The 262,407-nt window shown below is 52.0% G+C and overlaps 3 protein-coding genes across 5 annotated transcripts; all 3 read right to left on the reverse strand.

Annotated features, from left to right (window-relative positions):
• Positions 1-42,868: 42,868 nt before the first annotated feature.
• On the reverse strand, positions 42,869-53,502 carry CRYBB2 (crystallin beta B2). Its single transcript, XM_069497341.1, has 6 exons — positions 53,477-53,502; positions 51,676-51,755; positions 48,654-48,772; positions 46,044-46,176; positions 44,743-44,885; positions 42,869-43,133 (listed from the first exon to the last, which is right to left on the reverse strand). Exons 2-6 carry the CDS (start codon positions 51,727-51,729, stop codon positions 42,965-42,967), a joined length of 618 nt encoding a protein of 205 aa, XP_069353442.1. The 5' UTR covers positions 51,730-51,755; positions 53,477-53,502; the 3' UTR covers positions 42,869-42,964.
• Positions 53,503-62,479: 8,977 nt separating this feature from the next.
• CRYBB3 (crystallin beta B3) lies at positions 62,480-69,355 on the reverse strand. Its single transcript, XM_069497324.1, has 6 exons — positions 69,304-69,355; positions 67,820-67,914; positions 66,209-66,327; positions 65,044-65,176; positions 63,987-64,129; positions 62,480-62,792 (listed from the first exon to the last, which is right to left on the reverse strand). The coding sequence occupies exons 2-6, from the start codon at positions 67,892-67,894 to the stop codon at positions 62,627-62,629; spliced, it is 636 nt and encodes a 211-aa protein (XP_069353425.1). The 5' UTR covers positions 67,895-67,914; positions 69,304-69,355; the 3' UTR covers positions 62,480-62,626.
• Positions 69,356-71,436: 2,081 nt separating this feature from the next.
• Positions 71,437-205,009, reverse strand: KIAA1671 (KIAA1671 ortholog). Of its 3 annotated transcripts, XM_069497604.1 has the most exons (12): positions 203,469-205,009; positions 201,584-201,671; positions 195,571-198,339; positions 187,132-187,266; positions 90,112-90,230; positions 87,368-87,617; positions 84,509-84,680; positions 82,618-82,742; positions 80,310-80,452; positions 78,019-78,177; positions 77,382-77,464; positions 71,437-76,189 (listed from the first exon to the last, which is right to left on the reverse strand). In XM_069497604.1, exons 1-11 carry the CDS (start codon positions 205,007-205,009, stop codon positions 77,386-77,388), a joined length of 5,580 nt encoding a protein of 1,859 aa, XP_069353705.1. In that variant the 3' UTR covers positions 71,437-76,189; positions 77,382-77,385. The 3 variants fall into 3 exon arrangements, with proteins under 3 accessions (XP_069353705.1, XP_069353706.1, XP_069353707.1); XM_069497605.1 differs by lacking the exon at positions 78,019-78,177; XM_069497606.1 differs by lacking the exons at positions 78,019-78,177; positions 187,132-187,266; positions 195,571-198,339; positions 201,584-201,671; positions 203,469-205,009 and adding an exon at positions 133,442-134,692.
• Positions 205,010-262,407: the final 57,398 nt, after the last annotated feature.

Here is a 262,407-nt window from a genome sequence, read left to right on the forward strand (position 1 = left end):
GAGGAAGAGGGTGGAACAGAGGCTGCTAAGGAGAGCAGGGCACACAGGAAAATGAGAAAGGTATAGAGAAGGGAGAAAAGGAAAGGAGAAAGAGAGAGAAAAACACAAGCGGAGGGACAGAAAAACAAGCAGCAGAGCTCCATACACAGAGATATGGAAACAGAGGAGGGAGGAGGGTGAGAGAGGTTAGTAAGGGGGAAGGCTACAAAGATACAACTGAAGTTTCAGCCGCCAGCTTCGGCGTAAGTAATTTCCTTTCCTTGTTGCTCTTCGCAATGTGGGTCAGCCATTGCTCACAGCTCTTAAACCACTCTGAATCGTTAACTTGCAGTCTACTTGGCTCTGAACGGGGGAAATCATCTCTGACTTGCCATTGGGCATCAAGAACACGTTGCCTGACGAGGTGGGTGAAGTTGAACTTGGACGTAGAACCGTGCCATGAGCAGCACACTCTACCGTGAATATTCAAGAAAAGAATAAAAGAGGCCTAATAGTCTGAGGAAATCAGATTTATAGTCAAAAAACAGTGTAAGGCGGTGTGGAATCAGAGACTGTCAGAGCTGGAAGAAACCAAATGAGGATGATGAGGATGATGATGATGATGATGATGATGATATGGGATGAGGCAGCTGCAAACTACCATTTATTGGTTTAATATGTTCCAGGCACTACCTTAGTTGTTTTGCCAGCATCACCTCTGAATCCTCCCCATCCTAAAAAAAGGTATGAGGGTTATCTCCATTTTTCGGAGGAGAAAACTGCTCGGCAAAGTAAAGCCACTTACCAAGGTCAAAGCTTGGTGGGGCTGAGGTTTGAACTCCTCTCTCTGAGCCCGCAGCACCAGCTCAGAACCACTGAGCCAGTGACTCTCTAAGTGTGGACCCTGGGCCGGTAGCAACAGAATCGCCCCAGGGAGTGGCTGTGTAAAACGCAGATGCAGCGCTGGCTCATGCTTGTAATCCCAGCACTTTGGGAGGCCAACCCAGGAGGATAAGCTTGAGCCCAGGAGTTCAAGGCTGCAGCGAGCATAGATCATGCCACTGCACTCCAGCCTGGGCAACAGAGCAAGACCCTGTCTCCAAAAATAATTTTTTTTTTTAATAAAAAAAATGCAGATTCCTGGGCCCCACCCAAATCCACCGAATTAGAATCTCTGCAAAAGAAAAGTCTCAGATCCGCATTTTAAACTAGATTCCCTAGATGATGTCTCTGTTTGCTGAGGTTTGAGAACCACCATATGAGACTCAGCCTCCAATCCAGTTCTTCAACTGTGCTCCACAGGCAGCCTTCGAAGGGTTCATGATCTACTGATAAGTTGGAGTGTCATTCAACACGTTCTCTCTTTTCTTTCCCCTTTGGGGAAGTATAGTCTTTTCTGCCCCAGTGACTTTGAACTAGACCATACTTTGGCCAATGGAATGTGAGCAGATGGCTGTGACAGAACCTTGAGCCACATTGGTGTAGTGTGGCTCGTCTCTCAGACTTCTGTCAACACCACAGAAAGAACACGCCACACATACCAGCTGCCCCTTCAGCCTGGGCTCCGGAATCAGACACACAGAGCAGAGCTGAACTGTCCAAAAGCCTAGACACAAGCACAGAGAACACAAAATCTCAGACAGAAACACACCCAAGCCAACCCATATACGCATGAGCAAGAAAAATAAATGCTTGTTGTCATCGATTGAGTTTAGGGGTGATTTGTTACGTGGCACAATTGCAGCAATAGCTAATACACCTAAAATTTTATACCCCATATTGCGTGTCCATTTTTATGTCGTGGGTCTACTCTTCTGCAAGGAGGGAGCATACACCTTCTAGTAATTTCTCAAGAGACCAGGACCACCCCCGGAAAAAAAAAATTATCAATAGCCCCAGATCTACTTTAAAATTCTCTTTACTCCCAGGGGAACCTCAGGTTCCAGGACTTGAACTGAAGAAGTTTTCACTGTCCTTCCCTTCCTCTTAGAATGCAAGTGTTAATTTAAGCCTGAAACTCTAAGGGGTCCAGACTGGATACGCTACAGGAGTTCTGAAAAGGGGAGCTGAGCAATGGTCGTAGGGCCCATTCTCAAACCCCTGGACTCGAAATTATCACAAGATACAAAACGAAAGGAAATGGAAGGAGAAATTACTAAAGTACAAGGAGCCATCTTTATAAGATTCGCTTCCTCTTGTCCCTTATAACTTACCCATTTCTCTCTCCAGTGGAAAGAAATTTCTACCTCTGCAAAATAAATAAAAGCAACTCAGTCAGTGTTTTGCCAGAGAGATGAAAAATTAAAAATATTATGCCCCAGTCTGGATGGGTTTCTGTATAAACAAATATATGCAGAATCTATATTCAACACCACAATCATAAAAATTATGCTAACATGTCACAGGACATTAATTTTTTTCAAGACCATTGGGGAATATTTGTAGGAATTTGCAAATACACAATTTACTTTTTTTGGCCCGTAGGATGCAAAGTAACAGCTCCAAGGACCCATGGCAGAAGCCCCACAGTCCCCCCAGCAGGACGTGAACCGACCTCTCCAGGGCTCTGTTTGTTTTACGTCACTGCTCATATATTATCCCGAGCGGGAGGCCGAGCAAATCGATCCGTTGGCAATCCATTTTCCTGTGCTGGCCTCATCCCCTTGGCTGTGAAAGGCCCAGTATTTCAACACCAATGGGTTCTGCCCGGGCAGAGAGACGCAACTGAACTTGAACTGTGTCCAGCTGGCAACAGTTTTCATTGCCAAGATGACCTGCTGCTTTCAAGGAGAGCAGAATTCAAATGGTGATTCATGAAGTGAGGGGAGGGGAATGAAAAAGGGTGGAGGAGATTGCATGCCGGTAACCCAGGGCTACGCTGGGATTGGAGCAGGAATTTCTTGGGTAGTCTGGGAGGAATGAGGAGGGCTTGGGACCCCTCTGGCCCCTGACAATGGCTATACTCTTTGTCCTTTTGGGTTTTGGAGTATATCTTTTGTTTGTCAATGCAGTCAGACAGTCTGGGTTTGGATACGAGCTCCATCACTTATTGGCTGTGCAGCATTGAGCAAGTTGCTTAACCTCTCTGTGCTTCTGTAACATCACTGCAAAATGGGGACAATATGCCTCAAAAGCGAAATGAACTGGTAAGATGGGCAGCACAGTGCAGTGGTTAAGCATGTGAGCGCTAGAGCCTTTGGCTGGGTTTGAATCCCAGCTCCACCACTCCCTTGCTGTGTAGCCTAGGGCAAGTTACTTAACCTCTCTGATTCAGTTTCCTCTTACGTAAAATGAACAATGGTTCTTAGCTTGGAGGCTTGTCCTGATGAGCTAATACGGTCAGTACCACTGGGCCTAACCCTAGGACCTTAAAGGTTTAATAAGCTCCCCCAGGGGATTCTGCAGAGGAAAAGGGAGTAGTAGGTCATCCCTTCGAGAAAATGTCCTGTGTATCCTTAGATAAGTGACGACTCTCCTCTGAGCCTTAGTTTCCACATCTGTAAAGTGGAGGGTTGGACTGAATGGTCTCTGGGCTGTCCCTCTAAAGCTCTGATGCTGTGGGCATGCACGCTGACCCAGAAGGCACTGCTGCGTGCCTGTGAGCCTTCGCACATGCTGTTCCTGCTGCCCAGAGTGACTACTGCATCCTGTCCATTTGGGGAGTGCCCTCAGCTCTCCATGCCCAGCCCTCATGTCTTTGCATCTGCAAACCTTTCTCCGACCCATCCGAGGGAAGCTGTAACAGCCTGACCCTGGGCTCTCTGCTCTTCCTTAGACACCTGTCTCTTGCCACACTCACCTAAGCTCATGGGAAGCATATGGACAAGGTCTGTGCCTCCTCCTGCAGGCTCACCTTCAGCGACTCAGCAGACTTGGTTCAGGTGGGTTTGGCTCAACAGACTCACATTGAACCTGTCTAGAGGGAGGGACCAGGAGATAAGCAGAGGGGGTGTGTAGGATGACCCGGGTGCTGGGCGAAGTGAACAGAAGGCTGGAGGTCTGGACAGTGAGGGGACCAGCTGGTCTAGCTTGAAGGAGAGCACCGCAAGACCCTGTTCTTATTCTGGCTCAGGGTTAGTACATTGTAAGTTTGCAATAAATATTTGTAGAAGGAAGGAAAAGATGTATGTATGGATGGAGGGATGGCGGATGGATAGATTGGTGGATGGGAAGATGTATGTATGTGTGTATGTATATTTGTATGGATGGATGGATGGGTGGATGGATATATAGATGAATGGAGGGATGGATGAATAGGTGGGTAGATGGATGGATGGATAGATGAATGGATACATGGATGAGGGAATGGATGGATGAGAGGATGAATGGATGGATGCATGCATGGGTGGATGCGTGAGAAGACGAGTAGATTGGTGGATGACAGAAAGAGAGAGAATGGGTGTGTGTGTGTATACGTGCATACATGTATATATTAATATGTATGGATGGCTGAATGGATAAGATCGGGAAGCCAAAAAGAAGAGCCAGATGTAGGGAGCTACCAGGGCTCAAGGACAACAGTCAGAAATGCAGGAAACCAAGACACAAAAAAAGGATAGTTCACAGCATCCATGGACAGCAACTGGGAGAATCCAACGAGCTGAGCTGATCTCAGCACCCCAGGTGGGGATGTAGGATATGACCTTGATGATGCGTGATGAGTATGTGGTCTAAGGTTCACACACACACACACACACACACACACACACACACGGGCTGTGAGATGGGATCGGGATGTGTCAGGAGGATGGCTCGGTTGCCAGTTTCAAGCAGTGAGATGAAGGGGGAAGGAGAGGGCAGAACAACCTAAAACCTGGCTTCCTCTGCCCAGAATGCCTCACCCCACCCCTTGGCCTCCACCTTCCACCTTCCAGATCCAGGTTAGAGTCTCTGTCTCTGAGAAGCCTTCCCTGATCACAAGCCAGGGAGCCGCCCCTTTACCTTACCCTTCCTTACACCACGCCCCCACTTTTTCACAAGAGTCAATTCACACCAATGGCCGTCCATCTTGCCCCTTGCCACAAGGCCAGATCCACGCGCTCAGGGGCCCTGTCTGCAATCCTCCCTGCTGCGTCCCTGGTGCCTGGCACGGTCCCTGCAGTCCAGCGGACACTCAATATATACTTTGCAAATATTTGAATAAATACCCAGACAAACCAATGCAGTCTAGAGTGGGGAGAAGAGAGTTGAGATTCCAGGTAGGTTGTGATGTTTTTTTCATATGACTTTTCCAAATATACATCCTTCCTGTCCCACAAAGCCAGGAAGATTCTCCACGAGTATCCCAGCCACCTGCTCATTCAAAGGCAATGGTTCTTGACCTTTACTGCCCATTGGAATCTCCCAAAGAGACCGACAACCCTGCTGCCCGGGCCCAACCCAAGCATGCACCCTAGGGAGCCAGGTGCAGCCTTGGCAATGATTGTTCAAAGCTCCCCAGGCGAGCCTGACATGCAGCCGGGCCTGGGACCGGAGACACACGATCCCTGCCTCTCCTCGGATCATCACATCCCTCAGTCCCGCTTTTAGAGAGGCTGAGGGTCTGATGATATTTATTCACTTCTTTGGGTACCCAGTTTATGGAATGAGAGTTGCAAAGTGGGCAGTTGCGTGACCCTTGCGGTCTGGATGCATGACAGGGCTTGGGGATTCTTTCTGGGGGCAAACAATCTCCTTAAATAAGAATCTACCTCTCCAACTCTCTCCATGAAAAGACACTGATAACGCCACTCCATGGACAGCTATAATTATGAGACATCAATTTGCCAGTGAGATTTGTTTTTTTTATTTTTTTGAGATAGGGTCTCACTGTATTGTCCAGGCTGGTCTTGAACTCCTGGGCTCAAGTGATCCTCCCACCTCAGCCTCCTGAGTAGCTGGGAGTACAAGTGCCCACCACCATGCCCAGCTGGTCCACAAAATTGTTGAGATCATTCCAGCATGTTTCACCACAAGCGAGGGGGTGGGGAAGAGGCAACTATAGATGAATAGTGGCCACCATGTCTTTTGATGACCAGAGTCAGGCCAGGACAGAGCCAAGTGGCTGGTGACCAGGGGCCATTTCCTTTCCTTCTCAGGGACCAAGATCTTTTCTCCCCCATGGTCTGTCATGGACTATTTTAGAATTGAACCTTGGAGTCTGATGGCAACAACCTAAAGAACTTTAGAGAAAAATAAAATACACCAGGAAACAACATTCACACAGAGATCAGAATTTAAGCCTCAGCGCTGTACCCAGGAGGGATTTTCGTCACACACGTTGATGGAGAGAGGCGCACAGTTTGAGTGTTCGCTTGTTTTTTTAATATGATTTTGACTTTAGGATGATGCGATACACCTCAGTCTAAACGAGAAGTGACATCTCCAAGGCCATTTGCTGAACCACAGTTGAGTAAAACTTCCCACTGGGAAGGAAAAGGGAAGCAACAAACATTTAATTCTGGCCTGTTAGACACAAGCACTGTGCGAAGGGATTGACAGGCATCCCAGTGAATCCTCCTCGCGGCCACTCCACGGCAAAGCTACCCCATCTGGAGGATGCTGGAGAAACCGAGGCTCAGGGAGGTGGAATGACTTGTCCACCCTCCTGATGAATGTACTCAGCGCTGTTTGCCAAACAGGGAGAGACACCAGCTGCCTACCATGGGCTGTGGGCTTGGACAGACGACCCAGGTTGAACTTGACTTTTCTCTTTGCCTAGAACAAGCTTGGACCAGTGTGTCCTCAGAACTCTCTTCCCACGTCTGCAAGGCCAGGACAGTAATACGTACAGGGCAGGGTTGTTACGAGTATCCAGGGAGATCACATCTGCAAAGCACCTTGGCACCATTCCTGGCTCAGGTGGGTGCACAATAGATGTTATTAAAAATGAATGTGGCCCAGACCTTGAACACGTAAGAGATGATCGATAAACTCAAATCCTTACCACAGCCACTCTCCTGGCTCCACTACGGGAGAGACATGAGCAGGAGGAAATGCAATTTTTGCTTTCAAAGCACTCACAACCTTGACTGTGAAAGAAGAAAGCTCATGGAAGCAGAAAGCAATCGGTAATTGTATAATGGTAATATAATAATCTATAATACAATAATTCATAATTGTATGAGTCAGGATGCACCCAGTTGAGAAAGAAATACCAACTCAAATTAGCTTAAAAATTTTCTTCTTCCAGCCTGGAGCAAGAGTGAGGCCCCACCTCTACAAAAGAATAGAAAAATTAGCCAGGCATGGTGGCACTCACGGTAGTCCCAGCTACTCGGGAGGTTGAGGCAGGGGGATCTTTGGAACCCAGGAGTTTGAAGTTGCAGTGAGCTATGATGACGCCACTGCACCCTAGCCTGGGTGACAGAGAGAGACCCTGTCTCAAAAAAAAATCATTTATTGGTCCATAAAATGGAAGAGTTTATTTAAAATTTTAAACAGTCCAAGAGGCTCAGGTCAGTATCATAGTTAAGAACTAAGGATAGGTACATCAGATCTAGTTTGACCAGGGGGTATCAACACTGTTAGGCCTGACATCTGTCTATAACACATGATTCCTCATGCCTCATTTATAATTCTGAAATGAAGTTCACAGATAATATAATCTACCTATAACATAGTTTAATAGAAAATTAATATAGTGTCCTGTTATAAAAAGGAGAAAAACAGAGTGGATTTATAATAAAAATACATAGTTGAACATATGAATGTTCACATAAAACTCTAGAAGATGTAATGATGTAATCAAAAGCTTGCATCTCTGAGAGATGTGATGCAATATTTAGCTGAATATTGTCAACAGTTGTACTTTATATTTAACAAATTAGAATACTAGCTATGTAGGTATCTTCATACCTACGACCGTATCCCTCAGAAAATCTTCCGAATTAGCATTTCCCAGGAGAATGCCTCTTGGATTTCCATCCCCAAACATGGTGGAATACGGATATCTCTCTATGTATGGTGATGTTTATAGAAGAAAAATTTATATTTGCATCTTCAAAATTCAGTACAACATTGCAAACAAAATGCTGTGCAGAACAACTCTGCAGTCTAAATGCAACTGGTGAAACATCGTGATCACGGTTTGAAAGGTACACCCAATGTCAACAAAAGGTATGTAGATTTCCTGTCACTGCTGCTAAGACAAGCCACGTTGCTATGAACAAAACCACTGTTTATTTTCTTTTCTATCACCTTTATTGACATATAATTTACATGCAAAAACCCACATCTAATTAAAGTATGCAATTCAGTGCGTTCTGACAGATGTATACATCTGGGGAATCACTGGCAAAAGAACACAGCCATCACCCCCACGTGTCTCTGCGCCCCTTTGCAATCCGTCCTTCCTTCCACGCCCAGCCCCAGCCAGGCACCCCACCAAAGCAACTGTTTACTAACGATGTTGAGCCTGTGGTGATGTTTTAGGCATTTTACATCCTACATAAGAGTTTCTCATCTATATATAGCAATATGACTGTGTTTTCGTTACATTTTAGGAAGTTGGTTGGGGGTTTGGAGTTAACAATGTAATGCACTGTCATTTTCCTATTTTAAAATAATGGAAACTAAGACTTCGGCTTTGGGGACGATGAAGCAGATGTACTTCTCCCTATTCCTCCCACCAAATACAACTAAAACCCCTCCCTGGACATTATATGTAAAACAGATATAAGGAGAGGTTGAAAGGTGGAGAGAAGAAGGAAGACCAGCTAGACCCCCCAGGACTTGAAGAACAACACAGTCCTGAGTGAGTTCTCGGAGGTTACTCTTGGCTTCATCTATCCCAGGGTTGAAGCTGAAGTCGCTGGCAGTCCAGAAGCACCAAGGAGTGCTGACCAAAAAAGGCTTCAACGACAGCCTGCTCTTTCTAGGCAAAGGCCCAGGAAAGAGGCTACCTAGCGAGGGAGGAGACCTTTAGACAATAACTGCTCTTTTGCATCCAGACACAGAAATGCCTGCAGGCCCAGTGACACCCACACTAGCAAAGACCACGTGGGGAGCATAGACTTCCACCCTCATAAGGCAGTCATGAGGTACCCCAACACCCCTGCTAGTGGCAGAGGAGGTCTAGCAAAGGGGCAGGACTTTCACCACTGTCCAGGGGTAATGAGGCCACGCCCACCTCAGTGTCGGTGGAGACACAAGGCGAGCTGGGCTCCCAATCCAACCCAGGAATAACAAGAAGCCCACCCTGTCTTGGGCATCAATGATGGGAAATGTGGACTTCTACCTCCTGGCAGTGAGTAGGTGGCAGGCACCCTGTCCACCTGTCCTGCCAGAGCAGTGTCAGAGACAGCCAGCTAAACCAGAGGGTTCAAACAGATCCAGAGTCTCATAACATAATACGAAAACATCCAGGTTTAAATAGATAATCACTGGTCACACCACAAACCAGGACGACGTCAAACTCAATGAAAAAAGACAATTAATAGATGTCAGCACCAAGATGGCAGAAATGTGAGAATTCTCTTGTGATGGTTTTAAAGAAACCATCATAAAAATACTTTAACAAGCAATGACAAACATGCTTGAAACAAATGAGAAAACAGAAATCCTCAGCAAAGAAATAAGACAGCTCAGAAAAGAGATAGAAGTATTCAAGAAGAAAAGGATGGAAATTTTAGAACTGAAAAATACAACTGAAGTACAAAGCTCACTGAATCAGCTCACGGCAGAATGGAGGGGACAGAGGAAAAAAATCAGTGAACTAGAATATAGCACAATAGAAATGACTCAATCAGAACAACAGAGAGAAAATAGAATGAAAAAAATGGAGACTCAGGTACCTATGAGAATACAGAAAAAAAAAAATATCTAACACTTGCATCACCAAGAGTCCTGAGGGAGAGGAGGAAAAAACGAGAGGCTGGAAAAGTACGCAAAGAAATAATGACTAAAAACATCCCAAATTTGTCAAGAGACATAACTATATCAATTCAGGAAGCTGAGCAAACCAGAGACACATGATAATTAAACATCTGAAAGCTAAAGACAAAGAAGAAATCTTGAAAGAAGCCAGAGGAAAAATGGCAACTTAACTACAGGGAAAAAGCAATTCGAATGACAGCCGATTTCTCTTCAGAAACCGTGGAGGCCAGGAGAAAAAGGCACAGCGTTTTTCCAAGTACTGAAAGCGAAGAACTGTCAACCCAGAATCCTATACTCAGCAAAAAGTATCCTTCAGGAATGAGGGGGGAAATCAAGACATTCTTAGGCAAAGGGAAACTAGGAAATTTGTTTCCAGAAGACCCACCCTAAATAATGAGTACAGAAAGTTTTCTAACCAGAAAAAGACAGTAAAAGGAGGAACTCTGGAACTTTGAGAAGGAAGAAAGAACACATGAAGCAAAATAGAAGTCAACAAAAAAGTCTTTCACTTTTTAAGTTTCCCCAAGTTGTTTAGCGATGGAAGCAAAAGTTAAAACACTTCTAAATGGATTACTATGTAGAAGAAATAATCGAGACAATTATAAATGAGAGAAGGCAAGGGAACATAAAGAGAGGTGAAGCTTCTATGCTGCAATCATGGATGGCATTTTAATACAGAACATCTGATTTTTATGAATGATTACTGAGTTGTGACATATTGACACACTAGAGGACCTTGCAAAAGAAAAACTACCACCACACCCCCAAAACATGGAGAAACCTCTTAGATATAATGTTAAGTGAAGGAAACCAGTGACAAACAAGTACATATTGTAGGATTCCACTTATTTGAAATTCCAGAACAAGCAAAGCTAATCTATGGTGATAGAATTGAGACTGGCAGTTGCCTTGGTGAGTCTGTTCACCCCCAAAATGCAGGGGCCTGAAGGAGAAATGCTGGAGAAATGGAAATTTTCTGTATCTTGATCTAGGAAGTGGTTACGCAGGTGCCTATATGTGAGGGTTGGAAAGTATTCAGCCACTGTTAATATGTAATTTTCATATTGCACGGCTGGACACTTTCCAGACAGCCCTTGTATATATAAACTGTCAAGATGTACACTTCAGATTTGGGCACCTTCCTGAATATGAGTTATGCCTTTTTAAAAAGAATGGATGGGGCCGGGCGCAGTGGCTCACGCCTGTAATCCTAGCACTCTGGGAGGCCGAGGTGGGCGGATCGTTTGAGCTCAGGAGTTCAAGACCAGCCTGAGCAAGAGCGAGACCCCATCTCTACAAAAAATGGAAAGAAATTATATGGACAGCTAAAAAAATAGAGAGAGAGAAAAAATTAGCCGGGCATGGTGGCGCATGCCTGTAGTCCCAGCTACTCGGGAGGCTGAGGCAGGAGGATCGCTTGAGCTCAGGAGTTTGAGGTTGCTGTGAGCTAGGCTGACGCCATGGCACTCACTCTAGCCTGGGCAACAGAGTGAGACTCTGTCAAAAAAAAAAAAAAAAAAAACCCACTAAATAAAAAGAACGGATGGATTACTGGCAGTAAAAAGGAGATGCTTCATCCTCCATGAATGTGACAGTCCCACATGCGTGCTAACGCAGGCATGCTGTGTCCACGACCCACCACCCGTGGTGTGGCTGTTGGTGGTGTGGTTTTCCAAACAGTAGACATTCCGGATAAAATAAAATACAATCTTCCTTTGATTTGAACCAGCGTTTCCTTTCCAAAAAAATTCAGTGTAGATTTAGAATAAGGGGGAAAAAATAGAATTCAGTTCCTGGCTCAAATAATTACAAATTGGTGTCTCACCAAACTCAGTGTCCGCTGGGGCGTTTGCAAGTCGCCCGAGCTGTAGGACAATTCATTGTGCAGTGTGCCTGGCATTACTGGCCCCACTCGGAAATGTCCCAATGCGTCCCCGATCACCTTTGTAAGTGAAGGCTTGTTAAAGTCGAACATACATACAGAAACGTACACAAATCATAAGTGGATGCTTCCGTGAATTTTCACATCCCTGTAACCAGAGCCACCAAGAACCAGGGACAGCACATTCTCCCTCCCTACCTCTCAGACGCCTCCCTGTGTCCTCGGTAGTCCCATCCCTCCCCCACTGAAAGTGATCTCTATTGTGACTTCCAACATCACAGGTTACGTTTGCTTGTTATTGACTTTTATATGCTGAGAATGTTTCAGATCTTCTCTTCTGTGGCTGGCTACTTTCACTCAACATTATGTTTGTGAGAGTCACCCATGTTGTAAGTGAAGCAATTGTCCACTCATTTTTATTTTTGTATGGTATTCAATTGTATGAAAACACCACAATTTCATGACCCGTTCTATCACTGAAGGACATATGCTTTGCTTCTCTCCCCTTTTGGGGGCTATTTATATATATATATATGTAGATAGATACACACACGCACACACACACACACACACACACACATACATAAAGCTGCTGCAAACATCCTTGTGCAGATCTTTGGTGAACACACGCATGCATTTCTGTTGGGTATATACCTGGGAGTGGAATTGCTGGATCACATGGTAGGTGTATATGTTCAGCTTTAATAGAAAATGCCAAACTGGTTTGCAAAGAGTTCCAGGCAGACCACATCTCTGAGACAGCCAAAAACACCTGACAGCTTTCCAAGCTCCTCCTAGGTGGTCGCGCTGCCTTCACGGAGCGCTGGGGGTCCAAGGGATGTCATAAAGTCCTGGCTGTCTCCCTGTTTTCCGCCCTCTCCCGAGCCCCGCTCTGTCCTGCCCCTGCCCCCAGACAGGCCACCCCGTGTGTGACAGCCTGACAGCTGTCAGCAGCTCCGGGTTTTCATCCTCACTGCACCAAGCCCGGTGGAAAATGAGGCATTTCTTGCCCTTTTCCCAGTCCCTCCAGGCTGACATGAGGGATTAGCTCGCATGGATGTTTAGCACATGTCCATCCGTAAACCAATCAGAGATGCGGGCGTACCACGCTCTGATTGGCCGGAACGTGGTCACATGCCCATCCTGGAAAGGAGGTGGAGTCAACTCCGCCTGAAAGTCTTCTGAGTCAGGAAGGAAATTTACAAGGGGAAAATCACGGTGCTGTTACTAGAAGGGTTTCTGGGTGGCAAGAATATCACATATCCACTACAAAGGTCATATGCTAAGCTGTGCTGTAGGCAGAGTTCTATAACAGACTGAAAATATGATGGATTTCAGAATCAAGACCCAAATAGAAGTCAGGAGGCAAATCTTAGAAGACATTTACATGGGGTAAAATATAAAGCTTTACACTTAGGTCCTAAAAATGGCACAAGTGCGAGATGGATTTTGCAAATGCTCCCATGAGTAAAATAAATGGGTTTTCATTCAGAGAAAACTCAATGCAAGTCGAGAGTGCATTGACATAAACACAAAAGCAAAAGCCTTTTTAGGCCACATTAACAGAGGTCTAAGGTACACATGAAGGAGGTGATGATGCTATTCTTGTAATACTAAATTTTGTTCTGGTCCTCCTCAATTATAAAGGAGAGCATCTAGGTAGATGAAGAGAGCTCGTGACTAGCCTCGTGAGATGTGGCTGAAGAAAGTTGAAATGCTTTGCTTAAAGAAGAGAAGGTTAAAGCCTGGAGAGCAGGGAGATACAATAATTATCTTTAGGTCCCAGGAAGGCTGATACTTGTAAGAAAAGACTAAATGCTTGCAAGTTCTGATAGGACCAAAGGGCGTGAGCTTGGGGGTCCAGCTATTAATAGTAGTACAAGAATGGAGGTTCTACCAGTTGTCTAAATAGACAGGTCTCAGCTCTAGGTCAAGGCCGGCTGACCACTTTTCAAGAATGTCACAGCACACCAGACAGATGCTTATGCCAATTCAGCTTTCCCCAAAGTGTGTCCCATAGAACTCTGGTTAAAAAGAGGTCGAATATGCTTGGGACACCAAAGTCTTGCTTCTCAGACTTCCAACACACAATGGGTGTATGAAAGTCACAAACAAGTCACTCAGTCAAAGAGTTTGTGTCACTCTCATTAAGCCAGTGTTTTCCAAACTTATTTGACCAAAATATCTTCCTTTTTTCTCCCAGTAACCTCAGCTAATCTCCTTTAGAACTAATGCCCTGTGAAACACAGGTTGAGAAATACCAGACAACATGGTGCTTAGAGTTCCAGCTAAGCCGTAAGATGCATAGCATGGTGGGATGAACAAGACCTTGAACACAGGGGCTCTGTGTTCTCCTGCTCTTCCTCTCTCCTTCCCATTGCACCAGAAAGAAAATTAAAGGCCCCAGGCCTACTGCGCCATTCTGCCCTTCTTTCCAAGCAAGGATCGTGGTTCACTAATAAGTAACAGCATAATGTGTCTCTGCTCATGTTGAATAATATATTAGTTATTGCTGCCTAACAAACCACTCCCCCCAGAAGCAATGACTCAGGACGACAAAGACTTACTCAGCTCACAAGTCTGGGGTCTGCCCGGTGGTTCTGTTTATCTGGGATGTGATTGGCCACACCTGGGCTGCAGATCCGCTAGCTCGGGCTGGTCTAGAACGGTTTCAGCTGAGACAGCGCATCTCGGAGCCACGTGTCTCCCATCCTCCAGCAAACGAGCGTGGGCTCGTTCACATGGCAGCTGGGCAGGGTTCCAAGCGAGGGAGAGAAAGATGGGACGGTTTGGGACTTGTGTGCCATCACGTCCGCCACATCCCATTGTTCAAAGTGAATCACAAGATCAACTCGGAATCACAGTGGGAAAATAAGCTCCACTGCGTAATGGGAGGTGCTTCAAAGTCGCCCTGCAAAGAGTAGGGACGGAGGGAGGCCACCAATTGGGATCAATTCACGGAATCAATCGACAGCAAACATTGATGAAGAAATTCCATCATGTTCATCCTTTGACTCCCACCTCGGGCCTCAGAGATGGAACCCCGTCTACTCTTTTGTCTTTCTCGCACCCGTGCACTCGTTAGGCAAGACCCTCCACCTGGCGGGGGGAAAGCCCCAGGGTCCCTGAGATGCACTGTGCATTGCATTATGCTCAGAGATAAGAAATAATAAGAAGAGCCCCAGCCGGCGAAGCTGGTGGGGATATCAGGTGTGTACAAAGCAAGTGGTAAGCACCGTGAGTGAGCAACGCACAAGTTTTGGCGGCAGCACAAACGATAATAGGATTAACTCTGCTCAGGCATGTAAGAAAAGGGGCCCCAGAAGAAGCTGTCTGGGAGCTGAGAGGATTGAGGATTTTCTGGGCAAGCAAAGCAAGGAAAGGCAGGTCGGGTAGCAGGAACAACATCTGCGAAGGCACAGAGACATGAAATAGGATGTTGAGTTCAGAAAACTGCAGGCATGGCGTAGGTGGAGAGCCAGGGAGAGATGCTGGGAGATGGACCTAGTGGGTGGGTTTGTACAGCACCCTGGGAGAGGGTATTAAGTGAGGGGGCGCAGGGTGACATGGTCAGATTTACGTTCCAGAAGGAGGACTTCGCCCGAGGGGTGGAGAAGAGGCCAGAGTAGGAGCCGCGGGAGGAGCAGAGAGAAGGGACGAAATCTGCTTTGGATGTGCTGAGTCTGCGATGTGGCTGGGCGCAGTGGCGGCGGGGGCGGATCCCTCCCGAGAGCAGAAGGCAGAAGGAGGCTTCAGCGCTCAAGCCGGAAGCTGCTGGGAGCGCAGGGAGCCCGTGGGCTCCTGGAACACGCATTCGGTCCCCTCCGGGATTTTCTCACTCTTCTCCGTATCTCTCGATTGGCATTTCTCTCTGCGCCCACGCGGACGCCCTGCACGCCAGAGCCCAGCCTTCCCTCACACTGGGAGTGGGGAAATTTAAAAAAATTCCATAGGGGGAGGAGAGGACATGCTTGCTTTCTGCCAGTCTCAAGCAAGTGACAAATCGCCGACTCTCGGCCAAGTGTCCTTCCCCTCCGCCCCCTCCCAGCACACGCACACACCATCTCCCGTGGCCTGGGACGCCGACGTCCCCGTGTCTCCGTGCAGATCTGTGTTTTTCTCTCGGGGCCATCTGTCGCTGACTCCGCTATAAATCTTGCTGTGTTTCCTTGCCATATGGCATAATTAATTACCTCAAGGCACAAAGGACCCTCCTGCTCCGCAGGCTGGGAGCCAGCTGGCTCGCTGAGGAGCGATTTGCCAGGATGGGGCACGGCCTGGCTACTGCGCTCCGGCAACCGGCTCCCACGGCAGGGCCCCCAGTTGGCCGAAGACCCCCTTCCCTGCGGTAGCATCTGCCACCAGCTTGGTAGCGGCAGGGTCCTTGTGGATACACGAGTGGCATTTACAGACATTAGGGCCACACACCATCTAGTGTCATAGAACGGAGTGTGCTTCTATTAACTCAGCAGGGACCCCCAGCCTCATTTATCTTTGTCACTTAACCACTAAGTCCAGAACAGTCTGTCTGCTCCACTTGGGCTGTGGTTCCTACATCTTTCCAACACAGCTAAGGGAGAACACAATTAAAGTAGCCAAACAGCCACTGGAAGCTGAGACTTCGAGCAGGTTCCTGCCCTTCTGGGCCTTTAGCCTCAGCATCTGTTACCAGGAAGGATTGGATGAGCACCCCGTTTCCTTCCAGCTTACAGTGTGCCAAGATCGACCAACAAATATTCAATCGACAACCATCCCTAAACCAGGTGCTGCGGATACAGCTCTGACAAGGCAGATGTAGCCCCTGCTCTCGTGGAGGCTTCCCCTAGAATTGAGGAACACACACGTGCATGGGTGCACACACAGTGTACACATCAATGTACAAAATTATCATCAGTGGTGACGAGTGGGACGAGGGACACAATCAATCATGGGCTGAATCGAAGAACATCAAGGAATCACCTTCAGAGACAGGAATCACGGAAGGCCTCTCTGAGGAGGTGATTTTCTGGTAAACAGATTTATTGAGATATAATTCACATACCTTAACATTCACGCTTTTAAACTGTACGACTCAGTGGTTTTTAAGATATTTGCAATATATTTTAATATATCTAGCAAAGTTGTGCAATCATCACCACAATCAAATTTTAGAACATTTGATCACCCTGAAAAGAAACCTTGTACCCATTAGCAGTCTCTCACCATTCTCTCCTTCTGCCCAGCCCCTGGCAACCACTAATTTACTTTCTGTCTCTATGGATTTGCCTATTCTGGACATTTTCTATGAATGGAATCACATGCTATGTGGCCTTTTGTAACTGAATTCTTTCACTTAGCATAATGCCACCATGCCCAGCTAATTTTTCTTCTTCTTCTTTTTTTTTTTTTTTTTTATAGAGACAGGGTCTCACTATGTTGCTCAGGCTGGTCTCCAACTCCTGGCCTCAAGCAATTCTCCTGCTGAGGCCACCCAAAGTGCTGGGATTACTGGCATGAGCCACTGCACCTGGCCCAGGTTCCTCATGTCTTTCTGTTCTATGATTCTTAGCATCTGACCTCATAGTCCTTGATGGCTGCTGCAGCACCAGCCCTCACATCTGCATTATAGACCCGAAAAAGAAAGAGAAGACAAAATTACTCTCCTTGGTTCCTCAGTGACTACAAGGAGAAGCCCCCACCCACACAAGACTGGAATGGGAGTGAGAAATAAACCTTCACTGTTTGAGTCATTGAGTTTGGGGGCTCTTTGTTACAGAAGCAGTTCATTTGCCTTTGCTGGATTGCAAACCACCCCAAAAATGTGCCTTAAGACAACATCATCTTGTGTCTCACGATTGCTTGGGTTGCTTTCGCAGTTCCTCTGCCAGTTTTGTCTGGGCTGGTTCACACGGCCACGGTCAGTCGGAGGGCTGGCTGGGCTAGCGGGTCCGCCTGCCGGTGTCTGGCTTTTGGTGCTGGCTGTCTACGGGGCCATCTCTGATTTCCTCCATGGGGCCTCTCACCCACGTAGGTGAAACTGAGCTTCTACGCAGCCCGGTGGGTTCAAAGTTCCAAAAGAGCAAGAGAAACTGCAACACCCCTAAGACCTAGCCTTGGAAAGCACCCAGCATCACCTGTGGCACATCCTGCCCGTCAAAGCAAGTCACAGATTTGAGAAGGGAAAATCAACAGATGCACTTTGCAAAGAGACAGAGTCTTGGGGGGGGGGGGGGCTATTATCTGGGCCTACCACAAGGAGTTAATGGAGCGGGGTGTGTATGACTGGCATTTTTTTCACCCCCTTCCTGCTCTTGTTCCCCAGCCCCATGTGACTCTTGTTTCTGCGGAGCCCTCGTATGCACACGTCGGGTGGCAATAGGGAAGTCAGTGGGAATCGAATCTCAGCGGGACACGGCCACATTAACCAAGCTCATGAGCAAAGGGAACTGCCCTCCGAGACTTGGCTTGGTGCCCAGAGCTCAGAGGAAAGGTCACCCGCTCCTGCTGGCGGGGGTTCTGAGTCAAATAGCTGTGAAACCAAACAAACTGACACCCACCTCCACTGCTGCCCACGCAGATGTGACCGACTCTTTTCTTGAGAGAGAAAAGAAAAGGTTTTTCTTTGTTGTTTGACACTCTGACCCTGCAGCCTGGAAACTAAAAATAAACCCCATAGGGAGAGTGTTGTATGTTTCTCCCATTGTTCTCTTACACTCACAGACACCTATGCCACACACTGAGACGACACAGGGAAGAGAAACTGAGACGTGCGCATGAGGGCAAGGCTTGAGATCTAGGTCTTCAGAAACCAAAGCTCACATCCCTTCTACAAATCTATCCACTCATCCCATCCCACCCACCTGCTCACCCCTCAACTCATCTACCCACCATCCAACCATCCATCCATCCAACCATCCATCCATTCATCATCCATCCATCCATCTATCCATCCATCCATCCGTCTATCCATCCATCCATCCATCCATCTATCCATCCATCCATCCATCCGTCCGTCTATCCTTCCATCCATCCATCCATCCATCCGTCTCTGCATCCATCCATCTATCCATCCGTCTGTCCGTCCATCCATCCATCCATCCATCCATCTATCCGTCCATCCATCCATCCATCCGTCTATCCATCCATCCATCCATCTATCCGTCCATCCAACCATCCATCCATCCAACCATCCATCCATTCATCATCCATCCATCCATCCATCTATCCATCCATCCAACCATCCATCCATTCATCCATCCATCCGTCTATCCATCCATCCATCCATCCATCCTTTCATCTATCCATCCATCCATCCATCCACCTATCCACCCATCCATCCATCCATCTATCCATTGATCCATCCATCCGTCTATCCATCCATCCATCCATCCATCCTTTCATCTATCCATCCATCCATCCATCCATCTATCCACCCATCCATCCATCCATCTATCCATTGATCCATCCATCCGTCTATCCATCCATCCATCCATCCATCCAACCATCCATCCATCCATTCATCCATCGTCTACCCATCCACCCATCCACCCATTTATCCATTCACACATCCATCCAACCATCCATCCACCCATCCTTCCACTCATTCATCCATGCATCTATGCATCCATTTATCCTTGCGTCCTTCCATGCACCCACTCACCCATCCACTCATTCATCTACCCATCTATCCACCCATCCATCCATCCACCCACCTACCCATCCATCCATCCATCTAGTCAGTGTTTATTGAGTGCCTTCTATGTGCCTGGCACTATGGCAAGAATTCACTGCTGAACAGAACTCACCAGGAAGCTGTCCTCATGAAGTTACAGCCTGGAGGCGGGGTTCAGTCAATAGGAAAGTAAACAAAGCAGTAAATGTAAGACTGGCTTTTTGGGTAGGCTCATTAACGCACTGCCCAGGGGATGCGATTTGAGCACCTTTTCTGGGTCAGGCAATGCTATGAGCACAAGTTATCTTCCAATCATTGCTACCTTATGAGGCTGTTACTATTAATAATCCTGTTTTTCACAGAGGGACAAGCAGAGACTCAGATAAGGGAAACTTGCCTAAGGCCACGGGGCTGGCAAGAGGCAGAGCCCAGGTGTACTTGCCAGTCAAGGTAGACCGTGAAGAGGAGAGATGGCTGCATTTGGGGCCTTCTGCCTCCTTTGTTCTGGGCTTTACAGTAACGTCAGGGACAGTGGCACATGGGATCTCAGCCACACAGTCACTCTCTTTGCACCTGCTCTCAGTCTGATGACTCAAGTATCTGGGAACGGGATAAACATTAACCCAACTCATCTGCGCCCGGCCCCACGGCAGCCACGCCTTCTGCTGGGCACATGTCTCTGCCCCAAGCTCCGGTTCCCCGTGGCCATCAGCAGGGCGCTGCAGAAAAGACCTTTGGGATGTGAGCAGAGACGGCGCCCACAGCAAAGGGAGGGGCAGCCATCAGTGTCCAACGAGAGCCCGGTTTCAGGTGCCCACACTGCCACAGATGCCGTGTGACCCTGGGCAAGTCGTCACCTCTTTCCTGATCTTCGTTTCCATCTGCGCTGCCTGCCAGCGGGGCTTGTGCCTGCTGCGCTCACTCATCCAGATGCTTCTGAGAACCTCCTGTGTGCCAGGTTCTGTGACAGGCCCTGGGGTGGGAGCAAGCCTGGAGCTATGGTTAGAAGAGAAAAGGCACAAGGTGCTCCGCAGATGTAAAACAGGTCGGCTTGACCTAGAGTGAAGGCCGCCAGGACTTCCTGGGGGAGTGACACTTCATCTGAGGCTTGGAGGATGGTAAGAAGATAACCAGGGAAAGATACAGAAAAGGGAATCCCGGGCAGAGGGACCAGCATCTGCAAAGACCCTGATGCGGGAAAAGGCTTGTTGGAATCTAGGATCTAGGAAGCCACCACTGTGGCTGGCACCTGGAATGAGGGGCGTGTGGTTTGGGACAAGTGAAGGCAGGCCAGGGCCTGGATTATGCAGGGCCTTGGAGACAACGGTGGGATTTGAGACCTTGAGCAGAAGCAGATGGGGACGCCTTGCGATCCAGGGGGCCCAGATAGTCATGGAACGGGCTCTGGAGACCCACCTGTTGGGCTGGGGGCTGCACAGAGGGAGGTCAGGTGGGCCACGGCAGCTTCAGAAACAAACTTGAACTACTTCATAATGCTGCCAGGCGTGGGTGCTGTCAGACAGCACGGGTTGGTGGATAGGAGGACACGGGTCAATGGCTTTAACTGGAACCTGGAAATTCACACTGTCAGAGGGCGAAGCCCAGAGGGCTCACCTTGTGCGAGCAACTGTGTAATTTGTTTATCCCTTTGTGGTTGGTTTGAACATCCGCTTGGCCGTGGGCCCTGATATTCAGTTAGAGCACTGTCAATCCCAGGTAGCAGAGAACCTGACCTGAGAAAAAGGAATTTATTGGCTCTCGTGTTTGAACAGCCCAGCGGCAGACCTTCAGGTGTGGCTTGATCCAGAAGCTCAAATGATGTCTCTGGGATCCCGTTTCTCTCTCTCTCTCCACGTCCCAGGTTGACTTCCCTGGAGTTGGTTCCATGTGTCGATCCCGTATCAGAGATGGCATTGGCAGCTCTGTGTTCCATCTTCATCCCTCCAAGAGCCTTCGAAAAGAAGCTTAGGCTCTTCTAGGGACCTCAAGCCATGCACAAACTCTGACTGACCCATACCATACCTAGACCAATCAATGGCGAGGGAGACAGGGTGTGCTGATTGGCTTAGCTTAGGTGATTTGTTCTACTCGCATCCAGGGGGTGGCGTCGGCTTCTTTGAAAGCATGGAGAATGCATGTGAGCGAGGGGGTGATATCGTTGTCAAGGGTCAGGGCGAGGAGTTGGCCAGGAAGACAAAGGGAAGAGTCAGGGAGAGGTACAGGCGCTGAGAGCAGAGAGCTGGAGAAAGTGGGGGAAGTCAGGGAAAGCTCGTAGCATGCACCGAGTTCTAAGGACACAGATATGATGCCAAGAGCTTCACGTGCCCCAGGGAGAGTGCCCACAATGACCCAGGCTGGGGCTGGGATGCTCAGGCTCAAACCACCTTCCCCGCTCGAAGTATCAGAGTTGGGGTTTCTCTCCATTAGCTACTGGTGTCCAGGGGTCTCCTATGGGTTTCAAGCATCCAAAGGTGGGGTTCTTAGATCAGTGGAAGGGCCTGGGTCTCCCTCTGGGTGGCCTGTGGGCTGCCAAGGGCCTTTGTTGCAGATGGAGCAAAGTTCCAAGAGCACACAGAGAAACAGGACCCTGGTGACATCCTTTGAGCCTCTGGATCAAGCCATACCTGAAGGTCTGCCACCTACAGAGTAAACATTGCCCTTGGCTCGTGGCCCTGGCAATTCCTGGGCAGCAGCCATACTCTCAGACCTCTTTCCAGTCTGGGACCCCCACCTCCCCCATCCCTTCCTTCCCAGACCTCCAAACTCTTAGGGTGACCACGTGTTCTGGAGACCGTCTTGGTGTACGTCTATCATCCCTGTGTAATTCTTCACAGTGGCTCTGTCATCCTCAACGTGTCCTGCTTTGGGTGAGAAACTACAGTTCCTCCACACATTCCTACATTCCAACATTCTTTTCTCAGTAGCCCTGGTGGTCCTGAGAGTTGGTAAAACTTGAACCCAAATTATTAGCCACACACACACACACACACACACACACACACAAATCCATTTTCTCCCTACAAATGCAGGCGAGGTTTAGCCTTCCACAACTCTACCCTCCATGCCTCCCTGGGGTTTGTTTATACCCAGGCCTGGGAAGGGGCGCTTTCTGTAAGGACAAGTAGAATGATTTTCTTCTAAAGGAGAGAAGAAAAAACACAAGCTCCAGTCCTGAGGGTTTCCCTGCCTCCACCCCCTCCTGCTCCTGTCCTCATTCATCCCCACAATAAACCCCTTGTTTTAAGGTAACTTGTCTGGGTCTCTTTTTCCTGCAACAAAAAGAGGTGTGCCTAAAATAGGCCAGAGCCTGGGCCTATGGCCAAATTTAGATTTAAAAAAAAAAACTGGGTCAGGCAGGAGAGGGAGCAGCAGGCTGAGATCCTTGGAGATTGAGGCTAGACAGCTCCTGCGTTTGGGGGCCTTCCTCTGTGCCAGGCCCCGAGCTGCACGTTCGACAGCCGCAGTCTTATTTAACTCTCTTACTGTCCTAGGAGGTAGAGACTGTTCCCTACAGCTGACAGAGAAGGAAACTGAGGCTTGGAGAGTCGCGCTCTGGGGTTCACATCCCAATCCTCTCAATCCAAAATCTGTCCCTTGGAGCCCCAGAGCAGACTGCCAGACTATAAAAGCGTAGCTGGAATCTCAGCCATTTGGCAGCTGGAAACTCAGCCTAACCTGGCCCAAGCGGAGACTCCCTGGCACAAACAGGTCTGTAGTTTGCTTAACCGTTTTTCAAGTGAGTTTAAGGAGTGAGAAACAGCCACAGATCATTGTTTCAATACAAAGGAATGGAAGCAAAATAGGGAAATTCTAGCCTCCTTCAGGCATAGCTAGATCCAGGAGCTTATGTGATCCCCCTCCCCCATGTGGCTGGCATTTAATTCTCTCTCCATCTCTCTTCTTCCTTCTGTGTGTTGCTCTCTCTATAGGGCAAGAGGGACGGTTACAGGCAGTCCCAAGCCTCATCCCTATGGTTTGTAATCCAAAAGGGTCTCTTCTCTCTCTTTCTCTTTCTCTTTCTCCCTCATTCTCCCTCTCAGCAGCTGTATGGGAATCCAAAGAAGGATTTTGATTGGCTCTGCTGGGATCACATGTGCACCTTAGGCCCAATCGCTGGGTCTAAGAAGACACAAACACGGGTGTTAGGATTGGCTTAGCCTGGACATGGGCCCTCGGCTGTGGCGAGGAAAGCAGAGGACAGTGATCAACAGCTCTGGGGGGTGGGGGACGCTGGGCGCCCAAATCCGTCCATCCCCCATGCTCAGACAGACATGTTACAGGGATAACTAGTTTAAGACGTTCTAATGTGCTTTTCCCTTTGCTTCGCCGAGGACAGCTTCTGATCTGTAGCGCCCCAGGCATCCATTAGTCTGGGGACGATTAGAATTTATTACGGAAAATGCAAAGAGAAAGGCAGGATGTTCAGCTCTGGACATTCGAAATGAGATTATGTACCAGACCACAGCCTGGAGGAAGAATTCTCCAGCTTCCTCACCGTTTAGCTTAGCAATAACTGTGTCAGCATCATAGAATATAGAGGGTCTGTCTCGCCTGCCTGGAATCATCGCATCCATGCTCTGATGAAGAGAGGAGGTGACATCGTGGAAGAAGGAGAAATGTCGTGCATTTTCTGACTTCAGGATTGCAGGGAGAAGAGGGAACAAAATGAGGAAATCCTGCCCCCGTGATACTTCTCTACAACGCGCCTCAATGATTATTATTTTTGATTTGCTACGTCCCAGGCACCGTGCTATGAAACAGCTCACACACTGTTTCCGTTTCCCTGTGAAATAAGCATTGCTATGAATCGAGACTCTCGAGTGCAAGCAAGTTGCATCAACTCAAATGTGTCTGAAACAAATGTGGGAGGTCATGTAACTCGGACGCCATGATGGTTAATTTTATGCGCCAACTTGACTGAGCCACGGGGCGCCCAGATAGTTGGTCAGATGTTATTCTGGGTGTGTCCGTGAGGGTGATTTGGGATGAGACTAACACTGGAATCGGTAGACTAAGCACAGGTTGCTTTTCCTCATCTGCATGGACCTCATCCAACCAGTCACAGGCCTGAGCACAACAAAAAGGCTGACTCTTTCGCAGTAAGAGGGAACCCTGGCCCGGTGACTCTGAGCTGGGACATCGGTCTTCTGCCTTCCGACCCGAACAGAAACATTAACTTTTTTCGAGGCTGCTGGCTTTTGGATTGCTGCAATCTCATGATAAACTGGAACAGATGAGAAGTGGCTTCTTATGGCCGAGCAGAAAACGTGGAGATGGAATCCACTCCTGATGAAGATGCCACGAACACTGTTGAAACGACAACAAAGGATTTTGAATATTACAGAAACTTCAGTTGACACAGTGGTGGCAGGGTTTGGGAGGACGGATTCTAATTTTGAAAGAAGTTCCACTGTGGGTAAAATGCTATCAAACAGCATCACAGGCGACAGAGAAAACTTTCAGGAAAGGAGGAGTGAAGGGATGTGGCGAACTTTGCTGCTGTCTTAAGAAATGGCCACGGTCACCCCAGCCTTTGTCAACCAGCACCTTGATCCGTCAGCAACATCAGGGCAAGACGCTGCACCAGTGAAAAGATAGGACTCACTGAAGGCTCCAATGATTGTTAGCATTTTGTAGCAATAAAGTATTTTTAATTAACATATGTACATTTTTATACATAATGCTATTGCACACTTAATAGACTACCGTATAGTGTGAACATGACTTTTATATTGGCTGTGAAACCAAAAAATTTGTGTGACTGGCTTTATTGTGGTGGTCGAGAACTGAATCTGCAATATCTCTAAGCTATGCCCAGATATATTCCTGGGAGAACCTGAACTAATACAGACATCCAGGACAAATTATGAGTATGCTTCAGGAATGGCTGGATCCAGGACCTTTAAACTAATGTCCTGGTCATGAGGCTTTGTCATCTCCCGCCAGGTCTTAGACAAGATTTCATCACATGGTCCACATGATGGTTGACACTAGCAAGCCTGGCTCGTGCCCTTCTGAACATAGCACTTTAAGAAGGAAAGAACATCTGATTGGCCTCACCTGGGTCATGTGTCTCTTCCCGAACCAGTCACCGTGGTCTGGATGTGCCAACATGGGGTGGAGCAGGAGTCCTGCAAAGCAAGGCGGAGAGGACAACAGTGACAGGTCAGGTAGGCAATGTTCCTATGCCCATTTTGCAGGTGAGGAAACTGGCCCAACAGGTTTAGGTGACTGGCCACGTACAAGCCTCAGAGAGAGCAAGCGTCGATGCCAGGATTCAAACCCAGGTCTGCTGCATGTCCTTAACCACTTCTCCATACTGCCTCTCACGCCTCAGCCCCTGCCTAGAGCCAAAGCCTTCCAACACCCCAGCCCTTGGACCTCATGTGCAGGGTTCTCAGCGCCCACCCTGCACCCGGCACCCAGCACACGGTAGGGGTGAGGTAAGCGTGAGAGCTGCCCCTGCAGCTGGGCGCAGCCCACAGCGCCTCGCCGTAGGATGCTCTTTCTAATCGACCCCATTACATCTTCGTCTGGATTCTTCTCCCGACCTCAGCTCCGAGGAGGAACCCAAATAACCAGCTGAATCCACCGAGCAGTTGGCATCGGTCCCCGCTCAGCCATCCCTGTCCTCTGATACGTTTTTAATCCCTTTGAGAACTGCCCGATTTGGGCAGCTCAAGAACAGATGTTTCTTAACGACTACAATTTCCCACAAGTATTTTTGGTCCCCTCATCTTGGTAAATTGTCGGGATTGTGCCGGTTCTCTGGGGGAGAAGACAAAGCAGCCTCCATCAAAGCCTCGCTTGTGCTAACGGGCCTTGCAACGTCAGCGGTGGGTTGGCAGAATGTTTCGGCTCTGCCTCAGTTATCTACAGCTGCGTGTCAGATTGCCCCAGAACTTGGCAACTGGGAAAAAACACACATGTATGATCTCACTGTTTCTGTGGGACAGGAATTCAGGAGTGACTTAGATAGGTCTGGGCAGTGCTGAACCTGTGGTCACCGTGGCAGCCAGGCCTGCCGTCTCATCTGAAGGCTTGAGTGGGGCTGGACCATCTGCTCCAAGATGGGCACTCACATGGCTGCTTGCAGGAGGCCTCACTCGGGTCCTCCCCATGGGCACCTCTCCACAGCGCTGCCTGAGCATCCTCACAACATGGCAGCTGGCTTCCCCAGCGTAGGTGATCCCCAAGAGATCAAGAGGGAAGCCATGTGTCTTTTATGACCTAGCCTTGAAATTTATACACCATCCCTTCTATCTTGTCCTAGTCATTAAAAGGGAATCAGTAAGTCTAGCCCACACTCAGGAGATGAAGCATTAGCCTTCATCTTTTGCATGGAGTGCCAACCACACAGGCACTACAGTAGCATGCAACGTGGCTCTAATTCTTTCCCTTTCCCTGTGTGCTCACCCTTTCCAAGGGACTTTGCACTTCCTCCTGTTAAAGGGACAGAGTACAGCTCTTCACCCTTTGACAGGCTTGGTCCTGTGACTTGCTTGGGTCAACAGAGTGAGGCAGGGGTAACTGAGTGTGGTCCTGGCCTTAAGAGACTTTGCATGTTGCCACTCACCTTCTTGCACCCTGGCCATCAGCAGGAGAGGACTGGGCAAGGCTGGACCACAGATCCCAGGACAGGATGAGAGACACACGGATCAGGACAGAACTGCCCAGCTAAGCCAAGCCCAGCTCAGCTAACCCATGTTAGGCCTGTGAACTAAATAAACATTTATCTTTCTATGGCATTGAGATCTTGTGCTTGTTTGTTACGCAGCATTACCTCACCACACTTAACTGACATAGGCATGTTGTCTTGGGAGTCAGCCAGTCCTGGGTTCAAAATGTCAGCTCCCTGCCTTACCAGCTATGTGGCCCTGACAATCACTTCTCTGAGCCTCAGTGACCTCAACTGTAAAATAGGGATAATAATATCATCTCTCTCATGGAGGTTTTTTGATGATTAAGATCATCCCTATAACTGATAACAAGAATCTATTTAGAACTCAGGAAAATCAGCAAGAAAAAATCAAGCAACCCTATCAAAAAGTGGGCAAATGACATGAATAGAAACTTCTCAAAAGAAGATATAAGAATGGCTAACAAACATATGAAAAAATGCTGAACATCCCTAATCATCAGAGAAATGCAAATCAAAACCACAATGAGATATCACTTAACTCCAATGAGAATGGCCTTTATCAAAAAAACCCAAAACAACACATGTTGGCGTGGGTGTGGAGAGACAGGAACACTCATACACTGCTGGTGGGACTGCAAACTAGTGCAACCCCTGTGGAAAGCATTATGGAGGTATCTTAAACAGATTCAAGTAGACCTGCCATTCGATCCAGCAATCCCATTACTGGGCATATACCCAAAGGAAAAAAGGTCATTCTTTAACAAAGACACATGTACCCGAATGTTTATAGCAGCACAATTCACAATAGCAAAGATGTGGAAACAACCCAAATGCCCATCAATACATGATTGGATTAGTAAACTGTGGTATATGTATACCATGGAATATTACTCAGCTATAAGGAATGATGAAGATACGACATCTCTATGGTTCTCCTGGAGAGAGTTGGAACCCATTATATTAAGTGAAGTATCCCAAGAATGGAAAAACAAGCATCACATGTACTCACCAGAAAATTGGTTTCCCTGATCATCACCTAAATACAAATCTGGGAACGACACCAATCGGATATCAGACTGAGGTGGGGGGTGGGGGAGGGGATGGGTGTATGCCTACACAATGAGTGCATTGCGCACCGTTTGGGGAGTGGTAACACTTGAAGGTGCTGACTTGGGAAGGGGGGGTGGGGAAGGGAGGGATATATACCTCATGATGGGTGCAATGTGCACGACCTGGGGAACAGACACGCCTGGAGCTCTGACTTGGGGGGAAAGGCGGTACAGGAGCAACGTATGTAACCTGCAATTCTGTATCCCCCATAACAAGATGAAATAAATAAAAAAAAAAAGATCATCCCTATAAAATGCTTACAGCAGAGTCCAGCACCATTGTGATTATTAGTAACAAAACACTCTGGGCCTATTGTCTCAAGGCTGATGTGCAGCCAAGGGTAGAATTTGATTCTCTAGCTCAAGCGCCTGCTGTAGCTCCCTAGTTCCAATTCCCCAGTATGATCTCAAGGCTTCCTTCCTCCTCCTCTCATGCTTACTGGCCACTCACTCTCCTATCAAACGGCCAGGGCACGTGCCTAATGCACACCTTGATGGACCCAGAGCTCCAGCCCCACGCATCCTGGGAACATCCCTCTATACCAGGCCACCTCTGTGTCCTGGCTCAGCTCCTATGTGACTGTGGGACAGTCTTTAAGCTCCCTGGGCCATAGAGTGGTTGATGACAGGACTCTAGAATCAGCCACATTGGACTCTGAATCCTGGCTTCACCACGTACCAGCTGGGTGGCTTTGGGAAGTGACGGTGCCTCTCTAGACTTGTGTTTCCTCACCTGCAGAATGGGGGTCATTCTGACACTTGCCTTACCAGGTGGGGGGGGGGGGTTTGATCCCGTCAGATGTACAAAGTCATGCCCCTAGGCCTGGCGTGTTGAAAGCGTAGATGACAATAGCCAGCTGCCATTACTACCGCTAACAATAATTTCTCCATCTGTGAATGAAGGCGCTGGATTTGTCGGAAGCTCCTTCAGGCACTGACATTGGAAGTAGACGCTGGAGGGCTTCTGTGGGTGGGGAGGGGAGGCGGAGAGCCCCCCGGGCAGAATTCCAGGTTCCCGGCTTCCCTCCCAACACTCTGTTACCTGCTTTTCATATCGGAATGCTTTATGCAAAGTCATCTAGAAAACAATTTCTTTGCTTTAGAAAAAGTTTGGAAACATTGGATCACAGGGGCTTCAAGGGGCTTCCCAGCTTGGCCTTTCGGGATTTCATGGCAAGGAGCCGACCAAGGGCTGAGCGGTGGGTTCGAGGGGCTGTGATGCTGACGTTCGGCCCCCAGTGACTACAAAAGCCAAGCCCCAAACCACCCCTGGCTCCAGCAGAACACAGTGGCCTTGTGCTCTGCCAGCCCCTGAACACCCCCTCTCTGATGGGCCCCCTCCTCTAGACCTCACCACGCTGTTTCCTTTTGTATATTTGAAAACCCGCTTCTGGGCTCCCAGCCACAGTGGGCTAGAGGAAAACAACTTGGGGAGGGAGGCAACTCCTTTAAGTTTGAAGATACAACGCAAGCCAGATCAACTCCATAAACTGAAATCACAGCAGAAGGAACCATCAGAGCGGCGACTGGTTTAATGGGGAGCGGATGGTTTCTACCTCTCTCTCTTTTTTGATCTTTTATTAAGAGCTTGTTTTGATTCTGTGGTTGCCACGATACGGAAGCGTTTGGTGGCTGTTTCTGAGAGGCCACATGGACGACTGTTTGTGTCAGTTCCATCTCATTGCAAGAACACAGTGGGTGGCCGAGGTTAGCGTCTAGGCCAGGGGGGCAGGACAGGGGTGGGGGGACGGTCATGCAGTGGGGACTGCAGGAAGGAGGAGGGGAGCTGGCCCCGGAGAGCTGCAACAACGGCCACTGAGACCCAACCCAGGGACGTCGCCTGCGGAGAGTCCCTTCACCTCTGACATGCTGTGTGGCCTGCACAACATCTCTCCACCTCTCTGAGCCTCAGTCTCCTTATTTACCTACGAAGGTGGTGACATGCGCCTGAACAGCTTCGCAAGGGTGAGGGAAAGGAACGGGGGTGGAGGGTGGGAAAGAATCTCGGTTGGGTTCTATCATCAGCCACACGTCACCTCATGTAATCCTTACGACAACCCCACCCTACGGATGAGGACGTTGAGAACCAGAGCAGTGCGGTGACCTGTCCAAAGTCACACAGCCTGGGGGCGGACGGAGGCTGCGACCTACTGCATTCACGCTTTCTCTTACACTCAGTTTAGAACAGCATAATAATTACATCGAACACTTCATAGCGCGACACTATTCTAAGTGCTTCATGTACCTTCATAGATTAATCCTCACAACGGCACTGTAGGTACTGCTCTTACCCTAATTTTTCTGGATGAGGAAACTGGAGTTCCTTAAGTAACTTGCTCAGTGACCCAGCCTGTAAACTATAGATTTGGGATTCGAACCCAATCAGCCCAGTTGCAGAGTTCTTGCTCTCAGCACAGTCGCAAGGCGACCCACGGAGATGCTCGGTAAAGTGTGCTTTGGGTGCACGGGGTGTTCGGGGTGTTCGTTGCAGCGCGGTTATAGTGGCATGTAACTGGAGACAATGTGACTCTCCATCAACGCGGGACCGGATTAATAACTTGCATTGTATCTATCGCCTGCCATTGAAGAAGAATGATCTCAATCTACTGCGTGTTACAGTATACAGCTGAGCCTTGGACAGCGTGAGTTTCAGCTGCTCAGGTCCGCTTACACGTGGATTCGCTTCTGCCTCTGCCGCCGCTGAGACAGCAAGACCAACCCCTCCTCTTCCTCCTCCGTCCCAGCCCGCTCAACGTGAAGATGATGAGGGCGAAGATCTTTACGATGATCCACCTCCACTTAATGATTAGTAAATATATTTTCTCTTCCCCCTGATTTTCTGAATAACATTTTCTTTTCTCTAGCTTACTTTACTGTAAGAATACAGTATATAATACATATAACATGCAAAATCTGCGTTAATGGACTGTTTATGTTATTAGTAAGGCTTCCGGTCAACAGTAGGTTAACAGCAGTTAAGTTTTGGGGGAGTCAAAAGTTATATGGGGATTTTCGACTGCATGGGATGGAGCGGGGTGGGGGTGGGGGGCGGTGCCCTTAACCTTCGCATCGTTCGAGGGTCAACTGCAAATAAGTCTTGGGACCGTATATGGGTGTGTTTTTAGGCACCCAAGTCTCACTGCTTGCCCAGGGACGAGGCTCTTCCCCTGGACATCTGTCAGATAAGGGACTTGGCGCCTCCCATGCCTGACAGTTGATCTGAGTCTGTCCCACGTGGGAGGTGGAGGCACACACCCACCTTGTATAACTTGTCCTAAATTTTCACCTCCCTGTCTGCAAACCCTGCCTGAAACCTCACCATCTGTGACCCATCTATATCCTCTTTTAAAATATACTTCTCCCTCGTATAAATATCCCAATTATCTACAATTTTTCCACCTGGGGTGATTTTTGCCCCCAGGAGATATGTGGCAATGTTTGGAGATGTTTCTGCTTGTCACACTTGGGGGTGCCCTGGCCAGCTGGTGGGCGGAGGCCAGAGATGCTGCTCAACACCCTGCCATGCGCAAGGCAGCCCCCACCGCACCCCGCGAGTGGTGAGGTCGGGAAGCCCGCCCAGAATGCCAGCGTTTACTGAAACAAGAGTTTGTTTACACTCTCTAGACTGAGATGGCTGGAGTGTCCTGGTGGCACCCAAGGAAGGCGGTGGCACTGCAAGTTTAAAAAGAGAGAAATGACGTTGTTCTGTCGCAGCTGGGCACCAGTGTGCCGCATGCGCCCTGTTTGCAGATGAGAACCTGGAGTTTCGGTTGGGCAAGGCACACACCCGGGAAGAGTTGCCCTGACAGATTCCGGAGTCTGTGCTCTGGAAGGGACTAAGTGGGTGGTCACCAAGCCAAGGGGAACGATGCTTTTGCACTGGAGCCTGAACAAGGAGTGATTTCAGAAGATGAAGGGATCAGCGTTGGGTGAGAAAACAAGACAAGCTCTTCATCGGGCTGCCTGGTTGTCATCACGCTGACAGTCTGATCTCCCCGTGGCTTCTTGCTTGGGCACAACTAACTCCAAGGAGGCTGTCCTAGTCTCTGGGTTTGACCACTCATTCGCTCATTCATTAAGTATCTGTCAGGCCTCAGCTATGTACCAAGCTCCTGGGATATGTTGAATGTAAAATCAGGCCTGGCCCCTGCCCTCGTAGGGAGAGTCTAGCAAGGAGATAGACGTGGATCCAGGAACCAGACAAATACATATGAAGAACATGTGTGATTAGGGCTTCCCAAGAGAGATGAGCAGAGAAGGCAACTACGTCATTGGAGAATCGGCCTGGCTGGGGAAGGACCCTGGGCGGAGATTTGGAGCCTGCATAAGGGGCTAATTAGGCAAACTGGGGAAGGAAGTCTGTTCCAGACAGAGGAAACAGAATGTGCAAGAGTCCTTTGGCTAGAGGGCTCATGATAGGTACAAAGGACAGGGAAAAAAAATGTTTATTTATGTGGTAGGAGGCTAAAGAGAAGACAAGGATTAGTCCACACAGGTCTTGCAATTTAATGATGAGGGTCTTTATGCAGAGGGCAATGGGGAGCCATGGCGAGTTTAAGCAGGAGAGTCTCATGATCAGATTTGCATTTGAGATCCCTCTGACTTCTGTGTAGGGCTTGTAGGAGGACAGAGAGATGTGTGAGAAGGCTACCGGGATTGTGTGAACAAGAGAAGACGCAGGCCTGGATCGGGGGATTGGTGAGAAGTGGGTGAATTTAACAGAAATTCAGCAGCTGCAAAGAGTGATGGCAATTCAGGAGAGCGACACGAGGAAATCGAGTATCTTTCTCCCGGGCGTCTCCTGCCAAAGCTTCTGATGCCCTGGACCGTCGACAGCCAGCTACCCCGTCGAGACGGGGAGCTAAGGTTTGTTTTAGGAGGCTGCTGTTGTGATGCGCGGTGGCTCTGACCGGACCTGGCTCCACGCCCAGATTCCCCGCAGAGCTTGTCCAGAGCAGCCGCAAGACGCTGGGACGCTGCAGCCCAGGACACCCAGCCAGCATCAAAGGCCACAGCACGGGGGAGGCGCAGAAAGGACTATTTTGGGCTCCCTATTTTTAAAGCCCGGGTCAGGGCACCCCGCCCACCAACAGCTCCAGTACTGGAAGCTTCAGAAGGCCTCCCCTGACCTCCCACCAGCCCAGCACCAGGGACAGGCTCTGTGTACAGGGCTGTGTGGTGACCCCGGGCAGCTGAGAAAGAGGCCTCCAGAGCGGTTGATGGAGGTTTTGGGGTGCAGGGGTGCAAGGGCATGACCATGGATCGGATAGAGCCCTGGGTTCAAACCCCAGCTTTTCCACTTTCTACCAGCCTTGGGCAAGTCATGTCCTCCTTTCTGAGCCTCACCTGCTCATCAGTAAAATGGGAATAATTCACCAATTGTTATAGGTGAGAGAGCGAGTGAATCAGCCAGCCGTCACTTAATAAATGCGTCCTGTGAGCCTGTCGTGGTACAAGGTGGTGACAATATAATGTTTAGCAAGACGCGCTTCACAGAGCTTTCATTCTAATGGGGAAACCAACCTTAAAGAAAAACTCATCCAACGCACCATTGAACTATCATCATGGTAAGAGCTAGGAAAGCATTTGCAGGTGTATTGGGGGGGAGGGGAGGAGCTAAGAAAAAAGAAACACGTGAGCCGAGAGTCCTGCATTGCTGCGTGCCTTCATCCAAGCAATTGTTCACCGGCTATGAGTGCAGCAGCGTCATCACAGCGCACTGCAACCTCAAACTCCTGGGCTCAAGCGATCCTCCTGCCTCAGCCTCCCAAGTAGCTGGGACCACAGGCCCACACCATCACACCCAGCTAATTTTTCTTTTTTCAGTAGAGATGGGGTCTCACTTTTGCTCAGGCTGGTCTTGAACTCCTGAGCTCAAGCAATTCTCTCGCCTCAGCCTCCCAGAGTGTTAGGATTACAGGTGTGAGCCACCGCACCCAGACCAATCTTGCCTTCTTTGATGGAAGAAGAATAATAACTTTATGAAGAAATAGCATTAATCTTATACCATACTTTTTGTCCAAAAAAAAAAAAAAAAAGAAGGAAAGAAATAGCATTAATCATAAACTGGGCCCTGAGAATGAACAGCATTTGCCTATTTTTTTTTTCTTTTTTTTTTTTTTTTTGAGACAGAGTCTCACTCTGTGGCCTGGGCTAGAGTGAGTGCCTTGGCATCAGCCTAGCTCACAGCAACCTCAAACTCCTGGGCTCAAGTGATCCTCCTGCCTCAGCCTCCCGAGTAGCTGGGACTACAGGCAGGAGCCACCACGCCCGGCTAATTTTTTCTATATATTTTTAGTTGCTCAGCTAATTTCTTTCTGTTTTTTTTTTTAGTAGAGCTAGGGTCTCACTCTTGCTCAGGCTGGTCTCGAACTCCTGACCTCAAGCAATCCACCTGCCTTGGCCTCCCAGAGTGGTAGGATTGCAGGCGTGAGCCACCACACTCTGGCCCATCTGCCTATTTTAATGAAAGAAAGATGCAGAAAGAATTTAAACTTGAGTTTCCATCAGACCCCCTGGGGGGCTTATTAAACACAGACCCTGAATGCTCCCTGAACCCCTTTCTGATTCAGTGGGCCTGGGGAAGGGCTGAGAACTTGTCTTTCTAGCAGGATGCCAGGTGACGCTGAGGACGCTGGTTTGGGGACCACACGCTGAGAACCACTGCTCCGGGGCAACCTGGCATATCTTGGGGACTTGCTAATATGGAGGGTTGCTTAACCCAGTCTCCCTTTCTCACAAGACCAGCTGGGAGGAGCTTGGGCAGCCTCTGAGCTCACCCTCCCTGTCCCCCCAGCCAGTGCCCTCCAGTTCCATCTTTGTCACCCGGGAGGTGGTCCTCAACCCGAAGATCACCTAAGTCCCACCTTGATGGAAACCAACTCTGTTTCCTCCCCCAAAGCTCACCTGGATTGTCCCTGCTCTTTGCAGCTTTCTTATTTGTACCAAGGTGGACAAAAAAAGAAAAGCATTTTTTCCAGGTCCTCCATAAAACGGGCCTGTTTGCCTGAAAAACTTGAAACACAGCCCAGAGGCCAGGGATGGCGAGGAAGCAGGGAGCAGCTGCTCCACCGGGGCCGACGGCTGAGGTTTCCGCCTCTCCCCGTGGGCAGCGGCTCCCTGGCCACTTCCACCTTTCAAGGGGCTCCTTGTGGGTGGGGAATTCTTCACAGTCACTGCCCGTCAGGGGCGGGAGGGATGGCATGGAGCGCCCTTCCAGGATTCATGATTATAAAAGAAGAAATTCTGGAAATTTGAAAGATACAGAAAAGCACCAAAAAAACTAACAATTGCCTCATATTGCTCACATCACATAGTAACCATTTTTAATAACTTAGCCTATCTCCAGTCTTTATTTTATGTGCATACTTTAAAAAATTATCTAACTCATATATCAACATAATTAGTGCTTTACTTAAAGAGGAAAATAGGGTAGCAGTCATGTACAATCTTTCTGAAAAAAGAAATAAATTACATTCAGATATGTGTATCTCTGGCCAGGCTTGGTGGCTCACGCCTGCAATCCTAGCACTCTGGGAGGCTGAGGTGGGAGGATCGCTTGAGCTCAGGAGTTCAAGACCAGCCTAAGCAACAGTGAGATCTCATCTCTACCAAAAATGGAAAAAATTAGCTGGGCATGGTGGTGTGTGCCTATAGTCTCAGCTACTTGGGAGCTGAGCCCAGGAATCTGAGGTTGCAGCGAGCCATGATGACACCATTGCACGCTATCCCAGAGTGAGACACTGTCTCCAAAACAAAACAAAACAAAACCAAAAAAATGTCAGATATGTGTATCTCCAGATAATCTACACAAAGAGTCAGCAACCTATGGCTTGCAAGACAAATCCGGACCAATACTTTTCTTCATAGAGCCCACAGGTTAAAAACAGTTTTTAACATTTTTAAATGATTGGGAAAAAAATTAAAGGAAGAATATCACATAGTCTCCCTTATATGTGGGAATCTCACGGAGGTAGAAAGTAGAATGGTGGTCACCACGGGCTGGGAAGGGAACGAGGGGGGAGGGAAGAAGAGAAGTTAGTTAAGGGGTACAAAAATATAGCTAGAGAGAAGGAATACATTCTAGCATTTGATAGTATAGTAGGAAAATTACAGTTAATGGAAATGTATTGTATATTTCAAAATAGCTAGAAGAATTGTAATGTTCCCAACACAAAGAAAAGATAAATGTTTAAGGTGATGGACATCCCAATTACCCTGATGATCATTATGCAATGTATGCATGTATCAAAATAATGCATGTACCTCCAAAATATGTACAACTATGATATAGCAATTAAAAAATACAAGTACATAAATCAATACATTTTTTGAGCAATACATGAAAATGCAATTCAAATTCCGGTGTTCATAAATAAAGTTTTATACACACACAGTCACACTCATTCATTTACATATGGTCTAAGGCTGCTTTCACGCTAAACTGGCAGAGCCGAGCTCTCGCAGAAGTTTGCCAACACCTACTCAGGGGGTGGCCTGTGGTCATTGTTTGTTACCAATCTGCAAGGAGATAAACACAGAAATTGAGAGCAAGACTTCAGAAACTTTTACAATTTAACAATGTCTGTTGAATATAAAAATGGAAAAATTGGGGATGGTCTATTGGTGTATTTTGCATTTTATATTTCTGGTATTTCATTTTTAATTGTGTTCTACTAACTTTTCAGTCCATAAGGGATTAGAAATGTAAAACAAAAAAAAAGATCTTCATGACAAAGAGTGTGTGCTTTTAAAATCTTCTTATAAATATCAAATATTGTTCTGTAACTTGCCTTTTCCCGCCTCCAGAACGGCAGTATTCTGAGACACGTAGCCGTGTTGATACACAAGGCCTAGTGTCTTCCTTTTGGCTGTTGCATGATAATGTCACTGCACGCAGGTTATTTATTCATTCCTCCACTGATGGACATATCGGTTATTTCCAGTTTTTTACTAGTACAAACAATGCTGCCCTGGGCATCCTAGACCTATCTCCTGGTACATACATGAGAGAGTTTTTCCAGGGTAAACACCCGATGAGGAAGTAGCTGGGTCTCCAGATCTTGGCATCTTTGACACTACTAGAGTTGGTCAAATAGTTTTTGCAAAGCGACTGTACCTATTTACACCACTGCAGAAGTGCTTTAGATGTCTGTCCCCCAATCCTTGCAAACATTTCTTAACAGTATTGGCGGATGTCTCAGTTTGGGTTTCAAATCCCAAACTCCAGAGCTCTTACGGTGTAAGTTCATCAGCTTGTTAGAAGTCGGGAAAGAGGCAAAAGGCCCTACCTGTGCCCCCTCCATCCCACTGTATCCCAACCCCCCCCAGTTTCACCAGCCTGCCCCACCCCCCTAAGCCGTCCTGGCCCGGAGCTGCGCTGGGGTCCTGATTTTCATAAAGCCTTCCTCCTGGTTCTCACGCAACCCCGGTGCCTGGTTCTATGGACTCAGCATCTTGGCTTTGCTCAGCTCTGCTACCCAGGGGCTGCCCCGGGAGAGCAGGTGTATCTGGGTGCTTTGAGCAGTTGGTAGCCCATCAGATACTCCCCAATCCCTACTCAATGAATGAATGAAGAGTGAAAAGGCAAACAGACTGACATTTATCTAGCACCTACCTAGTTAATAAAACCTGTGATATTTACTGAGCAACTACCCAGTTAATAAAGCCCTGAAACCCGGGGCTCACCCAGACATTCTGCTGGGCCCTCCTTGGGCCTGCTTGGAAACAGTGGTCTGCCCACCTTCATACGCCCACCTGTTCCTGCTGTGCCTCCCTTCCCCTCCCCCCTCCCCCAAATCAGGCTGCTGGAGTAGGGCTGGGGCCTGGCTGAGTTGCGCCATCTAGGACTGAGCCCACCCTGGGGACGTGGCAGGGAGGAGGGGGAGAAGGAGGAGGAGCCAGGGGAGAAAGTGGAGGATGGAGGGAAGGTGGGCAGAACAGGAGAAGTCAGAGGACTAGGCAGAAAAGGCAGCAGGCAGGAGGAAGATGAAGTGTTCGATGAAGTTTATGGGCGGCCGCTCGTTTGCACTGAGGCCGCACTAGGCGCAACATGGAGTCACTTACGCCGACGTCTCCCACCAGCACGCCAAAGCCAGGTTGTTCCTCTGAGCTTCCAAGAAATCAGGGAAGAGAGAGAGAGAAAAGAGCCAAATCCCCAAACAGGCCAGTTTTAGCCAGCATGAGAAGTAAGTTCCCTCTGCTTTAACCTTTACAAGGAAAATAACTTGGAAACCACCAAGCCACTTTTAGATCTCCGTCAATGCTTTCTTCAGCCCTTTCCAGCCTATAAGCCAACCTCCTTTGCTCAGCTCATGGGAATACCACGAGGCGTTGCCCTATTCTAGAATCACAGATAAAAGTGGGTTCAGATCTTTAAACTAAATTTGTTGTAATTTTGTCTTTTGACAGGAGCAAATGAGTGAATTTGTGAATGCATCTGACCAACTCCTACTCCTCCTACAAAATCCAAGCCGCCTCCTCCCTGGAGCCTTCCCTGACCTGCCCACCTCGCACAGCCTCCCCTTAGCACGCTCACACTGCTCACTCCTGAGCCTGGCTGGGCGCCTGGCTCTGCCCTCAACACTCCGCAGGCCTCATCTCATTCACTCTTCGCTGTGATTCTATTACTGCCACCATATTGGAGGAAACTGAGGCACGGAGTGATTCCGTCGGATGGTTCAGCGGCAGAACCGGGGCGTTGCTGCATCGTTGCCAGTGACATCGTGGGTGGGTGACAGTGTGCTTTGGCAGCCTGCAAGCACTTTCCTAAGGCAAAGTATTGTTGCGGGGTTTGACTTCTTGATTTTTTACTTCCTCTCCCAACAAGCTTTGGAAAGGAAAGCTGCGCAAGAGACCGCACCCTGGAGACCCGTCCCTGCAGGGTCACCGGCCCGAGGGACCCCGGCGTCTGAGCCTCCACTGCCTGCCACGGGAGGAGAGGCGCTGAGGCCCCGCCCAGCCGGGGCCGCTGTGACTGATGGCGCTCGCCTCCAATCAGAACAGCAGCAGCGCAGGGGGCGGTGCCGGGAGCCCTGAGCCTTTGCTGACGCTTTGCTGTCACCTGGTGGTCGGAAGCGGAAGTGGCTGCTTGAGGGCGAGAAGGAGGGGTGGGCTGGGTCTTAGGGAGACCGGAGAGGAGGGAGCTGTCCACGGTGAGGGGTGGGGAGGAAGGAGAGGTGGGCAGAGCACGAGAGGGCGGGGAGCGAAGGGGAGGAGGGAGGGGAGGAGGGAGAAGGAGGGAGGGGAGAGGAGCAGGAAAGGGAGGAGGGAGGGGAGAGGAGCAGGAAGGGGAGAAGGGAGGGGAGGAGGGAGAATTGTGCAGATCAAGAAAGGGGGAGGGAAGAGGGAGGGGGAGGGGAGAGAAGGGGAGGGGAGGGGAGGGGGAGGGGAAGGGGAAGGGAGAGAGAAACAGAGAACAATCCAGCTCTGAGAGAAAGAGAGGGTGTCCTGCCCTGGACTCGTGGACCCACTGCCCCAAGGTCACCTATTCCTGCGGTTTCCCTTCCCGCATGGCATGGGGTATTCTGTGAAAATGGCCATAATAATATATCTCATCCTACATGCTGCCCTTCCCCATGTTGGTGGGGGCCTTTGTCTCCTCCCCTTGAACCTGGGCACACCTCTGTGAGCACTGCCTCTTCCAATAGCGTAAGGAAGCAGTGATACTATGTGATTTGTGAGGCTAGGTCATAAAAATGCCTATAAAAAGCTTCCACCTCTCTCCTGGGACACTCCTAGAATCCTGCCACCAAGCTGCGAGGAACCCACATGCAAGTAACCAATATGACAACCCCAGCCGAGGTCCCAGCCAACCGCCAGCATCAACACCCTGCTGTGTCACTCAGCCCCAGCCTCTGAGCCACCCTCAATGACTGTTTGGAGCAAACATGAGCTGTCTCCACTGAGTCCCGCCCAAATTACAGATTTGTGAGCAAAATAAATGATTGTTGCAGTTTTGCTGCGAAGTTTGGGGTAGGTTGTTATGTAGCAGTACATAACTGGATTCCCTTCTTGGTGCCACCTGTCCACATACACATCATCATCGCCATCTTTTCCAATCTCTCAGGACCTTGCACTCAGCAAACCCTCCAAAGTTCCTATGTCCTAACTTACCCACCGCACCTGGAACACTGGAGATACCATTCTTTCTTGCTTACGTACGTACTCTGTTCCATTTGGCAAGATCGTTGTTTTCCCCAGGATTCACCTGGCAAAACCCCACTTCCTTGGGAAGCCTGCCTTGACTAAGCCCTTCCTTCCCTCGGGGTCCCTGGCACCTTCCTCTCGCCATCACAGTGTTAGTCTGCTGGGGCAGCTAAAATAAAGAACCACAGGCTGGGCGCAGTGGCTCACTCCTGTAATCCCAGCACTCTGGGAGGCCGAGGAGGCCGAGGTGGGCAGATTGTTTGAGCTCAGGTGTTCAGACCAGCCTGAGCAAGAGCGAGACCCCGTCTCTACCGAAAAAAAAAAAAAAAATAGAAAGAAAATATCTGGACAACTAAAAATATATATAGAAAAAAAAATTAGCCGGGCATGGTGGCACATGCCTGTAGTCCCAGCTACTTGGGAGGCTGAGGCAGAAGGATCGCTTGGGCCCAGGAGTTTGAGGTTGCTGTGAGCTAGGCTGACGCCATGGCACTCTAGCCCGGGCAACAGAGTGAGACTCTGTCTCAGAAAATAAATAAATAAATAAATATAAATAAATAAATAGAACCACAAACCAAGCAGCTTACACAAAAGAAATTTATTGTCTCATAGTTCTTGTGGCTAGAAGTTCAAAGTCAAGGTGTGGGTAGTGTTGGTTCCCTCTTAGGCATGGGAGGGAGGGTCTGTTTCATGCCTTCTCCCCTCCCTTCTGGTGGGTGGCTGGCAATCTTTGGCATTCCTTGGCTTGGAGAAGCGTCACCCTGATCTTCATCTTCACATGGCATTCTCCCCGTGTGCATGTGTGTGTCTCCAAATGTCCCTTTTCGTAAGGACACCAGTCATATTGGACGAGGGGCACACTCTGCTCCAGTATGCTCTCATCTTAATTTAACTCCTTACATCTGCAATGACCCAATTTCCAAATCAGGTCACATGCCAAGGTACTGAGGGTTAGGACTTCAACACATAAATTTGAATCCAGCCCATAATAATCATCATGGTTCTACTCTCAAGCAAGTACAATTCCCCAGAGCAGGGGCTCCCTCTTCAGATTCCTGCTCTGCCCGGTTGCAAGAGTAACATAGCAGCTCAATAAGAGCTGCATGAAGAATGGATGAAGAAATGTACAATAATGACATTTATTGAGCACCTATTAGTTCTCACCTTCATGATAATCATTGCAACCACTTTAGCTCATTCAACAAGGTTTTCCGTTTTTCCAAATGTGAGAGGCTGTTTCTAAATGGAGGCATGAAAGGGACCAGAATCTCTAAAACATTCCTGATCAAGAGTATCAACTTAGGAGACCTCAAGACCCATTACCCAGCCATAGACATGGACACAATGAGGCAAGAGTATAGGGATACACAAATGGACTTTAGGAACAGAAAAGACATCCCATAAATCCCCAAAACAGACCCAACCTGTATGTGGAGATGTAATAAATGAAACAGGTGACATTGCACCACAACAGAGGAAATGGACACCTTGATAATGTTTCCTAGAACGACGGTTGTCCAAAGTGAAAAAAGAAATCAAAAAAGAAATTGGATTCCTACACCATACACAAAAATCAGCTCCAAAAAGATTAAGAACTTAAATGTGAAGAGCAAAACTTTAAACCGTTTAGGAAAAAAAAAATATTGGAGCATATATGCGTGACCTGGGGTTAGAAAGAATTTCTTAAGAAAGACACGGAAGGCATAAGCCGTAAAGGAAAGATTGTTGTTTGGCTGCACTAAAATTTAAAACTAATCAAAGAATACCAAAAACAGAGTGGAGAAAAGCTATGCCCTCGGAGCGGATGGTTGCATTACATATAACCAACAGAAGATTCTAGAGAGAGAATGTTTGGATAAGTCCATTTCATTCTCACTGCAACCCTAGTAGGGAGGCAACCATTTCCCTCCCATTTCCCCAGGTAGAAACGTCAAGCCTCTGAGAAGTAAAACGACTTGCCTGGCCGATGCCCCGAAAGAGCCACGTGAACCCAGACCTGTCAGACGTGGGAACCCAACCTTCATCCCCACGTGACTGTGTCCTCGTCCTCTGGAGCCTGGCGTTGCTCAGGATTCTCTCAGCTCAAGATCCTCCTCCCCGAGGACGTGCTGAGACAGATGTGTGTGGATTCTTAAGTCATTAACGGTTGCCCCCAACCAAATGATGAACGAAGGGATCGAGGAACACACAAATACACAAACATGCAATTGTGAACTCTTCCCAGGATCGGGTGGGGGTTTCAGGGTTCTTGGCTCCTCTGATATATTAAAAAACAAAAACAGAATTAAAAAAACCCTCCCAGACTCCAGGTGACAATGCAATATTATGGGAATGGCATGCAAGAGGGAGCCTAGGAGCTCAGTCGAGTCAGCCACTCGGGGTAGGGTGGGACGCAGGATTTATAAGTCAGATGAAGAAATAGAGGCTCAGAGAGGTTGGGCAATGCATCCAAGGTCACACAGCAAGAAGCTGCAGAGTGATCCTGCTGCCCTACCTCTAGCCCAGATACTTGTAGATTCTCTCTGTCTCTGTCTCTGTCTTTGTCTCTGTCTCTCTCACACACACACCCCAGCTCCCACTGGAAATAAAAGACCCACAGCACACAAGTTGCAAGTCACACTTTATTCACTCTCGGGAGGTCTGGAGGGATCCCGGGCAGCAGATCCGGCTCCTGGGAAGGAGGAACTGGGGGAGGGGCACTAGTTGGAGGGGTGGAAGGCGCCTCGCTGGTGCCACTGCATGTCACGGATGCGGCGCACAGACTGCACTTGGGGGTGGGGGGCCCCAAAGTCGCTGCTGTCCTTGTAGTCTCCCTTCTCCAGCAGGTACTGCAGTCCGCGGTAGCCAGGGTACTGGTAGCCAACCCACCTGCGGGGACAGAGGTGGGGGGAGGGGAAATGGGGGGGCAGAGAGGAGGGGGAGGAAGAGAGAAGGAGCACCCATGAGCCACTAGGAAGAAGGTGAAGCCCCCCAACCATTGCACACTTCCTGGGGGCTCAGCTGGGCTCCCCCTTGCACCCCACCCTTCTGACATCGAGCCTCTACTTTCTTCCTTCTCTTGATGGGGAGCTCACTGCCTCCTGGAGCAAATTTTGGCTGAAGTGGCATCGGAGCAAGGAGTGATCTTAAGCCCACTGAGGTTTCGAGTAAGAGAGGCCTCTTTACCACCTCTGTCCACTCCCGCCCCACACCCCCGCCCAGCTGCACGGCCAAAGGAGTGTTGGCAGGTTCCAGAGGCCTTCCAGAGGCCCCTCGCCATTGCTCACTGACTCGTTTCAGCACCTGATGACAGTTGTGATCTTCTCCCCAGAAACTGTCACACAGCCCTGGCCTGCAAGGACTTGCCAGGCCAGCCTCTGGGGACACACCCAGCTCTGGTGCCCTACATCTCTGCACTCCAGACACCGTGGCCCTCGTAGAGTCCCTCAGACTCAATAGGCTGCTCCCACCACAGGGCCTTTGCACATGCTGTTTTCTCTGCCTAGGATGCTCTTCCTTGCCTTCTTTGTTCCTACAATTCCTACTCTTCCTGGAGATTTCAGCTCAAGAGTCAAGAAAGTAGCTCTGTGTGGATTCTTAAATTACTAACAGTTGCCGCCTCTAGACTGTTGGCTACACAAGGCAGGTCTCTTTAATCTTCCTTTATGTACTCAGCATCTAACACAGTGCCTGACTCAACAAATCAAATCAATAAACGGATTAATGAGTGAATGAAGGGGCATCTGGACACAGAGCTTGGCACACTATTTTAGGAGCCTGACAAACCCCGAGAAGCCAGTGTGTGTGGCTCAACTTGCTTTCTTGGAGAGGAGAAGCCCTAGTTCTTAGTGTTTGCCAATTTCTGTGGTGTAAATACTTCCACTGTGGCTGATTGCAAGCTGCCAATGATTAATCAACCAGCTCACAATTCTGAAAATTCAAGAGTCGGCTCTTAGGAGCTGGTACGAGCCGGCTCTAGCACACCGCTGTCCAGAGCTCATCAGCGGACCCCTGTGGCATCCAGAGTTTTCACACTGAGAAATCCCTGAATGCCGATGGCCAAGGTCTATGTGCCTAAGAAGTGTAATTCAGTGAAAAATGACACCCCTTGTTTCCAAACCCAGGAGCTCATGCAGTCAGAGACAGCGCGGGCTGGACTCTTGCCTCTCACGGCTTTGTTAGGACTATTCCACTCATCCCCACCTTTCTGCCGCCACCGAATGTCCCCTCTGCCTCAAACTGCCCCCACTGACATACCCGACAGACACATCCTGCTCACTCACTGGAGTGAGGTTAAGGCCAAGGTTTCCCTACTCCAAAAGCAAGGTGTTGCCCCCAATGCAGCTCTGGATCGACCTTCAGGGGCTGCAAGCCACATACGAGCTGGTAACTTCCACCCACTCTCCGCTGGGAAGACCGAGGTCGGGAGGGCACAGTGACATGTGTGAGATCCCCAGTGAATTCAGGGCAGAGCAGGAGGGCTTGCGCATGCACTTACGTGCCACTCTGCACCCGCACGGATGACACCTTCTCCTGGTAGCCGTGGGCGTGGAAGCTGGGCACGTCATCGTCTATGATTTCCATCTTCTTTCCCGTGAAGTTGGGGTTTTCATAGAGGATGATCTTGTGCTCTTGGCTGTCCTGTTGATGGGGGACGGGGGGTGAGTATGGGTGAGGGGCCCCAGAGTTGGGATCAGCAGGCTCCACCCATGACCCCCTGCCCAGTACACCCACCAAGTGTCTATGATAGCTGTCGTTGGACAGTGGCCATTTGTTGAATTTCTACTGGGCCGTTTTCATGCAACATACACTCTAAGATTCTACACTTTGAGGAGTATTTGATTCTGAAATGTCATTTTCCCTCCCACAGCCCCTACTTCCTCTTTTATAAATGGCAGCCATGATCTACCCACCCACTCACCTCCCCCGCCCCTGCCAAACACACACACACTCTCACTCTTATTGTGCCTCTAGTAGGCACCTGAGATATTTGGGTTTGCCTTTATCTCCACATCTCTTCTCATTCTCCTGTTCCTATGACATTTTTCTTAGGTATCTCATTTCATCCTTTAAACAACTCTTATGCCATTTGGCAGATGAGAAGACTGAGGGTCAGAGAGGTAAAGTGACTTGCCCAGGGTCACACAGCTGGGACTAGCAGAGCCAACATATGAATCCAAATCTGTGGGATGCTATTCCAATGTTCCCCAATCTTCCATCAAGTTCTGGGAGGAACTAGATTAGTCTCGGTAGATTTGGGGGTGTAACCAGGCATTGCTGGTTCTTCCCCCTTCCTGAGAATTTACACACTATTAAGAATCAGGATTCGAGAATGCCAAAAGCTCACACTGGCATGAGTCTTGAGTAAGAGCTAAACCACTGTTTCCTCCACTCCCAAACCCAGAATTTCTTTTAATATTTACAATGGCTACTGTTTCTTGAGCAATTACTTTGTGACAGGAGTTGCACAATCCTAGGAGCACCACTCACATAGGAGAGACTATGAACAGTGTCCCCGGCAGCATTTTGTCATCGTGTGGATGGATCCCCCTGGAGTTGTGCAATGTGACAACCCTCAAGCTGAGCACATTGGAATCTCAGGACAGTAGATACTAATATGCCCATTTTGCAGATGAAGAAACTGAGGCTGAGGGCAGTGAAATGACATTTGCAAGGTCACACAGTGAGGAGATCCTTTGCTAGTCAGAAGGGGCACAATGCCAGAGGTGAAGGTTCCTTCCTGGTCCCTCTGGCTCTGAGGGGGCAAAGAGAGGAAGAAGCTGAAGGGCAGGGGCTCACCACTTTGATGGGCCTCAGGGAGCTCAGGGAGTCCGTCCTCCGGCTGCTGGTCCACGAGTCCCAACGGGGGTACTCACCCTTCTCAAACACAAACTGCTCGCCCTTGCAGTTGGCTTGTTCATAGCCCACCCAGCTGCAAGAGAGACGGGGGGTGAAGGGGGGCAGGTCAGTCTCACTCTGAGTTTCCCCTGGCAGAACTGTGGCTACTCACTGTGGCCCCAGGATTCACTCTTGCCTAGCCCAGCAAGAAGGAGTAGCCCCACCTAAATCCAAACACAGCAAATCCAAGTGCAAGGTCACCTCAGTTATCCAGAACTCAGTGCTTATTCTGCCTTCAACCATCTGGAACCCAATTCAGAAAGAAGAAGGAAGTCCCAAAGACGGCCCAGCAACACATATCAATATATAGACCCCCTGCCTGAATGCTAAAATAGTATGCCGGTAAATTAATAGCCAACTCTCAATAAAACAAACAAGCCTGATTTGTAGCATCTGCCAATTTCCATGGTGTAAATGCTCCCACCGCGGCAGATTTCAAGCTATCGATGCGATACCAGGAGAGTGGGGTTGGGAAGAGATGTGCACAGCCAGCTTTCACCTACGAGAACTGCGTCAAGACCACCACTGTGTCTGAAGCTCATGCACTTTACTCATACCAGCCCCTCTCTTGGGATCTATCTCCTCTCTTGTTCCTGCTGTTAGTCTCCTGAGTCATACTTTAAAAAAAACTTGTACAGTCTTTTAGGTCCCCGATAGAGGAGAAGTAGTACACTAAAGGGGAAGGATCAGCTTTGGTAGGGCATGGCTAATAGAGGAAAACAGAAACTAGGAAAAAGAAGGCACAGACCTCAAAATGCCTAGCATTCTGGGGCCATTCGGTGCAGAGGCAAGCATTTTGGCATGGTGCAAGAGTGGCTGCTCGGAGCAATACGCTAAGCCACTAATGAAAGGGGAGATTGTGTTTATCGTCCTGTCTTAGGAGAGTATTTAGTTTTGACCCAGCGATTCTGCTTTAGGCAACGTGTCCTTAGAAAATAATTGTCGAGAGCTCACAGATACCTCAGTAAGTGTGTTCCTCATGGTATCGCTTACAACATCAAATAGTTGAAGCAACTTAACCAGCCAACCATCAAGGCCAGGTTAAATAAATTGAGGCATATCCAATCATGGAATGTTACAAAGCCATGATAAATAATTATACAGGACACGGGTTCTCAGACTTAACTGGGTGTAACTATCACCAGGTGAGCTTGTTAAATGCAGATTCCTGGGCTCTAGAACCAAGCGTTTAATTTAGTGGGGCTGGGATGAGACCCAAGAACCTGAATTTAAAGCATCTCCCGCCTGTGATTCTGATGCAGAGCGACCTCGAACCACTCTGAAAATCACCAGCATAAAATGCTATGTAATAACATGAAGAGAATTCACGCTATTTGTAAATTTTTGAAATGAGTTATAAAACATTTTGTATAGCAGAATCCACGTTTGAGTGGAAAAAATATGTAAATAATTTATACACAGAGAGAAAAATCCAGATTTATACCAAACTCTTAACAATGGTTACTTCTTAGTAATGAGATTATAATCATATAGGTTTTTTTGCCCTAAATCATATCTTCATACTTTTAAACAATAAACAATAATTAATAAAAATACCAAAAGTTATATATATTTTTAAAAAGCAAAGGAGTGTAAAATCCACTTGGGAGATTCTTACATCAAAATATTTTAAAAGACAACTGAAAAATCAGACATGGTGCTTAAATGATCAGCTCTGCAGTTATCTGGAAAGGCGTGTTCTTAGACGCGATGGAGTCTCTGAGCACGTCAGAGAACTGAGGCCTGGCAAGGCCATTCCTTTAGCTGTGTTCTGCTCACCTGCAGACTCTGACTCGTGTGGGGCCATTGCCCTCTGCAAAATTCCCTGAGAATTTCGCAATGAGGCCACCAGTGGACACCCCTGCTCCCTGAGGCTCTTACGGAGAAGAAGTAGCCAGGGAACCGCAAGTGTCAGAGGCTCCCTGAAATCTCAGCTACATGACATGGGGTGACCCAACCAATCATCTCCCCTTCTCTCTTGGGTAGAGACCTGGCCCCCAAATGTGACAGCAAATCTGTGAAGACCCGGTATCACCAGGATTTTGGGAGGACGGAGTGGCTACAGAGCTGGGACATCCAGGCTTAAAGCTCTTGGGAGAGTGAGGACAACCCTGGAGCCAGAGATTGGCACTTGTAAAAGATCCAGCAGCGTCACCATGTCCGTGTCCCTGCCTGGAGGAACTGGCTGACCTCTGCGTCAGGCTTTTCACCTGAGCTCTCTGCCTTTGTCCTCAGAGACACGGTTCCCTTATGCTATAGAGGAGGAATCTGAGGCTCAGAGAGGGAAGTTCCTGGTCCAATGCCACACAGCCCAGAAGTGGTAGAGCCAGGATGTGAACACAGCTCCATTTAACTCCAATGCACAAATTCTCCCTGTAGGCTGCCAGTCCCCAAATCCTGGTCCCCTGATCGCACGGTCAGGAGCACAGTGACACCAGATTCTCCCAACTCCACAGCCCGATCGCCTCATCCTAGCAGCCCCTGGCCGGGTGAGGCCAAGCAAGTACTCACGGTCCAGACTGCACGAGGACAGAGCCCGCCTTCTCCACGCCAGTCTCTTTCAGGTTGGGGCAGGGCCCATTGAGCTCGTGGGAGTGGCCCTGGAAGTTCTCCTGCTCAAAGATGATGATCTGCAACAGGAACGGAAAATCAAATCCCCGTCGTGACAGGAGAGAGAGCAGGGCATTGGGGCTGGAGAGGGAGCTCAGAGAGCCTCAAGGATGCGCAAGGGCTCCACCCTTCAGAGGCACGAACCAAACATAAACCCAGACAGTCCTCGCTCCGCGGGTTGCCAGCTGTGAGGCCTACAGCTTGCATTTCTCTTCTCTGAGCCTCAATCTCCCCATCTGTTAAACGTGAAATAAAGATAGAACCTACTTCATGGTGTTGTTACAAGGAGTCAGGGGAGCACGACAGTTAGCACATAGTATTTGCTCTGCTTGTGGGAGACATGATTATGTTAACGAAGAGACACGCTGCAGATCCCAACTGAGCAAGTGGCAGGGCTGAAACTGGAGCCCACGCTTGCCTGATGCGGCTGAAACTGAAGCAGCACTTTGCAAACTCGAACACCTGCACGAAGCACCTGGAATCTTGAATAAATGCAGGTTCTGAGGGAGCAGGGTGCAGCCCCACGTTCTGCATTTCCAACCAGCTCCCGGGTGATGCTGGTGCCACTGGTGCATGGACAACATTGGGAGTAGCAGGGTGCTAGCCCACACTACTTGAGCTTCTGCTGCTCACATTAGAGCCAGAGCAATACCTCCCTATACACCCCTCACCTCCATCTCACCCATAAAACTACACATACCTGGGCCCTTTTTTTTTAAGTCCCTGCAGGCTTTTCACAGGTCTCCCTATGACCTCCCCCTTGATATACTTCTTAGGGGGACTTCACTCCTCTTGCCTCACCTGGTCCTCTCACCAGCCCGGGACAGGGGGCTTGTAGGATTCCCATGAGGGAAACCAAAGTCTGCAAGGTGAAGGGATGCACCCAAGTGCTAACTGGGAGACTAGCTGCCCCCTTCATGATTCCAGTGAGAATCTGGGGGCAGGGCTTTTCCAGCCACACTCCCCCAGGGAGCTGCCCCTGGGTGAGAGCTGGGCTGAGGGCAGCAGGCTCCCGGGAGGGGCGGCGGCAGAATCCACACGGTCAGCACTGGCTGGATAAACACGGCCCTCTCTCCCAGGCCGGGGATTAGCCACATAAAGGAAGAGAAAGGGGTGCCCAACAGGGCTCAGAGACAAATTCCATGGGCTCAATTCAGCCTTTCTGGGCACTGACCCGGCCAGAGATGGGGTCAGCAGACAAAGGCTGTGACGTGTCCCCTGCAGCGTCCAGCTGTGCAACCCTGCAAAGCAACTTGGTTACTCGGAGCCTCAGCTCCCTCATCTGAACAATGGGGGATCATGCCTGTTTTTCAGAGTTTCCAAGAAGAATCAAGAATATGGAAGTTAGGGGGCTAGTTTATTATTGCCCTGGCCTGGGACACAATGGCTTGCCGGGTGCGGATGGGGGTCGGGGTGGGGGTGGTGAGGAAGGTCAGCTTCTCCATGCACTTGAAAGGCCTCCAAGAGCTCAGGAGCTCAGTGTTTTTATAATGGAGGCTAAAATCTTACATGCTGTCTGTTCCTTTAAACCTGCACTGCCCAATACAGCAGCCATTAGCTGCAAAGGGCTATTGAGCACGTGTAATTCATCCGAAGTAAGATGTGCTATAGTATAAAGTCCACATCCGATTGTGAAGATTTAGTATGGAAAAAAACAATGTCAACCATGTCCCTGATAATTATTATATTGATTATGCATTAAAATGCTCATTCTTTGCGTGTATTCAGTTTAATAAGATACAATATGAAAATTAACTTCCCCTATTTCTTTTCCCTTTTTTTTTTAAACACAACTATTAAGAAATTTTAAACTGCATGCATGGCTCACATTTTATGTCTATTGGACAGTGCTGCTTGCTGTTTCGCCCAGCTCCTTCCCACCCCAGGGCCTTTGCACTTGCTGCTCCCTCTGCCTGGATCCTCTCACTGTCCCCCATCTCCAGTTTTCACAGGCCTGCTCCTTCACTTGACTCAAGTCTCTGCTCAAATGTCACGTCCTCTGAGAGGCCCTCCCGGACCACCTGAGTTAATGCAACCATTCCTCGCCCCCCTGACTCTCCGGAACCCCTACCCTACTTTATGTTTCTTTGCAGCACTTCTCACTACTTGAAATCATATGTTCATTTGTCTGCTTATTATCTGTGTCTCTTCTAGAAAGTCAGCCCCGCAAGGGACAGATAGGCTGAGCAGGTGAGGGGCTGCATCAGTTCAGGCTTCCCTGGCCAGGGAGGCACCAAGCTGGACAAAAGCGCAGTTGCAGATGGAACCCAAGCCCAGGGCCCCCAAGGCACAGCACACAGTAGGGCAGCCTGGTGGGTGCTTGTCGATAGAGGTTTGGGGGAGACTGGGGTGACAAGCCTCTCACACTGGTTAAGATCCCTCCACCGTTAGAAGGGCAGGAGGATGAGAAGGCAAAGGAGACATGGTCAGCTGGCCTTGGGTGGGCGCAGGTGTGAGGCTGAGCGTGGTTTCTTGGCCTCTTCACAGCCACCCTATGCGGGACATCTGATAGAGGTGGGGACTGAGGCTCAGAGAGACCGAGTGACTGGCCGGGGCCACACAGCAGGCATGGAGCCGGGAATCACACCCACCTCCCCTTCACAAGCCCCATCTCTGACGGCGACTGAGGGTCTGCCCCAGCCTGGGGAAGCCCCACAGGTGTGCAGCAGCAGGCAAGGAAGAGAAACTTCAGTCCCCAAAGCCAGAAGCCAGTGCTGGGAATCCTGGCATGAGAGCCACGGGCTAGGGAGGGACCTTCGGCATCCGTCCCCGTGTGCGGGTTGGGGAGACAAAGTCCCAGAGAGGGGCGGGGGCAGAGAGGAGGAACCCAGGAAGGAAGATGCCAAGCCCACTTTATAGGAGGGAAACCGAGTCTGAGAGAGGAGCATTGCGTGCCCATCCCCTCCCTCCGGGAGGTACCCACCTTGGGGTTGAGGGTCTGAGGCTTGCCCGCCTGGGTCTGGTGGTCTGAGGCCATGGTGGACAGTCCCGTGCAGGAATGACCTGGAAGACACGGGACACATCCTTGAGAACCTTGGGACCGCTCCCCTCCAGCCCCAGACCCCCTCGCCCTCCCCCCGGCCGCAGGTCATCCCAGAGCTGTGGGGGCCGTAAGCAGCTGCCTGGACTTGCACCCTTAGCTTCATCTCTTCGTGTCCGGACCAGCTGCAGCGGGAGGGAAGAACGAGGTCTCCTAAAAGGGGATGGCAAACTAGAGCTTTAAGTGACGTCCTAAGTGGGTCCCCACCGTGTGGTCTCAGACCATTGATGCTACACAGACCTGTCCATCCCAGGACTTCCACCCTTATGCAGAAATTTTTTTAAGATAAAGATAAAGCACGGAACAAACAAAAAAACCTACACACTGGCCACGTTTGGTGGCGTGGTGGCTCCCAGTGTGGGAACTCAAAAAGTTCCCCATAGCCCCGGCCCTTGCCCCCAACCTCCCCACACCCCAGGCGCCTCTCCCCCTCCCAGTACCCAGAATTCCCCTCTCCGCCCCTGGTGGGAGCTCACTCTTGCATCTGCGAGCTCGTCTGTTGCAGAACCCGTGCTACGAGAAGGCAAAGAAATGAGTGCCACGGTGGAAGCCCAGGCACTGTGACAGGCGGCGGGGCAGAGCCGCCTCCGCTGGTGAGAACATTGGAAAAGTCTGAAAAATCATCAGCCTCTTCTCCTTTCCTTCGGGAAGGGCAGTCAACCCAGGCTGTTTCCCCTGGAGGAAGAGAGGAAACCTGGCCTCCTTCTTCAAAGATAACGTCCACCTTCCCGAGGCCCCTTCCACGCAAGACGCTAGGACTGGACGTCCCCCAGAAGGAGGAAATTCATTTAGGCAACTTGGGACCCAAACCTGCTTCCCTCCGCCAAGAAACCCGCCCTCTGGGCCTGCCGCAGCGCCCGAGGTCCTGCCTTGACGTCCCCCGGTCTTCGGTGTTCTCAGACTAAAGAAGAGGAGGCTCAACTAGTCCAGCTCAGGGGCTGGCTCTGCCACCAGCAGAATCGAGGCCCTAGGCGGGTCACACGCTCTCCCTGTGCCTCACCTTCCTGTCCTGTAAAATGAGGGCAGTGATGGTGTCTAATAACATCTGTGAGCAGGTTGTAAGGATTCGATTGTATAAGGCATCAACCTGCAAACGCTTGGCAGCAGTCCCAGAACACACTCAGCACCCAGTAAACGGTGGCATTATAGAGTCATTTCCACCGAGTGTTGGTGGCTTGGATCACCTGTTGCTCGGAGCGCCCAGAGATCTGAGGTTGTGTCTTACCCACGAGAGCTCCCTGAGGCTGGGCACACAGTGGGTGCCCCGTAACTGTGGTTACAGACAGATCCCGACTCACCAACCCAGAAATGATGCTGAACTGTCACTGGTTTGATTCTTGCAAAACCCTCAGCCACATTCTCCTCCCCAGTCCCTGGCAAAACAAGGATGCTAATGGTCTGTTTAATTTAATAAGAGCGTTGCCCACATGCCGGGTGTGTGCCAGGCACGGTGCTAGACGATCCAACCACCTTATCTCTAATCCCCACAACGAAGGAGGTTCTACCATCCCTCTCCCCATTATAGAGAAAAGAAAACTGAGGCTGAGAGCACTGAAGTGTCTGTCAAAGGTCAGCTTGTCAGAAAGCTGCAGGCCCTGGTCTTGAACCCAGGTCTCCCACGTTCCCCAACAGGGCTGAGGATGAGAGGAAAGAAAGGCAAGACAAGCAAGAGAGGCATTCTTACCAGTGACACCAGCCCCCGCGAGTGCCCATGAAGCCCGGTCCGCGGGAGGTGGCATTTATACCTTCCCCAGGAGTGCCGGTGCCAAGATGGGTGACCGCTGCGTCCCTGCGAAAGGCAGGGTGAGAATGCTGGATTCAGCTCGCACCAAAGCCCGGGTCAGCAAATGCCCACAGACATTGTGTCTCTGCACAATAATGTCATTAGCTTTCAGATTCAGCCGCGCCAGGGTGGTCAGGCGGTTGGGCAAGGAGATGCCCGCTTTGCATGCATCAGCCGTCCGGCTGCCAGCTCTAGGGGCACTCTGGGTTCACCGCTGCGGTCAGCCGGGCCCTGGGGCATGGCAGACAGCGGCCGACCTCAGTGGCCGTGGGGAAAAACAAGAAAAGGAGCGTGGTTTGGCAGATCCCGGAATTCATTCCTCTATCCATTTATTTATTCATTCAACAAATATTTGTCAGGCATCCGCTTGGTGCCAAGCTCTGTTCTAGGGGAGGGTGTCAGGGAGGGGACCTTCGCCAGATCAGGCCACCCAGGAAACCCCCTGGAGGGAAGCGGAGCCCTCCGGGATGGGGAGAAGGTAGCCCAGGAAACAAGGCTGGGAAGAGAGCTCCAAGCAGTATGGGCTCAAGTGCAAGGAGCCGGCGTGGTGTATTTAAATAAGACCCGAAGACAGGTTAATATAGCTAAAGTGCAGCGGGTGACAAACAGAGTGTGTGCTGAGTGGTCAAGGTGGGCAGGGACCTGATGTTCTAGGGCTCGGGCGGCCGGCGGAGGAGCGTGAACTTCATCCTCAGGGTCCCCAGCTGTGGCCCACCAGCTGTCCTAAAGTGGGGTGCTCCTGGGATCCCAGGCCCCTGACGCTTGGAGAAACCTCTCAGATCCCTCCTGCCGGCCCCGCCACTGCCCCGTGGGCGGGCACCAGCCGTTACTCACGGTCCTCGAGTGCCACGTCTTTGCAGCCCAGCCTGTGTCTTGACCCAATCTGAGGCTTGGAAACTGGGTTGAGTACACCTGCTTTCCTTCATCTCGCATTTCCCCAAGACACACACACACACACAGGCACACATACACGCACACACACACACAGGCACACACACACACACACACACACACAGGCACACATACACGCATACACATGCTCATGCACACGTGCACACACGCACGCTCCAGCCCCCACCTGAGCTGTTCCTCTCTGTAGCACTCGTCAACACTGACATTCTGTTGCTCACTTGCTTTCTATCTTGCCAATGAGAAAGCGGGCGTCGTGAGTGCAGAGAAGCCGTCGGCCTGGTTTGCCGTGGTATCGCCAGAGCTCGGCGCCTGACACGCAGTAGGTGCTTGTACTGGATTTCTAGGGCTGCTATAACACAGTGCTACAAACGGGGTGGCTTAAAAACGACAGAAATTTGCAATGTAAAAGGGCGTAGCCGCTATGGAAAACAGTATGGCAGTCTCAACACATCAAACTTAGAATTACCATACGGTCCAGCATCCCACTTCCGGGCACATGCTCAAAAGAATCGAGGCAGGGCCTGAAGACACATTCGTGCGCCCGTGTTCACGGCAGGAGCTAAAACGTGGAAACAGCCCAAATTTCCATCAACAGATGAATGAATAAGCAAAATGTGCCCTATCCATGCAATTGATTATGATTCAGCCTTAAAAAGGAAGAAAATTCTGGCACATGCTACAACATGATGAACCTTGAAAATGTTATGCTAAGTGAAACAGGCCCATCACAAAAGGACAAATATCGTGTATGATTCCACTTATAGGAGGTACCTAGAGTTGGCAGATTCATAGAGACCCGAAGTATTAATAGAATAACAGCTACTAGGGGCTGGGGGAAGGGGAGAATGGGGAGTTATTGTTTAAAGGGGACAGAGTTTCTCTTTGGGATGATGGAAATGTCCTGGAGATGGACGATGTTGACGGTTGCACAACAATGACACTGAACTGTTCACTTAAAAATGGTTCAAATGAGCTGGGCGCGGTGACACGCACCTGGAGTCCCAGCTACTTGGGAGGCTGAGGCAAGAGGATCACTTGAGCCCAGGAATGAGTTCAAGGTTGTAGTGAGCTATGATTGTGCCACTGCACTCCAGCCCGGGTGACAGAGTGAGACCCCATCTCTTAAAAAAATATATATATATATTAAAATGGTAAATTCCCAGAAATGTATTGTCTCCCCATTCTAGAGGCTGGAAGTCTGAAATGAAGATGTCACCAGGGTCGTGCTTGGTCTAACGGTTCTAGGGAAGGACCCTTCCTGGCCTCTTCCAGCTTCTGGTGTTTATTGGCATCCTCAGCATGCCCTGGACAGCAGACACCTCACTCCAATCACGGCTGTCCTTTCCATGTGTCCTCACACCATGTACCCACTGTGCTCGACTAGCTCTGTGTCCAGATTGCCCCTTTCTATGAAGACACCGGTCATATCGGACTAGAGCCCACCCCAACGACCTCATTTTAACTCGATTATTTCTCTAAAGACCTTATTTCCACATATGGCCACATTCCGAGGAACTGGGGGTCAGGACTTCAGCATTTCTTTTATGGACACAATTCAACCCATAATAGACCTCAATTAATATTTGTTGAAGAAATGGATGGATTGAAGACCTGGCTGTGTCCTGATAAATAACGATGAATCCCTAACATTTAGATAACGTGAGAGCTTGACCTGAGTCAGGCACTGTCCCATACTCATCTCTTTTAATCTTCCCAACCGTCCCAAGAGGTAAGTGTTGCATTTATTGATCAATCATTTTATGAAACAGAAAGTTGAGGCTCAGAGAGATTAAGCAATTTGCCCAGGGTTGCACAGCCACTGGGCAGTAGGCTGAGTTTTGTGGATTTAGCCCCTTTACTAAGCTCCCTGGCGCAGCGGTCCCCAACCTTTTTGGCACCAGGGACCAGTTTCATGGAGGACAGTTTTTCCATGAAACTTGCCAGTGGCTGAGCTCTGGTCCCTAGCGGGCCACAGACCGGTACCAATCTGCAGCCCAGGGGTTGGGAACCAAAGCCCTGGAGGACGCTTTCTTTATCTGCTGTCCCATTAAGTTCAATCCTCACAACCATGTTTGGGGCAGGCATTATCAGTATCCGCTATTACAGATAAGCCAGTTGAGGATTCTAGAGGGGAAATAACTTGTCCAAGGCCACACAGCCAGGAAGTGGTAGGACCAGAACTTGAACTTAGCTCAGTGTGACTTCGAGGTAAACGCTCTAATCTTTAAACTATAATGGTCCCCACTAAGCTCCGGGGATTACAGTGACGTTTTCTCTCCCAGGCCTCAGTTTCCCCAATGGAGATGAGGTCCTCTGTCTCTGCACCTCGCAATAGTCTCATCTTGGAAGCAGTCAGCGTTCCCATTGGCTGATAGAAATGGCAAAACACTCTGGAGAGAGGTTTGATTAATAGGGATCTATTTGTACAGATAAGTAAACTGAGGCTCAGAGAGGGGGACATTCCTGCTTAAAGTCACACAGCCCGGAAGGATGGAGCTGGGATTTGAACTCAGAGCGCAGGGTTCTCAGACTTCAAAGCCTTAAGCCTGTGCTGCTTTCCTTCCCTTAGCTCTGTTTTCCCACCTGCAAATGGAAGTTTCCTTCTCTTTCATACTTGTGAAGAACGAAATATTTTGGTCCGTGGATATTATCGTATTAGTAATTACCCCTTTCATAAAGTGAGGCAGTTGTGTGATGCACAGCTCTTAATGTTGTTCATTACTATCACATCTGTGTGGATTGCAAAAACTTTAAAGCCATTTATATATATTCCTTTTTAACCCCCTCACTCAAAGCAGGTGATCTCAAAGTGCTTCACTTTTTTTTTTTTTTTTTGAGACAGGGTCTTGCTCTGTCACCCATACTGGAGTGCAGTGACACAATCATAGTCCACTGCGACCTTCCTGGTCTCAAGTGACCCTCCTGCCTCAACCTCCTGAGTAGCTAGGACTACAGGTGTGCACCACCACACCTGGCTAATTTTTTTTCAGTATTTGTAGAGATGGAGTCTTGCTATATTGCCCAGCCTGGTCTTAAACTCCTGGCTTCAAGGAATCCTCCCTCCTCAGCCTACCTAAGTGCTGGGAATACAGGTGTGAGCCACCACACCTGGCTCGTGCTTCACTTTTGCTGTGCCCTGAGCGATTCGCTCATCTACTGGTGAGCTCATCGGAGCTGAACCAGGGCTTGGTCACATGTGTGCCACTAGCACCTGCATAGGGTCTAGTACGTGGGAGGTGCTCAGAAAATATCTGTTGCCTGGCTGAATTAGTTAATGAAAAAGAGATGAGGAGTGAGAGCGTCTTAATTCAGGCTCTTTCGGAAGCAGACTTTAAGACAAGAGTTCAAGTGCAGGTATTTTATTTGGCAGGCGATCCCAGGACGCATCAGGAAGTAGGGAGAGAGGAAGCGAGGTGGGGAAGGCAGCCCACCCGGGGCGTATTAGTGAGCAGGTCACCCCTGGGTCTTCGTGAAATTGGGATTGATCGGGGCACGTGACCCGTTCTGGGCAATGGATGCTGAGAAGATGCGACGGGTGTAATTTCCAGGTGAAATCGTTTTATAGCAGGAGCCAGACTTTCCGGTAATCTCTTCTCTTCCATTGTCCTGAGATGGCAGAGCCTCCATCAGCCTGGATCCCTGAGTGACCACGTGGAGAAGATCCCCTGCCGACCAGCACTGGACAGACGGCCGGAGTGAGAAGCAAACCTTTCTTGTTTTCAACACCTGAGAATTGGGGGCTGTTTGTTACCGCAGCACAGCTTGACTGATACACGGGCAGAAAGAACTCAGGCTTCCTCTTCGCCTCATCCTCCTGCTCCCATGGAGAGAATGGGCCTCCGTGCTCCCCTCGGACAAGCACAGTTTAATGTTCACATACAGAGTCAGTGCCGGGAAGAGCCTGTGAGATCATCAGGTCGGGAGGAGTTCGCGTCTCCATTAGAAGTGGCACTGCCCTCGGCTGACAATTATTTGTGACTGCCTTTTTATTCTCTTGAAATAAAATTGATAATATAACCCACCTACACACACACTTTCAGAATAAATTAATGGTAAAATGTCCTAACTCTAACTAGAGCATCCAAGAAGAATAAGATAAAACGTTTAACGATATGAGTTTCGATCCAGAAAGGCTTCGACACAGCTGTACCCGATGCCACGAGAAAGGAGTGAGGCATTTGTTCGTACTTACAATGGGTGAGTTCGGATAGGAAGTTAATATTAAATAGAATGTGTGCCTGACATTTTCATACGCCACGGGTGACATTAATTTTCAAAATGGCGAGGAATGCTGGATAACGCTCTCGCCCGAAGGGTGGGGAGCTGGGGTATTTACACCCCACCCCTGGGAGAGTCTCTGGGCGTGGCCGCGTGGCCTATTTCCTTGTTTCCTTGTTTCCATGGGTGTCTTTAGGAAACAAAAACAAAAACATGATTAACCGGAAAGTCTTTCTGCTCCATACAACCGTGTCACCTGTCTGTCATCCCCGCTGGCCTCCTCATCAAAAAACAATCGTGAGGAAGAGGATGGTGGACACTTATACAGCAGGGACTTTATCTTACCCATTGTCCTAAGCTCTTTTTGCAAAGTTCAGTCAGGTTAATACTCACAACAACCTTACGAGATAGGTGGTATTATTAGTTGCGTGTTACAGATGAGGAAACCGAGGCACAGAGAGGTTAAGTGATTTGCCCAAAGGCACACAGCAAGTGGGGGAGCCTGGGAAGGAACCCAGGTGGTGCAGACCCAGGGCCCGACTCGGCCACGCCGCCTGCATTCCTTGACTGGACTGTCTCTAGCCGTTTGCCCACGCTGCCTCTCAGTGACACTGGTCATGTGATCTCCTGGCACTCACCGCTTCCTCTTGTAACTGAGGGATACTCGTGCTTCACCGTCACTCTCAGGCTCTGCCCCTGTAGAAGAAATATCTTGAGTCTAGGTTGACGCTAAGAGCAAGCTTTTGGAGTTAGGCAGGCCTGGGGTCAGATCCCAGCTCTGCCCCTCCGTGGCTGTGTGACCTCAGTCATCAGCTTGCCCTCTCTGAGCCTCTCAGAGCTCAGAGGATGGCATAGGAGAAGGCATGGGAATACTTGCAGAGAGCAAGTGCTCCCTGAGACAGATCGTCATTATGAGTCTGAGGCCTTGGACAGAGTCGCTTGCACAGCGGTGACTGCCTGTGGGTCCCACCTCCGGAATCCACCCAGCTCCAGACCCTGGGATTGCACCTGGCCTGGGGGAGGGGCACTCAGCTGGCCCCTGTTAGCCGGAAAGGTGTGGACAGCTCCCGGCCCAGAGCCTAGAACACGGCAGACGCTGGACAAACGTCACCACCGCCCGCACCGGCGGCAGCAACATTAGGTCAACCGACCACAGCACCAACTGCTGACGAGTGCAGAGAAGTGGGCTTTGGGGACAGAGCGAATGTGAGTCCCGGTCCCACTGCTGAAAAGCTGTGGCACTTGGGGCCATGTACTTCAGCTCTCTGGGCCTGAGTTTCTCTCTCTCTGCAAATGAGGGTCCGTGCTGCTTGTCTGTCAATTAGAGATGGAACCATGGCACACCCAGGACCGAGGTCCGGGCTCACAGTGGCTCTCAGTGGTGGCGGTGAGTAGCAGTAGCATTATTATTACTGCAACTGCGGCGGTTGTTGTTATTTCCGTTTCTGCTCTATTTCCCTGGCGACTCCCTGTCCCTGTTGGATGCAGGAGCGTGTGTGGGGCTCAGGGACAGAAGTTCTAGAGTCACACTCAGGGTCCAAGTCTCAGTTCCACCACTTCTGATCCGTGTGGCCCTAGGAGGGCGATGCTGCCTCTCCGAGCCTCAGTTTCCCCATCCGTGAGGTACGATGAATAACCATGCCTGCCTCCCGGTGACAGTCAGAGGGTTCAATGAGACAGTGTATCCGGAAAAGCCCCACGTGGGGGTGTCAACTCCTGCCTTTCGTCTGTCCCGGCGTTGGGCACTCCTGGCCCGTCCGAGCGCGCTGTCACGTACACTCCGAGGTAGAAAGTCAGGGCAATTTCGCAACTGTGCGTACCTTTTAAAAATACGCAGGTTGAAGTAATTGAAAATTGCTGTACCCTTTTCAGCGCCTTCCCGAGCCCCCCGTGGGCCTCCCACGCACCAGCTGCATCAGCCGCTGGGAGCCTGCAGGCGGCTGCGACAGGCTCCGGAGACAACAAAGTCAGGGAAAGGATGCAGGGTTGGCGTGTGGAGGTGGCAGGGGGGAAGGCTGGTCCCCAGCTGTCAGGTGAACGTCAAGAGGGACACCCCTCCTCTTCCCCTTCAGGGGCAGAAGAGACTCATCTGTGCCTGGCACTGCCCTGCTGGCCCCGCTCAGCTCCCCGGCAGCTCCCACTGCCCAGATGAAGCCACAGAGGCTCAGAGCAGGGTCAGTGGTGGGAGGCGGGATGGGGGCTCACTGCCCCAGCCAAGGCTGCAGAAGTCCCCTGGGCGGGGGGACAGAGAGGCCGAGACATGGAAGAGAGAGCTCTGGGGGACCACGGCAGCGCGGCTCACCCGGGTCTCTGCAGCGGCCTCCCGACTGGTCTCCCTGCGTCCCCCTCTTGGCCTCACGGTGTACTCCCTGCGCCCCGGTCAGAGAGGCCCTGTCAGACCCCAAGGCAGACGGTGGCTCGCCTTGCTCAGACACTGCCTGGCTCCACCCCCCTCGGAGAAGATCAGTTTCCATCATGGTCTGCGACGTCCTAAATGAGCTGACCTGCTCCCTCTGACCCAGCATGTCCCTCTCTTACTCCGTTCCACACCTGCCAGCCTCCTGGCTGTCCCCCCATCAGGCAAGCGCACCCCTGCGTAGGGCCCTCCCACCTGTCATTCCTCTGCCAGGAATGTCCTCACGGTTCATTGGGGTCTCAGCTTAAATGGCACCTCCTCAGGGCCGAGTTCCCTGGGCACCACCCCCCTCAACGCTATCTTTTTACCCCACTTTATTTTTCTTCCCAGCACTTGCCACTTCCCAACATTATATGCAAAATCTACTTTGTTTATTTTCTTTTTTTCCCTTAGAAAGTGAGGACTTTGTGCTGTGTCCTCAGGCCTTGAACAAGGCGTATGGCATTTGCTGAATAAATTAATGGCAACAGAGACCGACCCACGGAGAGATGGAGGGAGCAATGATGGAGAGATGGATGGACGAGAGAAAGGACGGATGGATGGAAAGATGGAGGAATGGGAGGGAGATGGGATGGATGGGTTGATGGACAAGTGGATTGAAAGAATTGATGGATGAATGGATGGAAGGGTGGGTAGAAAGAGAGATGAATCAACGGAAACATAGAAAGAAGGAAAGAAAAATGGATGATTGGATGAATGGATGGTTGAGTGGATGCATATATGTATGGATGGGTTGGATGAATAGGTGGATGGATGGGTGGATCGTTGGATGGGAGGGAGAGAGGATGGATGCATCAATGGACAAGTGGATTGAAAGAATTGATGGATGAATGGATGAAAGGATGGGTGGGAGAAAGGAGGATGGGTGAACCCATGGAAAGAAGAAAAGATGGAAGGAAGGAGGAATGGATGGATGGATAAATAGTTGGGTAGATGGATGGATGGGTTGGTGGATGACTGGATGGATGGATGAATGGATGGGCGGATGGATGGATGGATGTGTGGGTGGGTAGGTAGAAGGAAGGATGGATGAAATAGTGGAAAGAAGAAAATATAGAAAGATGGAAGGAAGGAAGAATGGATCCATGGATGTGTGGGTGGGAGGATGGATGTGTCGGTGGGTGGGAGGATGGATGGTTGGATGGAAGGACTGACGGACACTCAGATGGAGACACTCATTGGTAGACAAACACAAGATCAGGGCAGGAGGTGCACGTGGTTCTGCCTGAAAGGATGAGAGCACAGCTCACAGCCCTTTCCTGGGGGTCTCAGAACCCTCCAGCCCAGCCTCCCTCAGCCTGCCCCTCCGACAGGCCCCGCCCTGGCCCGGCCCCCTCAGGAAGTGATGCAGAGGAACGTGGCAGGTGGGGGACCGACCCCCAGCTTTATTGAGCAGATTCCGGGGAAGGGTGGACAGGCAGCCCCTGGCCCCAGCCCTGGAGCCTCCTCTTCTTGCCCTGGCTGCCCCCCAGGGCGGGCCTAGGCCACTGAGGTCGGGGTGCCCTTCAGCTGCTGAGGAAGCAGCCCCGCTTGTGCCACTTCTGGTCGCGGATGCGGCGCACAGACTGCAGCTGCGGCTGGTTGGCGTCCCACTCGTTCCAGTGGCGGTACTCGCCCTGCTCGAACACGTACTGGCGCCCGCGGTAGCCAGGGAACTCATAGCCGACCCACCTGCAGGGGACACAAGGTTGGGTGCACACGGTCCGCTTCCAGCCACCTGCCCCAAGCCAGACCAGGCCTTTCAAAGCCAGCATCCGATCATGCACTTCACCTGCCTAAATCCCACCTTGGCTCCCCAGTGCCCTCAGGATAAATGCAAACTCCTTACCCTGATCACATGACCCTTCGCAAACCATCTCTAGCCTCATGTCTCAACTCTATACGCCAACCTCTCTTAGTCCACCTTCCTCGAACTTGTCATGTCTCGGAGCCCTTGTACATGCTGTGCCTTCTGCCTGGAACATTCTTCCCTACCTCATCCTTATCCCTCCCCCTCCTTCCCCATTTGCAATTTTTACTTCTCATTTTAGAAGTCTCCTCCAAAAAGTCTTCCCAGATTCCCCCAGGCTGAATCAAGTACCTCGTGGGGACTCCCAGGGCCCCCTGTGTGTCCTCGTTACAATCCTGATCACAATAAATTGTGACTACCTGTTTCCGTCTGTCTCCCTATCAGCCTACATAAACCTCGAGGGCAGAGGTATGTAGCTCTTGTCTCCCTTGTATCCCCACACCCAGCATATAGTAGATGCTCAGTAAAAAGTTGTTGAATAAATTATTATCAGGGACAGATGGCATCTCTCAAGGCCTAATCCCAGATCACAAGCACATGTAAGATGTAACCACCGACAAAGGGCAGGTGATCCTAAGGTTGCATTAAAAGTGATATGAAGCCCAGAATGGGGGAGGTGATAAGCCTGTTCTCCTCTGCACTACTCAGCTCACACCTGGACAGCTACATATATCCTTGGTAAGAAGGACAAGGATCATGAGGGGAAAAAGCCGTCTGAGAATCAGCTCAGGGGCTGGAGGATATTCTGAGAAGGAGTAAAAGACTCAGGTGGAGACAGGTGGGGAGAACAGATTTCACTTGATTTTAAAAAAGGATAAAACTCCCTATGAGTCAAGGCTGCCTAGAAGTCTCCATGGTGCAGGTGTGCAGAAAACTGGACCTTCACACCGTGGGGGCTCCAGCGTGGGGCTCCGGGCAAGGGTGGTACAGGAGCAGCCGCCCCAACGGGCCCTCTGAACCCGGAGGAGCAAGAAACATCAACCGTGTAAGAAACGATGAGCAGAGACTCAGTTTGGAGCCCGAGGTGCGGCCCTAGAGAACGGGGCCGGGGCAAGGGTGAGGGTTGGAACCCTTACGTCCCGTTGATGGCGCGGACGCTCGCCACACGGTCCTGGAAGCCGTGAGCCCACAGGCTGGGCACGTCATCGTCCACTATTTCCATCTTGCGGCCGCTGAAAGCCGGGTTCTCAAAGAGATGCAGCTTGTGGTCCGGACCGTCCTGAGGGCGAGATTGTGGGGTGAGACAGCTGCTCCCACACCCAGAGCGGAGGTCAGGGGGGCTCCAGATGCCAGAAAGAATCGATTGGTCACCACAAAATAACAGCTGTCCCCAAACCTGCCGCAGGAGAAAGGGGACTCAGGAGACACTTCCATCTCCAGACCCACTGCCGGAGGGATGGGGTGCTGGGAGCTTCCCCCAGAGCCGGTTCGCTTAGGAATCTCGGAGCCATAGCGTGTGAAACCGCAAGGGGAGTTTTCAGATTCTGTTCGGCCCCATCATTTACCAGACAGGAAGCCGAGGCCCAGAGAGGGTGGAGGGAGGTAGAAGTAGTCACGTGTGAGCATTCTCTTTTTCCTAACCAGACTCCGATTTAATCTTCCCCGTCTTCCCTCCGCCACTGCCCTCTAAGGAGGACTCAGTTATGTGACGAGGAGGAAGGGCTCCAGTGGCCACCGAGTGTGGGTGAAGTAGGTGAGACAGGAGGGCAGCATTTAAAGTGTCACCGTGTCCCTTTCAGGTGTTGGAGAAATGCAAGTGAAGAACCTAAACTATTTGGAAGTTACTTTCCGAGGTTATTCTCTGGACTGCGTTTCTGTGGCCACAATACTGGGCCGAGACTGGACCACGTGGCCCCCAGCTTTAGTAGGGTTGCAAACGGAAGCCCAAGGGCCGTGCTGGCTAACTCAAGATGTGAGCCCTGGGGTCCCGGCCCCCAACCTGACGCCCATTCAATAGCCCACTTCTTCTTGTCCCATGTGATCACTTAGCTCAGAAACATGAGTGCCCACCCCACCCCAAGTCCACACTGGCCAAGCCCTCAGCCCTCAAGCGTGTACAAGGAGCTTGCTTCACTGGCTCTCGGCAGGCCCTGCTTCCAAGAACTCCCGGGAGCGGGCAGGAGCCAGACTCACAATGTTCAGGGGCCGGAGGGACAGGAGGCTGTCACTGTTGTGGCTGTTGGACCAGGCATCCCAGCGAGGGTAGTCCCCCTTCTCCAGGACAAACTGCTCCCCGCGGAAGGCCCTGCGCTCAAATGCCAGCCACCTGTGCGAGGAAGAGGCCGGGGTCACCTCCGCTGCAGCCGAGGGAGGACCCAAGTCTAGTGAGGGAAGCGCCCAAGAGCTGCTGACTTTTGACCTAGCACCTCTCCCTAACCCTACTGCCGACTCCTGGACCTGTTACTGGAGGAGCTACTAGGACATATCGGGAACGGAGACTATGGGCCAGAAAGACACCCTAGGAAACGTTACTGATTGTCTACGTCATGCCCGGCCTCTGTGTATGGTGCTCAGAAAAGTCCTTAGCATAAAGCCTGGCACATCACAATGTGTATTCCATAGTATTCCTCTTCCTCCTCCTCCTCCTCCTCCTCCTCCATCTTTCTCCTGCAACACCCCACCTTCCTGCTCCTTCCTCTTCCTATTATATTCTTTTTATTATTTATTTGTGTCATCCTTCCATTTATTTTCACAAAACTCTTCCTGACGTTTGTATCATTGTTATCCCCATTTGACGGATGAGAAAACAGAGACCCCGAGGGTGAAGATCCTTGCCCGAGACCACCCAGATGACTGAGTTCCAGGGCCTGGACTTTTGGTCCGAAGGCAAAAAGTCAGACTCCGGCTGGGACACGTGTTTGCCCTCCGGACATGCATGGGACGCTTTACCACTTGGGCCTCGGTTTCCTCATCTAGAAAATAGGGATAAGAATGACACCTATTTTACAGGGTGGTTGTGAGGATTCAGTGATATGATGCATGTTAAATTGTAGGTGTTTTAGTTATAATTATTAAAACTATATATATTAAACCCCATTTTCCAGTCCCTGAGCCAGGTGCTGGGCTGCCTTTCTCTGTTCTCTCTCCATGGTACCCTGTTATTTGTCACAAAAATCTAGAGTTAGAAGGACTGTAAGAGAATCACAGTTCAACTCTCATTTTACAGAGGGGGAAACTGAGGCAGGGAGGGGCAGGGAGTTGCCGTAGGCCCCACAACAGATCTCGAGCTCCGACTCGGACCTCCGGACCCCCGGAAGGCACGGGGCTGTGAGAAGGGGCTGGGGGGCTGAGTACTCACGGTCCGGACTCCACCTGGATGGAGCCCACCTTCTCCAGCAGGCTGTCGGTCAGGTTGGGGCACTCGGCCGAGAGCTCGCATCGCTTGCCTTGGAAGTTCTCCAGTTCATACACGATCACCTGGAAGAGCAGCCTCCTAAGCATCCGTCCCCGGCCGGCCGGGGTCCCGGCTCCCGCCGCTGCCTCTCCGAGGGCGTTCGGAGGAGGTGCCACCTGCTCATCCGCGCTGCAGGTACCAGCCCGGCGCCAGCACCCGGCGGCCTGCACTGCCCTCTGGTGGCCATGGTGGGGAACGCCTCCAGGAGCCTCAATTAGACCAATTCAACCAGGCATCGCACCTCAAATAATTGACCAGAACCAGGTGGGGAACCTAAGAGAAAGTGAAATAACCCAAGGGAGGGCTGCAGGGAAATGAAGCCACTTCTGGCCATGCGGAAAGGAGGGCCCAATTCCAAACTTTTCAAGAGAGGCCAGAAATCTCTATTTTCCTCGATGTGAAATTTCTCCATTTAAAAAATCCCTGTGCAGGACAAATGAAACACCTGTTTGCACACTCTGGGTTGACCTTCACCTGCCCCACGCCCGGGAAGGAAGGGGCTGCAAAGACAGACCAAAGTTCTCCTTTTCTCACCCACCTGGAAGCACAAACTTGTTTTTGTAGAAGGTTCCTGGGGAACGTCTGTTCTGGTCATTTTACAAAAGGGATGAAAGAAGCTCAGAAAGGGTAAGATGCTTGCCGAGGGCTGCACAGCGAGTTAAGTGGAGGCACCAGGGTTCAATAAGTCTGCTGGTTCTTTTACTGCCCACACTGGTTTGGACAGGGGGAAAGGCACACAGATGACAAAGGCAGGCAGGAAGAGATGGCAGTGACGTCCACCTTCCTGGGGGCTTCTGCCTCTGGGAAGTTCGTCAAGGCCCTTGGAGGTCACTAGACCAACCCTGAACTATGAGAAAGCTGAGGGTTCAGGGCAAGGCTTGCCCAATGTCACCCGAGAATCAGGCCCTCCCTTCCCGGCCTCCTCCACTCTTGTTAAAGCCACCAGGCCATCCCCAGAAATGTCTCTGCTCCCATTTATTTGCTCAGTCAACCCATGTTCAGCTCTCATCTCAAGTGGTTTCTCGAAAGACCCCCAGGGATGGTTTGCAAAGGGCAGGACCCTCAAGTTCAAAGTCTCCCTCAGATGTCTCCTGTGCCTCCCTCCGTTAGCCGCCCTTGTTAAGGGAACTGTCTCTGAGCCCTCACAGCAACTCTGGGCACTGAGGAGCGTGGGCATCATCCCCATTGTAAAGATGGGGACGTTGAGGCCCAGGGAGGGGAGGAAACAGGGCTGAGGCCAGGCAGGAGAGTCAGAGCTCGAAGCCACGTCCCCTGCGTGTTGCACTGAGACAGGCAGGACCTGGGGGACGGGTTCCATTTTGCAGAGGAGGACACAGAAGAGGGAAGACGCAGTGAGGTCTCGAAGCAAGTTCAGAGCAGAGGGCGGGAGCGAGAGGACACAGCCGGAGCGGCTCTCCTGGCCCGGCTGGCTGGAGGGGCTGCTGCTCCTTTGTGGAGAGAGGCTGCCCAGCCGGGAAGCTGACCCCGAGACCCAGCAGCAGCCCCTCCCAGTACCTTGTAGGTGCCCCCAAGGCCTCCGTGACTCTTGCCAGCCACAGCCTGTTCCGGTGCTCCGTGCTGTTCGGCCATCTCCCCAGGGACGCCTCTGGCTTCAAACCAAAAGAAAACAAGTCACCAGGTCCACTCGGGAGAAACCAGGTGTTGATGCGACTGGAGTTGAGGGTGAGCTGCAGAACCTTGCTGCCCATGGGACGTGGTCGTGATCCCGACACCCACAGTCAACACTCAGTCATTCAGTCATTCAACAAACACCCACCGAGCACCTATCGAGGGCATGCGGACTTGGACAGTCAGGAGGATCGGGGGCCCCATTTTGTAGAGGGGAACTCCAAGACTCAGCCAAGTGAGGCCACTTTCCCGAGGCACGCGGTAAGTGGCCAGGGTGGGGCCTGACTCCAAAGCCCACGCCTTTTTCCCCACACTCTGCCACCATCCCCAAACCAGGGTGCTTGGGGCTCTCTGCAGTTGCAGCACCTCTGGACCCTGGCCAGAGGGTGGGCTTTGGGGGGGGGGGTCTCCTCTGCAGGGCTCTCTCCTGCCCCCATATTCCAGGCAGTATAGTCTCTTGCTCACTGGTTGCTTTGTTCAGCAAAGATTCCGTGAGCACCTACTCTGTGCCAGGCCCCGGGCTGGGTGACCAGGATGGACAGGACTCCACAGGTGGTGGGAGGTGGACAGACAGACGTCTAGAGACCAGGCCCTCAGACACCTGCTCCAGCCCAGTTTCCATGCATTCAGTTGTCATCCCACACATTTATCAAGCATTTGCTGTGTACCAGCCACTTTAAGAGACACAGACACTAGGGAGACAGCAACCCACAGCACAGGCCCCTGCAGTGGTGACGTGGAAGGATTCTTCTGATTCTTGCACACACAGACACACAGAGCACTGTGCTATTTACTGCATTTATTAGCACATACACACGCATGCACACACACGCACACACTCACACAAGCTCCTGTGTGAGTACAGTCGTGTCCCACCCACGGGCACACAGCACAGCTTCTCTCTCTCTCTCTCTCTCTCTCTCTCATGCACACACACGCGCACACACACACACACACACGCCCATTTCAGACATCCGTAGTGGCACATGACGCACCCAGCTGTTCCCCACCCACAGCTCCCGGCACGGCCACCACTGTCTGTGCCCAGCCTCGGCAGGAAACAGGGCTTGGTCCAGCTCACGGGGCACCCTCGGGGGACTTGGCAGGTTCCAAGCTTGCCCAGTTTCCTCCTTCAGAGGTGCCCCATCTTTGCCCCCTGCCCCAAGCACATGCCCGGGGGCTTAGACCCTGGCCACCGCCCTGGGCGCACAGACAGCAGCGTGGCTCCCTCGCTCCCCCCCCAGCTGGGCTTGGTGGCTGCCTATGTCCTCTTGCATGGCCCCTACCCTCAAGTGAGGCCCCATCTCTTTTGGCAGGGCGCCAGCCGTGCAGCTCTCCCCTTCCCCCCGCCCGCCTGTCCCGGGATGAACCTGTTGCTGTAGCCTCAGGAGGAACAGAGGAGCCACGGCCTTCTGCAGACTCGGCCTGCGCTCGCAAGGAGCTCCCTATTTATGGGCGCTTTCTGACAGCCCAGCACATCCCGGTCTGCTGAGGCAGCGCGCTGTCCGCCCGATTCCGTCCAGGCCGTTTCACCCCAATAGCAGGCCCAGGGAGGCCCCAGCGCCTGCTTCCTCGGCCGTGGCTTCTCATGACTTCCTGGGGGCAGATGGACCTCGTTGGCTTTGTGGGACGCCCGACAGCGCCAGACGGGGTCATCAGGGTGTCCCCTCTCTCACCATCTTCCTATGGGGGGACATGACGCCTTGGAGGGACCCCAGAAGCCCTCTATTTTCCTTGTGCCGCGTGGCCTAAATTTCAAGCCAGATCACCCTAAACCTACTTTCCAAGCCAGGTGCGAGTCCATCAGATGCTGTGACAAATCCGAAGGAGACTTACTTCCTGCATGCGGAACGCGTATACCAACACCAGCTCCCGTTTATTGAAGACCTACTACGTGCAGGGCACCGTGCCAGCTTCCTAAGCTTTATGTTCCATCCCCAGCCAGCCACCCTTAGGGGAGGAATTGTCACCTCCATGTCACAGGTGCAGAAACTGAGTTGAGAGAGGTGGACTCACCTAGGGGGGCCTGGCCTGGGCTCTTAGCCTTAATAGAGACGAAGGTGAGCATGATAGTCACCTGTCTGTGGCCAAAAAGGCGGGGGGAATCCGGGCATTCTTAAAGTGCCTAACAAGGTAGAATTTTGCCTGTAGCAAGAATAAATGGCTCTTGAATGGCTACAGTGATGACGGCGCAAAGGGGGGAATGGCTAAGACACAAGGTTTTCTTTCGTTGTTGTTATTTGTTTTGGGCTAAAATTCTCAAATCAGCATCAAACCCAGTTACCCCCCTACAGGGCAATGGCGGTGGGATTCCGGGTGACAGCTGGACTCTGGAGTCAGACCTGGGCGTTACCGAAGGTCAGAGCTACTGAAGGTCAGTCTCTTCACCCCTCAACGGAGAACCTTTATGACTTTCGTTCCAAGGATCCTGCCTGCTGTGGACAGTTCAAACCCAGGGGCTACTTCCTGCTGGCGACCGTGGAAAGCAGAGTTGGTTTGGACCCCTTAACTCGGGGTGCAGTGGCCCCCGGCTGGGGGTACGCGGAGGCAGGCAGAGGTGGGGACGGCGTGGCTCCTCCCATCAGCTCCTGTAGGATCCGAGCAGCTACGACGCGCTCAGCACTTCCACACGCCACGTCTCTGTGATCCAGACTTCCCAACCTCGACACCTCCGCCACTTGGGCTGGGATCGGTCGGGTGAGGGCTGCCCTGGGCATTGTGGGAGGTTGAGCTGCATCTCCGGCCTCTGCTCACTGATGCCCGTAGCATCCTCTCCCCCCCCCGGGTGATAACCAACAATGTCTCCCGCCATTGCCAGATGTCCCCTGAAATGCACAATCCACCCAGTTGAGGAACCACAGCTATAAACTCCTGCCCGCTAATGTCGCTACCACCACCCCCATTGGATAGCTGAGGAAAACCAATGCTTAGAGATAGCCCAGGCTGGCACTGTGGCTCATGCCTGCAATCCCAACACTTTGGGAGGCTGAGGCAGGAGGATGGCTTGAGGCCAGGAATTTGAGACCAGCCTGGGCAACATAGCAAGACCTCGTCTCTACAAAAAATAAAAAATTAGCCAGGTGTGGTGATGTACACCTGTAATGCCCATGACTGGGAGGCTGAGGCAGGAGGACTGCTTGAGCCCAGGAGTTTGAGACTGCAGTGAGCTATGATTGTGCCACTGCACTCCAGCCTGGGTGACAGAGCAAGACCCTGTCTCTTAAAAAGAGAGAGAGAGAGAGAGAGGGAGAGAGAAATCAACCCCATAGACTGGAAGTGGCAGAACAAGGATTTAACCACTCCTCGGTCTGAACGGAAATCTTGTCTGGTGTCCATGGCCTCCCACCCTGGACAGACACCTTGTCCCAGGACCCCAGGCGTGTCCCCCTGCTGCCCCACCACAGCTCAGCACAGAGGAGAGACTGACTCAGCCGGCAACGGGCAGGGCCCGCGTGCATGGGGGACTCCGTTCATTCACACTCGGATGCATCAACTTCTCCAGTGCAACTTGCATCAAAGCTTTATTTGCTATTTTCATAGTCTGAATGCAACATCTTTGTACATGCAAAGGTCATCTTGTTTTACTGCCGCCGACTGGATCGCCGACTGCTCTTCTGTGTATATGAAACCTTTTTACAGTTACAAAATATAAAAGCACTTGTAGACATCCAATACTCTGTGAGGTCCAGGAAGCACCCACCCCCCCCCTTTTTTTTTTACATTAAAAATATACGTTTTTCAAGATGAACACGGTTAGAGATTTTTTTTTTTCTGGGATTGGATAAAGTGCCTCTCGTCTGCCTTCCGTTCAGAACTCCTAGAGCTTGTGAATTCATAAGGCAATTGCAAGAACACTGCAGTCAAGAAGCTTGAACTTTGCTACGCACACAGAACTCGAGTTCTTCCTCTAGCATCTCTATCCGAGGAGGGACCCAGAAGGAAGGTTAGGAAAATATATACCATCTTTCTATATATTTCCATCCCCCCGCCCCATCTTACAAAGCATGTTGAGGATGGCGATTACCCCAGGGAAGTGCATGACTTCTAGGATTTAGGAAACGACACAGTACAAAATATCTTCCATAATACAATATATTACTTTTGTGAGCCCCCTATTTACAAGATCTATAAGGCTATTTGGAATGAGATCATTAAAAAGCTCAAATTCTTCTTTAGACAACAACAGGATCGTATCTAGCCGGCGAGATGCCACCGGAGATTGTCAAGGAGCCACCGTCCAAGGCCTGGAAGAGGATGTTACGGGAGAGGTGTGAGGGCAACTATTTAAGGAAATTCTGGGATGGCGAAGGGGAGAGGCTGAGAAGTGTTGATGTCAAGGGTCAACTGGCCAGAAACCTCAGGCCGACTTTCCGTAGTGGAGAGCCCCGCTTTCTGCTTCCCCCTCTTCCTCCAGGAGCTGATCCAGACAAAAGAAAGAAACTTCTAGAAGGGGGCTGGTGCAAAAGGAGACACGACTGGCACAGACCTGGCAGGCTCATGCCTCCTGGCATTTTATGCGGCTCTAGGCCTCCAGAGCCTTGGCCTGCCTGGAATTCCAACAGGGTGACCGCTAGCAGCTTCTCAGCACAGAGCGAGGTCCCCTTCCAGAGGTGGAGCGCGTCCTGCCTGCTCCCAGTGGCTCCCACCGCAGTCCTGCCCTCCCACCCCGCGGACTCATGATGCCACATGAGTGGCACACGGTGGAGGGGAGGAAGGCACGTTCAGAGCACACAGACTGTCTCCTGGCCACTACGGTGACCTGCCGCAGCTTAAACATCTAAACGGTGGGGAGAGGGGTAGATTGGGGTAGATCACGATGAAAAACTTAAAAGCGTAGCTCGACAAGGCAGCCGTCGACCAGCTGGGAGTGGCTGAGGGCTCCTTTGGGAAAATCACACTGAGGGTTTTCCAAATTCCTCTACGGGTTAAGACCTCAGGCTTGTTACGCCTATGTCTGTTCTCGTTCCTTACGGATACCCTGGAGTTGGCCTCACGTCCGGGGACGCACGAAGGAAAACACGTTTGTCCGAAAGCACGTTTGTCCAAAAGCACGTGACTAGGCTCGTCCCCCTGGAAAACACTGCCGTCTGATTGTCCTTTCCCTGAATCCTGGAAAACCCGGGGCTGCCAGGTCAGCTTCCCTCAAAACCGCTAATGTCCCAAGTGCCGTGAGTTTTCCCTTTCAGCAGAGCTTCTCTGGTGGCACTGAGTGATTCTCCCCAACACTGATTCTTTGAGGACTCGCTGTGGCATTGCAGGGGCAAGAACCTCTGTTTCGATAGGCAAAGGGCCGTGAAGAAGGGGGTGGGGGGAAAGACACAGACGTACTAAAAGCCCAGCTGTCAAAATGCTGATGTGCAGGGGCGGGTGGGGGAGAGAGGGAGAGACAGAGATTGATTGGACATACACAGGGATTTGCATTCTGTGCAAGACTCACTTGTGCACGGCTGGATGGGGGCGGGTGACTTGATTGCGCACAGATGATATTAAGGCATATTAAGTGAGTTTAAAAGAAGACAGATTTCCAAAGGGGGTTCCAGGCAAACTCGAGAAAGTAGCATTCAACCCCTCGCTTGGCCCCGAAGAGCTCACGCAGCTTAGAAAGAGAAGAAATAGATGCCCCGTGGCCCCAGCTCTCTGCAAAGGCTCCAGAACACCAGCCCCTTGTGGTCTCATTGCATTGATCAAGGTCATGGGAAGCCTGCTCAGAGGGTCACTCCTGACCACTGGGGTTGTCTGCTCTGTGGCGCTGGAGGGGACGAGGTTACAAAAAGTGAAAGGAGGTGCGTTAAGACCTTCGGGACGTGCCCTAGTCAGTTTCAAGGGGGTGGACTTTGTATGTCCTGATCAACACGGAATTCAGTGGATTTTTATTTCCCATCAAGGTGTGGGAGGTTAGGCAAGAGATCTCCAGATCAATCTCATTTTCAAGTGTTTTTCTTTCCTGTCGGGTATTCTTGGACTAAACATGACTAGTTAAGGACTGAGAGTTTTGCATGGTGAGTATCACCATACTTAAGAGTCGGTCCTTTCCTACGGCCTGGCGTGGTACCAAAGCGCCCTTCCCCCCCGAAGCAAAGACAGGCTGCAGCCGAGAAAAGAAGTCAGGGTTGAAACACTAGGACTGTGCTGCAAAGGGGGGGTCCCACGGACGTGGAAAGCCACTATATCAAAATTGTTATAAAACAGTAATTGGATCTTTAAACAAAATTAATGGAAGCAGTTCTTGGAAGAATTAAATCCCTAAATGGCCAAAGAGGATCTATCGATCACTAGCTCCATTATCAAGCAGGGCCAAACGCCCAGACCGGGATGCATGCGGCTTCCAGACACTCGAGGCTGGGGGCAGGGCAGGGCCCAGCAACCGCCCATCAGCAGGTGGGGGTGGGGGCAGGGGGGGCAGTTGCTGTCCCTGGTGCTGAACCACAACCCTACACCAGGGCACAGGTGTTTGCCTTAACCTGGAGAAAAACAGACGACTGCTATCCACAGCCACCCACCCTCCAAGAGACGAGAGGAGACATAAAAGGAGATGAAGGAGGAAGATGAGATGCAGAGATGAATGGAGACTCTGGGAGCAGTGGCCAGGGAGCTGAGAAGCATGTTTTGACACCATTTATTTGCATATGATGGATTTATCAAGAAAGACTTTTATCTCTTGGGAAGTTGCGGGTGCTGGTGGGGGAGGACACGCGTGCCTCTCACCTCCGTATGGAGCCAGTGCTGCGCATGGATCCATCCGGAAACTCAGCCCCAGACCCCTCAGCAGGCACAGGCTGCCCTAGGAACTGCCCAGGCATCTCACACGGGGCGTTTCCCAGGCAAGGCTGGCACAAAGATGACGGTGACTCCAGGCACGGCGGGTGGCCCGCCGAGCATATCTGGGTGTTTGCTGCAGCCTGGGGCTTCAGAAATGAGGAGGATGGCGCTAAGGATTTCCAAAAAGAAGGACAGAGAAGAGACTGTCTAGAGCCCCCAGAGGTCTTGGAGAGTCCCAGGAATGAGCTTATAGCTAGCAAGAAAAAAGGAGGCGAGGCAAGCCTTCCAGGTCATCACCTGGCATCCGGCTCTTCCGTCCAGAGTCCCCGGCTTGGGGGGGGTGCTCCAAAGAAGGGCTTTCAGCAAGACTTGCATTTGGACCAAGAAAAGCACCTGAACATGAGCATGGAAAAATGAGGTGAGAAGCAGCGAGAAGGACCCCTCGTTCGTGCATTTGTTCTCAGGCCAGTTTGGAACCGCTCCAGGCTGGGCCAGTTCAGAAAAGACTGGAGAAAAAGATCCCGAGGGCAGGTCTGATGCTAAGTGGCAAAGGCGCCGCCATGTGGGCTGCGGTTTAGGAACCCTTGAGGCCGAGGGACAAAGGTCACCCCACAGAAATCAGAGCTCAAATGAAAAGAAACCAGGAAAATATACACAAGAGTGAGAATTAAAATGTCTAAAAAAGCTTGGAAGGGGATAAGATAACCTGAGGTGACTGGATACTTCAAAACAAACTGTTCACACGTCTTTCCTCCTGTCCTTTAACCGAAAAACATATATACATATCAAGTTTCAAAGAAAATTGGCTGAGTTATTGCTTTATCGCCTTCTAAAGCAGACAAAAGTGATATCAAATGACACAGGTCAACGACGCACGTGGCCCCACTGGAAGGGGAAATACGCTTGAAAGCCTCGGGGAAGGTATGTTTAAAAACCAGAACTGCTGATTCCTCCAGGGGAAGACGGAACTTGCCAGAAAAAGCCATCAAAAACCCCCAACCTGGTGGTAACATCTTGGACCAAGACGACAGTGGGAAATGGGCGATGTGACCTTCCTTGGAAATGTCCTTCCAAAAAAGACCTGTCCTGGGGTGGGGCGAAGAGGTGCTTTCACAATCCAGGTGTTTTTCAGAACCAAGGGAGACAGTCCAGCCTCACACCGACGTTCCTGGGGCTGTGGACGGTGTCTACAGTGGGTAGAAATGCAGATTTTTACATAAAAGGCAGAACCACCCGCGTAGACGTTTCTGGGCAGCCTGGTTTCCTTCTCGGCCGGCAGTGCTGTCCGGGGAGGTGAGCGAGTGCCTGGGGACCGTGGGTCTTCCCGTCGGGGTCCGGGGAGAGCTTGCCAGGGCGGGGGCCACGGGACAGCGTCCTCCCCCCGACGGGAAGGGCCCAGGCGCGTGAGTGCAGGGCGGGAAGGAACGGCAGCTCGGCCTCGTCTGCGGGTCCCGACGGTTAAGGCTTCTGTTAATTGGACGTGGCGGAGTCCCCTGTCTGGAGAGGAAGGGACAGTGTTAGTGTCAGCGGTGGGAACATTAGGCCCCATTTCTCTCCACCCTCAGGCCTTAAAACCCTTTCTGATATGTCCCAAGAAAGCCACCCCGGAAGCTCAAGGCCAGGAAAGAGACTTTTTGGGGTAGGAGGTCGGGGAGGGTAAGGGAGGTGGCAGGCAGGGTGATACGGTGCGACGAATATGAAACTTAGGGTCAGGTCAGGGTTCCAGTCTCAGTTCTGAGCCTCAGTTTCCTCAAATGGCTTGCTGGAGGCTCAAATGAGATACCACATGTACTGCACTAAACACAGAATAAACACAGGCCCTGAGCCTTACCCAAATCTCTTGAGTATAGATGCATTTGGGAATTTACAATTTTTTTTTTAGTTTAGAATACACACGAACACACACACATGCACCCATACATACATAAAAAATCATGTAACATATATTACATATAATCCACACATACTGTGTAACAGCCTCATAATCAAGCATACAATATACCCGCAGTGTACTATGAACATTCACATCAAGTGGGGGAAACAGAGTCTAAATACATTACGTCCATTGAGGCCAGGTTTTGCCAATAGGTGAGTTATTAAAAAACTCTGTTTTCAGAGCTTTCTGGAATTCAGGTTTGTGGATGAGGGACGTTAAGCCTCTTACACCGCGTGCTCTGACACCGGATGTGAACAGGAAGTGTCGAGCACTTCCGGTGCATTCTCAGCCACGTGGGCACTACTGACCCATTTTACAGATGAGGGAGCTGAAGTTCATGATGTTATGTCATTTGGGACGTCTACCAGGGCCTATCTAATCACTTGATTTTTTTTTAATACATATATTTTCAAATTAATTTTTAATTATGCAGGTTGCACAAGAATACACTCCCCAAGTAAAAATTTGAAGGATTTCAGATGAAGCTGTCCTCCGTGGTCCCACCCTTTCACTTTATAGAGGGGACCGAGGTGGAGCAGGAAGGACGCGCCAAGTGCAACCGCGCCCACAGCCTGGGCACCCGACGGTTGGCCCGGTGCCTTCTCACCCACTCCGCACCGCCCGGCTTTGTTTGCCCCCCGAGTGGAAACAGACCGTCACCACCCTCTTTACAGGAATTCAGAATTGTGCCCCCCCTTCTCCCTCTGCCCCCTGCCTAGGTTCCCAGGTCTCCCCGGCAGAGCCCCTGCGTACCCGGTCAAACTTGATTCTCATAAAGGCTTTGCCTCTTCTTGGATTTCAACTCCTTTAGCCACTGTGGAGACGGCTCGTCCGACCTGAAATCACAAAGCCAGTGAGCGGCCAGTGTGAGCCGCACAGGGCGCCCCTGTGGGCAAGGCTGCGTGGTACCCGGCTTTCCATCCTGTGCCAAGGCGCGGGCCGGGGACCAAGCACTCACAGGTGACAGAGAGGCCCATGTGGACATGATGAATAAGGAAGAAGTAGACATTAGCCAAAGTGCCCAACGGTGGGGAATTTTAAATAAATCACAGTATGTCCATTCTAGGAAACCACCTGCAGCTATAAAAATTCATCTTATATAAAATTATTGCCATCAACCATTGGTCACCCACATAGCTGTCCATCTTTCCATCTCTCTACCCAAGCAGGTGCCTGTGATGGTGAGTTTTATGTGGCAACTTGGCTAGGCCACGGTATCCAGATATTTGGTCACACATTATTCTAGGATGTTTCTCTGGACGTATTTTTTTCTTAGATAAGACTAATATTTAAATCAGTAGGTGCTGAGTAAAGCAGGTTATGCCCCATAATACGGGTGGGGCCTCCTCCGATCAGTCGAAGACATTAATATTAATAGAAAAAGACTGACCTCCCAGGAAGAAGAGGGAATTCTCCCAGCAGACAGCCTTTCAGCCTCAACCCGCAACTCCTCCCTGGAGCTCCGGCCTGTGGGCTTGGTCTGCAGCTGTTGGACTTGCCAGCCTCCACGACCATGTAAGCCAGCTCCTTAGCAGCAATCTCTCTCTCTCTGTGTATATGTGTATATATATTAAATATGTATGTGTGCATGTGTACATATGTTCTGTTTCTCTGAAGAACTCTGAATAATACAATGATCATGAGACACAGGAAGATGTCTTTTGGCCCAGCGCGGTGGCTCACACCTGTAATCCTAGCACTCTGGGAGGCCGAGGCAGGAGGATCCCTTGAGGTCAGGAATTCGAGACCAGCCTGAGCAAGAGTGAAACCCCTTCTCTACTAAAAATAGAAAAAAATTAGCTGGGCAGGGTGGCGCGTGCCTGTAATCCCAGCTACTCAGGAGGCTGAGGCAGGAGGATTGCTTCAGCCCAGGAGTTGGAGATTGCTGTGAGTTAGGCTGACACCATCGCACTATAGCCCAGGTGACTGAGCGAGACTCTGCCTCAAAAGAAAAAGAAAAAAAAAAAAAAAAGAAAGAAAGATGTCTTTTGCTTATTGAATGTTAACAATGACTGTTTTGCAGAGGTGAGATTTATTTTAACTTTTGAAAATTAAAGAACACATGAAGTACTCAAATCACATGTGCATAGCTCAGTGAATTTTCGCAGCATGAATACATTTGAGTAACCACCACCTAAATAGTAATATTTTTGAGTTTTATTTTTTACTTTCTACTTGGTAATTTTCTGTGTTCTCAGAATTTCTTGTAAGGAGTACATATCATTTTAACAAAAAAAAACCCCAATAAAGTCATCACTCCTTAAAACTTTATTCAAGAAGAAAACCATGTTTATGAAGATTGTTTAACAGGCACATGTAGCAGGAATAAAAAGCTACACACTCACTGTGATCTCAACTGTGTAAAAAAAAAAAAAAAAGGAAGGAGAGATGCCCAAATATTGACAGTGGTGGTCTAGGCAGGGTAGGATCATGGATGACTTTTTCTGTTTTATATTTTTATATTTTCTAAACTATCCACAGTGAACACGTACTACTTTTATAACCAAACACACGTGCACACAGGACTTGACTTATTTTGATCTCAGAGAAAGCTCCTGACTCTGTGGCCCTGGAGGGCTCAGGGAGGTGGCGGGTGGAGTGGGGTGGAGGTCTGTGGCTCAGGGTAGTAAATATTGTCAGCTTTGTGGGCTGCACGGTATCTGTCACCACTGCAGTTGTAACATGAAAGGAGCCACAGACAATATGTAAATGAATGGGCGTGGCTTTGTTCCAATAAAGCTTTATTTATACAAGCAGACAGTGAGCTGGATTTGGCCTACGGGCTGTAAGTTGGCCACGCTGTCAGCACTTATTATATCATTTCAACCCTAGTTTCATGAATAATCCGCAGCATTTGTGTCCCAACAGTGCTCATGGCAAGAATTCCACTCTCCCTTAGTGAGCACCTCTGCGTGCTGGCGCCCACGCCGAGGGCTTTATACACACTCCTAGTTTCATCCCCACAACCCCCTCGGAAGGTTAGGATGGGCAGTAAACCCATTTTACAGATGAGGAAACTGAGGCTCAGAGAGGTCGAGTGACTTTTCCCAGGTCCTGTGGCTAAGTGGCACAGCTGGAATTAAACCCCAGCCATGTGACCTTAGATCCCGTGCTCTTAACCTCCACCCCCAGCTGCTGAGACGCCCTGGCCTGAGAGCCCCGTGGGGCAGGTGCTGGGCTGCGCCCATCTCTGCCCCGAGCAGGCCCAGCCCAGGAACGGGACGGCTGCTCCACAGACTGCAGCCGAGCTGCGTGACTTCATCTCATGCAGCCTGGCTGTGCCTTTGCTGCCCCTTCTCAGGTCTCCCTGATCTCCCAAGACCAATGTACCTCCCTGAAGGGTAAGAGGAGGGACGATGCCTCAGTTTCCCCATCCGTCTGGAGAGGGCTAAACTAGATGAGGAGTTTTCCAGCGGTGGAGCCCTGGTTTTCTGTGTAGGAGGTGGCAGGGTGGGGGGAAGAGGGGAGGCCGGCTGCCATGACTGCCGGCTCTCTTCCTCCACCTCTGCTGTATTTTTCAGGTATCAGAGAGCCGAGCAATCACGTAAATAAAACTCCCCTGGCTAGAGAAAACGAAAAGTCGAAACTCTCCTCTGTTCAGCCCTAAATGCTGCAAGCACCTCTTGGAAGTCCATCCTGAGTCTGGGACGGGAAGGACTCTCTCTCCCCAAGACCTCTCACCTCTTGTCCTTTTCCACGCTGGAGGGCAGCACTCGACTGCCCAGCACCCCGGGCTGGAAGGGGGACCTGGGGGCCTTGGGCTGGGGGGCCCAGCCGGGGGCCTCGCCAGGACTGTCCACCTCTGGCCTCTTGTGCAGCTGAGCCTGGGGAGAGAAGAGAGCTGAGTCTATAAACCGCCTTTTGTCTGGGGAAGGGCCCCACGCGGGGACATGGTCAGGCCTGCTGAGCCCTCTGCGAGCACTGGGGCCCCCTGAGTCTGAATGGACTCAGGCAGGAAACACAAGGGCTGAGAAAAAGCAGAGGCCAGGCTGGTGTTCCAAGCAGCCACCCTGGACCATCAAGATCAAATAACCACCCCAAATTCACATCTTCGTGCTCTCTTTTATTGAAAAGCTGCTATTCGTAGTGTTCTCAGTACGCGACATGCCACCTCCTTTACCGTCCTGACAACCTACATGCAGACAGTCGAAGGTTCAGTTCCACTAAGTTCCTTACTCCTCTATCCATATAAATAAGACGCAGTTTGGATGGCCCTTTAGGGTCCCAGGAAAATGGCAGCATGGATTTTCAGCCATTTTTGGAGGGTGTGTTGGGAATGGAACGACTTAAGATCCTGTGCAAAAAGATCCCCCTGGGGGACCTGGGGGGTGAGCGTGGCGGGTGGCATCTGTCTCTTGGACAGCACCGGGGCAGCCTCGGCCACAGCGTCACCACCGTCGTCTGCTGACAGCTCCTGCTCATCGAACGCTCATCCTCCGGACTCCAGCGGGCGTGAGCTCTGTGCTATTAGCTCATTTCACACGTCCAAGGGCAGAGCCTGGCTCTCTCCATTTTACAAAGGAAGTCACGCAGCTTTCAAAAACTGGGATTCATACCGTGTCTGCACCATGCCCAACTCCAGGACTCTTTCCAGAACAAGCCCAGTGGCCTCCTTTGGTTGTTAACGACTGCTGAGCGCTGCCCGTGGCAGAGACTGATGGGGCTGATGTGGCGGCCGCCAGGCTCGAGGGGGCTGAGTCAATGCTATGAATGAATGGTGGGAGCCTCATTTCCACGGAGTGCCGTGGATTCGAGCTGTGCTCAGGGGTCCAGGGATCTATCTGCCTTAGGAGTTACTCGAGACGTCCATACTGGAGCCCCAGGGCCCCTGCCCCGCCTAACACTAAGGCCTCTTCTCTGCCTCCTACCTTAGGCTGCCTTGTAAAAATCATTTGTTTTGATGCAAAAAAAAAAAAAAAAGTCAGAAGGACTCCGGCCTGGTATAGTGGCTGAAGGATGTTCACATTTTGAGGGCCTGTAAAATCAATTACAGAGGCAAGCATGCATCCACAATTTGCTGACTTTTTATTCTTGCAAGACATGACATAGGAAAGCCAAACATCCATCTACTAAGGGAGTAACAAATTCATGATCCTCCCATGTGAGGTTTTTGTGGCCTTCATGGAACAACCACAGTTGAGGAATCCTACAAACAAACTAGGGTTTTTTTGGCCTTAATTTCTTCTTCAATAAAATGGGAGACAAAAAGTACTTTTTTGCAGGGTTCCTGGGGTCATAAAGTGAGTTTGCAAGTGCATGGTGCCTGGAACACCATGGGGGAGGGGGCCAAGAGTTCCCCTTCCTTGTCTAAGCTAAGTACCAATCATGCCCGGCTTGCTGGAGCTGCAGGTGGGGAGGAGGAGGCAGCCCAGCCCTCCCCGCAGCATCCCATAATCCAGTGGGCATTCTCGTGTAATTCAAGGGAGTGCAACATGGTCCCAGTGCCGGCTTCTCGAGTCATCTGGTGTTGAAACGATCATTTTCCGTGCCTACCTTCCCTCGCAGGCTGGATTGCTCAAGGGTCTCAGAAGGCTGGGTGTGTTCACCCATTTCCCAGCTCTGGGCCCGGTGCCTACCATGGATCATTAGCCCACTTTACAGATGAGTAAATCGAGGCTTAGCTATGAGACCAAACAGAGCAGCAAGTTTAGGGGTGGAGGAAAGACAGAAAGTAGAGATCGAGCAACACAAGGCAACTGGCAAAACCCAAATAAGCTGACAGTGCTGTTAATAGTACCGTACGAGGCCAATTTCCCAACTCTGACAACAAGCTATGCCCACGTGAGAAACCACCCGAAGCTGGGTGGACGGTTCGTGGAAACTCTCTGTACTGTTCTTGCAACTTCCTTTGAGTTGTAAACTATGTCAGAGACAAGAAAGAAGGAAGGGAGGAAGGGAGGAGGGAAGGAAGGACGGAAAACTCTGTTCCTGTGGCTGCCGTGGTCAAGGATCATGGCCACTAGGTGGCTCTTGGTGAGGGGTTTGGTACCTTTAGCACTGCTGGGTCCACTCCTGGAAACACAGGCGTCCTCTGAGGATGGCCGACAGGTGTCCTCTCAGCCCTAGATGGCTTCTCCTCCTCATCTGACTCTTCCCTCCTGGGTGATTTCTCTTCTGTTGCAAAGAAAATGGCACTGAAGTCATCGGCAGCTGCCATGCACCGAGGGCCTATGGTGACGGATACTTTGCACACAGTATCTCATGCACGACTCTCAAGAGCCCTGCGCTGTTACTGGCCCATGTGACAGATGAAGGCAAACCCTGCTTTCACGCTCTCTCTAGTCACAACTCCGCCTCTTGCTGGAAGATACTGACAACAGGCAGAGCAGGTTTTCTCTCGAGGGACAGACAGAACCCCCTCCTGGACCCCTGGCTCACTGCAAGTCAGAGAAATAGAAGGAAATCTTTGGCAGAGGCAGGAAAGGATACAGCAACGTGTTCGGCCAAGAGTGTGCTGGGATTATGCTCTTAGGGAAGAGTGTGCAGAGCTGTGTGTGTCTGTGGAGGGGAGGCCCACAGGTGGACCCAGAAGTCACTCTCCTTCCCCGCCGAGCTCCCCTTTCCAGGACAACCCCACCCTCACGCCTGAGGCTGAGTGGATCGCCCACGCAAGAGACTTTTGGGTGTGAAGGGTGAGGAGTTTCACCCTCCCCGATGCCTGGACACTGGCGCGGCACAGTGAGGAGCAGAGGAGGGGAGGGAGGATGAACGAGGCAGGGCCTGGTCCTCGGGAGCCCCCGGACTAAGCGGGGAACTGAGGCACACCCAGAAAGTACGGGCCTCAGCCATGCCCAGCCCCTGGCCGGCTCCTCAAGGCTGATGGCGCCATCCCAGCTGAGGGTGTCTGTGTGCTTCTGTCCCTTATATGGTCTTTATTTGCTCCAGGCAGCTTGGCCCAGAAAACCAAGAACGCACGCAGAGAGAAGACTCATTCCAGATACTTAAACATTTCCTTTAATAACAAAAATGGGATGGGAGAGGGAGAGAGAACTCTGCAAACAATTGTTTGCGGTATCTGGTCAGAAGTAGTGCCTCCCCCTCAGCTCAGAGTCTGGTCTGACACCCTACACTTTGCCATGGGCAAATCCCAAATGAACAAAAGCACCTATAACAGTTTTGGGGGACTTAGTGGGGAGGTTAGCTGCTACAGTTTCCACTGCAAAAAGAAATTTTGTTTCTTCTGCAAAATCTTTCCAGGCTCTCCATCTGTAGACAAAAATCTAACTTCTTAGCAAAGCATCAAGGACCTCCATGATCTGGTCCTTGGCTACCTTTTCAGCATGACTCTTGCTATTCCCAGCTTGAGTGACACTAAGCTGCTCAAAGATGCTCCTGCCATATACACACAATGTTCTTCCCATACTTCTTGCCCCTTTGATCCTGTTGATACATCTGCCTGGAATACCTTTCCCTAGCTAATTCTTATGTGTTCTCCAAGATTCACTTAAGTTTTGATATAGAATGCAGCCAAAGCAATCCTTAGAGGAAAATGAATAGCCTCAAATAATTTATTAGAAAACAAAAAGGACTGATAATAAATGAATTGATCTTTCAACTCAAGAATCTACAAAAAAATACCAGCAAGCAAACCTAAAGAAAGTGAAAAGGTGAATTTAATGAGAATAAAAACAGAAATAGTGAAACCCAATTAAGTTGTGTCTCTGTCCCTTGTAACCCAAACATCCTCAATTAATATACCATCCCCCAAAACATTTTACCTAGTTTCTGATAAGCTCTGCAGAACAAGGAATCAGTTTCCCGTGTAACTGTGTTTTTATGCTCTAAAGCCTTCTAAGTTGAGAAGTTCTTCCCAGGGTTTAATCTAAATCCTTCCCGCTGTGCAATGTGGTGTCTGGGGAGGAGAGAAGGTGTGGGCATACCCGTTGAATCTTTGAACATCCATGTGTTGTCAGTCTCTTCCAAAGGAGACCTGCTCTCCGACTCGCTGACTCGGCTGCGCCGCAGGGAGTGGGAGATTGGAGCCCGCCGGCGGCTTCTCTTGCTGAGCTGCACCCGGGTCTTGAGGGCACTTGAGTCGAGGACTGAGGTTTGCTTTACGGGGTGGAAGGGAGGAAGAGGAGAAAAGGAAGGGAACCATCAACTGAGGGCACCATCCGGGGTGTGTGTGCGTAGCTTCGCTGATACATGAGAGGCTATTTAGGTGGTACATGGGCCAGTGTTTCCACATTTCCATGGTAACCTAAACACCCTAAGCCTAGATTTCTCCATGAAACATACCATACAGGCTGATGACAAGAATCAGGTGCAACAGCAAACCTGGAGTGCCGTGGCACACAGCAGGCACACATGGAAATGCCTTCTGCCTCCCAGTGACCACATACTAGCATATACGCTAGAGCAAGACTCAGTGCACAGCAGGAGCTCAATAAATGTCTGTCTGTTGAATGAATAACGGATGGGATTTACCATCTAACTAAATCCTTCTGCAAACTGTATTCACGCAGAGTCCCCGAGCTGAGAGGTTCCCCGTGTGGTCCCTCCTTTACTCACATAATCTGGGGTGCAGGTGGGAGGGGACCGAGCAACCTGCTAGACACCAGGCCTTCACTTACGAGCACCCCTGAAGACTCGGACTTGGAGCAGAGGCAAGTTGACTGTCACTGAGGGTTGCCACGATCACCACCAGCCCAGTGAAAGGGCCCGGGGTGCAGACCATCCAGGTGGGCCTGGCGAGGAGGTGGGCTGCACCTGACTTAGCAGGCTTCTGGGAGATGGTGGCGAAGTGTTCAAAGGTCTGTGCTCAAACCCTGCTCAGTTCCAATCACAGCTGTGTGACTTTAAGCAATGCACTTCACCTCTCTGAGCCTGGGTGTCCGTATTTATAAAAAGGAGATAATCAGAGCATCCCTGTCACAGGGTGGCGAGAGGATTCCCTGAGCTCAGGCATGGGAAGCCCTGTTTGAGACAGTGCCTGACCAAGGCTCACAGCTGACAGCTGTCACCACACGGGGCTTCTTTCTTCCTAGCGACCTCCTGTTCTTGCGTGACATGTTGGTGTCTTCCCCTCAGGTCCTCTTTGGAGAATTTCTGCCACCCGGGACTTTCTAAGCCTGCCATGATGGGCTCATTTGAGCGGGTCACTTCCCAGAGATGGCAAGTGACACATGCCCCACTGGGGGTGGCAGAGGAAGCCGATTCCTGTACAGCTACTTCCCAAACCAGCCCCAAAGGTGTCCTGTGGGGAGATTCGTGTGGGACCAGGGGAAGGGGGGACAGGCGGAAATCACAAAGAGCCTGTCGCAGCTAGAGACGAGCTCGCTTCCCTGGCCACTTAATAGAGCCAGTTTTTCACACTCGGGGAGGGGCAGACGGTGCCGTGTACACAGGGCCACCCTCGCAGCCTCGGCCTGGTACACGGCCTGGATTCCTTAGTGTCTTGCCTCCCCACTCAAGCTCCAAACAGCCCCCAGATCATGGCTGGTAAACCTCAGTATGGTTTCAATAAGCAGCACATCTATGCTTGGGGACACCCGCATTTGCAATCACTCAGTGACCAGGAAGCTTCGCCTCAGGGGTTATTAGCATGTGTGGGGGTGTGTGTGTGTGTGTGTGTGCGCGTGTGTGGGCCCGTGGCCAACACTCAGTGACTGTCGTTAATAACGGACACTCAGAGAGAACTGCTTCGTGTTCTAGGAGGAAAGTCAGGCGAAATATGCCATGGCCCGGTGACATCACGCTAGTATGTAAGCTACAGCAATGCTCGGCATGTGGCGAGATCTCAATAAATGTTTGCTGGACGAATAACTGAATACATCGCCTAACTACATCCTCACGACACCCAGAGAGGTGGGTGCGTCCAGGGCCGTGTTTATGCGGCGGAGTTCCCCAGTGAAGACTGAGCTTGTGTCTTTCTCTGCCTCTGCCTTTATCCAGAGGTGCCAGCAAGAGACCTTGACCAGACTTAGAAAGTGAATCCCCGGCCGGGCGCGGTGGCTCACGCCTGTAATCCTAGCACTCTGGGAGGCCGAGGTGGGCGGATCGTTTGAGCTCAGGAGTTCGAGACCAGCCTGAGCAAGAGCGAGACCCCATCTCTACTAAAAATAGAAAGAAATTATATGGACAGCTAAAAATATATATAGAAAAAATTAGCCAGGCATGGTGGCACATGCCTGTAGTCCCAGCTACTTGAGAGGCTGAGGCAGGAGGATCCCTTGAGCTCAGGAGTGTGAGGTTGCTGTGAGCTAGGCTGACGCCACGGCACTCACTCTAGCCTGGGCAACAGAGTGAGACTCTGTCTCAAAAAAAAAAAAAAAAAAGAAAGTGAATCCCCTTTGAAGCCCTATAGGGGCTCAGAATTATTCTGAGCAAACTCTAGCTTCACGCTTGGAATGACAAACCTCAGGCAGGACGCTCAGGGGTAAGAGGTCAGACTTCCTCCTTACCTGGCAGGTGAGGGCTTAGGTCAGGCTTCATTGGAACACACTTGGTTGCATTTGAGGCAGTGGAGCTGGCTACACTAATTACAAGTGGGTAAGAAAGCTGGGGTTCCGAGAGGGCAAGACATTTGCCCCAAGACACACAGCAGGGATACGGCAGGACCAAGCTACATGCACAAGTGAGTCTCAGCTCAAAGACTGTGCGCTCTGTACCCACTACAGGGGTCCCCAGAATACAGAGCCTACCCCTGAAGGGGGAATTCAATGGGAGATGCTGGAACTTCTTTTAAGAAAAAGGTGACTATTTCCACCCCGGCCACATGCTCCTGGTTATTGGCTTACATCGATGAAGGAAAAGTCATCTACTCCCTTGGCGGGGCAGGCGTCCGGTGGGGGTGGCCCCTCCATCCCGTCGGTGGACTCCAGGTCAGTGCTGGAGCGGTCCACACTGGTGCTCCGCTGGTCCCTGGAGCAGTCGTACTGGTCCCCGGCAGAGGTGGGCTCCGTTTGGGAGGACAGAGAAGACAAGCGGCTACCGGAGGGCTGTTTCTGGGCTGACGTGGCGCTGCTGTCTGGGGACTCGGGGGCCGAGCTGCAAGGAAGGCAAGGAAGGGAGACCCGGTCGTGGAGGCGTTCCCGAGAACAGAATCTCAAGTAAAGAAGGTGGCACAAAGTAGAGCTCGGGATGTCCTTTATATGTCAGGGAACAACAGACCTCACGTCCCAGCAGGACAACCTCTTGGGAAACAGCGTGAGACACGCCAGCCAGGTGCTGTTCGTGGGACCACCTGCAACACCTGGCCAGGTGCAGAATGGGAGGAGTCAGCCCGGTGCCATTCAAGACCCTCTAACCCTGCGCTGTCCCATGGGCGAGCTGCCTGTCACAGGCTGCTGCTGGGCTACTGCGACGTGGCAAGCGAGAGTGGAGATGTGCCCTGAGTAGAAAGTACATGCCGGATTTGCAACACTTTGAATGAAAAAGAGAATGTAAAATATTTCACGAACAACCTTTCATGTTAATTACATGTGGAAACGACAGTATTTTGGATCTGTTGGTTTCGATAAAATATATCATTAAAATTAATTTCACTTGCTTCTTTTTGCTCTTTTGGTGTGGCTCCTAGGACATTTGAAATTACATATATGTCTTGCATTTGCAGCTCACGTTGTATTCCCTTTTTTGTTTATAATTGACACATAATAATTATACTTGTTCATGGGGACAGAGGGCTGTTCCAATACCTGTACACAGTGCATACTGATCGAATCGTCACCCCGTACTTCTAACGATTTACTGAGCATTTACTATGTGCCAGGCACTGTGCTAAAAACTGTGCCACATAATCCCCTTCACAATCCTATGACAATTATTTTGTAATCCTATAACCTCCACAATCCTCTTATAACCTCATGAAATTAAATATGAACCTTGCTCAAGATGAGGAAACTGAGTCATAGAGATGAGTTAGCTCGCATGAAGGGGCAGAACTAGGATTGAGCCCAGGCAGTCTGACTCCAGAAGCCAGGTCCTTAGATCTCGCCTCCTGCTGAAATCGCTTACCATGATAATACATTCAGGGACCACTCTAATAATTGGAACCACATAAGATATAAAATTTATAAATGATTCAAGGCATTTACTCTCTTCCCCCCCCCCTCCTCCACACACATACATAAAAAAGACATGCAAGTTAAGAGCATTAACAAAGCCTCCAGGGCATAGGAGACCCTTACCTTGACAAAGGGCAGGTGGGCACACCTGACAGGTGGGTCTATCCTGAAAGACCCCGCACCCCCACCACCGCCCCCAAACTGCACCCTTGAGCAGAACTTGCAGCCCAGGTACTGGCATTTCCCCACGCTTTTTGTCAGCTTTGGGATGATTCCATCACTTGGAATAAGGAGGACGTTGGAGGTTGGATGGGATTGAGGCAACTCCGCAAGGGACCAGGGAAATGCAGCCGCGGAGGCAGCAGATGGCAGCGCTGCCCAGGGCTGGGAGCAGGACCGCGCCCGGGCGGCCCGGGGGCGGGAGGCTGCAGTGCCGCCGCCGGGCAGCAGGGGGCGCCCGCCCACGGGAGCGCCCAGGTGGGATCCGCCAGGTGGAAGAGCGGGGGGGGGGGGGGGGGGGGGGGGTGGCTCCCGGGTCACACGGCGACACGTGCAAAACCGAGGCCCAGGCTTCCGGCATTCAGCTCATGAACAAAACACATTTTACAGTTAGGGGGAAACGGCTTTCACAGATACTGTAAGCAACCTTTGTTTCCCTTTTATTTTTTCTTATGCATTTTATTTTTTTTTTTAGAGACAGAGTCTCACTCTGTTGCCCAGGCTAGAGTGAGTGCCGTGGCGTCAGCCTAGCTCACAGCAACCTCAAACTCCTGAGCTCAGGCGATCCTCCTGTCTCAGCCTCCCGAGTAGCTGGGACTACAGGCATGCACCACCATGCCCGGCTAATTTTTTCTATATATATTTTTTTAGCTGTCCATATAATGTCTTTCTATTTTTAGTAGAGATGGGGTCTCGCTCTTGCTCAGGCTGGTCTCGAACTCCTGAGCTCAAACGATCCACCCACCTCGGCCTCCCAGAGTGCTAGGATTACAGGCGTGAGCCACCGCCCCCGGCCTCTTATGCATTTTCAATTCCATCCTCATCGCAACTTGATCATCAAAGACTTCATCATTTTTTTTTATTGTGGTAAAATCCACATAACATAAAATTGACCATTAGTGGCATTTAGCACAGTCACACTGTTGTGCAACCGTCACCATTGTGTGGTTCTAGAACACTTTAGTCACCCCAAAAGAAAACCCGGTGGCCGTTAAGAGTCACTCCCTGTCCTCCTCCAGCCCCAGCCCCTAATCTGCTTCCTGTCTCTGTAGGTTTGCCTATCTCGGATAGTGCATGCAGTATTTTCCTTCTAATTGTGTTGTACTTTCTAAATTTCTTTTTCTGTTTTTACAGTAAGAATGGTTTCCTCTCATAATTTCAGACAAAAGAGTTTCTACCAACGTAGAAATCGCCTCCGGCCCAGATGCCCGTCCTCGCCGCCTGGATCCCCGCATGTCCCCGCATGCGCGTCCTACCTGTCCCTGCTGTGGCGCTGGTCTGTCCACGTCCCATACTGGCTGTCGGCTTCGTGCACAAGAGTGTCGGTGTCCTTGGCCTCAGGCGGCCTCCTGGAGAAACACTGCTTCAGTTGGTCCTGTGAGGACAAGCCGGAGGGGAGATTCTATCAGGGGAAACGCTCGGAACCCCAGTCCCGGCTGACACAGGTCACATCACCTGGCCCCCAAGCTCAAACCCGTCCCAGTTCCCTGCTGCCCGCAGCAGTGGGGCCGCACGTGGTGGCTGAGCACTAGGGTGACCAGCCGTCTTGGTTTGCCCGAGACATCACGGGATGCGGGACTTTCAGTGCTGCAACTGGGCAAACTGGGACAAGGCGGTCACTCTACCTGGAGAGCCCCCAAGACTCATGGGGCTGGTTAGGGCACCCTGCCCGTGTGCCCACTGCCACCGTGTTCCCTCCACCAGCATCGCCCAGCACAACACCCGTGCGGCACTGAACTTGGGCCAGGCCCTGGGTAAAGCTTTGACAGGAGATCCCCTTGCTGAACTGCAGCCCCTCGACAAGCCTACAGAGTGGGTTTTATTACAATCCCCATTTTACAGATGAGAAAATTGAGGCTTAGAGAGGTAAAGTGACAGAATTCAAACCCAGGCGGGGGTCTTGCACCCCGAGTCCAAACCACTGTGCCCCAGGCAACATCAACCCTTGGTCTGCCAGCGCCTGGTCAGTCATTGATCTCTGCCCTTGGCCTGGACCCTCAGAGGGGGCAGGAGAGCAAGGGCGCTGGCTACCACAGAGCTGGCCACGGGGCCAAGGTCATCACAGTCTCCATTAAATGAGGAGACTGCTGCTTCCCTAATTTGTCCGCTTGGGAAATTAAAAGCCTATTCCTCGTGGTGGAGCCATTGAACTGGCTGCCACTTAGGGCCGGGCTTCACCGCGAGGGGAGAAGCCAGAGCTCTCCAGGCGAGACCAAAGCCCAGTCCCTCGTCTGGGCCACGGGCACAGTAACAGTTCAGATGGCCTTGGCTGCCTGAGCTTTGAGTGACGTTCTCCGTCACCATCTTTTGATGAGGAATATGGAGGTGAGGGTAAGGGGGTGAGAGTGACCTTGCCCCCAAATCCAGAGAGACCAACAGGGCACATCTTTACTCTGAATGTTCCATTTGAGGTCAGGAGGCATATTCTGCCGGAATGTGCTGCAGGTCATTCATCTCCTGCTCAAAAACCTTCAAGGGCTCCCTATTGTCCTCCTACGGGAATCCCAAGGCCCCTTGCAATTGAGCCCCAAATTTTCTGTCCAGTCCCATCCCCTGCCCTTGCTCCAAACAAACTCCCTACCCTACTGCCCTGACCTCCTACACGCCGCATCCCACACGAGCAAGCCTCGCACGTTCCTGGCCTCGGCGGCCCTGCTGGTGTTGTTCCACCTTCCTATCCCGCCAGCTCAGCCAAAGCTATCGCAGCCCACGGGGACCACTGCTTTCCTAAACTTCTCGCTGCACACCCTGGATGACTTATCAGTTATACCAGGCAAAGTAGGACACGTAAGTTATTTACTCAACAAATATTTATTGAGCACCTACTGTGTGCCAGGCAGCGGAGAACCAGGAGTTGGGTGGGGGCTGGTGGCGGTCGCAACACAGATGGAGCCCGTGGGACTCTGCAGCTCGGCAGAGGTGCCCGTTAAAACTGGGGGCTCCAGCACCTTTGTCCCCCGCTTGGAGCCTGGCTGCACACAGCAGGGACCTAATCAGTGGAGGTGAGCTGGCTGGTCCCCAGCAGTCTGTGTTCTTCCCCGGCAGGGGGAGCGGCCTCTATTCGGCTTCCTTGGAACCATCCTTAGCCAAGTAAGCATATAGGGCCCTGCAGAATGAGTGAGTGCCTGGGAAAGCCTTGCTGTGTGACCTCAGGGACATCACGTCCCTCTCTGAGCTGCAGAGAAGTTACAAGGATTCAGTGAGGAAATGGTGGTCACCCCAAAGGCACAGATGCCAAATGAGAGGACCCATGTGACAGCTCCTAGGACAGGGCCTGGCACTCAGGAAATGCCCAATAAGTGCTCATGTCCTTTCCCATACTCTCTCTCTTGCCTTTTGGGGATACTCGTGCACCCCATCATGTTCGTGGGAATGCTGCCAGTGAGGTGAACGCAAGGACAGGAATTCAGAATAAATCCCCAAGTCACCCCTGAGCAATGGCCACACTCACAGACCCTAATAACATCCGCTGGTCCAAACACCCTAATTCCACTGCCTGTAGAACCTTTTGTTTCTCTAGCTACCAAAGGAATACGTGCTCATTGTAAAACACTTAGGAATTACAGAGAATCACAAAGAATGCATTTTAAAATAGCCCATCACCCAAAGACAGTATCCTTGCCTAGTCCTGTCCAGAACTTTGAGTCACCTCCTCTACGTCATCATCTTTAGTGGCTGAAGAATATTCCGCTCTGTGAAGGCAGCATCGTTCAATTAACCGATCCCCAAGCGTTGGGCTTTCAGGTTGCTCATTATTTTTTCACTACTATAATCAACAATACGATAAACATCCGGGGACTCTTCCCATAAGAGAAATCCCTAAGTATAGAATCGCTGGGTCACACATAGCACCTCTCTAAGGCTTTGGCACCTGATGATCAAGCCGGTCTTGGGACAGGCTGCCCAAGCTCCAGGTGCCTGGCATAACGTGGGGACGCTGTTAGCACGCTGTAGGGATGGAGTCAGTCCCCACTTAGGGCGGCATTTCTGTTTTTGCCTTGAAAGGTCACCTGACATGCTCAGAGGCGTGACACGCTTGGCAGACTTCTCCCTGAGACCCAGGAATGGGCGTGGTCGTCCAAGTGCGCTCTCAGATTTTTTTTTTTTTCTTAGTAGAGACCAAGTCTTGCTATGTTGCTCAGGCTGGACTTTTAAATTTTTTTTTATTTCAAAATATTAAGGGGGTACAAATGTTTTTGTTACATAGATACCCTTGTATAATGCTTAAGTCAGGGCTTTTGGTGTGCCTGTCCCCAGAAGAGTAGTAGTATTCATTGCACCCAATAGGAAAGTGTTTATTCCTCACCCCCCTCATCCCCCCTTCTTGGTTTCCAATGTCGTTTATATCTCTTCGTGTCTGCAAATGCCCATAGTTTAGCTCCCACTTATTAGTGAGAACATGTGGTGTTTGGTTTTCCATTCCTCAGATACTTCACTTAGGATAGTGGTCTCCAGTTCAGCCCGAGTAGCTACAGAAGACATTATTTCATTCCCTTTCATGGCTGAGTAGTACACAGCCACGGTGCACATGATCGTATAACACATTTTCTTTGTCTGCTTGTGAACGGATGGACACTTGGGGCGATTCCACATCTTTGCGATTGTGAATTGTGCTGCAGTAAACATTTGAGTGCAGGTGTGTTTTTTATAAAATGACTTCTTTTCCTTTGGGTAGATACCCAGTAGTGGGATTGCCGGATCGAATGGTAGGTCTACATTTATTTCTTTGAGGAATCTCCATACTGTTTTCCATAGAGGTTGTACGAATTTGCAGTCCCACCAACAGTGCATGAGCGTTCCTTTCTCTCTGCATCCACGCCAGCATCTATTGTTTTTTGACTTTTTAACGACTATTTTGATAGGTGTAAGGTGATATCTCATTGCAGTTTTAATTCGCATTTCCCTGATGACTAGTGATGATGAGCATTTTTGCATATGTTTGTTGGCCATTTGTCTATCTTCTTCGGAAAAAACTTCTGTTCATGCCTTTTGCATACTTTTTGAGGGGGTTGTTTTTTTCATGCTGATTCGAGTTCTTTAATTAATTAAAATTAAATAATATTAAGAATTCAGTTCCTCGGTGGCACTAGCCATACTTCAAGGTCTCCATGGTCACCTTCATATGGCTAACATATTGAACAGCACAGACAAACGAACATTTCTATCACTGCAGAAAGTTCTAGTGGACGGCACTGCTGGAGAACTTCCCATGATATAATAATTATAATTGGCCTATTTCTTATCAGTCTTCCCTGGACAGGCACTGTTTTTAGAGCCAGAATACCTGGATTTCAATCCAGGATCTACTATAGAGTAGCTGTGTGACCTTAGACAAGTTACTTAACCTCTCTGTGCCTCAATGTTCAGGCAAAGTAGATGTGATGTGACATTGTGGTGAATGTCACTGTGGTCTCTACTCTTTAACACGGACCATCAAATCCGAAGTAAGGGAATTCATCTTGTACTGTGGCTTAAGAAAGCGAGCTGTTTACCAATACTTTCTCTAGGTAGCACCCTGGTGACTTTATATGCACTGCAAGTTACTTACGCCTCACCACTCTACCAGACCCTGGCAGGACTTCGAATCAGCAGTGCCTGAGCTTAACTCCCAGGGCTACCAGGGCTCAAGATCAACCGCAATAAAGGCCCGAGGCTCTTCTAAAACTTTCTAAAGGTCAGATTATTTTATTCGCTCGAAGGCAGGACGTTCTTCCCAGTGTTGCCTCACAGGCCGCTATAAAATCCCTGACTGACTGTAGGCAAGTAGATATCTACAAGGGAGTCTGAAAATACACATGGTAGGTTAAAAGGCAGGCAGAAGAGCTGTGTCCCAATTGGTCCCCCTATGTCAATGTCCCCACTCCATAGCTCAGCTTTGTCATTGGTCAAATGAGGTTAACTGAATTCTACAATTTAGACCTGGGAGGACCCCCTGAGTCCGTTCAGTCGGCCCTTCTTTTTCAGAGGAAGAAACAGAAGCCCAGAAAGGGGAACAGCTACGGGGCTCTTAGTTCTCATGGCGTGTGGGAGGCAGTGCTGGGGGACTGGAACCCAGGCTCTGGGACTTTCCTGAGTGCTCCTTGCAGCCACTAACTAACATGCCACCTGCACCGCCTTCTTCCCAGCGCTCCAGGAAGCTGTGAGGAGGAAATATACATAAAAATGCTCTCAAAAAAACAAGAACTTGGCAGGTGTGAAAACCACTTGCTCAGACTAGCTCGCAAGCCCCAAAGCCACTGGTGGGTGAAAACTCTGGGCTCTTGTCTTGCAGGCGAAGATGACTGTCCCAGCCTGGCCCTGGCATGACAGCTCTCTGATGTCCACACTGGGGAGACCAGGCTAACACGCTCCTCTAAGGGCTTTGTGAAAACATGCCATGACACGTGTTCTGAAATTTAAAACGCACACACCCTTAACTCAGTAACTTTAGTTCAAAAACTTTATCTCAAGGAAATCATCAGATACATCGTCAAGATCTACGAACACGGACGCCTCCCTGCAGGATGAGCTATCGTTGCAAAATACTGCAAACAACCCAGACGTCCAGCGGATGGGGACTGTGAAATTCAGTGTCCACACAACGGATAAAACGCAGCCAAAGTAAACGATGTTCAGAAAGGATATTTACCGTCACTGAAAGATGTTTGCCGTACACTAGCAAACATAAAAAAAATTAAAAAGGTAACAAAGCAATATGTATTGTGATACCAGCATTGTAAAAATCAACACATAAATGTGAGTATAAGCAAAGAAAAACATCTGGAAGTTTCCATGGCAAACTGTTAACAGGCATGCTGTGTGGTGGTGAGATAGCAGGTTGCCTTTTGATGGATATTTTATTGAGTTACACACTTATAATTTTATAGCCCAATATAATCAGATGACAAAATTAAATAGAATTGATTAAACCATGCTTCCTAGTAGTGTTGTATTGCACACGTCATGCATTAAGAACAAATCAGAAGGGGGCTCTTTATTTGTTAATCTACACCAGAGCTTGGCAAACTTTCTAGAAAGGGCCAGATGGTAAATACTTTGGGCTTTGAGGGCCATACAGTCTCTGTCCGAATCACTCAACTCCACCGTTGCTAACCAGAAAGCAGCTCAGGCTAACAGGTAAGCGAATGTGCGTGACTGTGTTCCAATAAAACTTTATTTACAAAGCAGGCGGCTGGCTAGATTTGGCCCTTAGGCCGTAGTCTGCTGATCCCTGATCCATGGGGAACTGTTTCATTCATGACTGTGCCCAGCACTTAGAACAATGCCTGGCAGCTGGCAGCTGTTGAAAAGATTTGTTGGAGGAAGGTTTCTGAAAAGGATTTTTTTTGTAGTGAGTAGGTGTGAAGCCTCTTAACCAGAAAAGGCAGTGTAGCTATGGAGGGGTTGGGAAGAGGGAAAATATTGAGCCTGCAAGCATTCTGGGGTGTGTGACACATCCACCTAAGAAAGATCCCTGAGTCAGGACCACGCCGGCGGCACAGAGCTGACAGAGCAATTCTGAGCAATTCTAGAAGTGTGTCTCATCCCCAGCTCCCCGCAGGGAGCTCTGTGGTCACAGGGCCTCGGCTGGCATGGGGGACACCTGCTCTGTGTCAGTGCCCCCGAGAGCCTGCTGCATTTTACCATCCTGCGTCTGGGTCAGACCTGCAATAGTAACATTGGTAACCATAACAACAACGGCTGACACTATTGAGCGCTGACGATGTGCCAGTCACTCTGCCATGGAAAGCCGCTAACGAGTCCGTGATGTAGGAACGTGGACCCATTTTACAGAGAAGGAGACCAAGGCCCCGAGAGGCAATCCAGCGTGCCCAAGGTCACATGGTTCGAAAGTGGTGGAGCTGGGATTTGAATCTGGGTTCGCTGCCACCCTCGCTTGTGCTCTCCAAAGTTGCCATGTTCTCTTGGCTCTGGCTTGACGCTGGGACCTTTGTTGGGCCCTCAATGACCATTTTACAGAGGGGAAAACTGAGGGCCGGGCAGGGGAGAGATGCTCAGTCAGCCCTCTGGTCAGCACGGTCCATCGCTAAGTGTGCCCAGGGGTGGGGTCTCGGTGGGGCCAGGAAGAGACTGGGAAGGGGTGGAGGTCAAAGACGGGTCTAGTCCCGCTGTTTGTCTCACATGCACCCTGCACCCCTGGCTTCCAGGACGGTCTTTCGGAAGGTCCAGCATGACCTCTGCACACGTCCTCTGAACAGCTCCCTTTGACACTCTGCTGATTAGCAACCTAAACCACAAACTTTTAGGTTGCAGATGCAAAATTAGCCTACCCCATTGCTCCAACACGTTGGAGTCAGGACAGGTTAGCAGTTCTGAGCTAGGGCTCTACGATGGAACAGACGGGGGTGAATCCAGCTCTGACATTTGCTAGCTGTGACTCAACCTTTCTACACCTCAATTTCCCCATCTGTGAAATGGGAATGGAGAGGAGGCTTAGGGGAGCTGGGAGGATTGTATCACACGTCTGGCGAGAGCTTGCGCACACCTGGCTGAACTCGCACACGGTCAGTGCTGACTGATGCCAGTTCATGTGACAGTGACGATGTCCACTGTTAAGTTCCCCAAACACGTGATTTTGGCAAACACTGTACCAATGTGCTAACAGGGCTCACGCGGCCTGACAGTCCCGCCATTCAGCTAAGATCCAAAGGGGCTGCCTGGACCAGATCCCTGAGTGTCCCCCGACCTGGACGTCCGTCAGCTGCTCCCCACAGAGGGCACCCTGGGGAAGGTCCCACATCACAAAATGACCCCGGGCCCAGCTCTGCAGGGCAGATGAGTCATCCACCACGGCGCGCGTGGCTCTGGCAGAGACACGCTGTCTCCATGGGACAAGTGTTACCCAAAGTGACAGGAACACACGTTTGCAGTTGGTCCTTAGGAGGCGTATTTGGTTTCCCGACAAGGCTGTGAGTGGGGGCTTCCGCGTAGGGTATAAACAGCAACAGCAGCTGGGCGGGGAGGCCCAGGCTCGGGGCAGCCTCAGACCTAGGGCTCCCCCTGCCCCGAGAAGCCCCGCCGGCACTCTGGAGCCTGCTTTCCGGGTGTCAGAGGTGGGCAAGGAGGCGATAAGAATAGTAATAACCACAAACTCTAAGTAGCACCAACTGTGTGCCTGGCACCGTGTCAAATTCCTTATGTAGAGCATCCAGTGTAATTCCCATAATAGATACTATGAAATATCCCCATTTCACAGATAAGGGAGCTGAGGCTCTGAGACGTTAAACAGAAACAACAACAACAAACACTTACATGGTGCTTACTGTATGCCAAGCTGCCACACTGAATCCTAAGAATCAGGCAGTGCTATCACCCCCATTTTCCAGATGGGAAGACTGAGGCCCGGAGAGGGAGGAGCCTGATTCGAACCCAGGTGGTCCGGCTCCAAGTCTGCGACCTGGTACCCCCCACTCTGCCAACACCTGTTGCAATTTCACCCGGGAGATGCTCCTCTGGGAGACTTCTTGGTCTAGTCCGTTAGCTGCTGGCAATGCTGGCCTGGGGCCTGCTTGGAATGTGTCCCTAAAATGCAGCTCAGACATCAACCCCCCGGCAAGCCTCTCCCAGCTGCCCCATCCCCAGGTGGGCCTTTGGGACCCCTCATGGAACCTCCTGTGCCCACCCCATCATAGAAATTATTATGCTGGCCTGTGGTCATTGTCTTCTCCAAACTGTGAGCTCCCTGAGGACAGACACTAGGGGCTGTTCACCCTCAAATCCCAGTGCCAAGTTCAGAGACGGCCATTGTGGACAGCAAGCAACCCGTAACGGACAGACGCATGAGTGCACGAGTGAGCAAATGAGCCCATAAACGATCCCCTGTCCCTCTCTAATGACTATGAACGAGACTGCTGCTCACCCAAACCTGGATATGGCGCACGGCCGTCTGTTTTTATATACGCCCATTGCCATTTCATTCTTGCAGCTTTTTAAAACAATTAAACTGTCTTTTACAAAGCACTATGTGCCTTGTGCTGACAAACAGTGAAACGAGGGTAGCCAGTGTGATCGACTGAAGATGCACAATAGGAGAGATCGATCCCCCAAAATAATCAGGAACCTTGGTGCAGCAGGAGGGGAGGAGCATAGAACATTCTAGAAATATTGTCATCCTCTTGCATGCAGACAGAAAAATCTGATTTCCCTTTTAAATCTAAAGTTCTATTAATAAAAGTTCCACAGTTCTAAGACTAAGAGGAGCCACGGGAAAGGGGAATTTGGAGTTTTTGGAAATGTATTTAACCTAAATCATAGAACAACTTCGACGTGACACACTGCGTCATTGGAAGAAAGAGTTGCTAAAAAGAATGAGGCAGATGTCAGTGAGCTGACATGAAACAACCTCCAAGATGCACCGTCCGGCGAGTGAAGCAAGGTGCGAGCTAACAGGTGGCGCACGCGGCCATTTGTCTGCGAGGGGAAAATGTGAACATTTGACAATGCAGAGACCATCGAAGGGGACACAGCAAAACTGCAGCAACACTTGTCGCCAGGAGAGGGACTGGGGAAGGGGAGGGAGAAGCCCTGTTTTTTATTCTAACTCCCTTTGTATTTGGTAACATTTTCAGCTGGTAAAATAAAAAGTAAATTTTAAAACTGTATAATGATACATAAATATATGAATTTTGTATGTTTCCCAGCATCTCCTCTCTGCTCCCACCCACCCTGCCTTGGCTCCTGTTGGAGGGATTCTTAAAACAGCCTAAGCCAAATCTGACTTCTTTTTTTGAAACATCACATGTCAAAACATCTCTCTCACAGTTTATTTCAGGCAAGGGCTCAACTTGTCAGGTGACAGAATTGCAGCCTTGAAGTGTAAGTGTCAACCCGGTGAGAAGGCAGGGAGCCGGGGGTGTGTGTCCCCCCACGGACACGGGACCCCAGGTCCGCCAGACTGAGGCCCCGGAGCTCTCTCCCTGGCAGGACACGGCCACCAGCCCAGCCATGATCTGTGGGGACAAGCACATTCCAGTGTCCCCACATGGCTCCACCGCCCCTGCTGCTGGCAGTTCATCCAGCAGAGCGATGCACACAGACACAAATGCATGCGCACACATGTATACACACGATGCACATGCACACACAGGCGCACACACACAAATAGACATGTTTGTATATATATACACACAAATGCGTATACACAAAAACATACACACATAGACACATGAATATACACACATACAAATATATACACCAATGTACACACATACAAAAAATAGTCAACACAAAAATACATAAATACATGCACACAAAAATACACAAAGGCACACAAATGCACACACAAACACAGCTGCCTATACACATATATATATATCTATATATATACGCAAATGCATACACATAAAACACACACACATAGAAACACACACACAAAAACACAAACACACATATACACAAAACATATACGATACACATATGCACACACACACAAAGTCACACACAAAGGATGGTCACAGCAGCGCTGTTTTTGGGGACAGCAAACACAGCTCATTGCTTTTCCACAAGCTTATTGGTGCAAAGGAATAATAGGGTGTAGCCGTTTAACAACAGTGACGTAGAAACTTAAGGGCGGATATGGAAAGACGTCAAAATCATTCTAGATAAGTTTAGGAAGAACAAGGGGCAGAAAACTGTGTCTGGAATCACCTCCTTGGGCACCCCGAGTTCCACTGATTCATAAACATTTCCTATCCCAAGTGTCCAAGGTCCTTCTGGGCCTCGGACAGAGAGTCCACTGCAGCAGGTAACAGAGGGCCCATGGAAGGTGCAGGACATGACCTCGGCTTTGAAAAGCAGGTCAGAGCTGGACAGGTGGGAATATCAGGGGAAGCAAAGCAGGCAGAGGAACAGCCTGGCGGGAGGTAAATGCCGTGTTTATTAAGAGCCTACGGTTGTGCTGTGGGCACCGTGCCAGACACTGGGCAGCCCCATCCACCCTGCAGGGTGGGCATGTGACCCACCTTGGAAAGCTGGGACCTCGAGGAACCCCTGGTGGGGGCACGGGAAGAGGAGAGCTCAGAACATGAGGTATGAACGAAGCTCCCCTTCCCCTGTAGTGGGGGGCCCCACAGGAGTTGGGGGGAGGCCGTGCCTGGGAGCCCATGGCTGTAAACCTGCATGGCGGCTCCTTTGTGGATGAACAGCCAATCCCACACCCACCCCGGGTGAAGGCGGAAAACCAGTCGGGCTGACATTCCATTGCCCGAGACAGAGCCAAGGGCTCTGTTTCCTTCTGGTGCCCAGCCCAGCCTGTGGCTTTGTTCAAAGACCCTGCCCAGGGCCCAGAGCGCCGCCTGTTCTAACTCACAGCTAGACCCACCCACCCTGTTTCCCAATCCACCACTTGGTAAACCAGCAAACCCTGGAAAACACCCAAGTCGATGGTATCTCTTAGGCCAACTCTTGACAGTGCCCAGGTTGGGGCAGAACCGCCTCCTGCAATGGTTCCTGTCTGTCCAGGGGGGAATCGAGCAAGCGGGCGTCTGCTTGGCACATGGCTATCGGGTGGTGCGTTGGTCCGAGCAATTTGGGGGGCTCTTTGGAAGCCTCAGCTGTGGGCTCTGGGATGCAGGGCGCAGGCGCCTGGAAGCTGTGCTGGCAGCTGGCTGCAAAGCCTGGCACATCAAAGCCCAGGGGCCCGTTCCGATGAGACCGTGCCTGGGTCAAAGCCCACAGGGGACCCAAACGGAAGCAGCCGGGGCATGTGCAGGTGCTCAGGCATGCTGGAGGGGCCCTGCTCATCCTTGGGGCCCAGGCTCACTCGGCAGACTTGGCAGTCAGACCTAGCGATGCTGAAAAGCCCCCAAAGGCTGCTCGAGTGCCATGGCCAGGGCGGCCAGGGGCAGAAGGGCCTGTTTCTCAATGTGGGGAAATATCCAAGCGCCGGGACTCTGGGCTTCTTGGTTCATCGTGGGTGAGCACGCACTGTGGCATGGGTGCCCAGCAACGCGCTTCACTGCGCCAGCCCCCAAAGGGGCCGCCCTCCCCCACTGTGAAGTGGCTTATACTGTCACAGCTCTGCTGGCCCCGATCCCAAACCTAGGGGCCAGGTCTGTTTCAAATGCGGGACTTCTCAGATTTTAGAAAGGCAATGTGTGGACATATCGTATATTGTACGACACCCTCAGTGGGGTCTAGGGAAGGGGTTCCCAACAGGGCCACTATGGACACACGGTGGGGGCTGTTCTGTGCTCTGCAGGATGTTTAACAGTGTCCCTGGCTACTGTCCTAGAGCCACCAATGTCCGCAGCACCCCATCCCTGCAGTCATGACAACTGAAAATGTCTCCAGATGTGGCCAAATGGCGCCAGGTGGGGGGGTGGCAAAGTCACCCCCAGTTGAGAACTACTGGTCTAGTCATGCATTCCCAAAACAAGTGGTACTGCACCCAAAGGGGCAAATAATTGTTTTTGCAGGAGTGTGTATGATAAACAATCTTTCAATGTATAAAGCACAGATATGCATACAATACCTATACGGATATACAATATATCTGTGACATTAAACTTTCATAGGGAGGCAATTAGGAAAAACATGTTTAGAGAGGCCCCCTGGGGGACAATAAGTGGAAGAAGCAAGGTTGACAAACACAGGAGCAGCGCAGCACTACGTAAGCAGACGTGTTCAGATTTCGCAGCGACAGGTAGGAAGAGCCCCACCACGTAGAATAAATAAATGCCGTGAACAACTTCACATCAGTGCGTTGCTAGGGGGATAGTTTTGCCTCACATGAGAGCTTTCTGGCTGTCAGAATGGTGGATCGGGAATTGCAAACCTGGTGTGACATTTATATAGGAGAAAACTGAGGCTCAGAGAAGTTAAGCAACTTGCCTGCGTATGTGACTGTGTGCACGTATGTGCATGAGTGTGCGTCTGCCTGCACGCATGTGTGTGTGCACGTGTGTGTGTGTGTGTGCTCACGCCAAAGTCTAGCCGACGCCGGAGGGATTTCATCATCCCACCCAACCCACACGCGTGTAAATGACCATGACCATGGGCTTAAACCCGCACAGCAACGGTGCATCACGGCCTTAAAACTGCACATGCCCTTGGCCCGTGTCCCGCTCACCCCCCTCCTAAGAGCTATTCTGAAAGTTATTCTGAATGGGCAGGTGTGTGCACACACATGCCCGGGGATGTTTACTGCACCATTATTTATAAGACAGAAAAACTGGAAGCAACTTAAGTATCCAAAAATCAGTCAGAGGCTGAGCAAATAAAATAGGCATGACCCCAAAATACCAGAACCCAGCACGGCCACGGAAAATGAGGCTGCGGGTCTTCCCACACGCCCTGACGCGGGAAGGGAAAGGACACTGGGTACGAAAGAGTGCACGTAGCACGCTTGGATTGTGTTCATCTATCTATACATATGTATATATATGCAAAATATATGTGTAGAGTTTTATTATATATGCACATATATATTCCATATATAAATGCAAAAAAATCTTAAAGGATTCAGGCATGTTACAAGGCTTATTCCTGGGGGGGAGGGTGCTAAATAATTTTATTTTCTTCTTTCCTGTCTATAATCTTCTATAATCTTATTTCTCTATGGTGAGCATGTTTTGTTTGAGGAATTCTTTCAAAATAAGAAAAGGACCCAGAACACACCCGGAAGCTCAGTCAGGCAAGCGCTATGACCTCCTGGCCCGGGGGCTGGGGGAGCGGAGCGCTGAGTCCCCTACGGACTCGGACTCTTTCCCGCGTGGTGTTGGGCGGTGGCTGAGCTCTGTTTCCCAGGGCCAGGCGCTGTACCAGGCCACTCCAGGGACAGCGAGAGGCAAAGTGCGGGCGAGGGGCAGGCCTTAGAGAAGGGCGGTGGGGGCGGGGGGCACGGGGCAGCCAGGTGCAGCCTTCCTGACAACGTCCACTCCCTGGACGCCCACCTGCCCCTGTGGCTCAGCACAGGGAAGGGGTTCAAAGGTCACACAGAGCGTTCCTTGGCTGGGTCACCTCAGATAAGTCAATTTCTCGGGACCTCAGTTTCCCCCTCTGTGAAATAGGGGTCCATCACTGGGATCCAGGGGTTCTGCTGACAGGCGGGGAGCAGCCCCCTCCAGAGCCAACTGTGGTCGCTCCCCGTCGGGTCCCCTCCTCTGCGACACCACCCAGTGATGGCAGCAGCAGAGAAAAACACTTGTTCCCCACAAAAACCACAGGATCAGGGACTTTCAAGTAGGAAGGGAGCTCAGAAGTCACCCAGAACTAGCTCAGGACAGTGAACGCTTATGCAGCACCTCCTGTATGCCAGAACTACGCTAAGGATGCTGAGATGCCCCCGGTATCTGCCCTGGGGAAGTTGAAAATCAAGGGAGATGGAGGTGTAAGCGACCATTTCAGCAGGGCACGGGCAGGACAGCGGCAGAATCCGCAGGGGTTGGGATGGATGTAGCATGGAGAAAGGGGAAGGGGGGAGGTCAGGGAAGGCTTCCTGGAGGCGGTGAGTTGAGTCTTCAATGAAGAGTAGGAGTTAGCCAGTGGAAGGAGAGGGGTTCGATCTTGGGGAGCTGCAGGAGGAAGGGCACAGAGAGGGGAGGAGGTGAGATGCTGGAGGTGCCAGACACAGGGCAGGAATGGGAGCTCCAGGGGGGAGGAGGGGACAGGACTCAAGGCAAGGATCGTGACCGGCACCCCAGAAAATCAAGCAGCCTATTTCCTCCTTCCTGACGCCTCTCTGCACCGCCAGTGAATTCCGGAAGGGGTGCAGAAGGGAAGGGGTGGCGCCTTGCCTCTGAGGGGCTAGGACTTTAGCTGCAGACCACCAAGGTCACAGGGATTCAAGGAATCCCAAGAGATGCCAGGTTAGCAAGAGCCTTGGCGCCAGACAGACCCAGGCTCCAGTCCTAGCTCCCTGGCACGTACAGGCTGTGCAGCGCTGGGAAAGTTACTTCATCTCTCTGAGCCTCAGTGATAGCAGAGAACTGCTCTAACATCCGGCCCTGAAGCCGGCACTGCATGAGCAGATGATGACCGCTGTGAAGTGCTGAGCGCTGTGCCCGGCAGACGGTAGGTGCTGGGGAAGTGACTGCGATGGTTCCGATGCTCCTAAGCCAGAATCATCTCTCTGGCTTTGAAACCAGCAGGAGACACCAAGCGGGAGAGGCAGGATGACACAGGGAGCTTTTAGGAATTAGCTGTTTTCGGAATTCCTGGTAGACATCACTCCAGCTAATGCTCTCTCAGAGGAGTTGGCGGAATTTATAGGAATTGTTAAGAATCATTGCAGCAACAACTGCCCTCGGCTTCCGGAAAATAAAGCCTTGGCAGGAAACGCCATTCATTCTCCGAAGGGGAGACGGGAGCAGTTACGGGAGTGAGATGCCAGCTGAGCCCACTCACCGTCCCAGCCTCCGCAAGGCTCCCAGGGGCAAACATCCCCGGTGAGCTGGAAGCCCCGGGGCTGGCGTCCCTCCCAGAGCGGCTGGATAAAGTCCCAGCCCCTTGGCTCGGCACTCGCTGCCCCGCGACCCCTGTCAGGGCTGTCACTGGCTGGCCCTCTTGGCAGGCGTCTGCTTTGGAGGGAACAGACGGTGTGCTGCTCCCCGACGAGCCACGCGGTCGCCTGTTGCTGAGACCTTCTGCCTGGAGTGCCCTTCTCTGCCGCCATCTGCTGGGGGACTCCTACTCTACCTTCAAGACCCAGCTGTCTGCAGCCCTCTCCTCTCTGACAGCTCTCCTAGAGCACTTAGGGCCCTGGACGGGAGGGGCAGGGGCTTGTGCCAGCTCTGACCAACCCCACCCTAGACGGAGGACCTCGGAGGGAAGGCTGGGCCCACACTGGGCTTACCTCCCTCCTCCCAGGGGCAAACCTAGCACAACGTAGGTGCTCCGTGAATGTGTGAGGAAGGAGGGAGGAAAAAAGAGGGGGAGGGGGGAGAGGGGAGGGGGGAGGGAGGAGGGGGAGAGTGGAGGGGGGGGGATGGGGGAGAGGGGAGGGGGAGAGGGGAGAGGGGAGAGGGGAGGGAGGGAGGAAGGAAGGGCAGACAGACCAAGGCCCAGGCTGTAGATTAATATAGAGGGTCTACCATACCAAGTTTCAGTGTCCTCATCTATATAAATGGGAAAACGGGACCCCCCGCTCCCAGCTGTTACAGGTGAAACACAATAGCGAGTACGAAGCCCCAGCACGCGGGAAGCCCCTCCTTCCCTCCTCTGAGCACCTGCTGTGTGCAGGCACCGCTCTGGTGCCAAGCACGGGCGGTGGGATACGGTCATGAAACGCCAAGAGTGCCACAGACAGCGTCTCTGACATCTGGCCTGCCCACCGAGGAGCAAGGGAGGGGCTGAAGCATCCCCCACCCCCTCATTTCCCCAAATCACATCCCTTCGCCCACTCTGAAACCTGGAGCTTCCCAGATGGTCCCACGGGCGAGCACACGAAGTGCCGGGCGCCCACTGTGTCCCCGCAGGGCGCAGGACAATCCGCAGACGGGGAGCGGGAGGCGGACCCGGCTTCTCCCCGTTCGCAGGCGCCCAGAGTCCCCACTGTACTTGGCTTTCGTTTCTTTTCTTTTTAAACACCGATCGGGCACCGACTTCTACCCGTGAGACCCCTTGCTGAGTGCTTTCATACATGTGATCTCCAAATGTGAAAACCAAATTTGGGGGCTTCAAATATTCTGCTCCTATCGGCGGGGGCCACATTAGCCACTGTCAGTATCCAGGTGGGGAAACTGAGGTACAAAGGGAAGTGACCTGCCGAGGGAGCCCAGACTCAGCGATGCTCCCTAGGTTGCCTTCCTGGCCTCCACGTACTGTACGCGGCTCCCACGGTGACGACCGCAGCACGCTTGGCCCTGGGAACGGCTCTCGGTCCGATGTTTTCATGAAAAATAACACGTCAGTGCTCTGTGCGTGAGGCCTGGGGGCGAGGCTGCGGAAGGCGAGGCGATGCTTTACACACACACACACACGCACACACACGCGTGCGCGCGCGTGCACACGTACACACACGCACACGTGCAGGCAAGGGATCTGTTTGCGCAACTCCTGCAAAGTCTACTTGATGTGGGCGTCCAAGTATCACGGCAGATCTGAGCCCAGACAGCCCCGGGCTCTGCTGCTCACCAGCTGTGTGACCTAGGGCAGCTCGCTTCACCTCTCTGAGCCCGTCCGTGCTCGGGACTACTAGAACGTCTGGCATGATTATTGATACTATTACTATTAGAGCCTACCAAACTCTGCCCACGAAGGACCCTGCAGCAAGTGAGAAGTTGGCTCCCCGCACAGGTGACTTCTTGAATGTGTCACTGGGTTGTAATACACGATTTAATGCAAGAGTTGTAAAGAGAATCACACTCGCACTGGCACACCCACGCACACCACCGCTGGCAAAGGGTGGCTCCGCCCTCCGGCTTGGGTTTTCCATGGAGTGCCTCGGAGGTGGCTGGGACCTAGTTTTAGGGACAAGGCAGCCGAGCCCCGGGGTGGGGAAGTGGCCCACGCAGGTGGCACAGCCAGGGATGGCATGCTCAGAGTGGGTGCTAGAGGTTGCTTTCCGCCACCTCCCTCCTGGAGGAAGCACAGGTTGGGCGCCCCTGGAGGCACAGCGGTCAGACAGGGGCCGTACTGTGGCCTTAGAGAAATCACGGTCACTGTCACGACCCACAGGGCAGGTCCTCAGGGGAATGAAAACAGTCCAAGGTGACCTCTCGGCCATTCCCCAAGACCACCTCGCAGCTGTCCCCCGCCCCTCGGGCTTTCCAAGGCCACCACGCTGCTATTCTGAAGGTTTCCAACTCTACCCACCCCCACTGGGGAAAAGAGCTGGTGGCATTTTTTAATTCTGCCTCCAGCTCCCTATTTATAGAATATTGACAGACAAAGGATGGTTTCCAGCAACAGTCAGGGAACTCACACTGGGCCCAGGCCTCAGGTGGCTCTGGGAATCTGTCTCTAAAGGGACAAAGGGACGGGATTCCCAGCCGCACCTGAACCAAGATGCGCCCGACCCAGGGGGGTTACAAGCAGCTTAGTCAAGCACTGTAGGAGCAAAAGGGCATCTCCCCTCTGAATTTGGAGGTCGCACACTCCTTGCTCCTTCTCTGTTCCTGCAAGGAAACATCAGGAACTATCAGATAATACCCATTACACCGAGACCCTGGCAAGGCTGGGGTTAACTCACAGTGAATGAGGTTTGTGTGGGGACTCCCAGGAGGAGAAGGTTCATGGTGGGAACCCCTGGTACAGACAGGCCTGAATCTCAAGTCCCCCTGTGCCCCTGCCTAGCAGTGGGGCCCTGGACAAGCCCCTTTGTCTCACTGGGCCTCAATTTCCTCATCTGTACAATGGGGGCAATAATCGGGCTCACTTGGCCCGGTTGTCGTGAAGCCCATACAAATATTTATTCCAGGTTTGGTGAGTTCGATTCTGCTCACAGGGGAGGCAACATGACACTGAAGAATGTCCCAGCTCAAAGTCCACCCTCTGTTTTGCTAAACCCCAGAACTGCTTTATGAGTTTGCCCAGTGGCCTCAGGGGGAAAACGTCATTTGTTGAACTGGGCCCTAGGGAGGGGCAGTGAGGCCCCGAACCCCCAGAGAGCAGAGAGCCAGGAGGACACAGTCCCCGGCAAGGGAGCGACAGGGGAGCCAGACGGACCCGCAAATCACTAGAGTCTGTCACATGCATCGAGTGGGGATTAGTTTGGCAGCTCAGAGGCCAAGCAGGGAAGGCTACTTGAAGGAAGAGGCATGTGAACTGGGCACAGGGCCAAGATGTAAAATTGAGGGAGCAAAGATCATTCAGCAAATGGTAAAGGCAGAAAAATGGAAGCATTTAAAAAACTAGTTAATGGTACTGAAAAGATGGGGAGGGAGGGGTGGGGGCGGAGCAGAGCACACACGTGTGCCCTGTATGCCTGGCAAACATTTTCACAGTGAATCCCCTCCAAAACCCTATCACGTAAGTACTATGATCATCATGCTCATTCTATATTCCAGATGAGGAAAACGGAGATTCAGAGAGGTTGATTCATTTGCCCAAGGTCACACAGCACATAAGTGGCAGAACCAGGATAAACTTGGCCCAGTCTGATCCCAAGCCCAGGTTTCCAGACCACCAGGCTGTCCTGTGCTCTCAGGGCTTGTGGTGGGGGCTGGGGGCAGGGCGCCTCTGCCCTGGCTGCAGTGCAGGCAAAATGGGGCATGTGACAGCGGCTAAGGCCTGGTCTGCCCCTGGGCCCAGGAATCACGTCTGTCAGATGAGAAGGCGGGACTAGAGGAGCGGAGACCGGCGTTTCACATTGCAAAACCCACAATACGTTATAGGCAGTAAGGAAGGGAGGGAGGGAGGGGAGGAAAGATGTATAGTTTTTCATAGAAATGTTTGCATTTTCTATCAGTTCATTTCAAAGTGGACATTTTGATACCTTAACATCCTCCAAGAACAGCAAACATCATTTCAGAACGAGGGACAGTTGTAGCTTTCCAACAAACCTGCCCTGTGCTGCACCACTCAGCCCCGTACTGGCTTGGGCTGTTCCCTTGAATTCCCCCCGACCCCACCCAGAGCGGGGACCCACCCACCAGGGCTCCCCATCTGCTTCCCTTCTAGCCCTTTGCAAGTGTTTGTGTGTCTGATGGTTTTCTTGTTTCACGGCTGTCTTCCCCGGGCCCACTGGAAACTCCCGGACCGGGGACGGATGTCACTCACCACTACCTCCTGGCCTCTTGGCCCGTGCTTGAAAAATACCTTAGTAAGTGGACTTGGGAGGAGGGCGGGAGGCCCTCAGCAGCCCGTGTCTGGAAGCCGGTTGCCTAGATCACCCTGACAAGGATCCCTCCCACTGGAGAGTTGCGGGTTTGAAGCCGGAGCTGAGGCTGGGGTCTGCCTCTGAAGGGTTGGTCCTGGCGCAGTTCACAGCTAAGGCACGGGAGCACCTGGGGCTTCAGCCACCTGGTTTAAAGGAAGTGCAGGTGGACTCGCCCGCCTCAGTCCCCCGTGGGCCCTAAAGACCATTCCAAAGCCAGACCCCCCCAGGCCAAGACGGCAGCTGGTACCAGTTCAGAGGGACAGTGCTGAGAATTCCTGGGGATCACGCGCTCCCTGTTGGGAAAGAGCCAGTTTCGTGTCTCTGCTGTGGCCGCCCCAGTCTTATTTATGGCCGAGAAGTCGCCGAGAAGGGATCGGATTCTGCAACTTGTGGACGGGTCTGTGCACACTGCTGATTTTTCCCTTCTCGAGTAACTGAATACCGGCGCCATCTCAGTGGGTAAAACATTCCAGCAAATTAGAATATCAGCCGCTGAGGGTTTCCCGTTGCCAGGCAACCGGAGGCTGCTGCTCAAGTACACACCCCCACCCCCACCCCCACCCCCACCCCCAGGATGTGAGCCTGGAATTGCAGCGCCTTGCAGGTGTTAAAGGTCCGCCTGCAGAAATGCCTGATAGGGAAATTTGCAACTCATTAATTCTTAATCTTGAGCAAATTAACCATTTCTGTGGCGCCTCAGAGCTTCCGAGGTGCTTCTGAGTGGTTCGCTCCATTTCGTTTCTCCCCTTGCCCCTGTGATGCCACTGCGGCATCATCCTTAAAGCTGGGGAAACTGGAGCCTTGGAGAGAAAAAGGAGTGTGACCAAGGTCACAGAGCCAGCTCACCGTGGGGCCAGGGTTCCGACTCACGTCTACTCAACCCCACGTCTTGGAAGATGCCAGACAGACCCACGAACCTGTGCTCTAAATCCAAACCTCCAGATTTAGGAGGTTAGAAAAAGCAAACCCAGCTTGATGGGCCACCTCTTTAAATAAAATGACGGTGGGGAGACGGGCAGCACCCCCAACGGGCTGCTCCCAGAGGACTGGGGGAGGGCAGTTAGAAAAGGGACATGTCACCCGAAAAGCTCTGGTGCTCAGGTTTTTCCCCTCTGATGATACAAGTTACACATTTTCACTGTAAAAATATAAACACACATCTAGATCCAAAGATAGATATATATAAACAATTAAAACTTATAAAGAAGAAAATGAAAATCGCTTGCAATCTCACCATCAAAGAGAACCACTGTTAAGATGTGAGTAAATTTACCGTTTGTCCATTCTTAGATATTTGTTTTATAAATCTAGGATCAAAATGTAGGGGCAAGTTGCCGGTGAGATTATGTTTAATGTCTGATTCTCCCAGTAGGCAGGGGAGCCACTCTGTGTCGTACTGTTTTAGTCTCATGACGGACAGCGGCTCGGAGACAGCGGGTTGGGGGCCTTGTACGAAGTCCCACCGCGAGTCCCAGGAAAAGCCTGAAGGACAACTCTGTTTTTCCAGCTCCTCCTCACTTCGTCCCAACACTGAATTCTGCCAACAACCCGAGTACGCTTGGAAGTTGATTCTTCCCCTGGTGAGCCTCCAGGTGAGAACGCAGCCCAGCCAACACCCGGAACGCAGCCTCGTGAGACCCTACGCAGAAGACCCAGCTCGGCTGTGCCTGAATTTCTGACCGATAAACACTCAGATATTTGTGTGATTTAAAGGCACTGAGTTTGTGGTAATTTGTTACGCGGCGGTACTAACTAATGTAGTGCTCCACGCCACGTCTCAGCCTCACTCCGGGACCCCCAGCCGCAAAGACCCCATGCGGTTTCTGAAGCAAGCCAAGCACAGCGCACCCCCACCTCGGGACCTTCACACTTGCTGCTCCCAGTTCTGGAATGTTCTTCCTTCCCCCCAGATATCTGCACGGCTCCATCCTTCACTTCATTCCTCTGCTTATACGTCCCCTATTGAAAGAGGGCTTGTCTGACTTCCTGTGTAAAATACACCTGTCCTCCCCATGCCTCTCCGTCCCCTCAACCTTGCTTCATTCTACTTCACAGCACTCACCACCCCCTGATATTAGATAACTTTCGCTGTTGTTTATTGTTTTCCTTCCTAACCCCAACTAGCACGTAAACTGCCCATTTCCTGATGTATCCCCAGCACATAGTAGGCCTACAACAAGCATTTGCTGAATAGATGGATGGTCTCATTAAATCCCTACCATATCCTTGACAACTGAAGAGAAGGGGGAAACTAACGCTCAGAGAGGCTGTGTGATTTACTCAAGGTCACACAGCAAGTAGGCGGCAGAGTCAGGATTCAAGGCCAAGTCTGCCAGACCACCACCTTCACACCACACGGCCTCCCTCCACCTCCTAGGGCCTCCCCTATAAGCAGAGAGGCTTCTGATCTGGGAGCTCCTTGTAGGAGCAAGCAGCCTGCCAAGTCTCCATCTTCCTGCGGCCCTCCCAGGGCAAGCCCCCTCGGCTCCCCCTCCTGACTCATAATTGCCTCTCTGAGAACCCCAGGCAACGAGCATTCCTTCTATAAATATCTCCTAAGCACCATCCCCAGAATCTTCAACTGAGAAGAGATGAGCACACATGCTCAGGAGACCCCTTACGACTGTGCCTGAAACCCAAATTAATTGTGGCTCTACTGGGGCTCAATCGGGGGCTTGGGAAGGCGTGCAGAACCTGCTGCTTCTCTCTGCTGGAGCACGGAAGCTGGTTTTCCCTTTTCCCCCAGAGGGAAGCCCAGGCAGCGGGTGGCATTCCCAAGCCCCCAAAGGCAAAGCATCTCCCAGAGATCTCCGGGACCCTCCCGGGCCATGGAAGCACCTGGCACGAGGCAGGCGCTCGATACACGCTGCCCGCCTGTTCACGGCAATCCTTCCTTCAGCGGGTTGCGGAGACACAGGCGTGAATGTCTTTAAAGAACTCTGAATTTCTTTGAAAAACTCTGGTATTTGAAGTTTTTTCTACCATTGCGGGTTGCCAGTCCACATCTAGGATGCACGACCAGATGAATAAATGAATGAAAATGTTGAAATCAGAGATCGGCTGTACTTGAGAATGGGTATATCGTTCAAATCAGGGCTTCTTAGTAAATCCAAGAAGCAAGGGCAGAGTTAATCCAAAAGGGTAATTCATGCTATACGGAACGGAAAAACGGACCGGCTCAGACTTATTTCCACAAAGAGTCTGTACAGATCGTGCCGGGACTGCGGCAGGCAGACCATGTCGCTGGGCATACGCAGCCACTGCCTCCCCTTAAGGAAGGATTATTTACACGCTGGTCTTGAACTCAGGGTTGGGCATATGATTTGCTTTAGCCAATGAGATCTGAGCAGAAGTGATGTCACTTATTGCTAGGCAGAAACTTTAAGGGCCAATGGCCAGGTGGCTATGATCTTTTTCCATCAGCCGTGCGGCCAGCCATTGCTCCAGGTAAGCTATTTCATCAACCTGGGCCCCAGAGTAAAGAGGATGCGAAACATAGACACAGCCAACGTCAGTGGACATCCATAGTACTCAAGAAAGAAACCTATTTTTCTGTTTGAAGCCACTGAAAGTTTGAGGGTTGTTTGTTACAGCAGCATAACCTCGCCTTATCCTGACAGAGACAGAAAATTATTTTTAAGACAAGGACAAGGAAAATGAACCATCACACACTGAACGCCTCCTACAGGACAGCCATTCACTTGGCACATTTAAGAGCAGAAGCTTTTGAGGCACACAGGCCTCACCTCTAGCCTTAGCTCTGCTGCTTTTTGGCTGTGTAACGTTATGCATAAGTTGCTTAACCTCTCTGGGCCTCAGTTTCCCCCGCTGTAAATGGTTTGCTTGTTGGAAACTTTCCTAGCTACAGGCAGGTCCTGGCAGGAGGACAGACTCTCCCAGGAAGTGTTGAGCAACTCTTATTTTGCTCTGAAAAGAAATCACTTGAGAAGGACACAATGGTTAATAACAGCAGTTGAGAAGAAAAAGAAAAATATGCTTACAGAAGTTGGTACACTAAGCCTCACTTGATGTCTCGGTAGCTGTCCAGGTCGCCTGTCAATCAGTAGCCGCTTTGAGAATGAGGCAGGTGTACAAAAGTGCCCCCGTAAGAAACAGGAGGGATTAATCTCAAATGTTCTTGTTTATCACCTGCTTTGTCAACCTCGATTACTGGCTGTTGGCAAATCCTCCCAAACTGAGGGAAACAAAGGACGAGCACGTCATGAATAACAACCAATCCAAGATTCCATGACACTTTCCTAAAGCCTCTGGCATGTACAGATGATCCCACAGGGTGGAAATGCAGGCCGGAGAATTCTGGGTGTGGGGGTTGGTGACTGCTGTTCCTATGGCTGCAGATGTACCTGCCCTCCTATCCCCTGATTTTGAAGAATACAGTAATGATTTCATGTTGGAAGCACAAAGGGTTACTCTTTAGAAAATAGCAAAGATAAAAACAGAAGTCAGTTACAACACTCCCTGGCCTATGGCAGACATCGATAATCAATTACAGAACTAAGCCCAGACAAGTCCTGCGAATCCAATGCAGCACCTCAGGCAGCCCCTCCAGGCCATTTAAAGTTAGCAGGTGTGTGGAAACCCATTTGGTACCCTGCTATAGGCTCACCAGATGGTTACCTTCCATAAGAACCATAGGACTTTGCATCTAGACATCTAGCCTCTGCTTGCTTACCCCCAGAGACAGGAGACTCACTATTTCACATTCCCTAATGTCTACAGTGTCTGTATGACCCTGAATGTCGATGGCCTCAAAAATGTATCCCAATGATGCGATGGCCACTCACTACCTGTCCATTCTCTAGGAAAAAGTCTCTCTTTGTTTGTTAAATAAAAACTGTTACTGGTCTAAGTTCTGTCTTGAGAGACACACAGAACAGATGGGTCTCACTCTCCCACCCTAGGGACTCTCTCAAAGGTCTACAGGTCTGCCCTGAGCCTCATCTTCAGGATACACAGACAGGCATCTTTTGCTCTACTCAGAATCGACAAGAAATGTAGGCACGCACATGAGGCTTGGAAACCAGGGTGACCAAGCCCTTGGGCTACAAATGGCACGATGCGGGCAGAAACGGGGGCAGGATTTCCCATTCCTATAGCGGGTTCTTGCCCAGAAATCCCAGGCTTCCTGACTCCTGGTCTAGGGCTGTTTCCGTGACGCTGAGCTCTGGTTCACATTAGCCCTTCTCTTCTTTGAAGGCATGATCAGAAATGCCACAGTCTGACTCTATGTAGGAACAAGCATGAGTTTGGAATCAGTCAGACCTGGGTTCAAATTCTGCTGCTCACTGGCTGTGCGATCTGGGTAAGCCCCTTGATGTCTCTGAGCCTTGATTTCTTCATCTAAAAAGCGGGAATCATAATGCCGACTGTGTGTGTGTGTGTGTGTGTGTGTGTGTGTGAAAGAGAGGGAGAGAGAGAGGAAAGAGTATATACCAACAGAGCACAATGAAAGATATGCAAAGGTCTCAGACCGTGCAGCGCATAAGCACGGAGTAGATAAGATACACGAGGAATATGAGCTCCCTCCCTATCGTCCTCCTCTAAACAGGGCCAGGGCGGTTTCTCACTCAACGCTGACGTTAGCTGCGGACTGCACAGCTCTGGGATGGCCTTGTGGTTATGCTCGTGGGCTCAAGTCCAGAAGCTCCACATCAAATGCTGATTAGGCAGCCTCTGAGCTGTGTCACCTCGGACAGGTGAGTTCACCTCCCTGGGCCTCAGTCCCCACAACCATAAAGTGGGGTGACCAATCCTAGATCGCAGGACGGTTGCAGAGGTTAAAAGCATCAAAGGACTTTAGCGCAGTGCCAGGCACACAGTAAGCGCTCAGGCCACGCGGCTACCGCTACCGTGGTGACGCTGTCATCACGTGGCCGTTGCCTGACCCCTCGCAGCGAACTGGAAATGCAAGACGGAAGAGGACGGGCCCAGAAGGAAACGCTGTCCTCGTCCTTTTCCGGAGCTGACACCCACCAGGCAGCCGCCTGAGGGGCAGAATCACCTTCTTTTTGTGGCTGCCGTTTTAATAACATCTAAAAGGCCATATTTCCCTAATTAAGAGGTGTTAATTAGTCACACGTCTGGCTTTTGGAGAAGCAGCACACGAAAACCCACGCAATGGAACCATTCTTAGCAGGGTGCCAACTATCCCTCAAATCTTTGTGAGTATGAAGGAAATGGGGGGAGGGGGTGGGGCTGGTCACAAACAAGTGTCTAAGCGTAATGTCATGCCAACCCCGTGACAAGTCAACGAATCTCCCAGGACTCAGCGCTCACACCTAGAAAATGGAATGTGGAGAATGGCGGCTGCGGTGATTGCTGACGTGTGTATGCAGAGCGTTTGCTACGGGACTCTCTGCCAAGTGCTTTTCCCGCAACGTCCCGTTTTATCTTCCCATCACGCCTGCATGCGTTAAGCCTGTATATACATTGCTATCCCCATGTCACATAAGAAGAAACTGAGATTCAGAGACGTTAAGGAGCTTGCCTGGGGTTGCAGAGCTGGCGAGGGAGGGACCTGGGATCTTAAATGCAGGCCTGTCCCAATCCAACCCTTGTCATCTCTACACCACCCTGCTTTGCAAGGCTGCGTGGTACACGGCACAGCAGGGCTAGCCTGAGCCGCCTCGCCTCTCCAAGTGCAGGACACCAGGGTCATCTCAGCTTTCCTGGCCCATCACGCGACCCCCGGCTGGCTTTATGTGCTCGGTGACGGAACTAGACAACACAACCTCTATGGCAGAGACACGCAACTGCCATTTCCAGGGTTGCTAGGGGACGGTTTTGCTTCAACAAATCGGACCACACCTTAGAATCACTATACTGTGTCAGTGATACAGTGTTTAAGCGACAAACTAAAAAACAATATCAAAAGTAATCAAGAAATAATCAAAACTACACGTACAAAAAGAATTGCTCTCTCTGATTGGTGATGACCAAAGGTGGGACTGGAAGTCACTCCAAGACGCCAGTCCAGTATCACACAGCGGCTTAAATGGTCAGCCAGGTACCGAACATCATTCAAGAGAAATACATGTTATTTCCAATAAACGAAAAAAAAAATTGGTAAAGAATGCTAAAAACAAAATGCCAGAACCTTTAAAACAATAAAGAAAAAACCCTTATGCAGTCAGATGGCTGTAAAAGAAGGGGTGCAGGGATGAGAGTGAAGGCAGTCTCTCTCTCTCTCTCTCTCTCTCTCTCTCACAAACACACACACACCAGGAGGGCTGGGCTGGGGAGATGGGCCCCACCCTCTCCAAGTTCTTCTTGAACCTCCTGCCAGCCAAGTCCGTGGTAAACACAAGAATCCATCTGCCAAGCCCTCTGGCACATTTATTAATTAAACTCTATGGATTTGCTCTGTTCCCAGAAACCTCCACTCATCTCAGTCATAACTGGAGGCCAACCAGGCTCAGGCTGAAAAAAACAGCATGCGAGGAACTCAGCCACAATGCAGGCGGCAAAGGGAAGGCCAGGTCTGGAGTGAAGCTGGGATTCCAGGCCTGTTCCTAAAGGGCTGTGTGACCTGCGCCGGCTCATTTCCTTCTCTGGGCCTCAGCTCCCTTCTCTGAACATCCCTGGACCAGAAGGAGAGCTCCTCTTCTGGAATCTCATGGCTGCCCCCTTCCCTCTGGAGGGGACGCTGATGCCAGCCTAGAGTGATGCACACACCTGTGCACGTGGCTTCGTCTCTGCCCAGCAAAAACAGAGGAGAGTATGCACTAATGTTGACGGCATAAAGCCACGCTGGAGAACAGTCTTTTGGTGGAAGCCAGTCTATCTAATTCTAAAGGGAAATCAAAATGACCAGGTGCATTTCCGAAAGCATGTTCCTGGAGACACCAAACCAGGGAAATGCTCTGTGACTTCTGTGGTCCGTGCATGCCACTGAATCCTTCCCTTGGGAGGCACAGTCCCCCACGCCCCCGACCCGTTTCTGAAAGCGGACGTTTCACAATTGGCGTGTACATTCACCGCAGTGAGACTTCCCCACTCGAGTTGGTGAGCACGTCTACAGCACTTCTCCCAACGAAGATCTCAGAAATCTAAGGGGATACCAGGGACCATCTCTGGAGGCTCCTAATGTATATCTGCATAATGAAGGCTCCTGAAAAGTCTTGCATTAAAAACATTATAAAATCGTTTAACCAAGTGATTCTTAAATGTATTGCCTCTGGTATGTTTTATTCATGGATAAATTCATCAACGTGCCAAGTGTTCCAACAATGAATTCCAATGTCAAGACTGCGAAACGAGGGGAAAACCTGTCATAAAGATGTTTGGTAGAGATGAGATAGGGCAGCTGGCTGAGAGGGTGTCTAAGGTCGCCTCCCAGCCTTGATATCCAGGGAACAAATCTATGACATGTCCACCTTTCGACTCGTCGACCCCGTAAGAACTACCATTCCCGTCCGTCTCAGGCGTCTCCCACCAGACTCCTGGAACACCCTAACAGATCAGGGCACTGAGGCTCCGAGAGGCGCAGGGACTTGTCCACGGTCACCCGAGAAGGTTAGCGGCAGATCCAGGATGCCATCCTAAGTCTGTCTTGCTCCGAAGCCTGTTCTTTCTGCTTCGCCGCCTGACCCCGTGGGTCTCAGCTGCATCTTAGCATCACCTGGGTGCTTTTAAAACTCCAGCTGCCTGGATTGTATCCCAGACCAATTATGTCAGATGGTTGAGAGGTGGGGCCCAGGCACCTGCATTGTTTGAGAACCTCGGTTCTCTAACAATGGTTTGCAAACTGGAAGGGTAAGAGCTTTACCAGAGTGAAGGTTTTGGAAACTACCCAAGCCCCTGTGTATAGATCGTACGTGTCTTGTTAAGTTGCATTGATTTAAAACAAGTGGGGATTCAAGAAGGCCAGGCATGTCTGTTTTCTCCGGAAAGCTTGACTTCAATCCCGTCTGAGAGTAATACAAACAGCAGTCATAACCCTTTCCCATATGCCAACAATAACAGCCATCATCACCGTCCCCTTCAGAGAGGAAGAAACTGAGGCACAGAGGGTGAAGTAACTTGCCCACAGCCACCTGGCTGGGAGGTGGCAGAGTCGGGATTTGAACCGGGAACCCGTCGGCTCCCCAGCCTGAGATGCTCGGTGAGAAGAGGGATGGCGTCACCCTGTTCTCAGGCAGCAGAGAGAAGACTGTCTGCAGCACAGGGCTCCTCCCCGAGCCTGTCCTACATGACACACAAAACAGGACACAGGCAACAAGTGGGCAGGAGGCCAGGGCTGACGGCGGCCCCCAGGGATGAATGGTTTCCTGGGTGACGCAGGTAGCCCCTTCACCTGACCTGCCACAGGGCTGGCCAGGGCCTGGAGGGTGACCTCATCCTTACCTCTCCTGGGGAATGAGCAGCCCTGTGCTACCTTCCAGGCCGCAGAGGGAGAAAACCCGAACCAAAGACCCTGGTCCCTTTAGAAGCAGCAGGGACCTGCTACACCAGGGCAACGGGCACTGCCTGTGGGCTGAAGAGGCTCAGGCCAGGCGCCTTGTGCGTTCAAAATCCCAAACCCAGAGGATGTCATGTGGGCAGGGAGGGAAAAGGGATCTGCCCGGGCCGTGGGTGGGTCACCCCTGAGCATGGACTCAGCTCTCTGGGGCTGGAAGACCCCCAGATGGGACCATCTTCCCCGCTGGGCAGAAAGTCCCATGGGAGAGATTCAGAACTCTGAGTTGGAAGTCCAGACTCTTCCAGAACAGCCCCTGCTGCTGTGTCACCGCGCCACCCTGTTTGAAAGTCCCCTCGTCTCTGACTGGGGGTGGTGGCCGGCACCACATCACCAGTTTTCCACTTTCCTTTTCCATTTTGAGCTTTAGGCAAATCTCTAAGCAAAATCACAAAAGCCCAATGTATTAAAAAGATCGAGGAGCAACCCTGGTTTGAGGTGCGGTGGGTAAAGTGTGGGGGCTGGGCCTTGGAATCACACCTCCGTCCTCTTGGTCCCCGGACCCCTGTCCCCCACATTCGGCAGGTCTAGGACTCCAAGCCTCTTTGCTTCCCCAGGAGGGGCAGGTTTGGAGGGCAGCAGGGAGACGGGCTCTCTGCCCAGAGGCTGGGCCTCCGGTGCCGCAGGAGGCAGGGAGCGCACACCTGGGAATCCGGGAGTGTAGAACCCATCCCAATGTGTGCGATGTCTCACCCCAGTCTTTGACAGTGTCCTCCGCCCTGCATAGGACAATAGTTCTTTTTTTAGCAATTTGCCTTTATGGAATCTTTTTCAGAGTGTTTAATTAAGTTTTCATAGTATGACAACTCTCTCTTTGCGTGCATATCTCATGCCTTTATATAACAGCTAATGGAGTTATGCAAAGACGACTGAAAGTAGCACAATTGGCATAAAGAAGCTTGGGATCAAATACGACGGATTCTCAGTATTCACTCACTCACTCACTCACTCATTCAAGAAATGTTTACTGAGGGCCAGGTAGGCGGGATTAACTGGAAAGGGGCCAAGGGAACTTTCTGGGGTGATGAGAAAGTCCTAGATCCTAGCAGGTGTGTGCATTTGTCAAAACCCAAGCTGCACCTTTAAGATACGTGCATTTTGCTGTATGTAAATCATACCTCCAAAATACTTACAGGTAACATTTTATGTATTTATAATATTCTTATAAAATAGCAGTGACTATAATCATATTCATTCTGATCATAAGCACTTTTAGAGTCTACTGTGTTCTAGGGACTTCAGTTCATCAACAGATACATTCTTTGCAACAACTGTACGAAGTCCTGTTAGTGTCTCCATTTTAGAAATAAGGACACTGAAGCACAAAGCTGTCGTGAAGTGACTTGCCTAAGTCACAGCGCTGGTAGGTTGCGGAGCTGGGATTGGAACAGAGGCCGCCGGGCTCCAGGGTGTGTGCTTCCTGCATTATCTTGTTCCGACTTTCCACGAAACAGACAGGTCCCCCTGTCCTCGCGGTCTACATGCTTGGTGGGCAGAAACATAGCAAAGCCCCTCGGCAACTCGGCTCGAAGGAGCAGCAGGACACAGACCTAGCAGGGGAACCCCAGCCTCGGCACCCGAGGGCCCTGGCGCCAAGTGTGTCTGCCTCCCTTCTTCCCGGGCCCCGGGGCGATTCCGAGGCCGTGTCCAGCACAGAGACATGATGCTCCCACTGCTATGGCCGGCAGGCAGCAGGTCCTTAACAGGCGCAGGTCAGCTGCACCGATGAGCAGAGGACAGAGTCCAAACCAGCTAACGAGAAGCCTTCGGGAACCTTCCTTTGGCAACACCGCCGTGTTAGTTCAGAAAGGATTCCAGATGAGCGCTGGGGCAGGGCGCCTGGCTGCAACCCCACACAGCCATGTAAACAAAGATCTGTGAGCCCAGCGTAGCTGTGAGAATCTTGGGGTCCAGAGCGATGGCTTATGGGGGCACAGAGATGGGGCAGGGGCACCCACAAACGACCCAATTGGCCTGGAGCGCATGAGTTAGGAGAGTGAGAACAAAACTGGACTTTCTCTGGCTGGTCATGACAAGGACTGCACATCGAGTTCTTGACACTTGACCACAGTAGACCCTGAGTCTTCTGAGGTCCTCAGAGAGGGCCACCTTGCCCCCGAGGGGACAGTGTGCTGCTGAACAGGGAGCTCAGGTTTGTAAGCTTGAAGGTGGCACAGCTCTGCTGGGCCCTCGTCATCCACCCTACAAGCCTGGCCTGTGGCCACGCGGGAGCTCAGAGCCATTCATGCATTGGTCCGTGCGTTCATTCATCCATCGGGGATTTGCTGAGCGACACGGACCTGCCAGGCGCAGTGCTGGGCTTGGAGGATGTAAAACAGCAAAGACACTTCTCAGTATTGCTTTGCGGTGTAGCCAGAATTGCTCAGAAGAATTTGGAAGCAGAGACAGAGACACTACTGTGATCAGAACAGGAGTGTGGCCATCACACCCCCACGAGAGAAATGACAATTTGTGCAGTTCAACAGATACATTCCTCTCACTCAACCACGAGATGTTCGTCACGGCACATGCACGCGTGTGCTTCTGTGACGACGCGGCGTCTGCCAGGGCTGGGACCATCTCTGCCTTGCTCCCTGATGGCTTCCCCGGGGCCCCCATCTGTGGCTGGCACACGGTGAAAGTGCTCAATAAATATTTGCCGACCGAATGAACAGTAAGGAACATTCAGGAATTGTGCCTGAGAGGGACTGTCTCCCCCTGGGGCTCACTGGGGGCTCTTGCTACACAGGCAGAGTCTGGAACCCACCTCAGACCCCTAAGGCACCCGCCTGGGACTCCTCCCTCGGTACCAGGACCCCGGGCGCACCTGAGCCCCACCCAAGTTCTAGTTCAATCCTCACGTTGTCAGCCCCTGTGTGCACGCAAGGACACCACCGCTCAAAGGGGTCAAGGCCCTCGGCCACTGTCCCAGATACAGGAAGGGGCAGGCGCCAGGACGGGAACCCAGGCCCATCGGTACCACCCCTTCCTCTCCTCTCCCGCCCCAACCTCGGCGTTCAGACGCCCCTGAACCGGCACAGCCTCTTCATAACTCAGCTCAGAAATCTGGAAGGATCACATCTTTCAACCGATGGCGGTGAGCTGTTGAAAGCCACGGAGCTCCGTGTTCCGTGCAGGGATTAGGAAACTCACCAAGCAGACTCCAGTGACCCCCACTCTTCTCTCACCCCCCTCGCCCCCGCAAAAGGACTTGTATTTACACGTAAGAAGAGAAAAAAAATATCCAACATAGGATATGAAAAATCCCCAGCACCCCCAGGCATATATGGTCCTTCCTAATTAGCCTGCGGCTGTTTGTTAATGACCCTTAAATATGCTCTGATCATCCAGTAGCAATTTAGCGGCAGGGTGGGGTGGGAAAGAGGGAGGGCTTAGGGTGGTGCATCTTGCCGGTGCAAGAAGCCAGGGGGAGGCAAAGGGGGCCAGGAGGGCAGGGGAGGCCGCTGACCCCGTGTCACTGTGGGCCAGGCCATGCGTCTGCCTCGCTCCCTTCTCCTCATGACAGAAACATGGTGAGTGTGAGCGTCGTTCTGGAAAAAACATGGCACTGTTTTTAAGAAGAGGCTTAACCTTCTTAAAAAAAACACCAACAGAGCCTGTGCCGCTGTTCGGTCATTCCAGGCTGAGGGGACAGCTTGCGCACAAGCTGGGAGGAGGGGATGTCAGGGCTGAGCTGTGAGCAGCCCCGAAGCCGGAGCTACTGAGCGCTCACCACGTGCCAGGCACTGTGCTGAGTGATCCATACTCACTACCGCAGGGAACTGTCGCCACCACGAGACAGAATTATGCTTCCCCTTTTACAGATGGGGAAACTGAGGCTTGCTCCAAGACACCCAGCTAGCAGACAGGGGAGCAGGGATTTAAAGCCAAGCGGATTGCGCTGGGAAGGCCCCAATGGGTCACACCAGAGCCTCCATCCACAGATGGCAAACTGAGGCCCACAGCCAGCGCAAGGGAGAAGAGGTTGGGCCAAGGCTGCACAGCTGGGCTATGCATATATTCACTTTTCTGAAAACGTCTCAAGGGCAGGAACTGAGTCTCATTATCTTTAACACCTCACACAGCTGACTGCAGGGTTTTGCAAATGGTAGGAGCTCAATAAATGTCTGTGGCTCAACTCCGAGGGAAGTCAAAGCTGAGAATTGCTTGGAATCTGAATGCCCCAACTTTGAATTTAGAAAACTCAAGCTCCGGTCCTGGGTCTGTCACCAACCTGCTGTGTGACTTTGTGTAGGTCTCCTTCCCTCTCTGGGCCTTGGTTTCCCCAGCTGTAACAAGAAAGGGGTAGGCTGGAATGGTCTAGATGTTCTGACAATCAAGGCTCTGGAGCTCCCCCAGGAAGAGGAATGCCTCCTGTCCCTCAGTGACCTGTTTATACCGACTCCCAGGGCTCATTTAAAAACTTCTATGGGTAATTAAACTCTGTTTACCCATCACCCTCCAGGGTGGCTACCTTTGTATGGTCTTCAAAACCAGCATCAGAGGTTCCAGAACCTTCCAGGCTCTTCCTGCCAAGATATCTGCAGAGGGTGGAGGAGGCAGCTGCCTCAACATGGCCCCCACATTCACCCCTCGCCCTGCCCTGAGCAGAAGGCAATTACCAAGAAGAAAGGATCAGGCTCCTAGCTATGAATTGAGGAATTACAGGTGTTAAATTATAGGTGTGCCCTGGAAGAGCTGTTTCTAGAAATCAAGGTGGTGAATGACAGGAACGTGGGATGCTGGGTAACTTCCGGCTTTGGCAGAAAGCAGATATTTGGATGTGGAGCCTGGTGACACAGGACTGTGAAAAGTATCTCCAAATGCAGAAAATATACCCCCTTCCACCCTCCAGACTGACAGGTGATAACTAGAATGACGATAAAAGCCACCATCTATAAAGCACTGACTATGTGCCAAGTGCCCTGCTGGAGCCCTCGATAACCATCGTGGGTCGTCGTCATAACAACTCTATGGCCTGACATTATTTGCTCCATTCTGTACCTGAAGAAAAATGCTTTATCAGAGCAGAAAGACTTGCCGAAAATTATGCCAGGAATCAGAGGTTATTTTACCTAGAAGTAGGGATATTCCAAAGCCCTACTGCTAATAGTGTGGCTTCGCTCAGAGTCTGTTGGCTGAGGCCACATGGCTACCCAGGGCCTGGCGGGGACTTGAACTCACATCTCTTGGCTCCCATGTTGGTCTCTTGTGGTCCACTTCAGGGGTTCTCAATTTTGCCTCCCAACTTCTGCAATGTCTGGAAACATTTTCAGTTGTCACAGGTGGGGGGGGAGGGGGCGCTGCTGGCATCTCGTGGGATGCTGCTCGGCACCCTACTGTGCACACCACAGTCCCTGCAGCAGAGAGTCACCCAGCCCGGAATGTCAGTGTTGCATGGTGTGAAACTCGGGCCTGCGTCGCGGTGCCTCTCGGGAAAGGCACGCCAGATTCCTCAATCCACTTCCCCAGCTGGGAGGGCCGAGAGATGAGGAAGAAATGAGAAATGAGCAGATCTGGGCAGTCCGTGCCTGGCCAACTGTGAACTCAGTGACGTTGGGCAAGTCACCTCATGCCCTTGAGTCTCGATTTTATCATTTGCTAAATAGCGATGATGAAAATAATACCTACCTTATGCAGTTGCATAAAGATGATCTGCTTAGCCCAGTGGCTGGCACATGGGTCAGTGCTCAAAACTTGTTAACTCTTTAAACCTCGATTTCCCCACCTGTAAAATGGGACAATAGCTTCTGCCTGGGCGTCACCCTCCAGCATGTTTCCTCTGATACTGTTATATAGAAATCATGTTTTCCCAGATGGCCTAACTACCAGATGCACACAGCCTGCGGGGGTGGCTGCCACAGACAGCCACTGGGCCACCAGCGAACTTTGCATGGACAAGAAATAAGCATTCTGTGTTAAGCCACTCAGAGTCAGCAGTTTGTTTCTGTAGAATCACATCCCCTAATCTGACTGATGTGTCAAAGTTATAAGGATAACAACAGCAGCTGACATTTCTTATACACTTTCTAGGTTCTAGGCTAGGTGCTAAGTATTAATACTTCACAAGGAAAATGAGGCTCATAGAATTAAAGTCACCTGTCTGAAGTCCCACAGATAGTTGGCAGCAAAGCTGGGATTTAAACAGAGAACTGTCTGAAGGAAGGGCCACGCTCTGAGCTGTATTCAGCTAATTCTACCTGCACAACTTTTCCTTTCAATCAAGAAAGGACAGCAGGCCAGGCGCGGTGGCTCACGCCTGTAATCCAGCACTCTGGGAGGCCGAGGTGGGTGGATCATTTGAGCTCAGGAGTTCGAGACCAGCCTGAGCAAGAGCGAGACCCCATCTCTACTAAAAATAGAAAGAAATTATATGGACAGCTAAAAATATATATAGAAAAAATTAGCCGGGCATGGTGGCACATGCCTGTAGTCCCAGCTACTCGGGAGGCTGAGACAGGAGGATCCCTTGAGCTCAGGAGTTTGAGGTTGCTGTGAGCTAGGCTGACGCCACGGCACTCACTCTAGCCTGGGCAACAGAGTGAGACTCTGTCTCAAAAAAAAAAAAAAAAAAAAAAAAAAAAGGACAGCAGAAGATACCAAATCTGTATTTAAAAAAAAACAAAAGTAAAAATGGTTCACAAACTTTGCAATTTTTAATTCTCAGTCATGACGTGTGTTTCTGGACCCTCCTTTCAAGGGAGTGGGGGCAATCTGATAGGACTCCTGTGGCCTAAAACTCGATGCGGGAGAAAAGCCCCCCCGTACAGCCTGCTCTCATATCGCTGCGTGGAGTTCACTGCTGTTTATAGCCCAGCCCTCGCAATGAATGTTTGATGAGTTAAATGGGGTGATGAGCACTTAAGATGCAAGAAACAGATTCCATCCCATGCCGGAGATTCATGCCAACTCCTAAAAGGGTGAGTTATTGGAAAGCTCCTGGGGCCCTGCACCCAGGCTGGCCCCACAGCCTCCTTTATGAGCAAGAACACACGGGACAAGAAAAGCATCCACTGGGAAGGCCAACATCTACCACGTGACAGACTTTGAGCACGTCACTTGAGTTCTTCCTATCTCACTTTACTCATCTCTGAGAGGAGGGATTAAAAAAATGTTCCCGGGCCATCCTCAGACTATTGTCGTAGGTATGAATGAGAAGCAGCTTGTATTCGTCCTCTCTTGCTGCGTAACAAATAGCCCTACAACTAGGTGACCGGAAACAGCAAACATTTATTAGCTCACACAGTTTCTGGAAGCCAGAGATCTAGAAGGGAACTACGTGAATGGTCCTGGCCCGGGGTCTCTGGTGAGTTTGGAATCAAGCTGTTGACCAGAGGTGCAGTTTCACCTGCAGGTTCAAGATCGGCTTCCAAGTTCACTCCCATGGCTGTTGGGTTGTCACTGAGATTCTGCTATGTGCCAAGCACTGTGCCGCGTGTTCCACCTGCACCGCCTCAACGTAATCTCCACCACAGCTGGGGAGGGAAGTAATATTCTTGGCCCTATTTTACAGGAGAGGAGAAACCAAGGCATAAAGAAACTAGCTAACCCACCCACAGTCACGTGGCCAGTGAGAGGCAGAACCAGGATTCGAACTCACAGCTCTCAGATCCCACAGCTCGTTCTTTTAACAGACAGTGGTAAGACGGAGCTGGCCTGCCTGAGATTTTCGGGAGCCAGATGTTGTTAAACACAGCCATTACTAAAAATTAAATGACATAAACTTGCAATTAAATAAATCACAGTCAAAGCAAAGTTAATAAATATTCAAACCTTATCACTTCCTAAATACTTTATTACATTTCACTATTATCTGTGGTCCTCGGGTCACTACGGCTATTGTATCTGTGGGGTGAAGATCCCACAGAGCAGTGGTCTGCGGCCCGTCTCTCCCCGGCTCTGCGTTTGGTGACAGCTAGTTGGTAGCTTGCGATTGGCCACCGTGGGAGAATTTATACCACTGAAATGGGCAAATGCTACAAATCAGGGCTCCCCCCCCCACCGCAAAGACAGGGTTGTTAAACATTGGCCAGCCTACCACTGTAACTAACCTAGTACATTGTTTCTCTTATAAAGAATTCTCATGACTACTCCTTGCTAAGACCCCATTCTTCAACAAACCTAAAAACATAACATCCCCCGTGACGTCTCTCAACCCAGATTTCCTTCCTGAAATTTCTGACTTCCTGATGAGGAAAAGCAAGAGGCTTTGGTCTCCGGAACAAAACACCTGAGACTTGAAAACGGGGAGAGAGGGAGAGAACCGGAGAGAGACAAAGGCCGTGGGATCCGGAAGAGGGAAATGCGGGTATTTAAACCTCAGGGTCGCTCAGAAGCCCAGACGGAGAGGTGCACACACAGACCCCGCCCTGCCAGGGCATTCCTGATGGCCAAAAACAGGAAATGTTTTGGCCCACATGTCCAGCCAGATGGGTTAATAAATTATGGAGCACGTGAAGAGCGGCACGCTGCATGGACATCAAGGGTGTTTAACAAGGAGATATAAAACTATCGCACTATTTGAAAGGATATCAGGAGACAGAAGGTAGCAATCCGGGTGGGGAGGGGGAGGGAAAAAAGACAGGAAGGAAATGCATTTGAATGCTAAGAGTGGTTTCATCCATGATAGAAGAACAACGGGTGGGTTTTGTTTCCTTTCTGTTTTTCTGCATTTGCCAAATATAAACCGAGCACATCCTCCAGCCTTAGCTGGGGAGACGGAGCAGGAGATGAACATTATTTGACAACAGCAGACCCCTGTGGAGCAGCGAAGCCGTCCTGCCCCTTCATTCACTCCAGAGGCACCTACCCTGGGGCCAAGCCTTGGCCCTGGAGGGAGCCATAAAGGGACCATTGTTCTCCTGGTGACATCATTCTGCTGCCAGGGGGCTGAAAAGCAGACCTGAAATTGGGTGAGGCCAGCCCAAAGGAAAGCAGCCGGGCCTGCCTGCCCAGGGACACCATAGCAGGGGACAAAGTGACATCATGCTGGCCTTTGGGGCTGGGTTGCAGTCCAACACCTCTGCTCCACACCCCAAGGTGTGGCCCCGAGGCCAGGGCACCTGGCAGGGCGAGAGATGGAGGAGGGGACACAGCAGGTGGACCCCGTTCCTCATTCATTGGTTTACCTGCTTGTTTAATATTACTACGTCCCCCGTTCCTGTGAGCCCTGTGAGGCCACAGACTCTGTCTCGCCCTCCACTGACCACAGTGCCTGGCACAGAAGAGATCCTCCACAGAACATTCTTAATGAACGAATAGGTGGGTTTTCCATCCTGCCCCTGCATCCATTCCCAGGGCTGGAATCCTGGTCCACTCTGAGATCAGATGGGAGCAGGTGTGCTCAGGGGGGGATGGCTGCAGACCTGGTGTTGACTCCTAGCAGGTGTACACCAGGGCCATGTCACTTATCCTCTCCGGACCTCAGTTTACCCATCTATAATATGGACGTGGCACCACAGGGTGGACACAAGAATAAGGGAGAGTGGATTTCAGGAAGACAGACACTCCGTGAGCTCCTAGCCACTGCTCCAGGCGCTGATGGTACCAAGCCGAACCAGGGCGACCAAAACCCTGGCCCTCATGGACCTTCCATTCTCATGGAGGAACCAGATAATAAACCAGTGAACAAGTGACATGAAGTATAGACTGGGGTAAGTGCCAGGACGAAGTGAACAGGGACGGGGTGGAGGGGAAGATGGGGGATTTGCCTCGGCCTGTGCTAACAGGAAGCCTCTCTGCGGAGATGAAGAGGGGGCAAGGGCATTTCAGGCAGAAACTGTGAGGCAAATGCCTTGGGTCTGGAAGGAGCATGGGGTAACTGATGAAGAGCCTGAGGTCAGAGTGGCAGGGGAGGAGTGAGCATGGAGGACAGAGGTAGGAGCTAAGGTCTGGAGGAAGGCAGGGCCAGGTCCCTGATGGGATGGGAGGGGCCACAGTGCAAGCCATGGGGGGGGGTGCAGTGGGTTAAACAGCGCCCCCCCAAATATATGTCTACATCCTAATCCCTGCAACCTGTAAATGTGACCTTACTTGGAAAAAAAAAGGTCTTTGCAGATGTAATTGAGTTAAGGATCTCAAGGTGAGATCATTAAGATTATCCAGGTAGGTAGGCCCTAAATCCAGTGACAAGTGGCCTTATTTGTGATAGAAGAGGAAATGACAGAGAAGAAGAGAAGGCCACGAAGTCAGAGATTGGAGTGATGCTGCCACAGCCAAGGGACACCTGAGGCCACTAGAAATTGCAAAAGCCAAGGAAGGAGCCTCCCCTGGGGCCTCCGGAGGGAGGTGTGGGTGGCTGACCCCAGACTTCTGGACCCCAGAACTGTGAGACACAAAGTTCTGTTGTGTAAAGCCACCGAGCTCGTGATGATGTTACGGCAGCCCTAGGACATTAGTACAGAGGGGTTTGACTGAACGCTCAGCTCGGGTGCCGAGACTTAAACAGTGAATCCCCCCCGTTCGGGACATGGTCGTGGTCCCACCTTCACTGATCCAAGCTGTGTGTTCTCAGACCTGTAACTTCACCTCTCTGTGCTTCAGGTTTCTCATCCACGAAATGCGGGGCTGCACCCCCTTTCCCCCAGGGATTTGAAGAGACCAGTCCCTGGAACGCAGGAGGGGCTCCAAGTGTGTGGGATCCCTGCCCCCCTTCCCACACTTAGGTCACTGGGAGAACGCTCTCACTGCAAGGATCGTGCCCTGCACCAAATTATACACAGCGGCGGTTCTCAAACCCGGCTTGTGTGGGGAGCGATTCTGTCCCCAGGGGACACTTGGCAATGTCTGGAGACACTTTTGATAGTCACAACTAGGGGACAGATCTAGTGGGGAGAGACCAGGATTGATCCTACGATGCCCAGACCCCCCACCCCCAAACCCCACTGCCACAAAGAATTATCGAGCCCAAGACATCAAGAGTGCTGTGGCTGAGAAACTGCCGTAGTTGGAGGTTACACAGGCTCTTGATGCCTTAAGACACTTCTCTCATTTTCGGCACAGATATGACATATTTACACGTGTTTTACGACCTGCTCCAGTAGAAGGCAGCTCTGAAGACAGGAGTTTTGTCTGTTTCGTTCAGAGCCATTTTTCCCGCGCCAGCGCCGCCGTAGGGACCCGACAAATGTTGAATGAAAAGGTGAGTATGTAGCTCATGCTTAGCACGGGGCCGGGCACACAGAAAACACTCACAAAAGGTCAGCCAGGTTCTTACTCTGCCTTCCTAAGGCGCCAGTCTAGCCTTCTAGGAAGGCGGGACTCATGCTCGCTGAGTCCGAGCCCCCCAAAAGTGGCGTGCAGTGAACACTCTTTAAGCACCAGGGCTGTGCTGGTTCTTAGCTGGCTCTGTCCCTTTGAATCACCTGCCAGGCCAGTCCCAGTCAAATCCCATTTGACAGATGAGAACACCAAGGTTGAGAGAAGTGATTCCACTTGCCCAAGGTCACCCAGCCGGGACATGTGGAGCAGGGACTTGGGCCCAAGCCTGTCTGACCCAAGAGCCCTCCTCGCACAGAGTCTCGTGGCCCCAGAGACCCCCACTTCCTGCTTTTATTCCAACCTTGGCCACGGTGGCATTGCCATTGTTCTCGGGTTCTGGAATGTTCTGTCTGGCCTCCAACTGGAGTCCACGCGTCTCCTGGGCTAACCCCAACATAGCAGGCTGCTGCCTTGGGCTCACGCTGGCTGCAACACAGACGTGCCTCTTCCTGCCTTTGTGGCTCAGAGACAAAGCATTTGTTTTTTCCTCCTTCCCCCTTTTATTCCTCGCACACACAGGCAGGCCATTAGCAAATTACTCCAAGGCTGGCTTTAGAAAACATTTCAGGGCACGCCTTTGAGGGCTATTGTATGCCTGCGATGGATTCTTGTCGGCTGCTCTGAGTAAATACACGCCAGAGGCAGGATTCGGGATGACCTAAATGGATTATTTAGATAAATCACTTACAAGCACAGGACTAAAACCCTGCCCTCTCCCAGCCCCAGCCACAGATACTACCATTGCCCCAAACTCTTAAGTAATTGTCTGTGGCTTTAAAAAGTTTCCTCCCCTAAACCAAATATTTAAGTGAAGTCCCTGAGTAAAAGGGGAGTGTGTGGATTTTCCAGTTCATTGGAGATCTTTGAAGGGATGGTTCGAAGAGAAGAGCTTTGGTTGCCATGGAACGTTTAAGGCGCATATACCACAAGCACGGCCACACCCACCGCGCGTTTACCAACACGGCAATGAGCCATTCCCCCATTTCACAGAGGAGGAAAATGAAGACCAGGGAAGGGACGAGCCCACCCAGGGCCACACAGCTGGGAAGTGGCAGAGGCAGGAATGGACCCCAGCAGGCGGCCCCCCGCTCTGCGCTGACCTGTCTGCAAGGTAGCACCGTCCCCGCCCCAACTCCGCCCTCGTCCTGCAAAGCACAGCGTCTCAGCGCCCAGTGGAGAGAAGGCATTTGTCAGCGTGCACCTACTGTGTGCCCGGTGCTGTGATGGGTGGCACTTCAATCTCATAGCAGGCCCGTGCTCCTCCTCATTTGACAGAAGAGGAAACTGAGGCTTAAGAACCAGTCGAGGCCCCTCTGCCGGGGTCCGGCAAGTCTGATTCAAGCTGTCTATGCCAATGCCAGCTGGTACCCACCACTTCGTAGATGCCCGATGCTGAGTGGGCAGGAGCCTGAGGCCCACGTTTATGCGGCATGTATTGTCACTGTGGGAGGCGCTGCGAGGCTCTGCCCAGCTTCATTCATTCAACCAGCTGGGGAGGCTGGGCCCGTCGGTGGTACCAACCTGTTACACAGGGCAGCGAGGCCCGGGGGATTCGGTGGCTGGGGTTGCACGCTCTGGAGGGCAGAGGGCAGGGGTTGTGAACAGAGCCCACCTGTCACCAAACCCCACACCCTGAAAGAGAACAAGAGTGATGGAGAGAGACACACACGGACACAGAGACACAGCAAGAATGAATGAGAGCATTTCCTTCCCGGGGCCAAGTCAGACCTTGCAGAGTTCGGGTTGGGGGCCCTGGCTCATCAATTCAAGCTACGTTAATTTGTCCAGGGCCACGAAGGAGACGTCCTGTTAACGAGACACATGTCATGCTCGAGAGCTCAGCTTCTGGCTTGGGTTTGCACCTGCCTGCCTGGTTGCGGTGTGACCTGGGCTGAGTCCCCACGCCTTTCGGGGCCAGCAGAGGGGACGCTGAGTCCCTGCACCTGGCAGGGCAGCCGTGAGCTCTCAGGGACCTCGAGTGGACGGGCCGGCTCGGGGCTCCTTCCCTCAGTGCTGGGTCCCTTCATGACTTCCGAGACGGAGCCGGCTCAGCCCTTTGCCCGTCCTCAGATGCTCCCTCGCACGGGCCCACACAGTCAGGGGGCAGAAGTCTCCTGCTGTGGAAACGCCAGGCCTTCCCTTTAAGTTCAGTGCTGGTCCGTGACACGGGCATCCCTGAAGTTAGCGGGGACGTCTGGAGAAAGCACGTGCCAGGGGCTGGGCTGGAAAGAGGCCTGAATAGGGAGGTCACAGCCCGGGGTTCCGGCCCTGACTCTGCCACTCACGTGCTGTGCTTCCCCAGACAGGTGCCTTTCCTTCTCTGGGCCTGATCCCACTTCCCCAAATCACCACTAGCGCCCTTGACATTGATTCTGCACCGTCCCCTGGCAGGACGCAGGTCGGGATTTCGATCACTAGCTGTCACTCTGCCCTGCTCTCCCGAGCCCTATCCCTCCTACCTGAGTGAGAAATCGTGGAAGCCCACGATCTGGCCTGAGGCCTCCCGCCCTGGCCCGCTCACACGAAGGCCCAGGTTCACAGGTGAGTGGGCAGACCCGCTCACCGCCTCGGGCCCCCTGAGGCCCTTTCCCCTGGTAACCAGATGAGAACTCGCTTCTGCTCCACAACAGAACGACAACAGCCACAAGTCCATGTGCATATGACAGGGACACTTGGTCATCCTGGGAGGGTGACAGGAGATGAAGCAGGTGCCGACTAATCCTCCCTAAAAATAGAGGAGGATGAACATTTGTGGCCGGGCCTGGGGTGTCCACACTCAAAGATAAATCAACTGGCAAAACAAGCTGCACTCACGCGCTGGCCCTGCCGACACCGACGTTGGATCCAGTGCAAATTTCCTGGCCAACTTGGGGACGGAGAGGAAGCCCCTCACCAGGGGAAATGCCACGACGTGCCTCTTCCCCAGGCACGGGGACAGGGACGGGAAGCGCTTGGCTTTGACTGACAATCACTCTGCAAGAAGTAACTTCCCCGCTTTGATGTACAGGGGGGTCCCCTCCCCGGGAGTACTGGGTGGGGGAGGAGTTTTTACTGTTGTTTTAATATTTTTTAAAAAACATAATAAGCTTACAATATCTGGCGGCTCCGAATCTGTCTGCCTTTTCCTCAGTGAAGAAAATCTCTGTTGGCTGCGAGCAGAGAAGCGGCGGAAAGATTCCCGACTCCGGGAAGCGAGGTGTCGGAAGGAGGAGGTGCGCTTGAGGGGGGTCCGGCTGGCGGGCTCTCCGCTCGTCCGCTCGTGGCCCACCGTGGTGGTCACCAAATTGAGGGCCTCCTGGAAGGACCTCCTCACGCTGCCCACCCACTGGGTCATGTGGTTTTGGGCCACGGTGAGTTTGTCTCCCAGGTAATCCATGGGGCCGGCCGGGAGGAGAGGGCAGGTGGAGGTGAGGGTGGGAGACAGCAGTTAAAAAGCCAGTGTCCTCTCCCTTCATGGAAGTTCTGGGCTTGCCTGGAGGAGAAAACCTGGCAGCCCTCTTCTTCAGCCAAAGCAAGGGTAAGTAAACATCGCTGAGCCAGCAGCCGGCGGCATCTGCGGGTGTCGCTCAGGATTAAGAGGCAGGGAAGTGCCAGCCTGGGCGTCCACCCCCCGGAGTTGTAGAGTCAACACGCTGGGCGGTCCGGTCCCCAGTTCCGAGTGCTCAGCGGGCTGGATCAGTGGAGACAGGAGCTTTGGGGAACAGGGCGGCTACGCTCACTCCAGGGCGTGACGGTCCCCAGGCAGTGGGGGTGGGGAGGGGCTGGCCGCGGGCCCCCCCTGTTCTCGCTTCCCTTCAGGCAGGTAGCCCCTCTGCACGCAGGCGGGAAGGTCCCGGGGGACAGCTGCGCCCGCTGCTGCCCCCTGCCCGGCTGCTCACCTGACCATGCAGGTTTGCTGTCCTCTGGCTGGAGATTCCAAACCTGTCGCCAGCAGGCAGTTAGCTCATTTCCGGAGGCAGCCACCAGGGCCCCTGGGTCCCCTGGCTGAGCAGCCCGGGATGACATCAGCCCCCGTCTCAGCGAGGGGCTCTGCTGCCCAGGAATGCAGGAGGGGCCTCGGGGAGGCAGAGACGGCCGCAGGGGGAGCTGACGTCCGCCCCCATTTTTTCCTCCTCCAAGTCCCAACTCGCTCACTGTCCCTCGGGGCTGACGGTAACTTCACGTGCCTGACAGCCTACCCGCCCCTGTGCCCTCACGGCAGGCGCGGGAGGAAATGCAGCTGCACATGGGTGCATGTGTGTGCGTGTGTGTGCGCGTGCATGTGTGTGCGTGTATGTCGAGATCTGGCAGCCCCGGGAAGGGTAGCGCTGCTAGGAAACTGCTTCTGCCTCTAGGGCTCCAGGCGGCGTCTTGGGGCCTCTCTGGCCGCTGTCGGTCTGTCTCCCCCTCCTGGTCTGTTTCTCTGTCGGTGGTTTCTCAGCTTCTCTCTCCTCCCTCTCCCTGTGTCTCTCTCTAGCCCTCTGCTTTCTCTCTCTTTCTCCCCCCTCCCTCCCTCTCTCTAGACTTCCCAGCTTTCTCTCCCTCCCTCCCTCCCTGGAAAGCAACACCTGGACAGGTGAGACAGCCCCCAAGTCCTCCAAGGAAGGACTGGGGCGGGTGGTAGTTTAGGACCAGCAAGGTTGCCATGGCAACCTGGGGGCACAAGCGTCTGCCCCATCCCGGGCAGCAGGTCACACAGGGAGCGATGGGAATGATTCACGGTTTACACCCCAGTTTACACTGGGTCACAAGAGCTCGCTGCGTTTTAACCCCTATGGAGCTGGTGTACTGGGCGGGGGAGGGGGAGGGCAAGACTTCAGCACCTGAAGACTGCGGGGGGGGGGGGGGGGGGATGCATGGCAGGGATTCTTGGAAAGGGGTCCCTGGCAGCTGGCTCCTGGAGGTAAGGCACACCTGTGGAAGGAGCTTTGTCCTTCCAGCAGGGATCCGTGTCCCGCACCCCTTCTACAGATGAGGAAATACAGACTCAGAGACACAGAGTCACATGCCCAAGGTCACACAGCAAGGACGTCGACAGGGCACGCACGGGAGCTGCTCCCTGCCGCTGTTTTCACAGGTCTGACGGGGTACCTGGCCCAGAGTCGGGGCCCAGCAAATATTTATGGTTCCAACACCAAGTCCAAGATCGAAACCCGGGTCAGTCCAACGGCATCCTGTGTTCTTTCCACCACCACCTCCCCAGAGTTTTGGACAAATATTTGCTCTCTAGACTCTGGTCAAAGGGCCTCACTTGGGAAGGTTTGTCACAAAGGCCTCTCTAACAATGCGGCGGCCAGATCTCCTTCCTCTGCGGACTCCGAGTCCCTGTGGCTGTCCAGTCGCTCCTTCTCTCTTTCACTGGTTCCTTTAACCAGCGTTCCGAGTGCCTACGCTGGGTCAGGCACTGGAAAGACAGTACTTGGACAAGTCAATAAATATGTAGAACAGAACCAAAAATAAATAAATAAAAAGAACCGAGGGCTCACGGCACAGCAGGGGTCTGTGATGGTGGCTAATATTTACTGAGAATGTACCAAGTGCCCAGTGCCATGCTAAGCATTCACAAGAATCAACTCATGAATTCTTACATGAACCCATTGACAGAGGAGAAGACTGAGGCCCAGAGAGGTGAAGTCATGTGCCAAAGTAATCCAACCTGACAAGCAGCCTCCGAGATGGCTCCCAGTGATCCTTGTCCCCTTTTATCCATACCCTGGTGTGGTCCCCTCCCACCATGAATTAGGTTTGGTCTCTGTGCTCAGCAGAGTAAGGCAGAAGGATGGTTTGTGACTTCCAAAGCTTGGTCATGAAAGGTATCACATCTTCCACCTTGTTCTCTGAGACCATGCTAGGAGAAGCCATGCTGGGCTGCCATGTTGTGAGGATGCCCAAGCAGCGCTGTGGAAGGCCCACGTGGAGGGAATCTGAGGCCCCCAGCCAACAGCCAGCAGCACTTGCCAGCCACGTGACTGGGCCACTCTGGAAGCAGATCCCCTATGCCCAGTCAAACCCTTAGAGACCAACATCTTGATTGGGACATCATAAGAAACCCTGAGCCAGAGTTACTAGACCAAACTGCTCCCAACTTCCTGATCCATAAGAATCACAAGAGATACAAACGCCCAGAGGCAAGATAACACCCGCCCATGAGAAAACGGAAGGTTGAAGGGGGGGGGCAGTTTACAGGAGGAGGCCAGGGATCCCACGGCAGCCTATATGCCCTGCGTGTTAGGAAGCATCGCCCCCTCATGCAGATGAAATGGCCGGGTCCACATCCCACCTCCTTACCTACCTGGCTCCACCCTCCTCCACCTGCAGCCTCCCGGGTCCCAGGGCTTCTGGCCTCCAAAGTTTGCCCATTTTCCTCACACAGAGCATCCACAGTAAGCTCCTGCATCAGGCAGGCCAGGGACTTTCAGGGCAGGAGGGGGAATAGACATGAGAAAGAGCTGAGGTCTCTCTACCTGCCCCAGGAAAGCCACACCAGCGATACCTAGAGAGCCAGAAGGGGATGCAGCTTTTTAACAGACCATCTGGACAGAGAGGTGGAAAATCTACTGGACACAACCCCAATCCTCAGCAGGAAAAATGTTAAAGCACTAAGTAAAACACCTTCAAAATGATCATACCCAGTGCTGGCAAAGCTGTGGTGAAATAGACACATATAGCCACAGCTGATGGAAGTGAAAATTAGTGTATAATTCCTAGAGGAAATTTAACACCCTAGATCAAACGTTGTAAAAAATAATGGCCTGCCAGCGGATGGCATGCATGCTGAAATGCAGGACTGAAGTCTATTGATATCTGTAATTTACTTTGAAAGGCATAAAAAAAATGTACCATGGATGGATGGATGGCTAGATTTTTATAAAGCAAAAACAGCTAAATGTTAGCAGTTGTAGAATCTACCTGATCAGGGCATGTGTGTTCCCTGCATAACTTTTCTGTCTGTTTGAACATTTTCATAATAAAAGGTTAGTGGGGGAGATGTGCCTGACACAATTAACAATCCAGTTCCACAAGGAGGAAATAAGAATGGACATATATAAACACTTAGCTACACGCATGTGCATCACAGTCACACGGATAATTGTGAAAAACTAGTAAGAACCTAATTGTGCAAAGAGGGACCTGCTCAGTGCTGTGCTAGGCCATCCCCAGAGCCAGAGACAAAAGGAAAAAAAATCAGTTATACGGATCATGTTTTTATTGATAGTGTGGATCCTTTGTTCATCATGGATTTTTGCATTAATTTTATTTTGTAAAAAAAAATACTGAATTAAAATATTATTTATCTTGATTACTGACTTTTTTGATGCCTCCTAATTTTGTGCCCTACCTGAGGGCCTCATTTCCTTACCCAGCCTTGCCAAATCAATATGGTATTATGATTAAGGATTTGGGATCCCACCTCTAGCTCTTATTAGCTGTGGGACCCTGAGCAAGTTACTTAACCTCTCTGGTTTTCAGAGATGAATCATCAAACTCAGCATTGTCATTGATGTAATCGGTGTCTCTCCCTGACCAAGATCTCCTTTTCTAGAGGGTGCACCCGTCCTTTAGCTACTGTGTTAGGTGCGAAGAGCTCAGAGCTGTACCCTTCTCTAGAGAATTGCTCTTGCTCAAGGCTGTGCTCAGATGGCCAAAGCCATTGACTGACTAACACAGAACACAAACCCCAGGTCCCCTTGCCTCAAGGCAGGACCAACTCAGTGGTGCAATCCACACTCCAGAGGTCCCCACGGGATCAGGCTGAGGCCGGACCTCAGCTGGAACCGTGTCTGCACTTAGCTTTTTCCCCTGTCCTGGCCTGCTGCCCTGGCTTCCTTCCTTACAAGTTTCCCCTGAGAGCTTTCCCTCACTCAACCTCTGCACAAGAATTCCCATCTCAGTCTCTGCTTCCAGGTCATCTGACCAAAGGCCACCATCGCCGCCATCGCCACCATTTACCGTGCCCTTACGGTGTGCCGGACGTCGTATTACATCACTGCGTTGCCCCGTCTGCTCCTCCCCACGATGAAAGGAGGTTGTTAGTACCACGATTACGGCTCCCATTTTGCAGATGGGAAAACTGGGGCGGAGAGGAGTTCAGTGACCAGCCCAAGGTCATGCGACAATTAAGTGGTGGAGTTTGCGACCCCAGCCTCACGCCTCTGACAAGCTAGAGGATGCGCTGGCCCTTGCCAAATCAGTTTGGATGGCAGACAAGTGCCCAGAAAAGCAGAGACCAAATGGCAGACAGGATCACCCAGTCCTGCCTCCTTCCACAGGGCGGAAAAGGGTGCACAAGTGAGCTGAAAAGCCAGATGCCTGCTTGTTCTGCCCCGGCTTCCTTTAGGTACAGTGTGGTCTGAAAGTGTGACTATAAAAAGCGTCGCTTCCTAAAAACTGGGGCAGCCGCAAGCATTTTTCCCCCAGAGGACTTTTTCTGCAAACTCTTCTGTTCTCTCCAGGAAACTCTTGGGATGTTGCTGGGCATCAAAAAAGAAAGAAAACTCTATTTCTTACATAATTCATCCAAAAAATGCTGAACAAGCTGCTGGGATCCAGGAAACAAATGCAAATTTCACCCACAATGTGAGGTCAGGCACAGAGATCACTATTTCCAGATAAGTGTGTGCCGTTAACAGAAATCTGAACGTGTCGGTCATTCGTTCATTCAACAAACATTCCCTGGAGCGTTACTTTTTGCAAGCCCTATGCTGACTCCAAGGAGACTATAGCCCCTGAAGACCTCCAGGTACCTATGTAACTTTCAGACATTAAGGGGGAAGGGTGTCCCAACCGATTACCTCAAACCTGGGGCTATGTATACCACTTTCTCCCCCAAATCTTATACAGACATGTCATACTTTCAAGAATCCCTGGTCCAGTGGAAGAAAGAGCCAGGAAAAAAAAAAAAAATGAACAATTGCCATGCAAGTGCCAAGGGCTATGATGGACACGTGGATAACATGATATGGGAACGTAAGAGGAGGCAAAACCCAACCAAGAAAGTAAAAAGCTGAGGAAAGAAGACCAAAGGGAAGATGACCCCTTATTGAGGACTTACAATTAGGAGAGGGATATCTGAGTTGGGTTTTGAAGGATAAATAGGAGTGCTCCGAGAGGACTCAAAGAGAGAACAGCACGTGCAAAGGGCAGGAGGTGTGGCCCCATTCAGTCTTGCCTCTGGGGTTTTGCACATGCTATATCCCTGCCTGGGGCTGCCTTCCCCTCCTCTCCCGTCACTGCTGGACCTCTCCCACCCCAAGACAACTAACAGCCCCAGGAGGTCTCACTTATCTGGCCTTCACATCCTGCTTCCTAAAAGACTGGACATTCCAGAACTGCACTCTAGGCTAAGAAGTGTGCTAATGTTATGTGGATAAACAAGGTGATACAGCGGAAATAACCACCCCCAGTAATCGAGGATTTAACGTGCCAGGAAATGATTACTCACACGTGTCACCTCATCTAACCCTCTAAACAATCCCATAGGGCGAGTCCTGTTAGTAACTGTCCCCATTTTGCAGAGGACAGTGAGGTGTAAAGAGCCGAAGCTGGCAAGTGGGGCTCCGGGGCCTGAACCCAAACCTGTCTGATTTCAACGCCTTTAACCACCTTATTCGCTCCCCCTTCTAGGGCAAAAGTTGGATAGCTCTATAGCTCTAAGACCCATAGCTCTAAGACCCCTTAAAATGGCCAATTCTGCCCCCAAGTCCCATGCACGAGGGTTGTGACAATTGCGTACCCTTCTCTGGATCCCCCTCAAGGCCTCCGTAGAGGGTCAGAAAACCCTTTCAGAAGGACTCGCCTGGTTGTAAATCCACCAGTTTCCTCTCTTGCCTGGAGATTAATTCCTAGGACCACGTGTGGGACGGGCTGACTCGTGCACCCAGCTTGAACCTATTTTTTCTCCCCTTTAGATGGAGCAGCGTGGTCAGAGGGCCGGCCGATGGTTCAGGGTCTCCCTCCAAGACCGGCATCCTTCAGGTCCCGGGTCATGGGTGTCTCATCCTACAGCGGAGGTATAAAGCCCTCCCACATCAGAAGGTCAAAACAAAGAAATGACTGGGATAACTCCTTCTTGGCACATAGCACGGGGTAAACACTCGACAAATGGTGGCTGCAACGGATGGTAATTTTTCTGTTATAATTTCTGTCATCTCATTGTTCAAACAACTTACAGGATCCTGGACCGTCAGAACCAGGACAGCCAGCAGGGATAGACCCAGGCCAACCTTCTCATTTAAGTAAGAAGGAGGCCCAGGTGGGGGCTGCCCCGAGGCCACGCGGTCCATCTGCGGCAGCTGCCCTCTGATTTCTCGCAGAAGTTGTGCATCATCTGGACTTTGACAGTGTCTGTGGCCTCTCGTCTTACCTGTTCCTCCAGCTTCTCCCTACCCCAGGAAAACGGGACAAACTGTCACCCTGGGATGTGCCCTGCTGTCTCTTGTTCAGCCTTTTGCACATGCTGTTCCCTCTGGCTAAGACACCATTCCACCCCTTCCTCACCCGGTCAGCCTCTGGTCCTCCACAGCGCCTTCCTCCTAGAAGTCTCCCTTGATTCCTTATGCCCACAGGGGTCCACTTCTGTGCTCCCACCGTGCCTACGTTATCCCCACTAAATCACTTAGCATGCTGGGCTGTAACTCAGTTTACCCATCTGTCTTCCCCACCAGACGCGGAGCCCATGGGCTCACCCTCGCTGCTTAGCATCTCAGCGTGCCTACCGTGGGAAACGAAGGAATTACTGAGGCTTGAACCCAAGGCACAGAACACCCAACATCCCTCTCCCTGGACTTGTTTCCAAGGCAACAGGGAAAAGAATTCTGATAAGGGCAAAAAAAAAAAAAAAAAAATAGAAATGACTTAATGTTACAAGTCAATCCCAGATTATTTATAAACCAAGTCCAAGACTATTTCCTTGTGTTCATTTTGTCACATTCTTCTTCAAATAGTCGTTTTAGTGACCTATGATGTCTTTAATTAACCTTGAGAAGAGGTTTTAAAAAAAAAAATCATCCGGAAAGGAAATCTTTCTAGAAACAATATATATATAGCCCCACCCTTAGCTCAAGTGGAATGTAGCATTTTCCATGCTGGGAGAGTCCGCGGAGGGGCCCCGCCCGGCACACGAAGCTGGTCTGTAATTACAGCCCCTCTCCTGAGACCCTCGAGCCCCAACTTCCTTTAAAATGGAAACAGGCAGGCGAGGGGCCTCCCCAGTCGTCTTGCTGGTTCTGGGGCCCATCCCCGCCCTGGGAGCTGCCACCCTCTCCGTGGGCATCCGGGGAAGGAAGGGGGAGCCCTGCTGGGGGCTTTGGCTGCACGGCCTGGGGTCGGACAACACGTTCCCTTCAACCACCGCAGCCGAAGGTCCACGTTTCTGGATCGGGTAGCAAAAGAAAGCAAGATGTTCCTGGGGAACGACACATTAGAGCCGGGATCAGGAATACGGGGCGTCCTCTGAGAAACTGATTTCTTTTTTTTTTTTTTTGAGACAGAGTCTCACTCTGTTGCCCAGGCTAGAGTGAGTGCCGTGGCATCAGCCTAGCTCACAGCAACCTCAAACTCCTGAGCTCAAGCGATCCTCCTGTCTCAGCCTCCCGAGTAGCTGGGACTACAGGCATGTGCCACCATGCCCGGCTAATTTTTTCTATATATATTTTAGCTGTCCATATAATTTCTTTCTATTCTTAGTAGAGATGGGGTCTCGCTCTTGCTCAGGCTGGTCTCGAACTCCTGAGCTCAAACGATCCGCCCACCTCGGCCTCCCAGAGTGCTAGGATTACAGGCGTGAGCCACCGTGCCCGGCCAGAAACTGATTTCTGACCAGTGAATTTGCTACGCTTGGCTGAACTGTCCCCTAAGCAGCACCCCAGGAATTTAAGGATCTCCGTGAGGATAATGAAAGATTGGAAGGATGAACAGCAGCCCTTTCTTTCCTTCTTTGCACCCTCCCTCTTGTTCTTCTGGCTGCAAAAGCCTGTGACTGAGTCCCCACTGTGCGCCAGGCATGGCAATGAAACAAAAGACCCGTCCCCGGCCTCTGGAGCTGTGTTGTTTTCGTGCTGTATGATCTTGCAGTAAGTGCAAGACATCGCAGTAGCTCTCATTCACCAGGTGCCTACGGTGTGCCCTGTGACGGCCTTGGCGTGTGTGACGCAGGAAGGTGGCAATCCCCGCCTGTGCACGTGGGGGACAGACACTCTGAACGATGAAGGCACCGGTCCAAGTCACGCGGCCGCTACGTGCAGCTCGAGAACCCTGGGCTGGCTGAACTCGAAGCCTGTGCCCTTAGCCACCAGGCTACCCTGCCCCAGTGGGCACCCCCACTTGTGTCAGCTGGACTGTGGGGTGCAGAGATGCGGTCACGGAGTAAAGACCTCATTGCCTCCACTCCACTTCACTTCCTCCTGCTCAGACCCAGGCTGGCCTGAACCCCGGCTAAAGCCTGACGGTGAAAAGCACAAGGTTCCCCAAGATGGCTTTAGGGACCCCTCTCACCTTCGGTCCCAGTGAAATCTCAGCTACATGGACAGCTCCAGTGACCCGCAGGTCTGGGTGGCCTCGGTGGGCATCCTGCGTCCCTCTGACCTCGGCTGAATGGAGGGGAGGTGGGCGTGGCCCTGGGCCCACAGACCTGGGTTCGAGGCCTGCCAGGCTCTGCCCCTCACCGCTGTGGGGCCCAGGTGATGCTCACCCCCCGCTCTGGGCCTCGATCCCCCAAGGTGGTCACAGAGCAAGGCACAAGAGAGACCAACTCAAAACCCGCGCCACCCCTTCTGGAGGCCACCAGACCGGGGTTCAAATACTGCAATACTGCATGGCTGAGGGTCCTCAGGTGGCCTTCTCTTGCCTGAGTTACCTCGCTTTGCAAACGGAAATCAAGACACCTCCCAGGTAACGGTGCAAGCCGAGGCCCCCAGCAACATCAGTGGGATGGCGGCAGATTCCAATAGGGGTGCCACGGCTGCGGGACTCACATTCTGACAAACAAACTTATAAAGAGAAAGGCCCCTCTCCCCAGGCCAGATGAACAGCTTTCCAAATGCTGCTCGGACACGGTTAGCATTTCCTAAGCGCTGACAATATGCCAGGCCCCACGTCATCTCATGTCATGCTTAGGGCAGGGCTCCTAAGTCCACTGCTTGCTTGGGCTTGCCAGCTCCCTGCTGTGTGACCCTGGGCAAGTCGCTTGCCTTCTCCGATCCTCACCTCCCTTGTCCAGGGGGTGCTCACATTATGTGTTCGGACCATCTCATGACAGCAGATCAGCTATCCCCATTGTGCAGGGGGAAACTGAGGCAGAGTGAAGGCTGGAGGTCACGCGGCAACTCAGCGGCCAATTCTGACTGACTCGGAGGCCTGTGTTCAGAACCACTCTCTGAGCATCTGTAGCTCCAGGGGCGAGGGGACAGTGGCACCTCTGGCCTCCCACACCCGGCCCCTACCATTTCCATCACGCAGCTGCCACCCTCTGCCCCGCGTCTCATCTCAGAGCTGCTGTGAGCGATGCTCTCCACCTGCTGCCGCCTCCGCACACGAGCGGCGTTCTCCTGACCCGGCTGGAGGTCTGTTCTCTGGCGCCTTGCCTCTCTGCACGCACAGAGCCCCCATTCTGTGCCACCTACGCCGTGCCGGGGGCCACGCTGTGCTGGGCAGGGAGGGGAGGGGAGGGGAGTGAGGCCAGGCAGCCCTGGTGCATCTTGACAAAGGGGTGTGGCTCCGCAGGTCACCTTTTGGGTACAAGGCACAGTCCAGTGGCCTCAGCGTCCTAGACCTTGGGCTAATCTGGCTTTAAACCCCTCCAGAGCCCCCTGTCACCAGGGCCACCAAGGCAAGACCCCTGGCTCCCTCCACCCAGTTACTCTCTTCTGTGAAGGTGGCCCTCCAGCAGCCCTGAGCCCCTGCCGCTCCCCCATGCCTCAGACGTTGCTTCTTTCTGAGTCTTGGCTTCAAGGGTACCTTTCCAGAGAATTCCTCCCCGGCCTTCCTGTCACAGCACCCTCTCACTTAGTCGCAGCATCACCATCCTGGGCATTTTCCTGATTCTTCATTTTTGCTGTCTCTCTAAGGAAGGCTCAGGGGAGCAGAAACCTTGGGCGTCCCACTTTCCACTCCCGCCCCTGCGCCTAGCACACCGGAGGCGCTCGGTTCAGTGTTTGCTGAATGGATGGAGAAGTGAATGAAGTGGGGAAGGGAAGGAAAGAGGGGAGAGAAGGTGGGGGGGAGACGGAATACTATTCTCTTTATAACTCGATCTTCCCCCCGCCCCTTTCCCCAGCCAATTCCTACCCATCTTGTAAGACTTTCTACTGATGTCCCCACCTCCAGGAAGCCCTCCCTGCCACCCTCCCCACTCAGTTAAGCGCCTCCTCTGGGCTGCACGACCTCCACCCTCCAAATCCTGACTAATGGGATCTGGGCAAGAAAAGTCTGCCGGGTGGACTGTGGGGAGAAGACTTCCTCCCAGTGCATCCCGCTTCCTCCTTAGGATGGCTGGAACCTTGGCAGCCATTCTGGGACAATTAGGGAACAAGATGATGAGGAAGTAAAAGGGACATAGAAACTCTGGGTTGATCCACTAATCTGGGACTTGGAAAACTTTCTGTAAAAGGCCAGAGAGTCGATATTTTAGGCTCTGCAAGTCACATGCAGTCTCCGTCACACACTCTTTGTCTTTTTGGGGTTTGGTTTTGTTAACAACCTTTTAAAAATTCAAAACTCCTTCTTAGTTCCCAGGCCAGAGTTTGCTGAACCCTGCACTGTGCCCCCGACCACCAGATGAATCATGTGAGGTAGTGCACGTCCTTATCATTTGACCCATCTGTGTGGGGTCTTTGTTACTTTCAGCACCTTTAAAAGTATCTTTGCTGATAAGACAACAGCCCTGGACCAAGTGTCGGTGAGGATGTGGGGCAGCCAGACCCCTCACACCCTGCAGCTGGGGATATGAAGTGCTGCAAACACTTTGCAAAATAGTTTGGCAGTTTCTTTAAAAAGTCTAACATAGGCCAGGTGCGGCGGCTCACGCCTGTAATCCCAGCACTCTGGGAGGCCGAGGCAGGAGGATGGCTTGACCTCAGGAGTTTGAGACCAGCCTGAGCAAGAGCAAGACCCTGTCTCTACTAAAAATAGAAAAATTAGCCGGGCGTGGTGGTGTGCACCTGTAGTCCCAGCTGAGGGAGGCTGAGGCGGGAGGATCGCTTGAGCCCAGGAGTTGGAGGTTGCAGTGAGCTGTGATGACACCACTGTGCTCTACCTGGGGCTACAGAGCAAGACTCTGTCTCAAAAAAATAAATAAATAAAAAGTCTAACATGCACCTACCATACGATCCAGGCACTTTACGCTCAGGTATTAATATTTACCCAAGAGAAACAAAAGCGTATGTCCACACAAAAACGTATACAAAAATGTTCGTAACAGCCCCAAACTAGAATCAGCTGGAAGGCCTATGAACAAGCGCACGGGTGAACAGGGCGGTGCGCCCATGCCGTGGAGAGTACTCAGCCATAAAAAGGAACGAACCATGGACACGCACCACAACAGGGATGAAGCTCAACGTAATTATGCTGAGCAAGAGAAACCAGGTGAAGAAGAGCACAAGAGGGTAGGATTCCCTTTACATAAAAGTCTACAAAATGCAAACGAATCTATGGTGACAGAAAGCAGATCAGTGGTCGCTTAAGGACAGGGACGGAGGGAGGGAGGGGTGGGAGGAGGCTTCGGGGAATGATGGATATAGTCATTATTTTCGCTGTGGCAATGGTTCCATGGGGATACGAACACGTCAAAACTCATCCGATCGTACACTTGAAATACATAGTTTATTGTATGTCAATTATACTTCCTCAGAGCTGTCAAAAAAAACAACGGTGGTGGCTTTTCTAATAGGCAGAAGTCTGAGGGCTGGAGACATGGAATGGGGAAGTCCTGGCCGAACGGGAAGCACCCAAAGCCCAGCAGAGAGGCAGCAGGGAGGGAGGACGGAGGCCCGAGAAGCCAGAGGCTCCACAGGGCCTTGTGTCTTAAGTGGCAGCTATCATTTCCTTTTTTTTTTTTTATCTTGTTTTTTTTTTTTTTTTTTTTTGAGACAGGGTCTCACTCTGTTGTCCAGGCTGGAATGCAGTGGCATCATCATAGCTCACTGCAACCTCAAACTCCTGGGCTCAAGCGATCCTCCAGCCTCAGCCTCCCGAGTAGCTGGAACTATCGGTACCTGCCACTACACCCGGCTAATTTTTTAATTTTTGTCAAGATAGGGTCTTGCTATTGCCCAGGCTGGTCTCAAACTTCTGGCCTCAAGCAATCTTCTCGCATCTCGGCCTCCCAGAGCGCTAGGATTACAGACGTGAGCCACCGCGCCCGGTCAGCTAAGACGTTTCTGTCTACTCTGATGTAGCTGAGGACCAGTGAGACCAAGCCCCTGAATGCTCTCACTTTGGCGATCAGGACACAGAGGGGCGTCCCTCAGAGATGGCTTGTGGACAAGTGGCCTCAGCTGCCACTCTGGCCCCAATGGAACCAAGAAGCCACAAGGCCCCACGTGGGCTGTGCCAGGCACCCACCCATGAGCCATTTTTGGAGTCCCCAGATGCGGGAGCAGCGTGTGGGGCGTCGGGCTCGCCATGTACCCTACAGATGGTCTCTGCCCCTCTGACCGGCCCCAGGGCACACGGTGGAATCCCACAGAAGCTCTGGCCTCCCCCACGCGTCACAGAGAGGACGGGAAGAACTCCCAGCCCAGCGCCGCAGCGACCATCTGCGGCAGGCAGAGAACAAGCCTGGCTCTGCGGCTGCAGATCCTCCTGCTCCACCTGATCCCAGCGACGGTTCCACTGCCGGCCGGGCCCCAGAAGCCCTGGCCTTCTTCCTCCCACGGGGGCTGTGCCTTCAAAGGAGACTTCTGTCCCTGCCAGAGAACAATGGGACCAGAGACAAGGGCGGAGAAAGCCGAAGGCCGGCTGGAGTTTAGGTCAAGCTAAACCACAAAGGACCGGGCAGGGAAGAAAGGGAACCACAATGGGGAAGAAAACTCGGTTATGCAGACGGGGTGTTCAGGGGTCAGACCTGGGGCGGGGGCGGGGGCGGGGTGGGGGTTACCAGTCATGTGTTCCCATCGCTTATCTTTGACGAATACCTTGATATTCTTTTAGAGACACAAATAAACATTAAAATTTTCTATTTTTAGTTTTCATTTGCTCCTGGATGCTGGAACGAGGTTCTGTGCAGAGACTGGACCACATGGAGCCCCACCTTTCAAGGTCAGCACCCGTCCCTCTTCCCCTAGAACCGCCAAAGCCACACAGTGACACGGCCAGTCCCTCTGCCCTTGTACGGAGGAGAAAACTGAGGTTCAGAGACGTTCAGCATTGTGAGCGAGGTCACACAGCTAGGAAGCTGCCAGGCTAGCCCTCGAACCTGGCCCGTCTGGTCTGCAGGCTGCTGGCCTGTGTGCGAACATTCCAGAGTGAGCCTTTAGCGGTCTCCAGAAACCCCACACGAGCCTGCCACGCTCACCTCTGTCCGCCTTGGTGACCACGGTACCCGCAGCCCTTGCGACCCCCAATAAATAGCTCCCGAATAAGCGAGTGGATCTAGCAGAGGGCCGGGACGGGGCTGGGGTTCAGTGAGAAATGGAGGGAGGGAGGGAGAGATGGAAGGAGGGGACGCCCAGTGGTCCCAGATCCGTCCAGGACCTAGACCGTGGTCCTTAAAACACACCGTCATTACGAGAACGCAGGACTCGGACCTCCCTGAAGAGGTTCAGATGGTGACGCGTCTTGTTAAGTGCTCTTTTCACAGTCACCTTTCTCAAGACGCATGACGTATTTTCTAACAATACTGCCTGAGCCTTAATCCTAGCTCCCTGAGTCCTTCTAGAAACGGAAGGAGGCCCAAAGAGGCCGCCAGGGGAGGGTCCAGGGGTTCTGTTGCATCAGCCTTTGCTAAGATGAGCTCCCCACTGGCCGGTCCTGTTTTGCACCTTCTGAAAGTCCCCTCCGGGTGTGTTCTCCTTCACCTTTCACTTCCCACCCCGGGGCCAGCTCTGCTGCACGGGGGCAGACCCAGGCTGCCGGGCACTGCCTGGGCCTCCGTCCTCCCGACCCACAAGGAGCGGTTGCCATGACGATCTGCAAGGGCCCTGCGGTCTCCACCGCCCATTCACTCCACAAAGCCACCCTGAGGGTCTGCATGTGCCGGCCACAGGTCCCTCTGGAAAGCGTGGAGCTCTGGGCAAAATCCCCCAGGCCCACGTTTCAGCTGGGCGTCTCTGCTCCTGTTTAACCAACGTCCAGCCCTACGGTCACCGAGGCAACGGAAGATGTCCGATTTGGAGCTTTGACACAACAGCTCCTTTCTCAAGAAGGTCCGAGCTGGCGGATTGCTTTTCCCAACAACGGGAGTGAGGTTATCAGGGGAGAGCTGCCTTCTTCATGCTTGGATGCAAAAACGTACAGCGGGTCCCCCTCCCTTCTTTCACGCAAAGTAGAAAGTTGGTGGTGGGGGGCGGGGAGGCAGGGGCTGGCAGGATGCCTGCAAACCGGCGTCGCTGTCGGAAGCAGAAGGGAGTGGGGCTGGTGACAGTGTGTGTCGGGGGGCAGGGAAGATCCCAGGCTGTCGCTCTCCATTCTTAAACAAGTTATTTTCAGAGGATAATAACTGCCTCCTCGCCCCCCCCACCAAGTGTTCTCATTTCAAAACGGACTTAATGAGCTTCCCGGGAAGGGCTTCTCCAAGCAATTGAACACCGTGTGCGGTAATGAGCCGCCAGCAGCGACCGTCACTTAATGGAAACCGAGCGAACAGAAACAGGTCAGGGGTGGGGGTGGCCATGGTTGACGCCCCCACTGTGCCCCAAGCCCAGCGTTAGGCGCGCTACAGGGGACACCTTTGTATTTCACTGCCGTCCCTCCGCCGCCCGACAGCCCTCCACGGTTTTGTCCCCTCTTGAGAGATGGGAAATCTGAGCCTCAGATTTGGCTCCCAGGCGGGGAGGCACAGCTAGGCTGCCGGCGGCTCAAAATCTGGCCCCCCACCAATGAGCTGTGTGACTTCGGACAAGTTGCTGCACCTCTCTGATCACCTCTCCGTGCCTCTTCTCATCTGTCAACAGGCATAATGACAGTGATTGCTTCCTAGGGTTTTTGTGATTACTTAGACGCTTCCTAGAGATCCCTTAGCATGTAGCTAGTACTCGTTCAATGAACACAGCAACTTCAACCCAGGAACCCGTCTGCTTCCAAACCTCAGTAAATTCTCTCTTTCTACTAATCTGCATCTCCCCATCCACAGTCAGATGGTGACCTTGACCCCTCCCTCTCCTGCCCGCTGCATCTGGAGCCCACCCTGCCTCCCTCCTGGAGCAGGGGGCAAAGGCCACACCCATGGCCCAGGCCAGCCCTTCCTCTTGCGCTCTGAAGCCGTCTCTTCTCCCCATCTCAAGGATATGGGCCCTGCCTCTGAGTCCCTGGCCCCCGCGGCACCCGTGTCTGCCCTCTGCCGGGCCAGCTCCGTCAGCAAAGCTTCAACATCACCCATTAAAATCCAAACGGAAGCCCCCTTCAAGCCCACCTTCCGCCCTGCTTGGAAATCTAATGGCGTCTCAAATGCAGCTCATCACAAGGGAGCTCATGCCCCGCGGACTCCAAACAGGCTTCCTCCACGCTCTTCTCTGTTGCAGGAAGAGGTGCCACCACCCAACTCGTTACGCAGGCCATAACCTTGGGACCCTCCTTAGCTCCTCCCCTCCCCAGACTCCCCGCGTCCATCCCCACTGGCTTGAACTTGCAACTCCAACCTGAGCCCAAATGCTTCTCTCTGCTTCCCATCCCAGGGCAGCACTGGGTACAAGCCCCCATCCCCTCTGCCTCCCGGCTTTACCTCCTGCCCCTCCAGCCCATTCCCCACGCAACAGCCTGCACGAGCTTCACAGTCCTCCATCCCGTGACGCTGGCTCCACCAAAAGTGCTTCTTCCCCTCCCCCCTACAGCCAGGACAAGCTCCCCGCAGCCCCCAGCCCACAAGGCCCTCACCTGCTCGCCTCTTTGCTCGCTACGAGGCTGGCCATCTTACCGTGCCCTCATGCCTCAGCCTCCCTAAGCTTGTTCCCACCCCAGGGCCTTTGCACGTGCCGTGCCTCTTGCTTGAGGCCCTCTCCCTTCCCCAGATCCCCACGTGGCTGGCTCCTCCTTCAGAGCTCCACTCAGATGTCATTCCAGCCATACTTTCTCCCAGTCCCATGATCCGTCTCATTGTCATATCATTCTGTTTGGTCTTCCCATATTTATCAGTATCTAGAATTATTTCTCTTTCATATACCTTGCCTGTCTCTCCTACTAGATCACACACTGGGTGAGGGCAGGGACTGCTTTTTCTTCTCCCCCTCTGATGCCTGGTGCCTGGACCTACGTCTGGCACAGAGAAGGGGCTCGACAGCTATTTAATATTTGTTGACCGGATAAACAAGTGAATCCATGAATGAACAAATAAGTTAAAGAAGCAATGAATGAACACACAGACATGCAAGTCAGACTCTACGGGGCTCTGTTCGTTCGCCACTGAGGTGGAGGTGGCAGTCCCAACACCCACAGGACGGTGATGGAGATTAACCCTGGTGGACGCAAGCCCGGGAGATGCTCAACAAATGCACGCTGGCGGGCGCCTCTCAGCCACCAGGGACGCAGCAGCCGGCATCTCCCCTCAACCCCTTCCTGCATAAAACTCATTTCAAAGCCAAAATCCTGTTACTGAGCTACGGCAGTTGAAGGTCTAGCAGAGCCCGCATATAAGAACGCGAGTCACTGTATTACCCGGTCGCCGTGGCAACCGAATCTTCAAGTGCAATTCTGTCTCGCTTTAACTTTTTTACGCAGAAATGTCTAAAGGAAACGCTCGCATTCCTTTCTCTGGTGGCATTCTTAGGGAATAGACATCCTCATTTGGCTCCAAGAAGAAAAATGCAAAATGTCACATTTGTATGAGTCAAACTGGTTTACAAAGAAAGAAGAGTTTTGCTTTCCAAAGCCTGGGTTCGATGTGAGAACAGGAAACAAATCACGGTCACTGTCATCACCATCATCGTAAACAGACGACACCTTTGTTTGTAATGGGACGGACCCGTACTTTGTCTAACCTCTACCCCTTCACTCAGTCCTTCAACAAGCATTCATTGAACACCTACTGTGTGCCAGGCCCTGTCCTAGACTCCAGGATGAATGAAACAGATGCGGGTCCCTGCCTCGCGGAGCCTACAGTCCAGGGGGACAGACATCGAACGGAAGAGCATTCCCAGCAGGAAATTTCCAGCAGGGAACAACAAGTGGAGGAGAAAGGACAGGCCTGTGTGACCCCGGGCAAGTCACTGCACCTCTCTGAGGCTGTGAAAGACGATGCTAATCCTGCGTGATGAAGGTGCTACACGAACCCATGAGATGACAGAAAAAGCGCTTTGTGTGGAGTCAGATACACAGCAGGTGCTCAGGGACTAGTAATTTCTTTTGCCTGATAGAGGCAGAGGAAGCCAGCCCCTGCCCGCCTCTCCCCACCTCAGAAAGGCCTCGGGAAGGTTCTCTGCGTGTGAGGTTTGCCCAAATGAATGGCCGTGTTCTAAAGGACTCAGGAAGTCTGGGAGACATCTGGGCTTTCAATTTTCAAAACAAATGTGGGGGAAAGAGTGGAGAAGGAGGAAACAGATTAGCCGAGCTGTTAGCCAACTTAGCCTAACAGCCGCCCTGGCACTCTCATGGGGCTGGAGTCCTGGACGTGTTGCAGGGCGGCAGCCAAGCTGAACTGCCCAGAAAGGAGCACGGGGGATGTGACAGCGCCTGCCCCTGTGGGCTTCTCATCAAGGCAGCCACAGATGTGGCGGGATCAATCCTTAGAGACTACGGGGAGAAATCAAGGTCTCTCCGTGGATGCAGCGCTGGAGCTGAGGGCTTCAGAGCTCAGCTCATCCCGGTGCAAACCCCAAGGAGGCCGCTGGGCCGGACCCCTCACAAGGAACCACCTGCACCTCCCGGGTCCCCACAGCTGGAGTGAAACCCTGGCAGCGGAGGTGGCATTTGAGCAACAGGCTGGAGCCCAAGAGTGGGCAATGGGACCTGGTCTGTGTTTGACAGTGGCCACCCTGTGCCCGGCTTCTGGCCTCTGTATCTGCATGGGCTGCGCTTCACGCCTGAACGTTGCCCCGTCTCCCCGCCAGCCCCAGCCCCCCTGCAAAGCCCCTGTGCAACCTTCAGACGACCCAGGAGGGCCATGGCCGGGCATTTCTCCTGCAGACGAAACACACGAGGGCGTAAAGACGTCTGCACGAGGATGCTCACGGCAGCGTTGTCGACGGCGCACAGGACTGAAAACCACCTCCGTGTCTGTCTGGGGGGGACTGGTTCGAAAAGCTACCGCGCAAGGAAAAATATAAGGCCGTGAGAAAGAAGGATGCAGACCTACTGTGCCGATATGGAAAAATCTCATTACTAGGAGAAAAAGAAGAGCCAGGGCATTGATCCTTACGTATAGCAAAATCCAATGATGTTAAAAATTATAGACTTACATAGTCATCTCTCAGCATCCACAGGGGATTGGTTCCAGGACCCCCAAGGATAGCAAACTATGGGGACGCTCAAGTTCCTTACCTAAAATGGCTCAGTATTCGCATATAACCTACACACATCCTCTCCGTGCTTTAAACCATCTCTAGATTTCTTATAATACCTAACCCGATGTTAATGCTATGGAAATGGTTGTTATACTGTATTTAGGGAATGACAAAAAAAAAAGTCTGTACACGTCAGTATGGACACAACCATCCGTTTTGGGGGGGTTTTTTGTTTTGTTTTGTTTTGTTTTTGTCTCCAAATAGTTTTGATCTGTGGTTGGTTGACTTCATAGATGTAGAATCCATGGATACAGAGGGCTGTGTGTGTGTGTACGAGGACACAGATACAGATGTATGCACAGATACTGTCTTATGCATGCAAGGAATATTTCCAAAAGGAGACACATGAAACTGTCACCAGTTACCGGGCAGGGGACTGCGGGTTGGAGGTGGCAGGGAGATTGATTTTTTCTTTAGAATACTGTCTTGCACTATTGAAAATGTTAACTATGTCTGAGTGTCACTTTTCCAATTAAAAAAAAAATAAGCTACTTATTTTTAATGTTTGGCTATCACCTGGGTTACATTTTCTGCCCCTAAAAGGTAACCTAATCTCCCCTCCAGGGTGCGAAGACATTCCAGGCATTGCATCACCGCATGTGTGTCCATTTATGTTTCTGTCACCCTTCCTCGGGGGCAGGAAATGCGGTGGCCACACCTCTGCACCCACCCTCAGAGCCTGGCACCCCGAGGGCGCTCAGTAAGTGCTTGCGGAGTGAATGACACCATCCACACCAATACGGCCACTTCCATCTTCGTAAGACCTTTCCATTATGCGAAGTCACTGCTCATGGCGCGTGGGAGACTGCGTGCTAGGCAATCGACACCCAGCATCTCATTTAACTGAGTCCATCCTCAAGCCTGGTTGAAGGCAGTAGATGATCCCCTTGACTGGTGGGGCCACCTGTCTCCCAGGTGTCGGGGGGCTCTGGCTGCTACCACTCACGGCCACCTCTTCCCCAGACCTTGAGCGGTGGAGAAGCAGCTGTTTGAAGGCGGGACTTACCTTGTGGTGCTGCTCACCCTCCACAGCTCTTGCAGGGACCAGGCGGACTTAAGCTCTGGTCACTAAACCACATCCACGCAAATCCCCACCTCAGACTCTTCTTCTAGGAACCCAGCCTGAGACACTGTTCCTCAAAATCGACAGGGGGACACAGTCTTTTAAACAGTTACTGGGAATCTACTGAAACCAAATCTCTGGGAGTGGGTAGCCTGGGCGTGAGAAGTTTGAAAAAGCAAATGCATGAAGCTGAAGTCAGGAAACAGGATCCTAAAAGAAAGGTTTATTATACCCATTTTACAGATGAGAAAAACCGAGGCTCAAATAAGTTACTTTGTTGTCATTGTTTATAAACGTCAAGTCAGAGGTAGATTTGAACCCTGGTCTGTCAGATCCCAAAGCTTTGATGCTGTGCTCTGTGTCTACGGCTCAGCTGTTAGGGGCTTAGCCTGGCCAGCACAGAACACGGTGATTTTCGGGGCTGGCTCAGAGTCGAACATTCCTACGGGCTTCGCTTGCCTGGCGCAGGATACTCGGCTGGCTCTAAATTTAGAACTGCTAACGTGGCCAGGAAGCAGGGTCCCCGGGGGGTACTGTTCCATGGCCAGACGGCACTGGGACGCAGAGTGGCGCCTTGGTCCCGCTCAAGGCCAGCCCGGCATGGAGAAAAAATGGGAAGCAGCTCTCAGGCAGGGCTTCGGGGACTTCCTGTCCACCTGTGCAGACGGGAACAACAGGAAAAGTCTGCAGTGGGGCGGGGCAGACCACGACGGGCGGGGTCCACCCAGCTCGGCTTCCCTTCTCAATCCATTCAGAGACAGACACTCCTACAACGGGCAGGGCAATGCAGGAAGCACTTGCTAAGCACCTAGTGTATGCCTGGGCCTGTGATAGGACCTGAGGAAAAAGATGACCAAGATGCAGACCCTGCCGTCAAGAAGTTTTGTTATTCACTCCACTATTCATGCATTCAGTTCAACATACACTTATTGAGCACCTACTGTATAGGTCAAGCCCTGTTCTAGGAACACGAGAAACAAATGAGTAAGACACATTCTTACTTTTCACTCACTCACTCATTCATTCAGTTCGCCATTTAATGAGCACCTACTGTGTGCAAGACTTTGTGCTGGGAACTGGAGGGACAAAATCAACAAGATGTGGTGATAAAAAATTTCACGTACTCATTCATTCTTTTCATTCAGTTCTATAAATGATGATTGAGCACTTGCTGCATACCCAGCCCTCTGCTAGAGATATGCAATAAGACAGCCACTACTGGTAAAAAGCTCACTTCAGTGGTTCATCCATTCATTCAGTTTATTGTTGGAAACCCTTGGGTGCCAGGCACCGTGTTCTGTGACAGGGACACAAAGACATGGGCACAGTTGCTGCTCTCAAACAGTCTCACTCATCCATCTATTCATTCTTTCATTTAATCAGCCCAGCGAGCATTTATTGAGTGCCTACTGTGTGTCAGGAACACAGATGGGCATAAGAGAGAGTTTCTGCTTTTGAACAGCCAGCCATCCTTCCTTCCTTCACCACTGATTAGTGCGGTTCGTCAAACATATATTGGGCACCTACTGTGTATGAGGCCCAGGGAAGGCAGATGAACAAGCCCCACACCTAGACCCGAAGGAAGTCACAGACAGACCGGCTCGCACCCAGGGTAAGCGATCCCTTGGTTCTCCTGTCGGCACTGTGTGGCCCCACCCAGCGGGTCCTCAAGAGCTCCGAGAGAGGCGGGCGGTTGGGAAGTTTGCAGCACGCCCTTCCCAGGGAGCCCCAGGGTGGAGACGGGGTGAGAGGGACGGGCTGGGGTGGGAAGGTCACTCGGCACACCAGGAGAGAGAAACCGCTCGAAATAAACACCGACGACGGGAGGCTCTGGTGAGCGAGGGGATGATTCAGACATCCAAATGAGACTCTGCAAGAACTCAAGGAATATTCTAAGTTTAGAGGAAGAGGGGGAAAAAAATTCAGCCCACGGCTTCCGACCGTGGCATGTTCAACACGGAGCCGTCGGCAGCTCTGCTGACTCCCGTGGTTCCCAGCCTCTCGGGCCAAACGCCTGTCAGCAAAGCAACAGGCTTGGAATCCGCCACCTCCCGGGGCTGCTGGGAGGACTGAGCGCCACGCTCGCGGGAAGGCCTTGGCACGGTGCCCGGCACATAGTAAGTGCTGGCGAAACGTTACCTAGCAACGTTGTATTTGATTTACTTCTAGGCGTGGTGGCTTTGAACATGGCCGCGGAGCCTTTGCCGCTCCTCCCACTGAGAGGGGGGGTCCGTGTCCTCTGCCCCTGGGGCTGCTGAGACCGGCACAGAACAGCAGAAGTGACACCACGTGGATTCCGAGGCTGCGTCCGGCACAAAGGGAGCTGTGGCATCTTCCTTCTTCACCACAACGCTTGTTCTGGAGCCCTGAGCCGCCATGCTGTGAGGAAGCCCAGGCCACCAGGGGCAGCTGCATGTAGGTCCCTGGTCAACAGTCCCAGAGAAGCCTGGCCTTTGAGTCGTCACAGGTGCCAGACATGTGGGTGAAGAAGCCTGCAGACGATTCTAGTTCGCAACTGTTCAGGTCTCCCAGCGACACCCTGGCCACGGAACAGCCGCACCACTGAGCCCTACCCCACGTCTGACCCTCAGAATCCACAGGCTTAATAAATAGTAATAAATAATAATAAATAAATGGCTTGCTATGATAAATGATAACTAGCATCACCTCTACAAGTCTCTGCCCTGCATCACCTGCAGAATGTGGGAGCGTCTGATAAACCAGAGCAAACATCATAAACTGTAGAGTTCGGTGCACACGGGAGCCACTGGCATCATCACTCAGGACACAGCAGGTCTCTGCTGCCGTCCTGACCCATCCTGACTTGGCAAACCATGACCAAGGCCACCACCCCCTCAGTCGGCCTGGGAGACACTGCAGGCTGCCGGGGCTGACCTGAACTCACATGGCAGGTCGCTGCTTTGTTCCCAAGACGAGACTTAGGTCATCCCTCTGGGAGGAACGAACCAGAGGACAAAAGCTGCTTTCACTGGGCCCAGGCTGCTCATGGCCAAACGAGGGCGGCTGGGGAGGGCGGCTGGGCAGAGCTGGGAGCGGCAGCCCCTGACACGCCCCCCCCACCCCAAACCCTGGGCAGGGCGCCAAACAGGCCGGGCGGGGCCCAGGCAAGCTGGGGCAGCACTGGGGCCCGACCAGGTCCTTCCCTCCCTGCATCTGGGTCTTTTCCGAGCCAGGCCTTTAACAGGGGCATGGCAGGGGACAGAGGAGCACTGAGGGCATGTTTGGCAAATTTGATACAATGTGATAGGTTAAAAAAAGTCATCCCCAGGATTGAGGACAGATTGCAAACATAAACTAACACAGCGCAGGCTCCGAGGCACGAAAGCCTGGGGTCGAATCTCGGCTCCACTGTTGACCAGCTGTGTGATTTTCTGCAAGTGACTTAACCTCTCTGAGCCTCATTTTCCTTATCTATAAAATGCAGATGATAACAGTGTCTGTCGTTTGGGGCTGTTGTGAGGGTAAAATGAAGCCATATAAAGTGCTTTCCCTAGTACGACTGGTATAGGCTGATTTGTGTTCCTCCAAAATTCACATGTTGAATCCCTAACCCCCAGCACCTCGGAATGTGACTGTATTTGGAGACAGGGCCTTTCCAGAGGTGGTTAAATTATTTGATAAAATGAGGCCTCAGGTGGAGCCTCAATCTGATCTGACTGGTGTCCTTATCAGAAGAGAAACTTCGAACACAGAGAGACATCAGGCACACACAGCAAAAGACCCCGACAAGAGGGTAGCCGCCTGCAGGCCATGGAGAGAGGCCACAGGAGAAACCAAACCTGCTAACACCTTGATCTTGGACTTCTCTCCAGTACTGTGAGGAAATATATTACCTTTATTTAAGCCATTCAGAAGTCTGTGGCATTTTGATACAGCAGCCCTACCAGACTAGTAAAAATATCCTATTACTATATTATTATGTTTCTATTATAACAACAAAATAATATTAGGTCAACATGAACATGCTTCTATTTTATTAATATAAATCTGTCTGAGGCAAAATATTAACATAACATTAAACATCTGCAGTTGTCCCTCTCTACTTCAGAATTTCTACATAAAACGTCAGGTTTTCTTAAATCTGCAAAGAGTTTTCTTAAACAGGAATAATTCAGTCCAAATTTCTAGACAACCTTCTCATCCACACATTACCGTGCCACCCTTGAAATGTGTACCTTGTGTCCTCGGGGCTCCAATCACAGTGAGAGAAACAAGGACACCCTCAAACCTCCCATTTCTTCCAGGCCTCTGTGCATACACGGGTCCAGCCGCCGGGATGCGCCCGTCCCCTCTCGTCCTACTCAGGGATTGAGATCCAGCGTGGGCCTGGCCCCGAGCAGGCACTCAGTATACGTGCACGGTATCCAAGTGCAACAAAAGCTACTGACTGCATTTCAGCAGAGAAGTTTCTGGGCCCAGAGAGGGGGGGTGACTGATCCAAGGTCACGCAGGCAGACCACACCCCAGTATGCAGGTTCCCCGCTCCCCAACTCTGGGTCAAACACGGAAACCACATGTCCGCTCAGCTCCAAACCCCCACATCGGAGTCCCTTTTCAGCTCTGGCAATGCCCTTTGCCCACCGGTGACAAAAGCGGATACCAGAGTGGGCATAACCCGCATCGAGCCTTTCGTTCCTCCATGTCCAGTGGTCTGGAGCCGGATTTGCTACCAGCTTCTCTCCAAGCACCATAATTCTAGAATTTTGTAAAACTCGCTCCATCTTTTACACGCCTTCTCCTGGTACTGCACTTCCCTGAGGCTCTGCGCAACTTCTGGACAAGTCAGGCTTTGCCCAGTGTCCTCACTTGCCTGCCTCGCTGGGCCGCTGAGAGGGTCACACGCACTCAGGGCTGAAAGAGTGTAGCCCTGTGCCTGCCATTAGCAAGTGGGCAAGAGACATGAATGGACATTTTTCAAAAGAAGAGAAACACATGGCCAAGAAACGTACCAAACAATGCTCGACATCACTCATCATTAGAGAAATGCAAATTAAAACCACAACGAGATTCCGCTTTACCCCTGTCAGGATGGGCCATTACTAAAAAGTCAAAAAACAACAGATGCTGGCATGGATGCGGTGAAAAGGGAACACTCATACACTGCCGGTGGGAATGTACGTGAGCACAACCTCTGTGGAAAAAAGCATGGAGATTTCTCGAAGAACTAGAAGAAGACCCACCATTTGATCCAGCAATCCCATTACTGGGAATCTACCCAGAGGAAAAGAAGTCATTTTGTAAAAAAGACACCTGCACCCATATGTTTATCACAGCACAATTCTGCAATTGCAAAGACAGGGAATCAACCTAAGGGCCCGTCCACTGATGAGTGGATAAAGAAAAAGTGTATATACACCATGGAACACTACTCGGCCATCAAAAAGAATGAAATGAATGTCTTTTGCAGCAACTAGGATGGAACTGGAGGCCATTATTCGAAGAAAAGTAACCCAGGAACAAAAAACCAAATACCACATGTTCTCTCTTACAAGGGAGAGCTAAGCAATGGGTGTGCATGGTCACACGGAGTGACTTAATGGACACTGGAGACTCAGAAGTGGAAGGGGGTGGGGGATGAACATTTATGGGGTGAAATGTATACCATGCAGGTGACGGGCATATTAAAAGTCTAAACTTCTACACCATGCAATTCATCTAGGTAACAAAGAAACCTTTTGTACCCCTGAATCAACTTAAATTTAAAAGAAAAAAGAAGAAAAATTAACTAAAGAACTCCTTGTTCAATAAGAACAATTTCTTGCATTGCCCTCAGTATTCAGATAAAATCGCTCATCAAATAAACTTCCACCAGCATAATAAAGGGGGGCGGGGGGAGGCAGCTGTCCATCAAGGCGCTCTGTTGGAACAGGGGCGCCCTCTAGCGTCTTAATCTGGAAATCATTCTGCCAATGAGGCAGCCGACGACTTGCGCGGTGTGGGTTTGAATGTATTAGTAACACCCTTGGGAAGGAATGTAAGAAAACAGCAGTGGCCATCTATTAAGTGCCTACTGTGTGCCTGGTGCTCTCCCTACTGGTCTCCACAAAGAGATGCTCCCGTGATCCCTGTTTAGGAAAGGGGGATTTCTCACCTCCAAACGAGAAAATAGGCTCAGAGACATGAAACCACCTGCTCCAGGTCACAGAGCAGAGCAGAAGGCTGGGTTCAAATCCAGCTCTACCTGACCCCAAAGCTCCACTCTTTACTGGACCCTATGAACTGGGGGACTGTGCACAAGAGGGAAGTTTAAAGAGAATCCAGTCCAGTCCTCCATTATACCAGTGGAGAAACTGAGGCCCAGAGAGGGCAACCAATTGCTCAGGGCCACACAGCAATTGCTCCCACCCCCAGACTCCTGGGTCCCAGATGAATTTTCCTCACATCCCTCTACCGTGCATTTATCATTCCATCTGGCAGTTGCAGGGTTGGCATGTCCCCTGGTCTAAGTCCCCTGGTCACTGCTCTAAGCCCTGGAATGTCGGAAACCCAGCAATGGCTGCTTTGGGACAGCGAGGGCTGCGGCCTGCAGGACCTCCATCTGAGAGCAAGGTTGGCTTCAGTCCGTCAGCACAGAGCTCCCAACTGCAGGGAAAGGCCGCCAGGGCCCACCGAGGACCAGGACGCGGACTTCCAGGCCCGGGGAGCCATTAGCATCACATGACTCTCTTTTCATTTTTGTAAGGAAAGAAATATATTTTCTATATGTCAAGGACCCTGTGGACTAACAGGTGGGGCAGGGGTCCTGCTGGGGGTGGGGGGGCATGACAGGCAGATAAAGAGTCCGAGATTGTCACAGTGAGGGGGGGGTCCCGAGGGGAGCCGGCCTGGGTCCGGCAGATTTCTCAAACCCTCCAGTGGAAGTTGGCAGGGTTGCTCCCGCTTCGAAGGCTCTGGGTGGCTCTTCCTGGGACTCAGAAACAGTGGGGAATATCTGAGGCGCTAAACAACCTGGGCTCGGTGCTCTAATCCCTGAGGCAAGCCTTTTAGAATTGCCACCTGGCCACCCCAACAACCCCTGGACACGAGCCAGGCAGGAATTCCCTGCCCTTGTGCAGACAGGGAGAGCGAGGCATGGATGGCAGGGGTCGGCGGATGCGTGTTGACGCTGGGTGGCCAACAGACATTTCAAACTCCACCGAAAGGTCCAAACCTGAGTCCTGATCTGCCCTCAAGACCCTCCCCGACTGCGGTTTTCCTAACGGAAGTTGATAACAACAGCTCCATCCTTCCAGCTGTCGGCCCTAACCCTCAGCGCCAACCACGTCTTCTCTTTTGATCCTACCCCATATCCCACCCAGCAGCAGATCCTGGAGCCGGACCTTCCAAACAGATCCAGAACCCGCCCACTTCTCACCACCTCCTCTCCTGCCCTGGTCTGAGCCGCCATCGTCTCCCACCTGGACAACTGCGGTGGCTCCTCACTGTCTCCCTGCCTGAGTCTGTTCCCTGCACTGCTGTCAGACAGAGCCCTCCAAAGCCCAAGTGGCACTGTGTCACTCCAATTCAAAGGGACACCCCTCCATGGCTCTAGTGCCCTCAGAGCACAAGGCAAAGTCCTTAGGGTGACTGAAGGCCCTGCATGCTCAGGCCCCGTCACCTCCCTGACCTCAATGCCGACTCCCTCCCCTTACCCATTGTGCTCCAGCCACCCTGGCCTCCTTCCTGTTCTGCAAAGGTGCCCACATATGCTGACCTCAGGGCCTTTGCACTGGCTGTTCCCTCTTCCCCTCAAGCTCCCCTGGCCTGTTCCCTCCACTCTTCCAAAGCCTCTGTTCATATGTCACCTTCTCGGGGTGGCCCCCTGAGCCTTCCTATCCGCATCCTTCCTTCTTTCTGCAGCACAACCCACCTCCGGACATACTATACGCCGTTCTTACATATAGAATCCACTGTTTATTGCTTGAACACCCCCACTGGAATGTCAGTCCCTGAGGCAGGATGGACTGTCTTGTTCACTGATGTATCCCAAACAGGTAGAACAGGGCCTGGCGCTCGTGGCTGAATTGAACTGAGGATCCAGCAGGTGTCTAGCACTGGCACTGGCTGCTACCACTTAGCACCTACTGCGTGCCTGGCTTTGTTGGCAATTGCTTCATTGAATCCACAGGATGTCCCACGAGGCAGTTGCTTCCATTATTTCCACTCTACAGATGGCAAAACTGAGTTTCTGAGAGGCTAAGAGACTTGCCTGAGCCCCACGCTGCCTGGCCCAAGGGGGATCAGGAGCCAGGAGAGCCGACTCCAAGACGCTGTTTTTCGCCTCCCGAACTGGCCTTAAAAAGGCATCCACGGCTCAAATCATACAAAAACCTCTCATGACGCAAACCATCCCGTGGCCCAAACCTCAGGCCCAACTCAAATAGCACAAAAATAGCCCGTTCTTCTATTTCAGCCACAGACATTGCCAAGCCAAAGCCAAACAAGACCCTTCACGCAAACTGAAGCTGCCAGGATCTGAGATTCAGGAGCTAATCACAAAGCAAACGACAGCAGCAATGGAGCCAAAGCTCACGGCCGCTTATGCCCACGACAGCTTTCGGGACCTGAGTCAGCCGGGGGCAGGGGGCGTCAATCCACGTCTACTGAGCACCTACTATGTGCCAGGCACTGGGCCAGGGGCTGGGGGTTCAGGGGGCAGCACACAAGCAACCTTCCTGCCTAAGGGGAGCTATGTGAAGCCATCAGATTAGCTCTGGAGTCAGACTTCCCAAGCTCAAATCCCAGCTCTGCCCCTGACTGTCTGTTTCGGGCAGTCCGCCTCCCAGGGTCCCAGTTTTCTGTTTTATCTGTTAAAATAAATAATAATATCCACCCCTCAGGGCTGTCGTGAGGATTAACTGAGATGCCACATGATGAAGTACTCAGAGAACAATACAGATTGTTCCGTGAGGACTAATACCGCAGGAGGCGATGACAGGCTGGGGGAGGGACATAGCCCAGTAAACAGACGGCGACAGGGCCTGGGGAGGAAACAGCCGAACTAACCACACTCAGACATTTTTCCATCAAAAAATCTGGCCATGGAGTCAGATGTGGGAACACAAAGCTCAGCAACCACAGTGAAAAGCAAAGAGGTTTTCCCCGTCATTCCACGGGGACCGGGCCACCGCCACAGACCCTGCGGGGAGGGGTCTGCACAGGAAGACGGTCCTCCGTGTGGGTCTCCAGGCTGCGTGGCACCTTCCTGAAGAAGCTGTCAGAAGCCCCTGCTGGGTCTCACGCCCCACGGGCCACCATGGCTTCAAAGCCACCAGGGATATCTGCGACTCCCCGGCAGCTCCCCACTACACTCGAGGCACCCCTTTCGCTCTGGGTGACATGGAGTAGGGGAAGCTTGCCCAGAGCCAGCCTCACTGGCCTTGGGCGGGCTGCCATGGCAGCCAGGGAAGGCACGGGGCAGGAGGCGGGGGCGCCTTGCCATCCTATCAGAGCCCTCCCCAGCACACCCCCCAAAAGAACCTCTAGATACTGCACGCCCACTCTAAGTCCAGCCCTGTGCCAAGGATACGAATGCCCCTTGTCTTAGCACAGTCCTGCAAAGGGGTGACTGACAAACCCCACGTACAGATAGGGAAACTGAGGCCCAGAGCGGTGATGTGACTTGCTAAAAGCCACACAGCCAGTATCGTGGTTCAAATGTAGTTAAAATGATACAGAGGGAGGCTTGGGTTCAGACACAGGCTCTAACACTTCCTACCTGGGGACCTCGGATGAGCTGCCTAACCTCTCTGGGCCTCGGTTTCCCTAACTGCAAAATGCGCGTAATGATGAGATCTACCCACAGGGGTCCTGGTTAGGACATGAGACACCCATGAGAAGCATGTAGTACGGGCCCAGGATTTTGTGAATGCCCAGAAGGAACGATGGTGGTGATGGTGACTATTATTAGCATGAATTATCAATTGTTATTATTGCTACCGCTGTAATTGACATACCGAGGCAAACAGCTTGATCCGACGCCCCGGCAAGGCCACCCGGCTGGCTAGGCTATCGCCGCGACGAAGGAGATTAGGTAACTCGCAACAGCCATGGCAGAGGCGGCCACCAGCTACAGACACTGATGGTTCAGAGCAGAAACTTAATCTCCCTCCCCTACTTCCCAGCTGATGCTGGGCCGGCACAGGGCTCGACAGCCAGGGTGGTTTCTCCCTGCAGAACAGAAATGCAGCTACCCCGGAAGGGCTCAGGCCACCGAGAGGAAGCCACCGACATCCCGCCAACCAATGACAGCTTCACAGAGGACCTGCTGCAGCCCGTGCTCGGCCTCACTTCCCAGAAGCTGTCGTAGGACATGATCTGAAATATGAATAAAGACTGAAGGCTGAGAACCATCGTGCGTGCGGTAAACACCTGGAACACACCTAAATGTCCGAGCACAAGGGCCTGGCTGAAAAACCGAAGCTGAGGGCAGTGGGAATATTAAACAGCCCTTAAGCATCACATTTACAAAGCATTTCCAAATGACACGGCCGAGGTTCATGCCATCAGCGGGCACACGCAAAAACAGCGTGTGCGCCCGGCACTCCTTCGCTCGCTCAGCGGGCAGGTATGAGGCCCTGCTACGGCGCAAAACTTCAAGTGGAGAAATACAGTGCGGGATCCCGGATTGGATCCTGGAACACAAAAAGGATGTCAGTGAACAAAACTGGTGGATGCGGAATGAAACAGGGTTTCTCGGCCTTGGCGAGAGGGACGTTTTGGCCAGGATCTTGGTGGCGTTGAGGGCAGGGGTGGGTGGTGGTGTCCTGTGCACTGTAGCATGTTGACCGGCATCCCTGACCCCCACCCAGCCGAGGGGCAGCACCCCCAGACTCAGTCCCACTGGAATTCAGTCTGGAGGTTAGTTAGTAGTAACGCGCCCCTGTTAATTTCTTACTTTCGATGAATGAACCATGGTTCTAATGAGACGTTAACATTAAGGGAACCGGGTGAAGGGTCTACAGGAACTACCTCTACTATCTTGGCAATTTTTCTATAAATCTAAAAGTGTTCTACAGTAAATCACTATGGAAAACAGTAGGAAGGTTTCTCAAAAAATTGAAAATAGACCCAGCAATCCCTCTTCTGGGTATGTACTTAAAGGACGTGAAATCGGTGCCCCCATAGACATATCCGCACGCTCCCGGTCACTGCCGCACGACTCACAACAGTCAAGTCGTGGAAACAATCTAAGTTTCCAGCAACAGACGAACGGATAAGGAAACTGTGGCGTGTAAGTAAACAATGGAGTATATTATTCAGCCTTAAAAAGGTAGAAGGTCCTGTCATTTGGGACCACGTGGATCCACCTTGAGGACATTGTGCTAAGTGAAATAAGCCAGGCAGGGACAGGAAGGTGGCAGGGGAGCGAGTGAAAAGGAGATGACGGTCAGAGGGTACAAAGTTGCAGTTATGTAGGATGAATATGTCTACAGATGCAATATACTGGCTACAGTTAATAGTACTAGTACTGTATACTGGAAATTTGCCAAGAGAGTAGATTTCAGGTATTCTTATCATTTTAATAAAAAGGTAACATATAGCTACGTTAATTTGCTCAACTGTAGCAATCATGTCACTATGCATATGCATATCAAAACATCAAGTTTTACACTTCAAATACATATAATGTTTTTATTTTTTTATTTATTTATTTTTGAGACAAAGTCTCACTCTGTTGCCCGGGCTAGAGTGCCGTGGCGTCAGCCTAGCTCACAGCAACCTCAAACTCCTGAGCTCAAGCGATCCTCCTGCCTCAGCCTCCCGAGTAGCTGGGACTACAGGCATGTGCCACCATGCCTGGCTAATTTTTTCTATATATTTTTAGTTGTCCAGATAATTTCTTTCTATTTTTTTTTTAGTAGCTACGGGGTCTCGCTCTTGCTCAGGCTGGTCTTGAACTCCTGACCTCGAGCTATCCACCCACCTCGGCCTCCCAGCGTGCTAGGATTACAAGCGTGAGCCACCGCACCCAGCCTACAATGTTTTTAAAGTTCATTGTTTTACACAGAGTGGTCAGGGAAGAACTTGGTAAAGAGACGGCATTACAGAGCGCTGAGGGCGGGGAGGAGGGACCCACGCTGCAGGAATGACGGTTGAAGGCATGTTCTCGACTACACGAAGCTATGGGGTACGGGGAGAGCCGGCCACCCCCACTTTGGCTCTGTGCAAGAGCTTGTGGTTAGCTGGTCACTCTGAATCAGGCAGTGTCTTCCTGGGAAACAGGAGAAGCTGACATTCTCTGAGCGGCTTTCAGGTTTCGGAAACAAGCTAGAGATTTCACAGGAGTCGTCCCAACAAGTAAATGAGGAAGGTGATGTATCCCCATTTCGCAGATGAGGAAGCTGAGGTTAAGGAAGCTGAAGTGGACTGCCCGAGGCCACACGGCTTTGTCACAATCGAGTTTCAAAGCCTGTGGGTTTTTCATGTTCCCAAGCTTCCTTGGGAGCTCAAGGAGCAAGGGTTTCCAGGTTAACATGGTGGACACAAAGGCTAACCCAGGACCCTGGTCTTGTTACACGGGGGCCAGGCTGTCTTCAGTGACGCGGAGGGACAGAGAAATTGTGAGTAATTTGCAGAGCGGGTGACCAAGTGGAAATCTCTCCCAGCATAACATCTAGAAAGGACTTTCTAACCTGCCTCACCGTGTCTCCTCATGGTCAGATGGAGAAACTGAGGCCCAGAGAAGAAAGACTCGCCCAAGGTCACAGAGAGAGTTGGGGCAAAGCCAGGGGATGAGCCGCGCTCTGTCTACTCCACAAAGCTCCCCCTGCGAGGCTGACAGCATCCCCTCCCCGCCTCCCCCCCAGCCAGGCTGGGTTTGTGCCCGTTGTCGACCCTGCCTTGGGCGTGCCGTGTGCTCGCCTTCCTTCTCACACCCACCCCAGCCCTTCGCACATGCTGTTCCCTCTGCCTGGCACACGCTTCCCCCAGCCCCTATCCCAGCATCACCTGCCAGCTCCTGCATACCCCCCAGTGCCCAGCCTCCTTGGGGAGCCTCTCCTGGACCCCGTGCCCCCATGACACCATGTCCCCCAAAGCACTGTGCTCCACTCCTATCATAAAACACACGTGGTCTCTGTTCCAGTTCCTTGGGTAAAGCCCATGTCCCCACGAGACTGTAAGTTGCACAGGTCAGGGGACGTATTTGTCTCACTCACCCCTGTATTTCAGGTATCCGACTCTAGCTCCGACTGCTGCTGGTCGGTGTGTGTTGTACGAACATAGGACTGTAGCCATTAGTTTATGTGCTCAGCTCCCACGCCCGGCTTTAAGTTCCTAGGGATGGGGACCGTATCTTAGTCAATCTGTAGCCCCTGCACTGAGCCCAGAGCCTGACACACAGCTGGGCACAGCAAGGTCATTAGGACCTGTGGACCACAGAAATCCAAAATACAAATGATTCTGGGAGGCTTGCCAGCTTTGTGCTCGCCTGGATTTCAAAGTTTTCTACCATGCACGTATATGATTTTTGCAATTTAAAAAAAAAACCCAAAATCAATCAATTCAAGTTGCCTTAAGTTTACTATATGAGAATGTTCAAATGCCAATAATGGAAGGATATGGACCAGGAGGGTCTCCTGCTTTTCAACTGCTCCAGGGGACTCAGGAGGGAGGGGAGACGCCAGGGGAGAGGCGGCTGAAAGGCAATGTTTCCTAAAGTTGTATTTTTAGGAGCTCTGGAAAATTCCTTGGGTGAGAAGGCATTTGAAGTATTTGCAAACATTCAGCAAGGGGAAAAATAATATCTCTCAAGACTTTCCCTTCTGGGCGTTCTCAACCCAGTGGCAAATATTCTGGACAATTCTGAGACCAGCCCATGACAATTCCTTGATAAGCCCCTCTGTTCACAGAGCCCTGGTGAATGTCACATAACCCACAATCACCTACGCCCATCCCTCAGTTTCACAGATGAGGAAACGGGAACCAGAGAGGGGAAGCAGCCTACCCAGGAACACACAGCAACTCGGTCTGAAGAGGCGAAACAAAGATTTGAAAAGCTCTTTATACCGCCACACAAAGCACTTCCACACGTGGGTTCCTGACTGTAGCATTTCACCAGAAGAAAGTTTTGGCTTTTTTCTCCTTTATATAGAGGACAGAGAATGCCATGTGGGGCTTCCAAGTTTTACTTTTGCTGAGTAAGTTCAGAAAAAACGAAAACAAAATCTATCATTTTCATCTGATAAAAGACATTTTCACAAGGTCTCTCACACACACAAAGGCAAGAGGGATGTAATTTCAGAATAAAGAATAGTCCTTTAAATCAAAGAAATGTCGCTTTCTGAAAAACTCCCTGACGTGGTTCTCGTTTTTCTTGTTTCCTGAGAGCTCTCTGGGGCCACTGATAGACATTCCTGTGCAGACTCTGAGTTCTCCCTACAAACAAAATGCTTCACCCTTTGCCAGCACCCCCTCCTCCTGTAACCACTACCATCGCTTAAAGAAAACAGAGCACGGCTAACCAGACGGGGCCAAGAAGCAAAGTTGGCGTGAAGCAGGGGGAGAAGAGAAGGGAGGTGTCGCCGTCCGGAGCCCGCACTCACCCAGAGGTACTGCAAGAGCTTCAGCAAGCTGGGGCAGTAGTAATACTCCATTTCTGGTGCCCAGGGGTTATGCCGTGAGCATCGTGCACGCTTTCAGTTTTCCTCTGGAGGGGGCGGCTCTTCCCGCTCGGCTTGTCACGCCGGAGTCAAGTTCAAGGCGGCATGAATCATTCAGATGCCGGCTGGCGGCCAGGGGACCAGGCAGACAGCCCGCTAATGGCCACAGCTGCCTTTGGGGAGGAGAAGCTCAGCTCAGGTCCCGTGAGCGCCACCCTGAGCATCTCTGGTGGCTCGTCCAGCTGGGCGGGTCCAGGGGTGTCCCCTCCTGAACCCAGTTGCCTGGACCCCCGTCCTCCCCAGGAGCCTGGGGTGTGGAAGTTTTTTCACTTGCGTGGCAAGAAGAGCAAAGATGAACCTCAGGAACCGAGCGTGTGAGTGTGAGTGTGTGTGTGTGTGTGTGTGTGCTTTTAGGCAGGTGTCTGTGCATGGGTGCATGAGTGTTAGATGTGAGTGTGTCTTGTGTGTGTGTGAGCTCATACAGGTGTGTCATGTGAGCGTGGGAACGTGTGTGCGTGCGTGTGAGCACAAGTGTGTGCGGTTCCTCCTCCCCCAAACCACACACCTAGAGGGAGGCCCCGCCATCCTGGACAGGGAAGGAAATAAACCAACTCCGGGTTGCACCAGTTCACACGGGCCCCTCCTACATCAGTAACGTCCTTTTGGACCTCAGCTGGGCTCCTGAGCCCCCCTAGAAGGAGGGCCTGGTTATCTCCATTTTACAGAGAGGGAAACTGAGGCCCGGAGAGAGGGTGAGGGATTTATCCAAGGTCACACGGCCAGTTGATAACTAAGCCAAGGCTGGAACCCAGACTCCCACTGTGAGTCCTGGTCCACCCACCCCTCCTGCCCACCCCGGGGGTGCTGAGGGAGGGAGGGACCAGCCCCCGTGAGCCCAGGCCACAGCCCAGACTGCGCACGGAGCCCTCGATAAAGGAGCCGCGCTGCGGAGGCTTCCGAGAGGGGTAACATGGGGCAGGGGGGAACAGGCACACCAGGGCCCAGGGGAAGCTCTGCTCACTGCACGGCCGGGACACCCAGGGCCCATCTGTGCTGCAAACCTGGCCCCACAGCCCAGCGCCCGGCAGAGCGGCTCACAGGACACCCACTTGAACACGGGCAGGGGACGCTGGGTGCAGCCGCCGAGGAAACCACAGGCCAACTTCCAAGCTCTCCCCACGCAGGCCTGCAGTCTCAGCGATGCCTGGGTCTTGGCAGCTCACTGCCCGACAGTCAGCCCAGCGCTGGTCCCAGCGACGGCAGAGCCAGGGACGGCCAGCACAGTCGCAAGGCTGGCCCTGCCCCCTGGTTGGCGGTACAGTCGGGGGACAGTCCCAGTTGATGGGACAGTCAGAACACCGGGTCCTGCCGACCGACTGAACTTACAGCCCAAGGCCCGGGCCCTCTGCCCCCAGGCAGAATTTTGTTGGAGTGCTGGTTTTGGGGGGGTGCGGGGGAGAAGGTAGGGGCACCGTTTTATTTTATTTGACTGGGTTACCTGCACGTAAGCAGCAGGAGGCTTGCGCGTGGCAAGATGGACTTCCGGCCCACAGCCCTGCATTCCTGCGTGGGGACACGAGCTGCCTGGTGCCACCTGGGGACTGGCTCTGCCACATTCCTCCCACTCCCCGCATGGGCATCTGAAATTATGACCCGCTAAGATCCCAGGCAGCCTGCCCATTCCTCACGCCCTCCTGTGGACCTACTGTGTGCCGGGCCCTGCATTAGGAGCTGGCACTACCCATCCAGGTGGAGGTAAGGCCAGCAGCCTCACTTCTTGGCTCGGCCTTCAATGCCGTTTGCCGCAGGGCCACCACCTTCTGTCCTAGCCAACCCATTCCTCAGCCACGCGTGGAGGCTCAGCCCCCTGCCAGGGGTGTCCCTTCTCCCTGTGGAAACAACCACCTTTGAAGCCGACCGCAAACAGCAGGAAGGAGTCACCGAGCCCCATCTTCAGGTGCAGCGGGAGGTTTTGGTGATGAGAGCCTGGCTTCCCCCCAGGGCTGGGAGCTCCCCACGGGCAGGGCAGGGGTCCCAGGGCCTGGCACCAGCCCAGCGCTAAGTAGGCGCTCTGTGACCATTCCCTGAGAAGCAGAGAACCCCCCGTTCTCCCAGCAGCAGTGCTGCTCACAGAGAAATCAGCCATGGATCGTGGCATCCATCACACAGCAAGGGCAGACCTACTGTGTGCTGGGCCCTGCGTCGGCCACCACAGGGGGCCCATGGAAGCCAAACACCTGCCCCTGTCTTCACGCAGGTGACGATCCCCTGAAAGGTCAGGGCACAGACAGAACAAAAGGCTATCCAGGGGGGAAACTGAGACCCAGGGAGGGATGGCATGTCGCATGGAGGCAGCCCTGGGTACAGGGGAAGGGTCTGGATGGAGTCCGATTGCCTTGTCCTAACACTAGCTAGCTGTGTGACATTGGGCTGGTTATTTAACCTCTCTGTGCCCTGGTTCCTCCATGTAAAATAAGAATGATGACAGAGTCTGCCCCACAGGTCACCGGGAGGCATGAGGAAGGTAACACGTGTAAAGTGCTCAGAGCCCAGGACACCTTAGCTGTCACTGCCTTGTGACATATCGAACTCAGCCACCCTGGCGGGCAGGGCAGCAAGAGGAGCCCCAGCTGGGGCCAGCCCGTCCGGAAGGGGGTTATCTGCCCCAAACAAGACATCTCTGAGCCCATCCCAGGACAGAGCCAGCCCGCAGGGGCCCGCAGGGTGTTATCAACTGGAGGACGTTTGAAATCACTTAAAACACACAAATGGGGGGAAAAAAAAAAAAAAAAACGCAGCACATTTTTCATCCGCTCAGGGCCAGCCTGACCGGGCAGCTGCCCTCCAAGCCCCAATCAGCTGTCCCCACCACGTGGGGTCAAGGAAGAAAGGTCCCAGCAACAAGAAGGAGCCCCCAGCCCAACGCTAAACTCTAAGTCCCGACACTCGCCACCACGCGGATGTGTCTGCAACCGCCACGCTCCGTGGAAGACGCCAGACACCACAAACACATTGACAGGAAGCGTCCAGGACAGGCGAGTCTAGAGACAGAAAGCAGATGAGCGGTTGCCAGGGGCCGGGGGAGGGGGGTGGGGAGTGACTGTTAATAGGTACAGAGTTTCTTCCTGCAGTGGTGACAATGTTCTGGAATAAGACAGTGAGAGCTGGACAACTTTGTAAATGTGCTAAATAGTATTAAATTGTACACCTAAAACAAGTGAATGTTCTAGTGTGCAAATTATATCTCAATAAGCTATTGAAGGAGGAGAAGAACGGAGGAGGAGGAGGTGGAGAAGAATGATGAGGAAGGTGAGGAGGGAGGGGAGGGGACAGCCATGCAAAAGACTAGGGGAAGAGAAGGCACCAAGAGAGACACCCATCCCCCGCCCCAGGCTTGGGCACAACCCATTGGCGACCCTTGACTGAGCCCGTACAAGGAGCCAGGGGCTGAGCTGTCAAGAGCAGGATTTGCACTCAGGTAGGCCTGGGTTCAAATCCCAGCTCTGGTCCTGCCCAATCGCATCATCCTGGACAACCTCCTCCTCCTCCCGGTGCCTTGGTTTCTTCAGATGTAAAATGAGGCTGATAACGACAGCACCAGCCCCGGCGCAGTGGCTCACGCCTGTAATCCTAGCATTGTGAAAAGCCAAGGCGGGAAGATCATTTGAAGTCAGGGGTTCAAGACCAGCCTGGGCAATACAGCAAGACCCCGTCTCTACAAAAAAGAGAAAAATTAGCCGGGCGTGGTAGCGTGCGCCTGCAGTCCCAGCTACTTGGGAGGCTGAGACAGGAGGATCGCTTAAGCCCAGGAGTTTGGGGTTGCTGTGAGCTATGATGATGCCACTGTACTCTAGCCTGGGTGGCAGAGAGAGACCCTGTCTCAAAAAAAAAAAAAAAAACACCCACACAGAAAACAAAACAAAAAAACAACAGGAATCCTACCCCCAGGGAGGTCACAGTCTACAGCAGAGAAGTACTTGGGAATAAGTTACAGTGCTGGAGGCTACTGGGCCTGGAACAGAGGAATTCACAGGAAAAAGTACAACCCAGGAGGGCTTCTTGGAGGAGGTGGCATGACTCTGAGGCTTGAAATGTGACAAAATATTCCTCTTATTAAGAGACCCTGCATTCAAGTACAAGACTCAGCATCTCTAGAAATACATCTGCTCAAGTCAAACATGCTGTTTCTATATCCATAAGTTTCTCATTATGGGCAAACCATACCCCGGATACATATGTCCCCCACGTTCCTTTCAAGAAATAAAACAAAAATGATTTTTTTCCAAAAAAAAAGATATTTTTTTCAGAAGAGAAACATCATCAGTGAAGATAAATGGGGCAGCCAGGGCTGTGAAGGCTGCAGAGGAATGTCCCAGGCTCAGCTGGGCAGCTCTGATGTCAGGCTCATAAAATAGAAAGTGACCAGATGGGGAACAGAGCAGAGGGACTCATGTACCAAAATTAGTGAGTTGCATAAAAAGAAAATCTAAATGGTCACGCAAAACTTGGATTTTTCAGGTCTGGAGTGAAGGCCCTGATTGCAGAAGGGGCTAAAAAGTTAAGAATAAAAAGGAAATGTTGACGCTAGCTCGCCTCCGTCCTGCCCTCTTGTGGTCATTTCTGAGCACTGCACAAGGAAACCGGCGCCTTGTTTACCCTGGAAGGCGAATAGGGTGGGGGAGGGGATGGAGACACTGACAGCCCCGGATTGAGCCCCTCCCGGGGCACCTGCCCACTGTCTGAGCCCAGGCCACGTCCCTTCACGTCCCCAAGCCTCAGCGCCCCACGGGCCAGGCTGCTTCGGTGCAATCACGCGTGTGAAACACGACCTCCCGTGTGTGCTAACTGAAGGCAGCCGGCTGTGCCCTGACCACAGGGTGCGATTGCACATTAAAATCAAGATCATCCGTTTTGCTGGAAAAGTTGGATGCTCCAACCCACCACTCTGGGCGGGGCGGGGCTGGGAGGCAGCGGCCCCGCCCTCTTTCCTCTGCATTCCTCACCGAATCCCGTCCCTGCCTGGCCTGGCCTCCAGGTGTGGCTCCTCGCGTAGAATCTCAAGGCATCCTGCCTGCAAATCCGGACTCAGAAACCCCGAGGTGACCAGGGCACCTCTGCGGCAGGCCTGGCGCTTAGGAACCACCGGATCAGGGGATTCCTGAGCCAGTTTGGAGTTGGATCTTGTCCTCGGAACTCCATCCCCTGACTAAATTCTCCACTTTCCCTCTAGCTGGGCCCTCCTCTCTGCTCAGTGAGACCACGGGGGTCCCCTCCCGGGAACGACGACGACGACGTGGCAAGGATAGCACGTCCCTGCTGCAACACAAGCTGTCCAGCCTCCCTCTGCCTGGGCCGCCCTTCCTGCCCCTCCACCTGGTCAACTCCTATCCACCCGTCAAGACCCAGCCTACATTGTACCTCCGGGCTGCCCTGCGACCAGGCCAGAGAAGGGCTTGTCAGTCCCTCCTCCGGTCAGTTAGTTGTGCAGCGTCAGCCTTCCCTACCGGGCTGTCGACTCAGCCACGCACTCATTCCACAAGTGTCTATTGAGCATCAACTCTGCACTAACAACACCAAGTAAACAGGAGAATCAAGGCCCTCCCCCCCAATCCTGTGGTTCTCGTCTGGCAGGGGTTGGGGGGGCAGACTCCCCAGCCTCCACTCTGATGGGGGACAATACTGCCCATAAAAATGGGTGTGCCAGGGACGGAGGGGAGCGGGCTCTTCCCAGACACGGTGTCAGGGAAGGCCCCCCCGGGGTGACATGTGAGCTGAAAGATGCCCTAAAAAGAGGCTCACTGAGGTGCCCTGGTGGACAGTCGCGGGGGAGCCCAGCCTCTGAGTCAGCCCGGCCCGGCCACCAGGGGACTCCAGCCCCAGCCGTTCCCAGCAGACAAGAGCTGTCCCCAGGGAGCCCTGCTTGATGCTGTGACCTGCAGAGTCCACGACTGTGTCACACCACTAAGTTCCGGGGTGGCTCATTACGACGACAGACAACTGGACCCTGGAAATGACTTCTTGACTTCTCTTCTCCCCTTCAGGCCGCCGCCTTGTTTTTATATAAACAACCTCCACACACACAAATCAAGGCCCCGAGCCCCCGTTCCCAAACTGTGCTGCGTCACGGGGGCATCTCGAAAACCGTCGGTGCCCAGAAAAATCCCAGTAGAGGAGTATCCCACAAAATACCCGACCAGGGCTCCGCACGACGGCCAAGTTCATCAAAAACAAGGAAAGTCCGAGACTACATCCTGATGGGATCTCAGCATCGAAAATGGACATTAGGTTAAAACTAAGGAAATCCCAATAAACCATGAACTTTAACTAATAAGAATGTATCGATATTGGTTCACTGGTGATAACGAACACACCACCCTAGTGCAAGATATTAATAGTAGGGGAACCTGGGTGTGGGCATGTGGGAACTCTCTGTGGTATCGTCTCAATTTTTCTGTAACTCTAAAGCTGTTCTAAAAACTAAAGTCTATTTAAAAAAATATTAATGCCCAGGCCCTGCCTCTAAACATCCCAATTTCTGGGATGTGATCTTGGCACTAAGGTTTTGAAAAGCTCTCCTGGTGATCCTAATGTACAGCAAAGTTTGCGAACCACTAATGTGGAAGAAAAAAACCTGCCTCGAGACGCCGGGAACATAGTTATAAATAGCCAGGAAGAGATTTAGAAATAGATAAAAAGGCTTTGGCTTGTTGAACCATATATATAATAAATTCTGAGGTTCTTAGAATATTTCTGAGATTTGCAGTAATATGTAAAGTCTTCCAAAGCATCTTCTGGGGGAGTGTGTGTGTGTGTGTGTGTGTGTGTATTTGGTAGCACATGCCTCTAAGCCAGGGTTAGCAAATTATTTGACACTCCTATCTCCTCCCTCCCTGCTCTTGGCAGACATCATTAATCAATTATAGCACCATCTCCCTCTGGGCCTGGATGTCGACTCAGAGTCCTTCTCAACACATTGTACCACTTAGGCATTATCCATCAACCGGAGGTGGCACTCCAGATAGTCTATGTCCCGCCCCTACTGAGCAGGTGGTGGGTGGGACCATCTGAGTAAATCTGATTGCATGTTCAGCCCCGGGGTTCCTGTGGTCACGGAGGAAGCAGCCAGTGGCAGTGCAGCTGTTGGATTCCCAGGCTTGGAGGGGTCCAACCCCACAACTGAGCCCTCTCCCGTCTTCCCCACCAAGGTCGGACCATTCCCGCAGGTCGGTTTCCTTGTGCCTGCAGGAAACCACCTGCTCCTCACCGGCTCAGCCCCTCACAGTCTCCTCTTCCTCCGGCCTCCAAAGTGGCCACCGTCCAGGCCCAGCCGACACAGGCCAGGCGACGTGCACGTCACCCCACTAAGTTCCCCCACGCCAATCCGACGCCTCTCTCTGTCTTCTGCATCAGAACCGCTCACCCACACAGCTCTTCGTAGCTGGCCAAGCGTCTCCCTCGCCTGACAGCATCCCACCTTTCTGACCACGTGGGCTGGCCACGACCACAGAGATGGTGAGGGTGCTTTCTAGTTCCAGAGAAGGAACCAACTGACGGAGCCGCACCAGGAACCTGGATCTTCCACCATATCCTGAAGTCCTAAACTCACGTTTAACACAAAACGGGGTGTGGAGAAGTACCGCATTGGAAAAAGGGACGGAGGACCACACACCTCCAACAAAGTGCCAACTGGACCAAGCGTTAGCAAGGGCAGGGAGCAACTGGCACCGTCGTGCGCTGCTGACGGGAGTGTGCACAGGTACCACCACCTCGGGGATCTGTCAGGCAAAACCTACTGACACGAAACATATTCAGTCCCTACCATCCAGCAATGCCACCCTTGAGGACACACGTGACAGGTGTAAGTGCTGATGGCCACTAAAACACAGGACGGGAAGAGCGTCACTATCTGCAATAGGCCCGGACTGGAAAAACTCAAATGTCCTGCGGCCGCAGAACAGATACACGCATCGTGGGCTGTGATGTGCTCATGTAACAGAACACACGCAGCGCGGAGAAAGTACAGAGTGTTGCTACACGCGCCAACACGGAGGGATCTCACAGTCGTCCGCCTGCCCAAAGCCAGCCACGAAAGAGGTCACACAGTAGGAGTCCACTTTACAATGATGAGAACAGGCAGATCTGACTATGGTGACAGGAGTTAGAGCAGTGGCCACCCTCTGGGCCTGAGAAGGGACTTGAGGGAACTTTCCAGGGGCCTGGGAACGTCCCGCCTCCCGCTGTGACGCGGGCTGGGTATGCAGGTGTGCCCGTATGCAAAGACGCACCAAGCCGCACAGTTGGGATCCGATCAGTGCACTTTATTATGTGTAAATTACACACCGATAAGAAGGAAATGAGTAAAGCGCCCCAGTTTGGGGAAGCACCGGGTTAAACCGAACTAAGCATGTTTTCTTCGCTGGAACTGCTCAGAGTCTTTTAAATTCTAAGGAGCGTTGTGAATCTCAAGGAGGAGGCAGTGAGCAGAGTCTCCGGGACGATTGGACAGCGGAGCACACCGTCCCCACCTGCAACCCTCCTGGACGTCCCCAGCAGACCCACAGGGGGCGCGATGCATCCCCTCCCGGGCGAGCCTTCCAGTGTCCGACTGGGCTTTCAGGCTTGTGGTGGGCAAGGACTGGACGGGGACAGGGGCGGGGGCAGGGACCGGGACCTCCAGCGCCTGCAACCCTACCAGGGTGCACGCGGGCCAGGATGCCTGCCCAGCCCCCCGGGGAGGCTTTGTGAGGGCAGCAGGTGCTCTGTCACTCATTCATCAGTCTCCCGCTGGCGGCTCAGCACCCAGCACGGAGCCCCCTTCGTCTCGGTCACCGGGAGCCCTCAGAGCTCCCGAGCTCCAGGTGGCGCAGCTGAAACAAATCCAGCCACCCTTCTTCGACCCACCAAGGACCCTGACCCCAGGAGACGCCCCTTCCCCGCCCCAGCAGCAAGGCCACAGGCCAGGTATCTCTTTGTTTCTTTACTGTGTGTTCTAGGGCCAGTCACCTACCCACTCTGAGCATCAGGTTCAGAATCTCTAACATGGGCATCTTCTTGGCACCTCAGGATATGCGGAGGTCACTTAGGGAAAAGGGCCAGGAAATGGGGCTCACTAGGTCCCGTAAGAGCTCTGTGCCTCAGTTTCATCTACGACATGGGGGGATAATGGGCCAGTGTTCGTACAGTGCTCAGCATGGTGTATGCCGCATAGAGACTCGGTATCTGACTCACAGCCGCAGCAATGACAGCAAACACTTACAAAGCACCTACTACGTGTCAGGCACTGTTCATAGTGCCTTGTGTGCATTAACTCATCTAACCTCACTGCTTTTCCAATAAGTAGGCTCTACTGTTATCTGCCTGTTTTACAGATGGGGAAACTGAGGCACGGAGATGTGGATCCAGTCGGAATCACATAGCTGGTAAGTAGCGGAGCTGGGATTCAAACCCAAGCCATCTGGCTGAGTATAAATGAGCTCTTTCTGGATGCATTTTACACTTCAATTAAAAAAATCACTTTCCAAGCAACAAAAGAAAAAGTGGGTAGATAAACTAGACTTCATCAAAATTAAAAACTTTTGTGCATCAAAGAACATTATCAAGAGAGTGAAAAGTTAACTGACAGAATGGGAGAAAATATTTGCAAATAATGTATCTGATATGGATTACTATCTAGAAAATATAAATATATTATATATTTTTATTTTATATATATAATGTTCCTACAACTCAACAACTAAGAAAAAAACAACCTGATTCAAAAATAGGCAAAGGACTTGAGCAGATATTTCTCCAAAGAAGATATACACCTCGTCACGAAGCACATGAAAAGATACCCAACATTGTTAGTAATTAGGGACATGAAAATTAAAACCACAATGAGCCACCACATCACACCCATTAGGATGGCTATTCTGGAAAACAAACAGAGAAAAAATGAGAAAGTAACAAGTGTTGGTGAGGATGTGGAAACATCAGAACCCACACGCATTGCTGGTGAGAATGTATGATAAAATGGTACAACCATTGTGGAAAACAGTTTGGTGGTTCCTCAAAAAATTAAACATAGAATTACCGTGTGATCCAGCAATTCCAGGCCTAGGAACAGACCCCAAAGAATTGAAAACAGGGACTCACATATCTATACGCCAATATTCATAACAGCATTACTCGTAGCAGCTAAAAGGTAGAAATAACCCAAGTGTCTATCAACAAATGAAGGGATGAACAAACTTGGTAAACACATACAATGGAATATTATTCAGTCTTAGAAAGCAATGAAGTCCTTATTCATGCTACACCATGGATGAACCTTGAAGACATCATGCTAAGTGCAATATGTCAGACAGAAGGACAGATACTGCATGATTTTGGGTACATGAGACTTCTACAACGGGCAAATTCAAGAGACAGAAAGTAGACTAGAGGCCGCCGGGGGCTGTGGGAGGGGACTGGGGAGTTAGTGTTTACTGGGTACAGCTTCTGTTTGGGAAGATGAAGAAGTTCTGGAATTAGGTAGCAGTTACAACTGTACCACATTGCAAATGTTCTTAATGACAATGGATTGTATGCTTAAAATGGGTAAAGTGGTCAATTTTATGTTATTGAAATTTAACCATAACCACACAAAAAAATTTTTAAAGGGTCTTGCCCAGATTGCTGCAACATCCTCACTGGTCTCCCGGTTTCCAGCTAACCCTCTCCAGCCTCTCCACAATGTCCACCAGAGGGCGCTCCAAACCTCGCCTCAGATGGTATAAAACCTCAGTCACAAATTTCCCTGGCTCCTCAGTGCCTCCTGTGGCCATAAAACCAAGCCTCTCATTCTGACTCTGAGGGTCACCCTCTTCCTCCAGCCCCAATGACATCATCGCCATCATCATCACTAAACAAAACAAGTCCCAGGGCCTTTGCACTTGCGGTTCCCTCTGCCTGATGCTCTCCCTCTGATACTTCCACATAGCTGAGCCCTCCTCAAGTCTTAGCTTGAATGTCACCTCCTCTGAGAAGCCCTCCCTGACCACCTAATATCAAACAGCCCCAAATGCCCTCTCCCCAGTCACTCTTGGTTCCCAAGACCCCATTTGCTTTTCTTCATAGCACGTGGTAACATCTGAAAGTCTCTCTTTTGAGTCTGGCTACTTGCCTACTGCCTGTCTCCCCACACAAGAGCATGAGCTCCAGGAGGGCAGGGATCACACCTGTCTGTTCACGGCCATACCTGAGGGTCAAGAGCAGCACACAACACATAGTAGGTGCTCAATGAATGTCTGCTGGATGCTTGAATAGGTGAAGAGATGAGTAAATGACTAGTATCTATCATCCTGGGTCATATGATTACTTATTTAAAGTCTATGAATGTGAGCAATTTGAGGACAGAAACTTTATTTATTCACCTTTTATTTTAGAGCTTTATATGAATTAATAACTGGGTAGAAGATGGATGGATGGATGGATGGATGGACGGATGGAAGGATGGATGTGTGGATGGATGGATGGAAGGATGGATGGGTGGATGGATGGATGGATGGATAGGTGAGTGGATGGAAGGATGGATGGATGGATAGGTGGATGGAAGGATGGATGGATGGATAGGTGAGTGGATGGATGGATGGATGGATAGGTGGATGGAAGGATGGATGGATGGATAGGTGGATGGAAGGATGGATGGATGGATGGATGGGTGGATGGAAGGATGGATGGATGGATAGGTGGATGGAAGGATGGATGGATGGATGGATGGGTGGGCAGATGGGTGGATGGATGGGTGGGTGGATGGATGGATGGATGGATAGGTGAGTGGATGGATGGATGGATGGGTGGGTAGATGGATGGATGGATGGATGGATGGATGGAAGGATGGATGGATGGATGGGTGGGTGGGTGGATGGGTGGATGGATGGGTGGATGGATGGATGGATGGGTTGGGTGGATGGATGGGTTCGGTGGGTGGGTGAGTGGGTGGAGTAATATCTGTGTAAATGGATGCATACAAAATACCCCCTTACAAAAATCTCAGGTATAACTGGTCATTTGTTTTTAAGACCTATGTAACAAAACTTTTCTGGTCTGACTGGTTTTAATCTAGAAGATGAACTTTAATCAGCTGGGATATAAGTTGCTCAATTCCCCAGCCCTTTCCACCAGTAGTGAAAGACAAAGGCAATTAGCAAGTGGAATTAGCCCTGTGTCAGAGGACTCACGGGCCTCCTAAGGGCCCAGGGCACTTGCCAGTCTCTCGCCACGGAGCTTCACGCCAGGCAGCTATAGCCAGTACATCATCCTGACTCACACAGGCAGAGAGGGTCACTCTGGCCCCTGGGCCAGTGCCCTGCCTGTCCCTCTACCTCAGCCTTGCCTCCCTTCTCTGACCCCTGCTCCCCAGCAGACTGGGGGGTCTTGGAGGACAGAGACTATGTCTTCCATTCCCAAATCCCAGTGCCCAGTATACCTCTTACGTCCCAGCATGCTCATGTTTGCCAAATTCTCTCTCTTGGTCCAACACCCTGGTTTGTCCTCCCACGTCAAGGACCCGACAATCCCCATTTTCTTTCATACTGTGTAATAAACAATGCTATGTGCTGAGTGGCCAGTGGCCATTTCTGACTTGGCCAACTTCCATGACAGAGGCTGGAAGCCCCGAACGGTGACTTTCCCAGACTCCCTTGCTGCTAGGAGGGGCCACGTGACCCAGTTTTGCCCACCATAGGTACGTGAAAGCCTCCTGAAGGATGCTCTGGAGAAAGTGCTTCCTTTCTTGATTTAAAAGGCAGACTCGGCTGACGTGGCCCTTCTGATGTCCCAGTTCTTCCTGCCTAAAAGTGGACCGGGTGCCAGGAAGAATGGCACCATCTGGGCGCCATGGGCAGGAAGCATGAAGGAGTGCCCAAGGATGAAGACATTTCATTGTCTTCCATGAAACCAGCCCCTAGTGCCAAAAAGGTTGGGGGCCGCTGGTTCAGAGCACAGTTTCACACCTCTAAGCCTTTGCTGGTGCTGCTCTCTCTACCAGAGGCAGAACACTCTCCCCGGACCACAGCCATTGGCAAACACCTGCCCATCCCTCAGGACTGACAAGTGTCCCCTCCTCTGCTAGCTCCCCCCAAATGGGGAGACTTGAATAAATTAAATGAGGCGCTGCAGGAAAAGCACATGACATGGTGCCTCGCACGTAGTAAGTGCTCAATAAACAGTAGCTGTTGGAGCCCACTGCCATCATTGATCTGCCTTCTTAATTAACTGTCTTTGTCACGACCGGAGCCCACTGCCCAGCACAGCACCTAGCACACACACGTACGTATTTGTCAAAAGCCAAACTGGCCTATTCACTGTCCCCCAAGCCTTGCCCCTCCACACCTGTGCCTACACGAGTCCTCTGTCTTGAATGCTCCCCTCCTCCTCCCTTCACCTCACTGGACACCCCCCAGGCCATCTCAGCACCCCCACCAAGGCTGGGAACTCCAGGGGGCTGAGGGAGAACATCCAGGTCCCCTCATGCAGGGGCTGGGGCACAGCAAGCCCACAAAGGACTCATGACTACATGAGCAGTCATGGTTTGGGGGGGGTTGGGAGAAAATTCTAGAAGTTTCCAGAAGCCCACCCACCTGCCCCATCTCAGGGAGCCCTCACAGCTGGTGAATCTGAGCAGGTCCTCTGGGGTAAACTGCAACCCGAGGTCACGGTCCCCAACTAAGTCATCGCATCTTATGATCCCGGTGAGACTTCAGACCAAAGCTCACTTTACTGGGCAGAGGGGGGAGGGAGGAGGCCAGGCCGGGACCGGGGTTTGCCATGTGGACCCAGGTCCTGAGGGAACCTGAAAGGAACAAGGGAGGGGGCAGAGGAGTGAGCACTGGCCAAGGAATCAGAAAGACTGGACCCCAGGTCCAGCCCTGGCTGCCACAGGACCTTGGACAAGACACAAGACACTTCCCCTCACCCAGCCCCAGTTCCCTCAACTGCAGAAAAACTTTTAAGACTGGGGACACTTTCCTTTCCCATCAGCTCTTCAGGAGAACATAGGGAAAAAGAAAGTGACAGCAAATCATAACTAATAATGCAGTAATATCAGCGAATATTTATTCAGCAGTTGCTCTGTGCCAGGCACTGTGCTCTAACTGCTTTAGAAGCACCATCGTCCCAGTAGGCTATGAGGTGGGGAGTGGGGAGTTAAGCACACGGTTAGGAGTACGGACTCCAGAGCCAGAACTGGTGAGAGGTACTTAATGGCTCTGAGCCTCAGTTTCCCCATCCGTAAAGTGGGGCTAACACCAGTACCTATTCCATACGTAAGCGCTGCGTTAGGCATTGTCATTCCTAGTGTCCCCCACTTTACAGAGGAGGAAAAGTGAGGCCCTGCGGGGTAAACTCAGTTGCTCGTGACCTCCAGCAGGTGTGGGCGGGGCCAGGCTGCACGTCTGCAGGTGTGGGCGGGGCTGTGCACATCAGCTGGGCATCAGCCCTGCAGGGCCCCGGCACTCAGCAGCCAACTCCGGGCGGCCAACTCCGGGCTGAACAAGTATCACATTCTCAGCCCCAGGAGGAGTCCCAGGGCTCAGGGTGTCTTGTTTCTTCATGCAGCTAATGCACCCAGTGCTGCAGGCCCTCGGGGAGAGAGGGCTGGTGCGGGCTGGCAGCAAGCCGGAAACACAGTCCCATGGCAGATGGCCCCGGTCCAAGGCTGGAAGTGAGATGGGCCCGGGTTCCCTTCCATCTCCCCCAGGTGCCAACTATGTGGCCTTGGGCGAGTGGCTGGACCCCTTGCGTCTCCCTTTCCTCCTCTGCAAAATGGAATTCGTGCTCTCTGACACGGGGCGGGAGTGGGGACGGACAAGGCCTAAGACACAGGCTGGAAAAATAAAGATGAACCTGAACCTACATCAGAAAGCAACAGCACAGAGTCGCTAATCAAAGCGATGACGGGATTAATAGCAGATACTTTTTTTTTTTTTCCTTTAGAGCCAGGGTCTCACTCTGTCACCCAGGCTGGAGTGCAGTGGCGCAATCATAGCTCACTGCAGTCTTGAACTTCTGGGCTCGAGCGATCCTCCTGCCTCGGCCTCCCAAAGTGCTGGGATTCCCCATTTATAAAGAGACAGTGGAATAGGTGAGAAAAAAATTGAGGGGGGAGAAAGAGGGAGAGAAGGAAGGAGGAGGACGAAGGGAAAGAAAAGTAGAGGGGAAGGAAATGAGAAAGGGGAGGGGAGAAAGAAGGAAAAGCTACCGCTGCAGCTTGGACGTTAATCGAGAATTTAGGTGCTGGGTGATCTACCTCATTTGCTGCTCACGAAAACACTCTTGAAGTCAGATACGACATCCTCAACTCACGGAGGAAAAAAACTGAAGCTCACTGAGATCCACCGAGTCATGTGCCCAACCTCACACGGTGGCAGCGGTGGGATTTGAACTCACTTCTTTTGGCCTCCAGAGCCCAGGGCTAAGGATCCTCCCAGCGGGGCTGTTGGAGCCACTAGGAGGGGAGCCGAACGCCACCTCCTCCTTGTGGTCACTCCCCAGAATTGCAGGCGAGAGTCCCGAGAGCGGGGAGGTGAGGTCTGAGGCCCTGAGCCTATCAGGTTCCCGCTAGTCGCTCCACCCACCCAGCACCAGGCAGGCAGCAGCGCGGCGGGGGGCCTCAGGGGCCAGAAGGAGACAGCCAAGGCAAGCCGCCTGAGGGCTGCATGCACAAAGCCTCCCCAGGGACAGAGAGGGAAAGAGGAGGAGCCGGGCGGCCAGGGAGGACGCCAGCAGGCAGAGACTCTAAGAGGACAGGTTTTCAATGCCCTTCTCTCCATCACCTTTGTCTTCACGCACACACAAAAGTTCAAGGACAATCAGATAAGCTGAGTCGGTGCCACCTGAGAGGGAACGGAGACAAAGGTAAGAGAGAAATCAGTGGAAGAGAACGTTTCGCAAAAAGCCCAGGCAAGGTTTCAGATGTGTGCGAGTCTGCGGCTGGGATCGGGCCCTTGAGGAAACTTCTCGGGCTGCTCAGCAGCCGTCTGGCTGAGGTCCGAGGTCTGAGGTCCGAGCTCCTCCTGGCCTGTCGCCCCCTGCCCCGTGGTCAGGCTCTGTTGTGGCCATTCTACATCAATCATAGCACGAACCCTGCCAGGGGCATCTTCTTCACCCCCACTTTACAGAGAAGAAAACCGAGGTTCAGGAAAGCAAAGTTTCTTGCCCACGGCCACGAAGCTGGAAGGGGTGCACCTGGGCTTCAACGCAGGGTCCCACGTCACCAACAGACGCAGTCCCTTCAGCCCCAGGTCTCCCCGAAACACACACTGCTGAGCAATCAAAGAGACCCTTGTGAGCCAGGAACGTCACCTCCTTGGGAGCCACCTGTCTTAGACGTCCCCACATGGGACCTGGGGCGGGAAGGGACTTCATGAGCGAGTGCAGAACTCAGCAGATCTTCAAATAGCAAGAGCCTGAAGTCCAGAAAAATGAGGAAATCCTCGGAGGCGGTGAGGCCTGGGAACTCAGCCGGGTACGCGGAGGCTCCCGGAGGGCCCTGCTCATCATGTCCCCACCTCCTTTACGAGCGATGAACCAGGCTAAGAGGGAGGAAGTGCGGCCCAAGGAGACAGAGCTAAGCAACAGCCCAATGGAGACTCGAAAACAAGAATAGTACTAACAGTAACAAAAAACAATAATTGTGGTAATGATAACTAGCGTTTCCTGGGTGCCCAGGACCATGCTAAGTAATTCATGCATTACCTCTGCAGTCCCCAACCCCTGGCCTGTTGGGAACCAGGCTGCACAGCTTCATCTGTGTTTACAGCCGCCCCCCATCGCTGGCGTCACCACATAAGGTCCACCTGCTGTCAGAGCAGCAGCATTAGAGTCTCACAGGAGCGCGAACCCTGCTGTAAACCACGCGTGTGAGGGATCTGGTTTTCACGCTCCTTATGAGGGTCTGATGCCTGATGATCTGAGGGGGAGCTGAAGCAGTGATGCGAGCACTGGGGAGCGGCTGCAAATACAGATCGTCATTAGCAGAGAGGCCTGACGGCACAGTAAATGTAATGCGCTTGAATCATCCCCGAAACATCCCCCACCTCCGGTCGATAGAAAAATTGTCTTCCAGGAAACCAGTCCCTACTGTCAAAAAGGTTGGAGACTGGTGCATTATCTCATCTGAGCTTCACATCAGCCTTGTAAAGTAGATACTGTTATTGTCTCCATTTTACAGATGAGGAAACTGAGGCCAGAGGCCAGTCCAAGGTCACACATGAATGTGTGCAGATCTAGGACTTGAACCTCGGCAATCTGGCTCTGGAACTAGCTTTCTACTGCTCCTGTTACCACCACAACTAGCAGTTATCAAGCACATTACTACAGGCTGGGCCCTACCCACGATCTTACTCTGTCTTCACAACAGAGCTAGAGAAACAGGAATCAAGATCCCGTTTTGGGCCGGGCGCAGTGGCTCACGCCTGTAATCCTAGCACTCTGGGAGGCCGAGGTGGGTGGATCGCTCGAGGTCAGGAGTTCGAGACCAGCCTGAGCAAGAGCGAGACCCCGTCTCTACTAAAAATAGAAAGACATTATATGGACAACTAAAAATCTATATAGAAAAAATTAGCCGGGCATAGTGGCGCATGCCTGTAGTCCCAGCTACTCGGGAGGCTGAGGCAGTAGGATCGCTTAAGCCGAGGAGTCTGAGGTTGCTGTGAGCTAGGCTGATGCCACGGCACTCACTCTAGCCTGGGCAACAACTCTGTCTCAATTTATTTTTATAAAAAAATAAAAAAAAATAAAAAAAGACCCCGTTTTGGTGTGGTGGCTCACACCTGTGATCCTAGCGCTTTGGGAGGCCAAGGCAGGAGGATCACTTGAGGCCAGCAGTTCAAGACCAGCCTGGACAACATAGCAAGACCCCACTTCTTAAAAAAAAAAAAATTAAAAATTAGCCAGGCACAGTGGCTTGTGCCTGTAGTCCCAGTGCTTTGGGAGGCTAAGGCGGGAGGATCATTGGAACCCAGGAGTCTGAGGTTGCATTGAACTTTGATTGTGTCACTACACTCCAGCCTGGGTGACAGCAAGACCCTGAATCTTATGAATTAAAAAAAACAAAAAAAATCCTGTTTTCCAGATGAAGAAACAGAAGTATGGCGAAATTAAGTAAATTGCTCAACATCTCAAAGAGGCTGACAGGACACAGTGCCGGAATTCGAACCCAGGACTTTCAGACACCAGCTCATGTTCTCTTACCCACTCCATGCCAGGCAGCTGGGGCCACCTCTCCATGTTGGGCTGGAAAGCCGGGAGGAGGGCAGGCCTGGCCCCAGAGCCACCAAACACCCTCCACATCGAGAGCCACCGCACGGCTAGTCAGGCGACGCCACATTCCCAGACAATTGTCACCTGCCGGCCCTCAGCGCCCTCAGGCCCCTGGGCCAACCTGACTCTCCACACGGCCACATTCCCAGTGGCGCCCGGCGACCAGAGCCACCCGCGAGCTCCTCTCCGGCCATGCGGAGTCACTCACCACAAAGGGCCCGCTCCTCCTGTCCTTAGAGAAGCTGTGGCTTCTTCGGGGGCCCAAGGCCACGGGGCTCACGTGCCGGGGCGGGTGCTCGCTCTCCCGGAGGACATCCTCCCTCTCCAGGTCCCGAGGTGGCACCTGAGACACAGAACGCAAAAAAAGAGCTTCAGTGGTGGCTTTCTCACTTACAGTAAAAATGCATCACACCGAGAGCGTCCATTCTGTACCAAGAAGGACAAAGAAGAAAATTAAACTCCTAGAGATGGGAGGTAACACGTGGGGGCAGCAGCTCTGGGTTCAAGTGGCCCAGCCGCAGCCATTTAATAGCTGTGTGACCTCAGGTGAGAGCCTTAACCTCTCTGAGCCTCAGCCATCTGGGAAAGGAACAGTGATAACAGTCCCCAGGTTCTAGGGTTGGTGGCACAGCACAGGGAAAGTGCTGGGCGGGGAACCCCCGGACCTGCTGGTTTCAAGACTGTTCTTTCTTAAGCACCGAAGGAGGCAAGAAAAACTTCACCTTTCTCTGCTGCACCCTTTGAGTGAAAGGATTTGCTCTGTAAAATTTGCTTTCAGTCAAAAGGCTGCAGTCAAGGATCCAGAAGGCCACATGTGGCCCCAAGGCCGCAGGTTCCCCGCCTGCCGCCGCCGGACCCCGCCATCCTGGCATGCATGCGGGGAGCGCTCCACACATGCTAGCCGGCCTCACTCTGCCAGGGGTGACTCTTGGTAACCTGATTTTAATCTTGTCTCCATGCAACCGAACACACAGGCACACACGCACACACGCACAGATACGCACAGACAGGGCGCGTGAACAGGACGGCACCCCTAGTACATCTGTCTGAATCTTGGTGTTTCACCAACTCTGCTATATACAGGGGAAACAGTCACAGGCCAGTAGATACAGGACTCCAGAATTTGCATTTTACATGCCCCCACACTCTCCCTGCACAGACAAGGAAAGGAAGGCCCAGAGAGGGGCAGCACCTGCTTAAGAACACACAGCATCAGGACGAGTGAGGCTGGATTCTTGATCCCTTCCCTCATGGCCTCTGTTCTGAAGGCCTGTGGGACCCTCTGGTTTTCCTCCTACGTCCCTGGCTGTTCCTTATCAGCCTCCCCAACGTCCCAGGCCAGCCACAAAGCCTTTTCTTCTGCAGCTACATCACTCCCTCTGGGATCTCTCTTCACAGCCCCCGCGGCTTCAAATAAATCCTGTCTACACCCAGACGACTGCCCATTCTGACTCTCAGTGTTGGGACTCCAGACTCCTAGGCCCCACTGTCCACTCAGCATCTCCACTCGGCAGCTCACACTCCTCTCAGAAACACGTGCACAAAACAGGCTTCTCCATTCCTCCTCCCCAAAACTGCTCCTGCCATGACTTGCCGATCCCCCGGCTGAGCAGGCCAAGTCCCCCGGGGATCACGTGCCATTCTCCCCTGTCTCTCCACCCCATCAACAATGCTGAGACTCTGCCTTCAAAACATGCTGCAAGGCCAGGAGCAGTGGCCCACACCTGTAATCCTAGCACTCTGGGAGGCCAAGGCGGGAGGATCGCTTGAGCCCAGGAGTTCGAGACCAGCTCGAGCAAGAGTGAGACCTCATCTCCACAAAAAATACAAAACAATCAGCCAGGTGTGGTGGCACACCCCTGTAGTCCCAGCTACTCGGGAGGCTGAGGCAGGAGGATCTCTTAAGCCCAGGAGTTTGAGGTTGCAGTGAGCTATGATCCACTCTAGCCCGGGCAATACAGCAAGACCCTGTTTCAAAAAAAAAAAAAAAAAAAAAAGCTTCAAACCTCACATCCTGTACCAAAATCAACTCAAAATAGATCAAAGACCTAAATATAAGAGCTAAAACTAGAAAACTCTTAGAAGAAAATATAGGCGTAAATCTTCATGACCTTGGATTAGGCAACGGTTTCTTAGGTATGATCCCAAAAGCAAAAGCAACAAAAGAAAAATTGATAAAATGAACTTCATCAGAATAAAAAACGTTTGTGCTTTAAAGGGCACCTGTAAGAAAGTGAAAGGACAATCCATGGATCGCGAGAAAATTCCTGCAAAGTGTATGTCTGATATGGCACTTATATCTAGGATATAGTAACATAAAGAATAATGACTATTCAATAATAAAGACAAACGACCCAATTAAAAGTAGAGAAAGGATCTGAATAGGTATTCTTCCAGAAAAGGTATACAAATGGCCAATAAGCACATGAAAAGACGTTCAACATCAGTAACCCTCAGGGAAATGTAAATTGAAACCACAATGAGATACCGCTTCACGCCTAACCCACTGGGACTGCCACAGTCAAAAACACAGGTGCTGGCCGGGCGCGGTGGCTCACGCCTGTAATCCTAGCACTCTGGGAGGCCAAAGCGGGTGGATCGCTCGGGGTCAGGAGTTCGAGACCAGCCTGAGCAAGAGTGAGACCCTGTCTCTACTAAAAATAGAAAGAAATCATTTGGACACCTAAAAATCTATATAGAAAAAATTAGCCGGGCATGGTGGCGCATGCCTGTAGTCCCAGCTACTCGGGAGGCTGAGGCAGAAGGATCACTTGAGCCCAGGAGTTTGAGGTTGCTGTGAGCTAGGCTGACGCCACAGCACTCACTCTAGTCCGGGCAACAGAGTGAGACTCTGCCTCAAAACAAACAAACAAACAAACAAACAGGTGCTGACAACTGCCGGCGAGGGTGCAGAGGAACCGAATCCTCATGCTCTGCTGGGGGGGACATCCAGTGGTGCAGCTGCTCTGGAAGGCAATCTGGCAGCCCCTCAAAAGTGAAACCTAGAGTCCTCACATCACCCTGCGGCTCCACTTCTAGGTGTCTATACAAACAAATGAAAACCCGCATGCACACGAAAACTCGTACATCAACGTTCACAGCGGCCTTACTCACAATTGTCAAAAGTGGAAACAACCTAAATGTCTACCGACAGGTGAACGGACAGGTGAACTGTGGTCCACCCGTGCAACGGAACAGAACTCAGCCACGGAAAGGAATGCAGTCCTGGGCTACGCTACGACGTGGATGAACCCTGAAAACATGACGCTATAGGAAAGCTGCCGGCCACAAAGGCCCACGTGGTGCATGATTCCATTTATGTGAAATGGCCCAAACAGGCAAATCCACAGACAGAAAGCAGATTAGTGGGCGCCCAGGCCTGGAGGATGAGACGGGATGGAGAGTCACTGCTGAATGGGTGAGGGGTTTTCTAGGAGTGATAAAGGTGATCTAGTATTGAGAGAGAAAGTGGTTGCACAACTCTATCGATATACTAAAAGCCTCTGAATTGTACACTTTAAATGGGTGATTTGTACGGGACATGAATTATATATCTCAATAAAGCTGTTACTGAAAAAAAACAAGCCACCGATCCTCCACCTCTCTCCATCTCTTAGGCCACTACCCTGGTGCAAACCCTGCCACCTCTTTGAGGACAACAGCAGCCTCCGTGCTGGCCTCCCTGCCTCCACCCTCGTCCCTTCGGTCCACACGCAGAGGGCAGCCAACAGAGGGGCGTGCTCTGAGACACAGATGGTGGCCCTGGTGCTCAGAGCCCTTTGGGGACTCCCTGGTACCCTCAGCCTGTCCTATGCTTGGACTCCGCCCACCTCTCAGTCTCAGCGGGGTCCCGCATCCCTGTCCCCCAGGCGTCCCTTGAATGTCCACAGCACAAGCTAATCCCCACTTCGGGGCATCCTGCCCCAGCCCCACAGATCTTGGCCTTGGCTGGGTCCCTTCTGTCACTCGGATGTCACCTTTCTGGTCCCTCCCCACGAGAGCCCTTCCCTGGCCCCCTGTCACCCTCTCTTTCTATGTCCCCGGGACTTACGACTCTCTGCAGGAACGATCTCACTCCCTCACTGGCTGGAGACCTCCCTGCCCACCCCCCAGACCAGTGATGTCCGTTAGAATGTTCCGCGATCAATGCAGATGCTCCGTATCTGAATGTTCCATACGGTCCCCACAGGCCACCTGTGGTTTCAGAGTGCGCGAATGTGGCTGGGGTGACTGAGGAACTGAATTTTTAATCATATTTAATTTTATTAATAACTAATTTAAATTTAAATAAGCACAGGTGGCCAGTGGCTGCCACACAGCCTGAGACAGTGGTGAGCTGGGCCACGTCTGGGTCGCTCCTGGCAGCCCCGGCACCTAGAACAGGGCCTGGCACGGGTTCAGGACATTTATTAAACGTATTAAATAGACGGAGAGCTGGACTGCTTCCCTCCGATGTCTTCCAACTTCATCCTGCCAGCCCCTGCGCCAGGGGCTTGACCACACACCATCTCGTGATAAACCTCCAACAAGTCTATGATGTGGGCAGGAGCCCCATCCCACAGATGAGGAAACTGAGGCTCAAGACAGGTCTCTTGAAATGCCCAGAGTCACACACACACACATAGGGCTTAATTCCAGGTCTGCCCGATATGCAGTCCCCGGCTGTTCCCAGGGAGAAATTAAATCATACATGTGCAAAGGGTTCATCTCCTAATAAAGAGCTCTAAGAAATCAATGAGAAATGGACCAAGGTTCCAAAAGAAAACCAGGTGTAACAGAAGCACAATGGTTACAGAAAAGAAACACAAATGGTCTCACATACCTAACAAGACACGCCCCCCCCCCCCCCCACTGGAACAGCAGTAAGCAGACCCAACCACACTGACAGGTGAGGGGCACTCACGGGGCAGTGGGGGAGGGGAGGGGGTCACCCAGACGTCTGATACACTGGGGCAGGTCGCGGGCAAACAGGCATAGCCCCGCCGCAGGCAACTGCCATGCTTAACCCACAGAGATACCTGCAGATGTGCAAGGTGATGTACGTACGTGGTTTTTAACAGCGCAAGATCAAAAATATCACCCACAGGGGAAGGTTAAATAATTTGTGCTACATCCACAGTGCGGGCAAAAAGAACAAGGATGTTCTCTGTAGGCTGAATCCAAAAGCTCCCGAAGATGCATTTTATGAAAAACAGACAGGTGTAAAATCTGTGGCTTCAGCAGAGATCTTCAACCCAAGAATCCCCCGGGCAGCTTTCAAAACTGACAAAGGCAGGCCCTGCCCCTGCCCAGGTATTGACATTTGTTAGCATTCCCCGTGTTGCTCCCATATGCGACCAAAATTTCAACCACTGGTAAAAAAAAAATGCTCTTGTTTACAGAAAGGGGAAGCGAAAATAAGAATACGTATTCATAATTTGCTTGCTTGTATTTTCAGAAAGAAACCTTAAAAGAATTTGGCCCAAAAAAAAAAGGGAATAAATTTGATTACACATGAAGAGGAATGTGCGGAAGGTAGGTCTTGGGGGAATTTTTATTCTATACTTTTAAGTATTTTGGGAGCCTTGTGAAATGGTCTCTCTTTTAAAACTAAAATAAATAATTTAAGCAAATCAAATGCTATCATTGGGCCTGGGACAAAGTTGCAATAAATGTTTGTCAACTGAAAAAGAAAGAGAGAGGGAAGAAGGGAGGGGTCTCTTTAATTGTAATTATTATAATTATAATCACTCTTCCTGGGATCCTTGAGCAGAACTGGCTGTGAATTAAGAAACCCTCACCCAAGGAAGCAAAGATGTGCATCAAAATGCTATAGCAGCCCTGCTTCTAACACACAAAAATGCAAATTAACCCAAACATCCATCAACAAGGGTCTCGGTAAAAATGTTTGGGCTCAGTCACCTTATAAAATACTTTACAGCCATTAAATAAGGTGATTATGTATGCACGATTACTGTTAAGTAAAAAAAAAAATAAGTAGATTTTCTGTAGAATGTCGCCATGTTTCCGTAAAAACCACATGTATTTACCTAGATCTATATCTGTGTCCAAACCAGGGTCCCTCAACCGCTCGACTGCGGACATTCCGGGCGGGATCATTTGCTGGGGTCGGAGGCCGCCCTGTGCATTGTGGGATGTTGAGTGGCATGCCTGGCTTCCACCCAGGAGATGCCAGCAGCAGCCTCTTCCCAGGCTGTGACAACAAGAGATGTCTCCAGACCCCGCCGCATGTGTCCCATGGGCAAAATCGCCCATGGTTGAGAGCCACTAATGGGTCCGGAGAGGTGTTTCCCAAGTTAGGCACCAGACTCATCCTCTGGGGGAGATTTTCTTTCTAAACTGTATGTTTCTATCATATTTTAAATTTCACGTAAGCATTCACTACTTTTGCCATAAGAAAAACATGACCACTATAAATACCTATGATTGATAAGCGACCGTGGAAGGTAGGAAAGTCCCAAAGGACACCAGAGCGTGTAACAGAGGCTGCATCCGGGGAAACATTCACCTTTTATTTTCTATGCCCCTGTAGGATTTGAATTTTTAACAACCAACATTTTGAAGTTCTGTACTGGTAGGGTGTTTTTGTTGTTGTTGTTTTGTTTTGTTTTGTTTTAAGATCCAAACCCAACGATCTTTGGGCAGGAGAGGAGAGAGGAATGGGAAGCTGGCCCAAGGCTCTCCAGTCCCTTGGTGAGAAAACAGATCCCCTGACAACCAGCACTGCTGGGGCCAGTGCGCTCCGGGCAGGCGTCCAAGGCCAGGCTGGGGGGCAGAGCCGGGCGCTGGCGTCCCCCTCCACGATGCCCGACTCCCCCACTGCCAGCAGGCCCTGAGCAAGGTGCTGGCAAACAGATGAGGTGTTACATTTCCATGGCCTCTTCCCTCTCCCCCTGTTCCCACAATAACAGGCTGGAGACGGGGGACAGGAAAAGCCTCCCAGAGAAGCACACAGGGTGGCCCTTGCTGGGTGCTTCATCTCCATTCGGCCTGAGGGCCGTGCTTCGAGGGCCAGGGGCAGAGCAGAGATTCGGATGCCAAGGCCGCACGGTCCTGAGCGTGGTGGTTACAGAGCTTGGCCCCTTGGGATGACACATGGGTTCAAAGTCCAACTCCGCTACTAACCCACTTCCAACTTTAGGCAAGCCTTCGTTACGTGACCTTGACCGACAGCATCCCCAAAGCATCCCCTTCCAGACTGGACCTCTGCTCTCTTTCACAGATGAGGAAGCCCAGGCCCAGGGAGGTGGAGGGACCTGCCTTTAGCCCCTCGGTCTGCAAGGGGCAGAGGTGGCACGTGGGCCCTGGTTTGCTGATGCTGCGTCACACGGCGGGTGCTAAGGCAGTTTCCGCGCGGCCCCTAGAGCACATCATGTTGCCTCCCAGCCCCAAACCTTTGCGCATGCCGTGCCCCTGCCGAGGCTGCCCTCGCCCCCCTAATCAGCCCATCCAAACTCACGTCCACCCCTCCAGGCTGGGCTCAAGCTAGCACCTCCTCCCGGACACCTGGACGCCTTCCTGGGCCTCTTCTCCGGCACCTCACTCTGCGTCCTGTCACTTCCTGGCCCGGGATCACAGGTCCCACCTCCCCACAGAGATCAGGTGGCCTCTGGGACTCAGATTCCTTCCCCACTTCATGGTTCTTCCCTCAGCAGAGTGGCCTACTAGAAAGTGGCCCGCCACCTGTTGGGAACTAGATCAGATCTGGGTTCAAACGCTAGCTTTGCCACCTGCTGCTGTGCGCCCTGGGACAAGTTACTTAACCTCTCTGAGACCCCATTTTTCCCATCTGTACAGGAAGATGAGCAAATCCGCAGCAGACGCTGTCAGCACCCTGCCCAACATGCAAGCACGTGCCAGTGGCAAAGGTGTCCTGCTGTGCGAGGATTTTCTTTCAACCACTGAACATGGTGCCAGCCAGGACAGAAGAATCTGAATGTTAGTAACCCAGAAACAGTGCCAGGCAAGGACAGAAGGAATTGGAAAATACATACTCCAGGTCCCTTGCTCCTTGGATAGGACCACTCGAGAGATGGCCAATGCTGCCTCCCAGGGGTCCCCAGTGAGACTGAGCCCCGGTGCCCACAGTGGCCGCTGTATCCCCTGCCTCACTGCCCCACTGCCCGGCCAGGTCTTCCTGGAATTGCCTACCTGCCACGATCTGCCTCTGCGGGAACCAAACCACGACGATCCCTCTTTTATATAATAACGAACACGAGACAATAGAGTGCTATACAGAAGCAGCTCAATAAAGCTATCATGGATACCCATCATCATCGTCACACCAGGCCAGGGGTGTGAAACTGGTGCCCAGGGCTGTCTGCACAGCATAGTTCAATACGCTGCCCCCGTTTCCTAAGGGGAGGTCCACATAAAAATCTGGATTTTACGACTTTTGGATACACACGGTCTGCCATCTCGGGGCCACCACTCTCATGTGTCAAGAGCCAGACAGACCCCAGCTGCCCCCTTCAGAAAGGGCATGGGCTCTCTATCGGCCACGACCCTGCAGCCCCCTGCAGTCTCACGCCCAGCCTGAGCCCACTCGTGTGTGTGCCCACGTGGCCCACATAAGAGCTGGGTTGGAGACCCCTGGCCGCCATGCTTACTCAACGTTTGATAAAGTTAAACGAGCCTGTGTACTCACCTTGTGACCGTCTCGAGTCCCCGACTCCCGCCAGCAGTGCCCCATTTTGGCCTCCGAACTCCCCCCAGGGAGGTCCCTCCGCCTCTCCCTGGCTTCGTGCATGATGGACAGGCCCTCTCGGATCGCGGCAGGGGGCCCCTTCTCCGAACAGGCCCTCTTGACGTCCGGCGGCGACCTTGCACAGTCACGTGGGTGGTCACCCCACTGGGCCACAACACTTTCCTCTCCCCACTCGATGGATTTCCTCAGGGTCCCTTTCTTCCAGTCGGCGGGGGGCGACTTGGGTGGCACTCTGACCCTACTGCCCAGATCCTCCCGACCAAAGGGCTTTGACTCAGCCAGGTAATTCTGACACTTTGCACCATGATGTTTACCGGCAAAGGCCTTTTTGTCGTCCTCGGCGATTCCCAAGACTTTTTTCTTGGGGCCTGCGGGGACGGGAGAGGCCCCTGCATACGTGTCCGAAGGAGCCGCGTGTGGCAGAGCCCACAGAGGGCTGGATTTGGTGTTCGGGGCTGCCCCGGGGGTCTCTGCCGGCTGCTTGCCTGAGCCGGGAGGGGAGTTGTGCCTCGTTTCGGCAAAGCTGGCTCGTTTCCAGAGACCCTCAGCTTCGGGTCCCTCCCTCAGGCTCCCCCTCCTCGGTTCCACCCCGCCCGGCTGGCCTGGCCTCTCCCAAGGCGAGCTGCTGGGCTCCCAAGTCCGTCTCTCCTTCTGTCCCTGAGCCTCGCCGGGGACTTTGGGTGACAGCTCCTGGTACTCCGCCATCAGGGCGTCGATGTCCAGAACGCTGGATCTGTAGCCGTCTTTCATCTTACCTGGGAACGTCTCACTGATCACCTCGGTCCTCCTCCTGACCAGGAGATCTTTCGGACGACTCTTAAAAGTCGGGGTCGTTTTGGGGGCACCGTTGCCGGGGGACATCTTGCTCCCGCTACCCTTCCAATCGTTCTGAAAACCAACGCCATCTTCTGATGCCCGATGGCGCCATAGAGCGTCCACGTCGATGACTTTTTCACTAGAAGCTTCCAGAATCCTGTCCCCAGTTAATAAGGGACAGTCTGTCGGCTTCAGGTTTTTGGAAATGCTTACATTTTCACGCTCTCTTCCCTTAGTCCAGTTTTTCCCGCCCACCGTCTCCAGTGGCTCTTCATGGTTAAGCGAAATCAAAGTGGGTGCGAAAGAATGAGGAGACGGAGGTGGAGTGGTTTTTCTAGAATGTTCCAGCAAGTTGTCAAGCCCTGACATAACAACACCCTTTGCCTTTTGAGTATCGGGAATCTGATAGGTGACTGCAAAAAATGTTGCCTTGGGTTCCCCGGGTGACCCTTGCTTCGCCACTGAGAAAGCCCGGTCCTGCGAAGCACCCGGGCCCCCCTCCTGGGTCCCCGCCCTGCTGCGGAACAGTGGAGGTTTCTTTAAGGCACTGGCTGTGGGGCTCAGATCGTCCGTCTGTCTCTCCTCCACCTTCGACGAGCTCTTTGGGGTGAGGAAGCTGAATGTGTCAAATTTCACGTCGTGGGGTAAAGTCCGCCGCCGCCACCTGTCCGTCCTCGGGTCGGGACCCGCCTTCCGCATCTTGGCTTCTGGCCCCGGCGCCTGGGCCAGCCTGGGATCCCCGTCGCCGGCAGCCGCAGCGAGGGGCCCTTTCTGCCCAGAAAACGTGTCTGGATGTGCTTGTGTTCGGGAATCAGGGGGCTCGGCCTTAGCCCTGGAAGGAGGATCCAGGGGGCCCCCCTGGGAGGGACCCCTCGCTTCCGCTCCCGCCTTGTGCCCAGCACCCCCAGGCCCCTCGTGCTGGCCCTCCCAGACAGCAGCCTTGACGGACCTCACAGAGGCGGCCCCAGGAGCACAGGGCTCTTCGCTGACCACCATGGTGGCTTTATACCAGCTCCCTGCCAGCCCGCCTGTCCACCTGGGCGACGGGCAATTGCCCCCAGTCACATCCTTCTGCTCTCGAAAATCAAGCTTTGGCCCACTGGCCGCCTCCTGCGTCGTCCCTCGAGCTTCCCAGATCAAACTGGCCCGTTGGACGGACCCCACCTGACCTTCCGGCCCACACTGTGGGTCAGCCGGGGTGACCTCCTGGGACAGCTGCCTCCCCTTCAGCGAGGGCCGAGACCTGCCGCTTCGGAGCGTCACCGCTTTCTCCTCTGGCGCCGCTGAGATGGCCTCGCTGTGCGCACGCTCCCTCACTGTGTGCACGACGTCATACCTGGGCTCGACCCTCTGGGATGCGCGAGGGTTTTCCGAGGGCTTCAGCAAAGGGCTGCTATTGCGTTTTTCACCCAAAGGGTATTTTTCCCGGAGAGGTGTGTGATACTGTCTCGGCTCACCGTTCAGAAGAGCGGTTTGTCCCGATCTCTCTGTCTTGGGACTGTCAAACCCCCTCAAGTTCTCTTTCTTGAGGTTTGTCATTTCCAGCGGGTCCCTCCCCAGCCGGGAGCCTTTCTCAGGCCTGGGCCTGGGTTCTGGGACACGTGCGTCGGACACGTCAGCGGGGGACGTGGCTAAGAGAGAGCGTCCCGTCAGGTCAGACACAGTGTGTTTCTCCACGTGATGCTCGAACATCGTGGCCCACACGGTCTGGAAGCTTCCCTCATCTTCTGGAGTGACGTCAGGAGTTCCCACCGAGCTCTCACCGAAAGAGTTGTCAGGGTCTTGGGTAGAACGATCTTTCCGCTCCGTCTGCCCGGACTTCTCCCGGAGCGTCCCAGGCTTCCAGGGGCTTCTTGGAGCAGATGCTTCCACCAAACCATGCCCTTCCTTTGGCTGAGAAGAAAGAAAAAGAAAAGAAATAATCCAATGTTACAGGATTGAAAATGGAAAGGAAGAGGAGAGGGGATGGAAATGGCTGCTTATATAATTAAAGCAATGAAATACCATAAAATTTTAAAGACTGAACACACCCAGTGTGGGTGAGGATGTGGGGAAAGGGACACTCAGAGACTGTTGGCAGGAACGTAAATGTGAGAGACTGCAGGGCAGTGTGGCATACCTATCACGATTTTATAGTACTCATTTCCTTTTATCCGGCCAAGTTTCTTCCAGAACTCTTTCTTTGCACGTGTGCCCAAGTCTGCATGAACAAGAAAGTTCAGGCAGCGCTGTTTGTGAAAGCAAAAGAACACAGCAACAACCCGAAGGCCCATCACGAGGACACTGGCTGAGTAAATTCTGATATACCCAAACAATGGAATATGCTCAGGCATTTGCACCCCCAGGAGGAGGTGAATCCTAATGTCAGGACATCTAAGGACACTTACAAAATATTGTCTTGCTGGGAGAAAAGCACACAACAGAACAGTAGATGATAATCCTATTTTTAAAAACTGTATATGTATGTATGTACACGCATACACGGACACACGGAGATAAACACTCTAAAGAAAAGATATGAATAAAACTGTGATCAAGAGAAGTGGGATGTGAGGATGGGAGGAAGGAATGAAGATGGGAACATCGTCCTTTAATCTCACACCCTTCAGTTCTATTTGATTTTTGTAATATGCATATATTAGTAATTTTTTTAAAAATCTTTTGTTCTGTTAGAAATCAGTCTACTTCAACAAGTTAAATATAGAATTGCCATATGACCCACCAATTCCCCTGCAGGGTATATACCTAAAAGAACCAAAAACTGGTGTTCAAACAACAACTTGTGCATAGCAGCATAATTCATAATCACCGAAAGGCAGAAACAACCCAAATGTCCAATGATGGATGAACACACACACATCACACGGTGCACAGCCATGCACGGAATATTATCCAGCCATCAAAAGGAACGAAGTACTGATTCATGCTACAACGTGGATAAACTTTGAAAACATCATGCTACGTGAAAGCAGCCAGACACAAAAGTCTACATGTTGTGGAAGAACTAGAACAGGTGAATCCAGAGAGACAGATTAGTGGTTGCCAGGGGCTGGGAATAGGAGGTGGGAAGAGACTGGATACAGGGTTTCTGTTTGGGGTGATAGAAAGTTCTGGAACTGGATAGTGGTGATGGTTGCGCAACACTGAGCCTGTACTAACGCCACTCAATTGCACACTTTAACACGGTTATCACATGGCAGGGCCAGTTTGCAAACCCTACCTCTAGATGACGGAATGCCGTTGAAGAATTCTAAAAACCTACTGCTTTCACACTTTGTTTCTATTTTATTATGTAAATTTTACATAAGTAATATCTGAATCCGTTCTCATTGTAAAGGAATCTAAACAATGCAAAGCTCAAATTTTTTTTTCCTCCCTTATTCAAATACTGGTCTGCTTTCTGGATAACAACATTATCAGTGGGTTATAAACCTTTAGGAGCCTTCCTTTCTCCTTGTATCAGTTACACATATAAGCACATCCATACATATTTAATAATAGAAAAACATAGCTTGTTTTATAAATTAAAATTATTTTATTCTTTAAAAATATTTAAAATGGTATCTTTTATGTTATATCTATTTTACCACAATAAACACACATCCTCAAAGTCTACTTGTAGAGATGAAATCTCATATTTAAAGCAAGGGTTTACTTATTAACTTTTGCTTTCTTGAAGGTTTTCAAACATATACAAACTTACAGAAAAAATAATGCACCAGCCTCCACCCAGCCCCCAGAACTCCTGCTTCACACAGCCCGTGTGGCTCTTGCTGTTGTTGTAGCCACAGTATTTCAATGAAAGTCAGAGGGACATTACTTAAACCGAACCCTCTCCTAACCACTTCAAAGAAGTGATTCAGAGGCGGCAAGGATAAAACTTGGGGGGGTGGGAAGCGCCACCCCCAGGGTGTTGAACATCCCCATTCAAAGCCAGCCCACCTCGTCGGGGATTCGCTGTGAGGTGGGCACAGACGGGCTTAGAACCAAGCACTGGCGTTATTTTTTACATTCCGCAGAAGTTTCTGAAAACATTAAACATGCAACCGCCATAGGATCCAGCCACTCTACTCCCTAGATGTTCACCCAAGAGAAAAGAAAATCCAGGTCCCCACGAAGCCCTGCGCACAAATGCTCACAGTAGCTTTATCTGTAATGGCCCCACGCTAGAAACAATCCCGCCTGTCACAAAAGGGCAAATGGATAAACCGACTGTGGACTACCCACGCCCTGGAATACAAGTCAGCAACAAAAAGGAACGAACCACGGATGCACACCAGGACAGGGCGAATCTCAAATTAATTACTCCGAGTGAAACACCAGAGGACTGGTTCCATCTCTATTAAAGTCTAGAAATGCAAAGTAATCTATGGCGACAGGATGCAGATCTGTGGGGGCCTGCGGAGGAGCGGGTGGGAGGGAAGATTACAAAGTAGCAGAAGGAAACTTTTGCATGTGATGGGCATGTTCGTTCTCTCGCCCGTGGCGATGGCTTCACAGGTATGCGCGTATGTGGCAACCCATCAACCTGCATGCTTTAAATACGTGCTTTTGCCGTCTCCCAGCTGTGTCTCAATAAAACTTTAAAAAAAAAAATTTAAGACTGCAGAAAGCATCAAACACAAACCAGTTATACTTAGCAATTACTTTCCAAGCTTTCTCTTGTTAAACAGACGAAATAAAAAAAAATACTTTTTAAGCAATTTAATTGCTGGTCACGTACCTCTTTTTTCTATGGCTAGGTGGCCACAGAAGTCAGAGCAGGGAAAGGGGTAAAGAACCACAGTGAGGGAGTTTCTTTTAACATTTTTAACCTAAATTTTATGTCTTAACAAAGACACTAAAGCAGGCACTCTTATGTAAAAGAAAGCCATGCCCCTCTGCTCTTTGCAAAGAAAAAATTAAATGCCTGACAATGACTTTGGCAAACAGCATTTAACACCTGGGAGGGGGGAATTGGAGCCCCCCATGCCAGAAGAGACTTTAAAAATCCCAACATTAGAGGAGAGAAATGTTTTATTGTGCACGACACCTTTCTGATTCTCTCCTGGGTCGAGCAGATCACAGAAGCTCTTTTCCCGGTAAGTGTAAGTGGCCACTGGAAAACAAGATGTGCCAAACACAGCCAACTCCTTACCTTTCCTCTCGGTTCCTTAGGAAGCTCACCGCTCGGCTCAGCACACTTCTCATATTTGACTTCGCTGCTTGAAGCTGAACTTGAAAACCTGGTACAGAGATCCGAGTTACTTGGATGCAGCCAGAAGCTGGGATTCCCCGGAGCCCACACACCACCAGCTCAGGAGCCCAAGGGTGAAATCGGCTTTGGCAGCGTCCAAGCCACACCGGCTGATTTCCTTTGAGAAGGACGTTTCCTCTCCAGCTGCCCAAAGGAGAAGAGCCCGGTGGGGAGAGCCTACCTTAAACACAGCATCCTGGGGTGGAAGGAGCCCCAGGCTGGGGTGAAGACACGGGTGCTAGTCCCAGCTCTACTCTGCCTCCTTACTGGGGAGCTCGGGTCGGGCTTGTGACCTCACCTGAGCCTCTGTTTCTTCATCTATAAAATGGGGATAATTAACACCTCCCCGTCCCTTTTATAGGGCAGATAAGAGGCTACCCAAGGCCCTAATAGCTACATGAGGGCGTTTAGGGAAGAGTGAAGATGCCCCAGGAGAGATAATTAATGGTTGTTGTTAGCAATCCAGCCACAACAGCGGCCCCTCCGCAGTGGGCTGTCAGGGATTGTGTGGGGGCCGGGTCTGTCTTTGCCTCTCTGGGTGAGCAGAGCCGAGTCATTATCCTCCTCTGGGCCTCAGTTTCCCCACCTGGCAAGGGGAAGAGGGAGTGGGGCTAGAATCTTTGCATCTCTGAAGAGTTCTCTGGTGTGAATGCCTGAAGATGGAGCGCATGCTTAGTTCAGGGCCGGGGGATTTGGAGAAAAGGGAGGGAGAAAAACTGAACCACTTAAAACTTGACCCGCGCTTAGCAACCCGGAGTCTGTGTCCTGGGAGGTGTGAGGCTGTGATGTGTTGTTGCTGAACTCAGAGCCTCAGTTTCCCCATCTGTCAGAGGGGGATAATCACGCGGCCCCTCCCAGGCACTATGAGGACACAGTGAGAGGAAGCATGTGAGGTCCCTGGCACAGGTGTCCCCTTTCGCTGCCCCCTTAACTCAGGGGTCCTCAGGCCTGGCTGCACAAGAGACCCACTTGGAAGCTTTTAAAAACGACCAAGCTACGAGCTCCTCCCCAGACCAACCGAATCAGAATCTTTAGGGGTGGGGCCCAGGCATGGGCATTTTTTCCAGGTGATTCTAATGTGCTGAGAGCCACTGGTCTAACTTTGGCCGGGCTGGCTGTCCTGGTTCCCAGGGCCGGGAGGGCAGTCTGCCCAGACAGACATCCTGCCCCTGCAAGCTCCACCCCGGACAAAGTATGTTGGTGGCATGCATGTTATTAACGAGCCAGTTGATCACGCCTGGTGGCATCTCCCTGTTGTGGCCACTTGTGGGAAAACAGGTGTGCCACGCTTAGAAAGTCATTATTAACCAACCAGATCAATAATACCATTTGGAGACGCAGTCTGGCATTATCTCTACGTTTGTGCCTCAATCTTTTAAGGAAGGTCTTAATAATATTTCCATTTTCGAGATCAAGACACTGAGGCTCAGTGAGGGGAAGCACCTGCCCAGGTTATCTTGACTCCTCTGATTTTATATTTTGGGCCACTCCTGGAGGCTTAGGCCTCATCTCCTCATCCAGTGGAGACAGGCTGAGCTGGAACGACATCCGGCTTCAACTTCCTCGTGGTACTTCAGCTTTCTGACCTGCATCTGTGAAATGGGCGCACACCTCCCACTTCACTCACGGGGGCGTGCAAAGCCGAGCAGGCCAAGGAAACCGAGCTCTAGCCCCCACGGCTGGCCATACCCAGAGGAGCTGGGAGCCCAGTTCCCTTTCCCTCGGGGTCTCCGGGGGGTGGTGTGCGGCAGCCCAGGGAGGGAGGCATGTGGGAGCGTCCACTTACAGTTTGGTCAAATCCGCGGACAGCGGCCGGGCCTGGAACGTCCTCCTCCTGATCTCGGGCTTTGACTCGGAGCTCTCGGCAGCCCAGCCTCTGACCCGCGCCTGGACGCTCACGCCCCCTTTCTCGGGCTCTGGCACTGCCGATGGGGACTCAGGGGTGGCCGAGGGGGGTCCGGGCCCCCCTGCCAAGGCCACGGCCACTGCCACACCGCTGTCCTCCCCAAACAGGCTGATGCGCTTCTTGACGCTCCCCCTGGAGGCCCGCTCGCCCCCGGCTGGGACTCCTCCTTCAGCAGCTCTGCCCTTGACCTCAGCAAGCTCCGGGCCTCTTCCCGGCCTGGGAGAAGGGGGCTCGGGCGCCTTCTCTGGCTCCTGGGCCAGCCTGCCTTGCTCTTCCCAAGGACTCCGGTCATCTCTGGGGGTGACCCTGGCTGAGCCCCCCGGGGTTCTGGGGCTGGCCGTCTCCTGCTGCAAAAACACCTTCTCCTTCCGTTCCTGGATTTTCTGGGCCACCTCCAGGAAGTCGGAACTCGTGTCATGAAGCGGGGCCTCTGCCTTGGCCAGACACTCCCGGTCCACCTTGCTGGGCCTCTCCGGGGCCGAGCCCGCCACTGCCCCACTGTCCCCGTCGGCCGCCTTCCTCAGCAAGGCCTCTCTGCTCTCGAAGCGGGCCGTGAGGTCCATGGACAAGGGCCTGGGCTTCCTCACCCACGTCTTCTCGGGAGGGGCGGGGGGCGTCTTCCCCGCCGCGGCCACCCCGCCGGGGATGGATTCCATGAAGATGGCCGACACGGGCCTCCTCTTCACGCGAGGCCTGGGCTCCGGAGCGGGGCCGGCCGTGTCCTCCACGCTGCTGGCCTTGGGGAGCGCCTGGTCCCGGCCTGCCCCCTCCGGGGCTGCAGCCAGCTTTGTGTCCTGCGACAGGGAGGCCGGGCGGGGAAGGGGCCCCGCCGGCTTCCGGGCAGGCATGGCAGGCTTGGCGGCCACCTCGGGCCGGGAGCCCGAAGGGGGCTCGTGAGACACACCCGCTTTGGCCTCCTGAGCCCCCTCGCTGACCACCTTCCCCAGAGCGGGGCCGGTTTTGGTGGTTTCAAAGAGGATCATGGTGTTGGGGCTGGGCCGCAGGAACACGGCCTTGGAGAACAGAGAGGAGCTTCTCCTCGGGCCCTCCCCGCCGCCCGCCTCCTGCCCCACCAAACCGGGCATCCTCCCGTCCAGATCCTCGGCGGCCACCTGCTCGGACAGCCCCCCAGGAGGAGACAGGCTGGTCGGACTGTGCAGCAAAGACGACACGGGGGGTGTCACGTCCGGGGGGGCCTGCTCCTTGGAGAAGGGCTTGGGGGCGAGCCTGGGCAGGGGCAGTAAGCGAGCCGGGCTCCTCAGCGGGCTCTTTGCTTCCAAGATCCTGGCCGAGGGAGCCCCGGGGGTGTCGCCAGCCTGGCAGAAGTAAGTCCGCTTCAGGGTCTCCTCCTTGCCAAGCTCACCGAGGCCTGGCACCACCGTCAGGGACGTTATGGAGCTGACCTCGACCCGCGTCGCCATGGTTATGGTTGTGGATCCATGGAGATTAGGGACATTGGAAATGGAGGAGCAACTGCTGAAAAAAAAAAAAAAGAAAGAAAGAAAGAAATTTAGAACACGGTCCTTGTGTGGGTTGGGGCAGAGTGGTTTGGGGGAACGGGACAGAGAGCCCTGGGCCCCGGATTCTGGACCACGGCCCTGCGCTGACTTCACCGGGCAGGCCTGGGCCTGTCTCTCCACCTCTCTGAGCTCTGGGCAAGGGGAGGGGACTGAATGGCTGTCTCTGAAGTTCGTTCCAGCTCAAAGGGTGTGGAAAAGGCGCCGACACTCGCTGGAGGACTTTCTCTGACTCAGCTAATCTCTGGCCAGCTCTTACGGTAAGAACTGAGTGTCTCTGCTGTACAGATACGGAAACCAGCTCAGAGAGGCGAAGTAACTGGCCAGCAGTCGCTCAGGAAGAAAGAGAAGAAGTGAGGATTCGAACCCTGTGGGACCCCAGAATCACACCACAGAGGCTCCCGACATAAGCCCCAGGGGGAGCATCCTCGGGGTGCCTTAGTGCTGTTCCCCTATGTCCCACTGCAGAGCCTGCACATCGGGGACCCCAGCTGATCCTTATTGCGACCCCGTGCCGAGCACCAAGCACAGAGAAGGTAAGCAACCGCCACAGCTCACGCACGCAGCTCCCCAAAGCAGGAGTCCCTGGGGTCACGAAGAGGGTGAGTGGCCGCTGTGGAACCCAGGCCTCAGCCACCAACCCCACCAGACTGTCCCTTAGTCCCGTTATTTTTCCCAACCTTTCCAGATACTATTAAAAAAAAAAAAAAAGCCATCTCATTTTTCTCACTCAATTTGCTGTTACTTGTTTGTCTTTAGGTTCTTTTCTGTGGAACACCTAATTTTATGCCCGCTGACTTCATATTCTGTTTTGAAATTCTATTTATTTATTTATTGTTGGACACAGGGTCTCACTCTGTCACCCAGGCTGGAGTGCAGTGGCGTCAGCCGAGCTCACAGCAGCCTCCGACTCCTGGGCTCAAGCGATCCTCCTGCCTCAGCCTCCTGAGTAGCTGGGACTACAGGGGTGCACCACCGCGCCCGGATGTCTTTTTAATTTTTTTGTAGGGACAGGGTCTCGCTATGTTACCCATATTGAGGAGGTCTTGAACTCCTGGTCTCAAGCGATCCTCCCACCTCAGCCTCTCAAAGTGCTGGGACAGGATCACGGGCCACCGCGCCTGGCCTTATATTCTTCATAAGCAAAGGAACAGCTAACAGTGACAGCTTGAGTGAGACCCCGAGCTGGGCCAAGCGCTTCATGTGTTTTATAAATCTCATCCCCCCTACAACCTTACCAGGTGGGCCCGACGATCAGACCCCATTTTGCAGCGGCTCAGGGCATAACCCCTTGTTCATGCAGCTGTGAGATCTGTTCTCTCAAATCAGGAGCCCTCCTCTCTCATTCATCCTCCGACAGCCCCGAAAGGCAGAAGCGACTCGTATCTCCCTTATGGGGACGCAGGGGGAGGGGCCAGAGAGGTCGCCGGCCCCGCTGACCATCACACAGCTGAAACCTGACCTCAGACCCATGACCCGCACAGCTCTGCCTGTTTAAAAATCATTTTTTATTCCTTTTCGGTCTTACAAAGTGCCAGGCAAGTCCCTGTTCTTGACCCGCAGGCACCTGTCACACCAGTGTTTTCTTTCCCTGTAAAGCCGCCGCCAGCCAGCCCCCATGTAGATGGACTAAAAAAGTGGAAGGTATTTTAGTTACGCGTAAGCCTCCCGCTTCCCCTCCTCGGGGCCCCACACTGCTCCCCCGTCTCTGACTCACTCGGCAGCCTCCACGAAAGAAAGGCAGACAGATTTTGATATTTTCTCTCCCTTACACGCTCAATGGTGCTAACAGATTCCGTCTCCCCGAACCGGAGAACACTGTCTAGACTCGGTTAGAGGCAGAAGAGAGATCAGATACGGAGAATCTGAGAACTGGAGAATTTCCATCTGCAAAGACCCCAGGCAGAGCTCTAGGGCTCCGGAATCCCACCCCGCATCAGGGCTGTTCCCCTTTGCGGCCAGCCCCTGTGACCTCTTGAAATCCTGCTCTGCGACACATACGGAGCCCAGACATGAGACACAGGACAATGACAGGATGCAAAGGACGGAGACGAAATTCCCTGGCAGAACCCACAGGTGCCCTCCACCCCCTGGTGGAGCAGGGGCCCCACTTACCGGAGCCGGCAGGCCCTGGCTGGAGGGGTGTGACTGCCGGGGACAGCCAATGGTGTCACGGCTCATCGTGGACCGGGCTGTCCGCACACTCCCATGGCAGAAGCAGGCGGGGAGAGGCCGGCTCGTTCCGGCAGGCAGAGTGTCGCAGGTCTGGGGAGACACAGGACGACAGCCTCGGTTCCGGAGTTCTGGCAATATGTGAACAGACGGCGCAAAAGCTCTCGAGCTCCAACTGCATCCGCTGGCATCTCCTCCAGCTAGTAAAACTTATGCTCCGTTCGGCTTTCAATTATGTAGCCTTATATATGCGTGTGCATAAATAGTGCTGAGCCCACAGTAGGTACTCCGTAAAAGCCTTCCCTATTTCTCTGGTGGGGGTTTATGGGGCCCCTGCTACATGTACCAAGATGAGCGAGAAATAGCCCCTGCACCCGTGGAACTCACAGTCGGCTGTGAGAAACACACACACGGAATTACAACACTGCGGAACAAATGTCATGGTTTATAATAGCACCAAAGACAAAACTATCGAATGCACAAATAAATCATTGTTGAGAGAATAAACAAATGAATGATGAAATATTCTGACCGCACTGCTCACTCTTCTAAAATGCCAGATAAGTCTAGATGCCGTGAGTCTCGTGACAAATGACACCAAGCCACCCGGAACACGAGATGAGTTACTCTGGCTGTGGCTAGTGAATGACAGAACCAAAGAGCACTTGAAGCGCTCGGATGGGAGCTCGACCCACCAGCCCCCACTAAGAGACCCCCACCCGTTTCCCTGGGCCACAGGGAGGAGCTCCACCCTGGGCCAGGCCACTGCCAGACGCCTGCTGTGACCACATTCACCTCACACCGTCACGGGAGCTCATCTGCCCAAATGTGGAAGGGATGCTTCTCTGCGTGGCTTTTCCTGGGAGGAGCCACCAAGAGCAACCATTGCTGAACTAGGATCAACGGTTCACAAATGTCACCCCCCTTTAGAGTCCCTGGACCTACTGCAGTGGCCATTCTGCATGGAAGGAAAAGGGGAAAGGCAAGAGGAAGTAAGGAAATCAGTCTCTTGGTCCACCCCCCTTAAACAGAACAGTGTCTCTGCCACCTGTGATCTATCTGCCTTATGTCCTGGTCTACCTCTCAAGACTCCATTTGAGTGCCTCGCAAATGCCTCGTATGTAAATATGAATCAATGAATAGGTCCATAAACAAAGCAAAGTAAAATAAGTTTTTAAACCACCGTAGTAGATGGTTCAATAATATTTTAAAGTCCTTCCCAACCCACGGTCCTCAGGTTTTCATTTAACTTGCAGTAAAATACAAGGAAACCGATTTAACTGTAGGCTTTAAAACCTTGCTTTAGATGTATCCCATATGTTATGCTTGATTTAATAGATGTTAGTTGCTTCCAAAACATTTTGGAAGCATGCTTGCACACAGGCCAGCTACCACTTATTCCTAAGGTGGACCGGCTCGCTTTTTCTAAATAGCGTAGCTGCTGGGCACTACGGCCAAAACCAGGAAAGAAGGGAACAGAGTCTGAGCCATCTCTGGTTCATATGAATCTCATCATGGAGGTCAGCGTGTGGGGCAGACGGGGAGCGAGGCGTCCACCTGGGAGGTCAGGAGGCTGGTGGACCGGGAGGGAGAGGACGCCAGTCTAGCCACAAGCAGTGGGTGGGTACAGCAATGGGTATTTTTCCCTCTTGCTCAACCTGTCCACTCCACGAGCTGGATCTCCCGGAATGATCTGCAAAGTTCAAAATTCCCATTTCCTGCCATTTCATGCAGAAAATAATAATAATAATAATAACTTGTCTGAGAAGGGCATCCCCAAAAGCAACAGGTGCTGAAATGACACAGGAGTCGCTGGAAAGCGTTTGTCCTTCCATCTTTCTGACCCTCCTTCCGCAAACTCCTGCCTCCCTCCAAAGCGCCAGGCTCTGTGCTTGGTGCTGGGGCGCGTGGTCTCCTGGGGAATCCGAGAGCTCCGCAAGAGAGAAGGCAAGAAAAAAGCACTTCCATTCAAAACCAAACCGTTTGGCAGCTTTTCTCCCAGTTTCAGAGGCGTTGATTCATTCTAACAGCTGCTAAGGATCTTTCATAATTACACCCTTGAATCCGATGTGAGAGCTCACCAGCCATTCACTCGGCCGTCTCTGGCTGCCGCTTCCTGGGAATGCCACCATCTGGTGAGGGGCGTGGGCTGGGCCTGACACCTTCCAGCGTCTTCCGGAACGTAGCCCTGGCCCCCCAACTCTGCAAACCCATCTTGTGCGGTGCACTGTGTGAACAGCCAAGAACGGATTGGCAAGTGCACGCTCGTGTCCTCCCGGAAGAGCAGGGCTTCGGTACACATTCGATCTGTCCACCCACGGGCCCCGGATGGAAAAGGCACAACCAAAATGCCAAGTGTCATTTGGAGTGTGTGCATCCTCTCATCCCTGTCCCCATGGCTGCAGCCCTAGTGCCTGCCTGCCTTCCTTTCTTACTTCGTTCCAGTACACAATTATTGAGCACCTACTATGTGTCAGGCGTTGGACATGCAGCAATGAACAAAACATATAGAAACCTGCTCCCATGGAGCTGACATTCAAGAAGACGGAGAAAAGAAAATAAACAACATAAATCAGTGAAATATATAGAAGGTTACTTAAGTGACAATAAAGGAGGGAATTTGAGATGGGGTGGCCCGGGAAGGCTTCACTGAGAAGTGACATTTAAAATCTGCCTCCTTCCTACCCAAGCTGGGGGCTCCTCCAGTCTATTCTAGCAGCAGCCAGAGGGATTCTGGAATATGCAAGCACCAGGATGTCTCTTCCCTGCTGGAAGCCCACAGGTGTTTCCTCACTGCCCTCCAGATAAAGATCAAACTCCCTCCCTGAGGACTGCTGGGATCCAGAGCCTCGTTATCTCGCCAGCTTCAGTCTGATGATTGATACCACCCATCGGTCTGTCTATCTGTCTCTCCCACATTCTCATATACTCCAGCACAGCCCAGACACATCATGCTCTTCCTCGACTTCACACCTCTGCACTGCCGTGTCCTCACTGCCTGGCTAATCTTTATTACTCCCTCAATTCTCATCACCACAAGGCCACCTCCTCCAGGAAGCCTTCCCTGATGCCCCAGGGTTGGTTCAGGTGCCTCCTCTGTGCTCCAGCACCTCACTTCCTGTGCTTCCCCCTTGCCCAGCACTGATGGAAAGGGTGGTGATTATCTCTCTTCCCTCCACTAAACCATAAGCTCCTGGCACAAGAAGGTCCTGGGTCCTGCTCACGGCTGTATCCCCAGAGTCTGACGCCGAAACAGGCATAAAGTCAGTGTGCCAAAAAGGCACCTGAAGGAAAAACATCCCTGAGAAAAGAAAATAACAACAATACCCAATGCAGGGGGGAGTATGGAAAATGGGTTTGCTCATCCGCCCCCAGGGACGATGCCAGTTATAAAAGCAACTGGCAATATTCACTTTCAACTAACATCTTCTGACACCCCGTCAGGAGTCGGGCACCATGCTAACCGATTCTGTGCCTCTTCTGCCCTCTGGCATTCATCCTAGCAGTGACCTTGTGCTGTTCAAATTATTACCACCATTCCACACATTAGGAAAATGTAGCCCAGAAACAGCCAGTTTCCGATCTCACTGCTAGAAAGGGGGAGAGGTAGGGTTGAAATCCAGATATTCTGACTCTCCACATCGAATGTTTTCCCCCTTGATTCCTCACTCTCCCCAAAGAAATACTTATTTTCCACTCAATAGTCCCATTTCTAAAAACGTATCCTATGGAAGTAGCCCAAAGGAAAAGCTACATGCACAAAGATGTCCTTTGCAGTGTTATTTACCCACCTGCAGCAAGAAGACATAACCCCCTACTTGAAATAACCCAGGACTCAAAAGCATCTGAAATGCAGCAACAGTTGCAACCTGCCAGCATCCGCAAGTAAAAATCACTTCCCTGGGAGTCAGAGCAGGGTGGCTTTAGCCAGGGTGACCATGCGTTCTGGTCTACCCGGGACAGATCCCTCTCAGTCTCCACGGTGTCCAGGTTTGTACAACAAATTACGCCATCACCCTACTTTTAAAAAATTATGGTAGAAATCACATAATATCCACCATTTCAACCATTTCAAAGTTGCTCGGTGGCATTGAGTAAATTCACAGTATTGTGCAACCATCACCCCGTACCTAATTCCAACACATTTTCATCACCCCAAAGGCAATCCCATACCCATTAAGCAGTCACTCCCCAGCCCCCTCCCCTCCCCCAGCCTCTGGCAACCACTAATCTGCTGTCTGTCTCTAAGGATTTGCCATTTCTGGATATTTCATCAAAATGGAATCGATGTCCGTCACCCTAGTTTATGTCTCAGCATCTCCACTAACGGGCGGGACAGCTTGGGTGAGCCCCTCCCTCACTCCAGCCTCAGAAACAAGAGGTCGAACAAGGGGTCGTTAATTCCCTGTCATTTTAAAGATGTTGTGATTCCGACTTTGCTCCCCCGGAAGGCTCATCGGTTCTGCATTTTCCACTTTTCTCTGCAACTGACACATCCCCCCCCACCACGGAGACCAAATTTCTGGATTCTGGGATGCACATTCTAAATCTCCTCGTTCCCCGTGTTTCCTTAAAAAACAACTGGTGCTCAATAAAGGATTGCTGAGGGGCTAAATAAAATTCTTACCCGCCCTGTTGAGAGCTAAGTGTCCTACACAATGTGGACTATTTTTGTTAAGAATGGCCTTAATGGGCATAGCCCTGACTTCTGTGTGCAGGTTCCATCATTAGAGCTGAGCACATCAGAGGTTCCCAACTCTGGAGTTCAGGGAAAAGCTTGAGGTGGCTCTCCTCAAACTCCCCCTGGACCATCAGATGTGGGTGGCACACACGTCCACAAAAAAGAGTTTGAGAAATGCTGGGTTCAACAATCACAAGCGTCTTTCCAGCATGACTTTCCAGAACCTTTAATACGCTGATTGGCATTTGGTACCCTCCGAAGCACAATCCACACTGCCTCACCCCAACACCGCTTGTCCAGGTGAAACTGCTTATCTGGAGAAAGAATGATACAACTTCTCTTTGGCCCTCTCTTTAAACATCCGCCTTTTCAATTTCATTGGCCTGTTCCTTCCTACAATTTGTGTTATTCTGGGACTGGCTGACCACTCACTAAAACCATTAACAAGCTGCTTTTTTTTTTTTTTCCTTCTTTTTCTCTAGATCAGAAATTGGCAAACTAGAGTCCACAGACCAAACCTGGCCCACTGCTTGTTTTTGTAAATAAAGTTTTATTGGAACATGGCCATGCCCATTTATTTATTATCTACGGCTTCTTTCGAGAGCCATTATGCATAGGCTCTGTCTTAGTGATGGAGTTTAATAGTTGCCACTGAGGCCATATGGCCCAGAAAGCCTAAAATATTTACTACAGCTCTTTACAGAATAAGTCCCCTGTTCTAGACTGTGGCCAAATGAGTCCTCTGAGAGACTGGACTCCCCCAAGGGTGGGACAGCCTCCTCTTTCAAATACTCAAAAGTTCTTACGATATTCTGGCTGAGACCCACCCCTTCATTAGACCTCTTCAGGTGTTCCGCAGGATAACTACAGAAAAGTCCAAAAATACAGAGAAGCAAGAGTATTTTTAATAATCCTAAACGCTACCATCCACAGGCGACAGCACTATGAGCATTCTGATGTACAGCAACCTGGGCATTCGCAATGAAAATAAGGAACTTTCGGTCAAAATTCAAATGGGATTAGATCACACATGTTACTTAGAAACTTGTTTTTGTTGTTGTTGTTTAATTTCAAACTATGTCGTGAACATCTTTCACGTCAATAGCTATATACCCTATACAGGGGTTTCCAACACTTTCAGAGTATTCCATTATGTGGATATCTCATTAGAGAACCTGTCCCTCGCTCGCTATTGGATCTTTAATGGTGCAAGTTTCCAATGGTTGAACATTAAAACCAATACTGCAATGAATATTCACATGCAATTTACCTTCCCAAGATATTAATAAATTGCTGCCTAAAGTGGGCTCTCTGGTTCAAAGGATACACACCTTTTCTAGGACTTTGGATACGTGCAGAATCACATCTAAGGGAAATGCTTCCCACGCTGACTCAGTTCAGAGCTTCTGAGCTCAGGGTTCTCAACCTCCCCCCTGGGGCACACCCAGTAAAAACGTCTCGGGAACAATAAACCAGGCCCGGCCCGCACTTGGAGCTTTAAGGGCTCTACTTTATAACAGGATCGCCACAGCCTTAACGAGAAGGTTTCCAGGGGTAATTGGAACAGCTCACTGAGAGAAGTGAGTCTGGGACCAGCCTAGAGGCTGTGTGCGGCCCGGCGTTGGGAGCAGGAAGGAAGACCCAGCCCTGGAAGTGACATTCTGGGCGAGCAGAGGAAACTCGACTCCAAGGCTCAATGCAACCTAACACACAGCAGCACAACGCTGGACTCAAAAATGTGAGCACAAAACACGCTCTCTCCTTAGGGGGCTTGAGAAGTGCACGTTACATTTCAGAAAAATAATAATAATAATAATAATTTTCTCCAAGTAGATTTCTGAAGGAATTAGCTTATGTAGGCCCAAGAGCTGTCTTATGTGCAAAGCTCAAACGCTGAAAATGTCTGATCATGTCACTCTCTAGCTCTAGAATCATCAGTGGCGCCCACTGTCCCTTACCTCGAGCAAGGTATTCAAGGCCCCCCTAAAACTAATCTCGTCTATACTGCAGGCCCTGACCAATACTTCCAGATCTTCGAATGGGACCCACGACTTGAATGTCCTTTTCATCTTTTCCCTTCTGCGTGGACAGCCCTTCACCCAGCGCCCAATTTCTATTTGCCTGAATCCTACCCATCCTTTTAGAGCAGTTTAAATGCCTCCTCTTCCAGGAAGCCTATGCTGATTTCCCAGGCCAAAGTGACCTCCAACCCTCCTGGGCGATTCACTTGATGGAAATGCCTCGTATCAGAGGTAAGCGTGAGGCTCTCTCCCTCGCAAGATGCGCATCCACCACTACGCCCCACCCAGGGCACAGACTCCTGCAGTCTGAGTTCCCCGCCCCAGAACCTGCTGGATGCCTGGCGCAGGTAAGGCGGAGTGGAAGAGTGCGGAGTTCCTCAGAGGTAGGAAGCCGCCCACCTGGGACACAGATGGGTTTAGGTAACAGGATGCTCTGAAACCCAGGTACAGCATTCGGGCGCCTTGAATGACATTGTGTGAAAGCTGGTTCCTTTCTATTCTCATGGGAGCCTTCGGAAGTGGCGGAGACAGTCTCTGCTTGGTGACCCTATGACTCTAACACCTCCATCTCCATTATCTGCTAATCTCCCGATCTAACAGAGAGAAACAGCATCAAGCTCAGACCATTAGCTGCTGCGGTAGCAGCAGATTTAAAATATCATTTCATTTTCAATGCATTTAGTTTTTACTGTTATTTTCTACTGAAGGCAAGTGGCACTGGTTTTCTATGTACAACAGAGATTTTTGAAAGGTTCCTTTTTAAATAAATTTATTTAACTTTTTTTCAAAAAGGGAAATGTTTAAAAATAAAATAATGGTTACAGGGGTTAAGTGGATATGGTAAAATTTCATGCTTTGTTGTTTAATTTGAACAGAGAAATTATCAGTACAGTGGAAACAACACGGTGCTGGAGTCAATGGTACAGACGGGGGCTCTCGGGGAGCTTGCCTCCTTTCTGACAAGTCAGAGACTCACTTTTTTCAGCTTCCTTTGCAGCTAGAAGTAGCCATGTGACCCAGTTCTGACCAAAAATATATAAGAACATGAAAGGAAATGGGGAAGACTTGTAGGGAGGCATTTGTTTTGTGGTGCTGCCTCTCCTTCTTCCTACCTGGAATGAAGATACGATGTCCGGAGCCACGGCAACCATCTTAGGACCGAGAGGCCACAAGCCAACACTTTAAGGATCATGACATGGAAAAGGCCTCGATGACATAGTTGAAACACTGTGCTGACTCTGAATTGCTCTCCTCTGTTTTTTTTTTTTTTTATGTAAAAAATAATGAAAACCTACTTATTTAAGCCATACTTCCTAATGGACATGGGGAGTTTGGCACAAATTGGTTAAGTGGACAAATGTCTTCTACGTGAACACAGTGGCTGTAGCCTTTGACGAGCCACTTCACCTCTGAAAGCTCAGTTTCTTTATGAGTAAGTCTGATGACACCCACGTCAAAGGTGTCTGAGGACTGAGGAGACAGCGCATGTAAAACAGCTACCAGGAGACTTGGCACATGGTAGGTTTCTAGAAACACACGATACATGATTATGCAAAGAAATAGAATACAAAGACTTGAAAGGGTATCTGTGAGTTGGTGGGATTTTAAAGGGGGCAAGAGGATTGTCTAAATTTTTAAGATCCAAAGGAATAGCTCTCTAACGAAAAAAATTCGAGAGAAAAACGTGATTCAGAGGAGTCTACCTTTATCTGCTCTCAAACTGTACCCCAGGTTCACGGCTAGGGGCAGGGGAAGGAAGGGCAATGGGGTACGTGGATATTTTTTACAAGTCTGGCCGATGATCCGTCCCAGCTTGTCATCTCACAGGCCTTGGTTAAAAGGGGGAGGAGAGTGCCAGGACACCAAACAGCATCCTCCTGCCCTGGGGTGCGAGAAAAGCCTGACAGGGTGGTTGAGACGGAACCGTGTCCCAGCGATGTGAACAGCCTCATCTCTCTGCACAGCACCCACCCACCGCACCCCACCCCACCCGTCACCCCGTCTCTGTGCTCTCCGTGCCAATACACCCGCGGTGGCGGCTGACAAGTCCTCTCCTGGTTTTCCCAGGAGGGATGCCGTGCTTCCCACGCCCATCAGGCAACCAGCTGGCTTCTCCTCCTCCTGTGACATCCAGGGCCCCCATAAACCTGGCAGGGCCTGGCACTGCCAGCCTCGGGGCACGACAACAGGCCCACTCCTGGCCTCCGTGTCGCTGAAGAAACACACCTGCCCTAACCGCCACCAAGGGAACTCAACGAACCGCTCCAAGTTTACTGGGTTGCTTTGTCCTGGGATCGGCGAGTGCTGGGCCCCGGGACAGCCTGGAACTAGTAATTCCAGCCTCACGTCACTAAGGCTAACGGATCACTCATCCCTGTCCAAGACAGCACATTGACTGACGTCCCCACTCAACCCACCCTCGGAGGTGAGTCTCACGACAGGCCCATTGCATGGATGCAGGAAAGGGAGGTTTAGCCGCTGCCCACGTGGCGGTGGGGACAGGATTTGAGCTCAGGTGGCCTCACTCCGGCTCCCACCCTGTGCATCCTCCGAGTGTCAACAGTTACTGTGTTATCAGGTGCAACCCAAGCGCTGGGCAACGACACCCCTGGGTTGACACTGTTATGAACCCCATTTTACAGGTATTAATAGATGAACTGAGGTCTGGAAAAGCAACGTGGTTTACAGAAGTCAACCACTCAGCCAGCAGACCTTCTAACGCCGGAGCGGCACAGGACGCACTGGGCTCAGAGCAGACGGCCTGGCAAGTTTTAGAACATCCTTGTCCTTGAAGCAGGGTCTGGCGGGAAGGCAGGCACGGCCACACGTGGTGACCACGGCAGCGTGGGGGCTCAGAGCCACGACGGGGACGCACGGGAAGAAGAGCTGGTAGCAGACAGAAAAATGCCCCCCAAAGGTATCCAGGTCCTAAGCCCCCAAACCTGCGACCGCATGACCCTCCGTAGCAAAGGGGACTTGCAGATGTGATTCAGCTAAGGCTGTTGAAACGGGAAGATGATCCTGGATTAAGGGACCTTATAAGAGGGAGGCAGGAGGGTCAGAGTCAGAGAAAACGCACGGCAGAGACACCCATCAGAGACACCCATCGGAGCGACGCGGGGCCACGAGGGGATGAACGCGGCGGCCTCCAGAAACAGGAAGAGGAAAGGAACTAGATTCTTCCCTGGAGCCTCAGTGGGAACGCACTCCTGCCATCCCGTAATTAGACTGGGACCTCCAGAACTGTAAAGGGAGAAATCTGTTTACGCCACTAAATCGTGGAATTTGTTACAGCAGCAATCGGAAACCAATATGGCGCTTAACTGAGCTAAGGAGAGAAGAGGAGGGCTTCCTGTAGGAGGCAGCATCGAGCTGAGCGGCTGCAGGAATAACCCGAAAGCCCAGACCTCTATAAGGACCCTCGAGGGGCCACCAGAGCCCTAATTCCCCATTCCCAGTGGTCAGGCATTTAACAGCATCAAATCCTGTGAGGAAGGTCCTGGTACTACTCTTTCCACGTAGCTACTAAAACTTAAATATCAGTGAATTGAAACTAGATAAAATTTTAAATTCAGTGCCTTAGTTGCACCAGCTTCATGTCCAGTGCTCAACAGGCACTCGAGGCTAGGTACAAAGTTCTACTGGACGGCACTGTGCAGTCCCATTGTACAGAAGTGGAAACTGAGGCTCAGAGAGAGGGCATGATACGGGTGGAAACAGGCAGAGCTGGCACTCAAAGCCTCGATCTTCTAACATCATTCTCACCTTCTCAGCACCAGAAGACGTGAGCCTCAGGACTGGCCATCCCAAAACCCAGGCCCAGCCTTGTTTAACCACTAATTACTCACCCATCGTAGGGAGCTAGGCATGACCTCTGGGATGGCTGAGCACAGTTTATTTTGACCTGTTTGTCCCTCTGCCTCAAACGCAGGGGGCACCAGCTGGAGGCCGGTAAAGTAGAGGCCTCGGGGTAATTGACGGGTTCCGGTTAACGGAGGCTCCAGGGAATGGAGCGACTCATTACGCTTGTGGTTTAGACCGAGGAGCGCCATGGGTTCGATGAGCAGCCACTGCCCCTCGGCCCCAAGCCCCTCATCCTTACTCACCGGCACACAAGCAGCAGGGACACAACACACTGGGGACACGCGGTTCAATTTCTAACGTAACCTTTGTCACCTGCAAGCAATTCTCTCAGGATTCACTGACTGGTAGATAATGAGGTATAATGAGCACAATCGAATCTTTGGCACTTTTAGCTAAAAGCAGTTACAAAGAGTTTCGGGGAGGAGGGCTGGGGAATAAAATGTAATTAAAAATAAGTTTTAAGTTCATTCCCTCGGGGACAGGGGAAACGACTGGACGGAGGACAGCAGAGGGAGGCAGATTTGTCACTCTCTGCTCTTGGGCGACTTTTCCATCTTGCCTCTGCGAATGTACGACCTGGCCAGATAAACAGGTAAAAGTAAAATGTTAAAATGTTTAGGTGCAACGTGGACATGAAGTTCCTATTTCTTGTTTTATATAGATTCACACTGATGGGTGTATAAATTTGAATATGTGGATACTTAGAGAAGGTATTAGAAGAATATATATGAAAATGGTTACAAAGGTTATCTGTACGTAGGGGAAGATAAGACTATGGGTCGTTTTAATATTTTTGCTTAGTTATAAATTTTAAATTTTATACAATAATAACAAGAGAAGTTTCTGTTTGTTATGTGTAGCTGGCTTCTGTGTGAACCACTTCACAGACAAAAACTTATTTCTCCCAGCAACTGCTGAGGCAGGCGGCATCTTACCCCCATTTTCCAGATGAGAAAACTGAGGCTCAGAGCCGCTAAGACCATGAAGCCAACTCTCTGGATTCTTTTGCTGTGCTGCCTTCTGATAAAAATGAATATTTTTAATATGAGAAAAAATGTTGTAATGCCAAAGAAAGTAAAGCACAAAGTTAGACTGATGGGAACTGGGGTTCCCTCTCTGGGGGAGAAGTCTGAGATGTGTGCTCTTCTTTTTTTAAAATTTTTTTATGGAGATGGGGTCTCGCTCTGTTGCCCAGGCTGGTCTTGAACTCCTGGCCTCAAGGGATCCTCCTGCCTCAGCCTCCCAAAGTGCTGGGATTACAGGTGTGAGCCACGGCGCCTGGCAGCACGGTCTTGATAATACACCCTGTACTGGCTCCTTGCCTCCCCTGCCTCACCTTCCACACTCAGCCAACAGTGCTGCCTGGGGCCTGCCCCCCCTAAAGCCACTCATGTTCCCGTCCTTGCCTCAGGGCTGCTTCTGGGGGAGCCCAACCTAGAACAGCGGAGGATGCTCAGCCTTCTCTGCCCCTGCCCAACGGTTACCAATGGTTACCAGGAGCGATACAACCCCCCCACCCCGAGTCATGGTGATAACCAAATTTGTAAGCACCCCTTAGGTGTTTGGAAAAAAATAAAAACCTCCAAAGTGGTTTCCTTCCTGGATCATTAAACCACAGCACCTCCATGACAAATGCTAAGTCCAAAAATAAGGCAAGCCTGCTGGGGGTTTAGGGCAGGGCAATGGGAACGAGGAGAGAGGAGTGTTTTTGCTAACAAGAGGTGGGATACCTGCCGGTCAGGATTATGCCTAGAACTTGGGGCTCCTGATTCACGATGCAATATATACACATGGATATGTGTGTGTATATATGTATGTGCGTATGTGTATATACTCATACACGTAGGATTACATACACTGTATATTTTATATAACATACAAATATATACTTATTTATATCATATAAAAACTGCTTTGGCCCAAAGGTGCTACACATGCAGGTTCTCCTGGCTACAGGCTGCCGAAAGGACCACACAGCAGGCATCATCGGAAAACTAGCGGTCGCTCAGGCCTGCCCAGCGTGGGGGGAGGCTGCACAGGCCTGGCGAGGTGGTCCAGTCCAGGGACTCGGAAGTTAGCGTTTTTTTAAATAGAAAGTGCCCTAGAGGATTCTAAGAGATCACTCAGTCCTGTTCAATCTGTTGTCACACCCTCTCCATACCCTCCATTTCTCCCATCTGCGCCCTTGGGGCCACTGTCCCCCACTGCAGTCCACACCTCCACCCTGTCTCGCCCGGAGGACCCCATCAGCCTCCTCGTGGCCTCGTCCACACTGGAGCAGGCATCGACCTTCCAAAACACCAATGTAAGCATTGCATCCCACACACCAAAATCTTGCAGTGAGGTAAAATAACAAAGGTTTTAGAAGAAAATGTGGGATTAATTGATCTTAAGTAAAACTTCTGTTCATCAGAAGAAATCATTAAGAGTGATACGGAAACCACAGACTGGGATTAAAAATATATATATATATAAATTTTATATTACATGATTTTATAAATGTGTGTGTACATATACATACACATATATATGTGTATGTATACACACACACACACACACACACACACGCACATCAACCTGACCAAGAGTGAGACTCCGTCTCTACAAAAATTTAAAAAATTAGCCAGGTGTGGTGGTACGTGCCTGTAGTCCCAGCTACTCAGGAGGCTGAGGCAGGAGGATGGCTTGAACCCAGGAGTTTGAGGTTGCTGTGAGTTATGATGATACCACTGTACTCTAGCCTGGGTGACAGAGTAATACCTTGTCTCAAAAAAAATAATAATAATATATATTAATATATATACACACAAGTACACATACACATGTATATTTCACAAAGGACTTTATCTGGAATATATAAAGAACTCTAAATCAAGAAGAGAAGACAACCCAGTTTTGTTTTGTTTGTGTTTTCTTTTAAGGACAAAAGACTTAACAGGCACTTACCATGCACACACAGAGAAAAAACCTCCAAATGATCACTAAGCACGTGAAAAGACGCCCAACTTCATCAACCATTGGGAAAACATAAATTAAAAACCCAATGAGCTACTACACTACTCCCACCTACCATGATGGCCAAGTACATCAGCAAGTGCTGACAAGGATGTGGAACTAAAACTGCTTTTAAATTGGCACAAACACTTCGGAAAACTGTTTGGCAGGACCTACCAAAGCTGAAGCGACACCAAACCCAAAACCCAGCAACTCCACTCTGGGTAATTTACCCGACAGAAATCAGCGCGTGGGTCCACAAGAGACTTCTATGCAAATGTTCCTGCAGCTTCAGCTCTAACAGTCAAAAATCCGGATCCACCCAAGTGCCCATCGGCAGAGCACTGGATAAATACATTCATATAATGGAATATAATACAACAATTTGGAAAAAAAAAACCAAACTACAGACGGTCTTGGCTTACAACGGTTTTGACTTCACAGTGGGTTTACTGGGGTATTGAATGCATTTTTGACTTTTGATATCTTTAACTTATGATGGGGTGTCCCCATTGTAAGTAAGGGACCACCTGTACTACGACATGCAAAAATACGGATAAATACCACAGATATTATGGTAAAAAAAAAAACAAGCAGGACCTGAAAGTGCATATACTGTAAAATTGCATTTATATGAAATTGAGGCAAAACTTTTATGAAATAGGCAAAACTACTCTATGGTGCTAAAAGGTAGAATAGCAATTCCCTTTGGGGATTACAACCAGGAAGGGGTGCAAGGATGCTCTCTGGGCCCCTGGAAATGTTCTGTATCTTGGTATGGGTGATTCCATGGTGTGTACATATGTAAACACGTGTCTAGTTTTCACATAAGATTTGTGTACTTTCCTGTATGTAAATTATGCCTAAGAAAACAAACCCCAAACCTCCACTGGCCTCCAGATGCTCACGACACGAAGTCCACAGCCCTCGCCACCGCCTTGCATGATCGGCCCCTGCCCACCCCCAGGACCTCATCCGCTGCCCCCACCAGGGCGCCGGCCCCACCAGCCTCTCATCCTGGAGATCCCGGACTGCTCTGTCAGGACTGGTTCTCAACCAGCAGGTCCTCCTCCAAGGCAAGACACAGAGGGGGTCCGGATTTGGAAGAACCCCACCCTGGAATGGGTAAGAGACCCGCAGAGAATTGCCAGTCACCTCTGCTTTTCCCTGAGTGACGTCAGAACCCACGTGTGCACAGAGTTCCTAATTAGATGCCTCTTCCTCCAGGAAGCCTTCCCAGAACCCCACTCGCACCACAGGTAGGCCCTGGTTCCTAGAACTCTCTGCTTCTTTGTGACACTTCCCTGACACCAGTTTCATGCCTGCTCCCTTGGCCCTGCTCCCTGAGGGCAGAGATCCTCTGTCGTGTTCCCTGTTTTACCCTCAGAGCCTAGCAAGGTGCCTGCCACACAGGCAGTGTACAGGTGAAATATGGGCTCAGAGAGGGTAAGTGGCTTGCCTAAGGTCACACAGCCAATTAGGGATGAATCCAACATCACAACCTTCAGGAGATGCGGTTGGACCCGCCCCTCCCCCAGATCTCCCTGCTCCTATGAGAGTTGTCTGCTAAGGGTTCACGGTGACATCCTCTTCCAAGAGAGCTGTCCTCCAGCAAGCTGACCCAAGCCCTCCACCCCTCCTGGTAAACCTCCCACCCTCAAACCAAGGCATCCCATAGCTTACACAGCACACAAAGGGCTGCTCACCCTTGCCGCAAGGCAGGACTTACTCGGTGGCTCCAGAGTTCCCCGGGGGACCAGGCTGAGGCTAAACGCAGCTTTTCAGCCATGCCCTCCCCCACCCCACCCTGTCTTCTTCTCTCTTGGGTCACGCTCCCAATCCCTTCCACAGAACGCCCATGCCAAGCTCTGCTTTAGGGAACCCGACCTTGGGACTCAAGGCTCTCGACTAGTCCCCTGAACCCCAGGCCGATACACTGCGTCCCAAATACAAGCGAATGACAATTGCAGTGACGCACACAGAACGTGCCAGGAGCCCGGCTGTAAGGCAAGGCAAAACCCATCCGTCTGCCCTCTGCCTCCCAACACCCTCGACTTGTATCTCTGTAAGATTCACAGGAGGACCCAGCTTGGTTTTTCATCTGCCAGCAATTAAGCTCTGACATGTCCCCAGAGTCCAGAGACAGCCCTCCGCGGAGACATGGCGCTCGGTCATCAGCTCTCAGAATAGCCACCTGCACAGACAGGGGTCAGTTCCCCGATGAGTCACCGCGAGCCCCTCCCCTGGACTTGCCGGAGAAAACACTGTACAATCTCCTAAATTCAGCTAAACACCACCTGCCCTCGGTTCGGCCAGACCCTAATTTCGCCCAGCATAATCACCAGCTAAGAGCTCAGAAAACGCCGTGGTCAGGGGATGACACGCAGGACTGGCGGCCAGGAGCCCCTGGTCTCCTCGCCTTGTCTGTGTCCCTCCGTGTGACTGCTCAGAGCGGAGACTTCCAGAGTCAGCCATCTCCACCTCCACGGGCTGTGTGACCTTGGGCAGCTCACTCCACCTCTCTGAGCCTCAGCTTCCTCATCTATAAAATGGAACCAACTGTGGGTACTTCACATGCCCTTGTGAGGATTGAATGAGATCACGTATGTGACATGCTCAGCATAATGTCATTGGTCACCACGTGTGTCAGTCACTGTCCTCGTTAACAGTATTATTATTCCCATTTGGAGAGACCGGGACGAGGCAGGAGCCAGGAGACCGGGCTGTCCAGCCCCTGCGGGTGCGCAGGAAAGTGGCGGGGAAGCAGGAGCAGGGCTCGTCCCCACCCTCGCCCAGTCCCAAAGCACGAGTGTATGCAGTGGGTGCTCAGTACACAAGAGCTCCGATGATTATAAAATTCATCCTCATAAAACGGTGAACTCAAGAAAATGACCTCTCTGAGCTCAGAGATCCGGTCATGCCGGCACCTTTCTGCAAACAGCCTCGGACCCCAGGCAGACGTAGGATCCGAGAAACCACTCCCTTGTCGCAGCCTCTGGGCTCAGGCTCTGGTTCAGCCGAGCCACAGCCACCCTCTGGAGCCACCCTGTGCACCCCGAGGTACATGGGACAGCCCGCCCTGCCGTAGCAAATGCTCTTGGACCCACCCACATCCTCCTGGCACTTTCTGCTGCCGGGAGATGAATACCCCGGCTCCTCCGCACTCAGGTGGGACGATTTAGGGACGTGTCCTGTAATACGGTCTCCCAGAGCCCCCAGCACGGCCAAGCCCCGCTGTCCCCAAAGGTAACCGGCTCGTTAGCGCACCCTAGCGGTGCACTGCCACCCAGATAAACCACTTGCCCTGGCACCCTTGACTCGGGCTCTGCTTCCGAGGGGACCCAACCTATGACAGCCCTCATTCCTAGAGTCCCTGACTCACAGGGACGGACTGGCTGAGAATACCAGTTCCCCTCTAAGGTAGTGGTCGTGACACCATGGTGAGACACGGTCTCTTTTGAAATGTCAGCAAACCGCCGATGACCAAGACGACGTGAGGTTCTAACGTGTGCGCTTGCTGTATTTTCAAAAGTTGCTTTGTTACCAATTTATCCAAGAGATTTACTGACCTGTGGTGTGTCACACCCCCTGTCTGGTGATGGGGAAGAGACGGATGGACCCACAAGTCAGGGTCCCTGTTTACATGGAGTTTAGAGCGGGGGTACGGGATTGGGGGGGTGGAAATGACAAGCGAACGGACAGACAACATGCCAAGACAAAGACGACGGCATGTGACAAAGGAGGTGAAGGGAATGGGGTCTGTGATGTGAATCACAGTTGGGCCCCACAGATTGGGTGGTCGAGGAAGGCTTCCTGGAGGAGGTGACATTTCAGCTGCACGACCTAGAGGATCGCAGGGAGCCGGCTAAGGGAAAACTATGATGTCTAGAGTCAGAAAAGAGCTTGGGGGCAAAGAAGGAATAGAGATTTTTGCTCGCACAGCTGGAGTGGCATGGAGAAAATGAACATGGGCTGAGTCTGGAGAGGGGGCGATGGCAGATCCTGCAGGGCTCTGAGGCCACCGTGACAGCGCGTTTGGGGCTCTCCGGGAATCACCTCCCTCGCCCTGCCTCCCCCGCACTCTGATCTGCTTTCCTGAGTGGGAGGGGGTGGAGTTACCGCCTGCCTGCCAGGAGACTCGCTGAGTCTCCCACTCCCAGGGGAGGGCGTCTCACGTGTCAGCATCCTCCGTCCTGCGCATCCAGGTGAGAACTGCTGGCTTCCGGGCAGGTGGAAGGCAAGGCAGAGACGGCTGCTTGAAGATCATCACACCTGGCAAGCGGGCAGCTGAGTCGGGGCAGAGCTCGGGGTCACGGTTTTCAGGGCACAGGCTCAAATCCAAATCCTGCCTCCATGAGCTTGGGCAAGTTTCTTAACTTCCCAAACCTCAGTTTCCCTGCCTGGCAAATGGGTTAATAATAATCCTAATTACACAGAACAGCAGCTGAGAGAGTTGCTGAGAACGTACATGAAAAAGGGCTTGGTGTTGTTTATTTATTAATTAGACATTTACCGGTGTCCTACTACGTATGCGCCAGGCGCTGTACTGGGAACCGGAAATACAGTTGTGAACAAGACGGGCCGGCATTGGGTCTAGCGGGGGAAGATGTCCAATGCTTACAGAAGTTAGTAACAACAGAGACAAAAATTTCACAAGCACACAGTAGGTGCGTTCCCTGGATCCGAGATCTTGTCTCCCAGTAAGAGCCCAGAGCCCACCAGCCGCAACACGAACCCTCCCAGTTAAGACTCCTGTCTCCTGGCACAGACCCAGGCATGGGCCTCCTTAAACAATCCAGCCCTTAGGAGCCACTCGGTTCCTGCAGGGTCCAAACTCCAGCCTCTGCCTCCACTTCCCGGAGACAACGTCCCTAAGCCCCAGAGACAATCTCGGGACACCAGCCTCGGGCGTGGCCAGTCATGCCCAGGGCGGTGCCTGCCGCTGCGGCATGAATCACGTCCTGCCTGATCTGGGGGCAGGGCGGGGGGGTCCACCAGGCCCAAACCCAAAAATGCTGATGTGACCGTGCCAAGGAGGAGACAGGAGGAGACAGGAGGGGGACAGGGCAAAGCCCAGCCCCGGAGTCCCCACGCCAGAGGAAGTGAGAACCCCAACGGCAAAACAAGCCCTCACTGCACGGTCATTACGCACATCCTCGGCTCCAAAATAAACTCGGGATGGCGGTGACCCCCTCGACTGCTCACGATCATGCAGTGATGATAGGTCTCATTCATGTCCCCACTTCAGAAAGGAGGAAACTGAGGCTTAAAGGGATGAAGTACTCTGTCCAAGGTCACTCATCTTGTCAAATTCCAGAGCCAAGAGGCCGAACCGCTCGCTCTGCTGGACGGGCAGGAATGAACAGACGGGACAAGCCTAAAAATAAGGGTGGGTCCCTAGAGGAGCCTGAGTGACAGGGGCTGCCTGGGGCAGTGGTGTGGCAGTGCGGTCAGAGGGAGGCCTTTGGTCCTGGCTTGTGACCGCGGCCGTGTGACCTGAGCCTCAGGGTCCCCAGCTGGGCGAGAAGGGCCGGCTCAGTACCTGCCTCCACGCCAAGGCCGGGGCCCCCCACACAGGTGGGGAGAGAAGGCCAGGCGCCCCGCCTCCAGCAGGAGCCCAGGGCCCGCGCTCCTGAAGCTGCCCAGCCGCAAGGCCATGTCCCCACAGGGCCACCACCACCCCACCCTTCAAGGAAGGGCAAGGCCAGGGCGTGAGCCAGCGCCCGCCGCGTCTCACATGTTGACGCTCCAGAGGTGGCCTGTTCACGCCGGGGCCGGGCTGGAGGTGATGGTTCTGCAGCCTGAACCCAACCCCACGACCCAGGGCTGCCGCTGGCGTGGGCACACGTTGGGGACGCACATGCGTGGTGCAGGGCCGGTGCGGGCGCAGGGCCGTGTACACCGTGTGCGTGGGCCCAGGCGGCAGGTTCACAGGTGGGTGGGTGGTATGAGGTGCGTGTGTACATTTGGGGGTGCCAAGGGGAGTGTGGGAGATGCCTAGGGCCACGTACCCATCTGACAGTGAACGGTGACAGTACACACGTTCTCCCAGTGTCAGCTCCGCCTGTGGGGCTGGGAGCTGTGTCCTGGGGGTTGTAAAAGGTAACACGGAGTATGGTGGCCGTGTGATGGTGAGGGACAGAGAGGGCTGGGGCTGGGGACAGGTGTGTGGCTGCAGGCCTGAGCGGCTGTTTGTGCGCACGCAGAGGTTGTTCGTGTGCATGTCGGGGGCGAGGCTGTAGCCAGGAGCACAGACTCCGGGACCACCCTGCCTGGACTTCTGTCTCGCCCGAACCACTTACAATCCGTGTGATCCTGGGAAAATTACGACATGGCTCTGGGCCTCAGTTGCCTCACCTGTAACACAGGGATAATAACAGCGTCTCTCCCAAGGATTGCTGTGAGGATTAAATGCGCTAATGCATGAAGAGCAACTGCACGGTGCCTGGCATATAGTAAGTGCTCATTAAAGAACTGTCCCATTATTACCCTGACAGTGGTGACGTCTGTGGATCTCCGTGGTACCTGCCCTTGTTATACAGATCCACACGCATGTGGTGTGTCGATGGAGGAACCGGATGGGGTGTCATGTGTCTGTGGGGGTCACTTTTGTCTTTTCCTCATTACTCTCCCACCCCCATCATAAAGCTTGTTCAACTCCCCACCCCCCACTCAACCGGTTAGGAGACATAGAAAGTGGAGGCCCATTTTCACAATACAAGAATGCACATCTATGAGGTATGAACCTGACACCCCTTTGATCCCTCCAGAGGCCCTGTGCTAGACCTTGGGATTATAGCAGCGAACAGCAGGCAGGTAGGAAGGTAACACCCTGCCCCCAGGGAGCTCGAGGTCTGGCATTGGGGAAGATGGGCAGAAATCTGAGAAACTCAAGAAAGGTTTCAATACAAACTATGATGAGAAGTATAACAGAGGGAACAGCCTATGCAAAGGTCCTGAGGCACAAGACCTTTGGGGGGAACGGAAATTTGCACAGCACCCCTGGGGCAAAAAGCTGGGGACAGCGGGGAACAGGTGCATGAGGCTGGAGAGCTAGACTGAGAAGTGCAAAACAATCCAAATGTCCCAGGACTGGAGATTGGTCAAACAGAGCACGACATTCCATTTTTCAGCAATTTGACGCGGTTGCCCCAAACGAAGTTTACAAACACTGGTGAAATGGCATCCACAAACCAACTCATGGCACGACGTGAAGTGAAAAAAGGAAGCTGCAAAGCTGTACACATCTGAGGTTTCACAAACACAAGAAACAAACGACAAAAGTCATCAGCGTAATTCCTCTACGTGAAAAACAAACGTACCCCCCGCCCCGCTCCCCGCAACCAAAAATACAAAAATCCCCCTGCCAAAATTTCGCAGCGCTCGCCCAGTGATGATGGGTTTCTGGCTGACATTTCTCCTTCCTGCTGTCTGGTGTGCATAATGTTCTATCACAAGAATGTTTTTAATGTTGAACAAAGAGCCAGAACATTTCCCTGCCATCTTCCACCATGATCCCAAAACCCCGACAAGGTTTCCGGAGCTGCAGTTTTAAGAGGATAGCCTTTTTTTTTTTGTTTGGATCTCAAATAAACAAGAGCCCCGTTGGCAGAAGTCCCCGCCAAGTGGACACTCACCCCGCGCCCCCTCCCGGCACCAATCCTGCAGCTAAGACAATAGCTCGTGTTTTCTCGGGGAGCGGTGGGGAGGGGGCTCCTGAACGCTTGCTAAGCTTCGGGAACGCGTCCCAAATAGTTTCTTCCCCACCCAGGGACCCTCCCTTTCCTGTGGCTCGGGGTCAGCCCTCCTCCTACACTCCTGCCTGAGACCAGCACGTCCCCCTGGAGCCCTGACCAGCCCTGAATTCCTGGGGCTTAGAAGTCCAGAATCTTCCGTCTGTAAGACCATGCAGCCCAGGTTCCCTTGTCACAATAGGGAGGAGACTGAGCTCCAAGCGTGGGCGGCAGGGCAAGGCCCATAACTGAACCTGGTTGTCCTCACCGGGATCGTTCGCTCCACAATTATGTATAATGTTAATGAAGCACCTACTGTGTGCTGGGCGCTGCTCTGAGCATTGGGGACACAGTGACAAAGCAAATGGACTGTGCTGAAAGGTAGAGCTTACAGATAAACAAAAGAATGAAAAGGTCTCAGAGTCAACCAGGAATATGACAGCAATAAAGCAAGGGTCACACGATAAGGGGCCGGGGTGGCGGCAGCAGCTCTAGGTTAGGGGGATGGGGAGGCCTCTCTGAGGGGTGACACATGAGCTGAGACCTAAAGGAAGAGGAGGGGCCCCCCGCCATGCAAACAGCCAGGGAAAGAACATTCCAGAAGGAAGGCTGGGGGGAGGCAGGCCCAGGTGGGGTAAGGGAAGGTGGGAACGGGGGAGGTTGGGTGACTGGGAAGCAGAGCAGTGTCAGGTCAGGGCTCTGCAGAAGGAGCGTGGACCCGCCCCTGATGGGACAGGAAGCCACGGAGGGTGTCAGCAGGGCGGTGACACGCCTGCCAGCACACTCTGGGCACCCAGTGGGCAATAAACTGTGGAGGACAAGCGTGGAGGCCGGGGAGGAAGCCAGGCTCACAAGCAGGCTCCACTTCAGAGAGTCAGTCCCCTTCCCCATGCCTCAGTTTCCCCACTGGCAAAGCAGATATCATGAGCCCAACCTTGCAGAAATCTGTAAGATCAGCTGCCAGGGAGTGCCTGGCGTAGGTGGAGGGGCTCAAATGCACGGCCACCTTGTCACTCGTCCTTGAACCAGAGCCACCTGGCACTTGTCCATCTTCCCCCAGGACTGGGAGCACTCGAGGGCAGGGGTCCCGTCTTATTGCCCTTAGCTTATCATCACTAGGTATTTTCCCCAAGTACCTGCTCCACGCCAAGCCGTGTGGATGCGGAAGGGAACAAGACCTGGCCCTGGCCCTGCAGAAGAGGCCGACCCAGGCCAAGGAGGAATCACGAAATCAAGCCCTGATGGAGGTTTGCTCGTGGACTGTGGGCGGCCAGGAGCTGCCGGAGGGAAGTGGGGACGGCTTCCTGCAGGGGGGACATTCGAGCTCCGTCTTCAAGCATGCCCAAAATTCCAGCGCAGTGGGCACTGTTGGCGCCCCATCCGTAATCCTGTACACACGGGTGGTTTTCGAATGCCCCGTGGTCTCTGCCTGAGGGCCTCCCCTGCTCTGGGAGCTTAGGGGCGAGACAGGCCAGAAGTGCCCTGGAGTTGGCCCCCAGGACCAGCCCTCCACCTGGGACTGTCGGCTCTGGAGGGTGAGGGGCCTTGTCCTTCATGTCCATAGATGGCCCCTGGTGCCTGAATAGGGCCAGGTCCTCGAATAACAATTGGATGACTATGAGGCCTCGCCCCCAGTATGGGGTGTGCCTCACCCAGGCTTGCCATGGATGGATGGATGGGTGGGTGGGTGGATGGATGGATGGATGGGTGGGTGGATGGATGGGTGGGTGGGTGGATGGATGGATGGGTGGGTGGATAGATGGGTAGGTAGATGGGTGGATGGGTGGGTGGGTGGGTGGATGGATGGATGGATGGATGGGTGGGTGGATAGATGGGTAGGTAGATGGATGGATGGGGGTGGATGGGTGGATGGGTGGGTGGATGGGTGGGTGGGTGGATGGATGGATGGGTGGGTGGATAGATGGGTAGGTAGATGGATGGATGGGTGGGTGGATGGATGGATGGATGGGTGGGTGGATGGATGGATGGGTGGGTGGATAGATGGGTAGGTAGATGGGTGGATGGGTGGGTGGATGGGTGGGTGGGTGGATGGATGGATGGATGGGTGGGTGGATGAATGGATGGGTGGGTGGATAGATGGGTAGGTAGATGGGTGGATGGGTGGGTGGATAGATGGATGGATGGGTGGGTGGATGGATGGAAGGGTGGGTGGATAGATGGGTAGGTAGATGGGTGGATGGGTGGGTGGATGGGTGGGTGGATGGATGGGTGGGTAGATGGATGGATGGATGGGTGGGTGGATGGATGGGTAGGTAGATGGGTGGATGGGTGGGTGGATGGGTGGATGGGTGGGTGGATGGGTGGATGGGTGGGTGGATGGATGGGTGGGTGGATGGATGGGTGGGTGGATGGATGGGTGGGTGGGTGGATAGATGGGTAGGTGGGTGGGTGGATGGGTGGATCAACCAACTGCAGATTAAAAATATTCGGGAAAAAATGTCTGCATCTGTAGTGAACATGTACAGACTTTTTTCCTTGTCATCATTCCCTAAACAAGAGAGTGTAACATCTATTTACCCAGCATTTACATTGTATTGGGCATTACAGGTAATCTAGAGGTGATTAGAGTATACAGGATGACGTGTGTAAGTTCTATGCAAATGCTGCACCATTTTATCCCGGGCACCTGAGTGTCCTCGAATTTTGGTATCCACAGGGGCCCTGGAACCAACTCCCCATGGACCCCGAGAGACGACTGACTGTATATGCTTCAAAAGTAAGATGATACAAGTGTCACCCCTTAGGGCGGCCCAGAGTCCTTCCACAGAGTCCCAACCCAGAGTCTCACATCCCTAGGGCGTGGGCATCCTGCCAGCGGCGCCAGTTGGCCTTGACATTCCACGGACCCAGAGCTCTAGAGAGGATGTGATTCATGTGAGACAGGACCTTTTACCAAGAGAGGAAGGAAACCCATGTTCAGATCCAGGCCCAAATTTAACTCCAGTCCTCCACGCACTCCACTTCCCCCTACCCTGCTCCATAATGCACACGTGTGCGTACACACACACACACACACACACGCACACGCATGCACACACAGCACCTCTCCACCCTGCTGGGTGAGGAGTCCATCCCCGCAGCCGGGGCCCGGAGAGGACAGTGGCAGTTACTGGCTCAGCTCTCTCCCGAAGGACCACCCCAAAAACAAAACACAGATGGAGAGAAATCCTCAAGAGAAAGGGGGTATTCCAGAAGGAGAGGCTCCTGGTGGTGGCGGAGAGCAGGGCAATTCTCTCTCTCGCTCTCCCTCCCTTTCCCTCTCTGCCTCCTCCTCTCCCCCTCAGAAGGCACTAAGAAAAAGAGGGAACTAAAGAAACACAAAACTGAGCAGGAAATGAGGGCCTTTCACTACGTGGGCAATTTCAGGTGCAGCGAAGAAGCCCATTCTTAGGAGGGTATTAGCATCCTCCGTACCTCAGAGAAAGCACCTAAATCCCGGTGGCGGGAACACTGATACGTGCACGCTTTGGAGTGTTTTTTCTTTCTGAATAGAGATGTGTTTTTACTTTCCAATAAGAAGAAAGTTCTTTTCCATGTGCATACACAATCAAAAAGTCAGAGAGACAGCAGCTCAAGGGAACAGTTGTAATTCTCCTGCCATTTCCTTTGGGCCCTGGGCTGCAGATTTTATCGCAACCCTCAAAAATGCTCGTTGGTGGACACGGGTCAGCGTTTACCGCTTTTTGTCTGATTTTTCTCCTCTGAAGCTTTGTTCTGAATGGGGAGACGGAAGCTCACAGCTGTGAGGGAATCATTCCACACTCCCGAAGTTGCTGGCGCTACCTTATCCCTTGCCCAGTAGCTTAACTGTCTCTTGACTGGGCAGGTACTAGAGCACAGTCAGGAACAGGTGTGAAATCAACGCACCCCGTCCTGGGGCATTTCCTGCAGCCCTGGAATCCCAGCTACCTTTGAGGATGAACCTTTGCCTCCAGGTGTGTTGCGTGTTCACAAGGCAGAAAAGTTGCCTGGGGCCTTGTGCTCCCTGCATCCTGTGTGATCCTGGGAAAATTGCTTACCCTCTCTGAGCCTCCATTGCCTCAAGAGATAACTGTACTGCCCTACCTACCTGCAAGGGGGCTGAGGATTAAAACACTGGAGGGGCTGCCAGGAGCCGTGGCTCACGCACTCTGGCAGGCTCAGGTGGGAGGATCACTTGAGCTCAGGAGTTCGAGACCAGCCTGAACGAGAGCGAGACCCAGTATCTACCAAAAATAGAAAAAAATTAAAAATTAGCCAGGTGTGCTGGCACGTGCCTGTAGTCCCAGCTGCTCGGGAGGCTGAGGCAGGAGGATCCCTTGAGTCTCGGAGTTTGAGGCCACTGTACTCTACCTGGGATGACAGAGTGAGACTCTCTCAAATAAAATAAAATAAAAAAACAGCGGAGGCACTCACATGCGTGACAGCAGGAACCCTCAGTCATTGTCATTCTTCCCAATTAGCATGACCTTTTCCCAAAAGGGAACCCAATCACATCATGCCATTGCTCGAGCCGCCCCCCAGAAGCATTTAGAATTAAATTCAAACCCCTTTCCGTGGCTCTGTAGTCCAGGACCCCAGGGTCCCCCGCATTCAGCCCCCAGCGGCCCCTTGGCTCCATCTGTCCCTGCCACACAGGCCCCTGTGCCAGACGCCTGCCCGAGAGCCTTCTCACGTGCTGCCCCCTCTGCCCGCCTGGCTGACCCCACCCCCAAACCCCGCCACACACTCCTCCCTGATGTCTCAGCTCTAATGTCTCCTCCTCAGTGTGGTGGATTGGACAGCATCTCCCCAAAATTCATGTCTGCCCAGGATCTCAGAATGTGACCTTATTTAAAATAGGGTCTTTTCAGATGTAATTGGTCAGGTCTTAACGAGTTCACACTGGATTACAGTGGACCCCGATCCAGTGACTGTTGTCCGTATAAGAAAAAGAGAAGACACAGACATACAGCTAGAAGCCAAGAAACACCCCGGGTTGCCAGAAGCCACCAGAAGCCACCAGAAGCTGGAAGAAAACAGGAAGGTTTCTGCTTTAGAGCCTCCGAGGTGGTGCGGCCCTGTGGACCCTTCCAGCCTCCAGACTGCGGAGGAGTCAACTTCTGTTGTTTGAAACCACTCAGGTTGTGGCCATTTGTGAAGGTACCCCCAGAAAAGCCAGAGCCGCGCCCCGCCCCCCGCAGGGGTGCACCCCTAGACTTTCTCCAAAGCTTCCTGATCTTTTTCTCCCTCAGAGGGACAGGCCCGGGAGTCACGGCTCAGGAGGGAGCGGGAGCTCCTCCTGCACAGCGCCAGGTCCTTGCGGAGTGGGTGTCAGCGTCCTGGTTCCCTGGGTCACCTGTGGGAGGCCAGTCGTCCCCCCACCTCTGACCTGCTCCACCTGTGTGACCTCGGGTGGGTCCCTTGGCCTCTCTGAGCTCCCCTTGGTGCCTCTGTCGAACTGATTCATCCGGACACCTGCTCTGTGCTGGCTGCACCGGAACCCGGCGGCTGCGATCCCCTCTCTCCCAGGGTTTATGGGCTGGAGGGAGAGGCAGACGTTGCAAGGAGGGAGAAAAAGTTCCAGCCGGGAGAAAGTCCCCATGAGGTGCCAGCCTGTCTTTAATGCTCCTGCAACACTTGCTAATCACAGTTTGTTTTTTTAATTTCAAAATATTAATTAAGGTGTCCAAGCGTCTTTGTTACAGGGATACCCTGTATGGTAAGTCAGGGCTTTTGTGTGACTAGAGATCCCTGTAAACTGATCACACTTTCTAAGGAAGAAACAAGGGGGCCTCTACGGGCTCAAAGCCCACAGCGAAAGCATTTATTTAGTGGGAACCTGATGATACTGTTTAGTTTCCTTGGTTTGTATTTTTAAAGTCACCTTCTATTTATGGCTAGCGTGGCTGGTTTTTTTCAATTTACGGTAATAACATAGAACTGTTTGAGTACATCTAGGTGGGGTGACTTTTAATAATTAGGTGAATAATAACGCAGGAAGTATGTAGAGGTGGCAGAAATCACAAAGGAGTGTAGGACAGCGCTCGGGGAACTCGACGCTCACTCATTCGCTTGCTCGCTCGCTTACTGTGGTGATGACACACACACCCCCGGGTGTCCCTCCTCCGCTGAGGCAGCCAGAGTCCAGGTGTAAGATGTTATGTAACCACCGTGCCTCTAGGGCCAGGAGCCCGTGAGAGTCACCCGCAGAGTTTTATTTTCTAGTACAGGGGCTCAGGCCTCGCCCCAGACCCACGCAGCCTGAGTCTCCAGATGGTGGTCCCAGCACCTGTATGTTTATGAGCCCCCAGGGGAGTTCCTTTTGAGCAGCCAGGGCTAAGCGTCACACGCCAGGTACTCAGTGGCTTTTGCTTCCTCAGTAAGTGGGTAACAGGGCCCACGGTGCACAGACAGCAGCCTCAAAGAATTATTAATAGATCCAAGCCTTACGCGTTTCTCCCCAGCAAAGACACAGACCAGGGCATGCCCGGCACCAGTGCAAAACGGGTTTTTTAGTATTTCTTCAACATCTAACCCTGGCCAGCCCTCTGTGGGGCACCAGGGTACATCTTCAGAAAGGTCCAGCTGGGGTGGGGAGCCACAGTGGTTCCGGAAAACATATCACAACGTGACAGACATTCTAACAGGAACGGCCCACGGCCTGGCATCTCACCCCACACAGGGGCAGGGGCCCAGCAAATACAGATCCTAAGAATCTCCTACAAAAATCAGGTGCCGGCCACGCCCCTAAGGACAGTTACTACGCGGGATAAATACCACGTGTTGGCAAGGACGCAGAGCGGCAGGAATCAGCACCGTTGTGCACGGCTGGTAAGAATGTAAAATGGTGCAGCCATTGGGGAAAACGGTGGGGCTGCTTCTCAGAAAGCTAAAAACAGAATTAGCGTATGATCCAGTGATTCCACTTCTGGGTATAAAACCAAAAAAAAACTGAAAACAAGGACCTGAACAGAGATGTATTCATTAATACCTAAAATGTGGAAATGGCTCCAGTGTCCACAGATGGGTGAATGAGTAAACAAAATGAGATCCGTACACACAATGAAATATTACTCAGCCTTAAAAAGGAAGGAAATTCTGACACGTGCCACAACATGGGTGAACCCTGAGGACATCACGCTAAGTGAAACAAGCCAATCACGGAAGGACAAATACTGTAGGCGTCCACTTCCATCAGGGTCAAATTTCTGGAGACAGAAAGTAGAATGAATGACGGTGGCCAGGGGAGGGGAAAATAGGGAGTTGATACCCGTTATAAGAGCTTCAGTCTGGGAAGATGAGAGAGTTCAGGAGATGGGTGGGGGTGAGGATGGCACAACAGTGTACTTCTGCCACTGAGCTGTACATTTAAAAATGGTTAGGATGATAAATCGTGTGTGTATCTCGTCACAATTAAAACATAAATTGTTTTAAATAAATCAGGCACCAGGGAACAGGCTTCCTGGGTTCAAACCTGAGTTCTACAACATGCTAGCTAACTAGCCGTAAAGCTACCTCAGTTTCCTCATCTGTGAAATGGGTACACAAATGAAAAGACCTGCCTCCTGGGGCCACTGGGAGGAAGAGATGAGCTAATCAGTATAAAGTGGAGAGCGCCCAGTTTGCAGCCTGTGCTCAGTGTGTTGACGGCGATTATCAAGGTGTGGTGTTATTCCCTGCTCCACACCCTGCTGGCGCTGTGACGTTTTGGAGGACACTCACGTGAAGCATATGACGTGAGTCCCTGGGACTTTTGTCCTTGCGGTTTGGTTTGCTTAGGAGCAGAAGCCACTTCCGAGTAAGGAATAAAGATGATGATGTTGCATGTGGAGAAACTGAGAAATTAAACTCCATAAGGACAGAGGCCAATTCGGCAGTAAATAAATTGTCCCTGCCCAGAGCCCAGGGCCGAAAGTCCTCTGCCCGCAACTTGCAGGGTGATGCAGGCCAGGCCTTGCCCTCTCTGGGCTTCGGCAAACCCCGCCCCTCGGCCCACCACGCTGTGAATCTAAGCAGGGAGCCAGTCCGTGGTCCCAACGGGTCAGGACCTCACACCCCTGAGCCCCTCTGGAGCCCCAGGGGTGGCTGGGGAGGCCAATGCCCCAGGTGACCAGAGCTAGAGGGTCTCAGGCACATTCGGGCCTTTCTGCTCCTCCCCAGGAGGAAGCTGGGGGAAGAACCCTCCTCCCATCACCCATGAGCCTCCCCAGGCCCCCAGCCCTGTGTCTCTAGGGCCTTGGGGACAGACAACAGCACGTGGTCCTGGCCTTGGACGCAACATTTTATCCTGATGCCCCACAGAGGAAGGGCCCTTAAGGGGTCTCATCGTCTATCCCCTGCCTCCATTGCTCCGTCTGTTTTCCCTTTTTCAAAGAAACACAACTCCGATGTCGCCAGGTCAACCGATAAACACGCACAGTAGTATTATTATTACATTGATAATCATAACAGCTGCCAGCAACATGCCTGGCTAAGAACACCACAGGCAGCATCTCAGGCAATCCTCACAACAGCCCTATGAGGTAGTTCTACCGTCATTCCCATTGTACAGACAGGGAAACTGAGGCTGAGGACCAAACTTGCCCAGAGTCACACAAGCAGCAAGTAACGAAGCCACGGACTAGAACCCAGGCTTTCTGGTCACAGGCGCCTATCTGCTCTGTTCCACCCTCTCCCCCGATAACACGGGCATTTATTGAGCAGCCACTACATGCCCAATCCTCCGACAGTCCTTTGAAGCAGGCATCACTGTCACACCCAATTTGCAGATAAGAGAGCTGAACTGGGAGCGACATGACTTGTCCAGAGGCGAGACTGGAACTCGGGTCAACCTCACTGGGCTCCACTGGTCCCGCCCTGCCTTCCCCCACCCCACTGGCAGGTCCCCGGGAAGCCAGAGTCTCCACCCTTGCATGTCACAGCCCAGGCGGCTGGGCCTGGCAGCACGCCTTCCGCGAGGCCCAGCCAGAGGTGGCTGTCCCATGTGCTGAGCTGGGGGTGAGCCCCAGCAAGTGGGGAGCAGGCAGGGAAAGGGCCCAAACCTGTTCCTCCACCTGCTGTGGTGCTGGGCGCTGAGAGCATCGGCCGGTGGCTTCTCTGCATCACAGGCGGCAGTGCCGGAGCCTGGCAGGTGGCCAGCGGGTATTCAAGCTCCACTCAGTCCCTGGGCTTCAACACGCCAGAGCAGCTCACGCCTGCTAGAGGGAGGGCGACATGGGAGGTTCCTCCAGCAACCAGGGCGGGTGCCCGGGAATGGGGAGGGGGAGGCAGAGAGGAGTATCAAGTAGAAAGAAGCAGGAATTAGGATGCAGGAATTCTGACATCTTGTCCCCACCCAGCTCCCAGCTGGCTGAGTGACCTTGAGCAAAATACTCATCCTCTCCAAGCCTTTTGCTCCCTCTCCTAAAAGGGAAAGCTTCCAAAAGAACAGCACAAAAATCCAGACAGCCTCGTCAGGGCCGGGATCCAATGCCCGTCCCTGGGGACGCTGCTGTCTTGCTCCACACACAGGGAATTGCCGAATGTGGCCAATCCTCCCCCGGGGATGTGCCCTCCGGGTGTTCCCGGCTACAGCAGGACCAAAAGCCTGGGATCGCCGGCTCGGGGTGGGGAGGGGAGGACCAGGCTGTCTGAGGCCCTAGAGACCCCTGAGATCCGAGAACTAGCTCAGCTGCCTCACCAAAGCCCTCCACTTCCCGCGAGGCACATCACAGCCCCCAGGGAGGCCCTCGGAGTGGCGGGGAGTGTGGACCATACACGGAAACCCGTCCCTGCTGCTGGACAGATAAACCGCAGCTCCCATCCCCCGCGGGTGAGTCAGCAGCAACACTGCCAAGTGCAAAGGGAAGCCAGCGATGGGGAGCCCAGCTCTGCGTCCTCCCGGCCGCGTCTCCTCCTCGGGCAAGTCCATTCCCTGTCTGAGGCTCGGTTTTCTCAGCTGGAAAAAGCCATCGATACTGCCTGCTTGGTCGAGTCATCCTGAAGTTGCACTGTATGAAATTACCGTATTCCACCATTCTTGACCTACGAAAATGGCAGCTTCACATGTTTCAAACCAATGTGTGCATCCGTGCAGCACACACGTGAAAGCAAGGAACACGGGTCAAAGCTGGCCCCAGCGGCAAAACTGCTGCTTTGAAGAAGCAGCAAGCAGAGTCGAGGCGGAATTTAAACCCCTCCCCTGTTCCAGCAGAAGACTGTGTTTCCCTCATTCATGGGACAAAGACGCAAAACGTCTCGTCGCACATACTCCCAAATATAACAACCACACAACAGAACGGCTCACCTGTGGGTGGCCCATGACGATGTGTAAGACAAGGTCCCAAACACCACTGTGATACGCTAACAAATATGCATTATTTTAAGCAAAGTATTTCTGAGTATATTAGATCAAATATAACTACCCCATTGAGCATCTTTTTAAACGCTTAGAAGTTTTAGAAAAGGAACCAAAGCTGGGCATGGTGGCTCATGCCTGTAATCCTAGCACTGTGGGAGGCCGAGGCAGGAGGATCACTGGAGGCTAGGAGTTTGAGACCAGCCTGGGCAACATAGCAAGACCCCATCTCTAAAAAAAAATATAAAAATTAGCTGGGCATGGTGGTGAGCAGCTGTTGTCCCAGGTGCTCAGGAGGCTGAGGCAGGAGGATCACTTGAGCCCGGGAGTCTGAGGCTGCAGTGAGCTATGATGATGCCACTGCACTCCAGCCTGGGAGATAGAGCAAGACTGTCTCAAAAAATAAACAAAAATTTAAAAAAGGAACCAAAATGTGGTGTATCTATGTAATAGAATATTATTCAGTTATAGAAAGGAATGAAGCATTGATACTTGCTATAACACAAATGAACCATGAAAACATTCTGCTAAGTGAAAGAAGTCAGGCACAAAAGGTCGTGTACTGTATGATTCCATTTATATGAAATGTTCAACACAGGCCAATCCATAGAGAAAGTAGATTAGTGGCTGCCCAGGGCTGGAGAAATTGGGGAATGGTTGGGGGGGGACTGCTGATGGGTATGGGGTTTCTTTTTCAAGGTGATGAAAATGTTCTAAAATTGATTGTGGTGATAGTTGCACATATCTGTGAATGTACTAAAACCACTGAAATGTATACTTTATACAGGCAAATTGAATATGTGAGTTATATCTCAATAAAGCTGATATTGACAAAGAGACAAGTTTAAGAAAAACGTTAACTGAAAAACAGTCCAAATGGTACACAAATACAAAAAAATTCCAAACTGATACAAGAATGCCTGGAGTTTAGGAAATCAAATTCACGCTTTAGTTTTATGTAGGTTCAAACCTCAGCTCCACCACGCCCTGGCTGAATGGCTCTGGCCAGTGACTTCAGCTCTTTGGACCTCAGTTTCCTCTTCTAGAAAATGGGAACAATAGTTCCTACCCCATGGAGTAACCATGAGAACTCAACGAGTTAGCAGCAGTGCCCGGCACATCCTAGCGGGCTGACAGACGGTAGCATTGCTACCTGTCACCTGAGGCCCATGGAGGGGAAGGGGACTGTGCAAGGTCGCAAGGCCAGGAAAAGTGAGACTCAAAACTTGAACTTCAGTCCTCAGCTACACAGAAGCCCCACCTCCCACGCAGCCCAGAGGCCTCACCCAAACCTGCCCCACCCAGACCCAAGTCCGGCTGATAAATCTTTTTCCTGAAAGGGAGCACAACCTGAAAGTCAGCCAGGGATTTGCTGAAGGCCTGTCAGGGGACAGGGCCTCCCAGAGCTGGTGAAACTCCCACAGTACAAAGCAGCAAAGGAGGCGCAGGTGGGCAGAGCGGGGCAGGGGGCTGGCCGGGGTCTAGCACGGCACAGAGCAATGATGGTGAAAATAAAAGAAGGTGATGTGAAAGGCCGTGTCTGTTTTAGATCGAGTGTTTAGGGAAGGGCTCTGGGAGGAAGTGACCTTGGTGCTGAGCCCTGTAGGAGACAAAGGAGCCATGTGAAGAGGCTGGGAGAAAGTATTCTAGGTAGCAGGGCCGGCAAGTGCAAAGGCCCTGAGGCAGGAGCAAGCTGGGTGTCCTGGAAGAACCACAGGGGAAAGGTGAGCTGCTATTATTATTTAGCCATCACTAAGTTCATCCTTATAATGACTTTTACTGGAACTCATTACTCATTCATTCAATAAATATTTATTCAGTGCCCCTGCTATGTGCCAGGCACTGTACTGGGGACACAGCAGTGAGTAGAACAAAGTCTCTGCCCTCCTTGATTTTCCTAGTCCCAGAGAGGGGACAGACACTGGAGAATTAAATGCATACATGATCGTATGACCATCTGCACTGAGAGGACAGGGATTGGGGAATGGGGAGAGCTATCGTCACCCTGGGCCACCATCCTCTCCACCTTCACGAACACAGCCTCCTTGCGGCCCTCCAGGCTTCCACTCCTTCCCTGACCGCAAGTCCCTTCCCTGCCCAGCAGCCAGGAGGATCTTTTGAAAATCCAAACCGGGTCCTGCGGTGAAAGGCCACTGCACTAAAATAAACCCCACACTGTCCTGCACTGACCCCTGAGGCCCGAAACAGTCCTCCTATACCTTTCCCCGCTTTCTGTCACTTCCTCCCAGAGCCCTTCCCTAAGCACCCGATCTAAAACAGACACGCCTTTCACATCACCTTCATCTATTTTCACCGTCCCCACTCTTAATCATTCTCTAAAGTTCTGGTTTTTTTGTTTTTTTGTTTTTTTTTTTGAGACAGAGTCTCGCTCTGTTGCCTGGGCTAGAGTGAGTGCCAGGGCATCAACCCAGCTCACAGCAACCTCAAACTCCTGGGCTCAAGCAATCCTACCGCCTCAGCCTCCCGGGTAGCTGGGACTACAGGCATGTGCCACCATGCCTGGCTAATTTTTTCTATGTATATGTTAGTTGGCCGGATAATTTCTTTCTATTTTTAGTAGAGACAGGGTCTTGCTCTTGCTCAGGCTGGTCTCGAACTCCTGACCTCGAGTGATCCACCTGCCTCGGCCTCCCAGAGTGCTAGGATTACAGGCGTGAGCCACCGCGCCGGGCCTAAAGTTCTGTGTTTTATTAATTGGCTTTGGTGCCTGCTTCTCCCCATTAGCATGTCAGGTCTATGAAGGTGCTGAACCTGCTGCATCCTCGGTGCCTGCAACAGGGCCTGGCACAGGAACAAACACTGTTGGATGCGATGGACGGGTGGACGGATGGATAGATGGATGAATGGGATGGATGGATGGATGGATGGATGGATAGATGGACGAATGGGATGGACGGATGGATGGATGGATGGATGGACAAATGGATGGATGGATAGATGGATGAATGGGATGGATGGATGGATAGCTGGATGGATGGATAGATGGATGAATGGGATGGACAGATGGATGGATGGATATGGACGAATGGGATGGATGGATGGATGGAAGGAAGGAAAGGTAGGTAAGTGGATGGAAGGAAAGGCAAATGAAGTGAGGGATGAATGCACACATGGATGCAGGAAGGTATGTATGTCAGTCAGTATGTATGTTTGGATGGATGAGTGGAAGGGTGGGTAGAGGGATGGATGCATGGAAAAATGGTAGGGTAGAAGGATGGATAGAAGAATGGATGGAAACTGGATAGATGGTAGCTATCAGAATGAATGGGTGGTTCTGGCCATGTGTTTATGAGCAACAGGGTCCTGAATTCATCTCTCATGAACACTGTTTTCTGAGCAGGTGAAATAAGATAAAACATGTAAAACATTTAGCAAGTGTTCAGTAAACATTAACCATGTCTATAATCAATTTCAGTTGTTGCTAACCACTGTACTATGTGTCTGAGGGATAATGCTTTGGATGTGCTTGTTTGCCTGTCTATGTATCTACCTACCTGTCTATTTTTGCTCACGTTCTACAATGATCCTGTATTGTTTTTGTACTAAACGCCACAAATAAACACATGAAATATAAAGAGTTATAGTTATACAGCGTGACCTTGGACTTCAAAGGCCTGTCCAGGTAGAAGGGAAAACGATTTGCCAGCTGAGACCCCGGCCTGTTCCAGCTGTGTACCCTACCCCGACCTCCTCACACTGGTCACACCCTGGAACGTGAAATCCCCAAGGCTGACGATCCCTTTGGAAGCACTGTCAGGACACCCCTCCGGAAGCGGTGGCACATGAGGACTCCAGCCTGTTGGAGGAGGCACTCAGGCCACAGCCAAGCCAGCAACACAGAGGAAACACAGGCCCCCTCCCAACTCTCTGCCTACAACCCAAACTCCTTCCTCTGTAATCCACTCCCCAAAAAAATACAGTTTCTGATGCAAATTCAGTACCACATCCTACAACGTACAGATGGATCACCCCCAAATTTGAAAGAGGCATTGGGGATGTGCCATGTGGTGGGTACAACGTTCACTCTGGAGGACCCCAGGGGTACCCCCAAGATTCAGTGGCCATCCTTCAGAGCAGCTGAAACGGAAGAAAAAGGCCCGAGGGGCCACTAACAAGGGGCAACCTGGCATGGCACTGAGGTGTCACAGGCAAAGACGACAAGCAGTGGCTCTCAAGATCAGCCCCCGCAGACCCAGCGCGGCAGAGGCTCCAATCGGCAGATGTTGAGTTGGGGGCGGGGGGCTCCTTCCCCACAGTATTAACTACCCTGGCTGCCACCTATGGATCGCTTCCCAGCGTTTTAGCACACACTCAAAGGTGTGCGGCCAAGGGCTAAAACCCCTCCCAAGCAATGTGGACTCAGACAGCTGGAGAGTAGTATTGATAACCGCAACTACAATCTAGCACGAGGACTCAGGAGGTAGCGCCCAGCAAGGACTCAGCACAAGGTCTGGCTCAGTCAGTATCGCTGGGGCTGTTAGAAATGTACTAGATGAGGAGGAAGAGGAAGAGGAGGCCCTGACTATGTGCCTGGTTGTGCTAGGAGCCGTGACATGAGGAGGCACAACCCCCCTATTAGGGTAGACCTCTTATTAACCCATTGAACAGCGAAGGAAACCGAGGATGGGCCAGGTCGTGTCATTTACTCGTCCAAGGTCTCAGAGCTAGTACAGGGCAGCATCACGTCCCTACGGATGTCCCCAACCCCAAACACACCTCTGAAAACCAGGCTCCACTATCTGCCGTGCCCTATGTCCCCCCCAAACCCTTTCCTGTCTCTGGCCTTCCGGGTCTCCACAGGCGTCCAGATGACTTCCTGATTTTCAGACTCTCTTGCAGGTGGCCGGCTGACCCTGTCCTTCCCCCTGGTGTTGCCGAGCTCGAGCTCGTCCTCCAGAAGCCACTGCTGCAGCTGCGGGTGGGTGGCGAGTGAGCTCATCTTACAGGGGCCACCTCCAGCCCGCTGGACAACACCCAGGCCACAGCAGGGACAGGAAGCATCCCAGTGATAAAGATCGGGACTGGTCTGTGAGTGCACCTAGAGCGCTTTGTGGGGGCCAAACCAGCTGGCCCAGGCTCCACTCTGAGCTGCCTCCACGTCGGGAACTAAAGAAAGCAGCCCCCGGGCTGTGCCCGGAGGAGGTAGTCTAGGGGGTTCTCCCCCAGTCGAATGCCTGCACCCACCAGCTGTAGATTACAGCATTCGGAGAAGGGGCTCATCTTCTCAAAACAAGAAAAAAAAAAAGTCACATACGTATAAAATGATAGCTAGTGCGAACTGCATGTTTGCTGTGTGCCAGGCACCCCTCCACGCACGGCACGGGCATTAACTCATTCAATCCCTGCAGCAACCTCACTTCACTGAAGCTCAGAGAGGGCAGATGACCTGCCCCAAGGTCACACAGCTAGGAGGCTGCAGAGCCAGAACTTGAATCCAAACCACCTGAGAACAAAGCCCGCATTTTACGCCCCAAGATACAGAGCTGACATTTCAATCAATATGTATGCATGCACAGTGCGGTTAACACGTCTAAAAATCACTGCCTGAAATATTAGCACCAGTTATCTTTAGACTGTGGGATTATGAGAATTTTATCTCCTTTTTCTGTATCTGTACAGTCGGCCCCTCGTATGTGAGGGTTCCGCATTCGGGGACTCCACCAACCGCGCGTGGAAAATATTTTTTAAAGCAATGGATGTTTGCATCCATACTAAACACGTACAGACTTTTTTCCTTCTCATTATTCCCTAAGCAATACAGTATAACAACTGTTTATGTAGGATTTCCATTGAATTACGTAGCACAATTCAAAGAGATGAGTTACAGGGAAGATTGCGTAGGTTATATGCAAATACTGCGCCATTTCCTATAAGGGACTTGAGCATCCAGGGACTTTGGTATTCATGGTGGGTGGTGGAATCCACTCTCCAAGGATACCAAGGGACAACTGTATTTCTAAATGTCCAACAATCGGCCGGGCGCGGTGGCTCACGCCTGTAATCCTAGCACTCTGGGAGGCCGAGGCGGGTGGATCGCTCGAGGTTAGGAGTTCGAGACCAGCCTCAGCAAGAGTGAGACCCCGTCTCTACTAAAAATAGAAAGAAATTATATGGACAACTAAAATATATATATACAAAAAATTAGCCGGGCATGGTGGCACATGTCTGTAGTCCCAGCCACTCGGGAGGCTGAGGCAGTAGGATCGCTTAAGCCCAGGAGTTTGAGGTTGCTGTGAGCTAGGCTGACTGTAGCCCGGGCAACAGAGTGAGACTCTGTCTCAAAAAAAAAAAAAAAAAAAAAAAAAATGTCCAACAATCAAAATGTATTACTGTATAATAAGGATAAAAAAGGCATAAAAGTTATCAATTTAAAAAATGAAATGCGAGCCATCGCTTCCTTTAACGGTTATCTCATGCTAACACACGCTAGGTGTGCAGGGGGCTCACCAAGGAATAAGATAATGTCAAGTGCAAAGGTCTGGGAAGCCCTCAGTACTCCAGAGAGAGCCATGCGCACAGTGGGGGCTTTTCCTAACATCACCACCCACCCAAATAGAACAGCGGGGACACCGCCTTCACATTGACAGGGTGACCCTGCTGAGAGCTCCTGACCAGGCGGAAAGGCAACACCCCCGTTCCACAGGTGTGGACACCGAGGCAGAGCCAGGACGTGACCCAGGGCCGCGTGGGCACGAACCCGGGTGGCGTCTTCCCCGGCAGGCTGCAGCTGCAGTCCCCGGCACAGCCACCCTCCCAGGAGCGACTCAGGCCTCAGGACAGGAACTGGGCGGCACCCAGCGAGCCCCGTGGACACCCAGCTGACCCCAGCCGAAGCCAAGGAAGACAGACGGCTCACACCTGCTCTGCTGGGTCAGCCAGCATTCTGGGCATTCCGAAGATTCCTCCCTGATATTTGCTGCTACCCCTCGCCCCCACCCCTTTTAATGAATTAAAGGAAGGGAAGACAGAGGGGTTGTGATTAAGACATCCGGATGAAGATAAGACTTGGAAGCATGATCGTCCTTTCTGGAGTTAAATCTGACAGTAACCAGGCACATCTCGCCGCTCCAAGGAGAAAGTGCTCTGCCCGCTGCCAGAGCTCCCCGTCTCGTCCAAGTCCAGAGCGCGGCAAGGGAGACGGTTTTGCTCTGAGGCTGAGCGAAGGCGGGACCAGGGCTGGGATCACAGACAGGAACACAGCCCAGGGCCCACGGCTATCCACCTCCTCGCTGTCCTCCCTGGCCCAGCTCTGAGGCCCAGGGCCCGGCGCAGGCCCTGGTACACAGCAGGTGCTCAATAAGTAACAAAGATAAAATGATCACCTGTCCCAAGAGAGGAAAGGACACACTGCACTGGCACTTCCGAGGGGAGAGAGCGTATTTCCAGTGGGGTCAGGACCTCGCAGGGGCAGACCTGAGTTCAAATCCAGACTCTGCCACTTCTTATCCCAAGCTGGTGACATTGGGAGGGCTCTACCTCTCTGAACCTCAGTTTCCTCGACTGTAAAGGGGTTAATAATGCCAACTGCCTGAATCATCCCAAGGATTTGACGAGAAGACCCAGAATAGGATATCTCCCTAGTGAGGGACTTAGCACACAGTAGGCCCTTGGCAAATTGTGTTTTTTCTGGGCCCTGCCTTTCAAACGGCTGGTTTGGGTCCTTTCCAGAAGGTGCATCAGAAATAAGAGGCTCTGGAGTCTACATACCCAGTTCCCCCTGCCTTTGCAAAAAAAAGGCCCAGAGAGGGTAAGGGGCTTACCTAAGGACACACAGCAGAGAAGCCAGTATAGAACACAGGAGGCCTGGCTTCTGACCGAGAACTCATTTTTATACACTTTGTATTCTCTCCCATGGCCTAGAACCCTTTCACGTGCCAAGCACAGTCCCTGCTAGGCAGGTAATCAGTTCTAGAAAGAAAGACAAAAGTCTTCCCGTGCTAGGGCCTAAAATGAAAGGGAGTGACAAACCTGGGTGGCTTCCCAGGCCAAAGGGCCCTGGGAGTTCCCCAACCGAGTCACTCCCCAGCCCTGCCCAGCCCTGGGCAAGGCTCGGCCGAGTGCCAGTGCCTGCCAAGGCCCGGGCTTCACGTCTGGACATGTCGGGAGGAGCGAGTTCAGAGTGACCCCAGTGTACCCAGCGCACCTGCTGGCCTCCCCTTCTGCTGGGAGCCCCACACACCCCAAGTGTCCTTCCCCTGGCAGTGCCTCGCTATGGGACTCCCAGGAAGGGCTTTCATCACTGCAGAACAAACAAACAAGAAATATCAACACAGCCTCGGCTGGAAACCACAGCCCTGACCTGGAGCCTTTGAAAATACAGCTGTTTCTCTAACAGGCAGGGCACCACACTGCCGATGAGATTATCATGTACAGGGGCTCTAGTCCTCCCTGCCTGCCACTGGCTGATACCTCTGGGCAAGGCATTTCATTTCCCAGAGCCTCAGTTTCCTCATCTGTAAAATGGAACAACACTAGCACCTTTCTTCACAGCTTGTTACGAGGATTCAATAAAATAATGCACAAAATCTACACCAGAGGAACTGGAACATAAGATGCAGTCAATCGACGTTAATTATTTTTTTTTTATTACTGCTACGGTTACTATTTCAGCTACTACTACAAACAAGGAGGATTTATGTTATGATTTATAAAAGAATTCCTTAGGATAACTTACACACATTTTTTAAAAACCCTAGGCCAGGAGTGGTGGCTCACACCTATAATTTCAACACTTTGGGAGGCCAAGGTGGGAGGATTGCTTGAGGCCAGGAGTTCGCGACCAGCCTGGGCAATATAGCGAGACACCCCCCCCCCCCCCCCCCGATCTCTACAAAAATATAAAAAACCCTAAGCTGATCTTTTTATGGGGTAGGTCTCCCATTTTTAAGGTGCCTACTATGTGCAAGAGGCTTTATAGACAAGTACCTCATCTAATCCCACAATGATCCCACAGGGACAATCTTAGCATCTTCTTTCTGCAGATGCGCTGAGGTTCAGGGAGGTGAAGTCACCCGTGCAAAGCCACACAGCACTGATATGTGGAGACAGGATGTAACACTAGGACTTTCCGGCTCTGCCCAACCTGCTGCCCCCCGAGAGGGGCTCCGGAGGGGAGACTCAAGGCATGGGGGCTGGAGTTGGGCTGTTTGGGTCCACACTCCCCACTCCCAGTAGTATGGTCCTGGGAAAGTGATTTCCTTTCTGGACCTCAGTTTCCTCATCTGTAAAATGGGGACGTAAGAATCAAATACAACAATCTGTAGGAAAGCAATGAGCACAGCGCTAGGACAGAGTGAATACTCACTTCATTCATATTATTTTTATTTTACTACAAGTAACAATGTTCTCAAATGCTGGGTCTCCACATGAAGAGGAGGGGCAGCCTCAGTCATCTCCCGCAAACCTCTGAAGAGGCCAGGGCAGAAACTGCCCCGTACATGAGGTCAGGGGCTGTCCCTGGTCACCTCCAGTGACACGTTGGCCCGTCTGAGATTCACTGCACAGACAGGAAACGCTCAGAGGGGTGGAGCGAGCCGCCCAGGGTCACACAGGAACCCTGTGCCTGAGCCACCCCAGACCCTAACTCTGCACCCAGCCCACCCCTGACACCTGGCAGGTTCCCATTTTCCACGGACTTGGCACATGATCGATACATGATAGATTTTTATGACATGAACTACTGTGGGACTGAGTGACCTCTGACGCCACACCTCGCTTGGGTGGCCCCAGTGGCTATTTATAACCATGAACTCCCAGAAGCCTGCTGTCCCCACAATGGGGCAGTGGGACGATTCCTTAAATTCAGAAAATTCACAGCTTCCCTTGACTTTTCCCTGGCTGGATCAGGGCTGCTTCAGGACTCGGGCGCTGAGTGCTTGGCAAAGGCCAGCTCTGGGGAGACAAAGTCATGGAAGGGGTGACCCGGGAACAGGCAGCCCCTCCAGCTACGGCCGAACGGGGAAAGCACACAGGCCTAGAAGCAGGGGCCCTAAAAGCACCTCCCTGTCACTCCTGTCCCCAAGACTCTGGTGGCTCCCAGGAAGGGAAGCCACCTCTCGAGGCCTTCCTAGACTAATAGGAATACTAGTAATCGTGTATGGCTAATGCTTTGTAAATTCATTAGCAGGTACTATGAGTTAACACGTTTAATGCTCATCAACTTCATGAGGCAGGCATTACTCCCATTGTACAGACCCTCATCTGTAACTAAGGCCCAGAGAGGTTAACTGCCTTGCCCAAGGCCACACAGCTGATAAGTGGATTTGAATCCAGGCAGTCTGGCTCCGAATTCCCTGCAATATTCCCAAGGGAATGGGTTGCAGTATTCCTCATTCCGCCCCCATACGGACCCGCTCGGTTCCATGCTGATGCTCACAGCCACCGTTTGGTTATTACCAAACGTCATGCCAAGAATTTCACAGTCCTTCTTGCTAAAGGACACCAGCACGCTGCGTCCATTTTATGAATGGGCAAACCGAGGCTGAGAGACACGATGACACTGGGCAAAGGTCACGTGGCCCATAAGTCACAGAGCTGGGATTCGAACCCAGTCCCGTCCCTTCCACAGCCTTCCCTGGGCCTTGCTGTGCTCTCCCGCTCCACTGGCTACAGGGACCAAGGCTTGAGGGATGGAAAACCAGGTCCAGAACAAAAACCGTCACCAAGACAGTCATTTCGCACCTCACACCTCACATTGCAGGTACGAAATACCTGCTCTTCCAATTCCACCTTCAAGCTTCCCAGCGGCTCTGCCAGAGAGACACATCATTCCCATTTTCCAGATGAGGAAACTGAGGCTCAGACTGGTGAACCGCCTGTCCTGGGTTATAAACTCAAGACAGGTCTCCTCACCCAGAGATCCTGCTCCGAGTCCACTTGTCCCACACAAGTCACGAGCCATGAGATTCTTAGTGCCCCCTCCAGGCGGACCCTCCACTCCGGCAGGCACCAGTCCCACCCCGAGAGAAACACGATCTTGGCAGCCTCTATTATTGCTCAGCCAATATCCACTCAGCCTCCGCGAGAGCAGTAGACATCGGATCCCGGATGTTGGGCTTGGCCATGTGACTTGCTTTGGCTGACAATATAAGGGCAGAAGCGACCCCTTCCCGGTCCCAAGAGGAGGCTGTCCTGGCTGGCTGGCTGCCACCCTTCAGCCTGGGAATCTGGACGCAGATTCGCGGGATAGACCTGCACCCAACCCAAAGCCTGGAGTCAGACTAGTTGGCCAAGCCCAGCTAAGATCCGCTGAGCCACCTGCTGACCCATGAGCAAGAAACAAATGTTTGCTGTTAAAGGCCACTGTGACTCGGGAGACGTTTGTTACACAGTATGATTACAGAAAACTTGGCTAATACAGGGAGAGGACCATATATTTCCAGAAGGTCTCGTGTGTACAGGGGCAAATGTCTTTCAAGACACGGTCCCCAGCAGGCTGGATTAAAACCCAAGGGCCACAGAATACTGTGCCACATACAGGAACTATCACCTTCTCTACTGTCAGGCCAGAGGCCACGTCCCATAGCCACTGACAAGACAGAGCCAATCAATGCTCCTTCTCTCTGAACCATACAAACAAGCTCTCTCTTGCAGGCTGCCATGGGAGTGTGAAAGGTACAACCGCTCCGGCAGGAAACCGTGCAGGCCAGATCAACATTGTAAATCCCCTTTATCCCAGTAGTTCTATGTCCTGGAATTTATCCTCCAATCTACTACAGTAAGTATGCAAAGACACGCGAACAGGGATGTTTACTGTGGCACTATGTGTCATAACAAAACAAACACAAACCAGAAACGACTCCATGTCCATCAACAGATGGACAGCTAATAGCACCTGCATGCATGGGAATATTCCTCAGCTTCCAACAAGAATGGGATAAATCAATTATTACTGTTCTGCTACTATTCCCATTTATTGACAAGGAAATGGGCTCAGAGAAGTTAAGTTACTTGCCCAAGGTCACACAGCCAATACTCGGCAGATTCAGGAGTCAACTCCTTCCCTCTGGCTCCAAAAGGGGATATAAAAATAACTTTGATAATTAGCAAAGTGTGATAGGGGCTTAGAAGGAAGGAAGTAAACAGAACATATATGTGTGTAAAGTCTCTGAAGGGTCAGAGGGAACTGCGGACTCTCTCCGAAGTAGGATTGGGAGTCTGGGGTACGAAACTCACTTTCCACTTCATAGACTATCATTCTGCCATCTTTGAAGTGTTTGGTGTGTTACGTGTTATTTCCCTAGTGTCAAATACATTTTGATGTGTGCTTATCATTGCTGACTCAGTGACATAAATATCCAAAGATCATGCTCTGAAAGAATATTTTATACTCTTAACAGAGACAGGGCTACAAAACATGTCAAAGGTTGCTTAACTGAGCAATTAACAAACGTAGCAGTGATAACTTCTCAGAAGTCAAGTTCAAAATTATTTGCATACCTGTCTCACTTTGCCTTACCCCTTCCCTTCATCCCATAGGACTGACCAGAGGATTCTTAAGGGATCTTTTGAATTTTTCACCAGCCTAGTGCCTTGCCCACTTTAGATGCTCAATAAAATACTCATCACATTGAAGGAAAAAAAAAATTAAGTGTGTGTGTGTCCCTCAATTCAAACAGTGTGTCAGCTTTCTTTTAAACGACAGCAGCTTGAGTAGCGGGAGTGGACAAGGCACCCCTCCTTGTGTTGGGGGCCATGGAGGTGGGAAGGCTGCGGCTTTGAGGCAGACAGCTTTAGGTTCAAATCCCAGCTCTTCTTCTTCCCAGCTGCGTGACCTGGCTACGAATCACATAACATCTTGGAGCTGCAGTTTTATAAACTGCAAAATCGAGGGTCTCAAGAACAGGCACTGCCTGGGTTTGTCGTGAAGAATAAAAAAGGAAAAAAGCTTAATCCAGATCTGATGCGCTGTGCACTTTACCATGCTCCCCAATCCTCCCATTTTACAGAGGAAGAAACTGAGGTTCCAAGAGGGAAAGAGCCTGTTTGGGTTCACACTCCTATAATCTGGATGGGTGAGTGGAGGAAGGAGTGTGAACTCCTGGACAGGGATGCTCCTGCCAAAGCCGTCGGGTTTGGGTATTCAGGGAGCAGCAGGGATGTAAGGAGAATTTTTGTTGCTGATGGTCTTTTATTCATTCAACACACCCTGCATTTTGGGCATATCAATGCCTTTGCCTGCACGATCTTTCTGCCTGGAATCCCACCTACCACCACTTCCCAGCCTCCTACTCACCCTTTAAGGCTTAGCTCAAGTGTCAGCTTTGGTTGTCCCTCACCCAACACACGCACACACACACACACACACACACCCCAGGTTGAGCAAGGCACCGCCTGCCTGGAACACATCCTGCCGACAGGCTATAATGATAATAATCGTACCCACCACTTACTGAGCTCAGACCCATGCAGACACTGTGCCTGGCGCTTTCATTCACTGCTTCACTGAACTCACAGCAACGCTTTGACAGAGGGGAACATCCTATCATGAGCCCTTTTCACAGATGAGGAAATAGAGTCTCAAAACAACTACCATGCCCAAGGCCACAGCCAGGAAGGGAAAGGGCCAGAGTCTGTCCCCTCATCTCCCTGGCTGGCTCCCTCCTTTCTATCCCTGCCTCCTCCTCCCGAAGCCTCCTTGGGTTTACCCCATCTGCATCCCACCTCCACCCACCATCCTGTTTCTTCTCTACTACTCAACCACACTGAGTCCAAACATCTGCAAGTTGCAAGCGAGAAGTGAGTTCAAATCCCCTGCTTTGCCACTAGTGGCTGGCACAGACCTCACTACACCACTGAGCCCTCCATCTGTGAAGTGGGAATAACAAACCGCACAGGAAGTCCCTAAGGACAGGTACGTTTTATGACCATGTCTGGTGCAGGCAGATAATGCGTGCTCAGGCAGGTTTGCTAAATTAAGTATTGATACTTGCAATATTTAGGCCACCATCCCTGAGGGGTTTCCTTCTCCAGATTGACTGTCACCCCTTCAGGAAGGGGTCTTCAAACTGAGTGGCTCTCTAAATACATCAGGGACCGACATCAAAGTTGTCAGTCAGCACCCTTCAATGCCACTGCCCTGCCTCTAAGTCCAGTCCACAACAGTCTCGCCCCTGGATTTTTCTAGCAGCCTCCTAACGGGCCCCCGGTCTCCTGGCATGTCCCCTCCCAAGCAGCCCCTCCACACCAGCCAGGGCAAGCCTCTGAAAACACATGTCTGACCCCACCTGTCACCTGCAGAGAACCTTCCACAGCGCCCCACTGCCCTGGAATAAAGTCCGAACCACTAAGCCTGGTTGGCCAGACCCTGGCCAACACCTGCCAACTCTCCATGCACCCTCCTCGCCCTCCTGCCTCCAGGCCTCTGCACAAGCTGTTCCACGGTCCAGGAAACTGAACTCTCTGCCCCTTGTGCCTCCTCCCATGTTCATAGTTCTCCCCTTCTAGACAATTGCCTGTTTTCACAAAGGCTTCGCCCTTAAGGATGTGATGCCTGGCCTCATCTTTGACAGTGTCTTGCAATATTTCTCAAATGAATGAATGATGAATCAATGCACATATAAGACGTCCTTCTGAGGATCTTTTTCTGAGTTGGTTAAAGATGTATTCATTCTAGTGATGCTGAGAGAGGAGAAATAGTCAGGGCCAGACAGCTGGCTCCTCCGTTTTCCTGCCAAGGTCAGCCTTGAATGAAAGCCAGCCCCAGGACCTCCCTGGGTGGGGGGAGGGGGGTTCCAGCCTCAGAATCTGGGGTGATGGCTGCATCCCCAACACGAAGAATCAACACTAGACTGCAGGGGCCAAGCTGATTGCTCCATGGCTAGAACGTTAGCAGGAGGCCAGGTCCCGAACTGCCCTGGGCCGACCATTTGTACAGTGCTTCTCACACAGTAGGTACTCAGTACACGCTGACTGAGTGACACGCTCATGCGCCCAGCTGAGACATGTCCCCAGACACTGTGCTGAAACTCTGCACTTCTCTCGCGTAATTGCACCCTTGTCAAGCATGCAAATCCTTTTAAAAGGATCCCCCCAAAACCACCAAGACCTGGGCCTGTGTCTGCACAACTCCCTTGGGAACCGTCCCTGGCAGAGGGAAGGAAGGAGGCGCCAGGGTCCGGAGCGAAGGCATGTTTGTCCAGGAGACGTGATGGATTAGCAGAGGGAAAGCTAGGCCCAGGGAGAGGCCTTGTCCAAATGCCCTGGTTACTGATTAGCCAAACCTCAGAGCTCCCCTCTGCACGGGGGGGATCAGAGGGGCAATTAACCCATTTGGAAGAAAGGCCAAGTTAAACATCTCTCTAATCCTGCAGTTAAAACAGACAGCAGGTTGGGTTTCTGGAGCCTTCCCTCAGTTGCCATAGGGCAAGCCCAGGGGATGGGACATGGGAAAGGAGGGCTGTAGAGGGAGGGAGGCACTAATAGTTAGGGAGCCCCCTTGTATCATACCTAGCATACCAATCCATTCCACCAGCCCCCTAGAAGAGAGACTGTGAACCGCCCCCTCCCCAGCCCATTTTGTCCAGAGAGGGAATCTGGTCTCAGACAGGTTAAGTGTTTTCCCAAGGTCGCGAAGAAAAAGCTTTTTCTTCGTGCAACAGGTACAGCCCTTTCCCTTTCAAAAGGTAATGGCTGCTCCCGGCTAGAGGAAAGTTCAGTCTCGGCCGGCGGGAAGCCCTGGCCACCTAGGCGGCCCGCGGAGGTCACACGGCCGCTCCGGGGACAGAGAGCAGGGTTTCAGGGCGCGGCGCCCCCGTTCCCAAGCCAGCGTGCGCCAGGAGGGTGTGAAAAGGTCAGGCTCGGGTGGGGGTCGATGGGCCGCTTCCCTTCCCGGGGGCCCCACCCGTGCTCCGGGCGGCGCCGCCACCGGGGCGGGGACCACGCGGGCCTTCCCGCGAGCGAGGGACTGAGCCTTAATCCCATCAGGGCGCCTCTGCCCGGAGAAGACCAGCGCAGGGGCGCGCAGGCCCGGCCCGGAGGACCCCGGCGACCAGAACCCCGTGCCCGGGGCCCGCGCACTGCCCTTCCCACACCCCCGCTGTCCCCGTGCTCCCCTCTCCCGGGCTGCGTCTCGCTCGTCGCCCTGGCTCCCCGCTGTCCACCTCCGGGGCCTTCAGCCTGCCCGGATATCTAGATCCTAGCAGCTCCAGGCTGGGTACCCCAGATCGCCAGCGATCCCTCGGCTCCCGGCCACCAGACCTCCCCTTGGAACCTCCTCCCGAGGCTCAGACCGGCGTTGGGGGGAGAGGGATCCGCTCGCTCCCGTCCGGAATCACCCTACGCCGTCACTCCTGGCTGGGGACCCAGGGATCCCAGGCCGCCGCTGCCCGATCCCCTCCTGGGATCGACTCCCAAGTCGCCACCCGGGTGGCGCGGGATCCACTGCATGCCCTGTGCGGGATCTTCCCGCGGGATCCACTCCCAAGTCTCGGGAGACAGATTCCCCGGCTCCCACGCCAGAACCCTCCCTCCCCGCAGATCCGGAGCCCGGGGAGATCCACCGGGTCCCCGCCTCTTCGCCGGCCAACTTTGCCAACTTTTCTCCCGGGGCCTCGGCCGGGCAGAAACTTGGCGGCCCTCTCCCGCCGCTGCCTCCCCGGGTCCCCAGCGGGTCGGGACCGGGGGCGACCGGCCGGCCCCCTCCGCCGCGGCCGCCGCGCAACCTACCCTGGAGCCGCCGCCGGCCCGCGCCGCGCCGCCACCTGCCCGCAGCCCGCGGCACCTGCCCGCGCCGCCCGCGGCCCCGCGCAGCCTAGCCTGCTGGGGGCGGGGCCTCTGGCGGGGACGCGCCCCGTCGCCATGGGAACCGCGGCCGGCGGCGCCTGCGCGGAGGGGCTCGGGGTGGAGCGGTGCCGTCCCGACCCGGGCCGCTGGCTAGCGCCGGGGCCTGGGGGCTGGCCGGCGGGTCACAGGTCGCCAGCCCGCCCGAGACCCCCGCTCCTCGAAGCGCTGTCGCCCCTCGAGCTCCGACCCCGCCGTGTCCCACTGGGCACGTTACTTACGGCCCCCAACCGCGGCCCTGGGGTGGTCCCCAGGCACCGGCGAGGTCTGCGCCCCCGAAAGCCTAAGGCAGCCCGCAAACCGGGAGGCGCCCAGGGAAGGCTGGTTCCTCGCACCGCCGGGGCCGCGGGCACCCGCTCGGGAGCAGCCAAGTCCGCGCGGGGCACTGGCGCCCCCTCGCGGCACGCCGGGGACTGCAGCTGGGGTGTCCACTGCGCGAGGCGCAGCCCCTCTGTGCGGGGCCTCCTGCCACAGTGTTGGGGTAGGGGTTGCGGGGTAATGGCATAGAGACTTGGGGACAAGTTGACGGAATCCTAGGAAGTAGCCCCTGGGGGGGGGGGAATGCCTGTTCTGTCATCCTTTACTCATTTCATTCAACAGATCTTTATTAAGCACCTACTGTATGCTGGGTGCTGGAGACATGTGGTGAAGGTGCTGGCGAGGTCCAGGCTCTTCTGGAGCTTACAGATATTGAAAAAAAATAACTGCGCGAGTACATTGATTTGCCCGTGTGACACGTGCTCCTAAGGAAAATGTGCAAAGAGTGAATAACCAACTGGAGAACCTAAAATCCTGTGTGCCTAGGCCTCGCTGAAATTGAAGAGAGAGAAAAAACATCGCATTGTGTGGCTTCAGGAGAATTGGCAGGGAGCCCCCTTGCCTCGTTTTTCTCTTAAGTTGTTGAGGGGTGTGTGTCCCTGGGCGTGTGTGTGTGTGTGTGTGTGTGTGTGTAAGAAGCAAGGGCAGCTTCTGTCACATCCTTTGCACTGCAACCCTTCTGAAGTTGGGATCCCCACCCCCATTTTATCAACGAGCCCCCTGCAGCTCCCCAGCAGACTTGCCCACAGCGATGGCACCCAGAAATGGTGGGGCAGAGGCTCTCTGAGGTCTTCCACGTCTTAGGATGTTGTCCTTTGTCATCTAGATGTCTTGAGCACGGTCCTCCACAGGACCAAACTCAGTGGCTTTAACATATGACTACCACTTCTGCAGAGAAGTCTGCGAGGCAGGAGATCGGGAATGGTTGGATTGAAAATTAAAATCCCTCAAAATCCACCTTTGGGCAGGGCTTTGACATGGCATGCATGTGTTATACGAGCGAGGAGAAGTCATTGTTTATTGTCCGCTCTTCTGTCTAGAACTGCTCCGGGAGGGACTTTTGTCTCTTGCTCACTCCTGAATATATGCTGGGACAATGAATGACCTGCTGCTGCTTCTCCCTAACCTTAGGGGAACTTCCAGTCTCTCCTGGGACAATCTCCATGATCCAGAATAAGTGGGCTGGAGGTTGTGTTGAACTGAATATTCCATGTTTCTAAGCTCCCCAGACTGAGTCTTCCACCATGGCACTTCCTCTCTATCCCAGAATAGAAGCCCTGGAGGGGACAAGATGGCCCCCCTCCTGCCACCACCACCCCGCCCTGCAGGGACCCCAAACCCAGATATGTCCCCAGCCCTCACCACCTGCCCTATTTGCCCCAAGAGATGCCCAGCCCGGGCCGGGTGTTAGCTCTTCCATCCCTGACTGGTTTTGCGGGGGGGCTGCCCAGAACTGCCAAACTACAACTCCCAGAGTCCTCCTGGCCCCAGAAGGGGTGGGACTTCCTGGTTCAGCCTGGCCTCAGCTGGTTCCCCTGCATTCCTGTGTCCTCTCTCCCAGTGAGAGGTGCCAGCCAGCACACACCCAGAGGTTGGACCCTGACCAAAGAGGTGTCAGGTTGTACACTGTTTCCAGAGCCACTACTCCCACTCCTCCTCCCAGCCCTGGCTTTTCTCTTCCTGAAGATAGAGGGCAGTGCCACCCAGGGACTTTCCCAGAACCTCTTCTCTGCCATCTTCTGCCTCCTCCTCCAGGAAGTCTGTCCTGATGAGGCTGCCTGTTCTCAGAATCTCTGGCAGCTGTATCCAGTAGAACTTTCTGCAGTGACAGAGATGTTCTGTATCTGCACTGTCCAACATTGCCCACCAGTGAGCACCGAGCACTGGAAATGAGGTCAGCAAGACTGAGGACCTAAATTTTAAATTTTATTTAATTTAAATTTAGACCAGTATGTTCTTTGAAATGTTTTCCCTCTACACCAGTCGTTTGCCCATGCCACGCTCCCTGCCAGGAAGACTTTGCCCTCCACCTGCCCATCATCTGGTTAACAACTACATGTCCCTCAGACCTTAGCATCTTCCTCCGAGAAGCCATCCCTGACTACCAAGACTGAGTAGGTGTCACCTGAGTCTTGTTCCCCCCTCCCCATGACACTGAAGTATAATTGCCCAATTACTTCTCTCTCACTTTCTAGGTCCTTGAGGGCAAAGACCAGCATAGTACCTGAAACAGCTGACAATCGATATTCGTGGCGATCAATGTTGAAGGAATGTTTTGACGTGTTATGACCCAGTGCCTGATTCAGTAATGCTACTAATGAAAGCTGTCATTTATTGAGCCAACTACTTAGCCTGTGCTGTCTCATGACTATAAAAGATGCTCTATTATCTCCCTTTTACAGACGAAGGATCTGAAGCTCAGAGAGGTTAAGTAAGTTGTCCAAGGTCACACAGCTATTATAGTATCTCAGCCTGGTTCCCTGGAAAACAGAGCCTAAGGCAATATGTGTTAGTGCTTTATTGGGGATGTAAGCCCAGCTCAGCAAGGGTGAAGGGAAAGTGAAGGAAGGAGAGAAATACAAGACATGCGTTACTACTGGCCACAGTGTCTCTGGAAAACACTGCCTGGAGTTCCACCATTCAGGAACTCTCTGGAGAAGCCACGTGAAACAGACCATTGCAGGGATGAAGGGCAAGGACTTCATTGGCTGACACCTCTCATCTCTTGTCCACCATTGGTCACAGCTGGGCCCAACTGGTCCACACTGCTGGGTCGTGTCACCTGCACCTCCAGGCAGCCACAAGGGAGGCCGATTCCACACACACAGCTTCGCCTGCGCCTGGAAGAGGAGGCCCCACAGCTCCCTCCTTCAAAGGGCCCAAGCAGGTCAGTGTGGATGACACCTGGGGGTGTTGGGAGCCTGAGCCATGATGCAGGCCACCCCCACTTCAGGCCTAGCTGGCCACGTGGCTGCAGCCACTGACGCAGGACGTCCGCAGTGGGGGGCTGGGGCGGCTGGATCATGTCCAATGCCGCCGGGAAGGACACAGCTGAGCACACCTGAGAAGTTCATCAGTCAAGAAAAAGAATTAAATAAATGAATGAGTGGGGGGAAACCCGGGCCGACGCCCTCATTTTATAGGTGGAGAAAGTTCCGACCAGAGAAGCAGAGGTGCCCCAACCAAGATCACTCTGAATGTAGGTGACAGAGCTGGGACTTGAGCCTGTGTCTCCGGCTTCACTCAGGTTTTCTGCACGTGACTGGCTGGACCGTCCTGACAGCACCGACTGGCGTGTGCTCGTTGCAATGCCAGCGCTTCCTGAGCACTGTGGTGACCCCTCTTGTTCTCCCTGCCTGGCATCCATCCCCCTCCTCTGCTCACAGCGCCTCAGTTTTCCTCCTGGGAACAACCCATCCCCCACACTCGGTCCACGTAGTTCCAGGGGGGCGAACCTCATGACATCCCTGTCCTATCCCAATTCCCAAACCTCAAGCCTCCATCCTAGGACACCGGACCCAGGTCGGGCCAATCAGAGCATCCTATTTCCCTGGCCACGTGATCGGTCCATGGGTGGGCACGTGATCCAACTCTGTCCAATGAGAGCTCATCACAACACTTGGTACAACTATGCAAAGAGGAGCTTTCTTTTCTCTGGGGTTGTTGAGTCCTCGGGGACTGTCAGCCTGGAGCCACCAGTGGCCAACACTGTTAGAAAGGATCTGCCTGAGTATAAAGCCAACCAAGCAAAAACAGAGGGGGAGATAGAGAGAGAGAGATGCTGAAGACATTGCTTGTTTACCTGGATCTTTCTGTGCCTGAAGTCACAGCAGGGAATGTTCAGTTAAGTGAGCGCAGTACATTTCTCATTTCCACCTGAGCAGGTTTGAGTTGCACTTCCGTCACTTACAGTAAAAGACAGTACAGGCACCTGCTCTGTGCCACATCTTACGCTGGATGCTGGGGATGGAGATATTTAAGATACAGTGCCTGACTTTGGGAGGTTCCCAGCACGAGCAGCGTGGAGAAATACAGAGAAATATATATGCATGTCAATTCCCTGAACTAGAATTACCAGGGCAGAAAGGCAGAGAACACAGTGGCAAAGTTTCCTACACCTGGGGTTTAATTGTAGCTCCGTGAATCCCTGTGTGCGCCTTCCCCTGCCCGGGAAACGCCATCCCCTCACCCCAACCCATCTGGGGCTGGCTCTTCCCTCTGCCAAGCCCAACCAGCAGCCCCGGAGTGAGAGGCTGTTGATTTAAGGAACTGAGAAGGACACATACACACACCCTCAGATCCCCTTATCACGCATGCCCGGCTTTGCTCTACAACCTGAATGCTCCCTTCAAAGGGAAGGGAAGATTTATGAGGTCACAGACTTGGGTCCAAAGCTGGAGCCTGAGCAGAGGTGGCCACGTTGGAGGGTCATGATCTAAAGTGCGGTGAGTCTGGAGCGGGGAGCGATCCAAGGCGAGGATGGGGGAAGGGAGGAAGCTGGGGTAGCCCCAAGCATTGTCCAAGAGCCATAATGGGTTCTGGGTGGGTCCTCGAGCCTCTGAAATTCATACAATATTTTGTGTGTGTGTGTGTGTGTGTGTGTGTGTGTGTGTGTGTTTGCATTCTAGTTTGCACGGAGAAAACAGTGATAATTTTAAATCAGATTTTCAAAGGAATGCATCACCTCCAAAATGTTAAGTCCCACTGGTCTAGGGCATGGCCTTCCTTTTGTAGATGGGGAAACTGAGGCTCAGTGCCATCATATAATCTGTTCCTAGGTGACATAGGCAACGTGTAGCAGAGGCTGGAAGAGAACCAGAGATCAGGCTTGCCTGGCTGTGTAGCTGGGGGAGTTAGACAAGGGGGCAAGTAGAACTCCTCCCCAGCCCCAGGTTGGCCATTTGTGAGTCTCAGCCTGGATCCCCAGGCCGGACCAGGTGCCCTTCCTCTGTGCCTACCCCCAGTGTCACCCTGGGCTCTCCCGTGGTGTGGAGCTGTGCCTATACCCGTACCTGTATGTATCTGTTGATTGAAGGGTTGGTGCAAATACGCAACTGAAGCTTGACTTACGCAACGTCACACTCAGAGTCCTCCCCTCCCCCAGTAAACCTGTTCCTCCCACAGGTTCCCGGATCACATAACAGCAGCTCCACCGTGCCAGGTGCCCAGGTCAAAGCCCTGGAGGCATGCGTGTCTCCTTCCTGTCTCTCGCACCCCAAAGCCACTCCATGAGCAAATCTGGTCGGTTTGAGCTTTGTCCCTCAAAATAGATATCCAGAATCTGACCCCTTTGCCCTTGACTGCCCTTCCTGCCCCCCAGTCTCATCCACCCTTGTGGCTCACCTAATTGACAAGTTGCCTTCTGACTGCTTTTCCCCAGCCTCCCTTTCCACCTGTTCCCCACCCAGGAGCCAGAGTCTCATTCTGTCGCCCAGGCTGGAGTGCAGGGTGTAATCATAGCTCACTGCAGCCTCAAATTCCTGGGCTCAAGCGATCCTCCTGCCTCAGCGTCCCGAGTATCTGGGACTACAGGTGCGCACCACCACATTCGGCTGATTTTTTTTTTATTAATTTTCTTTTTGTAGAGATGGGGTCTTGCTGTGTTGTCCAGGCTGGTCTCAAACTCCTGGCCTCAAGCAGTACTCTCACCATGGCCTCCTGAAGTGCTGGGATTACAAGCTTGAGGCACTGCACCTGGCCCAGAGTTGTCTTTTTAAAACTTAAGACAGGTCATGTCATATTCCTGCTCAAAACGGTCCACAGACTCCCTACCTCACTCAGAAGTTAAGAGCCAAAGCCTGAAAGGCCCACCATTCACCCTGTCATCCTTTCAAGTCACTTGGGGCTCTGCGTCCTCTGCTATGCCAAGCACATGCTCACCCCAGGGCTTTTGCACCCGCTCCTCCCCCTACCTGGAATATTCCTCCCCCGTCTCCACATGGCTCCCTCCCTCACCCCTGCTCAAAGGTCACCTTTTCCTGCGGCTTTCCATGACCATTCCCCAGTCACTTGCTCTCTCCCTCCACGGTTCATTTTTCTCCAGGGCACTGGTGACATCTAGCCTCGTAATACACCGACTTGTTTATTTCCTTACTGACTCTGTCCCCGCTAGAGTGTAAGTTCCAGGGGGAGGGGCTTTGTCTGTTTTCCTCGCTGCCAAATCCCCAGCACCTAGAACAGTGCCTGGAACATAGTAGATGCTCAATAAATATTTGTCGGATGGATGAATGGATGGACATACTGTTATATCCTGTCTGTCTGTCTTGCCCACAAAACTCTAAGCTCCTTCAAGGCGGGGGCTATGTTCTGTTCACCACTGTATTCCCAGGGCTGGGGGTTAAGGAGTCACACTGGGCGGGGCACATCGAAGTGGAATGAATGAATGATCAACCCTGTCCATT

Source organism: Eulemur rufifrons, chromosome 21 (assembly GCF_041146395.1).
Source record: "Eulemur rufifrons isolate Redbay chromosome 21, OSU_ERuf_1, whole genome shotgun sequence".
NCBI classification, from domain to species: Eukaryota; Metazoa; Chordata; class Mammalia; order Primates; family Lemuridae; genus Eulemur; species Eulemur rufifrons.

Bases quoted from the DNA above. Each gene is read 5' to 3' on its own strand.
- CRYBB2 (XM_069497341.1), bottom strand. From the start codon at position 51,729: ATGGCCTCAGACCACCAGACCCAGGCGGGCAAGCCTCAGACCCTCAAC. The intron at 48,773-51,675 runs GTGGGTACCTCC...TTCCTGTTGCAG, and splicing joins CTCAGACCCTCAACCCCAAG to ATCATCATCTTTGAGCAGGA. The intron at 46,177-48,653 runs GTGAGTACTTGC...TCTCTCTTGCAG, and splicing joins GTCCTCGTGCAGTCTGGACC to CTGGGTGGGCTATGAACAAG.
- CRYBB3 (XM_069497324.1), bottom strand. From the start codon at position 67,894: ATGGCCGAACAGCACGGAGCACCGGAACAGGCTGTGGCTGGCAAGAGT. The intron at 66,328-67,819 runs GTACTGGGAGGG...CTGCTCTTCCAG, and splicing joins GCCTTGGGGGCACCTACAAG to GTGATCGTGTATGAACTGGA. The intron at 65,177-66,208 runs GTGAGTACTCAG...TTCCTCGCACAG, and splicing joins ATCCAGGTGGAGTCCGGACC to GTGGCTGGCATTTGAGCGCA.
- KIAA1671 (XM_069497604.1), bottom strand. From the start codon at position 205,009: ATGGCGACGCGGGTCGAGGTCAGCTCCATAACGTCCCTGACGGTGGTG. The intron at 90,231-187,131 runs GTGAGTGACTCC...TTGTCCTCACAG, and splicing joins GGAGGAGCGGGCCCTTTGTG to GACCAACTGAAGCAGTGTTT. The intron at 78,178-80,309 runs GTGAGAGGTCTT...ACATATACACAG, and splicing joins AGCGTGGAAAAGGACAAGAG to AGAGAGAGAGATTGCTGCTA.